The sequence below is a fragment of the Sminthopsis crassicaudata genome, chromosome 4 (genome assembly GCF_048593235.1).
Source record: "Sminthopsis crassicaudata isolate SCR6 chromosome 4, ASM4859323v1, whole genome shotgun sequence".
NCBI lineage: Eukaryota > Metazoa > Chordata > Mammalia > Dasyuromorphia > Dasyuridae > Sminthopsis > Sminthopsis crassicaudata.
Window position 1 is genome coordinate 175,073,183 of NC_133620.1, and position 217,089 is coordinate 175,290,271.

Consider the following 217,089-nt stretch of genomic DNA (forward strand, 5'->3'; position numbering starts at 1 on the left):
AACATTTTCCTTCATTTATTTTCTCCATTTTCTTCTCTAGCAGCAGATTTGGGGTTTTGTTTGTTTACTTTTTTAAAGTATATAACCATGATCACAGGAACCTTGTTTTTAGTGAACCCCTTCCATAAAAATATCACTAATACACTAACAAAAGTTTGAACAGCAGGTATGAGACTTACATCAGAAAACAAATCTTGTTTCTATGAAAAGTCCAAGATCAAATAAAGGAGGGAGAGGAAAGAATACAGAACTTTAATCTTAAGTATAATTCTTTAGGACCACAATTTAAAATTTTTCTGATTCTATAAATGATTTTTAGATTTAAAGCAGTTTTCATTTCAAATAAAACCTATTCTTTGGATTGACTAATGAAATTCTCATGCATTTTCATGGAAATTCATATTGTTCTATGCACAATAAAGTATGCACCAAAAGGAAAATAAGGAGCATTTTTTTCCAGCACTAAGCTTCTTAGACCATTATATCAATTCTATTGGTCCACAAAGTTTGATATTTTATTAAATTACATTATCTTTTTTTTTTTTTTTAATAGTAAGAGGATATTTCTTGGATATCTTCCACATTGATCTTTGTATATTCTGAGCTAACAGAAAACTTAAGTCCAATCTAAAACAGCCCTATGACAATATGGAAGAATATTGTAGTACCATGTGACTGGACAACTATTGTGTTATTGGGACCAACTCTAATACATATTTCTTTGCATATCTACATAAGAGTTTCACTAAGCCACATGCTCCTTCTTCTTAATTTGTTTTCATTAGTTCCCTCTTAGGCACTGAGATTTTTGGCAACTGCAACTCCTGCCAAATGGCTGAATCACACTGCTTGGTCCATAGGTAGAAATAAATGGATAATACGATGAGCCTCTGTCTTCTAAAATTTGACTTTGCTTAATGGTAGACGTGGACATGAGCTATTCAGAGCAAGTCTCAAAAGATGAGCAGAAGATTCAGTGTTCAGGACATAAAGACATTTTAAATTATTTTCATCTATTTTTCATAGAAATCCTAAACAGACAAGCTGCATGTTGTTAACAAAAATGCTTTCTTAATAGGACAATAGGAAGGGTTATAGTTTAAATATAGAAGTCTATGAAAGTAACCTGGAGAGCAGCTCCTTGATTTTTTTTTAAAGCAGCAATCAGAAAGGGAGAAAGGAGGAGGCTACCATTTTTGGAGTGCACCATAGCAAGGAGGCATTTGGGCCTGCAGCAGTGAACCAAGAGAAGAGGAGATGGCAAAAAGTCCCTCTCAGTTTTCAGGATGGTGACTTTTTATGGATGCCCATGTTCTTCATTGCACCATTTTGTATAACTCTTGACAGAGCTCAGATCAGTGCGGATGAAAAAAGTTTGCTTTTCACCAGGGCATACCTGTCCGTGATCTTTTTCTTTGCTTTTTACAAAGGCAATAGATGGGAAATACAAATAAACCTGAAAAAAAAAACCAACAATATTATTAGATAATGATATATTTTATATCATGAAGTTTTTTTTTTTTAATGATTGATAAACTATACATAAACTATCCTTTTAATGTTGTTCAAAATTTATTCAACATTGAAAATCCTTTCTAATTTGTGAGAGATCAAAACCTCCACCCTCAAGTTGTTAAAGACTATACCTATTTTACAAGGATGTACTTTTAGGGAAGTTAAAATGCTATTTCATATCCTGTACTATCAATTTTCTTAGACTATATGGACAGTTGACTTGATCGCAAGCACCTTCTTCCTTTGAATAAATCTATTATGACATTTTAAATTTTATTTAAATGAAAATATTTGACTCTTTAAATATATAATAAGGTAAGACCTCAAAAGTTTATTAAAAATAACTTTCCGGGACCAAATATTTTATTTAAATTTTTTTCTTTAAATAAATACACAATAATACAATAGATTTCATATGTTACTTCCTTGTTGTGACTATTTTCATATTAAATACTATTTTTACATAGGTCACTTTCAGTTAAAATAAATGTCTAAAGAGTAGATTCTTATTCCTTTGATGTGAGTCAAAAAAATTAATTTCCCAAACCATTATGCCTATAGTTATGAAAAAGAGAAAATTTGATAGTAAATTATTCATTAAACTAAATCTACTGCCTCCACTAAATCTTATGCTCATGTCCCATGATGACCTGGATCTGGCCCTTGTTCTCCAAGGCTATTCCAAAAGAGGCAAGCACTAGAAGGGCTTATCATGGCTTTAAATACAAATCCAGTAACAATCTATATTTCTCATCATGGTATTTGACTAGCCAGTTGAAGAATTGACCATCTCCATAAAGTTTGCCAGAAGATGATGATATATTTTGAACACAGCAACTCATGAAAATCTATCTTCTTGGTAGTGGCACTGCAGGGTCACAATATGTGCATCATAATGAAATTCTAGGGTTTTTTTTAAAGCACTAAAATAGACTATTTAAAAAAAATCAAACCTATTACTTCATTGGTGTAGGCAACTTCTATTAATACAGATAGACTATTTCTATTGATATAGATAGATCTTGTATGCAGTTTGCAGTTTCAGAGAATTCTCTGGAGTTATTGAGAGGTTAAGTGACTTAACTATGGTGATAAAGTCAGGATATTATCAGAGGTACTCACATCTTTCTGCCCTTTGAGACCAGCTTTCTATCTCCTATACTATACTTCCACTAAGCCTGAACTTAATAATTACAATTAAGAGGAGCTCATATTTATATAGTGTTTTAAAAGTATACAAAGCACTTTACTCAAAAAAAAAATATATCATTTGATTAATTGGAGAGATGAAGTATCTTTTGCCAAAGGACCTAAAACTTGTATCAGGATTGGGATTCTATGACTATTGCTCTTAATAATCAGGGGATGACTATTTTCCCAGATAATTTTCCTATTACTAGAATAAATTCAATTCTTTCAAATAGTCAACAGAAATATATGCATGTCACAATAAGTGATTCCTGTTCCTTCTTCTCATGTTTTCATCATTCTTAAAGAGTTCCCATCTCTGTAACATATAATCGAGGAAAAAAAATTAACCTTACCTATTACAACGGCTATGGCCCCAAGTGCCAGTCCCAAAACCAATATCAGAGGTGCAATGATTAATTTTCCAGCTGAAAAAAAAAAGTCATAATGAAAAAATTACTATTGATTTATACAACTTTTTTCAACTTTTAATAACTTTATCATTATCATTTATCATTAATACATATGCAGATGAAAATACTCTGTACAAATCTAATTTTCTTTTAAGTTTTTTTTTTTAAATCAGGTTGTCACTTCTATTTATACAAGGAGTTAAAGTGCTTGCTTTAATCCAACAATTTCATAGAACATACATTCACAAAACTTCATAAATATGATTATTATATAGGTAAAACACAAAAACCAGAAAAAATCTTTTAAGATCAGCATCTTCTTGTGTTTAACTTTTACATTAATAACAACACACTTTGTTTATAATCTGAAAAATATTAAAAGCTGATTTATACTCATATTCTGTCTTAGAGGCAAAAACAAAGGATGATGTATTATGTATTTGGCACTTGATGACACCTAATTATATAAGTGCCTGAATCTAGACAACATTTTGAAAATAAAGGGCTTTGATTATAGATAAGCTCCTGGAGATCAAAGCCTGAATGTTTGGATATATATAGTACTGAAAGACGTGTTGTGAGGTCTCTCATAGGCTTTTTTAAACATGGTAGAATAGTGTTACGTTATAATAGACTGCAATATCTTTCACCAAAAACCACCTCTCTTCCAAACTTTCCTATTTTTGTCAAGGGAACCATTATGTTTCTAGTAAACCAGGATCAAAATCTTGGTATCCATTCCTTCATTCTCATTAACAATTAGTTCAAAAGTCTTATTAATTCTACTAATAACACCTCACATCTGTTCTCTTCTCTCTATTCATGTACTCTTCTATTAGTTTGGCTGCTCCTCATTCTATAATAGCCTCCTAATTGGTCTTCTTTCCCAAGTATTTTCCCCACCTCTCTAATTCATTCTTCACAAAGCTTTAAATATGATTCTCCTAAAGACCGATCATGTCACACTCCTGGGCAATAAATTTCAGTGACTTTCCTTCTAAGTCCAAATATAAATACTTCTGTTTGTCCTTTGATGCTCTTCACAACCTGGATTCAACTTACTTTTCCAGCCTGATCATACATCATTTCACTTACTCTTTGATCCAGTCAAATTTGCCTTCTTATACTCCCTCAGACATGACGTTTCTGCCAATGCCTTTGTAGACTGTACTCCATAGTTGGAATGCATTCCCCTTCATTTCTGATTTTAGAATTCCTAATTTCCTTCTTGGTTTTGTTCAAGTACCACCTCTTTTTCTTGATCCTTAGTTCCTAAAGCCTCTATAACAATGTTAGTATTTTGTCTATACTTATCAATGTATGTGTTTTCTCTTTCTATAGAGTGCAAGATCTCTGAGAGGAAGGAATGTTTAATTTTTGTAATTAATAAGGAAAACAATAAATGCTTGCTAATTGATTTCATATTCATATATATGCATATATATAGACAAATACATACAGATATGTGTATGTACACACACACACACACACACACACACACACACACACACACACACACACATATATATATATGTCCAAATGTTTGGAAATAAAAAAGTCTCAAAATCTAGTCCATGGGATAGTACTATGGTTACTGGTTATAGTAATGGAGAAAGGAGTAAATCTTGAGGCAGAAGTCTAAGGGTGTGAAGTACTCAATGATTCTGTTGGATTGAAATATTATTACTTTATCAGATGGAAGTTTCTCATTACACAAAACATTAGTGTTTTGTTTCCTGGATCAAAGAAAAACTTAATCATCTAATTGTAAATTATGTCAATAGTTTCCCCAATGAAATAGGCATGAAATTATGAACTGAAAAACACTATACTTTGAAATTTTAATAAAATATGTGCATAAAGTTTAACTCTGTGAAATACCCAATAACAAAAAGAATAGACTAATGGGTTTTCTGATGTAACCTTATAACTTCTGTACTTTTCAGTTTGTGAGTAGGAAATAAATAATAGTGAACTGCTATTTGTAATGAAATTCTACCCTGTGGATTTGGGAAGAATTTGCCCAGCTTGCTTTGGGGAATTCCTTAATCCATTGTGTGATCATGTTTTGTTTTGACACATTAAAATGGAATAGATGTCAAGTTGCACACAATTTCACGATCAAAATATAGAAAAGTAATGGTGGGATAGTGGTTTTTCTCAAAAAAAATCCAGGGATCTGAGTTCACTGAAAGCTTAATGACAATATTAAATGTCTGCCAAAAAAGCTAATGTAAATTTAGGATGGATTAAGAGAAACATAGTATCCAGAATTAGAAAGGTGATTTGGTGTATTTTGTCTTGGTTAGGTAACAATGGGGAAAACATGCTTGGTTCTGGTTGTTTCAATTTAACAGAAGAGCCAGAAGGATAACTAAAATGATGAAGGATCTTCAGCTGATGACATAATAAGGATCAACTAGAGAAAGTAGGAATATATGTCAAGCAGATAGAGAAAGACATAGTAAGTATTTTCAAGTATATAAAGGGATGCCAATATATTTGACATGTATGAGACTGCCTGCCATCTAGGGGAGGGGATGGAGAGAAGGAAAGGGAAAAGTTGGACAGAAGTGATTGCAAGGGACAATGTTGAAAAATGACCCATGCATATGCTCTGTCAATAAAAAGCTATAATAATCAAAATATACATAAAAAATAAAAATAAAGGGATGCCAAATGGATGAAGGATTTAATTTATTCCTATGACATGCCTTTATTTATGATAAAGGCAAAATCAGTAGCAATGGGTAGAAAATAAAGGTGAATTAAAGGAGAAAAGTTTTTTTTTTTTTTTTTTTTAAATTAGAGATATCCAGAAGTGGAATGGCTTTCCTTGAAAGGAAATGGGTTGTTATGGGCCAGAACTCTGCACTTAAAATAAGGATTCTTACAAGGTACTAAACTCAGTGGAATTGATAATACAATGGTTACTTTAATCCAGCAGTGCTACTATTGGGCTTATATCCCAAGAAAATACTAAGGAAGGGAAAGCGACCTGTATGTGCTAAAATGTTTGTGGCAGCCCTTTTTGTAGTGGCTAGAAACTGGAAAATGAATGGATGTCCATCAATTGGAGAATAGTTGGGTAAATTATGGTATATGAATGTTATGGAATATTATTGTTCTGTAAGAAATGACCAGCAGGATGAATACAGAGAGGTTTGGAGAGACTTACATCAACTGATGCTGAGTGAAACAAGCAGAACTAGGAGATCATTATACACTTCAACAATAATACTGTATGAGGATGTATTCTGATGGAAGTGGATATCTTCAACATAGAGAAGAGTTAATCCAATTCCCATTGATCAATGATAAACAGAATCAGTTACACCCAGAAAAGGAACACTGGGAAATGAGTGTAAACTGTTAGCATTTTTTGTTTTTCTTCCCAGATTATTTTTACCTTCAGAATCCAATTCTTCCTTTGCAACAACAACAAAATTCGGTTCTGCACATATATATTGTACCTAGGATATACTATAACATATTTAATATGAATGGGAATGCCTGCCATCTAGGGAAGGGGGTGGAGGGAAGGAGGGGAAAATTTCGGAACAGAAGGGAGTACAAGGGATAATATTGTAAAAAATTACCTATGCATATGTACTGTCAAAAATGTTATAATTATAAAATTAATAAAAAAAAGATAATGCAATGGTTATCTAGTTTAGCATGGTGATTAATAGTTCTCTAGTTCAGTTTAATTAATATTAATTAATTCATCATTTAAAAATTATGAAATTCCAGGACAAGATCTAGAATAAGGGAAAGGTAATATTAGCAGATACTTATTTCCAAATGAATTATTTAACAGTATTTATGACAAGGTCCATTCTTGTATAAACATGTCATAGACCCTGTAATGAGGGGAGCACTATTAACTTTAAAAGGATATACATAAGAAACAAACTACAAGAAAAAAGCCAGTAATTATTTCATCATTCTTTAGTAACTTTCATCAAAACACTCAATATGTATCAGTGACTTTTTATACAATATTTTGATAAGATCAGTGGATCTACATCTACTCTACCAGCAGCAACATATCATAACTGAAAGACACTGAATAAGAATATAAAATTAACAAATAAAGCTTCCATAGGAAGTGACATTTGCTCTCTTTCTGGAAGTTAGTCAGAAAAAGAATTCATATCTTTATTCTTCTTAAATGTTTTTGAATTCAGATGGTTAGAGTTGGAGAAAAGTTTTATTCTTATTCCAAAGAAGGCCACTCCATCAATATTTCTATTGCAAAGTCATTACAAATTCAGGGTGTATTTCGAAAATCTGAGTACTGGAAGCAAATAGCTGAAATGTTTTAATAGCTTAAAATTGAACAAAAAATTTTAGGATACCAAAAGTCAATTACTCAATCAATCTTTTAAGCTATTAAAGCTTAAAATAGCATTAGGACTTTGGTGACACCCTGTATAATCAATTATCTAGTCAACTTCCAATATCAACCTTAAAATGATGATTACTCCATGGTATATTGAACAACATATTTTTAAAAGGAATAGCTATTCTCATTCTCTTTCTCTCTGCTTCCCCAACATACACACACATATACACACATGTGGGTGCTTTTTTACTTATGTTTTTTCCCCTTAAAAAGACTTATTATTGGCAATCAGCAAAAGGCTATGAAACATAGGTTTTAACACATTACTTTTTCAACAACTAAAATAGAACTTACAGTACATAAATCATACCAACAAAGAATTACAGAATGTCAATGTTAACAGGAATCTCAGATACCTTTTAGTCCAATTCATACCTGAATAATGCCTGTATCTACAGTATTTCAGTTTAATGTCAACATTTACTAAATGTTTATTATATAGAAAAGCTCAGTTGTACACATTGTGTATGCAGAGGCAAACACAAAAAAAAGTTCTTCCCTTCATAGAGCTTACATTGTATTGATGGAAACCAACATGCATTCAAGCTTTAAAAAGGATAATTTGAGGAGAGAACATTAACAAGAGTGGGATCAGGAAGGGCTTTCCATCGGAGGTAGCACTCAAAGGAAATTAGGGATTCAGTGGTGGGGGAAAAAATGAATAAGAAACATGCCAGGCATTGATTCGTGGAAGAAAGGATATCAAATTCAGGAAATACCTAGTAATAATGGTTGGCTAGAATATAAAAGCATAGAGAGGAGAGGAAGATAACAAGAAATAAAACTAGAAAGGTAGGCTTGCAGCCAGGCTGTGTGTATGTGTGTGTGTGGGAAGTTAAAGGCCACATTGAGACATTTGTAAATGATTCTAAAGGAAACAGAATAGCTAGGAGAAGAAATGATGGGAATCTTGGCAGAGCAGGGAGTAAAATTTGTAAAACAATATGTAATGTAGGCTCCAGAGATGGGCACAGTCTGAAATGCTCTAGGTTTTTAGAGAACAGATTTGAAAGGTTCAAGGAAAGGACAGCCAGGATTCCTTGGACTAAAATTTTATAGTTAAATAACCTCAGCAGGCTTGGTAAACTCTCAAGAATAAAATTCTGGTCATAAAGATAAAAACAATTTTATGTGAATGAACAGGAACATCGTTCACCAAATTAAATTTTTTAAAGGATGTCACAAGATCAGAATTGGAAGCAAGCTCATTGGCCTTCTAGAAGAACAAATATCTAAACAAGAATAACCTTTAAATATATCTGATGATTAGTCATCCAGTCTTTGCTTGAAGACCTTCAATGAGTGGGAAATTTTAAAACTTCCCAGGCAGTTTGAGAAGCTTTAATTGTTAAAAAGTTTTTCTTTACCAACTTAAATTTATGTCATTTTTCATTTAAACTATTGTTCCTAGTTTTGCCTTCAGGAGCCAAAGAAAAAGCATTTCAATCTCTCTTCCTCAATTGATAATTCTTCAGAGGCTTGCATACAGCATGATCACCTCCCTAAGTCTTCACTTCTTCAGAATAAATATTCATGTGTTTTTTCTATGTAATGAAAGCTTTCTCCCAGTTGGCACCTTCAGAATTATATTCAAATTATAAATCTCTTTTCTAAAATGTGGCACCAAAACTTAGCACAATACTCCAAAAGTGTATCCATGAGCAGAGTGTATTCTTTCCAATGTTAAGTTTATGTCAAAATGAACTTTTATATATAGCTATTACTTGTCATTGACAAAAACAAAAATGTATTAAAAAAGTTACTTTTTGAACATCATTGCAGAACTTCAAAGTTTCAAAGGTGCACACACACAGGCTAGAAAGGTTTAGAGCTAATTTGCTAAGTATAATATATAGTTTAAAAACACAAGCTGCTTATATTGGGGATTCAGTTTCATATAAAAATCCTTTTGCATTCTTATTTGTACATGGAAGTTATAGTTGCTCGTATTTGTTAAATTCAAAATAACAAAGAAATACTTAGCATAAAAATTTTTCCTAGTATTCCATATTTTCTAGAAGCAATCCTGCATTCTTTGTTGTTTGGTTGGCAGCCCTTGTAGCCAACTCCTGTGGCAAGTTGCTGTAGCAACTGCTTATCTGACACACCTGTTCTGTGCCGAAGGCTTAGTCATAGGGATCTTGATAGCAAGGCTTCACCTATTTATAGCAGGCTTCCTGTCTTGTTATAGGACATTAACTTAGCTACTTCTGACTAGCAACTGGCAGATTCTTTCTAAAGCCTTTTATGCAAAAAAAAAAAAAAAAAAAAAAAAAAAAAAGCAGCAGCCCACAGCTGTGAACTTTAAAATGAATTAAAATGAGTTATTTCTCACCTCCTGCTTCTCTTTTCTTTCCACCAAGAGACTTCACATTAATTCTCATCTTAACTCTTTATTGATCACATCATTATCTAATCATCAGAGGGACACCAAATGAAGTTTTACCTATTTATGCCAACTTTTACTACATTTTCTTTCCATGTGACAATGGACTTGCTTCTTCTGAACAGCATTTAGGACCCATCCCAAAGTTGGGCAAAACAAAGTGTTTAGAAACCTATAAACTTATCCCAATGATAATTTTATTGCTCAAAGAACACTTCTGAAATTGTTTTCAGAGACTGCAATACATTCTTTCTTTTTGATTCAAATCAATCATACAATTTGAGAACATGGAAAGAATTGAGAGATTAGTTGAAGGAACTGAAGATATAAGCCAAGAGATGTAAAGACTCAAGGAAGACATGATAGATGTCTTTTACATATTTGAAGGGCTGTCATGTGAAGTAAAGATTGGATTTGTTTTGTATGGTCAGAAGGCAGAACTAGGAATGATGAGTGGAAGTTGCAAATGGGGAAATACAGGCTTTATGTCAGGAAATAATTGTTAATAATTAGATCTGTCTATTAGTGGCATGGATTGCCTCAAGAAGCAATGTTTCCTTTATTTGGAAGTCTTTAACCAAAAGATAGATGATCATTTATCAAATATCTTACACTGGGGATCCTTTGATGTTTGTATTTATTTATTTTTTAGTTTATTAAATATTTCTCAATTACATGTAAAACTAAATTACATGTAATACTTTTTTTATAATTATTTTTTTAAAATCTTCCTCGAGAAGGTAAGTAATTTGATTTCATTTCATTTTTATAGGTGCAAAATATATTTCCATATTTCCTATTTACCAAAACATTATCTATTTACCAGCACATTATCCAAAACATATTTACCATGTTACAAAAATGCAAACAAAAATGAATATAAAGACAATTTGTAAAAAAAAACAAACAAACAAACAAAAAAAAAAACAGAAAAAACCCACACGCTTCAATCTACAAGAGTTCATAAACTCTCTTTCTGGAAGATAGAATTTTTCACTGAGTCCTTTGGAATTGTTTTGGATCATTGCCTTGATTAGAATATTTCACATTTTATCATATAATATTGCTGCCATTATGTACAATATTCTCCTGGTTCTTCTAACTTCACTTTGTATTAGTTCATGTCTTCTCACATTTATTGAAATCATCCTGCTCAAACTTTCTTATAGCGAGTAGTATTCTATCATAATCATACCACAACTTTTTCAGCCTTCCCCATTTGATAAATATTCCCTTGATGTCCAATTCTTTGTCACCATAAAGAGTTGCTATAAGTATTTTTGTACCTGTAGGACCTTTTCTCTTTTTTATGATCTCGTTGGGATACAAATCTAGTAATGATATTGCTGGTCAAAGAACCTGACAAAGTTTAATAGCCTTTTGGTATAGTTCTGAATATTGAAATGCCTAGCATAATATCTGGCATACTATAGGCACTTAAAAACAATTATTGATGAAAATATCAGTTTCACTATTTTATAATTATACCTATAGTCTCTTTTCCCATAGTAATGCTGAATCATAGATATGCAATGAAATAGAAAAGAACCTTTACCAATTTGTCTTAATCGCAAGATGGTTCTTCAGATCACTTTTTTGGGATATTACCTCTTTATCTATCATTTTTTTAAAAAATTTCAGTTCAACAAGCATTAGAAAAAAAAAAGCTGCTACTTCTGTTCCTTATAGTATAAATTAGGGAAGAACTGTATAGTCATGAAGATATAGTAACTTTACTGTTCTGTAAAGCTTGTTGAATGATAGAATCTTCTTGAGCTACAGACTAGAAAAATGAGAAAACTTAGGTGAACCAACTTAAGGGGGAAAAAAACTACTCACTGTCAAATATAGTTACAGTACTTCAAGGCACAGATACATATATGTATATGTAGGTATACACTTAAAAGTATGTAAATATGCATGTGTACATATAAAATCACAGGTCTAATCTATCCTTTTATATCTATATATACCATCACTTTCAAATACAAACAAGTATAGTACATTAATACATATACATATGCATATTTTTATTACATATACAGATATATATATATAATATAGCAGCAATATATGTGTGGTATGTGTGTATATATACATATATGTATATAATATAGCAAAGTAGATAGATATAGCCAGTCAAGAAGACTCATCTTCACAAATTCAACCTCCTCAGATACTTACTAGCTGTGTGACTTAGGGCAAATCACTTTATCTTTTTTGCCTCAGTTTCCTCATCAGTAAATGAGCTGGAGAAGAAAATGGAAAACTACTCCAATATCTGTGCCAAGAAAATTCCAGATGGGATCGAAGAGTCAGACAAAACTGAAAATGATTGAACAACAATACATAGGCATGCCCATGTGGAGATGTGTGTCTTCATTATAAACACAATATACACTTCTTTATTAAAACAATCCAGGCACTGTGACAAATCTAAAAATATTAATTTTCTCTTACAAACCTGAGTAATTTTAACTTTTATCAGTCAACAAGCATTTATTAAGTATCAAGCATTATTAAAGGCAAAAACCGAAAACGGCAGTGAAGTCACCCTAAATGAGTTCACATTTTACACACACAAAAAATTGTACATAAAATATATACAGAGTATAAATAAATGGTAATCTCAAGACAAAAGACACTACTAGCAGGAGAACTGGGAAAGGCCTATTGTAGAGATGGAATTTATGCTGTTTTGAAATCAGGAGGAAGAATAAAGGGAGAGTATGTTGCAAGCTTGGAGGGTGGGGGGAAGATACATTGCAAATATCTGAGGCAGGATCTGAACTCAGAGCATACTGACTCCTATTATTCTACTATGACACCTAGCTTCTTTTTTAAAAAGTGTAAATATAAGAAAAAATGAGATAATCCATCTCAAATTTTGAGTGGCACATGAGTTAATAATCCAATGAAGAGATGAGAATGGATAGCCTCTAATAATAACCCTAGAAGCTCAGTGGGTAGAATGTACTGATTCTATCTCCAGGTGATTCTATCTCCAAGAGATGAGTACAGAATTACATTGTCCAATTTTTGAAGTTGACATGAAAGTTGATAAAGATTAGAAGGAGAAACTCAGAGCTCTTTGTTATTATCTCACAATTCTATATACAAGATTAAACTACATAGACTAAAAATAAATAGATTAAATACAATTTAAAAACATGTTAAATAATACAAAAGTCCTACACTCAAGGGACAAATTATGATATGTGGGGAGATAAAATTAATACATGTGGAATAATTAGGAAAAAAAATTATTATTTGGCTTTGTTTAACTTTTTTTGGGGGGGCGGGGCAGGGGGAGAAGCAATGGGGTTAAGAAACTTGTCCAGGATCACATAGCTGATGTCAGTGATCAAATTTGAACTCAGGTCCTCTTAATTTCAGGACTGATGCTCTATGTACTACATCGCTTCACTGCTCCTGGCTTTAGTTATTTGAAAGAAGAATTGATAAAATTAGAAAAGCTTTCAAAGAGAACAGACTATTTCAGCAAAGGGAAATACCATGAACAAAGCAGAGATATAAAAATTATATCAGCAGCAATTACTATAATCATATCTACATAGCATTTTAAAGTTTACAGTATTCTTTTACCATAACAATCTTGTCTTTGAGGCACAGTAAGTAGGTCAGCCCAATAGCAATAAAGGATCTGTTTTTATAGTGGCAAAAGATTAACATAAGGTCAGATTGTAGAGGTGTCTCAGAGTCAAGTGGGGAATTTGGAATTGATTTCATATATAATAGGAAGTCACCACAAACTCTGGAGCAGAGAAGTGATAGGATAAAAGTGGTATTTTAGCAAGATTAATTTAACAATAGGAGATAGGATAGATTGGAGAGCAAATGTGCCTGAAATGAAGCAAGATTCTCTAGGAATGAGTGGTTTCAAACCCTGGAGATTTTAAGAGTACAGATTTGATAATCATTTATTTTTAAATAGTATAGAAGGCATTTAGGCTTCAGAGTAGTGTTGAAACAGACTAGAAGTTCTTAATCTTTTTATGTGTTTGGATCTGTTTGGTGGTCTAAGCCTAAGGAAACCTTCTTATAATAATTATTTGTTATATTCACAATTGAAGGAAATGCTAAATTGGCAGAAAAGGGGTCAGTGAAAATAAATATATGATTCATATTCATAGATTATTCAAATTCATAGATTAGATAATCTCTGACATTTGTTCTAATTTAGAAATTCTAGGACTATTTCCTATATGGTTCTCAAATATACCCATATCGTGCAATTTGGCTCTTTAGTGATATGTCATTGACTTTCTCTTGATTCTTGCAAACATTTTCCTCTTTTTATAATTCATCTCATGAGTCATCCTTTATTGAAATTTCATCTCCACACCTATATCCTTCAGAAAACTAATCTCAATTAGATAGAGCAGAAAATTTACTCTCCCTTCAGCAATATTGTTTCTTTACCACTTGAGAGAATAAAAACTGGATAATGAATAAGCTAAATGGGAGTAGTCTAGTTTGTTGCTTGCATCTTTTTTTATACTTTGCTTTCTGAAAAGCACACTGAGGGTACTCAATTAAAAAAATAGAAATGCACAAATTTTAATGGACTTTTGTTGCAATATAAGGCTAAGGAAGGCTTTGAATAGGTTTTCCCAAACATAGAAATTGCCTATTTAAAAAGACAAACCCATCTGCATGTGACTAAGAAAATCACACTATGGTTGTCCTGTGAAACAATAATTTGGTAGAACTATAAGATAGAGATGAAGCATGTGAAAAGGAAGAAATATATCTTGGAGATTTCTACCAATTCTGAGATTCTCCTGCATCTTCGAAATATACAATCTTTGAAGATATAAGTTGTCCAGAAATGGATTCTACAAATAAATCTATATCCCAATGATAAAAGTCTGTATTATGAAAACAATGTAATTGGTTTAAAAAAAAAGAAAAAAAAAAGCTTGCATCATAAAATTAGAAAGATAGGGGCAATGTCAAAGAAAACATCTCTTAGGATTTTAGGAACACTACATAAAAGTCCCATAAAAAAGTTCTAAAATATTCTTAAAATAGCCTGTATTTGATTTATAGATTTGGAAGAAGAACCTCTTTTCAATAAAAGCAAAAATTCTCTTTTTTTAAAAAAAATTTTTTAAAGCAATGACCATTGAATAAAAGTGGTGTGAAAATAAAATCTGATAGCAACTGTTAAGAGAAAAACATAAAAGAAATGCAACAGAGATAAAATTCTGATTATAAAACCCAATTGGGGGCAGCTAGGTGGCGCAGTGGATAGAGCACCAGCCCTGAATTCAGGAGGACCCGAGTTCAAATCTGGTCTCAGACACTTAACACTTCCTAGCTGTGTGACCCTGGGCAAGTCACTTAACCCCAGCCTCAAAAAAAAAGGAAAAAAAAAACCCAATTAGAGCTTTTAAGGAGTCACTTTCTTTCCCCATGAAAGTCACCTTACTTTCTGAAATACATTAGTTCATTCAAATGATGCTAAAAAGAAAAGTTCACAAGGTTAGCACTTAAGAAATGAAATTATGTGAAGTATTGATTTCAAATAACTACTTGTTTTGTGTGTATGAAAGAGAAAATAGTCTAACTGAAATAATGGAGATATGGATAACAAAGAAAATTATATAAATTAAGTTGCATTTCCATTTCATTCTCTAGCCCACAAGTTTGAAATTAATATTTAAAGTACTTTTTTTTCATGTGGTAAAATTCTGAAAAATCATATTATATACTTACCACATACTGAGCCTCGCACTAATCTCCTTAAATGCGGTCTCTCAGGGAGGTAGCGATATTTGCATCCAAATATACTGAGGTTTGATGTGTGATCTCCAAAGAAGCGGAGCTGGCGATATCTCTCCCCACAGCGGTAACAAAAATTAGTGTTACATTGTGAACAAGTCATGTGGTCACATCCTTCTGTTCTCTGGATGTGGATCTTTATCAGCAAAATAAGAGTAAAGAAAGAAAGGAGAAAAAAAAATTAAATTACTGATTAAATTAAAATTTAAAAAATTTTTAATTAATTAATTTAATAATTTTTTTCTAGTAAGGAAAAAAATTAACTAAGTTTATAGATACAAAAAGCATCCATCAATAAGTTTTTTACTCATTTACTGTCAAAGTCTCAAGCAGTTTTTCTCTTTTATATGTAAATATATATACTTATATTTATGTATACATATACATATGTATATGTGTATGCATGCATGTTAAAAATCAACCCTAGCCAAAGATGTATCATTGTCCAGAGAGTTTAATTTTCAAAAAAATTTTATATTTCAAGTAAGTCCATCAGTCAACAAAGATTGATTAAATTCTTACTAAGTTCCAGGTATTATATTAGGGATGTAAAAAAAAGGTAAAAGCCAGTCCTAGACCTCAAGGTATTTGCTTTATAATGGAGGAAACAACATATAAATAATCAGGTAAATAGCAAATGGAAAGCAATCCCAGAAGGTAAGGCAGTAGCATAAAGGAGGGTTAACAAAGGTCTCCTGAAGAAGGTAAAATTTTACTAAGCCTTGAAAGAAAGTAGGAAGCTAAAGGAACATATGAGGCAGCCAAACATGGAGGATAGCCAGAAAGTTGGGGAGACAGGGTTGTTTTCTTTGCAAGTAGGCTAGCATAACTAGTTATAAGTACTATAGAAGGGAATATAATATTAAAAGACTGGAAAATTAGGAAGTTATCAGGTTATGATAAACTTTAAATGCTGCTAATGGTTTATCAGAAAAGGAACCACAGAAATTTTTCAAGTAGGGAATGACATGGTCAGACTTGTACCTTAGAAAACCATCTTGGCAGTTGAAAGGGTAATGGACTGTGGCATTATTTTAAGGGGATGATCAGAATGAAATTCATACTTCAGAGACATACTAGAGGCAGAGAGTTCTGTTAGGAGACAATTGCAATAATCCAGGTGGGATGTGATGAGGGCCTTGTGATTTCATGAGTATGGAGAGAAGGACACATTAGCAAAAGAAGTTGTGGAGGTAGAAACAAATATCAAGATCCAATAAGGGATTGAATAAGTGTGAAGAGTGCAAGTGAAGGTGGTTCCTGGAAGAGTAACAGGGAAGTTGGAAAGAAGAAAGCAAAAATATGAGTTCTCTTTTGGATAAGTTGAGTTTGAGATGTTTACAAGACATTTGGACATTTGCATAGGATAAACAGGATAAATTAGATCTGTGTGGAGATAATTGATCTTAAAGAAACTGTTGAAATCAGTAAAGAAGACAGTATATAAAGAGAAGAGAAGGAAACCTAGGGCATAATCTTGGAGAGTAAAAAAGGGGAATAAGAAAACAGGCCAGGAACGTGCTGATAAATCTTTATCAGCTCTTTAAAAAAAATGTATACTCACACAAACTTTTAAGATTAATATGCATCATTAACAAATTCTCCATAATTTTAAGTCCAGAAACCAACAAAACAATAGATCAAGCTCTTATCTGTTGAATTTGCTGATGTCTGAGCAATAAATGTTCACACTGAAAATTTAACATTTGACCTTTACAAACTGTTAGGCATTGACTCCATCACATCTTTGGAGGACACCTAGATTTAGTGGGTACTACACAGATGATAAATCAGCAAAGCAGACACAAAAGGAATGGAATATACAGGAAGGATGAGAACAGTGTCACAAAAACCTAGAGAGGAAAGAGTAAACCAGGAGGATAAGATGATCAATAGTGTCAAGATTTGCAGAGAGAGCATCAAGAAAGATGTTATTTGAGGAAAAGGTTATAATATTTTAAAATTAAGAAGTCAGTGGTAACTTTGGAGAAGACAATTTCAACTGAATGATAAGCTGAAAAGTCAGACTGAAAGGAGTTTAGACTAAACTGAGATGAGAAGAAGGGAGGAAGAATAATAGTAACAAAGTATGGGACAATGACCAATGGGGATGGTAGGATCAAGTAAAAGGTGTTTTTTTTGGTGTTTGTTTTTTAAAATGAGAGCTAATATTTTTGTTGGCAGCAGGGATGACAGAGAGGGAACAGACAGGGATGACAAACATTTGTTTGTGAAAATAATAAAGAATGGGGTTGAGAGTGCAAGGCATTTTCTCCATCTAAGACCAGTGTGAAGGAGAAGATTGAAAAAAGTGTTAGTTCTGGGGGAGGGAGGGAGGAAATAGTATTGTATAACTGTTATCCTATTTTTCATAACAAATTAGATAATTATATGTTGTTAAATTTGCTAGACTTGGAAAATTTTAAGGGATAATCTGAATGAAAGTCATGCTTCAAGTATGAAATTAAATGACTCCATTAAGAATTATTCCAATTCTAAGATTCAGTAATAAATTCTATGTTCTATATGTTCTCTCTATTGGCAAGGAAACTGTGGATGTTTAATTCAACAAATATTTATTAATGTAAAACATTTTGGCAGAATCTGGGAATGTAAAGATAAAATAGTCTTTCTTAAAGTAAAGTTTTACAAATGAGGGCAAGGGCATGGGACAATGGATAAAATTATTGAATATTTTTGACAATTCCTACTTTTTCAATATTATTCATTTTGGTAAGTACAATATAAAAAATTAGTTTCAAAAATAAAAACTGTAAATTTTTATAAACAGAAAAACTTAGGAATGAAGATATACATATATATGCATGTATGTATATGTGTATATATGATAAATTGAAATTTTCAATAAGTGATATATTTGAACATAAAACATTTACTGTATTTTGAATATGCTAGATTCAATTAAATAAAGGTGAATAAAATGTTCCCTGAGTTATCAAAAACATGTTTTGGGAGCACTATTACTACTTATGACATTATTTGTGTGAAAAGAAATTTCTTGTAGACAGATACAATATCAATTTGTAGAAAAATATAATTGTGATTAATAACATCATCAATGATACATGATTTTTAAAATATTGATTATTTTTTTCAATTAACAAGCCTTTATTTTCTTTCCTTCTAGCTTCCCCTCACAATTGAAAACAACACTAATAACAAAAAATCTTTATGATAAATATATAATCAAACAAGTCAAATTCCTGCATTGACCATGTCCAAAAATATTTGTCTCAGTCTGCATGTTAAGCATATCATCTCTTAGTTAAGAAATTTATTGGCTCTCTGGAATTGTGATTAACTACTATCCTGAAATAAAATGAACATGGTATCCCACATATGGTCAGAGTAGGGTATGGCAGAACTATTACTTTCTTTATTCTTGATGTTTGTTTGGGTTTTTTTGTTTTTGTTTTTGTTACAAACCTGTGATTTTCTTGTTAGAAGGACTTCTTGTGAGAAACTCCTTCTGCCAATGTAGATAATTAACTCTCTACCATATAGTCTTAAAAAAGCTAGTATTCTCACTAATAAGAGGCTAAGTAACTTATTCAGGCTTGCATAATTACTATGTGTCAAGGGTGACTTGAACATTTAGATATTTAGGCATTTAAGTCTTTCAGATTCAAAATTACTTCTCTATCCATTATGTCCTCTTTTGCTATTCTTTCCTGGTTTTCTTAACTGTTTTGAGAACTCTTTATTAATTTCATCTGTTAAATTCAATTGAGTACATGTATTTATTAAGTACTTATCATGTTCAAGAAGGCAATGTGCTGAGTACTAGCAATACAAAAGAAAAAAAGGAAATATCCCTTTCAATGATTGCATACTTCACAGGGGAATACAAAATATACATAAATAGTGATGGTACCTAGGGTTCTGTCCCAGATTTTATTCTTTTTTTTTTTTTTTATGTTTTTTTGGTGAGTTCATCAATTCTTGTGAGCTCACTTATAATTTCTACACACGTAACTACCAGTTATTCCACCAGAATATTTCATTAAAATATCCAAAATGGAAAATTGTGGAAACATATTCTTCTATTACCTTAAAAATCATATCTCTACCACTTAGCAAAAATTATTTTCTTATGGTAGAAGTATGTATGAGTATCTAATAATACTTGATTACATATATTTAAGTATAGATCTCATATATTAGAATATATCTGAATGCACAGAACTAATTATGAATAATAAATACATAAGTATAAGTCATAGTAATGAGGGCGGTTATCATAAATCTATAACTAGAACAATACAAAAAAAATTTTCCCCAGAACAATTAAATATGGGAGAGAGCCAGGTTCCTGACAATACTAGCAGTTATTTAGCAGTCTTGAAACAACTGAGCTTAGCATCTAGTTATCAAGAATACTTCATTAAAATAGGAAAGTATAAGATGGCTTATCCAAACACACAATAGCTTAGGTGAATTTCTAGGTCTACTTGCCTGCCTTGCTAGCCAGTCAGTTCAAACTCCATCTCCATTAGAACATTTTAGAGAACTAGGACACTGATACATTGTTGGTGGAGTTGTGAAAGAATCCAGCCATTCTGGAGAGCAATTTGGAACTATGCCCAAAAATTTATCAAACTGTGCATACCCTTTGACCCAGCATTGCTGCTATTGGGCTTATATCCCAAAGAGATCTTAAAGACGGGAAAGGGACAGGTATGTGCCAAAATGTTTGTGGCAGCTTTTTTTGTTGTAGCTAGAAACTGGAAGATGAATGGATGTCCATCAATTGGAGAATGGTTGGGTAAATTATGGTATATGAAGGTTATGGAATACTATTGTTCTGTAAGAAATGACCAGCAGGAGGAATATAGAGAGGCCTGGAGAGACTTACATCAACTGATGCTGAGTGAAATGAATAGAACCAGAAGATCGCTGTACACTTCAATGCTGTATGAAGAGGTATTCTGATGGAAGTGGATATCTTCAACATAAAGAAGATCCAACTCACTTCCAGTTGATCAATGATGGACAGAAACAACTACACCCAGAGAAGGAACACTGGGAAGTGAATGTAAATTGTTAGCACTACTGTCTATCTACCCAGGTTACTTATACCTTCGGAATCTAATACTTAATGTGCAACAAGAAAATAGTATTTACACACATATATTGTATCTAGGTTATACTGTAACACATATAAAATGTATGGGATTGCCTGTCATTGGAGGGAAGGAGTGGAGGGAGGGGGGGGATAATTTGGAAAAATGAATAATATAAAAAAAAAATTACTCATGCATATATACTGTGGGAAAAAAATTCTAAAAAAAAAATTTTAGAGGACATTTTATGCTATTAATCTCAAGTGCAAAAATAGGCAATTATGATTCTGGTTACCATTTGTATAATACTTTAGTTTTTTCCAAATTTTATATAATTATTTTATGTGATTCCATAACACTCGTAAGAAGTAGACACTTTAATCATTCCCACTTTACAGATGAGGAAACCAAGGCTGTAAGAGACTAGATTATATGGCTAGTGAGTGATTAAACAGGACTTGAACACAGTTCTTCTTGTCTTCAAGTCTGTTTTCTATGTTGCTTTCTAGTCACAGCCATAATCATATTATTACTATACTTAAACACTTTCAGTGGTTCCCCATTGCTATAGAATAATGTTTAAAACTTTGACCCTGGGGTATCTAGATGGCACAGTGGATTAGAGCACCAGCCCTGAAGTCAGGAGGACCTGAGTTCAAATCTGGCCTCAGACACTTAATACCTCCTAGCTATGTGACCCTCAGCAAGCCACTTAACCCCAATTGCCTCAGCAAAAAAAAAAAAAAAAAAAAAAAAAAAAAGTTTGATCCTGGTATTCAAACACACAATCTTCTTCACAATTTGCCACAATCCATCCATTCTTTCTTCCCTCTTAAAACTCCCCTTTGTACAGTCTGACTCTTCAAACTCCCTATTTTTCCTGGCCTCTTCCCTTTCTATACATTTGCTTACTCCATCCCTGATTTTTGGAATACACAAGCCCATCACTTATTTTTTTCTGTTGAAAAGTTCCTTAACTCTAAGTACAGCTTAAGTGTCAGTTTATCCATAAAGTCTTCTGAAACTCTTTTCCCTCCAACAGAACTAATAAATCTCTTTATCTCTCAAAATTTTTCTATCACCTTTTTTTTGGCTCTCCTTTGCTCAGATTATACTCCATTTTGCATCAGCCCTATTAATGCACATACTGTATCTTTACCCTCCCTTTTAGACGACAAGATGGATGTAAGAACAGCAGATTTAAAAACAGGGAAGATATAGACTTAAATTCTACTTCCCACATTTATTAGCTCCAGCAAATCTTCTAACTTCTTTGACTCTTATTCCCTCAACTGTGAAAGAGGATTCCTATGTGTCTATATCATAGGATTATTGTGTTAATAAAATTAGATAAAATATGTAAAGATCTTGCAAATATTAAAGCTCTACACAGATGTCAGCTACTTTAGTTTGTGACTTTCCACTTGTGTTCAATCCACAGCCATAAGCATCTAGCAGCTGTTTAAAGAATACTGGTGAATTAAATTGAGTTCTACCCAACAGTCCCAGAGTAAAGTTAAATAAAGCATACCTAAAATAGTGTTTCAGAGAGATAGTTCACCAGTCAGGAGAATTCCTGCTTTATTTTACTTTACTTTTTTTATAACCTTAATCCTTAACTCCTCATTCTGGAACCAAGAACCAAGATCATATCCATTATTCCTGGATGTGATGTATCAATCTACTTCTTTACATCTCTACTTATCACCTCAATTGCATGTCAATAGATTTAGATATTTTATTTTTTGTATCTCTCCTTAATTTGCAGAGGTGGGTAACTAGGAATATAGAACACTGGAAATTTGTCAATTCAGTTTAGATATTGGTTAATTTTGCTTAACTTTCCTTCTCTTTTATTCTTTAATATTTTGCTGTTGTTCAGTCATGTCCAATTAAGTGATACATTTGGGATTTTCTGGACAATGAAGTAATTTGCTATTTCCTTCTCTAACCTATTTTACAAATAAGGAAACTTAAGTGACTTGCTTAGGATTATACAGCTAGTAAGTAAGAGGCCAGATTTCAGCTTATAAAGATGGCTCATACAAATAAAACAACATCATCATCATTATCAACAACAGCAGCAAAATGCTAGGCCAGGTCCTACCAATTCCATTCCTAACACTCAATTTACTATGCAAAACATCATCATCATCTACTTCTCATTGTATATGGTCCAAGATTAACTAGCAGGAAGGAAGGGGCAGCTAGGTGGCGCAGTGGATAGAGCACCAGCCTTGTATTCAGGAGGACCCGAGTTCAAGTCTGGTCTCAGACATTTAACACTTCCTAGCTGTGTGACCCTGGGCAAGTCACTTAACCCCAGCCTCAAAAAAAAAAAAAGAAAAAAAAAAAAACTAGCAGGAAGGATCCAGAGATCACAAGCAAATTCTAAGTTTAATTAATTACTTTAATACTTACTACCCATAAGTATTACTACTAAAATGAATTACTACCATACAGTGGCCTTCTAACAAAAGAAATGTTTATAGACTATTTTGTGTTTGCTACTAACAAATATTACAAAATAACAGCTATTGTTTATGTAACACTTCAAGGTTTGTAAAGTGCTTTACCATATTATCTCATTAAAGGGTAGGTGCTATGATTATTCCCAATTTAAGGTAAGCATTACCTTAGTAGCATTAAGATACTTTACTATTTTATAAAATATCATTTATTCATTCCTTCAATCAATCATTGAGTACCCACCATGTCCAAGATATTGTGCTGATCTCACTGGGGCATTTAAAACTGAGTCATCCATGTCTCTTTTCAACAATGAGGTGATTCAAACCAGTTCTATTGGTCTTGTGATGGAGAAAACTATTTGTAGCTAGAGAGTACTGTGGGGACTGTGTGGATCACACAGAGTATTTTTACTTTTTGTTGTTGTTTGCTTGCAATATGTTTTTGTTTTTTCTAATTTTTTTCCTTTATGATTTGATTTTTCTTGTGTGGCATGGTAATTGTGGAAATATGTATAGAAGAATTGCACATATTTAACATATTTTCAGTTACTTGTTGTCTAGGGGAGGGGATGGGAGAAAGGAGAGAAAACTTTTGGAACACAAGGTTTTGCAAAGGTGAATGTTGAAAATTATGCATATGTTTTTAAAATAAAAAGCTTTAATAAAAATTTTTAAAATATATACTCAACAAAAAGAAAAAAAACTGAGTCATCTTTTATTTATTTGTTTGTTTGTTTGTTTGTTTTAAGAAGATGAGTCATTTGCCTCTAGGCCCAGGATTCCAACCAAATTCCAAGTCACCTAGCTGCCCTATTCTTTACTACAGGAGATGGCTTTCTAGTTAAGGAGAGAGGGATGTTTTTAGAAATAAAACTATTATTAAAATAAAATATGACAATAGGAAATTTTTTAAAAATATTTTTCTTTATTTCATTCTCCTTTATGGAGAAAACAAATGAAGCATAATTTGGCAACAAAAAGTTTTTCTCATCTTTTTTTTTTATTTCCTTTACCTGAAATAGTCCTGTAATTTCTTTGACCTTCTATTCTCCTTCCCTTCCCCTGAATTTAAACCCTTCATAATCAAGCTCTAGAATATTTTCCCAGACTTTTTTCATATCAAGTACTTTAGGTGCTTAGGATAAAAAGGCAAAAAAAAATCAAAATCCCTGTCCTCAAGAAGCTTACAATCTAATGGAGGGAATCTCATGTAAACAACTCTGTAGAAGCAAGATATGTAAAGGAAAACTTAAAAGAAATCTCAAAGGGAAAGTAGTAATATTATGGGGGGCTAGGAAAGGCTTTTTGCAATAGGTGAAATTTTAGGTGAGACTTGAAGAAAGCCAGGCAAGTCAAGAGGTAGAGACAAGGAGGGATAGCATTCTAGACATGAGGGAACATCAGTAAAAACCCATGGAGCTGAGAATGTTTTCTGTGTGGAAGACCAAGGAGGTCAATGTCACTGGCTCAGGACTAGAAATGTGAAAAGGGACTACGATGTTATAAGGCTTTTAAAGCCAAATAAGAGGTTATATTTGATCTTAGAAGTAGTAAGGAACAAGTAAGTGGAGTTTATTAAATTGTCAGACATATATTTCAGGAAGACGACTTTAATAAATAAGTGAAGGGGGGCAGCTAGGTGGCACAGTGGATAGAGCATCAGCCCTGAATTCAGGAGGACCTGAGTTCAAATCTGGTCTCAGACACATAACACTTTCTAGCTGTGTGACCCTGGGCAAGTCACTTAACCCCAGCCTCAAAAATAAATAAATAAATAAACAATAAACAATAAACAAATAAATAAATAAATAAATAGATAGATAGATAGATAGATAAATAGATAAATAAATAAATGCATAAATAAATAAGTGAAAGATGGACTGGATTAGGGAGGGACTGGAAAAAAGGAAACTGACCAGAAAGTATTATAGCATTTCAAGTATGCAGTGATAACATCCTCCACTAAGGACAGTATCAGAGGAGAAAATTAATAGAACTCAGCTACAGATTACATATAGAAGGTCAAAGTATGGAGTCAAGGATGTTATGTAGACTGTGGTACTGGATAACTGAGAGCATCCTCAACAAAAACAGTGAAAGTGAAGAAGATAGGAGATTCTAAAGAGAAAAATGAATATAATTATTGGACATGTTGAGTTTAAGATATCTATGAGCCATCAAGTTTGAGGTGATTTATAGGCAGTTGGAGATGTAAGACTGGAGGCCAGGAAGAGGTTAGAGTTAGATAAAGAGATCTGAGAATCATTTGCATAGATGATAATTTGGAATTTACCAATGTTATGGTTTAATGAGAAGATCTGGCCTAAAGGAGACTGAGGAGACTCAGAGAATAAAACAAATTAGGCAAAAGGAAAACCAAGAAGGCCCCTTGTTCCTGAAATGCTTTTCCTCATCATCCCCAGCATTCCCAGACTTGCTTTAGGATCCATTTAGGTATAAGTTGTTTCATAAGGCCTTTCTGATCTATTCTGCCCCTCACCCCATTCCCCTCCATACCCCAGAGTGTAAGTCCATGAAGTCTCTAGCAGCTACTGTGGATGGAATACAAAGGAAAAATGCTAGTTCTGATCCAGGCTCACGCTGGCTAGGAAATTAACTGCCTGTTTGCTCTTTTGTAAAATGTGAGTAGCAATAACATCTATTTATCTGAGTTGTTGTGAGAATCAAATAAAATAATATTTGCAAGGCAGTTTTCAAACTGGCAAAGCTATGTCAATGCTCACTATTATTTGTTTTCATTACTGTGTCTGTATCCCCAGTCCATAGTACATTATACTAATTATGGCTAACATTTATCTAGCACTTTAAGGTCTGCCATGTACTTTATATTATTTCATTTGGTCAGAGTAGCTTCTAAATAAGTGCTTTCTGAACTGAGTTGAATTTATTACATATTTTTAGAAAATCTTTTTATTTTTAGCATTCATTAACAAAACTCAATTCACTCTTGATTAAAGCAATATTGATATTCTTGAAAGATATTATATGTCTGCAGTTACCTGCTCTAGCTTAGCTCATGCCTAACATATAGTACATATTTAATAAATGTCTGTTTCCTTCCTTTCTTCCTCACATTTACTTTATTTTTATATTTTAAAAATGAGTTGGTTAATACCTTACTTATGTAGCCAAATATGATATGCTTGGGTTACTTAATTTTTTTTATCATTAGAGCATTCATTTTCATCTTCATTATTTCATTCTTGAGTATACCCATCACTTTTGAGTAGTGATTTTACTGGTCACTTGTTATCTCAATGAACCCCAAACATTCTTTATCTTTTTTCAGGTTCTTAGCATCAAAAAGGCCTGGATTTTCCCTTCTTTTTCTAATAGAAATTTCATATGGCAAGAACATTTCCTCTTAAGTTTACTTTCATTTCTACTTTGTCAACAAATTTCTCTTTATTAGTCAGGAATTACGTCCAGAGTAATAGTTCCTGTCATTTGTCATTGCTTCATCTTAAACTTCTGAAGGGCAAGAAGACAAGAATTGACCATTGCCTTTGCTGTCTTTCTTTCTTTCTTGTTTTTTTTTTTAAACAAAGACAGTAACTGATGTTTTGATAATAAATTCCCTATTAACAATATTCCTTCTAATTCTCTGTATTCACCATTCTCCCTATATGTACTATGCTCCAGAGAATGTAATCCGATTCCCATTTGCTTGTTCTTCTACCTGTATTTTCTTGTTTCTGTGCTAGCAAGCTGCTTCAAATTTGGACAGTTGTCACATTCCATGGATTTCATACATGCAGTGTTTTTGGAACTCATCATCTTCTTTTCAATCCCACTGTCATGACTATAGGTCATGCCATAATTATTAATTCCAAAACTATTGTAATAATTTCCTAAAGCAACCTCTTTTGTTCCAGTCTCAATTTATTCTAAATTATCTCAGTCATATCTATCTTCTAAAATAGTTTGCCTCCTGTCCCTTCCTTACTCAAAAACCCTCAATAACTCACTATTGCTTAAGAAATAAATTTATTAATGAATAAAATCTATTCTGGTATTCAAGATGATAAAGATAATATAAAAACAAATAGTTTTAAAGGTAAGAATTCATTATATCTCCTACAGGGCACAGTACAATGCACTACCCAAGGTAGACTTTTAATAATTAAATAAGTGAAGATATCCCTAAATGCCTTATTGTAAAATATGGTTGTGTATATGGCCCTATGTAAAGCAAACCCCCTTTTTTTCCTTCCTTGAAAGCAATATGGTATAAATAGAGAAGACAAGGCAATTAACTTTTATTAAGAGCTTACTCTACAAGTCTAGGTACTGTCCTAAACCTTGGGGAATTCAAATATGAGGATAAAAAATAGTTGCTGTTTTTTCTATTAGAAGATAACATACAAAAAAGAGCTGAGAAGTGGGAATGAAGATGAGATTCTGAGGGATGGTGTAGAAATCAGGAAATGCTAAAACAAAACAAGAAAGAGAATAAAGAATGGCTGACTTGGGCTTATCCTCAGAAGGGGGTCCTCAGAAGGGGTATGCAGAGTTCAATGGTAGAGATATGTTCCATGGTAAGAAGACCCCAGGTACTGAGGCTGAAGCATGGTGGCAAGGTCTGTAAAACCAAAATCAAAGCTGCAAGAGAAATAAAGGGGACTTGTCTAGCAGGCATAAAGATCTGAATTCTAATTCTATCTCTCACACTGTGACTGAAGGAATGTTCTTAACCTTTCTCAGGCTCAGGATTATGGAAGATAATACATATAGAGCACCTGGCAAATTTTAATGTGTTATATAAATGTAAATTACTGTTATTATTATTGACTTTCCTCCAACATTCTGAAGATTTCTTTGACTAACATCAACACACCTTTTATTTAAAATTAATAAATATCTTGGCTCTGCCTTTTACTCCCTGTATATGATCTTGAACAAGTTACTTAACTGAAGTTTAAATCTTTCCTCACTTTCCTTTTATCTAAAATAAAAGGGTTGGGTTATAGGAATTCTAAATTCCCTTTCTGTTCTTCATCTAGTGACTCGTGAATAATCATTGCTAAATCTAAATTGGACAGTAGATGGCACTGATGATTAACATCACCAACAAAAGTCTTCTCAATTATTTCCAGGTTTTTATATTTTTATAATACCTGAACAGTCTTACAAAAAAGGCTTATAGGGAGACACACTCATAGCACACTCTTATTACAACTATAGTCTCTTTTTTTTAGATCAGGGTTATTCTAGGGTCCATGAATTGGTCACTGTTGTTTTTAAAATATTTTGATAACTATTTCAATATAATTGGATTTCTTTATTTTTTGTGCATTTTATACATTTAAAAACATTATTCTGAGAAGAGTTCATCATTCTGACAAAGGAATCCAGAATACACACACACACACACACACACACACACACACACACACACACACACACACACATACACACACACTGTACACACACACAAGGTTAAGAACTTTTGCTCAGTTAAATCAAGCCAATCCTAGCTACCTTAAATCATGAATGTATCGAAAAGATCTGAGCTTACTTCCTAATTTTCCTAAATACCCTTGCAGAATTATGATCAGTTATTCTCCTCTATAACTGCTCCTGAAACAATAGAAAATGGAGTCGAAATCTTCCTGAGACAAAGAGTTAACAATGTGTTTTTCTTCCCTTTATAGACCTGTAGCATACTAAGATCCTGAATGTATATTCTATTTGCACTTTTAATTTATACATATTTATATAAATGATTTGTAAAGGGTTTTAGGGACATTTTCATATTTATTTTTACTCTTTGTTATAGCACATTGTAATAAATTTCACTTCCAGTAGGCTCTCAAAAATATTGTCTGGTCACATAGATCTTTCTGAAAATGTAATGAGTAAACTTTAATGAGATATTTTATGATATAACCTTCTTGCATATATTGCAAGCATACTTATGTAACTCTATAGATTTTGATGTTTTCGGGATCCCCAAGTCTTGCATGATGGTAATAGATAATGTTCTGAACTAGTAAGTAAGAAAACCTGGATTCAAGTGCTGCTTCATATATGTACTAGCTGAATAATCCTTAAATTATGTTGTTTTACACATAGGCAAATCACTTAACTCCTCTGAGCCTCAGTCTCATCATCTGCAAAGTGAGGGGATTGAAGTAAGATAGGATCTAAAAGTCTTTCCAACTCCAGATCTATTGATTGTGACAGGAGAAGGCATGCTTTAACATTTAATACATATCTGATGGTAAGACTTATATGAAGTGATGCAAAGTAAAAAAGTTAATCTAGGGAAGCAATACATATGACTCACATGAGTATAAATGAAAACAAACAATACAACAACAAAAGATCAAAACTCAATTCTATGTAATTTTAAAGACTAATACCCTGAAACAGAGATTTGAGCATGTATATCCCCTCCCTTCTTTGACGATATGGATAGGTAGCACTATACATACTCTAAGACTTGGATGATGTGTTCATTGATTTTATTGAACATTTTTTTTTGTTTTTATTATTTGTTGAAAAGGATGTCTCTTTGGGAGTGGAACTAAAGAGGGAGATGAATGAATTAAGGAGGGGAAATTAAGGTGATGGAAAAATATGGGATATCAACAAAAATTGTTTTTAATTTCATAAAATGTAAAATTTTATTTAAAAAATACTATTTTCTTAGCACAATATGGTATTATTACTAATTATAATACATTTTGCTGGTATAGAAATATGCTATTATTCTACATAAGAAAGAATAATGAACTATCAAGGAGAAGGTTAATGTGGCATAAAAGCAGTTACTTTTCTTACCAGCTAACCAAGTTCCATCTGTGATCTCTGATTACCCACTGGATAATTAGGCTGACTACTGCTAAGGGAAATGAGTTTATCTTCAAAGGTAACAATTTGATAATATTTAACATCCCTAAAAGCATATTTTTTTAAAAAGGTATATCCTCAAACCATAAATTTAGAGTTAGGTATATATGTAATTCAGTTCCTTCTCAAGGATGCCAATTTTCTTTTATGATTACAGCCCCCCAGCATTTGTAAGTTTAGTGCTATTAAAAAAAGAAAAATTAAGAACATATAAAACAAGTCTTCCCAAATGCATCTGATAATTTAGGAGTACTGTTTCTGTTCTATTTGAAATTTTTAGACAATATCAGATCAGATCAAATCCATCCAATCCACCAGAACACTCAAAAGCTCACAAATGACATCTGATCTGTTAAATTCTAAATACAAATTACAGTATATTATTTCTCCCATAATTCTTTCATAAATATAGATTATGTTTGAAAAGTTGGGTTTTATATTTAACATGTATTGGTCAACCTGCCATCTGGGGGAGGGGGTGGGGAGGAGAGGACAAATTGGAACAAAAGATTTTGCAATTGTCAATGCTGAAAAATTATCATGCATATATCTTGTAAATAAAAAGCTATAATATAATAGAAAAAAAAAGGTTGGGCTTTTTGTATGTGGGGTTAGGGGTGCTGGTGGTAGTGGTGAGTAATGATTAATAGACCAGATGCTATTTTTATGTCATTATTATGAATAGTTAAGCCCTAGGACTAACTTTTCAGATTACTACCCTATTTGCAAATTCAAATATTTACTGGATAATTGCTATTTGGATCACGCTGAATCAGGATGAAATAGCCTTATGGAATATTTTTACAATGACACTGCTTTCAGTCCAATGGATCAGGGCCTGGAATAATAACAAGTTAATAAAAAAAAAAAATTTTTTTTTGAATCCTCATGTGTTGCATATTCCTCCACTCCAATTTCCCAGGTCCCACTCACATTGATAGGTCAGATCCCCAGCTACTACTTTCTTGACATTTTAGGAGTATTCTTCAGGGACTGGGTTTCTAATACTTTTATAATATTGTCTAATACTCTTGCTCATAACCCCCTACTAATATATTTCCTATTATAAGCTAATCAATCAATTAACTTTTAGAAAGATATTTGCTAAAATGACATAGAAAAAATAGTGTTTAGAAACTTAATCCCCCTCAAAAGTCTTAAACACACTCCCCAATAAATATGGATAAAATGAACACAAATTAAACTTACAGTTCAAAAGTAGTGAAGAAAATGGAGCACATGTGAAAATTAACTTGCAACATCAGGTGACCAACATCCTTAATTGTGTAGCTGGTTTAATTCTTTTCTTGCAAGTGGTGACATTCCTTGAAACTTGCTTCCTCCCTTGGGTGGCTATTTTTCTGTATCTGCCTGCATTTGGGTTTGACCTGGATAATCCTAGATGCATTATTTGTTACATTTCTAGTTTCTATGATAATAGAGTTAATGACTAATTCTTTCTCAAAGGCCAAACTGAAATCTTCAATAGTAGACTGAATGACTATTGAAATGTCTCCTATTAATTTAACCTACTGCTCCCTTCCTGACCTAATTAAAGAGGAATTTGAATCTGATAAAGGTAGCATATTGTATAGACATTTATAAAACCTAATCATTTTTTTATTGATTAAAGTGAGTATATAGAATTTTTTGAAATACAGTTGATATATTAAAGACAATATGCTTAATGGTATGAGGCAAAAACAACTAATAAAACATACAAAGAATTAAAAATAGTCTTGTCTTGGAGAATTTTGCAATCCATTTAAGAAAAACAGATACTATTTCTATTAGGAAAAAAAATAAGAAAAAAGTATATATTAAGCTCTGTGTCAGAACTACATGTTTTACAACTATTATCTCATTTTATCCTCAACAACTCTGGGAGGTAGATGTTCTTATTCTCATTTTACAGCTAAGGAAACTGAGTTAGGTGGAAGTTTAGTGACTAATCTTACTGCTAATTGTCTGATGCTGGTTTTGAACTCAATTTTTCTTAACTGCCTTAAACAGAATTTAGATTGTTCCTATTTTTAAACCCAAGTCTATAGAATTATTTAAGGAAATGTAATTTTTGCTTAATTCCTTAAACAGCAAAAATACACACATGAAAATGACAAATTAAGTTAGTGTAAAAAAAAATCAACATTTAATAATGAGCTCACTATAATTCTTCCATTTAGAAATTTTATAGAAACATTTTACCCTTTGTTTTTCACATCTGAAAAATGAAACAAACCAGTGTAGGAGTCCATCCCCTCCCCCATAATCTTGTTATAAGAACTATATAACTTGATATATATATATATATATATATGAATTGTTATTCAATTTTCCTTCTCTATAATGAATTTTTTTTCTCCAGCTGAAAAGTGATAAAAGACCAAATTAGAGTGGGGAATGCATGACTGGACAGAAGAGGATAGCTGTGAAAGAGACTGTGGAGGCAAAAATGATAGGACTTAGCTTAGATACACTTAGATACAGAACATGAGGGAAAGAAGAACCTCTTTAACACTTGCTGCTTAACACTTACTGAACTGATTAAATAGGAGCATCTAAAGGAGCTCACCATCAATAGGTACTCGCTCTTCAACTTGAACTCTGCTTTGGCTTGTCGCCATAATAATGGCAAACATCTTTGGTAAATGTTTATCTCTGTTTTATCCTTTGACTAATATTTACAATTAAAAGGTTGTTGAACAAGATTATTTCTTGTATCCTTTAAAAAAATTGATGCATTGTTGTGCCTTGGATGTGCCTTGTTGAAAGAAAACCTTCAAGGGCAAATTTTGCTCTACTAAATCAAACACTGCTATAATCAACAAACAGTGAGTACTGTGATATCTTGCATTTTCTTTTTTCAAAACTTGTGTGATATCCAAGATGTGGTCTACTGTGGCATATCATTCACAAAACCATCCTTTTTCCTTATTAAATCATTTCTTTATTAAATCATCTCAACACATGTTGTTTTATAGCATTACAACTGTAAATTAATATTTATATTATTGCCATTTTTGTCATATTTGCACAGTCTAGTCATAAAGCTAAATATTTTTCCAGGTAACATTTTGTAATTGAACTTTTCTTTTGTTATCTGTGGACTTGATTTCAGCACCTCAAACATTTTCCTTTATCTTACATGTCCCCTCTCCCCATTCATGCATCCTCCAATTCTATAATTACATAACATATCGGAATAATTCACCTGTAGTAGGGTTGCAAGATTTAGCACCTGTGTTGAAGGCCTGCCATTTATTTTTCTTATTTTTAAATTTAAATTTTTATTTTTATCTGTACACTATAAAAAACCAATCTCTTAAAGTTGCATCTAAAAATTTTTCTAATGCCATTGATGTTTCTCTTCCTGTTTTTTTTTTCCATCTAGCTATTATTTGTTTCATTATCTATTCTTTCCTTGAAAGTTGTATTCCCATTTACTTAGATTTCTTCTATTGGGGGTGATTGCAAGTCAAATAATCTGGCCAGTCTGTTCCACCTATTCCCAATGTTTCTCTTTAATCTAATATCTCATCTCTTTAAAAGTGAGGTTCAGATTTTCAGGATTTATCATTTTGGGTTGCATTTTGAGCTCCTTTGTGTTTTGAAATATATTCTTTCATTTTCTTCAGAGATTTCTAGTAAGTGCAAATTAGTCTTGTATTATTTTATTTTCCATCCCTTTATATTTGAAATTAACTTCACTGGTTTATTACAGAATTTGCTATTTCTCATTGGAACTATTATGTTTTAGCCATTCTCTATCTTAAAGTGCATCACCCCCACTCTCAGAGGTAGACTATGGATTTTTGAAGTTGTGTTTTGTTTTTTGTATTCAGTTCTGAGCAGCTTCCTTTTGTTATATGCTGTACTATCACGTTTAATTTTTTTCAATATGTCATATTCTTTGGGGAAATCAATGGTTCATTGTACAGACTATCTTTGAGTTCCATGACTTTTACTTATTTAGAAATCATATGTTCTTTTAATTTAATTGCCTTTTGCTTTTCTTCTTTCATATTGTCCTTCATTTCTCATTTCAGTACAGATATTTGTATTCCATATTTGTTGGGGTTTTTTTTCGCTTTTTTGAAGAGACCTACCATTGAAGATTAAAGTTTTTCTATTTTACTATTTCTGCAATAGATTCCATACATCCTGCCACATTCCTTCTAACTTTTTTCTCAAGATTTTTATCTTTCTTTGGAACCATTCTGAACTTCTTGTGGTTCCATATTCTTTTGGCAAGACACAAAGTTCTATATTAGTTTAGCTAAGTGTTGGTTGAATATCCTTTGTCTGGAAATACTGATTTAGAGAAATTTGTAATCTTTTAAATTTAGATTTTTCTATCTAACTTTGGTATCCTCACTTTTTATTTATCTGCTTGTACTTTATCTTTTTAACTAAGTTTTCTGTAAAAATTCTGCCTTATCCTGTCATGGAAAACTTTTTCATTTTGTGCTTGTACTTTTATCTTTCTCCTTTTATCTGAGCTTCTTCTTAGCTAGCAGGAATTAGTGCAAAGAACCAAGTTGTTAGTTTGGAACATGAACAGGGCAGGCTCAGACAATAATATTTCATCCCAGGAAGTATTTCAGGCTGGCATAGAAGGCAGTACACATTAAGCAGGACATGAATCATACTAGAGCTCTCATGTAGGAGGAGGTAGTTAAGTTAGTTCATCATAGGATATGATGAAGGACAAAGAAGTAAAAACAAAATAAAAGTAAAAATCAGGAGGGCAAAGTTCAAAGCAGGCAGAAGCAATGCATCAAGCATCAAGACAGAGCTCTGAAGTTCACTGGGAAAAAGAAGCCTTCAGAGAAATTTAGTTCATCAGAAAACATTGTGGATAAGAGTTACCCCAGTAAAGACTGAGGTATGAATAAATTTCTAGCCTCAGACCCTAATTCTTATTTAATTATTTCCCTTTAAAGGGAACCTATCTATTATGCCTGTTATACCTATTTCTACATTTCTTTTTTTAAAATTTTACTTATAAAACTCCACTTTAAAAAAAAAAAGTGTGGTTTTTAATTGTACCCTCTGAGTATCAATTAACTTTGACAGAAAAGTGTCCTAACCTTTCTCTATTCTTTCTAGTCTTATATGAAAGTTAGTACAAAGTTCATTGAGATCTATCTTTGAATTTTTGATAAACAGTTATTCTCTTCTTCTCTTCAAAAAAATTTAATGACAGCTTGATTGTATCCTCCATAAAATTTATATTAATAGAAAAGAAATGAAGAAAAATACATGTATCTTCTTATTTGAATAATATAAACTTTCTTAAAATAAACTTTCTACAGTATAAAATTATTTTAAATGAAATATATTTTAGGAGGTATATATAAACTTATCAAAAATATTAAGCTTATTCTTTTAACAAAATTCTATTTTTAATTGATATTTTTATTTCTGAAGTAGATTTTCTCCTTTTTTAAAAAGAAGCATTAGATTTATTACAACCTCTTTCTGAAATAGTATTTTTATCAATTCAATTCAACAAACATTTATTAAGTGCCTACTATGTATTAGGCACTGGACTAAGTACAAAGGAACATCTCCACATTGTAAAAATAAGGTAAATCATATGTCTTGTTCATTCCATCTCTCTCTTAGAGGTTAACTCACCTTGCACTTTGGACACTTTTGGGCATTCCTCTGACCATGCTCAATTTCACTGGCCCAGTGACGCAATAGCTTGTCTCCTTTTTTGTATTCCTTGCAGTTAACACCTTCATGCCAGGGTGAGTGGCACTTAAAACACCAGACAAATTGGCAAATGGGGCATTGGATCTGTGAAAACAAAAGGAAAATAAGGGACAGTGACAATTAACTTAGTTGCCATATAGAATATTCACAAATGAAGGAAAGTGGTGGGAAGGGGCCAACAAATTTAACTCAAGAGAAACTGAAGAAAATAACTTTTACTTCAAACAAACTCCATAATAGTACATTAATATTATATGGCTCAAAGGGGAAACACTTCTTTTTGTTAGGGGGAAAGTGAAGATAGTTCTAAAATTTGTGCTGTACTCCACATAATTTTCCAATCTTAAATCTAAGCTAGAAAAGACATTTAGGCAGACCTTGAATCTCCCCAGTGCCTCATAATTTATCCATATTGAAAACCATCTGGAAGGGGAATAGACTAGAACTACAAGACAAGCCCATTTCTTAGAGCAGATTCTAAAATTGTTAAATAGGAGTACCTTCTACTTTAATATTTTTCTGAATAGATCCTTTAAACACTGCAATTATATTTCCTAAAGTGTGGGATGATTTATGAGCACTAAGCCAATGCCTGTCAGGCATCTGCCTTTTTAAATATAAGGAAAACACATGAGCACCATTTAAAAAAAAAAAAAATTGGTGCAGACCTCTGATTTCACAGGTATTAGAGAGATTGCAGTTGAGGAGAATCCTTGTATCAATGAAGATCAGCAGCTGTTTTTGCTCTGTGAGAGCTGCCTGAGGGGCCTGAGAAGTTAACTTTTTAGGGGTATAATACCAGAATATCAGAGGTAGGATTTAAACATGGTGCTTGTTAATTCTGATCACACTCTTAAACCATTATCTCCCACTGCAGGGCAATGTTCAACTAACTATCATACTATTTGCTTCAGAATAAAATTTAGTAAACTAGCTTCATTTTTAGCATGTATTCAACAGTACTTAAGGCAAAATAGAAAATGATCACATGAATAGATACTGCACCTAAAGCATGAATTTAAAGGATGCCATCACAGAGAAGTTAGAGAATATTAATTATATGAAATTTTTTTTTTCTTAAAATATTATTTAAGTTGGCTCCAGAGTGAAAGTTGTCCTTAACATTATGATATAGTGATTTCTCTGACTGCACTGGAGAGTGAAATGATCTCATTTTTAAAGAATGCTAATGTAGGAGTTTGTTTTGTTTTACTATGCATTTTTATTATATTTTCTTTTTCTGTGTGTTACTAAACTGGGAAAGGGAAGCAAGGAGACAAAATAAATGCTTGTTAATCAGAAGTAAATAATAAACATTTAAAATACATTAAATATAAAAAATAAATTATTAAGCCAAGATTTCAATGCTTTCCAACTTTTGTGAATAAACAACTTGAGATATACAGATGTGATGTGTCTGAGTAGTTTATATGCTTTTGCCCCATCTTTATTATTAATTACAAACCATATTTTCCAGCTTTTCTGCAATTCAGAGTATCCTGCCAATTTTTTTGGGGGGGAGTAGAATTTACTTATGCAATTGATGTTGGTGCAAAAGCTGCAATTACCTTCAAGTTAGTATTGTTATTTATGTTTATTTTGAAAGTGTCATAAGGATATACTGTGCAATGTGTGTAATGTTTAGGTTCATAGTGAAGCTAATTTTGCCTACTCTTTTATCATTCTTCTGAGAAAAGCCTAAGAACTTTCCCTTTAATTTGCAACTTCCTATTTTATGTTTCCATTCAAAACAAAGAAACAAACAAAAAAATCTAAAACATTTTGGAGAGGGTCTGAGGATGGGATTCCATTGGTGTAATGACTACTGAGGAGAAACTCCCTCTCTCAGAAGGCAGATTAACAACTTCACTAAAACTGAAAAGTTTTAGAGAGTTTCAAGGGGAGAATTGCAAGCAACCTGGCAGAGTGGATTGCAAATAAGCTTTGAAGTCAGTTATCACAGACAACTAAGATCAACTGTAACAATAATGTAAAGATATTATTTAACATGTATAACATATATTGGATATTGCTTGCCATCTAGGGGAGGTAGTGGGGGGAAAGAGGGGAAAATTTGGATCACAAAGCTATGCAAGGGTCAATGGTGAAAGAATTATCATGCATATGTTTTGAAAATAACAAACTTTTAAAAAAATAATGTCAATATATAATTGGTTCCAATCTTTTAGTAAATCACTTTTGGGTTATTAGGAAAAAGTTATATCAATAGCTGTAATGGTTATATTCATGTAATACAATTTAATTTTTAGCCCACTGAATTACTACAATTATGAAAGGAGAAAGATCCTCATGGAACTGAAGACCACTTTGTAATTTTTGTCACTGACAAAAAAAAAAAAAAAGTGTAATTTCACACTGACAAAGCTTTAAAAATTATTGCTCAATATGAAACATTTAAATAAAAATTACTTTTTTGTATTTAGGGATACTGATTTTTGGATAGAAGATACAATTTATCACTTGACTTGTACTTGGAGTTTTTTAAAGTTGATAGAACTGGCTAGGACTTGCACTCACTTAGCAGTAATTTTGAGAATCGACAGGCACCTCCATACCAAGTTCATGCAATAGAAGGAGATTTGTGTTAAGGATATTTTGGACTACTTTCATAAAAAATAAATTCAGTGATCTTATTTCAATAACAGTATAAAAGATAGTTGTGTTGCTTTTCCTTTATAACAAGTAGTTCTTTAAAAATGCTCCATATAAAACTTAATTCTGAAAAACCTTTAGGGTCTAAAATAGGAGGAACTTTTAACATAGCCTGTTGCCCAATTTTTAAATCATTTTCCTCTACTATTCTATTTTTCTGTTACTATAAGCTTTGAAAAATAAATCTGCCCTCCATACCTTTTTCCAGAAACATGGCTGGCAGATCCTGAGAACAAATATAAACAGACTTTGATTGATCTAATAATACCAGTGTGTGCAAACAAAACATACTAAGAATGACTAAGATGAATGACTGAGATGACATCATAATCAGATAGTACAAACTAACAGTTAATGAGTGGGCTACAAAGCAATACTGTAATCAATACAAGAGATATGAATGTAGGTTATAAACCCAGTAGGATTCTAATTGACCTCTATTACAGGGTCTAGGAAGCAATATTAAGGAATAGAATTTAAGTTGTGACTGCTTCCTGCTAAGATTTTTTTTTTCCAGAAACCTAACCAAAATGAATGTGTCTTTATAGGATGCCATTCACCGTAAACAAATTATATTGTAGTTTTTGCAGAGAGCCTGGTTTACTAATTTAATTGAGAAATTCTGACAAAACATGTGAAACCACAAAATGTTAGCTTTGAAAATCAGAGGACAGAACTAGGAATGATGAACAGAGATTGAGGCAAATGGAGCCTGAATAAAGAAAAAAAATTCTATCTGAGAGCTAGCACAAAGTGTAATTGGCTAGTTCACAATATAGTGAGCTTTCTTTTACTAGAAGTCTTTGAATGAAGGCTGGATGACCACTTGTCAGAAGTAGTGTAAAGAAGATTTAAATGCAGATTTAAAGTGGAATACTGATCTACTGAAATCTTTTCCATATATATATAATTAAAAACACCTAAGGGAAAATTTTGTACTTAAACACCCTATTGAATATGAAGTGGGACAGTAAGAAGAAGGAGGTTTATTACCATATTTCCAAAGAGGAATTGACTTTTGAATACAAAAAAACTAATTAAAAAAAAAATATATATATATATACCATGTATTTGTTAATATTGTTAACTATTAGTCTTTGATGATTATGATGATGAGAATTAGTATGCAAATCTGAAAATAAAGAAAATTCATAAAACTGATTTCATTTGTATGGAATCTATTCCTCAGGAAGACCCAAAATGACTTACTATAAAAATCAAAATTGTATCAAAGATATATAAACAACCAATGAAATACACACTTAACTCAAAAGTTTCTCCATTAAAGACCTACTCTGATATCTCATCATATCACAAACATGATCCAAGGTTCTCAAAGGCAATGAAAGCAAAGAAAAAGTCTTAGTTTATTTTCCAAACTAGCAAGATTGAGTATGAGCCAGGGAATTCAATAAATACCAACTATATGAGCATAAGGTAAATTGAAACGCACACATCATGAGGTTGGCTACAAAGTGATGAAATTTTTGGTTATGACAAATCTCAAAAAAAGAAAAAATCTACTACATTGAAGAGGGGTTGCAATGTGTGTTGCTGAAAAGCACACTGATGAAATTACAGATGCTTGAATGAAGCTTCTCAAAAGCTAACATATTTGATGTTCAAATGAGATATTTATTTTATTGGAACTTTCATGAAAATAATCAATACATGAAAAAACTAAAGGCCTAAGATTCTGGACTTGGAGTCAGAAGACCTGGATTCAAATTCTGCCTTAAACATTTACTAGCTAAACGAATATAGGCAAGGTTTGACCATATCACTTCTCCTAGTCAATAAACTCCGGAAGTTCCTTCCCTATTGTCTCTCCAGGATCAATTTAAGATACAATGTGGCTTTTAAAGCCTTTCATAACCTCATCTTTTTCTACCCTTCCATTCCTTTTACATTTTATTCTCCTCTATATTAACTGTAATGCAGTGCTACTGTTCTCCTTGCTATTCTTTGCACCTTTTTTTCTGAGTCCAAATGTTTTTATTGGCTTTTCCCCATGTCTGGAATTCTCCATCTCTATTTCCAAACTTCTTTGGTTTCCTACAAATCTTGCCTAAAGTTCCAGAATCTGCTAGAAGCCTTTCCTAGTTCTCCTTGATCTTAATGCTTCTTAAACTGTAAGTTGTAACCCCAAATGGAGTTGCATAAGTGAATGGAGGTCCATGAAATTGTGATTTATCCTCACTAAATGTCTAACGTGTGCCTCTATTTTATAAAACTATCTACCCAGAGTAATTTGTATGGTAAAAAGGAGTTAAGAGTGGAAAAAGTTGAAGAAACCCTGCCTTGTAAGATTACTCCGAGTCTATTGTGTATTTGCCTGGTTTGCACAAAATAGTTATTCATATGCTGTCTCCCCTATTAGAATGGAGGATCCCTTGAGAACAGAGAGTGTGTTTTGTTTGTTTGTTGTTGTTGTTGTTGTTTGTTTTGGGGCAATTTTATTGTAGTTACTACCACACAATAAGAGTTTAATAAATGTCTCCCTAGGTCTCAGCTTTCACATATGTAAAAATGAGAATTAGATGTTTTCTGAGGTCCCAGAACTCATATGAATATGTAGTCAAGGAGAAAAAAAATATGTAAAACATGCCATTCTATATTGGCATTTAAATATACAATTTAAGATGACCAATTTCTCTGAACACTAGCTGCTCTACCCTCTTCTTTCTAAAAATCTTTAGATTTGTAAACAAAATTGTTTACAAAATAATCCACAGTAATAGGATAGAGTGGTGAAGGGTTGTGACCTAAAAGCAGAGTGATAGGATCCAGAACAGAACTTTGATATACCAATCTCTTTGAGATTACTTGAAGCCTCTCCTATAAGGGTAATTAATAGTCTACAAATGAGATGGCTCACAGAGGCCAAGGAATAAAATTATGAGATTTACAAGGTGAATGATTTGTTACATTACCAGCACATTTTTAAGCAAAGAGATTCTTTAATAGCATTTTGAATGTCCATGGACACTCAGCTTACAGTTGCTTCTTTCTGTTTGGCCTTTCTGATTTACCTGAACTTTCAAGAATTCAGTTTCAGTAGAAGGAATGGGTCCACACCTTATAAAGCATGAGAGAAATTGAATAGGCACAGTGAATAGGACACTAGATTCAGAGTCAGAAAAAATCTGTTTTCAAATCCTGGATCAAGCTAGCTGTGTGATCTTGGCCAAGTCTTAACTACTCTATGCCATGTTTCCTTCATTAATAAATTGAAGAAATGTTTTTTCCAACTCTAAATCTATGATCGAATGAAAATGGCAAGTGGGAATTCTGATCTGTTCCCATATACTGATGTCTGATGATATAATAGTCTGATGCTCCTCAATTATACATGTTTCACCCCAAAACCAGTTAGAAATTTATATTTGCCAGCTGAAACCTAATGAGCATAAGTTTAGAATCTTTAAAGAAACAACAACAACATGGGATTATTTTTTAAGATGAGACAAAAGGCCAATATTTTAAGAAGAATTTTAATATCTGGCTATTTGTTCCATATCTAACTGGAATATTTTTAATAAATAAAAAAAAAACAAGTAAGAAATCTTCACAAAATACTTGTAGCTAAGACAAGGAGAAGCCAGCCAAGATTTATGTTAGTAAAATAAGTCATTAGTGAATGTAGATGAATGTATCCCTAACAAGATTTAATATGCAACATCAAAATACAAACTGTAAAACACAAAGCTTAACAGACATAACACAATGTTTATTTCAGCTGACATCTTTGAAACAAGATAAATTATTTCATCTCTCTCTCTTTTATAAATCTGTTAGCAAGAGTCATTTAAACATCTACATTTGTTTTCTGTCAGTTCCCTGATGTTGGGGGATACATTAATCTTTAAAGGAATCAAAGTGTTTCAAAAACTAAATTGACCTTGGAGGGTTGATACATATGCTGATTTGTGATTTGTAAACACTATCAATTTAAAGTGATTATATTAGAGAAAAGTGAGAGAGTAAAAAGGCATAGAGTAACTTATGGGGAAAATTATATGTATGTACACATTGTATATGTGTATCTTTTTTTGAAAAATCAGATTTGAGATTTCTTTGGTTTAGGGAGTGCCAAGTAAGAAACTTCCTATTACCAATGCAACCAGATCATTGCAGATTCTCTACAATTTATAGTCCCAGAAAGCAGCTGTCTAAAGCATTGATTTGTTGAGGGGTGGATGTGGGGGGTCCACAAAGTCTCTATGTGCTAGAGCTAGAATTTGAATTTAGGTCTTCCTTACTTTTAATCCAGTTCTATCTAGCATACCATATAGCTTCCCATATCAATATCAACACCAATAGCTAGTATATATATTGGGGTTTTTTTTGTTTGTTTCTGAGAGACAATTGGGGTTAAATGACTTGCCCAGGATCACACTGCTAGGAAGCATTGTGTCTGAGGCCACATTTGAAATCAGGTCCACTGGACTCCAGGGCCAGTGCTCTATTTATGACAAATGGGTAGTATATATTTATCAAACCTTTTGTCAGAAAGAAATCTAAGCCCAATAAAAAAAAAAGAAAAAAAAAAAAGTGTGCCAGTTAAAACAGCTAAATCCATTGATCTGGGATCTGAAAATGTATAAGTAATTTTTAAACAGTCTAGTTATTGTTCCCTATGCATTATTATATCTCTTGCCTTTGTGCTTTAATTCAGGCTATCAGCCAATGCTTAGAATGCTGTCATGTTTCACTTTTACCTCTTGGAATACCCAGATTCCTTCAAAGTACAGCTCTAATGTCACCTTTTTCAAAAGTTCTTTCCTGTTTTTATCCAATTGTTAATGTCTCTGTCCAATTCCCTATGTATTTATTTTGTATATATCTATCTATGAATATGTTGTATCTCTCTAGTACAGGGTTCTTAACTTGGGGCCCACATGACCTTTTAAAAAACCTTGATCACTATTACAATGTAATTGGCTTAATTTGGAATAATAGGTACTCTATTTTGTGCTTGTAAAAACAATACTCTCAGAAGTAACCCATAAGTTTCTCTAAACTAGCAAATGGATCTATGATACAGAAGAAAACAAGTATACAAATCAAACATTTAATGATAATAAATCATAATTTTGCAATTCCCTTATTAACTGTGAGACCCCATAAAGGGTCACAAACCACATTTTAAGAATCTAGGTTCTAGTACAATGCAAAAGGGATGTCTCATCTTTGCATCTGTATCCCTAGAACCCAACAGAGTGCTTGGACCACCACTGGTACTTATTAAATGCCAAAAAAGGTATATTTATTGACATTTCATTTTTTCAGTTTGAGATGGGACAAAGAACAATTTTGTGCCTTTTCAGGCTTTTTTTTTTTTTTTTTTTGATATGTTGGGGAAAAGAAGTTGAAGATGAATTTAATAAAATTGAATTATTTATGGCACTGATTATACTTCTAAATTATACTAGAGAAAGGCGTAAGTGGAACTTATTTTGTACCACTTAACACTATCTAATTATTAAATATCCTGAGCCAAATCAAATACAAAAAAGGGATTTCTTTGGACCAAAAGAGAGACATACAACTACCCCTAAGATTTTACATAAATATATTTCATTCTTTTTTATAGTAACCTCTTCTCTGTTTACTTCCCCTCTCAAAAGAGAATAATTAGTGAGAGCTGAGAAAAAGAGTTTATGAATTTTATAAAGAAAGAATAAGTAGCAGACTGCTAGCATGGCTTTTATTAGAAAGATGAAACTGTTTTTGGTACCAGAGGCAGCATAGTCAAAATCACAGGGAAACCAAGAAATCCTACACTTGAGGTAATAACCTTGGATTTGACGAAAGGCAAGCTTCTCTCAGGAAAAACTTCCCAGTCTGGAAGTTCCTTCCCTTGAAAGACTATGGGTTATTGACTTTCAGAATACAATGAGAAGTCTGTCTACTTATTAGAAGTTTCTTCCTGATGTTGGAAGAATGAAGCCTATATCTCTAAGAGTTTTGTTTTATTGTTATTTGATGTACTTTGGAATTGTGTACTATTTACTCTTTTTATATTTTGTTGCTATATCTTATTTCACATTTTTTAAACAATTAAAAAACCAAAATTCCCCAAAACAATACCAGATAATAAAAATATTGATATAATTATAATAATAAATATTATTTTAAAACAGCAAAATATTGGAAGTCAAGATTTTGATATTTTGACATAATTTTAACACAGAACTCAAGTTCTTACTGAATTGGCACTATCAATCTCAACAAATATTCAAAACATAACTATTTTACAACTAAGCTATTATATTAATGGCTTCAAAAGAATAACAGAACTAAATGATAAACTACCCTATGCAACTACACTAACTGGGTTTGTGAATACATGATCATATGTGAAACAGTATCAGAGTAGGCAGTAAGTTCCATAAGAAACAATAAGATAAATGAAAGATACATTCCTAGATGGCCAAAATTTAGACACTAAAAGCTTTAAATAAGTTTTTATAGGAATTAGAAACAACATAACTTTCATAATAATGTTTTGCTTCCTCAAGCCCAGAAACATAGTTTTTAAAATAATGAGTTGGGTGGAACACAGATGGATAACAATTCTCTCACATGCCAGGTCCCTTGAATCCAGATAACAAGCCCCTATCCTTATCATACCTTCGGTTTCATGCCTTTCAGAATCCTAGTATCCTTAGTTTCAGTGTTCACCCCTACAATTCTACAATTCACATGCTGCAAAAGTCTCATCCTAAGAAGGACTCAGTGTGCTAGCCAAACCCTAGAAGGAGAAGGCTATGACTCCGATATTCACTTTATCTACATATCCAACATTCTGGCACCATACCATCTACTTCTTGGAATTCCTTAAAAGGGATGATGGCCATAATGGTAAGTGACACATTGGAACCATTTTTTGAACTTTAAAACCTCTGGGTATGATACTTGCCAGTCTCCACTTGAAATAAGAAGAATTCTCTAAGGATAGTCAACTGAAACAGCTACCTATCCAGATTGTACTTTGGATGATCAGTCAAATTATGAGACATAACATAGTTTTCTGATGCTATAGTGGGAATTAGTAGTAATAGTATGATTAAGGAGTGCTATTACGTAAGGTATATCCTCAATACCTCATTTTTTATAAATAAGTTAGAAAAAACAAAACATGTTGGATTGATTGATAGAAATACTGTAACAAGATTTAAAATGCTTTCAGAAGATACAAGAGATGCAGGGTAGATTGCCATTAGCAGCAAGTTAAATATTATTTCCATTGCCTTATAATACAAATTAATATTGCTGAAATCCCATGCTCTCAGCTGTAATTTACTACTAATTAATAGTGATATTGGGGGGCAACTAGGTGGCTCAGTGGATAGAGCACCAGCCTTGAATTCAGGAGGACCCAAGTTCAAATCTGGTCTCAGACTTAACACTTCCTAGCTGTGTGACCCTGGGCAAGTCATTTAACCCCAGCCTCAGGGGGGAAAAAAATTAGTGATATTGGGCTAAGACTCTTACTACTAGGGAAGCTGAAGCAGGTAAAACCATTTGGATTTCTGATAAGCAATAGCTATGCCCTACTAAATCTGACACCAGCATAATGAGAGCCTGCAAGTTGACAGGGTAGAACATCAAGCTGCCTAAAAAGGGGTCAGAAAATAAAGGGGGTCAAAGCTCCTACGATGTTCAGTATTGGGACTAGATTCATTTGGCTGCTGTACTTACCGGGTAAGAAGTGGAGAGCTAGTCTCAAAAATATAATAATAATGTTGGACTCTAAAGAACTTGGAAATATATTGTATCAGTAATGAAACTGTATTAATAGCTTAGAACTTCCCAAGTCTATCCATTTATAAGGAATGAAGGTAAGTTTATTATGCCCTTTTGCTATATCTGTGACTTTGAATTCATTAAATAGATTAAGTCTGTCCCCATACTAATTTTTCTCTTCCTATCAATGGCAAACAATAGAGTATCTGTATAGGGGATAGAAATGGAAATAAAGAGTGTAATAAGAGTAGCTTTCTGGAGGTCCTCCAGACGGACCTTGGTCTCAGCAGGATAGTTACCCTGAGAATGGCCAGGAACAGAGGCCAAAGTCTTTATTGTCTCCTTCACAGTCTGTGTCTATCATAGTCTGACTCAAACAGTCTCAGTCTGAGTCTGACTTTGTCCCTGGTTTTCTCAGCCTTAAATACCCTATTACTATTACATCATTACAGCATACTGAGTATAAGCCAATTTAGAGTGATTATATCATGATATCATGCTAGATATATGAGAACTAGAAAATCATTATCTCATCAATCACACTGAGTTAACACCTTCTCCAAAGTTCCAGCCCTCTACATCAAGTATGGTGTTTTGTGCCCAATTTTGGCACTTATTAAACAATCTTATAGAATTATTTTGTTTGGAAAATATTGTTATTGCTATGTACCCATTTTACATATTTAGCTGTACAAAGAATGGATTATACATTTGGAAACTATACTAAGTTCTTTGGTTGGAAAAAATATTCTGGGGAATTGATTATATTAATAATAGCAAAAGCCTTAATAGTAAGACTCCTATTTCTTTAGGGATAGCTGAACTCATCAACAAATTTTCTTATATTGTATTCTTCAAAGAATGAAATGGCTACTTCAAGCAGTTTCTCATAAACTTTATCTCTCTCATATTCTGGCAATTTCAATTTGATGAAGGATGCACTATTCTTGCTTGTTGTACTGCATTTTTCAAATTTTTGCATAAATATTGAAATAGACAAATTTTTAAAATTTAAAGTGGTATTTAGTTCCTTCCAATCTGAAAGCATATTTACCTTCTTTTACGGAGAAGAAAAATTTCTAGACCCAAATAAAGCAAGTTTGGCTTTATTTAAATCTCATTTTCATTCATCTACCCCACAGAACATTTATTGGGTTCTAAAAGGAGTGGGGAGGAAGGTTATCAGTCAATTAACACATAGACCAAAAGGCTTTAACTCTATTAAAAAAAGAAGTTCAATAAAATTCAATAGAATTTTTGCTTCTAGAAATGTGAATGGAATCTAGGTACCTTTTGCCCTTTCAATATTTCCCTTTTAATAAATAATTAAACTAGGAAATTATTCCCACCATAAGATGACTTGAGTAGTCCCAGTTGAAGTGATTATTTGCAAAATTCTATTATTATAATTGTTAATAACAATCTCTCTCCTTATGATCTCTTTATGTAAAAACAAAAATTTCAAGTTTTTTTCTTTAATAAGAATCATCTATCAAATAGTTGGAAAAGTATATGTCATAAATTGACTGGATCTGAATTTTTACTCTTCATTGTAGGTTCTAAAATTTAGGAAGTCATTTAAATGCTGCAAACTGCAGAATTCAAGTATTTATCATGGAAATTAATCATAATAAAATAAATATGAATAAAGTTATAGAATAAAAGATTTCTAAGTCAGAGTTGAAGAAAAACTATTCTTGTAATATTAATTCAGTTGTTTGCTTTAAATCACCACCATAGCTTTATTCTTATCTAGATTATATATATAGAGAGAGATAATTTTTTTTAAAAAACCACAATTACTGGGGATTACTGAGGAATAAATTAATAAAATCATCCAACAGATGTCATAATTAAGCAATAATAACTATTATAACTAGACTAACTAGATAAGCACTAAAACTGTCTAAATAATTTTATTTATTATAGGTCCCATTTTCAAAGGCAGATGAGATCTTAATGACCCTTACAAATTCACTATACATATACATATACATATATATATATGTGTATATATATATATATATATATATATATATATATATATATATATATATATATATATACACCATCTCAATCTTGAAACACTGGAGAAAACTATCTGCCAAATTACAATTCCATTTAAACCACTTGACTATTATAACTCCTCCAAAGACATAGGATGTTCTAAAAATTACCTTAAAATACAAAGAAACCTTCATTTTGCCATTTTACTTAAACATCATAAAGTTTATAAAAGCCTTCTACTACTCTGGCCATAGTCAAAATAACTAAGTCACAGGTAGACCAGTGCAAATAGTCTAGCATATGTAGGTTCAAGAAACCTTACAACATTGTAAATTGTTATTTCTTTAAATAGTAAACTTTAATTTTGTATATATGATATATTCTTGATCTTAAGGTAAAATGGATAGTGTCTGAAACCTGTGTATATAAAATATAACCATGATTATATCCATGAACACATGCAATTATTGTAGGACCTGAACATTTATGCAGGGATATAGTACTATAGAAACCATATTCTAAAACATAGCTTACATTAGGCTCCAGTAAGAGAAGAAAGCCCACTTAATGCCCACCACATGCTGTCCTACTTTGGCTGCTCCTATCATGTGACATTTAATCCATAGCTCTGGTGAGCATGCTCACTTTGTATTTGTTTTCCAATTTGGTAGGGGTTGGACCATGTCCTCTCTTCTTGTAGGTTGTAAAGTGCTTGCATTGAGGGCATGGCTTGGTGCTGGAATCAATACGGCTGAGTTCCAAGAAGTACTTGTATTTGATGACATCATCATGTGGCAGGTTATAGAGAACAGTTGTTTCCTCTAGGTATTCATTGCATTCTGTGATAGGGCATTTGATTTCTGCTTGGCCAAGTTGAACCTATGTAAAAGACATTTAAAAAACAAAGTTTACACGCTGTTTTCTTAAAAACAAAGCTAAAGCAGTGGCTAAAATAAAAGATAGCTATTTCATCTATCAAGACTCACAGAGTATATGTAAAGTCCCCGAGTGTCATAATAAATAATAGACATTTGGTATTTTCAGAATATCTTGGAAGATTTTCTGTTAAAATTTAAGCCATGTTCAGCATCACATCTTTCAACTCACAAACATCTCAACTAAACCAAAGCCTTACACAAGAGAAACAAATCATCATTATGACTTCCTAAAAGTCACTATATTCAAACTTGACACCCACAATAATTCTTAAAGGAAGGTAGAGAGAATATGCTTCAGAGCTTTGCAAATATGAACCTAGTTTTACATTGTAACATTAAACTGAAAATTCCAGTTTAAAGCTCCAAAAGATAAAAATGGAGCATTTTTACAAAAGTACAGAAGTAAGACCTACGACAACTTGAAGAGAATACTTCTTACTATTTTTACTTTAAGGCAACGAGATAGTGTTGGACTTCTGAGTTTGCTACAGTGAGATAATTTTGATTTCTGGCAATAATATTAATAAAATGAATATTAATGAAGATTTTAAAAGGGAGAAGTGATCACAAAATATTTTAAATGAGAAAATTGTTTTCTGCAATATTTAGGGATTATTTTTTTGATAAGTCAAGTTGTATATATTATAGAAGAGGTCTAAAGCAAAAGGAATGGAATAAAAGGGATGATTCTCAAATCTTGCCTAAAGCAAACAAATGCCCAGTTTTAAGGGCTTGGGCTCAATTGGTGAGATTCTGCACAAGGAAATATGTGCCTGGGATACCTAGAGAAGCATGGGAAGAGAGAGATACATAGTTTCCTGACATCCTATGTTAGACTTCAGAGAACATTTTCCCACAAGAATATTATTGTAAATTATGCTTTGGTTTGATAGCAATTAATAGCATACTAATATAATTCAACACTTCTAGGCACATTTAGAATTAGGAAAAGCTTTTGTAGGCTATCTCCAAAGCTTCCAAATGAACTTTTAGAACACAATCTGTTATGAAATAAATATCATCTGTGTTCAATCTTATGATGACAAAGGTTCATCAGAAAGATTATTACTTAGATCTTTTTATAACAATTAAAATATATATAATACATTTTAATTCCAGATAGTAGTCTGAAAATAAGGAAGATGAGCAAACTCTAGGGCAAAATGTGTGAGAAATATGCAAAGTTTCTTTTTCACAAGATTTTACAAGTTTCAAGGTAAGGTAGAATAACAAGCACTAGTGACCATTCAACTTTCAGAAGAGGGAAGTAATCTAATTGCAAAGTCCTGATAAAGGGGGCTAAATTGGAAACTGGTTTAAATTGGACAGGGTCAATAAGCAGGAATTAGCTTTTCTTCATTATGATAGGCTCATTGCATTTTATCTGACACACCCCAAGGATGGAGATCATCACCATTTTTGAATATGGGATTTATAACAAGGCAACATGTCTAGGAGCAACATGTAAAAGGGTAGGTGAGCAACTAAAAACCAGAAGGGCTCTGGCCAACCAGAATTCTGAAGGGAAGAGTTCTCCTTTCTATAATAGTGTGTGAACTGACATGAAGTTTTTACATCTGCTTTTGCAGGGGTGTATGAAAACTTTAAAACGATTCATTCATCTTGAGGTTGTTCATTTACTATACCCTTTTTAAAGTTCAGAATTTTATTTATAATAAATTCAAATAGAAAGCAAAGGAAATCTGTAGGCACCAACCATTTACCTCTTCTATGTTATTGACAAGTGAGTGTATAATTTAAAAATTCAAATACTGATAAATACTAACCTTTCAACACCAAAGCATGACTCTACATTCTCAATATAAACCTTCGAATACTTATTATCATGAAAATGAAGTAAAAAAAATTGAAGTACATATAAAATTTGAGATTAGAATAAAAAAATACCAGTGAAGACAAAAATTATATGACTATGATAACTAATTTTTTGTGAGAAAATACATAGATAATGAACTCAACCTATTTTCAATTATATTAATATTTCTATGTCAATTTTAGGCTTTTCTCATCATTTATTTTTGGACAACTTTAAATACTTATGTAAGACCTATTTACAATAAATGCATTTGTTAAATAAACAGTATCTAAAATCAAATAATGAGATTTTTTATATAGCCATTATATGCAAAATAAAATCATTTAATTTTCAAATGAATTTTAAAACTCTGACAGAAAAAGTACAGATTTTAAAACCTCCTTGAACTTCGAGGAAATATTTATTTTGCACTTAATACAATACATTTTTACTTAGGAATACAGGTTTCTTGATATAATGTTTAGATAAATGGCATAAATTTAGCATGTAGAATATTAGAATGAAAGCTTTCTGATCAGAATTAGTTAACTATAGCTTCAAAATCACATGAATCTTAGCCATGTTGTCATGAAGATTTCTTGCTCTTCATATTTCTTCAGTTCAAACTAATACCTCAATTCAATCTTTAGTAATTTTTTAAAGAAAATTTCTTATGCCTAAGCAATTCTGTGACAGATATTTTGACACTTTAAAAAATTCTTAATGTCCTTGGTAATTATTTTATGTCATGTCAATGAAATGATTCTTTTTATCACTACTGCCAAATGAAATCAAGGACTTAAGAAAGATCTATTTGAGGATTGAGCAGTTCATTAAAAAGACATTGATTAAGAATGGAATTTTGATTTCCAGATCACAGGTTATATACTCTACAAGAATCATGACAGGGAATGAGAACACCTAACAAACACTGGTAAAAATACGTTTACCTGAAGTCTTGAAAATCAAATAAAAATAGTTTTAAATTGAAAAACAGGAGGGAAAACTGCTTATATTTACCAAGCTACATATCTTTTACACACTTTATATTCCAGTCAAACTTACCTACAGACCTATCCTCACACATGACATTCCAGCTTTCTTCTAAGTGAATGATATCTACTTCCTCCTTATCTATATCTTAGAAATTATAAATTCCTTTAACATTCATTGCAAGTACTACCTCTTAAATAAGGTTTTTCTTGATCACCTTCTCCATGAAATTATTTTGTATTTAATTATGTGAGCATGCTTCTTTATTTCCCCATAGAGCATAGATTTCTTTAAAATTGACGCTTTTTTATATCCCAAAAAGATATTAAAGAAGGGAAAGGGACCCATATGTACAAAATGTTTGTGGCAGCCCTTTTCACAGTGGCTAGAAATTGGAAATGGAAGGGAAGGGATGCCTACCAATTGGAGAATGGCTGAATAAATTGTGGTATATGAATGTTATGGAACATTCTATAAGAAAAGAGCAGAACCAGGAGATCATTATACACTTCAACAATAACACTACATGATGATCAATTCTGATGGACTTGGCTCTCTTCAATGATGAGAGGATCCAAATCAGTTCCAATTGATCTATAATGAACAGAATCAGCTAAACCCAGAGAAAGAATACTGGGAAATGAGTACAGACCATAACATATTTCCACTCTGTTATTGTTTGCTTGCATTTTTATTTTTTCTTCTCAGGTTATTTTTACCTTCTTTCTAAATCCAATCTTCCTTTTGCAACAAGATAACTCTATAAATATGTATACATATATTGTATTTAACATATACTTTAACATTTAATATGTACCTGCTATCTAGGGGATGGGATGGAGGGAAGGGGGAGAAAAGTTGAAATAGAAGTTTTTGCAAGGGTCAGTGTATAAAAATTACCATGCATATATTTTGTATATAAAAAGCTATTTTTAAAAATTGAAGCTTTTTTTTTTTGTCTTTGTATTCTCAGGATCTAATATAATGCCTGGCACATAGCATATGCTTTATAAATGCTTGTTGCTTGATTCATACAATAAAAGAAGAGTAAAGGTAGAAGATTCCCATAAATTCACAGGAAATTAAAGAATAAATCAAGAAACAGATCACAAGCCTAGCAGAGGCATAATGTAGCAATGACTAGAGATTTCAATCATCCAAACATTTGCAGAGACTCTCTTTCTGACAAAAACTGAGCATTTTATGAACCACAGTTTGTGAATCATCGTTTCCTATTCCAAAAAGTGGAAAACTCAATAAAAGTAACACTCTGTAACAAAATCTTGCCAAAGGAAGGAACTAAATGACAAAGTAGAAATGATGAGAATCTACAGGGGAAATGACCATTTCAGCTTAGAATTTGACACAGGAGAGAAAAGCCAGGATATAGTCTAAAATATATCCTACTCTTTGATCAAAGCATCAACCAATGATGCCTTCAAAAAGATTGATGATGAAACATGCCTTCTGCCTCTTGACAGAGAGGGATTATATTAGGGGTATAGAAATAAACAAGCATTTTAAGAAATGGCCAATTTGTTGTTTTGCCTAATCATACAAAAAAAGAGTTTCTACTTAGGCAGAGGGAGTGAGTTGCTAGGCAATAATTAAAAAAAAGAGAATTAATGAGGCATTTTAAAGGCTGTACAGAGGTAACTGAGAAGAGAAGCAAAATGGGCAACAGAATTAATTGTTTCTGCCTTGTTAAGTTTACTATTCTTTAAAAAACAATTATGTGGCAGAAGTTCTTGACTTCATATGCAATATTCTTCCCTATTCTTCAAATTCTGAATTGTTTGTAATTATTGATAACTAAAGAATAACAATAATTTTTTTTAAAAGACAAAACTAGTGAGATCTATAATAGAAGAATGGAGCGCTTTGAATAATGCTTGGCATGTGGTAACACCTTAATAAATGTAATTGGCAGGATCACTGAAAAGAAAGAGAAAGCAATGACTAGTGGTGGAAGACAAGAAGCAGAGTGAAGTAGCAAGTTACTTTGAGATTAAATCACATACAGTAGTTACTGGAAACTGAATGGTGATTAGGATGAAGGAATCATTTGTGATCTTTATCTCTGATGAAGCTCAATCATTTCTATGATAAAATAATATGAAGTTGAAGGAAAGAGTAGCATCACATTTTAAAAATAATTTTTGGGTTTTCTTCCTTGCTAGGTGATCTCACAATATTACTGTCCTTTGGAAGAAGGAAGCCTACTAGAAAGGAGTAAGGGTTTCTTCATTTACAATGGACTTGAACACAAATCCTTTTTATATTCTTTGCTGTATAAGTAAAGCAAATATTTCCCCCAAAATAAAATATATCCAGGTTTTGGAGAGTCAATTTTAAAATGTGTGGAGAAAATATATTTAAGATCCAATGGTTTAAAATTCTACAAAAGATGTCAATCCAGAAGGATTGGGAATTCTTAAGCATAAAATCCTGGAAGCATAAAAAGAAGCAATTCTGAGGAAAAGGGAAAGTGAGAGTTTTTTAAAGAGATCACTGTGGATGCACAGGGGAGCCACACACCTAATTAGGTATTAAGAAGACATGAACTGAAGAAAGAAGCAAGAACAAAACTAAACAATGTATGAATATCAAAGGAATGATATAAACCTATAAGAATAATGTCAAGATTAATAAAGTTCAAAATGGGTTAATGATGATAAAGAATGTTAAGAGCTTTTTAATACTAAAATGGAGAAAAGGAAAATACCAAAGAAAGGAGGAGAAACTCTTGCTCAGGATAGATAGGAATATAATAAAAGAAGGCAGAACTCCTTAATACAAATTTATTTCCTGTTTCCATTGGCAAGAATATTTTTGGACAAAAAGAACAGAATATAAATAGCTAATAAATAGTAAAGGAAGGTACAGAAATCAAAGATATGTATATAATATATACTTCCCTCCCTTCACTGAGTATGTAAGACATCACAGAAATGATGCATTGTATGATTGATATGTTGGTTGGTTTTGTAAAACTGTTTTTCTCCTTTCTTTTTAAAAATCTTTATTGCAAAGAATGGATTTATTGAAGCAAGGTAGAGGAAGTAGAATAAGAAATATACTCAGAATGGTGATAATCACAAACAATAAATTATGGACAATATGATTTCAAAACAATTAAAATCAACATGAAGACTATAAATAAGTATGGTGTGATATATTAATAGATATGAATTAAATGCTAGAAGTGGAATGTAAAATGTCATGGCATTTATGGCCAGAAAAGGAAGTGGGTCAGTCATTTATTGAGTGAGACAATAAATAAAAAACCTCAGTGCCTCATTCTAACCCCTAAACTGGTCCAGAAATCAGAAGTCAGTCTTTAGAATTTTGGCATATAATTTTTATGAATAAAGATGCAGACAAGAATTGAACAGAATACAGAGGCCTGAAGGAATTACAATGTAAGCTGATAGAGGAGGTACCCACATCAATGCAACCAAGGAACCAAGGTCTCAAACCAAGGTATATTCTCATTACTTACCATGGGTTACTGTATAGATTGAGAGGTTTTTTTTTTTTTTTGTTTGTTTTGTTTTTTTTAAATATCAGCTTTGCTTTGGATGAACCATTAGCTAAAACCACAATAAAACCACTTTTTTTTTTTTTTTTAGAGTGAGCCATGCCTACACATTTATAATCATATATAAATATTATTATTGCCAAAAAAATTGTTTAGGGAAGCTAACTTCAATCCTTAAACAACTTTTTAATTTTTCCTCCTGATAAGACTTTTATTATTTTAAAATGTGCTTATATACAGAAAATTATTCTTGCTTATGAAATAACTTTAAACATAAAATGATTTTCCCTTTCTCTTCTAAAAATAGTGTTCAACATAATCAGGTTATCCAAAAAGAGCATATCATTTGAAATAAATTCAAAGAATTAAAAAAATACTCTCTACAATTCAAAATAATTTACCCCAAGTTTCAAAAACAAACTATACATTATAATGAAGTCTATTTATAAACAAGACCTAATCTATCAATTTTATTTCCTAAAAAAACTTTAGCATAAATTCTGTATGAAAAGAGCAAACTAAAAAAACTCTTTCAAATACTCAGAATTTGTTGGTCTTAAACTATTTAAACTCTTCCTGATATCCAAAGCCATTTTGGTTAACACTCAATCTTATTTCTATGCATGTGATTGAAAAAAAATAAAATAAAATCACAAATTAAAGAAATTTTAAATTTGTGTCATATACAATGCAAATGCATTGGTTTAAATTGCTAAGTGCCATGCTCTCCAAGTTAGTTTTGTTAAAAACATGCCTATTGGGGCGGAGCCAAGATGGCGGAGAAGATACACATGATCCTGTAAGCTCCTTTCTTCCCTCACTACCAATTAGATAAATTCAGCCTCAAAAATAGCACTGGACTGATAGAAACCACAAGGACTGGAAGCACGACTTACCAGCTGAAGAGAATCTGGAGTTTCAACAGGAAAGGTTAGTCCCCAGGGGAGGAAAAAAAAAGAGGCCAGCACAGACGGTTGGGTGGTGGCACACTGCGCCAATTGCACTGGGGAGGGCTCTGAGATCAGAGAAGCCACTGAGATAGAGGAATCTGGCACAGGCTGTTAGCTTTTCTCTGCTTATAAAACAGCAGTTCAGAAGAGAAATTAAGCCACTTTAAAATATAAGCTAGATACTAGAACCTCCCCAATCCTGGGGGTGACTCAGCAGATCACGACACTGTGGGTGTGGCCGACTTAGGCTGTCTGGTCTTTCACCTGGGGGTAGTTAAGAGATTGAAAAGTGGTCGGTAACTCATAGTGCCTTGCTCGGCTGGAGGCTGTGGAACTCAGCCCCGGAAGTCTCAAAGAAGTGGAACCTTTGAACTAGGGACTGCGGTTTAAGGGCAGACACTTCCAGTTTGCACACAGGGGCTTTTCACGTCACCTGCTGCTGACATCCATGCCCCACCGGAACTCATAGGCTGGGTTTTGTGTCACCTTTACTGTTCAGTCTCAAACCTCAGGAAAGTCGCTAGGACACAGCGCCCTCAAAGCACTGCTGTGCTAATCACCTCTGAGGCGCTTCCAGGGAGGGGGTGGGGAACTCTCTCCCAGAGCTCTCTCTTAGCTCAGGCGCTGGAGCCACTGCATCCATCCAGTCTGGGAGGAAGCTGGTAAAGAAATAAATAAATAATTTCCTACTCCAGGGACAGACCCCAAAAGATTTTTTAAATATGAGTAAAAAGCAAAGAAAAACTATAGATTCCTTCTACACAGAGAAAGAGTGGGTATCCAACCCCAAGGAAGTTAACAGCAGAGAGTCAGCAGATAACAACCTAAAGGGGAACGATTCCTGCCCCCCATCACATAACTCTCTCCTAGAAGAGGCTATTAAAAAGTTAAGAGAGTTTGAAGAAAAATGGGGAAAGGAAAGAGAAGCTATGATAGAGAATAACAACGTTCTGAAATTGGAGTTGGAAAAAATAAAGAATTCACAGGAGATGCAGGGAAACAAAATTTGTGAATTAGAAAAGGTTTAAAAAATCACAAGAAAGTAGGATTTCTGAATTGGAAAAGATAAAAAAGTCTCAAGAAAATAGGATTTCTGAATTGGAAAAAGAAAATAATTCTCAAAAAAAAATTAGGGAAATGGAAAAAAATTCAATAGAACAAAATAATTCATTTAAAAACGAAATTGGGCATTTACAAAAAGAACTAAAAACCGTGAATGAAGAAAATAACTCCTTAAAATTCAGGATGGAACAAATAGAAATGAATGATTCATTGAGAACCCAAAAATCAGTCAATCAAAACAAAAAAAAATGAAAAGCTGGAGAATAACGTCAAATACTTACTGGGAAAATCTATAGACTTGGAAAATAGATCTAGGAGAGATAATCTGCAGATCATTGGACTTCCTGAAAACTATGACCAAAAAAAGAGCCTAGATTCTATTTTATAGGAAATTATCAAAGAGAACTGTCCAGAGATAATAGAAACAGAAGGGAAAGTAGATGTTGAAAAAATTCACCGAACTCCTTCTGAAATAGACCCTAAAAAAAGAACACCACGGAATATTGTGGCTAAGCTGAAGAATTATCACACAAAGGAGAAAATCTTGCAAGCAGCTAGAAAAAAACAATTTAAATACCAAGGTGCCACAATAATGGTCACCCAAGATCTGGCTGCCTCCACATTAAAAGATAGAAGGGCCTGGAACCTGATATTCCGAAAGGCAAAAGATCAAGGACTGCAACCAAGAATAAACTACCCAGCTAAGTTTAGCATCTTTTTCCATGGAAGAAGATGGTCATTCAACGAAATAGAGGAATTCCATATGTTTCTAAGAAAAAAACCAGACTTAAACAAAAAATTTGATCTACATCCACAAGACTGAAGAGAAACAGAAAAAGGTACACAGAACCCTTGAGAACTGTATCTCTGTTGTGGGTATATAGAAAGTACACATGGATAATTTGATTTTACTGATATAAAAGAAAAAAAGGGGAGGTGTAGTAAAGGGAAGGGGGTAGTATCAGAAAAAGGGGAAGGAGTGATAAAAAGAGGGAAACTACATCCCAGGAAGAGGCATAGAAAATACACCATATCTGAGGGAATTTAGAGAGGGGGAGAAACATTGTGTGAATCTTACTCTCATCAGAAGAGGCTCAAAGAGTAAATAATTCACATATTTGTTTTTCAGAGAATTCTCTCTCACCTCATTAAAAGGGGGGAGAGGAAAAGGGAAAAGGAAAAGGAGAATAAGGGAAGGGACATGGAGGGAGGGGGAAGGGATACTAAAAAAAGGGAGGGCTGCACATCACAAGTGGGGTCTATAAATTAAATATCAGGAAAGGGGTTCAGGGGGGTCAAGGGAAAAAGCATAATCTGGGGATAATATGATGGCAGGAAATACAGAATTAGTAATTTTAATTGTAAATGTGAATGGGATGAACGCTCCCATCAAACGGAGACGGATAGCAGACTGGATCAAAAACCAGAACCCTACAATATGTTGTTTACAGGAAACACACTTAAAGCAGGGAGATACAGAGTAAAGGTAAAAGGTTGGAGCAGAATATAGTATGCTTCAGGTAAAGCCAAAAAAGCAGGGGTAGCTATCCTTATCTCAGATCAAGCAAAAGCAGAAGTTGATCTAATTAAAAGAGATAAGGAAGGAAACTATATCCTGCTGAAAGGTAGCATAAATAATGAAGCCATATCAATACTAAACATATATGCACCAAGTGGTATAGCATCTAACTTTCTAAAGGAAAAGTTAAGAGAATTGCAAGAAGAAATAGACAGTAAAACTATAATAGTGGGAGATCTCAACCTTGCACTCTCAGATTTAGACAAATCAAACCACAAAACAAATAAGAAAGAAATTAAAAAAGTAAATAGAACATTAGAAAAACTAGGTATGATAGACCTTTGGAGAAAACTGAATGGCAATAGAAAGGAATATACTTTCTTCTCAGCAGTTCATGGATCCTATACAAAAATTGATCATATATTAGGACATAAAGATCTCAAAATTAAATGTAGGAAGGCAGAAATAATAAATGCCTTCTTCTCAGATCACAATGCAATAAAAGCTACATTCAGTAAAAAGTTAGGGGTAAATAGACCAAAAAGTAATTGGAAACTGAATAATCTCATCTTAAAGAATGACTGGGTGAAACAGCAAATTATAGAAACAATTAATAATTTCACCCAAGATAATGACAATGATGAGACATCATACCAAAATCTGTGGGATGCAGCTAAAGCAGTAATAAGGGGAAATTTTATATCTTTAGAGGCTTATTTGAAGAAAATAGAGAAAGAGAAAATGAACAAATTGGGCTTGCAACTTTAAAAGCTAGAAAAAGACCAAATTAAAAAACCCCAACCAAAAATTAAACTTGAAATACAAAAATTAAAAGGAGAAATCAATAATATTGAAAGTAAAAAAATTATTGAATTAATAAATAAAACCAAGAGTTGGTTTTATGAAAAAGCCAATAAAATAGATAAACCTTTGGTAAATCTGATCAGAAAAAAGAAAGAGTCTTACTAATGAAAAAGGGGATCTTTCCACCAATGAAGAGGAAATTAGAGAAATAATAAGGAGTTATTTTGCCCAACTTTATGCCAATAATTTTGATAACTTAAGTGAAATGGATGACTTCCTCCAAAAATATAGGCTCCCGAGATTAACAGAGGAGGAGATAAATTGCTTAAATAGTCCCATTTCAGAAAAAGAAATAGAACAAGCTATTAATCAACTCCCCAGGAAAAAATCCCCAGGACCAGATGGATTTACATGTGAATTCTACCAAACATTTAAAGAACAAGTAGCCCCAATGCTATATAAACTATTTGAAAAGATAGGGGATGAAGGAGTCCTACCAAACTCCTTTTTTGACACAGACATGGTACTGATACCTAAACCAGGTCGATCGAAAACTGAGAAAGAAAATTATAGACCAATTTCCTTAATGAATATTGATGCGAAAATCTTAAATAAGATATTAGCAAAAAGACTTCGGAAAATCATCCCCAGGATAATACACTATGATCAAGTAGGATTTATACCAGGAATGCAGGGCTGATTTAATATTAGGAAAATTATTAGTATAATTGACCATATTAATAATCAAATTAATAAAAACCATATGATCATCTCAATAGATGCAGAAAAAGCATTTGACAAAATCCAACATCCATTCCTACTAAAAACTCTTGAGAGTATAGGAATAAGTGGACTATTCCTTAGAATAATCAGGAGCATATATTTAAGACCGTCAGTAAGCATAATATGCAATAGAAATAAACTGCAACCTTTCCCAGTAAGATCAGGAGTGAAACAAGGTTACCCACTATCACCATTACTATTCAATATAGTACTAGAAATGCTAGCCTCGGCAAGAAGAGCCGAGAAAGAGATTCAAGGAATTAGAGTAGGAAATGAGGAAATCAAACTATCACTCTTTGCAGATGACATGATGGTATACTTAGAGAACCCCAAAGACTCTGCTAAAAAGCTATTAGAAATAATTCAGAATTTTAGCAAAGTGGCAGGATACAAAATAAGTCCACATAAATCCTCAGCATTTTTATATATCACCAACAAAATGCAACAACAAGAGATACAAAGAGAAATTCCATTCCAAACAAATGTTGAGAGTATAAAGTATCTGGGAATCCATCTACCAAAGAATAGTCAGGAATTATATGAGAAAAATTATAAAACACTTGCCACAAAAATAAAGTCAGATTTAAATAGTTGGAAAGACATTCAGTGCTCTAGGATAGGCCGAGCGAATGTAATAAAGATGACAATACTCCCTAAACTAATCTATTTGTTTAGTGCTATACCAATCAGATTCCCAAGAAACTATTTTAATGACCTAGAAAAAATAACAACAAAATTCATATGGAAGAATAAAAGGTCGATAATTGCAAGGGAACTAATGAAAAAAAAGTCAGATGAAGGTGGTTTAAGTGTACCTGATCTAAAGCTATATTATATAGCAGCAGTCACCAAAACCATTTGGTATTGGCTAAGAAATAGACCAGTTGATCAGTGGAACAGATTAGATACAAAGGACAAAAAAGGGTACATCTATAGCAGTCTAATCTTTGACAAACCCAAAGATACCAACATTAGGGACAAAAATTCATTATTTGGAAAAAACTGTTGGGAAAACTGGAAGTTAGTATGGCAGAAATTAGATATGGATCCACACTTAACACCATATACCAAGATAAGATCAAAATGGGTCCATGATTTAGGCATAAATAATGAGATAATAAATAGATTAGAGAAACAGAAAATAGTCTACCTCTCAGACCTGTGGAGGATGAAGGAATTTATGACTAGAGGAGAACTAGAGATCATTATTGATCACAAAATAGAAGATTTTGATTACATCAAACTAAAAAGTTTCTGTACAAACAATACTAATGCGAACAAGATTAGAAAGGAAGTAACAAATTGGGAAAATATTTTTAAAAGTAAAGGTTCTGACAAAGGTCTCATTTCCAAAATATATAGAGAACTGACCCTAATTTATAAGAAATCAAACGTTCTCCAATTGATAAATGGTCAAAGGATATGAACAGACAATTCTCAGATGATGAAATTGAAACTATTTCCACTCATACGAAAGAGTGTTCCAAATCACTACTGATCAGAGAGATGCAAATTAAGACAACTCTGAGATACCACTACACACCTGTCAGATTGGCTAAGATGACAGGAACAAATAATGATGAATGTTTGAGGGGATGGGGGAAAACTGGGACACTGATACATTGTTGGTGGAGTTGTGAAAGAATCCAGCCATTCTGGAGAGCAATTTGGAACTATGCCCAAAAAGTTATCAAACTTTGACCCAGCATTGCTGCTATTGGGATTATATCCCAAAGAAATACTAAAGAGCAGAAAGGGACCTGTATGTGTCAAAATGTTTGTGGCAGCTTTTTTTGTTGTAGCTAGAAACTGGAAGTTGAATGGATGCCCATCAATTGGAGAATGGTTGGGTAAATTATGGTATATGAAGGTTATGGAATATTATTGCTCTGTAAGAAATGACCAGCGGGAGGAATACAGAGAGGCTTGGAGAGACTTACATCAACTGATTCTGAATGAAATGAACAGAACCAGAAGATCGCTGTACACTTCAATGCTGTATGAAGAGGTATTCTGATGGAAGTGGATATCTTCAACACAAAGAAGATCCAACTCACTTCCAGTTGATCAATGATGGACAGAAATAACTACACCCAGAGAAGGAACACTGGGAAGTGAATGTAAATTGTTAGCACTACTATCTACCCAGGTTACTTATACCTTCGGAAGCTAATACTTAATGTGCAACAAGAAAATGGTATTTACACACATATATTGTATCTAGGTTATATTGTAACACATGTAAAATGTATGGGATTGCCTGTCATCTAGGGGAGGGAGTGGAGGGAGGGGGGGGGATAATTTGGAAAAATGAATACAAGGGATAATATTATAAAAAAAAGATAATTGTATAAATATGTTTACATATATTGAATATTGTATAGCATATATTGGATTGCTTACTATCTAGGAGAGAGGGTGGGGGGAGGAGGGGAAAATTTGGAACACAAGGCTATGCAACTGTCAATGTTAAAAAATAATGCATGCATATTTTTTGAAAATAAAAAGTTTAAAAAAAAAAAACATGCCTATTCCAGTAAGACAAAATTACTTACCTATAATAGTCTCCAAGGGAGTTATAAAGATGTGTCATTATCAACTTAACTTCTAAGCTAGTTAGCTAATTTCCCATCTGGGAAACTTGAATTCAAAAATAATTTAGTGACTCACATTATCAAGCACATAGGAAAAATAGCGGGTTAATTAAATCTTCAAAACAAATTAACAGAGAAAAGAAGAACATTGAACTGTTCTTAGATTCTCTTCTGTGTAGGGAACCATCATGTAAGCTACATTTATTATTGAAATAATTTTAGTATTTGTTTTCAGGGTTGACTCAAGGTTGTCATATGATATGAAAGAAAAAATAAAAGAACTAGGTTTTAATACTGATTCTGCTACTTATGTGAGTATTGTCTATTAACTTGTGGGCCTCAATTTCCTCATCTATAAAATGAAGAAGTCTGAGGTAGATGATCCCTAAATCCCTTTGATTTTATACCTATGATCTCAATCATGGAATCATGAATGTCAGGTATTAAATTCTTACCAAAGTGACCAATAGAACAACCTAATTTGGAAGAGAAAAACTAGACTAGTCACTTAATTTCTCAATGCCCTGTGCAATCTCTAATATCATAAAATGGAGAATATTTTTAGATCTGCATTGGTACAGAAAGTTTCTTGATTAAGAGCTCCTTACATCAAAGAAATTATGGACCCAAACAAAAATTACTTATATAAATGTCTACATACATGGCATATGTTCCATGTTCTTGGTTTGCACAATAAAACATGACCCGTTGAGACAAAATACTAAATTTGTAATCTGGAAATCTAACCTCTGATACTTATTATCTATCTGGTCCCCCAGGGAAATAATTTAACTTTGGAATGCCTTAAGCAACAACTTCAGATTTCATCTAAATTCTCCAACTGAGAAAATCATAGATCCTTCCCAGTTCAGGTGCTGGGGAAGATGCAATAGTACACGACAATTCTTGTGATGAAGGATTTTATCATCTACTTTTGGAAGACAAATCTTACATACTGAAGTATTTAAATGATAATATAAGGTGGTACCAGACCAAGTTTCTAAACAAAGGGGTTCAGGGGAAAAAAAAGACATCCCCCCATAAGTGTGAGTTCAATACAGACTAGAATAGTCTACAATATAATTATCAAACACATACCTGGAAACAATTCCTGAATGTGGAACCAATTTAAAATGTCATTGGAAAAAATTTAACAAAATATATAAAAATTAAATAGAACACAAAAAATAGTAATATATAGTTTTCTAAGTTAATATGCAGCCTGCAGGGATTTTTAATATAGTTCAATGGGCTCTGTTTCTATTTGAATTTGACACCATTGAAAAATGTAATGGCTTACTAGACTTTATTCTAACTAAGAAAAAAAATGATTGATTTGCTAAAATTGTCAGAGATGAATTGGATGTCAATCTAAATCTCCTAGACATAAATCTTTCATCCATCCACAAAATGAAATAAATTTTTATCCGAATGAACACTAATGAAGAATAATAAAGGGTAGGAAGTGGGAAAAAGTTAATTTTCCTTAAGCTATTAAAGAGGAAAAAAAACATGCATATAAAAGTATTTATAACAGTTCTACTTGTAGTAGCAAAAATAGAGAACCTAAATGAATGTCTATCTACTGGGGAATGGCTAAGTAAATTATGTTATCCACTATAGCACCAGAAGAAAGAAAAATGAATGGCTTCAAGGGGGGAAGGGGGGGAGGAGGAACTTGGAAAGACTGGATAAACTGAAACAGATTGAAGTGAGTAGAACCAAAATAATAATTTATACATTAACAACACCAATATAAAGAAAAGCAACTTGAAGAGATTTGAAAATTCTGATTAATACAATGAATATATATATACATATATATATATGTTTTTGTTTTTTTTTGCTAAGGCAATTGGGGTTAAGTGACTTGCAGGGTCACACAGCTAGGAAGTGTTTTGTATGTGAGGTCATATTTGAACCCAGGTTCTCCTGACTTCAGGGCTGGTGCTCTATCTATTGCGTTACCTAGCTGCCTCAGCTATAATTCTGAAGAATGATAAATGAAGTATTTTGACCTTTTGACAAAGAGACAGACTCAATATACAGAAAAAAATATTTTCAGTTAAAACCAATGTGGGAATTTGTTTTGCTTAACCATACCTATTTCTCTGATCAGCAGGATGAATACAGAGAGGTATGGAGAGACTTAGATGAACTGATGCTCAGTGAAATGAGCAGAACCAGGAGATTATTATATACCTCAACAACAATACTATATGAGGATATATTCTGATAGAAGTTGGTGTCTTCGACAATGAGAAGATCCAATTCAGCTCCAATTGATCAATGATGGACAGAACTAGCTACACCCAGAGAAAGAACACTGGGAAATGAATGTGGACTGCTTGCATTTTTGTTTTTCTTCCTAGGTTATTTTTACTTTTCTGAATTCGATTTTTCTTGTGTGACAAGAGAACTATATGGATGTGTACACATATATTGTATTTAAGATATACTTTAACATGTTTAATATGTATGAGACTGCCTGCCATCTAGGGGAGGAAGTGGAGAGAAGGGAGGAAAAAGTTCAAACAGAAGTGATTGCAAGGGACAATGTTGAAAAATTACCCATGCATATGTTCTGTCAATAAAAAACTATAATTAAAAAAAAAAACTATACCTAAATTTTTTCCTTGTACTTTTCTCATAATTATGCCACTAGACCTTTTACTATAGTTACTATCATCTACTATTAGATAATAAGAACATTCCATTATTAAAGAGTAATTAGGGGGCAGCTAGATGGCACAGTGGATAGAGCATCAGCCCTGAAATCAGGAGAATTTGAGTTCAAATTTGGCCTCAGACACTTAATATTTCCCAGCTGTATGACCGTGGGCAAGTCACTTAACCCCAATTGCCTTAGAAAAAAAAAAAAAAGTAATTAGCCAGTAATTATCCTTTCACCTTTAAAGTTATCTTCAAGTCTGTTCTCTTTCAATCTCTATATCCAATTATTGCCAAATCTTGTCACTTTAATCTTTTAAACATTTGTTCCACTCACATGGCCACTAACTCTAGTTTAGGCCCTTATCACAAATCAGTTTCTAAACCTTTAGATTCTCCTCTCTACAACCCATTCTTTATAGGGTTGTCAATATTATTTCCTTAAAAGTACAGGTATCACTATGCCACCTCCCTAAGCTTAAGAGATTTTAGAAGCTCCCTATTGTCTATAGAGTAAAACACAAATTCTACTTTTTCAGATTTATTTCACATTCTTTTTTTTCATGAATTCTATATTTCAGTCAAACTGACCTCCTCATTATTTCTTGAATTCACAGAATTCTCTTATCTCCTATATCTTTTTACAAGTTGCCCTGTATGCTTGCTATATACTTCTTTACTTTCTCATCTTTGAAGCTTCAAGATGACTTTCCTAGTGCCCCTAAAAATGAAGATTCTCTTCTTCTTCATGTGCATCTGTTGTTTCCCAACTTCAAAAAAATGCATAAGCTCCTTGAGGACAGGAACTAGAGTTTGTTTTGTCAATGCCTCGCACATACCAAACACAGGTTAGATACTGTTGATTTGAACAAAATTCTTTATTATTACCTTTGTAACTCCTGATATGCTATTTAATGGACTCACTGATTTATTTCTCAATTTGCAAAAATCAAATATATGCTGAATGAAGGATTATAGCCTCACTCATCCATATATATATAATATATAACTTAATCATGCAATTAACTTAGCTTGTCAGTTATCTTTGTCATTATTCCCTGATTCTTTCATTTCAGTGCTTTTTCCATTTTGAAGAATTTAATTTCCTTAATGGCTATTTAATAGAAGATATATGATAAAGGAGATTCACATACTAAAAAGTAAAGAGGGTTTCATATTGAAAAAAATCTACCTAAACAGAGTTAAAAGTGATAGAAGTGAGACCAAAACATGCATATTCTTACTGTTGTCTAAAATGGAGTTCCTTTAAATGTCATTTCATAATAGTTTCATATTTTTGCCACTTTGCTATCTCAAGAAAAATTATTTTTGACAGTTCTATGAATTTAGGTAACTCCTAATTATTTTTCAAAATTATTCAAAAAAATTATATTTATTTTTTCAAAGTTAAAATGGTTATATATTCCTTTAAATTTTATTGACCAATAACATTTAAAGAGTTAATCAACATATCAGGTAATCCTTTTCTAATAATACTGCTATCAGAGAATTAGCATCAGGAGATCAGAACCCTGACTTCTTGGAGTGATTATAGTCTTTGACATCATAACAATGTTTAAGAGAGCTAATATAAAAACAACTATTCTATACAGAAACAGTAGTGGACAACAGAATTACAAATTTTTCAATACAAGGATGGAAAAAAGAGCCAATGAAAAAGATGAAAACACTATGCAAAAGTAAATCTCAGCTATCAGCACATCAAATCAAGAAATGTTAACATTATGAGAAAAGTAAAACAAAGAAATGAAAAATATAACCAAGATGCAAGCAAAAGAAAAGGTTAAGAATGAAGAGTACAAAAGGCCACTACAAGACATTGGGTCAAGTCATGAACCCTCTTGGGATCTCAGCATACTATGTCTCTTTTACAACAAATCTCTAAGCTTTTCATGCAGATCACACTCATGCCAAATCAATGAGGGGAAAAAGAGAATTTTATCTCCCATGGAGATTGTATTCTGTGCTTTTTAGAAAAAGCAAACAGAGGGAATCCATTAAATGTAAATGTATAATAAAGTAAAGCAGAAATAGCAATATACTGCCCTGCCATTGGTCCTTTGGCAGTTAGCAATACTCCCCAGTGTCTAAAGGAGGTTAAAATGTAATTGGAAAATATTTTTTAAAATAGGATATAACATAGATAATGTTAATTTGTGTTAATAATGTTATTATTTATTATAATTATAATAATTATAGTAATAATAATGTTAATTTTATAAGTTAATATATAGCAGGACAGGCAGTGGATAGAGAACTGGTCCTGAAATCAGGAAGACCTGTTCAAGTCTGGCCTCAAACATTTACTATTTCCTAGCTGTGTAATCCTAGGCAAGTCATTTAACCCCAACTACCTCAGGCAAAAAAAAAAGAAAAGAAAAAGTTAATATGCAGTCCATAGATTTCTTTTGTATGGCTTAGTGTTCCCTTCCCCTTCTGAGTTTGACACCATTGATGTGAAGGATATCAAGGTCCTGCACGCTAGACATTTGAGAACTAACAAAAAATCTTTAGGGCGATAACAATAATGATGATATCAAAAACCATTCTTAGAATAAGACATTTAGGCTAGCCTTTGAATGCAATTCCATTTGTAGATTGAAGGCAAAGCCAAGATGGCAGACTAAAAGATCTGCCTAAGTTCTCCCCCAAGTCCTTCCAAAAACCTTTTAAAAAATAACTCTAAACAAATTCTAGAATTACATACACCATAAAAAGCTGGAGTGAGACAATTTTGCAACCCAAGATGACTTCACAGGAAAGATCTGATGCACAAGGGTGAGAGAGGAACACAGTCAAGTACAAGCTATACTAACACATCCTGGGCCTCAGCAAAAGGATCAGTGGCAGCAGTAGGGCTCTCTAGACCTCTACACATAGTAAGGGGATCAAAAGATTTACAGGGGTCCTGTTGCTAGCACCAGAGGCAAGACATTGCCTATACTTAGATCTGGGTCACAGTTGTAAGTATTAGTTCCAGAGTGAGAAGGAACACTAAAAGAGCAGAGGACCCCAAAGTTGCAGGGGCCCTGAACACAGTTCCAGGGTTGAAAAGAACACTTTTGGTCACTCACAAAGCAGCACACAGCACAGGAGTGCAATAAAACTCATCTCTTCTAGCCATGTAAAAAGATGCTCCAAGTCATTATTAATCAGAGAAATGCAAATTAAGACAACTCTGAGATATCTCTACATACCTGTCAAATTGGCTAGAATAATAGGGAAAGATAATGCACAATGTTGAAGGGGATGTAGGAAAACAGGGACACTAATACATTGTTGGTTGAATTGTGAATACATCCAGCCAACCTGGAGAGCAATTTGGAACTATGCTCAAAAAGTTATCCAACTGTGCATACCCTTTGATCCAGCAGTGTTACTACTGGGCTTATATCCCAAAGATTTCTTAAAGAAGGGAAAGGGACCTGTATGTGTAAGAATGTTTGTGGCAGCCCTTTTTGTAATGGCTAGAAACTGGAAACTAAGTGGATGCCCATCAACTGGAAAATGGCTGAATAAATTGTGGTATATGAATATTATGGAATATTATTGTTCTGTAAGAAATGACCAACAGGATGATTTCAGAAAGGCCTGGAGAGACTTATATGATCTGATGCTGAGTGAAATGAGCAGAACCAGGAGATCATTGTATACTTCAACAACAATACTGTATGATGATCAATTCTGAGGGATGAGGCCATCTTCAACAATGAGATGAACCAAATCAGTGCCAACTGAGCAGTAATGAACTGAACCAGCTACACCCAATGAAAGAACTCTGGGAGATGACTATGAACCACTACATAGAATTCCCAATCCCTCTGTTTTTGTCTGCCTGCATTTTTTATTTCCTTCACAGGCTAATTGTACACTATTTCAAAATCCGATTCCATTTTGTTTGGGTTTGTACACATATATTGTATTTGATTTATACTTCAACATATTTAACATGTATTGGTTAACCTGCCATCTTGGAGGGGGGGGGAAGGAGGAGAAAAATTAGAACAAAAGGTATGGCAATTGTCAATGTTGTAAAATTACCCATGCATATATCTAGTAAATAAAAACTATTAAATAAATAAATGAACAAATAAATGAATGAATGAATGAGCGAATGAATGAATGAATAAACTCACCTCTCCTTAGGCCACATCACCTTGGAAGAGCCCAAAACTTACAGGACCCAAAAATGACCTCAGAAAAAGCTACAGGAAAAAAAAAAAAAACAAAAAAACTGGCAACTTGAGACAATGCCCCCTCTACTTGGGAAGCAGAGTCCCACTTTATAATAGACTAAAAAGTGACAAGAAATAAGTTAGAAAATGAGGAAATAACAGGAAAAAAATTTTGCACACAGAAAGTTACTATGGTGACAAAGATCAAAATACACACTCAGAAGATAAAGTAAATAATCTCCTGCATCCAAAGCCTCAAAGAAAGAGATGACTTGGTCTTAGGCCATGCAAAAGCTCAGAAAAGAAACCTTGGAATATAATATTCTGAAGGGCAAAAGAGTTAAGGTTAAAACTGAGAATCACCTGCCCAAAAGAACTGAGTATAATCTTTCAGGAGGAAAAACAGATATTCAATAAAACAGAGGATTTCTAAGCACTGTTCAAAATTTTATTTTTGAAAATAAATATAATATGCAATACAATATACAAAAGAAGCATAAAAAGGTAAACATAAAACAGAACGCATAAGTGATTCAACAAGGTCAAAATATTTATATTCTTACATAAAAATATATATATATATTAGTAGCTTCTAAAAACTTTCCAATTATTAGGGCAATTAGAAGTAGTATTCACAGCCAAAAAAGCAGAGTTGTAAATTAAATGTGATGGTATGGTTATCTAAAAAAAAATAAAATTAAGGGATGAGAAAGAATACATTGGGAGAAAGGAAAAGAGAGACATAAAATGGTATAAGTTATTTAACATGAAAAAAATTTTATAGTGGAGGGGAAATGGAAGAATCAGCAAGAAGAACATATATGAACCTTACTCTCATCTGAATTAGCTCAAAGAGGGAATAATATAAATACTCAATTGTATTGTAGAAATGTCTTACCATACAAGAAAATAGGAAAGAATGGGGAGAAGAGAAAGGAAGTGGAAGTTGATAGGAGGTAAATTTGGGGGGAGGTAAAGTTAAGAAACAATATACATTTATGGATGGATAGGGCGAAAGGAGAAAGAATAGGATAAATGGGGGAGGAGTGTGGAAAGAATAGGAGAGAAATACATAATTGTTAATTATTACTGTGAAAATTTATTTTTCCTTTTTTTTAATTTTTATTTGAAAAAACTGAGTAGAAAAAAAGCAAAATAGAAAGCAATACAAAACAAAATAAAGCAAAGCAAAAGAGAACATTGTCATGTGCCCAGCAGATCAGGGAGAATTCAATATATATAACAACAAATTACCAGATCTTGTGTGTGTGTGTGTGTGTGTGTGTGTGTGTGTGTGTGTAGAAGAAATTATATTCATGAATGACCATTTTTTCTTTACTTACTTGTAAATTATTCTTTGGTTCTCTCTGCTGCTCATCTTTTTTACTTTATTCTTTTCCCTTCCTTTCATTCCCCCCACACACACTCCCAAGCAAGCTACATTTAAGAAAAAATATATTTATATACACATATATAGTACATACCCACTCCACATACACACATGTCTTTCCTATCCCTCCTGCCTCTTTAATAAAATTATGCTCCAAAACTTGCCTTGCTATTATTTAATCTCCAACCAATCAAGGATCCCTCCCTTGTCTTCTTCCCTCACTCTTTGCTTTCCCCAACTGCCCATGCCTCCCTCCTTTAGATTTTGCAAGGTACCACACACTTCAAAGTACATATGTTGCATTGTCTATTGAACTCATTCCCAATGTGAGTAGCTTTTCAGAATTACAAGCCCTCCTTCCCCCGCCAATACCTGTGTCTATTCTTCCTTTGCACTTCATTTATATTTGTATAACATGATTGCTATTTTTACCTTAACTCTACCCCAATCTTTCTTTTGCACTCCCCTATTGTTGATGTAATCTTATATGCATACATGTATACATGTATATCTATAAAAAAACATAATTTGTCCATGTTTCAAAAGCTTGTCCATATTAAGTTACTTAAAATCGATCTTTCATATTGGCCTAATAGGTTAAATTTTCTGTTAAGTTTGTGTTTGGTTGATAAAAATCCTGAAAATCTGCAAGTTCATTGAATATCCATTTTTTCTCATTCAGGATTATAGATAATTTTGTTGGGTATGATATTTTTGGCCCCAGGCTAAGTTCTTTTGATTGTCGGTAGAAAAAAAGAAAAAATCCACCAATCTCTACTTTCCCCTCATATTCTATCACTCCAGAAAAGTCTTCTTGGATTGTTTTGCATTAAACTTCTCTTTTTGGTCAAAACTTTCTGGTAGTCCAATTATCCTTAAATTTTCTCTTCTTAACCTGTTTTCCAGATCAGTAGTTTTTCAGATAAGATGTTTCACATTCTATTCTATTTTCTCATTCTTTATAACCTGTTTTGTTATTTCTTCATCTCTCATAGCTTCACTGGCTTCCCCTGCCCAATTCTAAATTTCAAAGCATTATTTTCATCTTTGAGACTCTGTACCTCTTTTTCTAGTTGGTCACTTTTTTTCCCTTAAGCTTCTTGTTTTTCTTGGATGGTTTTAATTTTTTTCTTTAGTTTTTCCTCAGTGTCTCTCATTTGATTTTTTAAATTCTTTTTTTGAGTTCTTCTATAAATTTTCTCTGGGCAGGGAGCCATTTCATATTATTTGTGGTAGAAGCTTATTTTTTAATTTTTTTTTAAACTAAAGTGTCCTCTGAAGATGAATCCTAGTCTTCCCTGTTCCCATAATATGTTTCAATGGTGGGGTTCTTTCTTCTTTGCTTTTTTTTTTTTTTTTTTTTTTTTTTTTAATAACAGGTATTAGTGAAATCTAATAATCTCTAATTGTGGAATGGGAGAACAGTGCCTCTAGCTTCCCTTCAGCTCTCTGCTCTGACCAGGAACCCTAAACCAAGAGCTCCACCCTCCTGCAAGTGCCCACAGGGAGCAGTGCCCCAACTCTCCTGCTTTTGCACTCACCTGATGCTAGTTCCTTCTCACTCAGGGTCATGTCTCAGGAACACAACTGAGCCCAGTGTTGTTCCCAATCACTTGCTCATCTTCTGGGACTCATACTCTAGGGAGATGAAAGTCTATGTGGTTCCCGCAGAAGCTTCAACCACACCCAGTTAGCCTGATGGGTCTCCACTTAATGTTTCTGGGAAATTAGTCTGGAGGTGTTTGCACTTTAGACTGGTTAATTCCAGCCTGGGACCTTTCTTCAGATCTTCTCAGGTTACAACCCAGGAGGAACCCAATTCTGCCCGTAAGTCTTCCTGATTTTATGCCAATCTATGTTCTCCCTGAAGCACAAATTTGGTCTATTTGTTAGGGAAATCAGGAGAGCTGGACATTTACCAAACCTATTTCACCATCTTCCCAGAATCTTTCCCCCAAAATCTTTTACATTAATTGTTTCTGATAAAGATTTCATTTCTCAAGCATAAAGAAAATTGAGTCAAATTTATAGAACTAAGAGTTATTCCTCAATTAATAAATGGTCAAATGATATGAACAGTCTGTTTTCAGACAAAGCGATCAAAGCTGTTTATAGTCATATAAAAAAATGCTTTAAATCATTATTGATGAGAGAAATGCAAATTAAACAACTTTGACTATCTTACATTTGCCAGATTTTCTAAAATGACAAAAAATGAAAATGAAAAATGGTGGGGGAGATGTGGAAAAATTAAAACACTCATATATTATTGGTAAAGTTTTAGATTGATTCAACCATTCTGGAGAACAATAGACCATGCATATTCTTTCACCAAGCAATACTGCTACTAGATGTGTACAAAAGATTAAAAAAAAATTAAAAAGAAAAGGACTGATGTATACAAAAATATTTATTGAAGCTCTTTTGGTGAAGGGAAAGAACTGGAGATTGAGGAAATATCCATCAATTGGGGAAATGGCTAAACAAGTCATGGTAATAACTGTGGTGGAATTCTATTGTGCTTTAACAAACAATGAGCAACTAAATCACTATTGATCAAACAAATGCAAATTAAGACAACTCTGAGGTATTGTTGGCCTCTCAGATTGGCCAAGATGATAGGAAAGGGTAATGATAAATGGTGAGGGGATGTGGGAAAACTGGGACACTAATACATTGTTGATGGAGATGTGAACTGACCCAAGCATTCTGGAGAGCAATTTGGAACTATGCCCAGAGTTATCAAACTGTGCATACCCTTTGATAGGGCAATGTCTCTACTAAGTCTGTATCCCAGAGATCTTAAAGGAAGGAAAGGGACATGTATGTGCAAAAATGTTTGTGGCAGCCCTCTTTGTAGTGGCCAGAAACTGGAAACTGAATGGAAACTTTTCAGTTGGAGAATGGCTGAATAAATTGTGGCTATAAGAAATAGCCAGCAGGTTGATTTCAGAAAGGCCTGAAGAAGCTTACATGAACTGATGCTAAGTGAAGTGTGTAGAATCAAGAGAACATTGTACATGGCAACAGCAAGATTATGTGATGATCTATTCGGATGCAAGTCACTCTTTTCAGCAATGAGTTGATTTAGGCCAATTCCAATAGACATGATGGAGAGGATCATCTGCATTCAGAGAAAAGAGAATGTGGGTCACAACATAGTATTTTCACTTTTTTTTTTTGTTTTTGTTTGCTTGCTTTCTTTTTGTTTTCTCAGTTTTTTTTTTTCCTTTTTGATCTGATTTTTCCAGTGCAGCATAATTGTGGAAATATGTGTAGAAGAATTGCACATGTTTAACATATATTGAATTATTTTCTTTCTAAGAGAGGGAATGAAGGAAGGGTTAAAAGATTTGAAACACAAGGTTTTGAAAGGGTGAATGTTGAAAACTAACTAAGCATATATTTTAAAAAATATAAAGCCAAAAAAAAAAAAAAAAAAAAAAAGATGAGCAAGGGGCAATTGGATAGTGCAGTGGATAGAGCACTAGCCCTGGAGTCAGGAAGACCTGAGTTCAAATCCAACCTCAGACACTTAACACTTCCTAGCTGTGTGACCCTGGTCAAGTAACTTAACCTCAATTGCCTCTTGGGGGAAAAAAATGCAAAAAGAAACAAGAAAAAAAAGAAAGAAAGAAATGAAATGAGTAAAATGCTCTTAAGAAAAACATAGAAAAACTTATGTAACCTTATGCAAAGTGACATGAGCAGAACCAAGATAACATTATACGTAATAACAGCAATATAATACGATGATCTATTATGAATAAATTAATTATTCTCAGTAATATAATGACCCAATTCTGTAAGACTTATGATAAAAGGTGCTGTCCATCTCCAGAGAAAGAACTGATAGAGCCTGAATGCAGATCAAAGATACTTTTTCCTTTATTTTTCTTGTTTTTTTTTTTTTTTGTCTGTTTTCTTTCACAGAATGACTTACATAGAAATGTGTTTTGAACAACTGCACACAAAGGACCTATATCAAATTGCTTGTCTTTTCAATAAGGCATTGCTAGAAAGGGAGAGAATTTGGAACTCAAAATTTGAAACAAATAAACAAAAAAAATGCTAAAATTATTTTTACATATAATTAGAAAAAATATCAAATAAGGTTTTTAAAATAAATATGAATTAAACCAAAAATAACACAAAGTGTCACTTCTTGCTTTTTTTGTGCTGTCAAAATACCCATCAATTGGGGAATGGCTGAACAAGTTGTATTACATGAATGTAATGGAATACTATTGTGCTCTAAGAAATGATGAGCAGACAGATTTCAGAAAAACCTGGAAAGATTTACATGAATTGATACAGAATAAAGAAAGCAGAATCAGGAGAATATTATATACCCTCTAAAAGCAACATTGCGTGATGTTTATCTATCTATAATTGACTTAGCTCTTCTCAGCAATACAATGATCCAAAGCAATTCCAAAAGATTAAAGATGGAAAATGCTATCCATATCCAGAGAAAAAATTAATGAAGTCTAAATACAGAAATACTATTTTCACTTTTTTTCTTTTTACAAACTGTAATTTTTTGCAAGCTGTTTCTTCTCTCACAACAATACTAATATGTAAATATGTTTTACATGATTTCACATACATAACATAGTAATGTTTGTTTTTCCATTGACGATAAAGAGAGAGAGGGAGAAAATTTGAAACTCAAAATTTTATTAAAAAAAAAAAAGAATGTTAAAATTGTCTTTGCATTTTAATTATTTTGAAAAATACTATTAAGAAAGAACTAAGATCTTAAAAGTAAGGGTTTAGCTTTAATCATTAAGTAAAAGTCACCTCTCACTTCTTAAGGGGGAAAAAAAGAAAATATAACTCTACTCCTTCTGCCATATAAATTATGGAAGCAAAGCCTTGATGTCCTGCAAAGTATTCATATAAACATTTGACTCATATCAACAAATATATGAATAAACTTTCAACACTGAGGGAAATATGGGATCTCTGAACCAAGTCTTTTATTTTCAAGCATTTAGGAAAACCAAGTGGTGTTTTATAAAATCACATTGTGGATAGTCTCTTAGCTACATTTTATAGGCCATATTTTTTACTCCCACTTTTCCCCCTTCTCCATTCTCTTTTTCCTGCTATAGCAAGTTTCATGGGAATGCTCTAATTAAAAAAAAAATTACATTCCTTTGTACAGTTCTCTGCAGAGTACATTTCTCCTTTTGCTGATAGTATGGTGGAAAGCTAAAGTCCCAAGAGTGTTTAACTTTTATAGCCATCAGAACCTCCATTTCTTTCAGCTCCTCTCTTTTGCTTAACATTTCCTGTGTTGATATCTTGAATATAGGGGAATACTTTTGGTACTCAAATGTATTTCTTTTCCTATTTTCACTTTGATTTTTATACCTAAAAATCTTGGTATAATATCTTTTATTTGTATCCTGAGCTGGGATAATAATGCCCCCACACAAAACATATGCTTGCTATCACTGTGGATCAACTTCCAATTAAAAGATTTATGTTAAATATTAAAAATACATAGTTTTCTTCAGTCTTCTCTTTTAGTCCTCAAAAACATAGTAGCCAATTTCTACATGGTTTATTATGATAGGAGACTTCTCTCTTTTTAAACCATTCAGCTTTTCCTTCTGGAAAACTGGACCAAAATGTATAGCTGCATTAACTGTTCATGACCTTGGAGTTAGTTTCTACCAGGTGCACAGAAACTGGAATGAAGATCTGCTGAAGTTTTTTTTTAAATGATTTGGTTTACCAGAATGTATTTTCTATGACTTTTCAAATTTCCACACTGTTATGTCTTCAAAGTCAAGGTCTCTGGCATCCTCTTAGAACAATGGCACTCTTACTTGGAAGTGAATTGAATTGTTTTGATTTTAGAGAAAATGAAAGCATTCAGTTTCTACATAAGATATCTCATTCCTGGTCTTTATTTCTGTGAGTTTTTAAATATTTTACTTATTGATTTGCTATAATTAAACGTATTTTTATTTCTTTTTAGCCCAGGGCTTTCATTACAAACACCCAGTAATATGGATGATATCCTTTCATCTTCTTAAGGTTAGAGGAGTTTTTCTTCTTTTTTTTTAAATCAAAGTACATAACAGAATTGATTAACTGAATTTGAAGTATTTTTAAAGAAGTTTCTGTTAATTGGCTACTACCCAAATTTTTCTTTAAGACTCAGAAAAGGGATATGTCCTCTATTCTAACACTTGTGGATTAAAAGATGAAAATAGAAAAAGTATAATTCTCACATGAAGGTCCTATGCATAAAATAGGTTTCGTAGAAGAATCATAAAAGGTTTGGTGAGAGGATGGACATAAGATGTAGAAAGTAGACAGGACTTTGAGCTCTTCATGGCTTCCTTCACAATCAACACTAGATCAATCCTCTGAATGGATTTTGGAGTGACAGAGCCCACAAATTTTTGGAGTGAAACAAATTTCCAACAGAAGATATCTTGGAAGGACTTTGGAAAATGTATGTCTCAATTGGTCAAGATGGGAAACATGATCCAGTGCAGGCATGGTGCAGGAAAGCCCAGGGCATAGAAGCCCCTCACATGAGGAATCTAGTGGAAGGCTCTTAATCAAAGGACAGCAGCAATGGTACACTGTCCTGGTTCAGAAGGTCTGTGGATCAGTAGACTAGTTGTGAAACCTCCAATACAACTACAGAGGGCAAATGGTAAACCAGGAATTCCAGCATAATAGGAGGGACTTGGCCAGGCCCACACAGTAGGAAGCCTGCAGCACCACTGGCATTTAAATTTAATGCATTTAAATAAATAAATGCATTTATTTGTACATTATTTTTGCACAAATAAATCACTGGCAGCTTGAAGCTCCTCTTGTCCTGTAGAGGAAGCTCAGGGAAATCTTCTCTGTGTCCTAGGATCTTAACTTTAAAAAATTGAACACAGTAGCAGAAATATTGTGCAAAGATCAACTGTGATAGCTCTTCTCAGCAATGCAATGATCCAAGACAGTCCCAAAATTTTACAAAGATGAATGGTGAAAATGATCTTTACATTTAATTGGAAAAAATAAAATATTATTAAGTTGAAAAAAAAAAGTATAGCTGATTGCCAAGAGAAAACATTAAAAAAATTAAAACTTTCTGACATTCATAGTCAAGCAAATCAAATTTCCATACTGGTACTCATGTCCAAAAATATTTGCTCCATTTTTCATATTGACATCACCTCTCTGATATAAAATGGGTCCTATGGAATTATGATCTATTTGTGCACTGATCAAAGTTCTTGTTTTTAAAAACTTTTTACAACGTTGTTATAGTATACAAATTGTTCTCCTAGCTTTGTTCACTTCACACTTCATCAATTCATATAAGCCTTCCTAAATTTCTTGATAACTGTTCCCTTCATTGTTCTTAGATCATACTAGTATTCATATACCATAATTCATACAGCAAATTCCCAGCTGGTGGTCACGCCTTTAGTTTGCAAAAAAGAACTGTTATAAATATTTTTGCACACATAGAATGCTCTTTGATCTCATAGAAGTAGGCCTAATTAGGGTACTTTTGTGCCAAAGAATTTGCACAATTTAGTAACTTTTTAAGCACAGTTATAAATTGTTTTCCAGAATGGCAGGACCAATTCACTATAGTGATTAATGTACCTGTTTTCCCAGAAGTCCTCCAAAATAAGTCATTTCCTTCTTCCCTTTTTTGGAGGGAGGGGGGGGAACATAAAACCTTTGTATTTCTCTAATTATTGTATTTTTTTTTAGTAATGATATGGAGCAAGTCTTCATTTATCAACTTGGAGAATGGATCCAATTCTTATAAATTTAAATGATTTGAAATGGTACCTTAGTGAATCGACCTATAAAGATTTTTTTCTAACTTAACTCTTTCCTTTTTAATCTTAGTGGTGTTAGACTAATTCAAATAGTTTTTGCACAAATAAATCAAAGAAACATTTTCTCTTCAGTAATGCTCTCTATCCACTATATTGCCTTTTTATGTGGGAAGGGAAACTTCCATTTGCAATAGATCCAAGAAGCAATTTCTTCATTTTTTCACTATTTTGTTTATGATATAACCTTTAATATATCTAGATCAGTTTGAATTATCTTGGCATGCCATTTGAAAAATGGAAAAATCATTTAAGCTTTCAAGTATCCCCAAGCAATTGTTTAAGGCCATAAATTGCAAAGCAGGTACCAATTAAGTATTTGCATTTCAGTAAAGGGAATGTCTTCTTTAGAAGTTCCCTATGCCAACGAAATAAAAAAGTCTAGTTCAAGAAATAAAAAATGACAACAAAACAGCATACAAATGACTTCAATTAGAACACAAAATGTCAAAAAGCAAAGACAAATCATATCCTGCTGTATTTCAGCTTTTCACTTTCTTTAGGAAATCCTAACACAAGGCAATGCAAGACTGCCTAATTTTTGTCTTATTAACAATGCAAATATTAAGCTTTGTTGGCTTAGGAATGGATCAAATTTTGTTTGAAATTATTTTTTTTGTGGAAAATTTGTCAAGAAGAGGGTTCAAGAATTCATTCCATTCCTGAATAGTATTCAAACTACCACTACTACAAATATATATTAAAAGGTCATTCTATATTTTATTGTTTGAAGAAATTTAAGTTGTTATCCCTAATGTATAGATGAGCAAACTGAGGTCCAGAAAGGATCTATGATTTACTCATAGTCACACAGCTAGAAAATACTGAAACTAGATTGGAGTCCAATTCAAAATTTTAAGGTACTATTATCTTCACTGGAGACACATAAATTAAAAACAAAACAAAACAAAATAGGTCATACCATACAGTATAAAATGTTTAAAATCTACTTGGGGAAAATGTGACAAGTATACAAATTAGAATAGGACAGGGTAAAGCATAATGGGCAAAGAAATAATTTAGAATGCCCTATAAAAATTTGGGGGAATGAAAGAACATTGTGAAGGAGATGTGTGAGAGTTTCAGAAAATACTTCACAGAGAAACAACTGAGCTGGATTTTAAAGGAAGAGAATTTCAACAGGTAGAAATAAGAAATTCTAAGCATGGGCACACAGTTTGTCTTAATGCAGAAGGATGTGTTTGGGAGCAACAAATACAACTAGAAAAAGTATGCATGAAGGTAAGTTAAATGAAATGTAGTCTGAGGAAGTAGATTGGAATTATGTTTTAGAAATTTTTAAATGACAGCTTAAATTTTTATATCATCCTCCAGGCAATAAATAATCTTTAATAACAAAGTTATGCTAAGATTTTTGGAATAGACCATAATAATAATAGAACATGTAAGTACTTATATGGTAATTTAAAGATTGCATTTTGAAAATATCTCATTTGATAATAATAAACACCTTGGGTTGTAGGTATTATAATTATTCTCATTTTACAGATGAGAAAATTGAGGCAAACAGAGTAAGTGACTTGATTAGGATCATACTGTTAGTGCCTAAGGTTGGATTTGACTCACATATTCCTCAAAATATTATCCATCATGACATCTAACTTCACCTAGTTACCTTCTAGGCAATACAGAAAAATTGCAAATTCTCTGAGTAGGAAAAGAATATGATCAATCCTATAAAAATAATTATTTTGTTTGTTGTGCGAATAATAGCTTGGAAAAAAAGAGAAACTAGAAATAGGAAGAACTGTTCGAAGGCTATTAAAATACCCTAAATGAAAGAAGGTGCAGACAGGTAGGGATGATCCAGTAGTTCTAATAACAAATTGCTATTTGTATGTGGAAAATGCATATTGGAATGGCAGCTATGCTCAGACTACTCCATTACCAAACTGAGGATATTAGAGATATGCAGCCAAGGTAGGGAAAGGAAAGTACAATATGCAGACAAAGGTTCTAACAAGTTATTTCAGGAATTTTATGCAGCCCAGTAATGTACTCCTTCAATCCTGAAACTGTTTTCTGATTGAAATTTTGCTACTCTAAAATATGGATGTATCCTCCTTAGGTCTCACCTCTATTCCCCTCTGCTAACTGTGTGCTATCACAGAAATGTATAATGTGTGAGTATCCCAATGCTAATCAATCAGCCCTAGCTTTGCGAGTCATAATTTTAGAATTGTCCAGGGCACTTGAGAGATTAACTTGATCAGAGTCACAAAGTCAGCATGAGGCAGGAGCTAAACTCACAGGTCTTCCTGACTTGGAGGCAGGCTGTCTCCCCATGATAACATGACTGCCCCTCAAGAAGAAAGGCACATAGCCTTTAATATTATTTTCACTATGGCAGTGAAAATTCACACCTTGTGAAAAAAAGGGGAACAAGAGGGATATAATGCAATGCACAGAATATATACATAATTCCTGGATACAAAAGCGAATACAATGAAACTAAACAGAAAATCCTTCAAAAATTCTACCACATCAAGTTCCATTTAGCAAACAGTGGTAATTAATCATTTATTTGTTGTTAAATAAAGGATTAAAAGCATTTTAAAGACCCATCTACACATACCATTATATGATGCAAAGATGGCTTTGAAACCCAATTAAATAGGCTGTCCTCTGGTAGCTTAACAGTGGAAGAGTAATTAAAAGTCTCTAAGTTTAATAAACAAAAAGGTTAGGCAGTCTCACTTCCTTCTTGTCCCAGCTTATAGGAAGCACAATCAAATAAATTGTCCTGGTAATTTAGAGATAAGGTACACTATTAGCTGAGAACTGAAAGTGGAGAAAAAAAAGTTCAGGAAAGATTCAATTCTTTAATTTGTAAAATGAAGATATAATATCTGTAATACCTATTTTGAAGGGTTATTGTGTGATCAAGTAAGATGTGTATAGAATACTTTTTGAATTTTAAAGCACTACATAATTCAACCAACAGACACTTTAAAAATTATCACCTCCTTACTGATATTAGTAATAAAATATTTAAGTACTGTGTACCAAAGTATACAGTATATAATTTTTAAAAGCCCTTATAATCCAAAATTTTATGTATCTAGTGAAAGTGAATGCCCATTTATATAATGTTCATGGAAACACCCTTATATTTGTAAGATCAATAAATTTTACATTTACAAATCAAAGTTCTATAATCTTTCTAAACCATCTGAACTACTAAAATCTAGTAGTAAATTTGTCAAGTAAAGGACTAACTCTAAAAAACACCCACTAGAGGCAACTCAGTGGCAAAGTGGATAGAGCACCAGCCCTGAAGTCAGGAGGATCTGAGTTCAACTCTGGTCTCAGACACTTAACACTTCCTACCTGTGTGACTCTGGGCAAGTCACTTAACCCCAATTACCGGAAGGAAGGAAGGAAGGAAGGAAGGAAGGAAGGAAGGAAGGAAGGAAGGAAGGAAGGAAGGAAGGAAGGAAGGAAGGAAGGAAGGAAGGAAGGAAGGAAGGAAGGAAGGAAGGAAAGAAGAAAGAGAGGGAGGGAGGGAAAAACACCTACATAAAACAGCTGGACTAATTTTATTTAACAAATTACCAAATGACTCTTAATTAGAGAAGGCACAGAGTACCAGTAAAATAATCCTAGTCTGAACTCCAATCTCAACCTAGAGGGTATCAAGGTTATATAGGTACAGGACAAACTGAGTGTGTACAATATGACACCTAGGTTTTAAGCCTGGATGACTAGGAAGATAGTACACTTAAGAGTAGTAGGGAAGTTAGAAAGATAAAAGATTTTAAAAAAACATGTTCGATCATGTTGAATTTGGGACATATAGCTTGATATGTCTAATGGGCAATTATGAATCCAGAGATTTGGAGAGAGATTGATGCTGCCTAAATAGATTTGATAATCAGCAAAATGATGATAGCTGAAGATAGGAAAGTTGATAAGGTCGCCAAACAAAATATCAATGAAAGAAAAGGATCCAAGACAGAACTCTGGAGGACACCCACAATTAGCAGGCATGACGTGTTGAAGATCCAGCAAAAGAGTCTGAGGAGAGGTGAAATAGATATGAGAAGAACCAGTAATGTCACAGAAACTTGGAGAGAAGGGGAACAAGGATGTAAGAAATAAGCATTTGTGGGGCAGCTAGGTGGCGCAGTGGATAGAGCACCAGCCCTGAATTCAGAAGGACCCGAGTTCAAATTTGGTCTCAGACACTTAACACTTCCTAGCTGTGTGACCCTGGGCAAGTCACGTAACCCCAGCCTCAGGAAAAAAAAAAAAAAAAAAAAGAAAGAAGCACTTGTGAAGCATCCACTATCAAGGAGAATAAGTTGAATAACAATGTCCAAAGGTACAGAGAAATCAAGAAGAATGAGGACTTAGAAAAGGATATAGTTTTGGTAATTAAGAAATTATTGATAACAGTGGAGAAGGTAGTTATGATTGAATGATGTGGTCAGAAGCCAGACTGTTAATAAGAAATATTTTCCCTCATTTCTTTTAATTTAAAGAAAATGTTTTAAGTCACTTTTGACATTATTGCTTTTTATCATTTTTGCTGATTTCGAGGAGAAAAGTATGACTCCATTCAGATCAAAATTCAGGCCTAGATCCTCTTATTCCAATTCCAACATTTTCTTAATATCAATTATCAATAGCAGTTGCAGAATTTAAATCTGGCAAATTGTCTTCAACTCTTATTGTGAAGATATAACAATAAGACCTAAGATAACATATTATAATTTTAAGAATAGTATACTACATGTTAATACCCTTGGAAATTCCTCTCCAGCATAAAAAGCTGGATTTTAGTGTATGATGACAGTTCTTTTACTCAAAGTTTGATTTACCTTTTGCCTTTTATGAGATACAGTGACTAAACCTGATTATCATAAATAGCAAACAGATTAAGTATAAAACTGAAAACAACTTTTGAGCAAAAACTAGAAATCTACTTGTCAGATTTGAGCTATGAGTTAAACTAGAAGTCTTTCCCAAGATTTAGAATTCTGTAATTCTGTGAATTCTAATTCTTTATTCATTACTAATTTCCTCTATGTCCTTTAGTGAGTCATTTGATCCCTCTTGAAAACAAAGATAAAGCAAGTTTGCCTCACAGGGAAGTTGTGAGGATTAAATAATAAATGAATGTAATTACATTGTACAAGCACAAAGAGCCAGGTAAATTCTTAAGAGCAATAGTAGTTTGGGGCTAAGCTACAACTGGGAGAAAAAACAACACAAAACAACAATAACAATAAAAGAGCATAACAATGGAGATAATGTCCTATAAAGAAAAAATAGTTCTAGATGTAAGTTCTTTTTTTTATATAACTCTTACAAAACATTAAAATCTCCATCTCAAAAAAGTCAATAATAATTACTGTGATAAATGCATTTAATTAAATCTATTTTCTAAAAGTCAATGAGAAGTACCAGTTCTGAAGTCAGGAGGACCTGAGTTCAAATTCAGCCTCAAATACTTAACAATTAATTACTAGGTATATGACCCCTAAACAAGTCACTTAATACCAATTGCCTCATCAAAGAGAGAGAGAGAGAGAGAGAGAGAGAGAGAGAGAGAGAGAGAGAGAGAGAGAGAAAGGATTTTTAAAAATCAATGACAGAAATAAATGTGACTTATTTAGGAACACTGACACATATACTTTCTTTGATTTAGTCGTATTCCATAAATTGCATAAAATTGCATAAAATAACCATACTTTCAACACACTAGGAAAGTCAAGTATGAGTTTTTGTACACTAAATAACTAATCTCCTTTAAAAAATTTTTTGATTTTCTTTTGATTGAAAAATTGTTTGTTAACCTGAGGATAAAAATACTCTCACTATCTACTTCATTGGATTATTGAGATCAAATGAAACAATATTTAACTATGATTAACTAATATTTTTTCAGTTATAGTACAATAAAAATTTCTCACTATTTTTTGTTTGTTTGGATCATACTTTATTTGCATGATAAGTGTTTTGTAATTGTGTTCACATAGAACTTGGATTTGTCTTGTCAGGTAATATTATATTTTGTCTACAGTGATTTTAAGTGGAATTTCTCTATCTTTTCTTTATTTTTGTCATTTTGATGTTACAATAATAATTACATTTCTTTGTCACAACACATTCAGCTATCACCCAACTGCTAAACACATAAGTTACCTATGAATTTTTGACATTATAAAAAATTCCTTCAATAGATATTTTCTCACTATTCTTAATTATTTTTGAATATATATGTATTCCTAAAATGATTACTATTTTATTTCATTTTTAAGGTTCTTTTTTTTTTTAAAAAAACTAAACAAATTTGTCCTACTTCTATTTTTCCCCCTAGTGCTCTTGCCATTTTTGTGCCACTATTCTCTAAAGTTAAACAAATGATAGAGAAACGAATACACCATAAGTGGCGGACAGAGAGTCTGTGACGCAAAGCATGGTGCTTTCATGTTTTGACCCTCTTCAAAGAGATGATTCCAGCTTGGCTCTTTTAGTTGGTAAAAGGAGCCTATAGGTACAGTCCCAGGTTGGTTACTTGCTGAATCCGGTGAGGGCCAGAACCTGCCAGGTGGTGGTTGGGAAATCTGAGCAGATCATTAGAATGGGGGCTGGGTACAGCCCAAGTTAGCTTAGATCCGAATTTGGAATTAGATTTGGAATACAAAAGGGTGGTTTTGACCAGGTCTTGTAAATCAAAGGTCAGTCATGGGAGTTGGGGATCAGAAAGAAATTTTAAAGGGGCTACCACCAGCATCAAGACTAGATACTTAAGTTGCAAACTGGGTAGGATCAACTGAATTATTTTAGTCAACATTTCCTGAGCAACAAGTCTGTGTCAAAAAGTTGAAGAGATATCTAAATATAAATACTTGGTTTATTATGTCCTACAATATAATATTTTCCCCTAACAACTACTTCCAGGTCATCTCAGTCTTCCCATTTGCTGAGCATACTGTAAATCAGCTTTAGATAATTTTCATCCAGCAACAGGAAAAGGTTATTTCTCCCCTCTGGCCTGAAAGCTTTAGTAGTTTCCCACTTTTAAACAGCAAGAATCTATACTCTTTTATGTGAGTTTGACAGCTAATTTCCCATTATATTCATTCTCTGAGCCCAATGGATTAATTAAGGATCCTGAGATGAATGTTTCTATTCTTGTTGTGAATTTCTTGAACTCTAAAGACCAGGAACCCTTATATACAGTCTGGTTGCTCAAAAGGATTTAACCTCTGAAACTACTCTCCAGTAAAATGAGATTAAAGCATCTGCTTGGCAAATGACAGAAACCTGCTTGAGTTGCTGAGATAAAGGTGAGTTGAGTACAAGGCTAAGGTAAAGATCAAATGATTGTTGTGCCACAATGTATTTTATTTTATTTTTATATTTTATACAACAATCTCCTATAAAAGCAAAATAGTGTGTTAGTTATTATTTCATGTTTTAAGTATTTGTTGATGTATGCTTATGTATCTTTTGTGCTTCCATCATTTCTTTATTGAAGAAATAAAAAGCTGTACAATTTGTAAACTTTTTTAAAGGAAAGGAATAAAACAATTATAGAATTGTTAGGTGAACAAAGGGAACAAACTTCAAGCTTTCCCAAAGAGACAGAATATTACTAGTCAATCTCCCTACAGCCACTTCTTCCCTACCCCCCCCCACAAAAAAACAACCCTGAGAAACAACTCAATGATTATAATATTAAAATATTAATGACATACCCACATTATAAAGCCAAAAGATTACTTTTAAATCCCACAAGCTGATTACTTCCAAATAAAGCTAAGGAGCATCAAGGGAAACTTTAGGCACATTCTATTAAATGTGCCTATTTCATTGAATCATAAAATTTCAGAATTGAAAGAGTTTCCAGATGTCATCCAACCAATATGTTAAGCAAGATGCTCAAGAAATGGCCATCCACACTTTGCTTAAAGACCTCTAAGTGAACACTTACCAGCAAGGTCTCTTACATTTTTGACTAAAACTGTTTTCCTTTCATAACCAAATCTCTTTGTTCTAATACAAAATTCTATCTATTTAGAAAGCATTGCAAAAGATATAACTTATAAGGAGTATCTCATAAGTGGTGGTAATTTTATATGTATAAGTGGATGGACTTTTAAAAATTATAAAAAAAGGTTGAGAAATCAGAAATGTAGGAGGACAAAATAGAACTTAGCAGTTGAGCTTTGCATACTATTTGAATTGCTTCCATCTCCTGCTTGTGCCCAAATACATGTATTGAAAAATTTTATCAGAGGTGTAGAAATTAGGATATGATAGCTGAGAAACACACAAACTAATATTGGAACATGAGTCCAGTACCCCATGAAATTAATTACTTTGAATAGAAAAATGTTAATAAATATTGAAATAAAATATGACACTATTATCAATCATAGATCTTCAAGTCCAAAGGAACCTCTAAATTTTATATCTTTAGGGAGCTAAAGTATAACTATCTTTATTTTTCAGACATGATGTTAAACCCTATAAATTTTAACTACTACTCTGTCACATGAGAAGGAAGGGGGATAGTATATGTCATGCTCCTTGGAAAAGCTTTTAAGTTTCTTCTTTTTGTTCACACACACTACTTAGATGTCAGGATTATTGCATACTGTTAAAATGCTGTTCCCATCCTCAGTACCACATCTAAGAGCTCTCAACCCTGAGATAAATTATATCTATTGGAGAATGCAGCACAGGAGACAAGTCTATCCAGGTCAATGAACTAATGAAACTGGTTTAACTGAGATGATCTCAGCCCCTCAGGATGCATATATGATAAAGTTAATAATACTAACTGTACATTACTCTTCTTCCCAGTTTCTTGCCAGATGTTACACTTAGAATTGTGTCCTAGATCCTTGCCTCTCATTCCTTATATCTTATTAATTTAGAAAATATCTTATTCATACTGGTCCTAACTATCTTTCCCTGTGGATGAAAAGGTAGTCTTCAATTAGTGGACTGTCCAAACTCTATTTCACACACACACACACACACACACACACACACACACACACACACACATATATATATTATATATATGGCTATGGACTTTTACCCAGAGTGTAAAAAACACCCTATTATCTCTATATGATTCTACTGTTTTTCATATGAAATCTACTGAACTAGAGAATAGAAGTCAGATATTCTATTCAGAATAGAAGATTAGGTTTATTATGTTATAGCACTAACAAAGGAACATAAGGGAATGAATGGGAATGTACAGCATGTTGCCACACCATAGGTCAATACACTTAGCCCATTCTCTAATTATAGATCTGAACACACAGCCAGCTTGACACTTCCACTTCCAAACATATTAATACTCATCATTCTTAGGACAGAAAACCAAGAAATAGTCTCCTTTTCTTACCAAGCTACAGGACATTTACACTAGAATTCTGTGTGCAGTTCTGGCAGTGAAAGGGAAATATATCCCTGCTGTACACAACTTTTTCCAGCAGCACTTTCTATTACAGCAAAGAATTATAAACAAAATGCACAACTATTAATTAGAGAATGGCTTTGCAAATTAGTGCACATAAATGTGAGGACATATCTTGTATTGAAAGACATAAAAAGATTTGATAGATTTGGAAAAACTTAGAGAAAGAATTATTATATGTACTGATATAAAAGTAAGTAGAAACAGAACAATTTGCATGATGACCACAATAATTAAAAGGAAAATTTTGAAAGTTGTCAGAACTCTGATCAAGATAGTGATCGATAATGACTTCTGAAGTCTAATAATAAAGTATGTTGCCCATCTCTTGCCAGAGAAATAAAGACTAGAGATTCACAAACAGTTACAAAATTATAGATATAGAAAATGTGTTGATTTGGGGAGGGGGGATGTTGACTATGTTATTTGGCTATAAGACAGGGCTTCTATTTGGAGAAGGATGAGAGTTGAAAGGTAGTTTTAGGGATACAAAAAAAAAAAGGGAAAAGAACATCAACAAAACATTTTTAGAATATACAGAAAACAAGAAATATAAAAGGGGATACTAAGAAACAAGAAAATTCTATTAATATCATTTTAAATTTCATATATACATTTTAAAAAGTGAACTATATAAAGGAAATTCCTAACTTCATATAATCTCTTCTATTCTTTGCATGATGAAATGTTCATGCTGATGTTTGTTAGGTCACAATAAAAAAAAGAAAAATTTAAGTAAAAATAAAAAGAGATCTAACTAAAACTCAAATAATCAAGATGATGTAAGAATTTCTCATGAGGATAAGAGCAAAAAATGAGGCCTATTTTGTCTAGAAAACACAATTTGAAAAAAAGATATGAACCCAGCCAATAGATTGATAAAAATGGCTGAAGAGAGTTAGGAAATAGTATGATATAGTTGTTACCTGGTTCTGGATGGCTTAACTAATATAGCAGTTTCTTTTATGTTCCCATGTCATGTATAACTCTCACTGGTTCTTTTATTTCAGGGCAGAGGCAATAATATTGCATCTCCTATGGTACTCATTTTCATACAGAATTTATTTTCTATCAGGACAGTGTTGGTAAAGCAAAAATGGTCAAAATTTTAAGGATCAATAAGTATGTGCAAATTTATTTACTAGTGAACTTATCTTAATGAATACAAATAAAACTTGCAATTTCTATCTAATTCCCTTTATTCAAAAAAGTTTTAAAGCTTTTTGATTTTTAATAGAATAATATCTCTGTATATACTTACTCATTGAACCCTCTTTGATAATAGAGATAAATAATTAATTAAAACCAACTACTCCCAGAGTCGTCGTCCTTTCTATTAAGAGAAAAATAGATAAAATGTATTTCACTGCCAAGTTTTCTATAAACCAAGATTATTACAATTAATATGAATTCAGCTGCCTTTCAGATCAGAAACAATAGGAATGAAACAAAAGCAAAAAAAAAAAAAAAAAAAAAATTAGTTCCATTTCTTAAGGAGCTTATATTCTAAAAAGGGAAAACAAGGTAAGAATGTTACCCAGAGAGTGATAATTTGAATTAAAAAAATCAGAGGGAATGTGGATGAAACCAATGTTTGCTAGGAATGGGAGTGCTGATTTAATTACTGTTCTTGTGGGGCAGGAGGTAAAAAGAGGAAGGAGGAAAGATTAGCTAGTACTTCTGGAAGTCATAGGTGAAGCAGAAGGCAGTAATTTATATTTTGTTATTCCTACTTATTTTATTCACATAAGTGTGAATAAAATGTGAAATTTCACATTTCAATAAATTCTTATTTGTTATCTCTTGTATTGAAGCAATATTCTATTAAATTCATATATCACATTTTTTCCCCTAATCAATTCCATGGGCAATCACTTTGTTTTCAATTGGTGGTTTGGTGGGGGGGGAGGGGGGGTTGACTTTTTTTTTTTTTTTTTTACCAACTATACACACACAAATGCAGATATAAATGCAGTTTTGGCATGTGTGTAACCTCTAAACTCATATAGCATATGTGGTCTCTTAAATTTGTTTTTAACTTATCAGTACAAACTTTCAGGAATAAAAACTTTAAAGCTCTGTAAGTATTCTAGAACTTAAAAAAAAAATCCATGATCCCCTCACACTTTGAAGATAATAGATAATATTTGGGTGTTATGGTAGGCTGCAATGTTGGGATGACCTAACCAATGGGAGGAAGAATGCCAGGCATTTTAGTTCATTTGCCTTGCCTTGTTCATTTTTATATTAGACATGTGAATATATTAATATGAGGAACTCTCAAAGGTAACTAACTCCCTTTCTCGGAGCAAATTAGCACCTGCTCAATAATTTATAATCTTAAGAGAACTGATTTCTCCATTTACCAAGAGTAATTTGGCATCTATTTCTGAGTGGCTATATTAAAATCTGAGGAAGTATAAGGATATTTTTAAAAAAATTTTCCTAGTCCCAGATTTTTAGGACAATGGAAGATGTGATGAACTTGACCCAAAATAGCTGCCTACAGCTGCCTCATAAAAATCTCCACTTGTTTCACCTTTAGATTTCATTATGATTGGGTGAAATATAATTTAAACTAGGATTTCAAATTAGCATGGGTCAGAATGTATTTACAATTTGGCATGATTAAATATGAATCTTTGGCTTTATTTTTGGTCACTTTTTTCTTACACATAGGATGATCTGCATACAACAAAAAGAAATACCTTGTCACTTTAAAAACAAGACACAAGTTTTATGACATAATACAGTTCATGAACTATTAAAACATAAATGAGGACATCTGGAGAATAACTATTATATTCTCAATGTAGTGCTCTGTGTAGATGAAGTAATAAATGGGAATGGGTGAGGCTGATGAGAAAGCAGTAGGACTATATATCCACTCCTTAGTTATATACTAACATAGCCAGAAGCATAGGTTTCATCACCACTTATTAAGTGCAATTAAAAAGGGGAAAGTAAGAGAGGATTGCACTAGGTTATAAGATCTCTCTCCAGTAAAGTTTGAGTCCCCAGAGGGCAGGGGCTCTCACTTTTGTATTTGTATCCTAGGCCTACCACAGTGTCCAGCATATAGCAGATACTTAATATACAATTGCTGCCATAAAAAAGAAAGAGAAAAAGAAAAAAAACAAAAAAACAAAACAAAAAAACAAAACAACAAAATTCAATCTCTAAGTAGTATTAACTAAAGCCTAGCCCAAGTTATTTTTCTCTCCCCACTTCCACCTGTAATTAATGTTTCCTTATGCCTTAGATGCCCATATTCCTAAAATAACTATTGAAGCTTGCCACTTATTATTAGTTTTCCCTAATTTTTGTCTCTTCTTATCTATCACTGCTTACACACATGCCTGGATACTACTCACCTTTACAAATTCTTTACTTGATTCTATGACCTAGTCAAGCTACTCTCCTCTATCTCTCCTCCATTCCCTAACTAAACACCTTTTCTCTCTCTCTCTTTCACACACACACCACACACACACACACACACACACACCCTTCTGCCCCTAGTGTTAGCTTCAGATTTTATTATTTGATTCATATTAGTGCAGTAAAATAAGCACCATTTCTTGGAGTCACAGGACCTGATTCAAAGCAACCTGCAATGCTTACTATCTGTGTGACCTGGACAAACCAATTTAATGAGCATGAGTGTGGTAGGTTTCTATTGTGCTAAGTGCTGGGGATACACAAAAGGAGCAAAAACATCCCCTATCCTTTAGGAGGTCAAAATCTAATAGGGGAAACAACATGTAAACAACTGAGTACAGACAAGATATATACAAAATAAAATGAAGATAATCACTGAGTGAAAGCGCTTTAATTTTAAGCAGGATAAAGAGAGGTTTCTTGGAAAAGGTGTGATTTTTAACTTAGATTTAAAAGAAGCAAGGAAAGGCAGGAGTAAGAGATGAGGAAGGAAAACATTCCGTGGTCAATGGACAGCCAGTAAAAACAACCATAGTCTAGCAGGGGTTCTCAAACTATGGCCCTCGGGCCAAATGCGGCCAGCTGAGGACGTTTATACAGCCTGCTGGGTTATGGCAAATGGGCTGAGGGGAGGAGAGGAGTTTTTGTTTTTACTATAGTCCAGCTCTTCAACAGTCTGACGGACAGTGAACTGGCCACCTATTAAAAAAGTTTGAGGACCACTGGTAGAGTATCTTAAACATGGTATCCAGTATCACTGGATCATAGAGGATTGTTATGTGTATGGGAGTAAAGTGTTAAGAAGACAGGATAGCTAAGAAATCACTGAACTTTCTACATACATTGGCTGGATTAGATGCTCTCTGAGGTACTTTTCATATCTAAGCTAGAACCCCTTGATCCTATCAAACAGTACTCTCCAAGGTAACCAACAATGGGGATTATTGGTAAATCTCTTTGGGCTTTTCCTTAGTCCTTATTCTTCCTGATTCTTCTTCAGTATTTGAGCATGTTTTTAAGCCACTTTTTCTAAATATCCTCTTTCTCTCTGGGTTTCTATGATACTACCGTTTATGGTTCTACCTATTGTTATCTTTGCATCTTTGATAACTATAAAACCTATATATTCATCTCCACTATCTCTCTCCTAAATATTAAATTTATATTTATCTATTAAACACCACCTGTTCTAAAAGTATCTCAAATGAAAAATTCCAAAATAAAACTCATTATTGATATACTCATATCCCAAACCATCCCTTGTTTCTAACTTTCCTGATTTTGCTGAGGTCACCATCTTTCCAAACGCTCAAGTTCATCAACTCAAGAGTCATTCTTGATTTCTTGCTTTCCCTCAATCAGTCACCTGGGTCATGTTAGTTCTACCTATCAGCCCAGCCATCATCTTAATTTACACATTCCTCACCTTTCACCTAAGCTATTCAAATAGCCTCTTAATTAGTTCTTCTACCTTTAGTCTTTTCCTTCTCCAGTCCATCTTCCAAAGTGCCAGTGATATTCCTAAGTATAATCATTGTTAAGGGATGTGTAGGGATCTTTAGGAACTACCTTTTTTGAGTTGTGTATTTTCCAGAAACACTGAACCCATAGCATGCAGGAGACCCTGAATGTGTCAAGGACAAAGCTTTCCCACCCCAAGCTGACATAATTTGCTGTTTGCATCCCAAGCTAGATCCCCTGTGTTTCTTTGAGAAACAATACAGCCATCAACCTCTCTATGCCAGGCTGGGAAAATGCTTGTGCAGCTGAGGTCCTTTGCAGATAAGGGGGCCCTCCAATTTTCATAGTCTAACTGAACTCCAGGGAAAAGAATGCAGCTTTTGCTACTGTTTTGCCCCTCCCTTTGGTGAGGGCTTTAGTTCTTTTTCCCACCTTCACTATACCCTTTCCCTTTCAATACCATTCCCTTTCCTATTTTCTCTTCCTCCTTTTGTTATACTATGATAAATATGCAAACTTCTACAAGGATTGTGAATTCTTTGGGTTCCACATGTATGTTCATTTCTAGGTAACTTGGTTTTTACATAAATCTTGTGATGTTTTGATTGCCAATTGACATTGTTCATCAATTCCAGACTTATGTAACATTGTTCTGGTTCATATAGTTTACATTAAGTGACTTGCTTGTTCTTACTATATACAACATTTAATTCTCGTCTCCAGGATTTTGTGAAAGTTCTCTTCCAGGGATGTTCTTCTTTCTCATCATCATCACACAGAAGCATTCTTCAAATTTTATTCCAATTCCCATCTTAATGGTGGCATTGTTTCATTTTTGTCTTGTAATTTCTGGTGCTCAGTATAGTATCCTCCTGGCACCTAGCAGGTACTCAAGAAATACTTTTTAAATTAAACTGAATTAACACCAAAAATATAGAAAATGTTATTTTCTGATAGTATGTATTCCATTCCATATAGAGTGCCCCAATCTCTCTTAAAGGAGATTCTGCTTACTTATTAGTTATCCAGAACTAAGATAATTCATTTCAATTCATTATGTTCAATCACTGTTAGTATTATAATCTTTTACAGCATTATAAGTACTGGATATATCGTTCTCTTGGTTTTCTTTTTTCACTCAAAATTATTTCATATCAATTCTTGTAAATTTCTCTGAATTCTAACATTCTGAATAGATCTTGTCATTCAAAGCAGTTTTTCTTTAAATTGCTAAGATTTTTAGTTTTCTTCCTTTTACAATAAAGATGAGGCAATCAATGGAAGGCCAATGTTGCTGATTTTTGCTCAATTAAAAGGAACAATAAGTAACAAGAGGTCTAAAGGCACACCCTGATTTGGCAAAGCAACCAACCACAGGTTTTTCTTCAGATTTTCTTGGAAAGTCAATTTTTGTCAATGCTGAAAAATAATTGATAAACATATCTTGCACAAGGGGAATAAAATGTTCTTTGAATCAGTCATGGGAAATAGAAAGCAGTAAGCACACAAGATTTGTAGGCAATAGAAAATTGAAGTGAGGTGAGGTAAGAATCTTGTTATTTAGACTTGGAAAGCAAGGAGAGCAGAGTCTGCCTGGCTTAGTCAACAGAAAGCTGTCTGAGAATGAGGAAAACATAAATTCCCAGACTGGGACAAACTATCTATATGATCCGGGACAAATCATCTAACCTCTAGGTATCTCAACTGTTGCTAATCTACAGTGTTAGATGAATTCTCCCTGGAACTTGCCTATGCTGATAAAATGACAAACTCAAAAACAGGGAGAAAAATGTTTAGGGGAAGAGAGAATTATGAAATAATATGTTTGAGAAATATTTTCCAAATGTATGCCAGTGGAAGGAATGAGGTGTGTCAGAGACTGCCTATTTAATTGTCTCTAAATGAGCTTGAATGACAATGCTGAAGTAAACATTGAAACAGAAACACATCTAATGACAGTAGGAGCAGCCAGCTGCCCTATCTAAAGATTTAATGACTCACCAATCAATTATTTGGTAATATATCATAGCCAAAAAAGTGTTTCCTCTTATTTTCCTCTTGTCAGCTCGTTATCAACAAAGGGACACAAATAAAGCAACAGGTTTCATAATTCAAGAGGAGTTACTAAAATGATAGTGGGGAAAAAAAAACAAACAAACCAGATTTGGCTTTCTGGAATCCAAATCCATGGTGCCCACACTCTTCATTTCCATCCTACACACCCTGCATTCCTTCCTTCCTGTAAGCTGGCCAGGAGAGGAAGGAGTGGCTCAGCAGCCTCTATTCTCTACTATCCACAACTTCTAATACACTTCAGGATGCAAAAATGGGGTTAATTATTAAGAACAGAAAAAAAGAACGGAATAAGGTTATAGGACAAATCCTTCTATACCCACCAATGTTTTAAAAAGTAGCATAAATATATTTACTACATCCATCTCTAGGAAACTTTAATAATCACATTAGTTTCACAGTCAAGGTTGTTATTTATCACTGATCATAGAAAAGCTAGGCAGAAATGCTCAGTCTGCTGGCTAGTGGCAAATGTTTAAATTCCAAGGCTTCAATCATAAAAATCTGAAAAGGTCCCTCAAAATAAAAATATCCAATAAGAAGGAGCTCTTTTTTCCCCTGTGAGCTTTACTTTATACAATGAAGAAACTGTCTGGATTATTTGCAGAGGAAAAGTCAAGAGTTGCTTTTCTATAGCATAATCTTATATAGCTCTAGCATCTAGGCACCCCAAATTCCAAAACTTACCCTTTTCATCATCTTCCTTATTTCTAGCAAAAGAATCCTCAACCTTCTAAATCACTAGGATTCCTAAACTTAGTTATTCTGATCTCTTTTCTCTCTCACTCAGCCAAATCCAATCAGTTACCAAATACTATCAATTCTTCCTCAATAGCATCTCTCAACAGCCTTCCTCTGCATTTTCACTAATCAAGTAGGCATCACTCAATTCCCAAATCCTTGAAGTTGACTAAATTGAGAATTGTCTATAATCTTTCTGACTAGGAAGTTCCTGATAGGAATGTAAGGAAGAATATCTTAGACTCCTGATCCATTCAATTCAGCAGCAAGGTGCATGCATAGAGAGCAGATAAAAGGGCAATTTCTTCTAATAACATGATTTCTGTGTTATCAACCTCAACATTATTTTCCAAAATGACTTGTATCATTCATGATTTTATCTAAAACCTTCTTAATATTTTTCTTAATTTATTTCTATTTTTCAGAACTACCTCAGAAAAAGGCACTATAGAAATTCAGTAATCCATTTCAATCATACAGACCTAAAGAGAAATCTTCATTAATTCTTCTCTCCCTATGAAATTTACAATCTCAAGGGGAAAAGAGAAAATCTGTTTTTCAAAAGTTTAGGAAGAAGCAGCCAAGTTGATCAAACCAAAATTTTGTTATTTGTGTATTAAGCTTGGAGAAATTTCCAACCAAGTTTTACTCTGGTAATTTCTGTACCAACATTCCCAACTCCTTCTCAGCAACGATCCAAAACATAGCATCCTGGGTCTACTTGAAGCTATTCTAAGAAATGAAGTTTTCACATATAATATAGTATACATTGATAAAGATAAATAAAAATAAGTACTTTTTTCACCAATGATCTGATATCAAGCTACAGGCTTCAAATGTTAGTGCAGAGGGCTAAAGAGCAGAGGCAGAAAAAAGCATCCGAAACTTTTTTTTTTTTTTCCACACATGTGCTAAAAGGAAGCTGGAAGCAGGAAAAATGGAAAAGGCCAATGGATGGTTTTAGATGCCAATGAGTAAGTTTATAAATCTATGTTTAAAATCCAACTTCAGTTATTGCATGACTATATACCAATCTAGGGTGTATTTTTTAGACAGGGGCATATCTTTATTTTTCTATGATTTTTAGGACTGGATCTATGTCTGTTATATTTTTTAGCACTGGTGTTCTGCAAAGCGTTAAATACTAAATGTTAGTTAAATTGAGTAGGGATGCTTAATATCTGTGGAATTGAATAAGTTCCACAGGGAGATAGTTAAGAAATAACTGACAGCAAAGCTTGGATCCAATTGTCTGAGTCAAATTTATTTCTGTAATGAGAAGTTTTAAAATGAACTAAAATTTAAATTACCATATGCAGTTTACATAAAATCTCTTTCTTTATAAATTGATAGGAAAAAAATTAAGAAAAATAATTCATGATCATTCTAAGGAACACAAATATGAAAATGGCTACTACCCTCCATACAATTGCTTTACACTACTAAACACATTCAAACCAGGAATCTCAGGGTCCACTCATTTTCCTGGGCTTGAAGCCAACTGGAAAGGATGAAATATTTGATAATTACTAAATTAAATGGCTACTGGGAGAAAGTGCCCAAGTCTTAGACTATTTTACTAGTAATTGAAGACTAGAGTTGCATTCTGCATTGGGTCATATGTAGTACCCTGGTACTACATGTACAGTATGTTCATGTATACATATATCTTGCCTGAATTAACCTATTAAAACAGGCTCTCATTTTTACAAGCACCACTGGCACAAAGAGGCCTAAATGATTACAAAATCATCCTAAATGATTTTGTAAAAATAGCACCTTGTTTTGTGGCAGAGATCAAGTAGAGGGAAGAGGCAAAAAGTCTGAGGAATTAGAAATATAAAGGAGCCAGGAAACAGTGCACTGCAGGAAGAGGTAAACAGATCAGCAATGTAAAAAGAAGGAAAATATGGATCTGGGGACAAAAGGTTTGCACTACTTTGGGGAAAATTGGAGCATTAATGTTGAGAGATGAGGTCTTAGGACCCCCTCCTCAACAATAATAAAAACAAGAAAACTTTGTATATAAAGTAGGAATTTCAAGTTGGCAGGGGTGATCAAGTAAGTATGAAGAAGAAATGAATCAGGTAGGTGAGAGGAGATTGTGCATGATTAAGAGCAAAAATGAGTGATAAATTGAAAAAGAGTGGAATACTTAGAGGAAGCCGAGGTGGGAATTAGAGTCAGGTTGTTTTACTTAATCCACAAATGATCATGTTGTTCCACTGCCAGAAAATGACTGCTAAATTCCACAGCAGTCAAATGAACTTCACTCATATTCAGTAATAGGAGAGACAGAAAGGTTCACTACTTATAACATAGCAGGCTAGAGAGAGAAAGATGGTTCTGATAAAATAATGGATTTATACCATTCATGGGATTCTTCTACATAATATTTTGCTTTGTTAGCTAACATTAGCAAAATAGTATCTCACTCCTGCTATTATACATGTGTGAGTATACCAAATGCACACACATTCATAAAAGTCAAAAGGAGTTTGACTTTAACAAAATTTAGTTAATGAAACAATTATCTCACATCACATAAAGAATTTGACAATTCAAAAACCATACAGAACTTTCCTCCTGTAATACAGCCCAGTTATAAATAAGATAAATTGGGTTTAACTATCTTAGACCCCTTTCTTTTGTGTACATTGAGAGTTGAAGGGTAAGTGAAAGATAGTAAAGTTTGCTTTTGAGTTGCTATGCACTATGCATTTTCCCATTTATCATCATTCTAAATCCTAGCACTCAGCATTATGAAACATTCGTTCTGTTTCCCTTCTCTCAGCACTAATCGACCAAGATTCACTGCTCAGCATTGATGCATGGAGGATTTCATTACAGTGCACTGATATTGCACAAAGCATTTGTTAGTACAGGGAAGAAATCCTATACTTTTCTCAAAAATGTAAAGGTGAAAGGGGAAAAAAAGATTAAAATGAAATAGTCTGATTTAAAATTTTAGCTTTTTCCAAAACTCTAAAAGACACTACTTAATTATATCAATGAAAAGTTTACTCAGTCATTTATCTAGGAAATGCCCTGATGCTGACATTCCACTTTCCAAGTGTCAAAGCATATTATCTTATCCTAATCTATCTTTTAGGGAGGTAAGAAATTGATATAAAATAGCTATAGATTGACACCTTATTTAACTTCTCTTCAGTTCTCTCTCCTAGAACTCTATTAATCATTCCAGCATCTAAAAAATAAAATTAACAGTTTCCATTTCCTACTGACTTGAAAAGCACATCCTCTAGGAAAAACAAAGGTAAGAAGTTTAGAGTTACAGGCTGAATTAGGTAAATAAGAAAATCTATAAAGAATTAAAATAAAATAATAAATTCTACCTTAGTGAAAGTTAACTTTAGAACCATGAATTACAGTAACATTTCTCTTTATTTCAAACTACACTTATAGACAGAAAGTTGCCATTCAGAAGTTTTAATCAATTGCTAAATACACTTATCAAGGTCACCAATATATAAATTCAAACTTAATGGGGTATCCAATCCATAACCTCTACTTAGCATTTTAAGAAAACCTACACTCCTAAAAACCATTATTAGAATTTTGTTATTTACAAGTGAAAAAATTCTCACTGAAAGCATCATCCTACTTTTGACAATTGAAAAATTCAAAATGCCTTGTTGCTGGTCACTCTATGTACCTAGGGATTTATACTTCAATATCTATTTCAATTGTCTACTTCAATATCCACTAAATCCATTTCAGTGTCTTGCTCCAGTTACTAGAGAATTAAGCACTTTGATTCAAGACAAAAAACAGAAGTTATGGTTAAAAAAAAAACAATTTGGAAAATCAGTCTGAAACCCCCTGAACTATTAATCAAAAACATATTTTACATACTCCACTTTGGAGCAGTAATGTGGCAGAGTGGAAAGTTATATACTCACATAAACTCTGCTTCAGGAAGATTGAGTTCTTGACTCAGTTTTGTCACTATGTTCATTCATTCACTCATTCATTCTTTAATAAACATTTATTAAACACCTAATATGTGCCAGACACTGTGTTATTCAGCATGTCACCATTTCAAAAAGCCTGAGTTATGTCGATCTGGCAGATAGTAAATTGTTAATAAATATACATTCATTCATTTATATGTTAAAAAAAAAAAAAAAAAAAAAAGACATGGTCGTACTACATCTCATTTGAGGCATTTTCTAGGAATAAAAGTCTGTCCTATTATAGGTTAAGCAGTTCTCCAAAATGTCTATTTCCTTAAGAAAGTAAGGAAGGTGGAATTTTTCATTGCAAAGCATCATATTCACCTTAAATAAATGTACTTTAAGTGCCACAGTATCTTCCTTTGGAAGTCACAAAAGGGACATATATAAAGACACAAAATCTAGTAAAATGACAATATTGTCAGAAAATGATACAATATAAATTGTCCAGAAAATAGATTACAAAATTCAAAAACCCCAACAAGGAAAGGAAAATGTTTCTATGGTTCATACAGCTAGATTACATCTTATTTAATGCTTTAAACTTTTAAAGTAGGAAATCTCCTAGTCTCAAAATCTAGGAAGTTTTCTTTGACAATGCCTTCTTCCCCCATAGCCATTCAATTGTTAATTTCCATATCTCTACCTCAATGAGGATTCTACCCTATTCACTTTATTCCCATGGCTACTACCATAGATTGTAGATTCCAGTGTTTAGTATTTGTTGAATGAAATCAGTGTGATAAAGGGGAAAAAAAGCTCTGGTTTTTGAACTAAAATACCTGGAGTTGCATTCCACTTCTAATCCTTATTAGATATCTAACCTTGGGCAAATCATTTAATCTCTGAGTCACAATATCCTGGTCTGTAAAATGGTGATGATAATAATAATTGCATTACCCCTTCCATTTGATTAATATAAATTATCTAAGATAATAGATATGAAAGTATTTTGTATATATAAGGAGAATATAAATGTAAGCTATTATTTTTATTTTATGCTTATTGATATTGCTAAAAACAACCAAAAGAAAATTAAATAATGCCTGAAATCCAAAAGTTACAAGGTGCTTTACAGACACTATCTCATGTAAGGCAAATATTACAAATACTATAATCCCAATATTACAGATGAGAAAATTGAGTCTGTGAGATGTTTCATGATTTGCCCTGATTACTGAGTTAGTGATTTGAACCCAGGTCTTTTTGGCTCCAATTGCAGCATTCTATTCACTATATCAATCTCTGTAAATAAGCACAACTACAATCGTCATCTTTTCTAAGAAGAGGAAGCAAACTCAGAAAAGCTCAAGGACTTCCTTGTGGTTATATAGGAAGTTAGTTAACAGATCTGCAGAATTCTGATTTCTAGGCCTTATTTCTACTACACTACACTGAACAAATCAGAGTAATATAATTAGAAACTTAACAAGAAATGAAATGAGGATGGTTTTTTTCTTTCCAGTTTCCTCAAAGGGAGTGAGGAAATGAATACTAGCATTCTAGTCTCAGTAAAGAATCTAAGCATCCAGGGAAACAAGAGTAGTTGCCTGTGAGGAGTGTCAGCTGAGAAAGCAAACACAGTCCAGCCACTTTTGATAGCCAAATGCTTCTGTGCACCTGCACTTGCCACTGTCATCACCAATGTCACAAGTGAGCTAAAAATGGATGGAAGCATATGTGTCTTTCCTGCAAGTAGAAGTTTAAAATGAACAAAATAACATCACATATAAAAGAGCAAACTCATTATAAACCTTGGGATTTAAAATCAGTTTTCAAAAGCCAAAGACCACCTTCCTTATTCTTCATCCCAATAACCTGAACTTTTTCCCTAGCTCAAATATTAAATATACATTGGTCCAATCAATTTTCTACACATCTATTAGAGTAAGGGAGTGGTCATTACAGTTAAATTTGTTTTTCAAAGGAAAAATAAAAGCAATCAAAAAACAATGTTGTTCAACTACTAAGATCCTCAGGTGAACCAAGAGGGAAGCAGAAATCTCAGATACCAGATCTATAGTGCTGTGTATACCCAAAGTTATTATCTCTTCAGATGAGAAACTGATCATTCTAGAATGAACCCAACAAAAGACATGTGTTATGTCCTCATTCTCGGCAGCATGTAAAGCCAACTACTCCATGTGTGTGTATGTATGTGTGTGTGTGTGTGTTACAGATGACCCCCAAAACAATGAGTAAACAGAATAGGTGTGAACATGCTATAACATATTTCTAATCATTAATTATATGGAAGACTGAAAGTAGTAGTAATCTAATTAAGAAAATATGTAATAAAAAAATGGAGACATACCAGTTATATAAGTAAGAGTAAAGAATTACAGAAGAGAAAGAAAGCAGGAGAAAGAAGAAAAGAAGATGGAGGAAGAGGAGAAGGAGGAGGAGGAGGAAGAAGAAGAGGAGGAAGAAGTGAAGAGGAAGAACTATTATTAGAGGAAGATCCCCATACAACACAGAGTAGATTCTCTTTGAAGATGATAGATAAAAATAAGACAGGAGAATAAGACAGGCCATGATTTCAACAACTAGAAGAAAGATCCATATTGAAGAGATCACAGATTCATTTTAAGTACTTAAGTATTTTAGGTATTCATTGAGAGTATTTTAGGTATTCATTGAGAGTTAGATGATATAGTGGCTAGAGTGCTGGACTTGAAAACAAAAAGATCTACATTCAAATTCTGTTTCAGACACTTATTAGCTATAAGACCCTGGGCAACTCACTTAGCATCTTCTACCTACACAGTTTCCCACACCATAAAATGGGGATAAACTCCTAGGGTTATTGTAAGGATAATATATGTAAAAGCAGTATGCAAACCTTAAAATATTAATGTTGATTATTATTTCAATAATAAATCTTAGACCTAGAGGGAAAATATCATCTTGGAAAAAAAGAAAAAGTGCTAATGATACCACAAAATGGCAGTTAAGAAGTTGTAAAGTAAATCACATGATCTAACAGCTCTTGTGTTTACAAAACAGACTTGTAATACATGAGTTGGATTAGGCAATCATGTGACCCTTATATTTGGAATCACTTCAAAATTTCAAGGATCCATGATTGCAGCAGTGTGACTATTCCCTTGACTATAAGACTTTAACCTTTCTCTACACTTTAGTAGTGTCTTCATTAGTTTCTGTATTGAGGAAAAAAAAAAAAGTCACCTGGTAGCCACCCTCATGCTAAACTAAATTTAGCTTGATTTATTCACTATAGTCATATTCATAATCTTTTCCATTTGATAGACTCTGCCACATTTTAGGCTCGCTGGTACAGCCTTCAAGAACTAGTGTCACCTCCACACCACAATGAAGCATCAGAATAGGACTATAAAGGTAGGTCATTCCAAAGCAAATATGCAAATTTTAAGCCATATTTAAATCATTAGATGAAGATTACTAATAAACAGACAATACTTCAAAAGTTCCTAAATAAAACACAAACCTATTATTCTTTACTTTCTCCTTATGGTCTGAATAACCTTTACTTAAGATCCCAAATAAGTGATTTGTTTGATTGAAATTTTAGAAATGCCCAGAGTTTAATATAATTTCTTTATTTTTTCATTTCACCTCAACAATGCTAATGAACAATTAGAACAGAAAAGCAGTTAGATAAGCATAACATGCTGAAAAGAATAATGGATTTTGGAATCACCCAATCTGGTTTAGAGTCCTAGTCATATCATTTACTATGTTCTTGGACAAATCACTTAACCTCATTTATAGTAACTTAATCTACCCATCTCATTGGGTCATTATAAATTTAAAATGTAATAATGTAATTAAAGTGTTCTTTAATTTGAGTTTTGATTTTTGATTCTGAATAACATTTTTGCTTTATGTATGTCTGTATATAAAATCATAGATCTCAGAGAACATTTAACAGTCATCCATTCCAATTCCTACTCACTCTTAAGGGAGAAAAAATAATGCACAAAATTAATTTCATATTTAAATGTCAGTTAAAAGCTTATAAAGTGAGAAGCAAGAAAGTATGGAAGAAATATATAGGAGGATCTTGATACTAGTTCTAAATGTTTAACATTTTATGTTTGTTTTAACATCAATGATCTTGGTCAAATTATTTAACTTTACTGGGCCTCAGTTTCCTCAAGGGTAAAACGAGAAGGGTGTATGGGATGATTTTAAAGGTTTCTTCCACTTTAAAATCCCATGACTCTAAAGTAAAAATAAAAGGCAAAAAAATTTTCAGCGTTATTTCCAGAATATGGGGAATTAGTGTGGGTGGCCGAGTTCTCCGTCACAAAATCTCTAATGATACACAGAAAGAACACCCAGTAACTAAACTGGGTGAAGAAAAAGAAGGAAAAAAAGCTAGTTCTAGCCAAGTGGGCAAAAGAACAATGATGAAATTCAGCCATGAGGAAGCTCAGAAAATCCAGGGCAGCCTTTAGACCTAGTTCATGAAAAGAATGTCAGTGAAAGTTTGTTACTCACCTCCCACCCAGCCAACAGAAAAGTATTCAAAGTTGCAAATGAAAAGATACAATGAATTAAGAAAATCAGAAAGTTGTATTCTCATGCAAATTTGTGGCAAAGGTGATCTTCAACTTTGGAAGCAGAATTCAGGGTTAAGAATGATAAGAACTAGGCAGGAGAGGAAACTAACATCTCAAACAGAAGGGAAACTGGGGAATGTTGAATTACATTTCTCTAATTAAGTGGAGTAACTGCTTTTGTAACCTTCCAGATCAATATGAACTTCTCTATTTCTAGAAAATCATCTTAAAGAATGTAAATAGGTGTCCCATAGATGTCCCATAAAGGCTATGATTTCAGTGATAATAACTACCCTACCTTAACATTATTAACGAAAATATGAACCACTTTGGAATGAGAAGCTCAAACCCATAAATCCCACAGGCCAGACTTATTCTTGTATCCATCAAGAATCTCATAGAATATTAAAATTAGGAGACCTTAGGGACAACCTACTTCAAACTCTCATTTTCTATATGAGGAAATTGAGTTCATAAGTTAAAAGGGTTATGAAGAAAAAAAGGAAAGAGAACATCACCAGAAAAAACTGGGGGCAGCTAGGTGGCGCAGTGGATAGAGCAACAGCCTTGAATTCAGGGGGACACCAGTTCAAATCTGGTCTCAGACACTTAACACTTCCTAGCTGTGTGACCCTGGGCAAATCACTTAACCCCAGCCTCAGGGGGGGAAAAAAACTGAATATAGTAATAAAATGAAAGATGAGGAGACAGCCCACTGCAAGCCCACATGTTCAGGAAATTTAGTTACTGAACAGAATGAAGGTAGAAGGGTAGTAAGAGAAGAAACACTTGCATTTCACTGGTGCAAGGATTTCTAAGTCTCTCCAACAATGAACTAAATATGAATTAACTTGTGGTCATATAGCTTGTAGGCTTCAGAACAAAGTTTTCTGGCCACTGTCATCAGTATCACATATATTTATATAGTGTAACTTTATTCCGGAAAGGACAATCTTTTTTATTTAGAAATCTAGAAAAGCATTTTAAAAGCTTTGTTCTATATACCAATTTGGGTTTATAAAAAAAAAAAAAAAATCTGGATTTTAGTAAACATAACAGACCAATACAAATATAAGGAAATGCATATTCTTCAACATAATTAGAATTTATATAGAGCTTTATGGTTTATATAAACTTGATATAAACTTTTTATATAAAAAATTGTTCTTCTCAACAACCCTGTGAGGTGGATAATATTATCATTCCTATTTTGATAGTTGAGGAAAATGAATTAGGAAGAATTTAAATTTAATTTGTCTACAGGGATGTGTCTCTCTGGGGAAGTATTCAAATTCTTCCTAACTCCAAACAGACATTTTGTCTTCTATCACTCTGCTGCTATTAATCTAATTAAATTATGCAAAGCTATTCATACCATATGGAGATCAATATAAAATGGCTAATCTTTTAAGTCATAAAAGTTTCAACTTCATTTTAATGAGTTTGTGGCATTCTAGCAAGTGTAGAGCTATAGTAAAGATAGCAGCCCACTTTTAAGGCAGTACTTTCTTGGTGCTGTTCCCTGGTTATATCCTACTACAGTGTGATATTCCTGTATAGACTCCTAGAAGCCAAGAATTCTATATACCATCTTCAAAGTTTTTATATTTAAAAACAGTTTACCCCAAATGCAAAAACTTAGTGGCCATATACACCCCAGTTATTTGATAAATCAGGTTATTTTGGAATAGGGAGTTTGGATGGGGTGTCATAGACTGCAGAACTCATTTACTTCTAAATCCTCAGTAACTATAAACAGATCAACTGTTGCCCTATCAGTTGGCAGGAGGCCAGAAAAGAATTTCTAGGTACTAGACAAAGTTATAGGAGGAAAATGACTAGGGAGAGGTCCACAATCTTAATTAGAAATCTAAAACACAGCAGTGACTAATTAGACATATTTTCGATCACAGTACTTGAAAAAAGTTTTATTACTACCCTCAAGTATCTACCAATACTTGCTTAAACCTCAGAAGATGAGTTTTTATCTTAGCACAGTCCTACAATGTTAGGTGACCTCATACAAGTTCCTTAGTTAATTTTCCAATTAGCCAACTGCAAAGGACTATTTTAAGGCTAATCCAGCACTCAAAAGAAATGTAAACAAAAGTTCCTGAGTATTATGGTACAAAAAAAAAAATAAAAATCAATATTTATTAAGTAACTACTATATAGGCAGCTAGATATTGAAGTAGATTGAGTGCATGGTCCAGAGTCAGAAAGACTCATCTGCCCGATTTCAAATCTGGCCTTAGATACTTATTAGCTGATTGTCTCTCTTAACCCTGTTTGCCTCAGTTCCCTTATCTATAAAAAAAAATGAGCTGGAGAAGGAAATGGCAAATCACTGCAGTCTCTTTGCCAAGAAAATCCCAGCAGGGGTCACAAAGAAACTGAAACAACTGAAATGACCAAACAACAATAAAAATGTGCGCAGTGGATAGAGCACCAGCCCCGAAGTCAGGAGGACCTGAGTTCGAATCTGATCTCAGACACTTAACACTTCCTAGCTGTGTGAACCTGGGCAAATCACTTGACCCCAATTGCCTCAGCAAAAAAAACCCCAAAAAACCAAAAAAAACAATAAAAATGTGTCAAGCATTGTGCTAAATGCTAGGGAGACAAAAAGAGGTGAGAGACTATTCCTATTTTCAAGATGTTTATGATCTGATTACTGGCTTTCTAGTCAGAAGATCAGTCTGGGCTGAAAACCTTTTCTAGGATTCTGTTTCTTCATTTGAAAAATGAGGAGGTGAATGTTTCTTTCAGATCCAAAAGCTTATGAAAGCATTTTTAGAGTTGAAAGAGAAATTAGAGATAACTAATCTGATCTCTTTGTGGACAAAAAAACCCTGAAATCCAGAGAAAGGAAGATTACCTTTCCAATGACATACATTAATAGCAAATATAAGGCATAGTATCATTTCAGGATCAGCAAGAGAATTTTTTGAAAATATACAATACAGGTAATATTTATATGTTGGGTTGTAGTATGAGACAGTACAAAGGGCATTCACTGATTCTGGAGTCAGAGGACTTGGGTTCAAATTCCATTTCTGATGTCTATTACCTGTGTGACCTTGGGCAAGTATCAACTCTCTGGTCCTAACTTTTTTGCCTGTAAAAGAAGAGGGTAAACTACAGAGCCTCCTCAGTCCCTTCTATGGGATCTCTGATCCCATATTAAGGAAGAAAAGCAAACTGAAGAGTATAGATATATCATGAAAGTGAAAAGGGTAAGGTTTGGCATAGGAAAAATCCGAATAGATATAATGAAGCATCTTGTAGAATCACAGGAAACTAGAAATCAATTAAATAATCAATTTGTATTAAGCAATGGGAATACAAACAAAAAGAAAAAAACAAAACAAAAAAATAAAAAACCCTGTACTCAAGGAGCTCACATTCTATCAGAGGAAACAAACTAAATAAGCCCTATCCCAAACCTATCATCTATAAGAAGCCTTCCCCAGACCTTCTTAATTCTAATGCCTTCTTTCTTCGAATTACTGTACATTTACAATTATCCTGTACATTTACAATTATCCTGTTCATAGCTTGTTTTGTATTTACATATTGTGTCCTTATTAGATTGTAAGTTCCTGGAGGACAGGGATTATCTTTTTGCCTCCTCCCCCTTTTTTTTAATCCCCAGATTTAGCACAGTTCCTGGTAAGTAGTACACACTTAACATGTGTTAGTTAAGTAACAAAAACAAGGCAACTTTGGAAGACAAGTCACTAAGTCCTGGGGGATGAGAGTAAGGGTGAAGAATAGCTTCATTTAGAAGATGGTATTCCAGCTAAGGAAGAAAACAGGGAGAAGTGGAAACAGCCAATATAAAGGCAAGAAGGTGGGAGAAGGCATGAAACGTGTGAGGAACAAAAAGAAAGGCAATTATGTAAAAAAGACTGGAAAAGTGGGCTAGGACTTGTGATAGGTTTTAAAGGAAAGCCAGAATGCTGAAAAATAGACATACACTCAGTGTAGTCATATCATTATTCTAAATCCATATGTGTAATTCCACTATATCTTTAAAAGGATTTTTCAAACAAAAGGAAAAATGCTTTGTGGCAGTAACTGCTTCATTTCCCATTTTTTGATTTAGCTTCTAGCAGTTCCTGTCAGAATAGTAGATGCTTAAATACTTTTTGATAAATTGAAGACACTATAATACTCTCTGGGAATGAGCACAAAAATCATCCTAATTTCATTACTTGGTCCAAAAGAGGCAGAAAGTATACAGTGTGCTATATTTCATTTTTCCTCCTTTTTGTTTTCATCCTGATTAAAAGTCTTATCGAAATTCCAACCTTATCAAAAATATAGCAGCATTAACCAGAGGCAGGAATTAGGATATTGTTGATACAGAAAACAGTCATTTCCTGGCTCTACCAGGAAATGTCTTTACCTAATATAACAGACTTCCAAGACTGACCATACCAAAAGGTCAAAAACAAACAGATACAAAAATCCCATGTGCTGTTAAAGAAACTAAACAAGACATAAAATACCACACTGAAGGGAATGCTTATTTGTTTCAAATAGATGTTTGGGAATTAATATCATCTATTGTTAAGTTAGGAATCTCTAATGGTTATAATAGTTCACTAGGTAAAAAGAAAAATATTCTAATGCCAATGTCAAACAGTTACATTTATATGTCTGATGTCTAATATCACTAATATCACAATCACTGCAGGAAATCTGTTGTCTCAATGTTCTCACCTTTCTCATTCTGAAAGAGTAAAAGATATGCCAAAAATAAAGATATATTGGGGATAGTTCTAAATTACCCAGAAGGTAATCAGTAATTTGTGTGATGGCCTTTTTGATGTTCAGAGTTTCTGTCTGATTGAGAAGTAAGTAGCTTAGTAAATCCCTGACAGAGATTTGACTGGCCTGCTTTATAAAGATAATAAAAGTATAAGCACAAAGCTCCCTCAGACCATTTCTGGGATTTTTAACTTGAAATTTTAAAATGGAATCTGTGGATATATTTTTAACTTTGATTTTTTAAGTAGAAAAGAAAAATGGATTTTACTGGATAGTGTTTAAATTCTGAAATCAATCGAGAAGCATTTATTAAGTGCCCATATAGGCCAGGAATTGTGCCAAGCATTTGTATTTGAGGATAAAGTTCAGAATTGAAATAATCTTTATTTTCATGAAACTTTAAGTGGGGGGTGGGAGAGAGAATCTGGGGAGCAGAAAACAACAAATAAATACTTTAAAATATCTGCAATAATTTGCAATTGCTTAGACACAAATTCTAACACTGGAAAAATAATGCTGTCTAAAAATAATTCATAAAGGTATCTTTACTGTCTAATTATCCTTTCTAATTAAAATTAGCTTAGCTTTTCATTTTCTAGAAGCATAACTCTAGTTAATAAAAATATGCTATACCAGAAGTTCAGAATGGGGTTCTGATTTTTAAAGAACAGGAAATTCTAAGAATATTATCTATCAGTAATTAACAAAATCTTGGTGAATTTTAAAAGTTTAGCTTAATTACCAAAAATAGCTTGGTATTAAGTCTAGAACCTAAACCCAGAGTCAGGAACAAAAGATAACTCAACTCTAACTAGGTGACCATAAGCAAGTACTCTAACCTTTCTGAGCTTCAGGCAATTTCCTAAAACAGCAGGATCTTGACATACTGAATTCATCAATGGACATTGTGAGTAAAGCACTCCAGGTTTCTCTTGGGAGAAAGAGAAAGCCACTTTAGTCTTTAGCCTTTTCAGCCTTGAGGGAAGGGAAGTAACTCTTAGCTGTAGAGGAACTGCCTAAATGTAACTCTTCCCTAAGGACAAGCTCCAGCGGATATTGAAAATTTAACTCATATTCAAAGATTAAAAAACTCCCAGTGAAGCAATAAACTGGGGAAAAATTCTTACATTCAAGGGTTATGATAAAGGCCTCATTTCTAAAATCTATCGAGAACTGATTCAAGTTTATAAGAATTCAAGAGGCAGCTAGATGGTGCAGTAGAGTGCCAGCCCTGAAATCAACAGAACTTGAGTTCAAATCCCACCTCAGACACTTAATACTTCCTAGCTGTGTGACCCTAGGCAAGTCATTTTAACCCCAATTGCCTCAGGGAGAAAAAAAGAATTCAAGCCATTGTCCAATTGATAAATGGTCAAAGGATATGAACAGGCAATTTTCAGATGAAGAAATTAAAACCATATTTAGTCATATGAAAAAGTGCTCTAAATTATTATTGATCAGAGAAATGCAAATTAAGACAACTCTGAGGTGCCACTACATACCTCTCTGATTGGCTAAGATGACAGGAGAAGATAACAATGAATTTTGGACGGGATGGGGGAAAACTTGGACACAAGGGAAAGGACCTATGTGTGCAAAATTGTTTGTAGCAGCCCTTTTTTGTAGTGGCAAGAAACTGGAAACTGAGTGGATGCCCATCAGTTGGAGAATGGCTGAATAAGTTATGGTATATGAATGTTATGGAATATTATTATTCTATAAGAAACGACCTGAAGGATGCTTTCGGAAAGACCTGGAGAGACTTACATAAACTGATGCTAAGTCAAGTGAGTAGACCCAGGAAAAGATTATACACTGCAACAATAAAATTAAATCATGATCAATTCTGATGGAAGTTGTTCTTTTCAACAATGAGATAATTCAGGCCAGTTCCAGTGGTTTTGTGATGAAGAAAGCCATCTGCTCCTAGAAAGAGGACTGTGGGGACTGAGTGTGGATCACAACATAGTATTTTCATCTTTTTTATTGTTGTTTGCTTGCATTTTGTTTTCTTTCTCATTTTTTCCTTTTTTATCTGATTTTTCTTGTGTAGCATGATAATTGTAGAAATATGTATAGAAGAAATGCACATTTAACATATTGGATTACAATCTAATTATAATTTTTCTACACTGAATTTTTCTCAAGTCCCTTAAACTTTTATTGCACTGCTGATTATGCCCTGACAATTCTCAACATTGGATCACTCTAATTACCCATCATCTTCACTCTCCTATTACTGTACAAGATATTACTATATAGTCATTTAGATTCATAACATGGGTATCTTTTCAATTCCTCACTCTCTTACTCCCTTCTTTCTCCCATCCAATATGTTATCAAAAACTATAGATTTCACCCTAACTTGTATTTTATATACTGCATTCTCTCCTATGACATTATCCTTCCTAATGCAGTTCCCCACCATCTCATTCCTGGACTACTGCAATAATCTGCTGCTTGATCTCCCTGCCACAAATCTTTCCCCACTCCAGTCCACCCTCTACTCAGCTGTTACATTCATCTTTCTAACATACATGTCTGAAAATATTATCCGCCCTTATATTCAGAAATCTTTTAAGGCTCCCTCTCACTATTGAACACAAAATTCTGAGATGGTATCCAAAACCCTTTATAACCTGCCTTTAAAACTTTCCATTCTTCTTAAACCTTACACATTCAATGTACTTTTCAATCCAGTGATAATGATTTCCTTGTTGTTCCTTGATCAAGACACTCCACTTTGATTGGCCCTTTCTAGGCATATCACTATGCTTGCTTGGAATGTTCTCCCTACTCACCTGTCTCCTAGTTTCCAGTGCAAGTTTTCCCCCCCTTTTTTTTTTATTTATTTTTTGTTTTTTTAATTTTATAATTATAAATTTTTTGACAGTATATATGTATGAGTAATTTTTTTTATAACATTATCCCTTGTATTCATTTTTCCAAATTTTCCCTTCCCTCCCTCTACTCCCTCCCCTAGATAACAGGCAATCCTATAGATATTAAATGTATTACAGTATATCTAGATACAATATATGTGTGTAAATCCAATTTTCTTGTTGCACGTTAAGAATTGGATTCCGAAGGTATAAGTAACCTGGGTAGATAGACATTCACTTCCCAGTGTTCCTTCTCTGGGTTTAATTGTTTCTGTCCATCATTGATCAACTGGAAGTGAGTTGGATCTTCTTTATGTTGAAGATATCCATTTCCATCAGAATACATCTTCATACAGCATTGTTGTTGAAGTGTACAGCGATCTTCTGGTTCTGTTCATTTCACTCAGCATCAGTTCATGTAAGTCTCTCCAAACCTTTCTGAATTCATCCTGCTGGACATTTCTTACAAAGCAATAATATTCCATAACCTTCATATATCATAATTTACCCAACCATTCTCCAATTGTTCCAGTTTCTAGCCACTAAGAAAAGGGCTGCCACAAACATTTTGGCACATACAGGTCCCTTTCCCTTCTTTAATATTTCTTTGGGATATAATCCCAATAGCAGCACTGCTGGATCAAAGGGTATGCACAGTTTGATAACTTTTTGAGTATAGTTCCAAATTGCTCTCCAGAATGGCTGGATTCTTTCACAACTCCACCAACAATGTATTAGTGTCCCAGTTTTCCCACATCACCTCCAACATTCATCATTATTTGTTCCTGTCATCTTAGCCAATCTGACAGGTGTGTAGTGGTATCTCAGAGTTGTCTTAATTTGCATTTCTCTGATCAATAGTGATTTGGAACATCCTTTCCTATGAGTGGAAATAGTTTCAATTTCATCATCTGAAAATTGTCTGTTCATATCCTTTGACCATTTATCAATTGGAGAATGGCTTGATTTCTTATAGTTTAAGAGTCAGTTTTCTATATATTTTGGAAATGAGACCTTTATCAGAACCTTTAACTGTAAAAATATTTTCCCAATTTGTTACTTCCCTTCTAATCTTGTTTGCATTAGTATTGTCTGTACAGAAACTTTTTAGTTTGATGTAATAAAAATCTTCTATTTTATGATTGATAATGATTCCTTCATCCTCCACAGGTCTGAGAGGTAGACTATTCTCTGTTCCTCTAATCTATTTATGATCTCATTCTTTATGCCTAAATCATGGACCCATTTTGATCTTATCTTGGTAAATGGTGTTAAGTGTGGATCCATATCTAATTTCTGCCATACTAATTTCCAGTTTTCCCAACAGTTTTTTTTCAAATAATGAATTTTTATCCCAAATGTTGGTATCTTTGGGTTTGTCAAACACTAGATTGCTATAGATGTACCCTTTTTTGTCCTTTGTACCTAATCTGTTCCACTGATCAAGTGTAAGTTTTCCAATCTCCCTTAATTCTAGCATCTTCCTCTGTATATTATTTCCAAATCTCCTTCCTAAAGATAGTCTTCCTGATCTTCCTTAATTCTAGCATCTTACTCTATATATTATTTCCAGCTGGTTTGAACAGTTATTTGCATGCTGTCTCTCTTTTAGAATATGAACTCCTCGAAAGTATGCACTAATTTTTGGTTTTCTTTGAGTGACTGACTCTAAGACAAAGAATGACCCAGTGCCCTGTACTATATTTGTATCAAGTTTTTCAGGGGGCTGGCTTCAAGTGATATCACTTGCTATACTTATCTCATAATTATTTTGAGTAAAGTGTTTTTTTTAAAGTTTAAGTATATAAAATATAACACTCAATAGAAATTTTATCATTGATATAATTGACAATAATAACAAATAACAAACAGCTCACATGTCAAACTGAAGTAGCATGATGCATTGGAAACAGCACTGAATCAGGAATTAGTTCTATCTCTAACTTGCCATATACCTTTAGTAAGTCATTTAATTTCTTCAACTGCAAAAAAGAAGGTACTGAGCAAAATTATCCCTAAGACCTCTTTTTATTTCAAAACTCTGACTCTTCTATTCAAGTTTTCTGATTAATTCACTAAATTCCAACTGTATTGTAGACTTTGCATTTAGCTCAGTATGTATTCCTAATGCAATTATTACTCCACTCTCTCTTTTACTCATCATGTCAGTACTCAGAACTCCTAAATAAAACTAGATTCCTATACAAGTTAAAAGAAAAGTCAAAGAATAAAACTTTTATTTTTAGTTATATTTCAAATCTAAAGCACAGTTTTTGTTGGTTTTTTGTTTGTTTGTTTTTGGCAAGGGGAGATGTGGAAGAGTCATTGTGAAGGAAAGAAAAGCAAAGCAAATGGAAATCAACAGTTATTAGTCTTACAATATGGTCTTAATGCTAATTCCCTAACTTTGAAAATTTCCAATGCTTAACTCTCCTTCCCAAACCTCTTTTATGTACCAAACCCTCAGTCTGGCCTCATAGGGAAGAGAAAGATGGATGGCTTCCCTTCATAGCTCTTCAATCTTATTCAAAGATAATTAATGCAAATCTATTTCCACTCCTCAGGCCATCACAGGAACTGAGTCAATTACTTTCACATCCCATAAAGTCATCAATGTTTGACATCCCCCTCTCACCCCTACTATAAAGATATCAGTCACATTAACAAAGGTAGTTTGGAAAAAACAAATGTATATATTCTGTTCTTATAGTAATTACAAGCTAAAGATGGAGAGTATAATTAATTCACTTTTAGGCAGCACCCAACTGAGTAACACATGGAAAGAGGTGCTTAATAAATTCTTTGCAGCATGTGAATGATCCAAATATCTCGATAAAATGTGTCACTTCATCAAAATGACTGCATCTATGCAGATTATTTTTGGTTTCAGTTTGAGGAGTTTATGTATGACAGGAGGCATCTGTGACCACATAACTGCTTCAGAAAATATAAAAGAGGTTGGAAAGTGCTAGAACAAAACACTGAAAACAAAAATCACAATTGCCTCACAAAATCATTTTATATTCCTCAACAAAAAAGACACTTATGAAAGCTAGAAAGTGTTTATTGTGATTCAAAGATGAATCCATATTCACATTTTTTTCTGGAGGTTTTTTTGACAGGTTGTCTGGTTTTACTTTAGATTAAACTTACTTTCCATAACAATCTATCCTAGATAGGAAGAATAAGAAGGTGGGCAGAAAGTGAAACTGGATCAAATTAGAGAGTTAGATAAAGTCAATGAATGAGCTAAGCAATAAAAGTGGCCCTTTTGGAAAAATAACGAGTATAAATAAGGGATTAGGGTCTAGAGTTCTGCTTTTTACCTAGGAGGCTGAACTATATGATTGCTCAATTTTCATATGTCTACAAATAATGCATTGGAAATATTTTTAATTTAGTAAAATACTGCTGTGTGATTTCACAATAATCAAAAGAATGTCATTTTGAGTAGCCATTTTGAGAAACTAATTAAACTCACTGTTCTTTATAATTGTAATTGACCACCTACCCAAATCAAAGTTCCTTCCTTCTTGAGCCCATTTCTAAAGATTTCATTTATCAGATACTTATGAATTAAAAACAAACAAACAAAAACATTTTCACCAGCATTTCCTCCTCAAGCAAAATTTTCATTTCATATTATCAGAGAAATGCTGTCCATAGAACTTTGATATAGGTACATGTAAAAAAAGAGGGGGAAATGATCAATCTTTTCAATTTAAAGACCAAGAAAGCAGTTACTATTTCTGAATTGTTTTCTACGTTAAAAAAAATCTAAAATAAAAATGAAATATAGTTTGTTGTATATAAGTAATTTAACCTTGACCTAGGTAATAACTCCTTGACCTAAGAGCCCTTAAAAATAATTATTATAGGCAGTGACAGTAGAACCAACATAATGAAAAAAACAAAATTGCTGTCTCCCAGTATTGAAACACTGTCCCTCTTCTGTTCAAACTACAACTCTCTCTTGGCTTTCTTTATGTCCCAATTAAAATCCTCTTTTTCCACTGGAAGCCTTCCCCAATCCTTCATCTTAATCCCTTTGTTAATTATTTCTTATTTATCCTGTATATTTTTCTTTGTATATGGTCTTCCCTATAAAACTGTAAACTTCTTGAGGGAAAGATTGTTTTTTTCCTCTTTTTGTATATCTACTAATTACAGTACCTGGCATAGAGTAAGCACTTAATAATGTTTATTGCTTAATTGAAAGATGACAATATTTGACAACTAATGAAATTTGAATAAATTGTCTAAATGAAATAGTGTTTATGCAAAAATATTGAAAAAAAATTTCAGTAAAAAAAACTAGCCAAAGAAATCAGTGGAATAGGTTAGGTTCACAGGACAAAATAGTCAATAACTATAGCAATCTAGTCTTTGACAAATCCAAAGATCCCAACTTTTGGGATAAGAATTCACTATTTGACAAAAACTGCTGTTAAAACTGGAAATTAGTATGGCAGAAACTAGGCATGGTACACAATTTAACACCATACACCAAGATAAAATCAAAATGGATGAGATCCTTATTGATCACAAAATAGAAAATTTTGATTATATGAAGTTAAAAAGCTTTTGTACAAACAAAACTAATGCAAACAAGATTAGAAGGGAAGTAACAAATTGGGGAAACATTTTTACTGTTAAAGGTTCTGATAAAGGCCTCATTTCCAAAATATATAGAGAACTGACTCTTAATTTATAAGAAATCAAACCATTCTCCAATTGATAAATGTCAAAGGATATGAACAGACAATTTTCGGATGATGAAATTGAAACTATTTCCACTCATAAGAAAGGATGTTCCAAATCACTATTGATCAGAGAAATGCAAATTAAGACATTTTTGAGATACCACTACACACCTGTCAGATTGGCTAAGATGACAGGAAAAGTTAATGAGGAATATTGGAGGGGATGTGGGAAAACTGGGACACTGATGCATTGTTGGTGGAGTTGTGAATGGATCCAACCACTCTGGAGTACAATTTGGAACTATGCCCAAAAAGTTATCAAACTGTGCATATCCTTTGACCCAGCATTGCTGCTATTGGGATTATATCCCAAAGAGATCTTAAAGAAGGAAAAGGGACCTGTATGTGTCAAAATGTTTGTGACAGCCCTTTTTGTAGTGGCTAGAAACTGGAAAACGAATGGATGCCCATCAATTGGAGAATGGTTGGGTAAATTATGGTATATTAATATTATGGAATATTATTGCTCTGTAAGAAATGACCAGCAGGAGAAATACAGAGAGGCTTGGAGAGACTTACATGAACTGATGCTTAATGAAATGAGCAGAACAAGGGGATCATTATACATTTCAACAACGATACTGTATGAAGATGTATTCTAATTGAAGTGGATATCTTTAACATAGAGAAGATCTAATTCAATTCCAGTTGATCAATGATCAATTCAGTTCCAGTTAATCAATCAGCTACACCCAGAGAAGGAACACTGGGAATTGAGTGTAAACTGTTTGCACTATTGTCTTTCTACACAGGTTACTTTTACCTTCTGAATCCAATTCTTACTGTGCAACAAGAAATTCAGTTTTACACACATATATTGTATCTAGGATATACTGTAACACATTTAACATGTATGGGATTGCCTGTCGTCTAGGGGAGGGGGTAGAGGGAGGGAGGGGAAAATTCAGAAAAGAATACAAGGGATAATGTTGTAAAAAAAATTACCCATGCATATGTACTATCAAAAATATATAATTATAAAATTAATTTAAAAAAAAGAAAAAGAAAAAATACCCATGCCTATTTTCTGTCAATAAAAAGCTATAATAAAAAAATTAAAAATTAAAAAAAAAGAACTAGCCAAAACCAAATGAACAAAGAATGAAAGACATCCTCAAAGAACCACTCATATTTTTTGCCACTAAGTTTTTTGTTTGTACATGGTTCTATAAGTAAATTACAGATCAGATTATAAGTGATAAATGACACAAATGTGATATATCAAGAACATCACTAAATTTGGAGTCAGGAGACCTGCCTTCAAAACTTGGCCCTGCTAATCTATGTTGCTTTGGTAAGTAAAATAATTTAAATAAACTGGGAGTTGAAATATAGCATCTTAGAATAACTTCCACATTAAACTCTATAATATCATGAATCACACTGAACAACAATTCTAAGTTACTTGGAAGAGAAGGGATTATAGCTGGTATAAAAGTCTTCTAATGAAAGTATAGGGCAGGAATATCTACTTCCCCCTCTCTACTTGTTAACACAAAATTCTACTTTGAAACACACTGTTGTTTAATAAAAATAAAAAGACAAAAGTAAAGCCATTTTGAAATGGCTTCTCCCCATGAACTCCCCTGAAAAACTAACTAGCTATAAATGAATGAAGCCATAAGGAAAGCCTGGTTTAATTTCCTAGCTATGAATAGGAAAAAAGTTCATGATGAGACAAAGGACAGAAAGGAACCTAGAAAGTACGATGGAGAATTTTGATTATATAACATGAAAAATGTTTTTGTGCAAATAAAATCAATGGAGTTAATGGAGAAATAGTTAATGGGGGAAAATATTTGTAGGGAATTTCTCAAATAAAAGTCTGATATCTGAGACATATAAGAACAAAAGCCATCTTTGAATATATAAATGGTCAGTTTATAAATTGGTAGTTTTTAATAGAAGAAAGCTGAACTATCAACAATTATATTAAAAATGTTCTAAACCACTGGTAATTAGAGAAATGAAAATGAAAACAATTCTGAGGTTCCACTTTACCCCTATTAGATTGGCAAAGATGCTTTATAAAAATGACAATTGTTGTAGGGAAACAGGAACATTGGTGTCTTGTGAGATGATCCAGCCATTCTAGAAAGCTATCTGGAACTATAACCCAAAAGCTACTAAATTATTCATAACTTTTAAAACAATAATGCCACTCCTAAGCCTATGCTCCAAAGCAACTACAGAAAAAGAGAAAATATCCATGCGCAAAAACATGTATAGTAGTTCTTTTTGTGGTGACAGATTTTAAAAATAAAGGAATGCTCATCAACTGGAGACTAGCTGGACAAATTGAGGCATGTGAATTTGAAGGAATACTGTTGTACTATAAATTGTGGAATGGTTTTAAACAAATTCAGGATGATTTGAATGAATTGATCTAGAGTGAAGGAAAGAAGACCATGGGAAAAATTCATACAACAGTGTAAGGAAAACAATTTTGAAAGACTTAAGAATTCTAATAAATGAAATGGCCAATCACAACTTCAAAGGACTGATAGTGAAACTTATCTACTTCCTGTTAGAAGGGCTTTGGATCTAAGATACAGAATAAAACATACCTGTTTGGATATGGCAAATGTGTGAATATGTTTTGCCTGATTATGCTTATTTATTACAAAGGTGGTGGTTTTTCTTTTTTAATTTATGGATGAGGAACTTTCTGAGAGAAGGAACTTAGCATTAGGAACTCAGCCTACCCCCTTCCCCCCCAAAAAAAAAGAAAAAGAAATGAAACATTTTAAAAATTGGATATCAGAAAAGTTTGAAGGAAATACAGATAATCAAGTCAGATTTAAAAGTAACATTGAATTTATATCTATGTCCATGTATTTTAAAGGCAAGTGAAAGAAATACCTAGTTTTACATGTATAAACATCTTTCCTGTTTTATTTTGTATATGGAAATATTCCTCCCTCTCTTTCTCCCATATTTCTCTCTCTCTCCCTCCCTCCCTTCTCTCTCTCTCTCTTTCTCACTCTCACACACTCATCAAATTCAGAATAAAAAATGTATATGTTTTAAGGACTTGATTTTAGCACCAGGCTTGGAGAAAGTAAGTGGTGGGTCATGGATGTAGAATGGAAATCTGAGACTGGAAACATCAAGGGCTGAGAGAGCAAGGATGGTTTAAGGAGAGACTTCGATGTCTGTTGTCAAAGCAAAAATCAGTAACCAATATGAAGTGAAGGCATATTCAGTTACTTTAGGTGAAGCAAGGCTGCAGGACAAAAAAATCAGCAAGGTAGGCACCAGAACATGAATACTGAAAAGCAAAGCAGATGCTCAAAAGCCTGGGCAGGCAGCCAGGAATTGGCAGATCTATAGAAGCCAAATGGCCAAAGCAATGTAGTCAAGAAAACAGATTCAAATCAGTTTTCAAATCTCTTGATTATGCAACAAACTAAGTCAAAAGCTTCTCCTATGCTTCCACCCCAAGGGCTTGAACAGCCTATAATCTACAGATGAAGTAGTTATACCTAGCTAGAAGTAACATGCAGGTCAAATCTAAAAGATCCTGATTGTAGAAACTTCAGCTGCTTAGATATAGATAGTGGGAACTTCAATTTTATGACATACAAAATAAAAAATCCTTATATATTAGGATGGGAGGAGAAGAGGAGAAAGGAAATAACCATTTAATATTGTGGCACAATGGATAAAGCAATGGGCCTAAAGTCAGGAAGTTCAAATCCGGCCTCAGATACTAGCTGCATAATACTAGACAAATCATTTAATCTGTTTGCCCCAATTTCCTGATTGGTAAAATGAGGTAGAGAAGAAAATGGCAAATTACTCCAGTATCTTTGCCAAGAAAACCTAAATATGGTCACAAAGAGTCATACACAATTGAAATGAATAAATAATTCTCCTTTTATACAATTATTTCTCTAAATCTTCAAAACAACTGCTGTTAAATACCTATTATTATACTCATTTTACATCAGATGAAACTGAAGCAAATAGATATTTGAGACTTCCCCACATAGTTAGCAAATGCTGAGACTAGAATTGAACATAGGTCTTCTGTGTCCAGCTACTGTGTCACCAGCTGTCTTATAAGAGGCATTCTATTTGTTGACAATAAAACATCTCTTTCACAGCTTTCTATAATACATAAGCATGATGTCATTAAAACAACTCTCTATAAGAGTGTAGCATAAGCTTCATCCAAATAGAATCTTTTTAATTTTTGACTTTATATATCCAGTACCTATAATTATTTTATACATAGTAGCCATTTCACAAATGATTGTTGAACTGACCTGAATTCACTTTATATATTATTTTAAAAAGTGCTTTGCATACATCATTTCATTATAACCACTGTGAAGTATATATTAGTGTTTTCTTATCCACATTTTATAGATGAGGAAATTCAGTCTCTGAAAGATGAAAAGACTTGCTCAAGCAGCAAGTTTAGTGACAGTCAAATCTTTTGCCCAAGTCCTTGAATGCCAAACCAAATACTTTGTGACCACTAGAGCACAGCTTCCTCCTTCTATCATGATATTTTGTTAAATACTTTCTTGGTGGGCAATCAGGAAATTCATCTACTTCACATCTTTATTTCCTAATTCAACAATCTCAAACTCTTCTCCCTGGATTTCAAAACCTTCTACAAACAGTGTCTAGCAGAGTGCTGCATAACAAAGTAAATCTTCAATACAAACATACTGAATAATTAAGAACTCCTAATCAAATTCTTCTATTTTTTTTCCTTTTTCATTTCCCCTGGATTATCTTAAAACTACCTGAATTCCAATGGTCTAGGACTCTAGGTACTAACTAGATGCTTTCTTTCTTTCTACCAACTTCCACTACTGAGTAACAAGTGTTTTATCAAAGTTCAATACCCTTTATGCATTTGGTAGAATGTATGCTTGTATTGTTTTTCCAGAAGTGCTAGAACAGAATTTAAAAAGCAGCCCACCAGTGTAGAAACATGAGGGATTTTTGTTTCACTGTTCCCACTATTAGGTTTTTACTGTAGATACTATGAATTTCTGATTATATCTATATATAAGTAATTATGATTTTACAGCCATACTTCTAGATGGAAAGAAAATACTTTGAAGAGATAAAAATGCACTCATATTTTTATATGGGAAGGTAGAATATAAGAAAAAGAAGAACAATTTTCTTACCTTGCCTAGGGCACAGAAACATATTAGTAATGAAATCACATTGAGCATCTTGCCAGCTTTTAACAAATACCTTTTATGGCCAATGGGAGGCATCCTAATATGCTATTGTGCTACTCACTCCTTAAGGGCAAGGACCATTTAATTTTTCACTATACCTCACTCACTCAGCCCTAGTAACAATGTGTTGCTCATAATATGCTCATAATAAATGGCATGTGAGTCCACATTTGTAGGTTTGCATAGTTATTGGGTAGTCACAGTTCTTAGGGACTTTCATTAATTTAGAGTTTGAATGGATCTTACAGATCATCTGTTGATAAATTTCATTTTATAGTTAACAAAACTAAGTGCTACAGGTAAAGTAATTTACCTGGGATCACACAAGCAATATGTGGCAAAGCCAGATTTTGTAATTCAGGTCGTCTGAATTCAAGTTTAACACTCTTTCTACAGAATCATGAAACTTCCCTAGATAGCCAGCTTGAGTGTTAGTTGCTGTTGTTGTTTGGGGGTATGGAGGGGAGAGTGTAAGTCAAAAAAGAATGGAGCATATTTAGAACCTATGATTTTATTGATTTTAGGAACTTTTGGTGTGGTAACTCCACTTTTGTAATTTATGGTAGTAGAGGAGTAGAAATCTGCCTGGGGGCACCAAGAATTAAGTGATTTGTTTATTGTCACACAGAGAGTATAAATCAGAGAATGTATTTGAATCCTAGTCTTTTTATAAATGCTATTCTTCCTTCTCAGTATTTGCTCCCACTACCACCAATAGCCACTCCAACAAATTGAAACCCTGACCTTGATCTTGTTAACACCATGCTCCAAATAATCTAATGCGTCAGTCTCTTTTGATTAAAAAAACAAAAAACAAAAAAAAACAACTTCCTCAAAAGTATTCTGAACAGTCTAAAACTTGTTTCTTTTTAACAGAACAAAAAAAAAAGAAGAAAAATAAGAAGACAATGCTACTTGGTCTGAGAAACAAGAGAAGTAAAGCTCTAGAAAAAGAAGTGTTTCTTTTAATACATTCCTGAAAACCTTTTTTAAACTCCTACTCCTTTACCCCGAGACAATTTACTTATTTCTCACAGGATGCTAAATTTCAGATGTACCTAAACTAGGTTTTATGTAGCAGTTCTGTAAGGCCCTGTAGTACCACTAAGCTGATTTAATACATAGAAGGGATTCATAGACATGATTATTTTTAGATAAAAAGAGATCAGAACAACAACAAAAAAAACCACAACCCTCCTTGTCCAATAAAAATACTCTTGGAGGTTATAGGGGCAGTAATATATAGAAATAACAAAAAAATAACACTTTGCTTTTAAGAAAACAACTTCTATGAAAGGAGTTTCTTAAGAAAAGTTGTTAACCATAAAGGAAGTGGTTGAAATTTGGCTTCAAAATGGTTAAAAGCTGAAAAGAAGGGAGAGTTCTTAGGGAAGAATTAATGGGGTTTTCCAAGGAGAGAAAAAAAAACAACATATGATGCTCCATATATTGTATAATTCTATGGAAAAAGAATTAAATCCTCACAATCTAGGGGGAATTATTTCCAATGATAGTGATTATTAAATTCTAGTCACATCAGTCTCTGGATTTCACCCAAGGTATTCAATTCAATAAATACTTACCATTCAAACTGGGCATTGTGCCAGGAATACAACAAAAACAAAACAGACCCTGCCTTCAGGAAGCTCACATTTTACTGGACTCCTAAGTAGCTAATTGGTTTATCTATTTCAAATTTCTCCTCTCTAAAATCAGGGCAGCTATGTGGCACAGTACATATTTAGTTCATGCAACTTGGAGTCAGGAAGATTTTTCTTCACAAGTTCAAAAAACAGCCTCAGACACCTATTGTGAGACCCTGGGCAAGTCACTCAACCTTGTTTGCCTCAGTTTCCTCATCTGTAAAATAAAGTAGAGAAGGAAATGGCAAGCCACTCTAGTATCTTTGCCAAGAAAACAAAAAATGGAGTCACAGAGACTCAAACATCTCTGGAACAACTCTGCAATTCATCTTCCACTATTAAAGCAATTTTCCTAAAATATATGCCTGATCATGTCACTCTTCTGCTCAGTTAATTCTAATGTGACCCCCTATTTTTTCTAGGAGCTAAGATCCAATTCAAACTTTTCTGTTGACAAATTAAAATTTATCATTTCTAATTCTAATTCTAATTTACCTTTCCAGTCTTACTCTAATTATTCCCCTTCTTGAACTCTATGATCCAGGAAAACTGGCTTACTCAGTGATCATCATGAATGTTACTCCCCCTCCAAACATATACCTTTGCACAATATTTTTTCCATTCCTGGAATGCACTTCCTTCTCAATTCTATCTCTTAGAATTCCTAGTTTCAATCAAAACATAGGCTAAGTGCCACTTTCAATAGAAGAAGGGAGAGGAAGGAAAGAAGCATCCGTATAGCACCATTATAGCACTATGCTAATCAATTTACAAATATTCCTTCATTTGATCTTCAAAACTCTGTAAGTTGTTGTTGTTGTTGTTGGTCCTTTATGTTCAAAGAAGTCCAGTTACAACATGGAGTGACATCCTAACTTGCTAACTGGATTTAAGTTAGGCAGAGTTCTGCAAAATGATCAGTGACAAGACAAAAGTCAAAACAACTGGTGATGGTCTGGGATGCAGTGGATAACCTTGGCATCTACAATGCCTGACCAAGTTCTTGTTTCAGCCATCTTTATGGCCCTGTGAAATAAGTGTTATTTTTATCCCCACTTTATAGTTGAGGAAACTGAAATCAACAGAGATTAAGTGACTTGTCCAGGCTCACACAGCTGAAGCTGGATTTAATCTCAGGTATTCCTGACTTCAGGTCAATAATGTATCCATTGTTGTACCTAACTGTTTCACATTAGTTGTCTTCCTGATCCTTCCAGAAGTTAGTACATACCCAAACCCAAATTAGTTTCTATTTATTATGTGTGTAAGTACATGTGTTTATATGTGTGAGTGTTCAAATATATGTATTCATATGTTTCTCTTGTACATGCTGTCTCCACTAATAGAATGGAAATTCCTTGAGGGCAGAAACTTACAATTTTTGCCACTCTATCCCTAAGACCTACAAGATTGCTCAGCATAGGGTATATAATCAATAATGATAATTACTAGACTAGATTTCAACACCTAAATTTACTTGACTGGAGAAGAAGGAACAAAAATTGTAGAAAGTAGAAAAATTAGCACTGGAAATGAAATAGCATAAATTTAAATGGTGAAAACCATAACAAGCAACTATAACTTACTTTATCTTCCTATTTTAGATTATTAAGTAACTAAAGGGCAGGGGCTATGTTTGTTTAGCTTCTTCTGTACCCTGAGCAAGTGAGTGAATTGTAAATACTTTTTGGTGAAGGTAATAAGTATGTGAGGAAATAGGGGGGAAATCAATAGCACAAAAGGGAAGCAACTTGCTACACAGCATATAATTAACCCATGGACCTTATGGTGGCAAGATATTATTAAAGTAAATAGATTAGAAAGGTTTAGAAAGGGATTAGCCATTTATATGAATAAAACCAGCATCTAGAGTTACAGGAGCCAATAAAAAGGCTATCTACTCTTTTGCTTCATGAATTCTGATCTTCAACTAGAATTAGGAAAAGATTTCTCACTCCATCATATTACACTGTTACATAATCAAATAATTAACTATTCAAGTAGCAACTATGTTTCTTTCAGTCAAAGACTTCTACCATCTGGTAGCTTCATTTTTTTTATTTGAAAGTCCCTGGTTACTTTGGCCTAGATATTTTACCTTCCAGTAATGATTATGAATATATGCAACCATTTAATTTAACAAAACAATACTGTTTCTCCTATTTATAGACTAATCTGCAGGAGATAGCAATAGAATCTACTTTCAACAAGTTTACAATTGATTTAGGGGATGAAGGAAAAGTATACTAATAACTAGAAAAAAAGAGAGAGAGGAGAATGTAAAAGATAAAGGTAGAGATTTCAACAAATAATGTAATAGGAATGAGAACTTAAGAAGGAGGGAGTACACTGTAAGCATGGAGAATGGTTTGTGCACAAAGTTTGAATAGTAGGATAAGAAGGTAGAGTCTGGAACATATGTAAATGAAGTGAAGAAGTATAAACCAAGGCTGCAAAAACCAGATCAAAGCCAGTTTGCAGAAGGTCTTGAATGCCAGGACAAGGATTTATTTATGAAGAAACATCAAAAGTTTTAGGAATAGAAGACTAGCTTTATCAGAGTTGTACCTTAGAAAAAATATTAGATTTGGGAAAACCAGTTAGAAAAGATATTACAATTGTCTATTCAAGAAAAAATGAGGACTTGAAGTCCTCATTTTATTAAAATTAGGGTTATTTTATTAAAGAAGTAGAAATGAGAAGACTTTTTTGATAGATAGTATAACCATAGAATTAACAGGATTTCACATCATCTTGGACAGGTGAAGTAAGAAAAATATTTCCAATGATATTGTCTGTAGTGGTTGAAGAGGTAATGACATCAATAGAAATAAGTGAGATGGAAGATTAGATTTGGGAAAATAAAACATGATGAGGTTAACATCAATTTTATTAAACAACTCATATTTTCCCTAAAATGAAATATATATTCTAATATGTAAAGGTAATGAAAAAGTGGGGCAATAGTTATAAAAGTTGGATATGTTAAAAAAAAAAAGCAAGTGAAAAACATAAGTATGCTTTGAAGCTGATGACAAAAATTGTAAAGAGCTAAAGTAGCTTGGAGATTTTTTGTCACAGTGAAAGTATCTTCCCTAAATCATAAAATTTTCAAAGTAAAGGATGGTGGAATTGCTGAAACAATATGCTAGTAGTTATAAATGTCCAGCATGTTGTACTCAAACAATTTACAAAAGAAAATATTTCCTTTCCTGTAAGTAGTTTCAATGTAAATCTTGCTTAAAATTAAATGAATCAGGGCCAAGATGGCGGATTGGAGGCACACAGCTGCTTGAGCTCTGAGTTTTCTCTCAGAATTTACTTCATGACATGCCTTGGAATTAATGCTTGACTGGAAAAGAAACCCACCAATAATCACCAACAGAAGACATCCTTGAAATTCTCCAGAAAAGGTCTGTGTTTGCTCGGGGGAGGGGACGAACAGACTGGGCGAAGCCTGTGGGCAAGCAGCGAGAGAGGCAGGCAGCTCACACTGCTCAAACCTGAGGGGGAGGGGTATGATCTCTTTCTTTTCTGTGAAACGACCTTTAACCCAGTGTGGATATTCTGTCTTGGCAGCAAGCCAGGAGCAGCAGAGAAGGTGTAAACACTGGAGGTAAAGCATAAAACCCCTGGAAGCTAGCATCTCTCCAGACCCGGACACCCCCACCCCCACCCCCACCCAGAGTGACTCAGCCCGTTCTTACAGCATCAGAGCACAGACACAGCAGAACAGCCATCTCTGTCCTGTTAGTACCTCACTGCTGTCTCCTGCAGTCTGTAGAGGAAGCCCAGTAACACTATCCAACCCCATCCCCCGCTCAGAAACAGACTAATTGTTTCTCTTCTCAATTTGTTTTCTTCGATTCCTGCTCTGACAAAATGAACAAAAAATTTAAAAGGGCTCTAACCATTGACTGTTTCTGTATGGATTGAGAGCAGACTTCAAACCCTGATGAGTCTAAAAGCAGACTGTCTTCAGAAGAATACTCTAAGGGGGATATGATCTGTTCCTCAATACACAAAACTCTCATAGAGGAAATCAAAAAGGCTCTCACAAGAGAGATAGGAGAGAAATGGGAAAAGGAAAGGGAAGCTTGGCAAGAGAGTCTGGAGAAGTCATCCAAAGTGGATAAAGAAATCAAATCATTGAGAAATAAAATTAGTGAGTTGGAAAAAGAAAACAGCTCTCTAAAAAATAAAACTGATGAAATGGAAAAAAATTCCATGGAAAATAAAAACTCAATTGGACAATTACAAAAAGATATAAAAAAAAGTGAGTGAATAAAATACATCATTGAAAATTAGACTGGAACAAGTAGAAATGAATGACTCAAGGAGAAACCAAGAAGTAGTCAAGCAAAACCAGAAAAACAAAACAATTGAAAAGAATGTCAAGTGCCTTATTGGAAAGATAACAGACCTGGAAAACAGATCCAGGAGACACAATTTGAGAATAATCGGACTCCCTGAAAAATGTGAGGAAAAAAAGAGCCTGGACATTATTTTCCAGGAAATTATCAAAGAGAACTGCCCAGATGTTTTGGAAAAAGAGGGTAAAATAGACAATAAAAAAATTCATCCATCACTTACTGAAAGGGACCCTAAAATCAAAACATCAAGAAATATAGTGGCCAAGTTCAAGAACCATCAGACGAAGGAAAAAATATTGGAAATATAGAAAAAATCAATTCCGATATGGAGGAGCCACAATAAGGATAACTCAGGATCTAGCAGCATCCACATTAAAGGAACGAAGGGCCTGGAATATGATATTCCAAAAAGCTAAGGAACTTGGTATGCAGCCAAGAATAACTTACCCAGCAAAAATGAGCATCCTTTTCCAGGGAAGAAGATGGACATTTAACAAAATAAATGAATTCCATCTATTCTTGATGAAAAAACCAGATCTACACAAAATGTTTGATCTTCAAATACAGAACTCAAGAGATTTCTAAAAAGATAAAAAGAAATCTTGAGAACTACATTTCTGCCATAAAGATATGTAAAGAACACATGTATAATTTGTCCTAGAAACTAGAGGTGGAAAGGAAATTATATCATAAAAAAGAGTAAAGTGGTGGTACTATATTTCATGAAGAGGCAAAGGTAACCTATTATATCTGAGAGAAAGAAAGGAGGGGGATGAACATAGTGTGTATCAATAGACATATTCGATTTATGGTAAAACTTCTTCCACTTCATTGAAAAGTGGGAGGGAAGAAGTAAGCTAAGGTGGAGGGAATACAGAAATTGTGAGGAAAAGGGGTAAAATAGGGGGAGGAAGTTTAAGGTAGGGGAGAGATACTAAAAAGGGAGGGCTGTGAAAAACAAGTGGTGCTCACAAGTTTAATACTGGGGAGGGGGGGTAAGAGGGAAGGAAAGGAGAAAAGCATAAGCAGGGGTTAACAGGATGGCAAGCAATATAGAATTAGTCATTCTAACTATAAATGTGAATGGGGTAAACTCCCCCATAAAGAGGAAGCAGTTAGCAGACTGGATCCTACTATATGTTGTTCACAGGAAACACACCTGAAACAGGGTGATACATTCAGAATAAAAGTAAAAGGGTGGAGCAGAATCTACTATGCTTCAGGTGAAGCCAAAAAAGCAGGGGTAGACATCCTCATCTCAGATCAAGCAAAAACAAAAATTGATCTAATTAAAAGAGATAAGGAATGGCATTATATCCTGCTAAAGGGTATCATAGATAATGAAGCAGTATCAATATTAAACATATACACACCAAGTGGTGTAGCATCTACATTCTTAAAAGAGAAATTAAGAGAGCCACAAGAAGAAATAGACAGCAAAACTATAATAGTGGGAGATCTCAACCTTGCACTCTCAGAATTAGATAAATCAATATAAATAAGAAAGAAGTCAAAGAGGTAAATAGAATACTAGAAAAGTTTGATATGATAGATCTTTGGCAAAAGCTAAATGGAGACAGAAAGGAGTACACTTTTTTCGCAGCAGTTCATGGAACCTATATAAAAATTGATCATATACTAGGACATGAAAACCTCAAAATAAAATACAATAAGGCAGAAATAGTAAATGCATCCTTTTCAGACCACAATGCAATGAAAATTACATTCAATAAAAAACCAGGGGAAAATAGACCAAAAAATAATTGGAAACTAAATAATCTCTTGCTAAAGAATGATTGGGTGAAACAGCAAATCATAGACATAATTAATAACTTCAACAAGAAAATTACAATAACGAGACATCATACCAAAATGTGTGGAATATAGCCAAAGCAGTAATAAGGGGAAGTTTTATATCTCTAGAGGTCTACTTGCATAAAGTAGAGAAAAAGAAGGTCAACGAATTGGGCTTACAATTAAAAATGCTAGAAAAGGAACAAATTAAAAACCCCCAGAAAAACATGAAACTTGAAATTCTAAAAATAAAAGGTGAGATTAATAAAATATATTATCGGTATATATTGATATTATATATCGATAGTATAAAATATTTGGGAATATATCTACCAAAGGAAAGTCAGGAATTAGATGAGCAAAATTACAAAACACTTGCCACAAAAATAAAGTCAGATTTAAATAATTGGAAAGACATTAAGTGCTCTTAGATAGGCCAAGCGAATATAATCAAGATGACAATACTCCCTAAACTAATCTATTTATTTAGTGCTATCCCAATCAGACTCCCAAGAAACTATTTTAATGACCTAGAAAAAATAACAACAAAATTCATATGGAAGAACAAAAGGTAGAGAATTTCAAGGGAAGTAATGAAAAAAAAAAATCAAATGAAGGTGGCCTAGCTGTACCTGATCTAGAACTATATTATAAAGCAGCAGTCATTTGGTATTGGCTAAGAAATAGACTAGTTGATGAGTGGAATAGGTTACATTCATAGGGGAAGATAGTGAATAAAAATAGCAATCTAGTGTTTGACAAACCCAAAGAACCCAACTTTTGGGATTAAGAATTCATTATCTGACAAAAACTGCTGGGAAAACTGGAAATTAGTATGGCAGAAACTAGGCATGGACCCACACTAAACACCACATACTAAGATAAGATCAAAATGGGTCCATGATTGAGGCATAAAGAACGAGATCATAAATAAATTAGAGGAACATAGGATAGTTTACCTCTCAGACTTGTGGAGGAGGAAGGAATTTTTGACCAAAGTAGAACTAGAGATCATTATTGATCACAAAATAGAAAATTTTGATTACATCAAATTAAAAAGCTTTTGTATAAACAAAACTAATGCAAACAAGATTAGAAGGGAAGTAACAAATTGGGAAAATATTTTTACAGTTAAAGGTTCTAATAAAGGCCTCATCTCCAAAATATACAGAGAATTGACTCTAATTTATAAGAAATCAAGCCATTCTCCAATTGATAAATGGTCAAAGGATATGAACAAACACTTTTCAGATGATGAAATTGAAACTATTTCCACTCATATGAAAGAATGTTACAAATCACTATTGATCAAAGAAATGCAAATTAAGATAACTGAGATACCACTACACACCTGTCAGATTGGCTAAGATGACAGGAACAAATAATGATGAATGTTGGAGGGGATGTGGGAAAATTGGGACACTGATGCATTATTGATGGAGTTGTGAAAGAATCCAACCATTCTGGAGAGCAATCTGAAATTATGCCCAAAAAGTTATCAAACTGTGCATACCCTTTGATACAGCAGTGCTACTACTGGGCTTATATCACACGGAAATACTAAAGAAGGGAAAGGGACCTGTATGTGCCAAAATGTTTGTGGCAGCCCTTTTTGTAGTGGCAAGAAACTGGAAAATGAACGGATGCCCATCAATTGGAGAATCGTTGGGTAAATTATGGTATATAAATGTTATGGAATATTATTGTTCTGTAAGAAATGACCAACAGGATGAATACAGAGAGGCTTGGAGAGACTTACATGAACTGGTGCTGAGTGAAATGTGCAGAACTAGGAGATCATTATACACTTCAACATAGAGAAGAGCTAATCCAATTCCAATTGAGCAAAGATGGACAGAATCAGCTACACCCAGAAAAGGAACACTGGGAAATGAGTGTAAACTGTTAGCATTTTTTTGTTTTTCTCCCCAGGTTATTTTTACCTTCCAAATCCAATTCTTCCTTTGCAACAACAACAACAAAATTCAGTTCTGCACACATATATTGTACCTAGGATATACTATAACATATTTAGTATGTATGGGAATGCCTGCCATCTAGGGGAGGGGGTGGAGGGAAGGAGGGGAAAAATTCGGAACAGAAGGGAGTACAAGGGATAATGTTGTAAAAAATTACCTATGCATATGTATTGTCAAAAAATATAATTATAAAATTAATTTTAAAAATTAAATGAATCATTATTAAATGATTCAAAAACAAACTAAATGGACTCACCAAAGTGAATAATGCTACAGGACCATGATATATTAATTAAAATCATTTTAGTTATTATTACATATTATATAGTGGACAGACATTATTACATATTACATATTATATAGTGGACAGAAAAGATCACATTTCTTGGAATCAGAAGACTTAGAATGAATGTTAGAAATTATTCATGGGATCTTGAGAAGTTCTCTTAATCTCTGTGAGGCTGTTTCACCTCTTATAAAGTAGAAATAATCAAAATACAAATGAGAGGTCTTCTTATGAAGTCCACAAAGGAATCATGTCAAAAATCAGACTAAAACAATCCACTACCATGTATTTATTACCACTTAGATACTTATGTGAAGGAAAAATTATAGTCTTAGAGAGTGCTAAGAACACTGTAAGATTAAATGACTTGCCAAGGTCATATAGTCATTCTATGTCATAGGTAGAACTGTATCCAAGTTTTTCTAGTTCTAAGGCTTCTTTCTGTATACTCCACAATATTGCTTCTTGATCAATAACAAATTAGTCTCTCTTATATCAACTGATGCTGAGTGAAATGAGCAGAACTAGGAAATCATTATACACTTCAACAACAATACTATATGAGGATGTATTCTGATGGAAGTGGATATCTTCAACATAGAGAAGAGCCAATCCAATTACAATAGATCAAAGATGGACAGAATCAGCTACACCCAGAGAAGGAACACTGGGAAATGAGTGTAAACTGTTAGCATTTTTTGTTTTTCTCCCCAGGTTATTTTTACCTTCAGAATCCAATTCTTCCTTTGCAACAACAACAACAACAACAACAACAACAACAACAAAAAAAAAAAAAAAATTCTGTTCTACACATATATATTGTACCTAGGATATACTATAACATATTTAATATGTATGGGAATGCCTGCCATCTAGGGGAGGGGGTGGAGGGAAAGAGGGGAAAATTCGGAACAAAAGGGAGTACAAGGGATAATGTTGTTAAAAAAAAAATTACCTATGCATATGTACTGTCAAAAAATGTTATAATTATAAAATTAATAAAAAAAAAAACAAAACAAAAACAAAAACAAATTAGTCTCTGTATCACTCACAATCAACTTGGAAGCCACACAGAAGTAGCTTCAAAGGATAAAGAACATACATGATCCAGATTATGACAATCATTCCTTGAGATAGCAGATGAGTTGGGCCCAAAACAGAACAAAAACAAGGGATCAAGCTGAATTACTTGAGAAACTCTAGCACATTGAATGATATCAAACTACCTCCTACTAAAAATGACAAAAGATTGTGGAACAGAGGAAAGAGAATTGAATTTTGAGTCAGAAGACCTGATTTGAATCCTAGATCAGTTAATAATAGCTAACAAAAGCTTATTAAATACTATTATATGTCAGCAATTATGTTGAGTGTTGGGAATCAATAACATTTGTTAAGTATCTACTATGGCCCAGTTTAGAATCTAATATAGGAAGAGAGCAAGAGGATAAATATTTTAGTGGATGCAAAAGGAAATAGAATTGTACACAGGAAAAGTGGACCATATTATATTCTCTATAACAACATGCATGCAAAATATTAGCATCATCATGGAAAAGAAAATGGAATTTTCATATAGCAAAAGACTGGACAGCAACTTGAGTGCTAAAAAGGGGTACTACCAAATATTAATAGAATCAGAGAAAGGCATCTAAGAGGTTGAGATAAAAGGTTGAGAGTAATAAGTAATCCTTCCCTGGGCCTACTAGAAGAGCAAAGGAATGTGTCCATTTCCCTTCAAAAAGATATAAACAAAGTTTGTTCTCCCTTTTTGATCAGAAGGTTTTGTCCTGCAGAGCTGAATCAGAAAGATCAAGCTGGTCCTTATTTTAAATAGAAAGAAAAGTTGCCTAGAAAAATAATATTTTATTTCCTACACTAAAAGGATAAATCTGTTCCTGACATAAAAATACTATAATTTTACTCTAAAATAAAACTTTTCATCCTACTATCTTTATTTTTTTGTACTTCTGAATTAAAGAAAATATTTTTAAATTCCAGACCAAGTGCTAAATCAGAAAATAACTAAAAAGAAAACTTAAAAGATATAACTCAAATGCTCAAGTGAAAGGGCTTCTCATCCCATACCTTTTTACTAATACTACTATAATTGTCATTTTGGGTCTATTTGTTTTAAAAAAAAATCCAATTACTTTTAAAGTATAAATTTCTTAATGGTTACAGGATTTGTTTTTAAAAGATAAAAGCTGATTCAAGAAGAATTATTTGGTTATACAGGAAAAAAATAGCTAACTTGAGTGTACTTGATAAAAACCAACAATTATTCAATTTTTTTCAGTTACTATCAAAGGTCACCTCATTTTTCTCCAGAATGATCTAAAACAAACCTGCCCCAAATCAAAGTATTGGCAAGAGAGACAAGTTCTTTAAAACAAACTACTACAGATAATTTCTATTTGTTCTGTATTAATGTAAGTCATATTTTAAAATAGTACATCTCAATAATACTTAAGTATTATCGATATAGTATTTATAAACATTCTTGATGCCATAAAGCTATATATATATACATATAAGCTATATATATATATATATATATATATAACATTTTTATCTAAGTCTAGGATCTAGGATGACCTAGGGATAGTAATAGGATATTCAAATTTTCAACTCTAGATTATTTATTCTAGTGTGTCTCTCTAGTAGTCATTTTTAGAAATAACTATTTAGGAGCTGTTTTTGTTCACATTCTGTATAAGAAATGTGCTGTGTATTTCTTGTACTTACTACACAATTTTAGAAATTATAATTCATAGCCATCTGCCAATTCAAGGGAATTGATAGCTGAAAGGTAAAGGATACATACACTAGCAGCTGTTACGTCAACTTTTAAAAGCTTTTTCAGCATTTCTAAGTCTCTTCCTTCTTTACCCAAATGTCTTAGTAGTTCAAATTCTAAAATATGTCACAGAATTTCTCTTTGTCCCTAGACAAGGAGAGTGATTTGGTACATCTTCTGAAACCATGTTCCTTCATGTGAACTTTTGTCAGTTATCATAACAAAAAGATTTTTCATTCCTTCATTGTGGACATTCCCTCCCCAGAAAAGAAGGTTGTCTTCATGAGTTTCTGTGACAAAAACATAAAATGAATCCCTCTACATCCAAACTTCTGGTTCCAAGCATTTCATAAGATAGCAGATACAGTCAGGCCCACCCTACAAGAGTTTTTATGGCTTGGTTGGACTTGTTAGAATTTGAGCACTGTTATCATAAACTTAAATAATGACCAATGAAATACAGGCAATGCAAAAAGGTAAGAAGAAATTTTCAGAAATCTGAACAGGCTACTTAGTAATAATGAGTATGTAAATAAATAAAAGCTTTTCCTTGATAGATTTTGTTTAAGGTCTGTTAAAGTCTTCCAAGTTAAAGAATTCTTTCCTTAAAAAAAGTATCTTGGACATTAAAGGCCCTCTTTATTGATACCATTTCCAAAACAATCATACATAGGTCACTGGATGAATGAAGGTATCATTATTAAACATTCATATAAAATCCATTTAAACCAACTTCAATCTACTAAAATACAAAAAAATTGATTTATAATCTCTTCAATTCACTCTTTCAAAATACAATTCAAGAATTGGTTACTAATTATACTGCCAAGAAATTTCTCTAAACTTTCTTATTTGCATTCTCTCACCATGCTACACAGTTCCCTAAGATATTAACAAATGTGTTAAAAAAAAAAAAAAGTTCCACTAAATTTTAAATTATAAAGTCCTAATACTGAAACATAACCTAAATTGCCATTGTTAAAAGTTGAAATGTTAAAAACAGCCAGCTTCTAGTCATTCATCATAGAAGAAGGCTTTGGAACTAACAGAGTAAAGCTAACATACAAAAACAAAAACAAAAACCCAAGTCAATTTCTTTTAGGTTTGTAGGTCTCTTTTTAAAGACTTTAAAATGCCATCCTTCAGGAAGGATGGCATTAATCTGACCAGACAATACTCCAATCAACATCAATTTATTTTTTAAAGTTTATGTAAATGTTTAATAGGCTCCCTATTATCTTTTCCTTCTACTAAAAATATTTTCATATAATATATTGAGCATCTGGTCAAAAAGAAATAAAGAACAAAATGACTGATGACTAATTTGGAATCTTTTATATTCATTTTATTGATTGGTTAAAGGCCCACAAATTCAGCTTATAATCTTGCTGAAGTTCAGATGCAATGTAAGGCCTCAAAAGATGCAAAAACTCTAAGTTTCATGGAAGTAAATACTAGACTCAGTATGTCTGCCAGTGGCTAGTAGTGTGTTTAATAAAAAATAAATAAATAAATTTGTTAAATTGAGAGTTCTAAGCACTCAAAGAATGGGCAGGATATAGATAATGAACACAAACACCAAACTATGGCAAGAAATTGGTGTCTGAATGTTGTAAATACTTCAAGTGAACTGAGAATTACTTTAGCTAAAATACTGCTCAATGCTAGATACCAGGAGAGAAAATAGAAGAGAATTTTTATTTTTCAAAAACAACCGTTAATGTTCTAGAAGACTTGTTCTGCCTATCACTAAGCTAAAACAAACAAACAAACAAACAAAACCTGTCCCTAGAGGGACAAGAACAGGTAAAAACAAAAAAAGTTCTTTGAACTTTTCTGAATTTCCAGCAACATCAATATATAATCATAGAATTTGGGGTTTCTCAGGTAAACCTCATTTAAAAGTGACCTCAAAAAGTACTTTAAAGTATATTGACTCTGGTGGAGTCAGTACCTAAATTCAAATCTTGCCATTATCATTTACTACCTGTATGACTTCTTTGCAAGTCTATTAACTTCCTGGTCTTCTGTTCATCATTTGTAAAATGAGAGGGTCAGACCAAATAGCCTTTAAGCACTCTGCAACTCTTCACTTATGATTCTATGCTCTCATTTTTACATATAACAAATATAAAAGAAATGCCAGTTTTGTAAAATGAAAATGACTAGTAAGGAAGGTCTGGAAAATGCTTAGATTTCATAATCTCGCTTTATTATTAAATATGGAAAGTATAGATTCATGTAACTCCTATTATAACAGAGGTAAGTTCATTTTTATCTTCAATAGAAATCTGAAGCTACATTTGCAATTTTTCAGGAAATTCCATTTTTAATGTAATTTATACTTCAGCACTGTATTCAATTATTTTTAGATGATAAGCACCCATGGTGTTATGACACTTCCAGAAATTATTACTAGTGATATTGTACCACAAATGACTTACCCAACACTGATTATTATACTTTTTAGCTACAAAAAATTTTGAATTCCAAACAGCTAACAAAATCTCACAAACACAAAAAGCAGACATTACTATTACCAAAAATACCTATTTCTGGATAAGCATAAAGAGAAATCAAAAATCCTTTGTACCAATTTGGTTTACCTTAAGTGCAGGCCAAATTATTATTTGGCTAACATTCCATTCTGCCTACCTAAAATTTCCTGTCTATTCAATTGGACACAGTAATATGAATGTTGCCATGTGACCATAAAAGGGTTTCCACATTTTATACAGAAGTAACTGCATGTGAATGGATAACTTGCCTCTGCAAAAGATTTGCAAATTCAAGTTGAAAGCAGATATATTGTTATGAATGAAAGTGATTAGTTTGCATGAAACTTTAAACTTTCTAGCAAAATCTAAAAAGCAAAATATACTTCAAAGTTTCCCCAAGATTCCTTTGGTTTACTTCTTAAGGATTTTGCTTGGGGGTAAAGAAATATCCCCGAATATTTCTTTTTTAAAGAAAGAAAAATGTTCTCTTTGAATTCATCTTTAGGGAAAACACTGTATCCACTTTCCTTTGAAAAATATATAAAATAAAAATGAAGCTGTGAGCAAAGAACTGAATATATAATTCCAAATAGGGACAAAATATAACTGGCCAGTAAATTATAGATGGGGCTAAATGAGAAGTAATCAATTATGACTAGATATCATTGCCCTGAAACTTTAAGTGTCCTGTCCTTAAAAGAAAATGAGAGTCCATTCATTTCTCTTGCTTCTTACGAATGCCACCACTGTCTGAAGTATTGATTAAAGCCAACTAACAGTCAAATTTCCAGTAAGACAAAGCCAAAACATATTAAAGAATTTAGATATAAGATCTGGACAGGCGTCACAGAAGGATTGCCTTATCATCATCCCTTCCCTTGGAGTAGAGGAGGACAAGGAAGAGGGAGGAGAGGGAAGAAAAAGAAGTGGGGAGGGGGAGGGAAGAAAGAGAGCTACGACAGAAACAGACAGCAGAGAAAGAGAATCTCTTCCATAGGGAATGGGGGATGGGAGGGTGGGAAGGAAGCAGAAGTGGGGGGCGGGAATTTGTATGGGTTACCTGGGAGCTTAGGTAGCGCTTCAGACATTCCTCACACACGGCTTTCTTACAGCAAGTCAAGGGCTTGATAGCTTTATCCTCCAGACACACCCGACAGCTCAACACAAGGAGGGGGCTATAGGAGTCCCCCAGTCCTCCCAGGCCCGGGTAGGGCGGCGCTTCGATCAGACTGGACACGGAAAAAGGTTCAGGAGCTAGGTATAGGTCGAGCTCGACACTGCTGCCGCCCCCGTCGCCGTCGAAGGCCGAAGGGTCCAATGGGGACGGCAAGCCGGGACTAGAGGAGGACGTCGTGGAGCTAGTAGAGGAGGTGGTGGAGGAAGGGACTGCGAGAGGCACCGGGGAGGCCAGAGGTTTTGGGGATGACGGCTGCTCCCGGGTCGGGGCCTCTGGCAGGTCGTTTTCCACGCAGTACACTGTGCAGTAGATGTGTCTCTTGGCTGGAGCGTGGCGGCGCCGGCCAAGCACTTCCAAGACCAATCCGTCGTGGAGGCTGACTCTCTCCCCTAGCTCGGGCTCTGAAGACCCGTCCCATTCTCCCCTTGCCTGCCTTTCCTCGGGCTGCTGCAAAGTTCGGGGATCTAGTGGCTCCGTAGATCTAGCTGCTGCGGGTTGCCCGCGCTCTTTCCTACTCCTTCCCTGCTCTGGAGAAGCTCCGTCCCCGCCGCAGCCGCCGCCCGGGTCCGGGGAGGGGGTTCGGGGCCCCGCTGCCCCGTTGCCCTCCCCCCGCGGCGGCCGCGGCTCCGTCGGTACATCGCCTGCATCTTCACCGCCTCCAGGGGGCCGCCTCTCCGCGGGACCCTCTGCATTCACGGTGCTCTGCTCCTCGCCCATAGCCGCAGGCTGCGGACGCCGCCGCAGCCCATCCAGCCGTCCGACCCCGCACCTAGCCCCGGCGGGCAGCTGGGGGCCACGGCTCAGCTCGGGCTGCTCTGGCCCCGCTTCTGCTTCCGGGTCCCTTCGGGGCTGGGCAGAGACGAGCTAGCTGCCGCCTTTGCCACGAGCACGGGCAGCGTCAGAGGCCGGGGCCCCTGTTCGGGATGCGTCTCTTGGGATGGGAAGGAGTGAGAGCCCGGGCGGCCGGCGGCGGCCCGGCCCGCGCCGCTCTGCGTCCGCCTCTCTCTCGGGCTGCCTTAGTTCGGCTGCCCGGGCTCCGCCTCCTCCTCCGCCTCGGGTGGCACTTAGGCGGCTGGCAGCTAGCTTACAGACTGCCCGCATCCAGCCCCCGCGGCAGCCTCTGGGCACTGTGAGCCCGGAGGCCGGGCGAGCCTCAGCCTAGAAGGAGGACCCGAGGGGGCGGGGGCAGGGGCCGTGGCTGGCGCAGTCGATAGTCACTCCCGAGGCATAGTCTTGGCCCACTGCTGCCTCCCGGAGTTCCTCCCGAGGTGCATCCTACACCGAAGTGGGTGGCGGGGAAGGAGCTGTGAGAAGAGTAGAGGAGCTTGTAACCTGGAGGCGCAATCGGAACACGAGGAGTCTCTGGGCTCCAAAGAAGAGAGGCGGGGAGGAAATGCGACTTTCCGTCCTCTCCTAGAGCTTCACCTATAGTGCTCCGTTTCAGCCCGACCGTCCACTCCTAATGTACACCTCCTCAAACACACACACACACACACACACACACACACACACACACACACACACACACACACGACAGCACTTGTTCTCCGACACTCAGCTGCTCATTCCAGACACTTGAAAGTGACATCGTAGAAGCTACTATTTCCGTTAGTTATGAGTACAGCTTAGTATAACGCTAATAAATGTTTCTGAGCTTTTTCCTGGAAAAATGTTGATTACTGACTGACGCTTTTAGACTGACTGGTGCCAGTTTAATAAATGCAATTTGGTGGTTAGAGGTAAAGAGAGAATTGCCCAAAGAGGAGGTCCAGGTATAAGCAGCCAAAATAATTTCACTCAAAATGCTTCAAAAGATGTGGTTAATTATCCATAGTAGTCTGGGTGTAGGAATGATGGCAATATGGATAATTGAAACTCACAGATGATCCAAAATCTGTTTCCTCTAAACCAACCACGTGTTACTTAAGGATATTAAAAAAGTAATACACTTTATAAAATGAAATTTATCAAAAAGTAACGATGTTTATCTGATTATTTAACCTTCCTGAGTCTCCATTTCTTCCTCTACTCTGGAGATACCTACCTTGTATTGTTTGTATTGAGTATTGTTGTGAGGATAAAAGATTATGTATGTAATATACTTTGCAGAAATTTAAAAGTGCTATATAAAAATGAATTATCATCTGATTTGGAATTCCTCTACTTCTGACATCGATCTCTTTGATCATTCTGGTCTATACAGATTTTTTTTTTTTTTTTTTTTTAAGACTTCAAAATGACAAAAAAGGACAGCAAATAATAAGCAAGGGATCTTGATAAGAATTTTCAATTGGGTTGCATTTTACAGAATATCTAGTATCACAATTGCTGAACATTTATTTATGATCATTCATTTAGACCTGTGAAGGTAACAAGTCCGTCAAGATTATCTAGGCCCCACCATCCCCATTTTATAGATGAGGAACAGGTTGAGAGAGGTTGTAACTTATCCAGGGTTAGCCATGTAATAAGTTGCAGAAGTGAGATTTGAACCTAGGAACTCTGACAGTAGATCTATTCTCATTTAGTGATATATGATACTTTGATTTATCTTTACAGGAAGGGTCAGACCCCCAAACACTTGCCAGTATTCTTTCCTTAAAGGTGTAGGGGAGACATTTTGGGGAAGCCAGTGATTGCTTTTTCATCTTGAAAAATGAATTCATTTTCAATTGTGGAGATAAACAAATGTGAAAATGTAAAAAAGAAAAAAAATGAGTTAAATAAAAGAAAGGAAGGAGGAAGGAAGGAAGGAAGGAAGGAAGGAAGGAAGGAAGGAAGGAAGGAAGGAAGGAAGGAAGGAAGGAAGGAAGGAAGGAAGGAAGGAAGGAAGGAAGGAAGAAAAGACTGACTTATGAGAATATTGTTGTCTTCTATTTGTGTTTTTTTTTTGAAAATGCTGAAATTGTCTTCTAGCAAATGTGTTCAGTCATTCGCTGAACACCAAAAAGCAAACAAAAACCACACTGAAATTAAGAATTTTTAAATGATTAATCAGCAATTAAAATAATTAGGCACTTACAGGACATGTTATGGATATAAAGTAAAAAGATGAAAATTTGTTCTGGAGGAGTTTACGTTCTAGTATATAGGTATATATGTAATACAAATCAAAAATGAGGTAATTTTCTTCCTGCAAAGTGTAGAGCAACTAGGAGCAACAGGAAAGGCCTTATGTAAATGTATGATTAAGATGAGTTTTGAAGAAGCTTAGAGATTCCTGGAGGGAGAAGTATGGCAGGAAAGTACTACAAGAATAGGAACCAACCATTGTAAAATCACACAAATGAGAGATAGCAAGCCACTTGGTCTAGCTGAACTATAGAGAAGATGGAAGGAAGTAACGTGTAGATAGACTGGAAATACAGGAAATGACTAGGTAATAAAGAACATTAAATGCCAAGAAAGAATTATTTGATCGAAGTTGTAAGAGAGCCAGTGAAGTTTATTGAGTAGCAGAGTAACATGATCAGATTCTACCTTTTAAAAAAAAACTCTTTGGAAGTTATATAGAGGATAAACTAGAATATAGAAAGACTGGACAGAGAAACCAATCAGAAAACAAAGTAGTACAGATAAGACTTGATGAAAACTTGATCTAGAATGTTGAATATATGAGAGAAAAAAGATAAGTTATATAAGTTGTGGAGGAAGGAAAAATTTGCTATTTAAAAGGATATAAAAGGTTAGGGAAAGTTCAGCATCAAAAATGACATAAAAAAAAATTTTGACATCAAGTTTGAGGACCTGGTTGATTGATAGTGGTGTCTTCAACAATCATAGAAAAGTTCAAAAGAAAGGGTGTGTGTGTGTGTGTGTGTGTGTGTGTGTGTGTGTGTGTAAGAGAAAGAGAGAGAAGATAATGATTGTTTTGATGTAAATTTTGAGTTTAAGATTCTTTAAGGACATTCAATGGGAAATGGCTAGCAAACAATTGAAGATGCATAGCTCAAAAAAAATTAGAGCTGGTTATAGATTTGACACAAATCAGCATTTTTATTGTTTGTCCTTCATTCTCAAAGAGAACTATGGCATTAGAAAGGTAATATCATGACATGAAAATGAATTGGATTTAAGTGAGGGAGGGCTGTACAAAGTCACCAGCCTCATTCTCTCCTAAATCATTTGGTTCTAGTGTCAAAAAGACTTTCTTTTTGGGGAGTGGTTAGTTGAGAGTAAAATATGACTCAAGCAGAAGAGATAATATTTTGGAGAGAGAAAATATGAAACAACTAATGTGGGGAATGAGACAGAATCAATAAGGGTGGGATAAAAAACTCCTACAGTTGGGATAAATTGATATTAGATAAATTTCTAGTAGAACCAGTCAGCATATTTATGTAACTTTGTCCAGGTACACATGAATAGAAATGGAGGAAAAAGAAGATAGAAATAACCCAAGTTGGACTTTGGAAAAATGTGCCTATCAATAAAGCAAAAAATAAAAGAATTCAGGAATAATGGGTAGTGTAAAGTTTACCTTGTTCACTAAGGGATAAATAGTGGGAAAAGAGAAGAATGTAGGCAGAGTAGGTAGGGATTATAGCTTGAAAAGAACAGAGAAGTGGCTATTAACAAGGAGGACAAAGAATAAGATCAGGACTAGAAGGACAAAGTTAAAGATGGAATGATAAAAGAGAATGATCTGATAAAAGAGGTTTGGAGTTCTTGATCACAAAAATGGAAGACTTATAGGTGATAACGGGCACTTTTCCTGTGTGTTTCTGAGGTAAAGTGGAGAATTATTTGATGGGATTTGAACTGATGGAAGAACTGGAAGGTGAGGTTGTTTGTGGGAACATCAAAACGTATATTAATGTCCCTGGCCATGAGGGCAGTAATTGGGGCAAAGAAAAAGACTGAAAGCCCAAGCATTGAACTCGTTGAGCAAGGAGAAAGAACATGATGGGGGTCAGTAGTAATGGGAACCAGGATCTGGACTAGGTGATCATTTTAGATTGTTGTTGTTGTTTGTTTTTTGTTCTCAAAGAGGACCATGACTCAGGAAGATGATATCATGACTGGCAAGTTATAAGGATGCAGTTCCCGCAATACAAGAGAAGGGGATTGTAAGGGCCCTTTAAATGGGTGGTGTCACAGTGCAACAGGAGATTGAGTGCTCCAGGAAGTATTCTCTGTGGATATAGGACTTCTCTGTGGGTGGGATCCTGGCCATATTGAGATAGCTTTGTAATGGGTGACAGCTTTCTCTCTGGTTGGCTGTGTGTGTGACCTCACAGGCCCTTTATAAGCCCACTGCAGACAGCAGTTGCTCTCTTTAACCTGGAGCTCTTTAACCTGGCTCCCTAGCCTGAGTGGCCAAGACAAACTGATGGATAGCCGAGAGAGGTAAGAAGTCTGGTAGTGAACACGTGGATCTTCAGACCAGTTGTTCACTAGGGAGCTGACAAGTCAGGGTATTATGTGAGTAGGTATAATAAAGGCTTTTAAGATTACATGTGGCTGTTCTTGAGTGCGCTACTGGTTATTAAACGATAGATTCGAGAAATTGTGGCCAGAGACCTTTGAAAGCCTCAGAGGGGGTGAGCCAGGTAGAGTTGACACTGCAAAGGTCAGTGGTCAAAAGTACTCTGTTGGGCCTAGGACAGACTAGTAATTGTTACTGCCAGAAGGGCATGTTACAAATGGCGCCTGAACATGGATGCATCAGAAATTATCAGGTTTTGAAAATATTTAATATTCAGAATTAAGATTCTGAAAGATCCAGTAGAAATGCCACTTAGGAGGGAAGGCAGGCAATATGGATACAGGTAACTCTGGGATCAGGCTCAAGGATACAGCTGAACATAATGCTTATATAAATAGGTTAAAGCTCTTTAACAAAGATCACCCTGAAGAACAGGAAGCTTGTAATCAAGCTCTGAGAAGGCTATCCCCACACCTATTAAATATAGCTCGGACAGGGAGCAATCTAGAGCTAATGCATATGTATGACAGTATAGAGTATAAAATTCGACAACTAGAAGTTGAGTTAAAAATAGAACGGCAAACAATTAAAAAAGAGTTGCCGGAATTGCAGGTTAAATTACAGATTGAGATAGAGAAAGAAGAAAAAGCTAGGTTTCTACAGATAAAACAGGAAAAGTTCAAACCTGTGGCTGAAGCTAAGGAGGGAAATAAACGAACCACATGGACTTCAGTTGGAGAAATTCTTCTTAGCATTTTGTTGGTTTACCTTGTGCATTATTGTTTTAAGGAATTTATTGATTACTCTTCCATTGACAAGAAGTTTAGTTCTTACATGCAAAGCTTGGGTTGGATTTTAAATCAGCTTTTGGGGAATTTTCGAATTCCTGACCCACTTCTCTCAGCTCCATCTTCTTGGGCCAAGGGAGAAGAAGGAGGAAAAGGAAGGGCGATAATATCATCAGCACTGCCCATTAATCCATTCAAAACTCCCGTGTCTTCATTTTAAAAGAGAAGAGTAGGCTTTATGGCCCAAGGCAAAAAGGAATTGTGGTGTATTGACTATAATCAGAAAAATTTTTTAAATACAGTTTGGTTACTTTCTAAGAAACCTTGCAAGGATAAGACCTTGCAGTTAGAGAGAGTGGAGTTTTATACTTGTAAAACTGCTAGGATAGTCTTTGGAGAGTTGAAACTCCTCTTTTCTTACCTTGTGGATTTTCTACTTCCACAGGTGGGCTTGATTTCCCAACCCCCTACGAGTACTTATAAAACAGTGTTTATTTTTAGAATGGTTTGGAAAATTGCTGTTTTAATTACTAGAATAAATAGACAGTGTGTGATCTTTGACCCAGGAGGAAAAGTAATATCAGATTTATTGATTCACACTCCTGAAGTACAATTCGGTATCAGAAACTCAAACTTTGGTTTTTAGGCAAAAGAATTCAGGGATATAGTCGTGTGTTCTTTTTTCATTAACTGTATGAAAAGGTATCAGCTCTTTTAAGAACTTCTAGAGCAAGTGAAAAAGCACTCAGATAAATATACCCTACATGTCTATTTTCAGAGTGGACCTTCAAATCATATCTTTTATAATCAGGCTGCTAGAATCTTATATTTGCAAATTGTGATAACTAAAGAGGAAGTTAAGAGCATGGCAAAAAGCTACATAGCTTATCTTTCTTTTAACTCTCCTATGCTCTCTATAGGACAAAACCCTTATGGTTTGAAATTTAATGTTTTAAGACCAATGGACATTATGGCTTCATTCCAATCTGGAGAAGCAGCTAGACATGTGATCAACCATTTTTCCACAACCATTTTTCCATTGTAGAAATTTCACATGCATTTAAGATAGTTTATAGATTGGCTTATAAATATTTTGCCTTTAGGTGTTTTTGCATTGAATTTGACTTTGCCCATTCCATTGGCATTTCTTATAATCCTACTAGTAAAGTCATTACTGCACAGACTATATCCCCAAGATCTTCTCTTCTAAACAAGAGAAGGGAATTTTGGGATATGCACAAGATGTGGCAATATATATATGTGATTGCTTGCAATTTTTAAATTTTGATTTTACATTTTTAAACACTTTTGATTTTACATCTTTAAAGTATTTTGATTTTACATTACTAAGTTATTTTGATTTTATATTTTTAACTTATTTTGGTTTTACATTTTTAATCTATTTCGGTTTTACACCTTTAAATTATTTTGGTTTTACATTTTTAAATTCTTTGCATTTTACCTTAGCAATGCACTTTGGGCATATACAGAAAGTGCAGCTAAGTGACACACTGACTAACTTTTGTCTGACTTTTGTTAATCTTTTTGACAACAACTTTGTTTCCACTGTGATGTGGAAAGGCCTGGGTGGCATTTGGAAAGGCCCAAGTTGGGCCCTGGGTACATTCTTTCCTAGGTGCAGATCTAGCAGCAGAGGAGTTGATCTCCACCAGAGACATTTGTAACCTGAGGATCCAAGAGAAGGACCAGACAACAGCCCAGAGGGACCAACAAGATGTCATCAGCCCTCCAGATGCAGATGGAAGCAATGTCCCTCCTGACAGTGACACCAGAGACAGCAGACAGTTCCAGTGATGCAGCTGAAATGGACTGTTTTGGGTGATATGCAATATAAAGACTGTAAATGGACAATGGGCCTGCTTGTTCCTCCTGTGGCTACTTGCCATATGGTGGCCTGGGGAGAGGATTTGCCCTATGCTTTCTATTGAAGGACTATGCTTTTAAATTAGTGGGTGAAAAACCAACACACCTACCTGCCATTGTTACTGAGACAATGTTACTGGACATGACTTTGCTTATGTGCACCTGTGAAACTAGAATTGCTCTAGGATTGTGAAAAGTGCAATAGAGAATTGTGAGAAACTAGAATAGAGAACTGTGATAAATGTAACTAGAATTGTGACAACCTCCCTCACTGATGTTTAATTGTTAACTAGAATTGTGATGTTTTACCTTGTTGACTTCCCACCTCAGCGTTGACATCCTACCTCATTGGCATCCAACCTCTTTGCCTTATTATCTCCTTGAGTATGACTTTAATGAATGGGTTGAACACTTGGGCCACTGTTGAGCCTAGTTCTCATTGTCATACTTCTGTTTACTGATCTGCTGCTTTGTACCTCCTTGAACATAACACTCTGTCATCTCTTTTTTATTTATTTATTTATTTTTTAAAGATTTATTTTATTTTATTTACATTATCCCTTGTATTCATTTTCCCAAATTTTCCCCTCCCTCCCTCTACTCCCTCCCCTAGATGACAGGCAATCTCATACATTTTACATGTGTTACAGTATAACCTAGATATAATATATGTGTGTAAATCCAATTTTCTTGTTGCAGGTTAAGTATTGGATTCTGAAGGTATAAGTAACCTGGATAGATAGACAGTAGTGCTAATATTTTACATTCAATTCCCAGTGTTCCTTCTCTGGGTATACACTCTGTCATCTCATGGATCAAGTGAACTATAGCTGGTGCTAAAAGTTTAGCTTGATGAGATGTGTAGTTCCCGCAAAACGAGAAGGGAATTGTAAGGATGCGGTTCCTGCAAAACAAGAGAAGGGAATTTTAAGGGCCTTTTAAATAGGTGGTGTCACAGTGCAACAGGAGATTGAGTGCTCCAGGAAGTATTCTCTGTGGATATAGGACTACTCTGTGGGTGGGATCCTGGCCATATTGAGATAGCTTTGTAATGGGTGACAGCTTTCTCTCTGGTTGGCTGTGTGTGTGACCTCACAGGCCCTTTATAAGCCCACTGCAGACAGCAGTCGCTCTCTTTAACCTGGAGCTCTTTAACCTGGCTCCCTAGCCTGGGTGGCCAAGACAAACTGATGGATAGCCGAGAGAGGTAAGAAGTCTGGTAGTGAACACGTGGATCTTCAGACCAGTTGTTCACTAGGGAGCTGACAAGTCAGGGTATTATGTGAGTAGGTATAATAAAGGCTTTTAAGATTACATGTGGCTGTTCTTGAGTGCGCTACTGGTTATTAAACTATAGATTTGAGAAATTGTGGCCTTGAAAATGTGACCTTTGAAAGCCTCAGAGGAGGTGAGCCGGGTAGAGTTGACACTGCAAAGGTCAGTGGTCAAAGGTACTCTGTTGGGCCTAGGACAGACTAGTAATTGTTACTGCCAGGAGGTCATGTTACAGCAAGTGAATTGTATTTAAATGAGGCAGAGGTGTGCAAAGTAACCAACCTCATTCTCTCCTCCTGAACCATTAGGTTCAGTGGCAAGATATAGATCAGTATGACTGGGGATGGCCCTGGATATAGTGAAAGACCTTGACCTTTTTAAGCTAAGGTCTTTCCTAGGTCTCAGTCTTTCTGAGGCAATGACTATTCAGTGACTAATGCTAGGTAAAAAATGAAATAATGAGCTCCTTTACCTAGTTAAAAAAAAAATCTGGAAAGAAAGACCTTCAGAGTTTTTGACCAAATAGAAATTTATATTCATTATTTACATTCATTCTGAGCCAGCAGAACAAACAATGACCAAGTTAGCCTTCAGTGGTTCTTAATATTGGCCATTTAGAGTCAGAGTGATTTAGCTTTAAGACATGATCCTTAAAAAAAAATGTAGCTTGTAAACCAAAAAATATCTTGAAAGGTTTCAGTGATCAAAATTCCTTTGGGTCATTCCTTTGAGCAGAGCACCCAAAAGTAAGAGTATGATTCCCTATGTGGACAGGAGAGGAGAGACAGAGGAGAGAGAGAAAGGGAGAAGAAAAGGAAGAAGAGAAGGAAGCAAGGAAGGAAAGAAGGAAAGAAAGAAGGGGAGGGAGAGAGGGTGGGAGGGGGGAGACACAGAGAGCGACAGAGAAAGAGAGAGAGAAAGAAAGAGAGAGAGAAAATTGGCTTATGTATAGGATTCTCTGGTGAGAAATGAACTCTGCTCCTTGCTAAAGGACATCAAGACTAAGCTCAGTTCCTGATTAGTCCCTGGGTTCCCATGATGATTTGTGACATGTGTCAAAGATGATTGGTGACTAAACTTATAAGAGAAGCCTTTCCTGTAGGTTTTATCCAATTATTTTTATCCAGTAGAGATGGCTTTTGGTCTTTTTTGAAACTAATTCCAACTTTTCCAGCCAATAAGGGGGATGCCATATAGAAGCAGTATAGGATTAAGAATTTTAAAATAAGATGAAAAATAAAAATTAAAGACAAATGAGATGAAAAGTAAATAATGTCAGTCATTTGATTTTAGAATAGATAAAGCACTGATGACAATAGTCTTTCAGGATGAATTAATTGATGATTAAGTTTTGGAAAATAACACTTGAAAATCTCATAAAGGAATAATGTGATATATCCCAAACTAAATATTTTCTGTACTGTGGCTCAGATTACTAGTCCCAATTTACCACATGGTTTAGAAACCATACAGCAACCAGATAAGAATAAACATTGTTTTCTGCTTTTCTCCACCTCAAACCTCAAACTTTTTTCAAATGTGTCATCTGCAATGAAATGCTCACCTTCACTGAAAGGAGGTCAACAGCAGTAGAAGACTTTTTCATTTCTTTTCTTTATAATAGGTTAAGAGGTTCTGGTTTCTTCACAATGTTCTTCTCAGACTTTTGGTCTCAGACCAAAAGCGAAAGGACTAGTAAACTAGTCAGGGAGTATACAAATGAATTAGATTTAAGTGAGGGAGGGTTATGTGAAGTCACTACCCTCACTTTCTCCTCCAGAGCCATCCAAGTTCAGCAGCCAGACATAGATCAGGAAAACTGGAGCTAGCCCTGTTCTAGGATTTTAATGAGAATCAAATCATTAGAGCTAAAGTCAGAGGGCAACTAAGTGGTACAATGAATAGAGTACTGCATTTAAAGTCAGGAAAACTTTATTTCAAATCTAGTCTCAGACAATTACTAGATGTATGACCCTGGGCAAATTCATTTAACTGTGTTTGTCTTGGTTTCCTCATCTGTAAAATGAACAGGAGAAGAAAATGGCAAACCTCTACAGTATCTTTGCCAGGAAAACTCCAAATGGGTTTATGAAGAGTTGGACAGGGCTGAAACAATTAACAACCATAAAAAGAATTGGAACATCTGGGTTCAAATTTTATCCCTCTTACACATATTTACTACTTGTTTCCTTACCTATAAAATGATAAGATTGGACTTTATGCCTTTTGGACCTCCCAGGTTTAGATTTTTGATCCTATAATTGCTATATACAATGTCAACTATTATCATTATTACTCTTCATAATGGTAGTGGTAGTAGGGATGATGATTTATGACATGGAAATGATGATCTTTAAATTCTTTTCTTTTTTTCTTTCTTTTTTCTTTTTGCTGAGACAATTGGGATTAAGTGACTTGTCCAGGGTCATATAGCTAGGAAGTGTTAAGACCAGATTTGAACTCAGGTCCTCCTGACTTCAGGACTGGTGATCTATCCATTAATCACCTAGCTGCTCCACTCTTAAATTCTTAAAGAAATCAGTGACTATCTCTGACTTACATTTGATTCATAGACTTCAAGATCAGGAAGGGATCATAAAGATAATCAATTTTTACTTCTCTATTTTACAAGTGAGGAAACTGAGGCTTAAAGAGACTCTAGGTTAAATAGTGATTTAATGTCATGGTACTCTTCAAGATGGACAAAGAATGAAGGACAAATTTGGTTATTGTCCTTCATTCTCAAAGAGTACCAAAATTATATTACCATGTTAGAATCAAGTTACAGTATGTCCAACTGCAGCTGATCAGATTAATATGTTTGGAATGTTCTACCACAGGTTGGGCACAACAATCCTATAAGGTGAAATACTACAAAAAATGTTCCCCCTCTTTCAAAAGAGGAAACAGAAATTTAGAAAAGTTAAATGACTTGCTTAGGTTTGTGCACCTAATGATTATTCAATGTAGGATTTGGATCCAATTATTCTTAGCTCCATGGCCAGTGCTATCTTTACTGCATCATGTTGCCTATTATTCTAATTTGAGTGTTCCTAATTTATTCCCCACTGAGGAAACCTACAAAGATTGCTCCATATGGAAGAATGACAATCCATATAACTCTGGTCTACAAAAGAATGACATCAATCTTGTCTTGGGTTTAGAAGACCCACTCTCTAAGATAAGAGGTTTTAAAAGTATAATTTTTCTTAAGTATCTCTCTGGTATTATATGATTCTTTTAATTAAATGTATGGGTCTTCCTCTACTCCAGCTACCAAGGAGCTTAAGGTAGACACATAATGATGTGAAAATACCAAAGAGCCCACATCCTTATCTTTCTACTTCAGCTTCTTTTTAAGGATGAAACTAAAGATTTTTTTACTTACATTTTTCTTACAAGTTTTGTTGCTGGAACTCTGTCTTCCTAGAAATCAGCCCAAATCAGGATAATCAAGTCTTTATTCTTGATTAGGGGATTAGATCTAGTAATCTACACACCACCCTCTTTTCTCCACCGCCCCAAGAGTGAGTGCCTCAATTTCCTCCTCTTACTATCCCCATACACGTCACTTCCCCATCATTGTCCCACCAATCAAGTCAGCACAGAACAGCTGGGGAGGGTCAATCTTCAAACAAGTTAATAGAGAACCATCCAATTGGCAATTAGTCTCATGTGCTCCATTATCCAAGTGCATTTGCTCAGTTCTAGCCCTTTACATCTCCCACTTTCTTTTGTTTTAGAACTCAGGTGGTCACGCCATCCCTGACTTTTCACGGAGGTGAGAACCCCAAAAAGGAGGTGATCATGCCCCCCTGGCATCTCAGGAAGGGAGATGAAAAGCACCAAAGGGAAGTGCCCCAGGTTTCTGGATTGAAGGGTCTTATTAGAGACAAGTATGCACAAACCCATTAGCATGGGAGTTATTACACAAGCACATAGCAATAACGCAGAGGTTATTAGTGATGACTCTCCCCACAGTCAGTGCAGGTTCAATATGGTGTAACAAATATGAATTCTACATTAAAGTGGTGATATAACAAACAATATAAATCAACACAGTTTTGTAAAAGATTTCCAGAAGTCCTAGAAGGAGGGTTTGTAAACATCAGTCACACATATGCCTTCTTCAGCAACCAAGAGATAATCCAAAACCAATCTATTGTCCATTGCTTCACGTGTTAGGGAATGCAATGATCCCCACATGTTTTTGAAGTCCCGCATCAGTCTTTTTATATGTTAGGGAATCCAATGATCCCTACAGGTTTTTGAAGTCCCGCAACAGTCTTATGATGCCTCAGAGAATCCAATGATTCCTGAGGACTTTCAAGTCCTACAATAGTCTTATGATGTCTCAGAGAATCCAATGATTACTGAGGACTTTCAGTCCTTCAATAGTCTTATGATGTCTCAGAGAATCCAATGATTCCTGAGGGCTTTCAAATCCTACAATAGTCTTATCATGTCTCAGAGAATCCAATGATTCCTAAGGGTTTTCAAGTCCTATAATGGTCTTATCATATCTCAGAGAATCCAATAATTCCTGGGGATTTTCAAGTCCAACAACTTTTTGATGTCCATGAGTGAAATACCATAACTGCCAGGTTCTTTCAGTGGTGGGCACAGTCAACAACAGAACCCCCTGATGTTTCTTGGGTCTTCTCTTTCGTTTTGAGGGTCTGCTCCCTCTCTTCTCTCTCTCTCTCTCTCTCTCTCTCTCTCTCTCTCTCTCTCTGATGGACAAGGCAAATACAGCTCGTTGGCACCCATCTAATTCCTTCTCCATCTGTGGAGACACAAGCAAACTCTCTCCCCCAAGCAGTTAACCTATCTGGTCCCTTCCATTCACCACTTTCTGAGTCTCTCCACATCACCTGGAGATTAACTAAAGACAGTGGAGCTACTCGCACTGGACACTGTCCTTCTGGTGGGTTATAAAACCTGTCTGCTGGAGCCAGTGCATCTTTGTCAAAAATTTAAAAAATAATGGTATAGAGAACTAAATTTAGAAGTTCTCTAGGGTTACCCATGGCTCCCCCTTTCTTTTGTTTTTGGAGGAGTGTCTTAATATCTCTGTTTCTTCTCTCTACTATTGATTGCCCTTGAGGATTAAATGATATGCCAGTGGTATGTAAAACTTATGCTGTGCACAAAAGTGTGCAAAATGTTTAGATGTTTATGCAGGTCCATTGTCTGTTTTTATTGCTTGTGGAACACTCATAATTGCAAATGCTTGTATAAGGAATTCAGTGACCACTCGGGCTGTCTCTTTTGCTGCTGGCATTGCAAATGTGAATCCTGAAAAGGTGTCTACCATGACATGGATAAAAGATAGACAAACAAAAGATTTATAATAGGTCACATCCATTTGCCAGATTTCATTAGGTCTCAAACCATGAGGGTTCTTCCCTGGAGGGAGTGTAGGAGCATGGAAAGGAAGGCAAGCTCTACAGGCTTTTACTATGCTCCTAGCTTCTTTTCTTGTTATTCCAAATTGTAAAGGTAAAGCTCGGGCAGCCTGATGATATTTAGAATGAGATTCTTGGGCTTCTTGAAATAAAGTAGTATTGGCCAACATGGTTAGAAGGCAATCTGCCTTTGAATTACCATCAAAAATAGGATCTGGAAGTCCACTATGGGAATGGACATGCAAAATATAAATCTTACCTGGATGCTTTCTCACTCGCTCTTGAAGTTCCTTAAAGAGCTGATATATATTGGAGGCTACAAATTTTATTTGAGCTGTGGCAATTATTTGTACCACACCTACTGAATAGGCTGAATCAGATATTATATTTATGTCTCCCAGATAATAAGCAAGAGCTAGAATGATTGTATACAATTCATTCTGCTGAGTGGACTGAAAAGGAATTCTGATTACTCTCTTTATAGTCAAGTCAGGAAAGTATACAGCGCAAATATTATGTTTGAATGCATCTGTAAAGATAGTTGGTCCTTTAAGAGGAACTTTAGAAACCTTTTCTTCAAGAATCCATCGCCAATTATGTAACAGTCTGGTTATCTTTAATGGAGACCCGTGTGTAAAATTTGGAGCCATGGCTAATAAAATTTGCCACTCTGGGATGGTTTCACAGCACACATTAACTTGTGCAGTAGCATAAAAGGTGTATATCTTGTCAGGTCTTATCCCAGATAATTGTACTGCTCACTTAATGGCCTTTAATAAAATTCTAGCCACAAGCACTGGGTAAGGAATAAGGCTTTGTTCTGGTTGTGCTGGGAGGTTCACCCACTCTATCACACTGTCTCCTTGATGAAGGACTGCTGTGGATGCCTCTTGTGTAGCAAAAACTGATATTTCCAAGGGTTTTTGAGTGACTCTTTCAACCACATTGGATAAAGCCAGTTCAACTTGTCTCAAAGCCTCTTGAGCTTCTTTTGTAAGCTGGCGTGGTGAATTTAAAGCACTGTCTCCCCTTAAAATGTCATATAATGGTTGCAATTGACAGGTAGTCAAGCCAGCATGGGACTCATCTATTGGTATCTCCTATCAATTTCTGGAAGTTATTTAAGGTGTTTAGCTTCTCTGTTCTTAAGGAGAGTTTTTGTACTGTAAGCACCTTAGGATATACTTCATATCCTAAATATTGAAAAGGAGCATGTCTTTGAATCTTTTCTGAAGCTATGTGCAATTTATAATTCCTTAGTGTTTCTATGGTTCTTTGTAGACATGCTTCTAATATTTATTCCTCAGGTGCACATCCCAATATATCATCCATGTAATGTAATAACATTACTTTTGGAAATGCTTTTCTTACTGGAGTAAGAGCAGCAGCAACATACATTTGATACATAGTAGGGCTGTTTTTCATTCCCTGTGGCAAAACTGTCCATTCTTATCTTTTATAAGGCTCAGCTAAGTTAATGCTGGGCACTGAAAATGCAAATCTTTTCATATCCTCCTTATCTAGAGGGATAGAATAGAAATAATCCTTAATGTCTATAACCCACAGAGGCCATTCTCTAGGCAACTGAGTAGGAGATGGAAGTCCAGGTTGAAGAGTTCTCATAGTTTCCATCTGTTCATTTACCTTTCTTAAACCAGTCAACATCCTCCATTTTCCAGATTTCTTTTTTACAACAAATACTGGGGAATTCCAAAGTCTTAGAGAAAGTTGTAAGTGTCCTTGGTCAAGTTGTTTCTGTACTATGTTTAGTAAGGCCTGAATTTTATCGCTACCTAAGGGCCACTGTTCTATCCACACTGGTGTATCAGTTTTCCATTGGATAGGAACAGGTGAAAGTGGTGGCAAGCCTTCAACAGCAGCCCTGCCTAAAAAACCGAAGTACTCATTTTTAATCCTTATTGTTGTAAAATGTCTCTTCCCCACAGATTGATGGGGATTTTTTCAACAATAAAAGGAGTAAAAACTCCTGTTTCACCTTCAAATATCCATCTTAAAGGGGTAGCACTAACTTCAGCTGCTATTGATCCTCCTACCCCAGACATGTAGGTGTCTGCCTTAGTCTTTGGCCAGTGACTGGGCCAGTTGGCCTCTAATGACTGTGAGATCTGCACCTGTGTCTACCAGTCCTTCTAATGGTATGTCATTTATATAGATGGTGAGCATAGGTTGCTCAGCTGTCACAGCTGCTGTCCAGTATATTCCTGGGTTTTGCTGCTTGGAGTTAGAACGTGGGTAACTGTCACCAGATTGCTTATTAGGGGTCTGTATCAACGACAGCACGCTACAAAACCTGATGCTACTATTTCCCCTGGTTGATAAGTCACACATTGTCTCCCTCTGTTAGTGACTGGGATATTATCTACACATTCCCCAGTTTCCCACATCAGTGTATGAATGAACACTGTTTTGTAAGTACTCTCAGGAGGTGAAATTATTAAACTATAGATTTGAGAAATTGTGGCCAGAGACCTTTGAAGTCCTCAGAGGAGGCAAGCTGGGTAGAGTTGACACTGCAAAGGTAAGTGTTCAAAGGTACTCTATTGGGCCTAGGACAGACTGGTAATAGTAACTGCCAGGAGGGCATGTTACACCAAAGTGTTTGTTACTATATTTTCACCATTAGTCTGTATGACAGCTGTCTGCAAACATGCCACAAAATCAGCAAAGGGTTCATTTGGTCCTTGTACAATTTTTGTGAAGGTCTCACCCTTGTTGTTTTTACTGGGGAGAGAAGCCCATGTTTTGATAGCAGCAGCAGCAATTTGCTCAAATGCTGTTATGGAGTAATTAATCTGTACTGAAGCTTCTGCATAAGAACCTACACTTGTTAGTAGGTCACAGGTGATTGAAGTATTAACTCTACTTTGACTATTTTGTTGGGGTTGAATCTTACAGAACTCACTATATTCAGAAAGCCACAACAAGTTTTGTCCAGGTTCTAAACACACCCTTGCAATGTCTTTCCAGTCACAAGGGGTTAAGACTTCATAAGCCAAATTCTTAACATAAGCTGATATAGCCCCATAGAGAGTGCAAGCTTTTTTAGGTCTTTAAGGATGTCCATATTAAAAGGAGTGTATCTTCTACTTTCTTGGCCTGCAGAATTATGCTGTTGAATCACGGGAAAAATTTGAAGTTTGAAATCATTATCTATTTCTTTTCCATTTTTAGTAGCTTCAACAATCCCTTTTTGTAATCTAGTTATAGGAGTTATAGGAGTTGGTGATTGCTGGGGGGGGAGGTACTGATGATATCACCACCCCTCACACTACTCCTCCTCCCTCCATCCCTGAAGGTGGAGTTGATGTGGGCTGGTCAATAATCTGCTCTCTAGGCGGGGTTGAAGCTTCTTCAAGGGAATCAGAGTCATCACACCCTAATTCCTCATTTGAATCCCCTTGCCCTCAGGCAATCTCTTGAGATAGCTTATCTTCTATCTTTTTTTCCTCACACTTCCTCCTCTGTTCATTTTTTAAAGTTTTCCTTCTCCTACAACTTGCTTGATAGTTTAAGTCAAATTGGACTACATTGTATATATAAAATACTTCTGTGGAAATTGAACAAGGTCCATTTTTTTGTGTAAAATTTTTTCAGTTGAAATCCCACTAGCTTCCAGTTATCTATATTTAGTTTTTTCTTCTTCGAAGAAGCAAGGGGATGTGTGTTTTAATGCGCCCAATAGTTTATCAATCTGTAGCCAGGTTACAAGTAAACTCTTCTCCTCAATTATCTTAATTATACTCTATAGCACCACTACTGGGTGAGGCTGGAGCAGGGGCTGGGTCTGAGTCAGCTGAGGTTGGAATGTTTATAGTTAACATCTGCCCCATTTCAGCTATAAAAGATTGCTGGTTTAGCCCTTAACAAAGAAAGTTCCTTATTTGTCTATTAGAATACTCACCTAATCTCCTGGTTACCAGAGGACTTCAGTGAAAGTAGGGTGCCTGGCCCAACGTTGGATGCCAAATGCTGGAACTCTGTCTTCCCAGAAATCAGCTGGAGTCAGGATAATCAAAAGTCTTTATTCTTGGTCAGGGGATTAGATCTAGAAATCTGCATACCACCCTCTTCTCTCCACCGCCCCAAGAGTGAGTGCCTCAATTTCCTCCTCCTACTCCTCCCACACACGTCACTTCCCCCTCTTTGTCTCACCAATCAAGTCAGCACAGAACAGCTGGGGAGGGTCAACTTTCAAACAAGTTAATAGAGAACCGTCCAATTGGCAATTAGTCTCACGTGCTCCATTATCCAAGTGCATTTGCTCAGTTCTAGCCCTTTACATTTTGTTCATAGCTAAATCCCTTGCTTTTCTGTTTGAAAGTCCACAGCTGTTTTGCAAACAAAAGGCTCTTCTCTTTACCTTTATTTGTTCCTATAGAAAGAATGTATGATCCTCATCACCACAGTCCTCTAGTAATTCAAGGGGGGAAAAGCCATTTCATCCAGAGGGAAAGAATAATGAATTATGAATTTTCTGAGCTTAGTAGTTGAAGGAGTTCTTTTTTATAAACAAATAGTTCTGTGAAAGAAATCCTTGAGAGGCAGAATGGACATTATGCTACCTTTGAAATTAAAGATAAAGTTAGAAATGTTATCCAGCCTAGAGAACTTAGCTAAGCATTATTAGTCTGGGTTTATTTGGCATTCCCATGTTAAATTATGATACTATTGTTTGTTCTTGCAGTTTAACTTACAAATTTGGTGATTTGAATAAGGAATGAAATAATGAATATGGAATTATGAATTTTGACATGTAGGGGATTAGCCCATTCAGATCCCTCCAATTGCTAATATCTTAAACTTAAACTTACATAATTATTGTTTTTTATCTATATATATTTTAATATTCTTATCTATGTACATGTTCCTCCTCCCATCTCCTCCCTCCCTTTTACCACACCCCTAAGAAGATAGTATGAGTACTTTGAGGTCAGAGACTCTTTAAATCTTGTCTTCATATTTCTAGAACCTAACTCAGTTCCTGGCACATAGCAGATCAGGGACTGATTAATTGATAAATTACAATAGATAAATTTGACAGGTCATTTAAGCATAGAGAATCTATACTTAAATTCTGGCTCTGTAATCTTGAACAAGTAACTTAAACTTTTCATATCTTAATTTTTTCATTTGTGATTTAAGGGTTTGAGTTAAATGTTCTCCTTGATCTCTTCCACAAGTAGATCTCTGATAACAGATTTATCAATTTGCAAAATGAAGAAATCAATTCCTATCCTTAATTGACGTTATGTGATTAATTCTGTTATCTATCAAGCCTTTTGAGCTAAGGGCCACACACAGATATAATTTTTTGAAGTAAGCTGTACAGTACACAGTAAAATCCATTCTCCTCCTTCAAGAAGCTGCATTACAAGACATCTAATAGATCATGCTGTTGTAGAATTAATGATCCACTTTCATGAATACTTTTCTTTTTCTGTTTTCCTAGGTATATAAAGCAACAGTCTGTGGTAAGAAAATGAGAGATATAAAATGCATTATTTCCATACTAATTGATCAGACTTGGTTTTCCTGGATAATTTAGTTAATTAAATAATATCTAGATTCAACAGGTCATATTGAATATTTTAAAATATCTAGATTCAACAGGTCATATTGAATATTTTAAAAATATAATCAATTTGCACTAGTTGGTAAAGCCAAGGTGCTAGGTTCCAGAGTCTTTTGTAGTATTAAATTGACAGTCAGCAAAGCTTTAATCATTACTATTTTCTTATTACATGGAACAAGTATTTTGCTCAACTTGTTTTTTCATAGTCTACTGCTACCATGAAAGAATGAGTAAATTCAGCTACATTTGGAGTTTGTTAAATATCACAAGCTGTTTTTCAAATATTGTGGGTTCAATAAAGTTCCAACTATTTTGTCAGCTCCTTCTTCAAACCATAATGAGCTTAAAGGATTTTTATTTACATATTTCTGATCCATTTATGTTAGGATTACAAGGTGAGAACTCAGGTTGTCTGGACAATTACTAGGTGAGAACTCAGGTTGACTTGACAGTTCTCTGGCTTAGACCTTTGGTTAGGGCCTTTAAAGGGAGTTTACCCTTTAGGAATTCTAAGAGGAGCAAGTTCATTGGTTGAAGTATTTTCTCCCACAAGCCCTTGCGTTCTCACACGCACATTCTCTGGGAGGATAAAAGAAGACACCATTGAGCAAGGGAGAAGTCTCTACTCTAGGTCAGAGTTGGCGGTCGAAAGATTGAGTTGAGACAGCAGATGTCCTCCCAGAGAGCAACCAACAGTTTCTGGAGACAACAGAACATTACATATTTACACTGGCATTATGTTTTTTAATGTCTAAAGCTTTTTTGACTCTTTGTGACCATAGTCTGAAGGAGGAGAGGAAGGAAAGGAAGGAGGAGAAAAGGGACAAGCATTATTTAAGCACTTAATATGTGTCAGGTACAACTCTAGGAGGTAAGTGGGATTCTTATCCCCATTTTACAGTTGGAAATTGAGATTAAGTAACTGCTGTCAGAGGGCTGATTTATATTTAGAGCTTCTTGACTCCAGACCTAGTGCTTTATCCATTTTGTGCTACCCAGCTGTGGGGAAAAAAAAGAAGAAAGGAAGGAATGAATGAATGAATGAAAGAAAAAAGGAAGGAGGGGAAAAGGGAAAGAAAGTGTGAAAAAAGGAAAGAAGATAAAAAGAAAAGAAAAAAGTTAGGAAGGATAGAATGAGGGAAGGAAAGATATAAGGGAAGAGAGAAGGAATGAGAGAAAAGGAAAGAAGAAAGATGGGAAAGAAGTAAGAAAAGAGGAAAGGAATAAAGGAGGAAAGAAAAGAGGGAAAGAAGAAAGGGAGAGAAGAAAGGAATGAAGGAAAGAAGGGGAGAATGAAAGGAAGAAAGGAGGGGATACAGGAAACAAGGCAAAAGAAAGGCAGACTCTTCCCCAAGAGTATTATTGACAACTACAGAAGATTTATTTGTATAAAGATATTCATGGTATCATTATATATTATAACAAAAAGATAGAAACAAAGTATGTGCCTAATGGTTAAATAAAAAACAATATAATGAAATATTATTGTACCCTATGTAGTTGCAAATGTGAAGAATTTAAAGACAAGATCAAGACTTGAAGTGATGCAAGCAGAAATAATACATTTTACATCTTTCATTTTCTTACCACAGAACAATAAATGCAATTGCAACAACAATGTAAATAAAACCAAATCTAAAAGTCAACAAAAACTCTGACCAAATTCAATAGACAATCTTCTTGTTCCTCTAGAAAAGGCAGAGTAGAAGTAATATAGTGCTGCATTTGTAGTCAAATCATGCAAAAGAAATTTACTATGTTCTCATGGACAGACACTTAAGCCTTAAGAACTTCCACTTCCTTGCTATAGAAAAGAAATGATAATGATACAGTTTTACCTATGAGGAAGTTACTTTGTAAACCTTAAAGTATATACAAGTGTGAATTGTTATTAAAATTAAAGTATATATCCTTCTGTTAACAAGCAATTGACTATAAAATTAGAAAATGATATGTATGATCAGTTGTAATCTTGCCATTAGATTTTTTTTAGACCAACTCTTTCTTTTTATATATTAGGAAACTGAGGGCTAGAGATATTAAATAACTTGTCCAAGAACAAATAGGCTGTCCATAGCAGAACCAGAATTTGAAACTATTACTCTTTCTACTGTATCATATGGGTGTATTATTTTTGTTTTTGTTTTTTCCAGGAAATGTACTTGGTAGAGACTTTGAAAAGTCTATGTTTTGTTGGTTGTTTGTTTTTTTAAATATCAGTAAGTCTAAAAATCAACAAATTCATCTAAGAAAAAGAAACTTCCCTTAAAACCAAGGAATTATATCTTTCTTATAATACATACAACCAAAACTTAGTAGTTTTCTTTACAATTGGTCCCATGTTTTTACATTGATATTACAATTTAGAAAAGCCATTGTTCTTGTCCCAATTCCATTTTTAAGCTTAGACATTTGAGCATCAGTATTGTATTTCAAAGTGGGTCAGTGATAACTATATTTGAGATTATATACTGACTTTGCAGTCAGTGTAACTTTATGATCTGATGTTATTGCTGTTACTTTGGCAGTTGCCCATAGTACTGTTTTTATGAGTAGGTCAGAAATGTTTTTTCTAGCTCAGTCACAGAGATTTTTTCCTCTCCCTTATCTTTAAATAAGCCTCTTACTCCTACTACTGTACCTAATCAGTTGACTCAAAGTTTCCTCCTTTCTTGATCAAATAGATAAGTTAGAAAATGTATCAACTTCTTCAAAATCATTGTCCAGTTCCTTTCATGATATATAGTCTTTTTTTTCATTGCTTATGGTTTTATACTTGAATGAGAAGGAAGAACAAACTATAAACCCATGATGTTCTTCCTGTAGATAAAGAATAGCCCAATGCCATATGCAAAGATATCAAAGGAAGAATTGTAATTAAGTTCTGACAGACATTTGGAGAAAGGAGCTGCAAAATTCTGAATAACTTCTCAGTGGCAGAAGCAACCACATATCTGAAAACCAGTCAATAAACATTTATTGAGTGTCTAAGTCCTAGCCATTGTGCTAAATGCTGGGCATTTAAAAAAAAAAAAAAGAAAAAGGAGGCAAAATGTAGTCACTGCTCCTGGAATTTGCAATCTAATGGATAAGACAAAAACCAAACACATATATACAAATTAGCTATATTTTGGATAAATAGGAAATTATTTTATTTTATTTTATTTATTTTTATTTATTTAGAATTTTTTTCCACAGTATATATGCATGAGTAATTTTTTTTAATAATATTATCCCTTGTATTCACTAATAGGAAATAATTTTAAAAGGGAAGGCACTAGAATCAAGAGGATTTAAAGAAGGCTTTCTGGAATAGAAAAATAAACATTTGAGTCTCTAGTACACAGATCATTGTTTGTCATGTTTAATTTTAAGAGAATCTTTTTTAATATATGGGGAAAAACATGAAACAGAAGAAATATAAAATTTAATAATATACAAAGGTAATGGTGATTAAAAAAAGAGACCCAACTTTTGTTTTTCAGAAAAATGTATGAAAAATTTTTTAAATTTTGTGTAAAAATATGTTTGTAGAAATAAAGAACTGATTACTGCTCAGTATATGTCATCATTAACTTATAACATCCACAGGGTAGAAGTCAGAAGGACCTGAGTTCAAATGTGACCTCAGACATTTAATACTTCCTAGCTGTGTGACCTTGGGCAAGTCACTTCACCCCAATTTCCTCAGGGGGAAAAAGACAACAAAAAAAGCCCTTATAATATTCACTGAAAAGCACATCACAATATAAAAGACATACATGTGAATTGGTTGAGTCATTTTGAAATGAGATGTTTATATTATGATATCTTCTGTCCTCATGCAAACTAGTTATATGTAGCCCCTTTTAACCTGTTGGAGATGGAGGAAGGGGGAAATAAAGAGAAATACAGTGATGGAAATAGACAAAATGATCCAGTCATATGTAAGAAAGTTTCATAGTTTTGTCCAAGCTGTTTCTAGTATTTTGAGATGGAGGTAGACTAACCATAAATTAGGGCCTTTTATTTATATAGATACTATTCTTTTGCTAAATTTTTTTGGGGGAAAAGACATAACTAACACTCAGAAAACTTATCAAGCTACAAATTACCAGTATCAAAACAGAAGATATATTGATGATACAAGTGCTTATGGGAGCTAGATTGTGCTATTCATATGATATATGGCATCTCATTGGGTGAAGGCAAAGAACTGGTCAGCTCACTCTAGAACTTCAAATGTCCAGAATGATCCTTTCTCCTTGGGATGGAGGAGAAGTTTGCATTTATTCTTTCCCCTGGATTTTCAGAACACCAATCTGTTGTCATTCTTTTCTTAGTTGTCAGTCTGATTCTTCTCAGGCTCCACTGCAATCTCAACATACATATCTGGCTCTCTGAACATGGTGGGTCCCCAAGATATCTGGTCACGAACCTTCTCTTCTATTTTTACACTTTGGTGTATCTCATCATGTGCTGTGCATTCATAGATCATTCCTATTCAGAACTTCCAAATCTACATATCCTTCTTCATCCCATTATTGAGTTCCTGTCCCCTATCTTTAAATACCTAATAGAAAACTCTCCTTGGATTTCCCATAAGTATTTCAAACTTAGCATATATAAGACAGAACTCATTACTTTGCCCTCTAAGTCCATCCCTTCCCCCAACTTTCCTATTTCTGTCAAGGAAAATTCTATTTTTCTAGTCACTGATGATCATAATCTAGCAGACATCCTCAACATTTCACTCACCTTATTCCATCCAACCTGTTGCCTAATCTTATCAGTGCTTCTTTCTGAAATTTTTCGCAGCTGACTCTATTCTTTGTTAACACCACAACCTCTCTAGACCTGAAATTCATCACTTCTCAGCTGGATTATTGCAAAAGCTTTCAAATGGGTTTCCCTGTATCCAGTCTCTCTGTTCTCCAATCTACGCTTCACAGAGCTGCCAAACTATTATTCCTAAACTGAAGGAAAAAAGTCCAGTAACTTTCAATTGCCTCTAGGATAAAATACAAATTTCTGGTTTTGACATTTCAGGACCTTCATAATCTCTCTCAAAGCTCTTTCCAGGTTGATTTACATAATGCTCATCCTCAGTTACACTATACTTCAGCTAAACTTCCCTATGTGGCTTTTCTCACATAAAGCATTCCATTTTAAATTTCTATGCCATTGCACAAATTATCTCCCAAGCTTGGAATGTGAAAGCTATTCTTATTCACCTATTTTTGGAACTCCTAGATCTTTCTAGACTCAGTTCAAGTGTTCCCTTCTCTCAAAATTATTAATTGCTCATGGATATGCTGTCATTGTAACAAAAAATGATAATTTTACTTAAATCTAAATGATTCTAAATTATGGTATTCAGTACCATATCAACTTATTAAAGACTTTTTTTTAAGATCTAGAAAAAATAATAAAATTCATTTGGGAGGAAAAAATCCAAGCTTTTGGGATAAGAACCCATTATTTGACTATTTGCTGGGATAATTGGAAAGTAATTAGACAGAAATTAGACACAGACTAACATCTCACATTGTATACCAAGAGTCAAAGTAGGCATATGTTTAGAAATAAAGAATGAAATCATAAACAAATTAAGAGATCATGAAAAATGTTACCTTTTAGATCTATGGTAAGATAAAAACTCATCACAGGAAATGTAATGGACAATTTTGATTACATAAAATTAAAAAGTACTTGAATTAACAAAGTCATTGCAATTAAAATTAAAAGGAAAGCAGGAAATGAGAGAAGGGTAATTGTATAGCTAGTTTTTCTGATGAAGGTCTCATTTCTCAAATATGTGAGAAACTGAGCCAAATTTATAGAAATAAGAGCCATTCCTCAATTAATTAATAGTCAAGGATATGAAAAGATGGTTTTGCAAAAAAGAAATCAAAGCTATTTAGATTTTTATATGAAAAAATACTTTAAATCACTAGAGAAATGTAAAATAAAACAACACTAAGGTACCACTTCATACCTATCAGATTGGCTAACATAACAGAAGAGGAAAAAGACATACTGGAGGGAATGTGGAAGAATAGGGACTCTAATACAATATTATTGATGGGGTTGAGAACTGATCCAACTATTCTGAGGAATAATTTGGAATATTATAGTTATCAAAGAGTGCATATTCTTTGATTCAGTAGTATCACTAGCAGGCCTATATCCCAAAGAGATCAAAGAAAAGGGAAAAGTTCTTATAAGTATAAAAATATTTATAGCAGCAAAAAATGAAAACCAAGGGAAAATCTTTCGGTTAGGGAATGAATGAGCAAAGTATGATATATGATTGTGATGGAATACTATTATGGTTTAAAAAAAAAAAAAGACAAGGAAGATGGTTTCAGAAAAATCTGGAAGCATATATATGTGAATTGAGACCAAGTAAGTGAGCAGAATCAGTAGAACATTGCACATAATCATAGCAATATTTTAATGATGATTAACTGAGAAAGGCATAGCTATTTTGATTGGTACAATGATCCAAAGCAATTCCAAATGACTCATAATGAAAATACTCTTCAACTCCAGAGAGAAAATCAACTGAGTTGATCCAGAGGAGATTATCATGTCATGCTATTCAGGGAATATTTTTTATATATATTATAGTGTTTTAATTATCAATCTCTGAGCAGGAGGTATAAAGTGGAAAGGCTATGAACATATATGTAGAAGGGAAGAGGCACTGGTCCTGTGTCAGTGGTCAAAGTAGGTGAAGATTTGGGGCCTGACTGATTACGGAGGAATGAGATCCTATTTGTTTGTTTGTTTGTTTGTTTTTTTAATTCTTGCTTCATCTCTTCCAGGAATTCTCATTGAACTTGTACCTAAGCTGTGTTTTTTCTTTGAAGCTTGGTTTATAGAAGTTTGGGAATCATTCTCTTCTTGTTTTGTTGTTTTTATTTTGTTTTGTTTTGTTTTTATTGAGAAGCAATTGGGATTCATCTCTTCCAGGAATTCTCATATTGAAAATATTTCCTGTATCTTATAGCTCCTTCCTGTATAAACATTTAATTTAATGTTTGAAAAATTCAGGACTTTAAGACTGAAGATTTCTCCTTCAAGAATGTAGACTTGCTAATTAAAATGTAAAGTTTTTGGCAGTGACTCAAACAATAAAGCATGGGAAAGTTTGATTCTACAAAATTTTTAAATGAACACACTAAATCTCCAGAGCAGTAGTGGATTCCTATGGGAACCAAATAGTTAATATGAGTGAACTGATTGAAATATTCTTTCAGATTCAGAAGTGAACATAAGGTCTTCAACATCATTCTGAAATGTAACATAAAGGAGAATTCAAAACATAATTAAGCTAATTTGAAAAGTTTTTTATATCTCTAAAGACCAGCCATATTTAATTACTTAATTTAATTATAATTCTAGAGCCCTTTTTGTATTATTACTGAATGGGACTGATCAGATGAAGTATTTTTCAGTATTGTCACATGATCCCTGTTTCCAGAACTGAGACCCTGGGGAGGTGGGGAGATCATATGATTTGCTCTTAATGAGGACCCAGTATTTATGAAAGAAAATGGAAGGTATTAACATTTAGTGTGGGAATCAGAAAGAAAGTAAGATAAAAAATGAAAGATAAGAAGGAACCTAAGAAGTCATCTATGTTAACTCCCATATTTTATAGATGAGGAAAGTTTTCAAGAGATATTAAATAATTTGCTCAAATATAATATAGAAAATAAACACCAAAGTTATAATTTGAATCTAGATAATGTTCTTTCTTCATTAGCTATCACTCATGAGATTTAGTAATATGTAACCTAGGTTAGCTCTAAAGTCACACCCCCTTCCAGCCCTACACTGATATGTTACCATAGCTACCTGGAGGGAAGGGTCATCAAGTTTCCACGGTAACATTTCTGTGGGTAGAGGAAGCCCAGGTTACACATAGAATTGAATTTATTTTTCTGGATTAGAAGATATCTTGAAAAGTTGGAAATGCGTACCTTTGACCAAACGAAAATTGCAAACATATAAAAAAATTCAAATGCTCTCCATATTAGTCTCATAAAAAGGGAATCTCTTTAACAGTTATTTTCTTGCTTCATTATAACTTTTTAAATCAAATCTTTTCATACCATTACCTGATAAAATAATGTGCTGCAGAAAATGATTACCAAAAGGCTAATGAATTTTAAGTTAAGTTATTCAACTGTTCATAGTAATAAACAAGTGAATGTATTAAACTAAATATATATATACTAAATTAAAATTAAGCAGCTATATTATCAAAACCAGAATATATATAATACTCAGCATACAAATATATATTATTATCACTGTCTCTTCATTTCTTTTTCCTTCTCCTTCTCCTTTCCCTCCTCCTTCTCTTTCTCCTTTTCCTCTTTTTCCTCCTTTTTCTTCCTTATAGAACATTAAATGTTTGTTAAAACTTTTTAAAAATAATGTTACAAACTTAGAAAGCCACATTTTAAAAATTCATTTGGTATATAAGGATTTCATAATATTAATGTGTGGGACAGGTGGGGTGCAAGACCTCCTTCCCAATTAACTTATCAGAGACATCTACAGGTACAAAGAGAAGGCATTTATTTAATCCCTGCAGGGAGAAGCCCAGATATATCTGGGAGCCATTCCAACCCTTGCCATGTACATCTGGAACCTGGCCAGCTTCTGGCTTGTCCAGGGTTTAAAAGGAAAAGACTGGAGCCTTCTCATTGGATAGACTAAAAGGACACAACCATCCTTGGCCAATGGTCACCAATGCTGGCTGCTTCCCACAGGTCATGTCACTTCCTGCTATTTCCTGTATCTCCAAGTTCAAAGTTCATTCCTCCAGAAATCATGTGATCTCCCCACCTCCCCAAGGTCTCAGTTCTGGAAACAGGGATCATGTGACAATACTGAAAAATACTTCATCTGATCAGTCCCATTCAGTAATAATACAAAAAGGGCTCTAGAATTATAATTAAATTAAGTAATTAAATATGGCTGGTCTATAGAGATATAGAAAACTTTTCAAATTAGCTTAATTATGTTTTGAATTCTCCTTTATGTTACATTTCAGAATGATGTTGAAGACCTTATGTTCACTTCTGAATCTGAAAGAATATTTCAATCAGTTCACTCATATTAACTATTTGGTTCCCATAGGAATCCACTACTGCTCTGGAGATTTACTGTGTTCATTTAAAATTTTTGTAGAATCAAAATTTAGAGTGAGTATAGACTTCACAGGTCATATAAACTTAATTCTCTAATTTTGCCTTTGAGGAAATTAAGGCTTCTAGAGGTTAATAAATACTAAATAAAGCATTGGAAATAAGACTCAAAATATGGTACTTATTCAGCTTTTAGATGGTACAGTGATAAAGTGCTTTACTTCCAGTCAGGAAGACAAGTTCAAATCCTGAAAAAAATGTGAAAGGTCTGAGAAAAAGAAGTGTATATTCCCTATGGAGCAGGAATTTCAGAAGGCATAATGGAAAGTGAGGGTAAGGTTGGTTTAGGAAATGGGTAGTGTCTCGATAAGGGTTGAGAATGAAAAATCAAGGAGGATGAGCTGGGGTCAATTTATTACAAAATGATCATTGATTAATTATTTCAAGAATGGGGAGATAAATAGAAAAAACCAAAATGATAATAGTGAACAATAGAAGAGAAACCCAGTTTCTATGGTTTGTTGCAGGAAGATTTGGGCTGGGGTTGGGTTTATTCTTTCTTTTGGGGAACTGTTGAGTAGGAAAAAATATGTTGGGGAAGGTAATAGCATGGGACTGGAATCACTGCCAGGTCTGGATGAAGATTCAGAATATGTTCTGTATGGTGCATATATCCCTGACTGTCTCCTCTTGAGACAGAGAATATTGCAAAGAATAATCAGTGATTTTTAAAACAACCCATGGGCAATAATACAAAGGGAAAAAAAATTCTTGAGAATAAATGATCTTTAAATTATGAGCAAACAAATTATTAGTTTGTAAGGTTTCCTTTCACTTCCTGTAAAAGTTCCCTAGAGAAAAAAATTTTATGCTCCCAAAAGCTGAAACTCATTCTTGAGTTGGGCCATATCATGTTTATATCGCAGATTATACAACCATTTCCTGAGAAATAGTATTGTTAAGAACTCAAATGGTCAAATACTTAAATAATTCCACAATCTCATTGATTTAGTTCCTCTCTCTATTGATGCAAATCACAACACTTCTATATTCATCCTGTATTCTGCCACAGAGAAGTGGTCTTTTCTAGACACTGAAATGTAACAACTCTTGTGTCAAGACCGGACTAACAGCTTCATCAGAAGTATAAGTTATTATAAATCCTTCTTAGCTGAGTAGAGAGGATTCATCATTATAGGAGTTAAGAGCCTTGGGTACTGTGGTAATTTGAAAAAGCTCTCTAGAGGATAGGAAAGATAGAGAGAGTAGCAATGGCAGCTACAAATAGACGACTCTTCCCTTATCTTCTAAATAGTTTTTTCAGACCAGTTATACTGGAAGTTCTATTTTCCAATCCTGATCATGAGATTAGTCTCTCTTCTGGCTTGGAGGGAAAAATCCCACAATTCTCAAGGGTTGGGAGGTTCTGAGGAGGAAGTTCAGAATTTCCAGAAGAGAAGTTACAAATAAATGCCAGGACATGGATTATCCCCCAGTTAGTCTTGATTCTAATCATGTGATTTGACCATCTTTTCTGTTCAGACATTTCTTTAATAGCATCTTTTACTCTAGTTCTTTTTTGTAATTCTTTATTTGAATGTGTGACAGAAATTCACATCATCCTGTAGGTGATACTAATTTTAGAAACACTGCAGATAATCTGCATGGATTTTTAGCTTCTTTTTCCCCTATGTTATTGTTCCTAGATTTTGTTTATCTATTCTGATATATAATTCTTCATATTGTACATATTTCAGAAACTTGCAGAAGATTACTATATTCTTTTTATTTTTAATTGAGGTAAGTTATCCATCTTTTTTCTCTTTCCAGTAATAAATCTTCCCTCTCAGTTACTTCATCAACCATAGATTTTTTTCTCAGAATTCAATCCTACTTGCCTACTTTCCTGGGTTGGTTAATCATAGAACTGGAAATAACTTCAAGAAATCATCTCATCCAGGCTTTTGCTTTTAGGCAGGTGAATGACTAATCCATTGAGGACAGATTTGCTTCTTTAAAATCTTCATGGATCGAGAAATATGACAGCCTTTCCCATTTCCATCCATTCTCTACACATAGCCAGCCCAGCTGATCCTCCGGGGATTGAACACTACATCAAAGCTGATAAATTGGCCAAGGTCCAGGCAGGATGGCACTGTGAGGATTCTAACATTTCATGAGTATGACTCGGAGTGATGCTGATGTAGTTATTCAACTGTACACATACCAACAATTTTAGCCACCTATCTGGGCTCTAATCCTTTCCCTTAGATGAATTTCTAGCCAGGGCATATTTTATAGCATATAGCTAGCTGGAGGTGAAAATTATGGGTTGCACAGGCCTTAAAACTTCTTGAAGTTGGGAAAGATCTAACTTTTATAGAATTATGTTTAAAGACATTTATTTCCATTAATAGTTTCTAGGTGATTACCTGAGAAAATTACTAAAATTCAGTGCAAGTTAAAATATTTTCCCTAAGATAAGAAAAAAATACCAGAATTAATTTTTCAGGCACAGACATGTTTCAGGGTTCAATTACAGGAATGTATATAAGTGAGTATGTGCATAAACATATACCAAATCTCTCTTATTCCCAAAATAATTTTCCTAGTGCATGGTTATGACTTGTCACTTTGATACTCAAAAACCTTCCATGTTCTTCCCTTGCCTATAAAATGAAATATAAATTCTTTAAGTTGGTACTTAAATTCTTCCATGATCTAGATGAAGTCCACCTTTCCAGTATTATTACTCCCTTCAATTCACTGCACATTCCAGGCAAACTAAAACATTAACTTATGTTCACTTCTGAATCTGAAAGAATATTTCAATCAGTTCACTCATATTAACTATTTGGTTCCTTTTGTCTCTGGAGTCAGCCCCTTCATTCCCCTTATACTCCCCACATGGGAAACAGCCATTTTTCAAGTTTTGGTCAAACCCTCTTATTATATAAATGCATCTAATGCACTATAATGCTGGAGAAACTGAGGCAAGATAGAGATTAGAGAGTATTTAATATTTTATTTGAAAGGAAGAGATTTACTGGGACCAAATGGATCCATGGTTTGGTCCCAGGGCTGAATGAGACTATCATCTCCAAGAATCCAGCAAACAATGTGAGTTCTCAATGACATATAAATGTGGCTCAGATACAGGGGGTAGACTGAGGCAGACTGGAGTTAGGGTGCTGAGATCGAGAATGGGACTTTGACAGGGTGGGGTGAGCCACTGGAAATGGGGATGACATGATGGGGGGAGGCACTCTGGAGATGGGGAGAGGTATCTTGATAAGATGGTATCTGATATTCTGATAGCTTGGGATGGGGAGAGACATTCTGATATTCTAAAATATAAAATCTAATCCACATAAATCCTCAGCATTTTTATACATTACCAACACAATCCAACAGCAAGAGATACAAAGAGAAATTCCATTCAAAATAACGGTCGATAGTATAAAATATTTGGGAATATAGCTACCAAAGGAGAGTCAGGAATTATATGAGCAAAATTACAAAACACTTGCCACAAAAATAAAGTCAGATTTAAATAATTGGAAAGACATTCAGTGCTCTTGGATAGGCCGAGCGAATATAATTAAGATGACAATACTCCCTAAACTAATCTATTTATTTAGTGCTATACCAATCAGACTTCCAAGAAACTATTTAAATAACCTAGAAAAAATAACAACAGAATTCATATGGAACAACAAAAGGTCAAGAATCTCAAGGGAAGTAATGAAAAAAAAATTAAGTGAAGGTGGTCTAGCTGTACCTGATCTAGAACTATATTATAAAGCAACAGTCACCAAAACCATTTGGTATTGGCTAAGAAATAGACTAGTTGATCAGTGGCATAGGTTAGGTTCACAGGGCAAGATAGTGAATAAAAATAGCAATCTAGTGTTTGACAAACCCAAAGATCCCAAATTTTGGGATAAGAATTCATTATTTGACAAAAACTTCTGGGAAAACTGGAAATTAGTATGGCAGAAACTAGGCATGGACCCACATTTAACACCACATACTAAGATTAGATCAAAATGGGTCCAAGATTAAAGAACGAAATCATAAATAAATTGGAGGAACATGGGATGGTTTACCTCTCAGACTTGTGGAGGAGGAAGGAGTTTGTGTCCAAGGGAGAACTAGAGACCATTATTGATCACAAAATAGAACATTTTGATTACACCAAATTAAAAAGTTTCTGCACAAACAAAACTAATGCAAACAAGTTTAGAAGGGAAGAAACAAATTGGGAAAACATTTTTACAGTTAAAGGTTCTGATAAAGGCCTCATCTCCAAAATATACAGAGAATTGACTTTAATTTATAAGAAATCAAGCCATTCTCCAATTGATAAATGGTCAAAGGATATGAACAGACAATTTTCAGATGATGAAATTAAAACTATTTCCGCTCATATGAAAGAGTGTTCCAAATCACTATTGATCAGAGAAATGCAAATTAAGACAACTCTGAGGTATCATTACACACCTGTCAGATTGGCTAAGATGACAGGAACAAATAACGATGAATGTTGGAGGGGCTGTGGGAAAACTGGGACACTGATGCATTGTTGGTGGAGTTGTGAAAGAATCCAACCATTCTGGAGAGCAATCTGGAATTATGCCCAAAAAGTTATCAAAATGTGCATACCCTTTGACCCAGCCATACTACTACTGGGCTTATACCCCAAGGAACTACTAAAGAAGGGAAAGGGTCCTGTATGTGCCAAAATGTTTGTGGCAGCCCTTTTCATAGTGGCTAGAAGCTGGAAGTTGAATGGATGTCCATCAATTGGAGAATGGTTGGGTAAATTATGGTATATGAATGTTATGGAATATTATTGTTCTATAAGAAATGACCAACAGGAGAAATACAGAGAGGCTTGGAGAGACTTACATCAACTGATGCTGAGTGAAACGAGCAGAACCAGAAGATCATTATACACTTCAACAATGATACTGTACTAGGATGTATGCTGATGGAAGTGGATATCTTCAACATAGAGAAGAGCTAATCCAATTCCAATTGATTAATGATGGACAAAATCAGCTACATCCAGAAAAGAAACACTGGGAAATAAGTGTAAACTGTTATTTTTACCTTCTGAATCCAATTCTTCCTGTGCAACAAGAAATTCTGTTCTACACACATATATTGTATCTAGAATATACTGTAATATATTTAACATGTGTAAGACTGCCTGTCATCTGGGGGAGGGGCGTTGGGGGAGGAAGGGAAAAAATCTGAATAGAAGTAAGTGCAAGGGATAATGTTATAAAAAATTACCCATGCATATTTACTGTCAAAAAAAAAAGTTATAATTATAAAATTAAATTAAAAATTAAAAAAAAATTTCATTTGGGTATCCACCCCCAAAAAATATATATATATATAATCTTTTGTCCTTATCAAATATTCTAATTAAGATTGAGGGGTGGTTTTGCAGGATTGAGCAGAATAATTAGAAACCGAGGCAGGACAATTTAGGGAGACTGAGTCAGGCCAATAAAAGAGAACTGTGGCATAACATTCCACATTCTCTCTTTTCTGAATATTCAAATTATTGAATTACCTTCCTCTTGAAGGTCTTAGCACCACAATTTTGACAAACTCATGTAAAGCAAATAAACCAAACTAAAACTAGAAAAATGCAAGGACTTATGGCAAGGACAAGTCTCTCCCTGATAACCACAGAATTATTAGCATAAAAACAGCATTCCTCATTTAGGAAGGCACACAAGCCTCCCTATTCCAGAAATAGCAGGTCCTCTGCAATTGGGGAGCATCTCAGCCAGAGAATCCAGCTTGAGATGGGCAGTTCACTGTGAGTTAGGTCTGTGGTCATTTGTGCATTTAACTCAGCCTCTGCTTATATAGGGAGTAGTACTGCTCAAGACAGTCCTGCTGATTATCCTAAGAGGATATCCCAAGTCTGTCAGGGACTCCAAAAAGGGGGAAAAAGTGGGGCCTGGAGTAGCTCCACCTGTCCCCTCTCGATAGAACAGGAGCAGCTACTAGGAAACAGATTACTGAGCAGAGTATCAGAGTATACACACAGATCAACGCAGGCAAATGTCGAATTTTTAGAGGCCTATTACCAAATTGCAAGGTCCTTTGAGAATGTTGAAATATTTCTTAAGAAACTGGAGTAACAGGAGTGGAGAAACAGATCAGAGAGACTGCCAGTCCCAAGACAGGTGTTTGATTTCTAATTGATTCTTAAAAATATTCCCCCAAACTGATCTGCCAGGGCAATTCCAACAGAATAAGGGATTTCAAAGTTAAATAACCAGCAAATCATAGTTCAGTAAATTTTAAGCAAGGAGTAAAAATGAAAAGGACTGCTTAAATAATTTCCAACTCAATCTGAACTAATGAGATAGGGAGTGAGGCAGAAGTGCCTAAGAAAAATACAGTTTCCCCAATTTCCTAACCAGTTTCTTCCTCCCTTTTTTTTCTTATGGAAAGGAATTATCAAATAACCATTCCATATATAAATCCCAAGAGTGAATCAAAATTCCAATACATAACAGACTAGTACAGTAAGTTTCCTAAAAATCCCTCCAACATACAGCAATAGTTACACAGTTTTAACAAATCCATCCCAAATTTTAAACACACAGTAATAGATGACCCAATCAGGGTTCATAAATTCCCCCATATCAATCCATTACAGGTAAGGGATGAAGCCTTATTCAAAACTGCATCAGGCTGGGCACTGGCAGGAGACTCTCAGTCCATGCAGGAGATACATGTGGTGTGGCCTGGCATGCTGACAATCAAAGTGAATCTAGGTCCCAGAAGTAAGTCAATACCTTTAATTTGACAAAAATATAGAGCAAAAATGCAAATCTAACAAATAAAGGTTAGAACAGACTGATACAAAATGTGAAGAGGCCAGTATGAATTGGCCAGCAGCTTAAAAGGTTTTCATCACAGGACAGGCAAACCGCTGTCAGATATAGTCCCCATAAATAAATAGTAGTTAGGCTTTTGTTCTTTCATTAGTTAGAAACCTTAAAAAAAAAAAAAAAAAACCAAAAAAACTTGAATATTCAGACACAATATCCAGTAACAGATAGATGATCAGACTAAATACTTATTTGCCTAAGTATTTAAGATATAATGATTACATATAACCAGGTTGGAAACAGCAAGATATGACAATTGAATTGCAGTAACAGTTTCTATTGACCATTGCTCTGATCACAGAAAGCAGTCACAGGAGGAAAAAACGAAGGGACATAACTATAACATAACATAAGCAGTTTAAACTTAATTTTCAGCAAAATTGGATAAAATAGCTTTAATTCATTTTTACTCCAGTTAATTGTCCCACTAACTGTTAAAGGGTGGAGCTTTAAAGCTCCCAAATAGCTTTAACTATAAGCCCAAGAAATTTTACTTCCAATAACAAATCCCATTAACCAAAGTTTCAGATAAATCCTAAATAGATATTTACCATAAACTTATATTCATAACAGTAAGAATTTCTCTATAAGTTCACTTCTTTCATATCTAAGTAGACAGTTTCACAAGTGAACATTATATATACAAATCATTTTGCTTTTAAAATAGCCAATACATAGACAAATATTCCAAACATTTTCAAAAGGACAAAAAAAATTATTTTCAGAGGCTCTTTAAATGACCTCAGGATGATCCAATACAATCAATTAAAACTTAGAATATTCTATACAGAATATCCTAATACCACAAAGAGAATCCAAGAGGTTCTTAAAACTATTAAACTTTTAGAAATACCATAACCTCATATTGATAACACTAATACATTTGTTTCAGGAAGTTCACAAGTTAGCTTTCATATTTAACAGAAACATTTTCAAAAGGACAAAGAAAAAGCTATTATTTTTAGAAGTCCTTTAAATGATGGGCATAACCTCAGGATACAATTAATTAAACTTATACAGACCAATTCCACATAAAAAAATCTGAAAGATTCTTTAAAATATCCTCTAAACAGTAGAAGCAATTAATATTTGAACCAGCAAAGAGCTGCAGTTTGTCAAAACAAAACAAAACAAAACAAAAAAAACCCACCATCTTAATGGAGGAGGGGAGATTAGATTGTTCTTCTCACAGCTAACCTTTTTAGGGTGCCATTTCCCCCAGGATCCAATCTGCCAGCTAAAGACAGGCCCCAACCTTATGGGGTATCTCCTTTCCCATGGAAAATGGAAAATTCACTAGGGGTTTGTGCCTTTTTGTTCTCTATTTCTAGAAAGCCATTTTCCTCTCTCTTCCTTCTTCTCTCAAACCATCTCTTCCTGTCCCATCTCTATCTCTCTCCTCCCAATGCCTACTTGCTCAAACCTTCTCTGACATACTTTAAACACTCCCAAACCAATAACCCTTCTAACTAAATGCTCCTTTTAAACTATTTATTGCTTTTGAAAATCCCTTGTCTTTAACTCACTTTTTAAAAAAACTTTAAACTTTAAGATTCACAAATAACTTTGAACCAAATTTCATAAAACTTATACATATACCCAACAAAGCTGACAAATTTTTAACGCTTAACTCATAGTTTACAAATTACCCAATACCTCTAGAAAGCAACATACCATCTAAGTAGGGAGATACAAACATGACCTCCCAAAGTAAGTGACTGGCATTTTGTTTTAATAACCTATATTTTAACTTAAAATCCAATCAAATACAGCTTTAAATTCCCAATAACATAGAACTGCTTTTCCTATCATATTTCAAGTAATAAATTTCACTAAACATCATAGTTTTTTTATTTTTTTTTTTTTTTGGTTTTTCCCTCTCTCTGGCCCCACATAGCTATTATTCCCAATGAATTTTTTCCTAAGCTCCAACTTTGGCCAGAATTGGAGCCTTTAGAAAAGTCAGACCCTTCTTTACCTAATTAAAGGCACATGACCCCTTTCAGGAAAGTTAACAGAATTTCTTTAGCAAGCTATTGTTCTTTTAAGATCTTATACTTAAAAGGTAATTAAATCTAGCCTGCTTAGGCAACAATAAAATTATTTCCCACAATTTTAAAACTGCCCAAAAGAATACTCAGAACAAATCTGGCATGCTAAGGCAATAGTAAAATTATTTCCCACAATTTCAGAATCATCCTAAAAATTCCTAATCAAATATTTTCTCCAGCCTGAGTTTCAATCAGATAAGGTTTAATTGCCCTTTTTTTCTAGTAGGCTCTGAAAACCTGTTCCAAAGAAAAAAATCATCAGCCAGTTTTAAAATACTTACAAATTAATGCAACAAGTTAAAGGTTTAAAATCACAAGCAAATTTTATACTAAGTACAGTTGCAACATTGAAATAACCAATTCCCAAATTTCTTAATCATTGTTCTTAAAATTTTAGCAGAGCTCTTAACCAATAGAACAGACAGACAAGTCACACAGAACACAGAACACAGAACACACAGACATGGACTGCACAGTTATAACATTAAACAAAACATTTAACACAGAGACCAGAAGCTATCTGGAAACCTTAGAATAGCCCTGAGGGAAATTGTCAGCTTGAGAGTCTTCCCTCCCAGAATCCAAATGGAGCTTTTTTAGGCTTTCAAGCATTTGGTGCATTTCTCTGCCTTCAAAACCAGAGCCAGATGGTGTCTTAAAAAGACATCGAGTTTTATACTCTGGAATGCCCAGAGTTGTGCCAACTGGCACACAGAACCAGATGTGTTTCAGGAGACAACCAAATAATGCCACATAGCATCCTATTGACAGTTCCCAGAGTTGTATGGCTCGTCAGCCCAACTTTTTTGGGGAGCAGATTTGCTAGCAATCAGACCAGACAGAAAACTTACCCTGCAGGAGTTTGTAACCAGATTCTCCCTTGGCCAAATGGAGGTGTCCACCAGGCCCAGTTGTGGCTGGAAACTGCTCTTTCTCGGACGCTCAGGAAAAAAAATCCAGAGGGCAACCTCTCCAAGCAAAGAACCCAGATCCCCAGCCACCCTGAGGCCCAAGGTGGAGACTTGAATGTCACTATTCTCTAATCCTGCTCTAATTTTCTAACATCTTGATAGAAAGCCTCCAAAATGTAATGGCAGAGAAACTGAGGCAAAATAGAGATTGAAGAGTGTTTAATAATTTATTTAAAAGGGGGAGATTTACTGGGACCAAATGGTTCCAGGGTTTGGTCCCAGGGCTGAATGAGACTATCGTCTCCAAGAATCCAGCCAACAATGTGAGTTCTCAATGACATATATAAATGGGACTCAGGCATAGGGGGTAGACTGAGGCAGGGGTGGGGTCAGGGTGCTGAGAGCAGGAATGGGTGGGGTGAGCCAGTGGAGATGGGGATGACATAATGGGGGGAGGCACCCTGGAGATGGGGAGAGGCATCTTGATATTCTAAAATATAATATCTTTTATCCTTATCAAATATTCTGATTAAGAGGGAGGGGTGGTTTTGCAGGATTGAGCAGAACAATTAGAAACCAAGGCAGGACAATTTAGGGAGACTGAGTCAGGATAATTAGGGAAATTGAGTCAGGACAATAAAAGAGAACTGTGGCATACCACCACTTCTTCTATGAAATTTTCTGTTATCATTGCCTCCCACCCCTGCCTTCTCCCAATTGAAAAGATTTTTCCCTCTTTGATTTTCCCATTTAGCCTAGATTCCTTCCTGGACCCTATTATATTTTTCTTTATATACTACTTGTACATGTACATATTGTATCTCTCTAATTATATTGTAAATAACTTGAGGTAGGGATTATATTTGTTTTAATTTTTGTATTTAGAGAATCACAGGATCATAGATTCAGAACTAGAAGGGATCCAAAATGGTTCCCAATCCAACATAAATAATAACAGCTAGCATTTACTTAATGCTTTTAAATTTTACAAAGTGATTTACAAATGTTATATCATTTGATCCTTACAACAATCCTTGGAAGTTGCTATTATTATACTGATTTTATTATGAGGGTACAGTAGTTGAGAGAAATTCAGTGACTTATCAGCTAGTATAAGTGTCTAAGATTGGATTCAAGTTCAAATCTCCCTGACTTTTAAGTTCAGTAGTTCTGTCCATTGTACTGCCTAGATGTTTCAATAAAAAAGAAAAGTATAAACTAAAATAAATAATAAAATAAAATAAAAATATTCCTATGTTTTGAATTGGCCATGCTTTTTTTTTAAATAAAGACCACTTTTTAAGAACTTAGTATTATTATTTATGACCTATAATCAAGAATTCTAAGTGTAAACTGATTAGAAAATAAAGAATATTTATTTAATGCAAGCTCTTTGAGAATAGGGATTGTTTCATTATTTGCAAATTTAATTCAAAACTTCCCTGGTACATAGTAGACATATAGTAAATGTTTTTTGTTTGATTGGCTGATCAAATTACTGGATCAGCATCAAGTCACAGATCTCCCTAAAATTGATCTCCTACTTACACTAGTATGAAATACCCCAGAGGTAGCAATATTGTCTGATATGAGAAGAGCAATTTTCAAATGCTGAGAAGCAGTTTACAAAAACCTTAAACTATTGCTGATTCTGAGGTCCAATTCTCAATGTTCAGAGGTAGGTAAAAGGAAAAATTTAGGGCAGGATGTTTCTGCTTTTAGTGAGGGGAAAAAATAAAGGAAAGAACAGATGGAGTTAGGAAGCAAGAAAAGAATGAATTCTGAGGTCAGAAAACAATATAGTAATTTGACAAATCCTTGTTTAAGCAGCCTCAGAGGTTATTGTAGGAAGTGACATGACCTGTGGGAGGCAGTCAGAATTAGTGACCATTGGTCAAGGATAGTTACGTCCTTTTGGCCTATCCAATGAGAAGGCTCGAGTCCTTTGCCTTTTAATCCCTAGACAAGCCTGAAGCAGGCCACGTTCCAGGAGCACTTGGCAGGGAGCATGGGATAGCTCCCTGGTATGTGTCTGGGCCTCTCCCTGCAGGGATTAAATAAATGTTTTTTCTTTGTACCTGATAATGTGTCTGATTAGTTAATTGGATTGGGAAGGGGGGGTCTTGCACCCTGACCACACAAGATCAAGCCGACTAGAGATGGCCCTAGATGAAATGGGAGACCTTAGCCTTTTAGAACTCAGGTCTTCTACAGGTCCCAGTTTGACTGAGGCCACAAGTGATGAAGGTGAGGTAAGCAATTAAATCAAAGAATCTCCACTTTACCTAATCCAAAAAAACCCCAAAAAACTAAATGAATGAATGAATGAACCTGGGAGGGGAAGATCATTAATAGAGACCCAACCCATGACCAAATGAGATTTGGCCTAGGACCTATTGGTGGCCAATGAGAATAACAAAACAGACTCATAAAACAGATAAAAGAAGAGGAAATTAAACAATTCCAGGTACCCAGAGACTACTACAATATCTTAGATGTGGAAGACAATAAATATTTGTTGAATTGCACTTAAAGATACATTTAATCAACAGACTAGTAGAATGACTCATTATTATTTCTAAATTTAAATGAAAACTCCCCTATTTGTCACTTAAAGCCCTTCACTACCTGATTCCAATATATGTTTCTTAGCCCATTATTTATCATTTTCTCTTCATTCCCTACAGGATACAATCAAACAGCAGATAGCCTTCTTATTGTTCTTTACACACTAGTCTGTCACCTATCTCTATGACTCTGTGTAGATATTCTCCTTACTTGGAATAGTCCCTTTTGATCTCAACTCAATTCTTTTCAGCCCTCAGCTCAAATACCTCTTTCTGTATGAAGCCTTTCTTGATTATTCCTAGTTGATAGTACATCCTTCCACTTCAAAAAACCCTTATTTTGTATTTGGAATATAAAGTTTCATATATATACATACATATAATAATTATATATTTGTAGGTATACAAATTTGTGTGTGTACATGTTATCTCCTCTGATAAAATGTAAGCTCTTTGAGAACTTGAAGAATAAGAGTTCTGTATAGAGTACATTTGATGAGGTTTAGAATTGGGGTAAGTGAAATTAGGTCTAGTAGCAGGTTCAGGGCATAGAGAGTCAAATAGAGCTCCCCTGCAACCCCTTTGGATTCAGCACAAGGATACAGAGTTAAATGAGGTCTAGTAGCGACACAGTCCACTGTAAAGAAATTTACAGACCCAAAAACCTAGATTGATAAAGGAGGTTTATTATGGGGTTTGGAAGTAGAGTTAAAGTCTAGTTAGTAAAAGGTGAAGGTAGAGATAAAAGGGCATGGGAAATAGGATTCCAGTGGACAGACCTTATGCCTGGCTGCCATGTTAGGAACCTCTACAAAGAGAGAGCTCCAGTTTGGCTCTTTTATAATGAGAGATTTAGTCAAAGGGGCCTGTGGATCGTGTCCCAAGTTGGCTCAGATCTGGGTGGGGGTTGTGAGAGCCCAGATCTCCCATTGGAATTCAAAAGGGTGCTTTTGACAGGATTTATGAATCAAAGATCCTAGCTTCTTGAACTGATAATGCATCAGCTAGGAGGGGCTGGGAACCAGAAAGGAATAAAATCAATCTGAAAGGATTAGTTTCTTAAAGGGAGCACAACCCACATCACATTCAGTGTAGCTGTGTTCAAATATTAGCTCTTTTACTTATAACCTATTTGGCAAGGGGCAAATCACTTAATTTGCCTGTGCTTCAATCTTTATTTAAAAAATAAAGGAGCTGCACTAGGTTATGGCTAAAATGCCTTCTAACTCTAGATTTATAATACCAATTTGTTGTTTGTTTTTTATTCTTGAAGAGGATCATGACTTCAGGGAGGTGATGTAATGATACACAAGTGAATTGAATTTGAGAAAGGATGGCTGTGCAAGGTCATTCACCTTATTTTCTCCTTTTGAGTCGTCTGAGTCAAGTGGCTAGATATAAATCAGGATAACTAGAGATGGCTCTGAATGCAATAGGTGACTTGGCCTTTTTAAGGTGGGTTTTTTTTTTTAACAGGTCTCAGTTTCCCAGAGGCAAAACCCATTCAGTGACTAGGTAAGAAAGAAAAAAGGCAAAGAATGGTCTTTTAATTTTATTATTATTTTTTTTGTTAGCCATTCATAAACAAACAAATAAATAAAGGGATCCATCTGGGAGAAGACTCTCCAGGTTACTGGCCAAAACAACAATTGCTATTTACATTCATTCTGAGTCAATCAGGGACAAAATAAAGACCAAGTGGGCTTTGTTTGGCTTATGTTTATATATAAGCCAAATGATTTCGGTTTAAGTTATGGTCCTTAAGAAGGAAGAATCCTAAGTATATAGATAAAGGAAAGGGGACAAGCATTTATTAAATACCTACTTTGTGCTAGACAATCTTCACCAGTGTGCTTCCCTATAATTATTAATTGGTAGAGGAGAGAATGATGGAGAATTAGTATATTAAACAAATACTATATGTCAAGTATTATACTAAATGTTTTACATACATTATCTCATTTGATTATCGTTTTTATTATAAGTGCTATTATTGCCCCATTTTTACAGTTAAAGAAACTGAAGTAGACAGAGGTTAAACTCCATGTCCAGGACTGTAATGCTGGAGAAACTGAGGCAAGATAGAGATTAGAGAGTTTTTAATAACGTATTTGAAAGGGAGAGATTTATTGGGATGGCATAAAGAAAGAATGATTACAGCCTGAGGTCTTAGGGTGGAGTAACTGAGGTAGGACAATTAGGGAAACTGGGTCAGGACATTAAACAGGATCTCGGAGCTAATGAAGCTAGATTTGAACTTAGGCTTTCCTGACCCCAGGCCCAGCTTTCTATCCCCTGTGCCATGTAGCAGCCTATTGTAGATACATTTAACTCTTTCAAAAGACATTTGCTAAGACAGTATTATAAAAACCGGTACATATAAAACATTCTCCTCGTGAAAATGGAATAAACACTTCCATTTATAGCTTTCATGAGAGGAGTAAGCTCAAATTTAATATGCAATAATAGTAAGAAATGTGTAGAATACATGTATGACAAAAACAACTCATGACTCCTGGTATTGGACCTAAAAATTCTTTTCCCCCCAGTAAAGTGCTCATATATCACTTCTTGTGTATGGAGTCTGTCACTTTGCTCAGCTGAGTTCTCAGGAATTGCTCTTCTCCATAGTTGCCTCTCTTCTTTATTGCCAGGAGTTCCGATTCTTAATGCTGCTTTTGCTCTTAAGCAACTACATGTCTGTATCTTTTATTAACTGGAGTATGTCTTTACTCTATTAGTTGTGCTTCAAACTCTAAAAGCAAATATATTTAGAAATGATTATTGCTAGAGAATAACAACTCCTGCTCAGGATTTTTAGTATGCCTTTTTGTTCTATCCAATGCATCATTTGAGATATAATTTTTTTTTTTCATGAATCAATCAATTTAATCAGTCAAATTAATTAGCTCCATAATTGCTTCATGTTATGTCTCTCAATCAGCTGCTAAACACCATAGCTATGAGAGATCTCTTCAAAATACTCCCAAACCTGCTTTCCCTCCATCAATAGACCTTAGCTATTTAAAGCTCAGTTCATCCATTGAAGTTGATACCTTTAGTTCTGTTGGGAAAAAATCTTCGCACATCCCAAAAGGATCAGGGAATAGACACATTTTACAGTTAGTTTAACACCTGAATTTTAACAGCTTGTGATTATATTCTGGGCCTTCTGACTTGAAAGGTTAACCAAAGATAAATCCTCTATATCAGTAAATGTTTTGAGTTTTGCTTTGAGCTAATTATGTCAATGGACTAACTACTAAAGATTGTGAAGACCCAGTTAGCACTCAGGATACCTTAGAATCAGCCAGAGTCAAGATAAGCAAAAGTCCTTGGTCTTTATTCTTGGTCTCTAGGGGTAGAAGTGAAGGGAATGGATCCAGGATCTCTGCAACCTTCCTTTTTCTCCTCTGTAAGGGCCCTTTAAATGGGCGGACACGGTGCATCGGGCGATTGAGGCCCAGAAGTAATTTCTGTGGATATTAGGACTGCCTTGTAGGTGGGATTTTGGCCACGATGAGATAGCTTCGTAATGAGTGACTCTCTCGATGATTGGCTGTGTGTGTGACCTCAAAGGCCCTTTATAAGCCCACTGCAGGCAGCAGTCACTCTTTTTAACCTGGGGCTCTTCACCCTGGCTCCCTAGCCTGGGTGGCCAAGCCAAGATGGGTAACCAAAAGAGGTAAGGATTTTGGTAGTGAACACGTGGGTCTTCTGACCAGGTGTTCACTCGGGACCCAACAAGTCAGGGCATCAAGTCAGGGCATTATGTGAGTAGGTATAATAAAGGCTTTTAAGATTACACGTGGCTGTTCTTGAGTGCGCTACCGGTTATTAAGCTATAGATTCAAGAGATCGTGGCCAGAGACCTTTGAAGGCCTCAGAGGAGGCGAGCCGGGTAGAGTTCATACTGCAAAGGTCAGTGGTCAGAGGTACTCTGTTGGGCCTTGGACAGACTAGTAATTGTAACTGCCAGGAGGGCACATTACACTCCTCTACTGTCAAAGTGACTCTGGCTTGTCTTACTCCATCCCCTAATCTTTCCAATACAATTTTCTGTATACACCAAAAGATTGAACCAGCACAGGATAGTGGGAAGGGCCATTTTTCAAGCATATGCTAATAGATTATTATCCAATGGCTAATTAGCCTTAAGTGCTCGCTTGTCTAACCCAGTACAACAGCCCTTTACAAAAGATGACCACAATAGTGGAAGGAAGGAAGGAATAATGAAGGAAGGCAAGAAGAAAGGCAGGAAGGAAGGCAGGAAGGCAGGCAGGCAGGCAGAAAGGCAGGAAGGCAGGCAGGCAGGAAGGAAGGAAGAAAAAAGGAAGGAGGGAAGGAGGGAGGAAGAAGAGGGAGAGGGAAGGAGAAAGGAAGGAACTCTTAAGAGTTCTAAATCCAACTTTTGATGAAAAGTTTTGGTTTAGTTTTATTTTTGTAGCTAGGCACTGATCAATGAGAGTACAAATTCCTTATGAACATGTACAGAATAGTATAATTTCCCCAAGCAGACTTTGGAACATACCCAAGTATTTCCTGGTTACTTCTCATATAACAAAGTGCCTTTTTGGCTGCTGATCTAGAACTTAGTGGGCATACAAAAAATTATCATAAAGATAAATCAGTCCTTTTCCTTCCTCTGTAGCTACACAAAACTAAATCTGAGTGTGTCTAGATGTAGGAAGAGCCTCAGGCCTTTCCTTATCTAAAACCATTCTTAAATGGCAAGCTGGTATTTAGAGAAAAAGCACTAGTGGCAACAATTTACTTTTCCTGTTATGCCACAGTTCTCTTTTATTGTCCTGACTCAGTTTCTCTAATTGTTCTGCCTAAGTTTATAATTGTTTTGCTCAATCCTAAAAATCACCCCTCCCTCTTAATCAGAATATTTGATCAAGATAAAACATCTTATATTTTAGAATATCAGAATGCCTCTCCCTATCCCAAGCAATCAGAATATCAGATACCATCTTATCAAGATGCCTCTCCCTGAAATGGACAAAAGACAGGCCCCCTCTTCCCTGGGTCAAGGGGCCTCAGGCTTATAGGAAAATGTTGCTTAAACTAAATTAAGGGAAGTGTTATGTTCAGACTAGGCCCCATTCCCCAGTTCATGAGACCCTAGACTTTCCAAGAAATAGGTGTCTACATTGCAAAAAGGTTCTGTTGTGTAATCACTCTAGTCCAGACACATCCCCATTGTAAACGAGAAACTGGGGGCAGGTAGATGGCGCAGTGGATAGAGCACCAGCCCTGAATTCCGGAGTTCAAATTTGATCTCAGACACTTAACACTTCCTAGCTATGTGACCCTAGGCAAGTCACTTAACCCCAGCCTCAAAACAAACAAACAAACAAACAAATAAATAAATAAATAAATAAATAAATAAGTGAACGAAACTGTGTCAGCAATTCCCAAAATTTGTAACCACAAGGCTGTACCAGGATATGGCAAACGGGCTTAAAAGTGTACCTCACTAAAGGTTCGGGGCTGATCTCTACTAGCCTGTCTAGTGGGGGTCAGTCGCTGGCCGGCTAATAAATGATGCTTTAAATTGAATAATCTGGTCAGAGCTGTCTATCTCATATCTGTCCATTTCACTCCCCATCTCCAGGGTGCCTCCTCCCATTATATCATCCCCATCTCCAGTTGCTCACTCCACCCTATCAGAGTCCCATTCCCTCTCTCAGCACCCTGACTTTTCCCCTGCCTCAGTTTACCCCCAGTGTCTGAGCCACATGTATATATGTCATTGAGAACTCACATTATTTGCTGATTCTTGGAGATGATAGTCTTATTCAGCCCTGGGACCAAACCATGGATCCATTTGGTCCCAGTAAACTCTCCCTTTTAAATAAATTATTAAATACTCTCTAATCTCCCTCTTGCCTCAGTTTCTCTGGCATTACATCCTTACCTGGGTTCACATGAAGCTATGAACACATTTTCTTATGTGAAGAAGTATTGGAGAGAGAAAGCCTTACAAATTTTATAAGATTGGAGAGAACACCAAGAGTCTAGCACCAGGGAATCCATGGAAAATTAGTAGGTGGTCAAGTCCAGTGAGAAGTGAAGCTCCAACTGTCCTATATTAGCTCCACAGTGGAAGATACCAAGAGGCTGGTTTCCACAAGCAAAGGAGAAAATTCATTCTCAGCTATGTAGGTTTAGTAAATTACTTGGTGGGGTAAATTGTTGTAGCAAGTTGCTTTTAGTTTTAATCCATTGTCCCCAGAGAACTGAATGTGGTTCTTTAACTTTCCATTTCCTTATAAGAATGGTCATATTGAATAAACACATTGTACAAATAAAATATACAATGAAGAATGTTTTGTGGGGGAAACTGTAAATCCTTAGTACTATTTTTAAAATGGATGTAATTATTACTTTCAATAACCCATCTGAATGATAAAGAAATGATTTTTTTAAAGTTAAAATTTAGAAAAACAATCTCTTTTAAAATATAGAAGGTGAAAGGATAGAACTCCCTCCCCCTACACACCCTTATATTTTCAGGCATGAGTTTTTTGTAGAAAAACAAAAAATATTTTATAAAATAATTGTGACTTGTAAATTAAAAGGGAATGTTAATGTGCTTCTAGAGATCTTCAATTAGTAAGAGAGTTTCTACCAGAGGAGGGAGGGAAGGAGAAAAAGGAGAGGGAGTCTCATTAGTCTAGATAAAAAAGTCTTGTTTTGTTTGCAAAGTTTTCATACATGAAAGTTAAGTTCATAATGAACTTAAATCCTAAGAACTTTATACCCTGAGGAAGACTGAGTTGACAACACTTCCTGGTCAATATCATTTGTTTATTTTCTTTTAAAGGTGTTTCAGAGAAAAACTTTAGCCTTTGAAAAAAGGAAATCGCTGGTTTGTTACATGAGAAGAAGCAAAAAGAAACAGGAAAGGATGAAAGAAAGGAAGTACAAACCATATGGTCATCCGCAAAGGATAGATAATAGATTAGTTTAAGGAACCCTACAAATTTAGTGTCTAAATTACAGCACTAGCACCCACAGTAATGTTGTCAAAGAAAATGATGGTTACAGCAGCAAACAAAAGTGTTTCACTTTGAGCCAGATAAATTGTGGACAATTTGCTACTCAACAAAAAATATATCAAGATCCATTAGATATCTTGAATGTGTTAGTAGGTAGTATATGTGCTTGGGTGAGGAAGAGCTTTGTAATGCTAAGTGTTATTAAAAAAAAAAAAAAAAAACTGGTCCATTTTGAACACAAGCATATTCAACAAATAATCCAATTTACTTTGAAATTCAACTCACACTTAATAAGCACCTACTATATGTCCAAATACATTGTGGTAGGCTCTAGTGATAGAAAGATGAAAAAACAATGTAATTCCTGCCTGTGAGGAGCAGGTAATTTAATAGGAGGAGATATCAAGAGATATATGAGATAGATAGAGTGTAACAGGAACAAAGGAGAAATCCAGTATAAGTGCCCGATGAAAATGAATGGAGGGTGAGATCACTTTTGGCTAGAGGGGATCTGTGCATATGTGGGTGTGAGTGTGTGACAAGAGGAGGGGAGGAGGATTGGAAAGGGGTAGAGAAGGAGAGAATCTCCTTTTTATTGATCTCAAAGTCACTCAGCGAGCATTCACTAATCATTTATTGTGTACCAGGTATTATGTTAGGCATGGGGGATACAAAGATGTGCAAAATAAAACAAAACAATACAAGTCCTGACTTCTCGGTGCTGGTATTCCAATCTCCTGAAAAGGATGGGATTTGAAGGAAGCTGACAAAGTCAAGGGGTGGATGTGAGAAGGGCGCATTGCAAATAGAGAGAGAGTCAGTACAAAGATATGGATTTAGAAGATGTTCCTTGCTAAGGAATAGTAAATGGATCTCAGAATACCAAAAAATACCATAGAAGAGAGCAAAGCATAAAAAGACTGCAGAGGCAAGAAGGGAATTCATAATCACAGAATCTTAGTGTTCAAAGACACCATCTACTCTAATTTTACCTGAATGTTTTCTACTACATCCTCTGCAAGTCATCATCCAACCTCCATAGCAACATCTTCAGAGAAAGGGAAGCCAGAACCTCTTGAGACAAACCATTCTAATTTTAGATAGGGATGATCATGAGGAAGGTTTATCTTACATCAATAAGGTTTCGAATAGGTTTGAGTAAGCTTGGCATTTTTAGCAAACCTTTGAGGTGAAAGGTAGGATTAAGCCAAAATGGAGAAGAATGATTTTGAGAAAATTCTGCAGGCACTTCCAAAGCTGAAGATGTGGGAAGTTCTTTCCACAATATCCCCTCCTACTGTTCATATATCTTTAGACATCCTAATATAAGCCATCACTTATTTACACAAATATTTCTGATAAACTGAATTTTGTTTCAATCATGGAAGTCATCGTTGAGTAGAAATAATATAATTAATTGTAAAGTAAGGCAAAAAACCCAACTTCTGCTTAAATATTAAGAATTATTCCACCCAAAGAATTGAGATAATTGTGACTAAATTTATAGTTGTTTGACTAAAAAAGAAGGCCTTATATTTCTCTCTAGGCTTAAAAGAAATTAATTTTGGCAAAAGTATTATTTTATACAAGCTTTTAGATATCCTCATAATCCTGAAGTTCTTTTATCTTTCTAAACACGTTGTTTTTCCTTCATAAAACTTTTATATAAACTTTTAGATATCCTCACAAGCCTGACATTTTTATTTTTCTAAACATGTTGTTTTTCCTTCATAATTGAATCTCATTTTTTCTTTCTGTTCAGTCTATTGCATAGATTGGGAGAATGGGTAAAGATTAATCTTTATCTTTAGGATAATAACCCTTTTTTATTTACCAGGTATGGTGTGTGTGTGTGTGTGTGTGTGTGTGTGTGTGTGTGTGTGTGTATGTGTAATGGGAAGATGGTGAGAATATTTCCTAAGAAACCACAAGTCATTCCACAATGAATGTGAAACTTGGGAGCATTGTGGAAAGGGGAGTGAATAGTTCCCAAAGTGGGAAGTTATCTATTCCTGGGAAGGAGATGGATTATTTTGGAGGGAGGCACATCCTTTTAGTGTTTTGGAAGGAATTCTTGTTACTCCTGAAAAAAAATGACATCATTAGAAAATAGTCCTTTCCAGTGTGAAGATGCCATGTCCAAATATTCCTAATTTTGTAGGATTGAAAGTGTAAATGGTATCAATATTTTGTGACTAATCTATAACTAGAGCTCAGTTTTCTCAAGTCAATTTTCTGTTGAAATTCCTCAATTATTGGTTAATTATGTTATCCTTAAAAAACAAATAGTTAATTTGCCTCTGCCTTTTAAGTAGAAAATCAATAGTGTAGACAGCTTCATATTAACAGCCATAAATAAGTCATGCTTCTTATGGAATGAACAAAGTGGTTATACAGGACCAGCCTGAACATGCCTTAAGAAATATTTACAGAGGATAAACAGACACGTCTTCACTACTGCAAATATCAAACCATAGACAGTGGTAACTTTGTCATAAATTTGGAACTGGGAATTTTTAGTGAAGGGAGGCAAATTAGACATGTTAACTGCTTTCAAGTATTTGAAGGGTTATAAGGCAAAAGACATTACAGAATCACAGAATCTCAGAATCACTTTAGAAGATATTTCCAAGTTCAAATAGTTGAACCTGTATCAGACACAGCCATATTGGACTATTTGAAATACTTTGCTCAGGACACCCCATCTCCTTCTTCCCTGCCATCTCACTAGAAGGTCTTATTAGGTTTCCAGACTGGAATGTTTCCTTTTCTACATCTGTCTCTTAAGGTCCTTCACTTAAGAAGGTTTTCTTCAAGACTCAACTCAAATTATACTTTCTGCAAGAGACTTTTTCCAGTCTTTTCCCTTTATTCTCCCCACCTTCCAGTGCTTTCCCTTTGACAGAATTCCATTTCCTCTCTATCTGCCTCTCTTTTTATGTGTGTGTCTAGCTATTTGAATGTTGCCTCTTCCATTTAAATGTGAGCTCCTTGAGGGAAAGGACTGTGCTTTTGCTTTTCTTTGTATCCCCAGAATTTGGCACAGTGCCTGGCAAATGCCAAGACTTTAATAAATGCTTATTGACTGACTGACACATACTAGTCTTTGACACTTGGTAATATACTTAACTCATTTGATAAGGCATTTTTCTATGCCTATAAGTTGCAGAACAGTTGCTGACCTGCTTGGTAAAGAAAGTTCCCTACACTGAAATCAAAGATATATTTAAATAACAAAGATGACTCTGAACTAATCAAATTATCAAAACATTATAATTTCTGAATTTGATTCATGCATGTTCTGAATTTTCTTAATGATACATTTGGAGAAACATTTTGGGTCATTTAAAAATGAAGATATACTGCTGCTTCTTTTCAAAAGTAACTTGTAGGTACTAATGAAACAATCCCTAAATGAAGAAATGCAGATCATCCTCCTATTTAGTAATTATGTGGCACAGTGAATAGAGTGTTCAAATCTGACCTCAGACTTACTAACTGTGTGACCCTGAAGATGACAGTTAACCCTGTTTACCTTAGTTTTCTCATGTATAAAATGAACTGGAGAAAGAAATAGCAAGCCACTACATTATCTTTGCCAAGAAAACCCTAAATAAGGTCAAAAGGAATCAGATATAATTGAAAAATGACTCAATTGTTTTCAGCAGAAGTGAGAAGTGGCTGCTTTTGACAAAGCTGAGGAGGAATCGACAGAAAAAGGTAAAAAACATACTTTAAATTATCCTGAGAGGGAAGATTAGGAAATCAGATTATATAATTTATATTTAGCCTAGTTCATTTATTTATTTATATTTAGTCTTGAAAATAATGACCAGACTACCCATGTAAAAAAAAAAAAAAAACCCAACAAAAAAACAAGTACCACATGAGCTTTACTTAAACTATTCAATCATGCCAATATCTTTTCTACTCACTCCATCTTTATCCTTCCATATCATAGTATGTTGGTAATTATATTTGTGGCTTATTTTACTTTATTGCATTTATTGTAAGCATGTTTTATTGAAAAGGTCTTATTTTTATCTTTAGGTAATTGAAGAATGATAGTGAAGGCCTTTTGCAGAAGATAGGATTCAGGTGAATTTTGAAGCAAGCCAAGGAAAATAAAAGATGGAAGTTAGGAGGCAGAGCATTTCAGGCACATGGACAATAAAATCTCAGAGACTGGAGATAGAGTGTTTTGTTCAGCAAACTGCAAATAGGGCAATGCAGTTGGACTGTGAGGGGAATAAAGAAGGTGGGAGAGGTGAGAAGGGACTGGATTATAAAGAGCTTTATATGACAAAGCAGTTTATATTTGATCTTGCAAATAATAGAAGCCACCAGAGTCATTGAACAGTGAGGTTATCTATCGTATAGGAAAAACACCCTGGCATCTGAGTGGAGGATGGATTGGAATTGGAGAGAGACTTAAAACAGAGAGACAATCAGATGGTTAAAAGGTAATGAGGGTGTGAACTATGATTATGGTTGTATGAATAGAGAGAAATGGATAATATGAAAAGTCTCATGAAGGCAGTAATGACAAGACCTGGAAACATATTGGATAGGTGGGATTGATGAAGGCAAGGAGTCAAGAATGAGGCTGAGGGTTTGAGCATGGGGTCCTGGGAGCATAGTGGTGTCCTTAATATATATAGGGAAGTTTTAAAGAGGGTTTAGGGAAAAGTAAATGAATTATGATCTGACATGTTCAGCTTAAGATGCCTAGGGAATATCTAGTTCAAAATATACAAAAGATATTTGGTCATATGTGACTGTGGTTTAGAAGAAAGGTTAGATATCTTAATCTGGGAGTCATTTGCATAGAGAACCTTGGGGTACTTCCAGGGTTTCATCAATAACCAGCAAAGGAGACTGAGAAGTAGTAGGATAGATAGCAGGGGAATCAAGAAAGAGCATGGCTATGAAAATCTAAAGAGGAAGGATATCCAAGAGGAAAAAGTGATCAACAGTGTACAATGTCTATAAAAAGATTAAGAAAGGACTGAGAAAAGGCCATTAGATTTGAGAATCAAGAGGTCATTGACAACTAAAGGGAACAGTTCAAGTTGAATGATGAAGTCAGCAGCCGATTGTTGAGGGTTTAGAAAAGAGTTAGAATAATAAAATAATAAAACTCCCAGTCTTCTTCAATTCATGGCCAACTTTCCTAATATAATAAATCATATTGCCCATGATTTTTAAAAGTAGATACAAAACATATGGAAATGATGAGAAAGGGGATAGATGAATTAATTCTTTTGTCTACCAGTAGCAGATGTAGTGAAAGGAGTCTTAGATTTGGAATGAGAAAGCAGCTGAATTTCTTACTCTCTAAACTACTTTGGCCAAGTCATTTAACTACTGTGAATCTATGTGTGGGAAGAAGAGGATTGGCAAATAGAAATCTCAACCTCAAAGTATGTTCTTCCTCTTAGCAAACAATGTGGAAAGAACCTAGATCCTGTTCTATACTCTAAAGAAAAGCTTCTTAAACTGTGGGTCACAACCTTATATGGGGGTCCCATAATCGAATGTAGGAGTTCACAAAATTATGATTTATTATCAGTAAGTATTTGAATTGTATACTTATTTTATATATCTATATACCTAGGGTTATATACATTTTCCTGGTGAAATGGGGTTGTAATTGGAAAAAAATTTAAGAAACCCTGTTCTAAAGCATGCACAGGTATGATTGCTTCTGAATCCTCTACCTACATGATATAGAAATGGAATTCTAAATGGCTGTTGAGCTAGACCTGGAAATACATACAGAAAACTCTCTCAGGAGATAATTTAGCCCTTTCTCTCCCCACCTGGGATGAATTGTTGATATTCTTTAAGTAGAGGAGGGCCTCAGGTCCACTTTCACCCAGGACAGGAATAAAAGAGTGTGTGACTATTATTAGAGAGAAATAAGAGAGAAATACCAGTGCCATTGGTCAACTAATCAGGTCAATATTCCTTATCCTATTGCAAGGAAGCAATTTGTATAGTGGTTGTCAAATTGGGAAATAAACTTGGTGAGGTAAATGATTTCTGGCAAGAAGTAAATTTGAGCCCACTTTCTTCAGAGATTAAGGTGGTGTAAGGAATGTGCAAGTGACAGTGAGGTTGTTGTGATGTTTTTACTGTTCTTTCTATATCTGCTCAGTAGATAAGTTTTTGTAAAAGCTAGCTCATGTTAATTGGTTAAATGATGCTGGGATATTAATTACTGGTTTTCAACAATGGGAGAACACACTGGAATGGGGACATTAACCAGAAGTATTGGAGAAAAATACCTCTAACTCCCAGTGATGCCCCCAAAACACTGAGGGAGATTTATATTCTTGTTCCTAGACATCAGACTCATTAGTGGGAGTAGAGTTGGAGCAAAGACTTCCTGAGCCAATATCAGTGAAGTAATACCTATCTTGTTACCCTATAATCAAATCAGATAATTCATATAAGGTGTTTTACAAACTCATTAAGTTCCCTATTAATTATAGCTATTATTATGCTTCTCAGCATTGTAAGATCAGTTTTACTTGAAACTTCCAAAATAACCAGATTCACTATTTTCCTCCTTTCCCCCATTCTGTTGAGAAAATTGATGGGTTATTTTATTTCTGTGTTGAAAATGTATTATCAAGCATGCATAAATTTCTTGTTATGTTTTATTTATTTATTTTTGTTTTGTTTTCATTCCCTCAACATTTAGGACAGTGCCAAGCACAAAGGAAACTTAATAATGTTTTTGATTGAAGGCTAGATGGAGAAATTGATGTGTAGAAGAGAAATATGGGAAGCTGGTCAAAGGAAAAATTTTAAGGTGAATATGCAAATTAATTCCACAAAACACCATTTAATTTCCTAATAATCAGAGAACTTCAGAATGAGATAACTTTAATTCACCAAATTAATAAAAAACATAAAAATAAGCAAAATTCAATATTGGTAAGACTGGTGGAAAAAATCTCCTACATTACTGGTGTAAGTATAGGATAAGTAATATAAAATTTTTAGAAACCAATTTGACAATTGACAATAAGAATAAAAAACTGATTAAAGATAAAAAGAGTAAAACGACAACTGCTTCAAAATATTCATAACTGCTTTATTTGTTAGAAGCAAAAATGGAAAATAACCTATATACCCAGTGATTGGGAGATAACTATATCAGATGCTAGGTAGAAGTTTGTCTGAAAATGATTTGAGGTTTTTAGCAAGCTAAATATGAGTCAAGAGCATGATGTAACAGTAAAAAAAAAATCTTTTAGAGATTCTAGAATTCCTCAAGATGAAAAGCACCTTCCCAGGATAAGGGAAGACTTACTGTAAAGTGTCCTAGTAAGATTATATCTAGATACTGTATTCAGTTCTTTGTGGCACAGTTTACAAAAGAGCACTGATAATCTCAAAAACGTCCAGAATAGCATGCCTTGAGTTCTTGATGTAGGGCAACATTTAAACAAGAGAAGAAAGACTTGGGAATGAAGTTATTTAAAGACCTGACATATAGAAGAAGAATTTAACTATGCTGTTTAGCCCTACAAAGCAGAAACAAAGCAATGAGTAAAAAACTATAAAGGGGTAAATTTAGATTTGCCTTCAGGAGAAATTCCTAATAGCTATGGCTACTGAGAGGTGGAAAGGGCTAACTGAAGAGTAAGTGGGCTCCCCTTCACTGGAGATATTTAAGCAGAAGCTGAATAACCAGTTGTCAAATATTTGGTAGCAGTGATTCAATTTTGACTGAGGATTGGGAAACATTAACTACCGAGGTCCTTTCTAGCTTTAGTTCTGTGATGCTTTGAAGTATTTTAAACTTTCAGTGCTCCAGGCGATTCTTAGACTGAAAGTTACAGGAATGTTGCTGAGCTTCATCAGTGGGAGCAGTTTCCAAACTGGCTGTTCCCTAAACCAAAAAAATCATATTTTAAACAACCACAGCAGCCATAGCCACAGCCACAGCAGCAGTAGCAGCAATAACAAAAACAATATTATACCACCATGCATAACCCATAACATAGGAAGAAGAATATATGAAAATGTAGACCAAAAGTACCTATGATGCAAGTCAGAATAGGAAACAAAAGTACACGTTGACCAAAAAAATTTATTGCAAAAGGCTAAGAAGAAAGGCTTTATAATTAAATGGACTGGTTCTAGAAAGAACAGAACACAATTTTTTTTTTGTTGTTAAAACATATTTTATAATTTTTCTGCTTTTTTTAATCAATATTTTGAAATTTAGGTTTTTTTTTTTTATTAGAGAATCACTCCATAGTTTAATTATTTACACATCAACATTTGTAGAAAATGTCAAATTTATTTTTTTAAGATAAAAGGAACACAAGTTATGTTCAAAAAACTGAAACCTTGTCTGAATAGCCATAAAGTAACTATGAGGAGGCCACACTGATTTACTGGTAGCTTTTCCAAAGATCCTATTCAAATCTAGGAAAGAAGTCAGGGCGAGGAAGAAAAAGAACCCAAAATAAACTCTCTGAATTGGAAGTACTAGTTCAGAATTGCCATTGTAAGGGTTGAGTATCAAGTATTAACACATGAATTCTAACTTACCACATATGTTACATGATAAGGATGGGAGTAAGGACTTGACATCTCTTGGCCTAGGTTTGTTCTTTGACAAAATGGAGACAATGTCTGGAGAGAATTAGTACTCTGGAGCTCAGAGTTTCTTGGGCACTCTGGGATTCTAGGTTGACAGTTGTCACACCCTATAAATGTACACATTATTGTGACTTTGTGTGGTAGATACCTACCACATTTGGTGTGACCAAATGATTTCTTTGAAGGCTGCAGAGAGGAATAAGAACTACATATACCTTGCTTTAATTTCATTGCCTAAGAACCAGAATTCCTTGAACAGAAAAGAGGCTTAACTAATATGCCATTGATTTAGAATTTATTTGTGCCCTTCAAATTAGAAAGCTATTTAAAAGAATTCTAGTGGAGGTACTTCTCACAAGGCAGATCCCAAATAATTGCCAAAAATATTGCATAATTCTTGTTTTTCTTTTCTGGGATGTGATAATAAGCATCCATGTTGATGGATGTTGTTGTTGTTGTTGAACTTTGGAGTTCAGGGCTGGCAACAATGGCAAATTTTTGCCAGATTCTTGCAAGTTCTGATATTGGAGAGGCAGACTGAACAACTATCAAAAAGACATCTGAGTGCCAACAATAGATCTGTCTTTGTTTGCTTACCATATACTTCATGTCATCCTCTGAAACAAGATGATTATGCTACTAAAAGGAGATCAATGTTCTTCCTTTTTTTCTGTCTTGGGGATGCCAAGACTGAACTGCAAAAGTTAATTACTAAAATTACTTTTACCTTTACTCTGCCCCAATCTTTCTTTTGAGCTATCCAATTGCTGATGCTAATCTTAAACATATGGTATATATTTCCTATGTAAGAAAAACATAACTCATTTGGCCATGTTGAGTTCCTTGAAATTGATCTTTGATAATGGCTTTTCTATGTTAAATTTTCTATTAAGTTCGGGTTTTGTTGATAGAAAAGTCCTGAAAATCTGCAAGTTCCTTGAATGTTCATTTTTAAAAATTGTTCTATGTTATAGATTATTTTGCTGGACATGATATTTTTAGTTGCAGGCCTAGTTCTTTTGATTGCTGGTAGATATGATACCAGGACCTGTAGTCTTTTATTGTGACTGCTGATAAGTCTGTACAATTCTAATTGTATCTCCAGCTTATTTGATTTCCCCTCCCCCCTTGTTTCTTTGTAATATTCTCTTTGATCTGGGAGTTTCAACATTTGGCAATAATATTCCTATATATTTTCCACAATGGATCTCGTTGAGGTAGAGATAGAGAATTTTTCCTATTTCTACTTTTCCCCTCATGTTCTATCACTCCAGGACAATTTTCTTAAAATTTTTTTTGTATTATTGTGTCAAGGTTCTTTTTTTTTTTTTTTTTTTTTGTCACAACTTTCAGGCCAGATTTGTCATTTTTCTAATAAGATGTTTCATATTCTGCTCTATTTTTTTCATTCTTTAGAATCTGTTTTGTTATTTCTTGGTCTCTGATGGCTTCACTGGCCTCTCCCTATCCAATTCTAATTTCCAAAGAGTTATTTTCATCTTTGAGACTGTATCTCCTAGTTAGTTAACTTCCCCCCCTCCCAATAATCTTCTTGTTTTTCTTGGGTAGTTTTTATTTTACATTTTCCTCAAGATTTCTCATTTGGTTTTTAAATTCTTTTTTGAGTTTTTCTGTAAATTCTCTTTGGATAGTGAGCCATTTCACATTAACCTTTGGGGTGGAAGAAGCTCTTTTTATTTCAGTGACCTCTCTTGATAAATCCCAGTCTTCCCAGTTCCTACAATAAGTTCTATGGTTGAATTCTTTTTTCTTTGCTGGAACATTTTTCTTTCTTTTTTTAAATAAGAGGTATTAGTATAAGCACCAAATTGTGGGATGGGGGATGGTGCCTCTAGCTTCACTTGAGCTCTCCCCTCTTAGCCCAAACCCCAAACCACAACTCTATCTTCCAGCAAGTGCCTGCAGCTAGCAGTGTCCCTTTACTTCTGCACTTACAGGTGTGCTGGTTCCTTCTGGCCAGGACTGGGTCTCTGTAGCACAACTGGGATTAGTGTTCCTAATCAGCTAAGGTTCATGCAGTCTTCTCATACTCAGAGAACAACTACACATGCTGTCCCAGGAGGTGAAAGTTTCTGTGGTTCCTGCTGAGACCCAGCCACACTCAGCTAGCCCCAGGACTCCTCACTAGGTATTTCTAAGGGTCTATCTCAGAGATGTTTTCCCTTCATACTGGTTAATTCCCAGCTCGGGGACTTTCTTCAGATCTTTTACAGTTGTATTTAGAGGACCCCTATTCTGTCCCAAGTCTTCTAGATTTCAAATCAGTCTATATTCACCCTGAGGAGAAAATTTGTTCTATTTGTGGGAAAAATCTGAAGAACTTGAAATTTACTCTGCCATCTTCCCAGAATCCTCTCCTTCTCATGATTATCTAATTTTAAACATCTTTGCCGCTTCTATAATCTGCATTTCCCTACCTATCCTCTGATCCAGGAATTTGAATCATTAAAATGTTTTTGCTGTTGTAGTTTTTAAACTGGGATGATAAGCTTCATGTTGTTTTAGCAGAACTAATCCAGAAATTTTGAATCTCAAATTTAGGTGCAAATATATAAGTAGAGTATTGAGATAGAATAGTGGAAAGGGCACTTGAGTAAGACTTAGGAGACCTGAGTTTTAAACTTGGCTCTGACACTAACTCTGTGACTTTGGACAAGTCAGTTAACTACAGAGGATTTGTTTTCTTTCTTTCTTTCTTTTCTTTTCTTTTTTTTTAATGGGGCAATTATCTCTAAGATCCCTTCTTCTTGATCTATATCTTGCCTGTGAACCCAGATGGCTTAAGAGGAGAAAATGAGGCTGGTGAAGTTGCCTATCCCTCTCTCACTTAAATTTGATCCACTTGCATTTTATAGCATCACCTTTTTGATCTCATAGCCATCTTTAAGAATGAAGGATGCACTATGACCTCTGTGAATAGGAGTAGATACTGCCCAACTGGGAACCCAATTGGAACTGGCTAGTTGGGCAGGCAACACAACTCCTTTTTCTTTTTTCTTCTCTCCTCTTCTCTTCTTTTTCTTTCTCCTTTCCCTTCCCTTCCCTCTGCCCATAAAGGGTGCCATGCCTTTATTTGCGGTTGGTCTATCCAAAGGAATGTAAATTTTGATCACTGAAATCTCACAAGATAATTAAGGGTTTATGGGCTAGGATCTTGCCTTAAGCCTGAATCACTTCAGCTCTCATGGATTGACCCACAATAGGTAACAGGCTAAGCCCACAGTTATTTTTTGGGTCCTGATTGACTCAGAGTGAGTATAAATGACAATTATTTCTGTTTTGTCCAGAAACCCTGAGAATCTTCCACTTTCAGATTGATTTTGCTTTTTTTCTTGCTTGTTTTGTCTTAACTAATTAAAAGAGACACTCTCTGCTTTATTTCTTACCTAACCATAATCACTGATTGGACATTATCTCAGTCAAACTAAGGTCTCTTAAAGATCTTGCCTTAAAAGGCAAAGTCTAGGGACATCTCCAGTCATTATGACCTATGTCTTGCCATTAGACCTATATGGCTGTGGAGGAGTAAGTGAGGCAGGTGATGTTGCATGAGCCTCCCTCACTTAAATCCTGTTCATTGGCATATCATTGCATCACCTTCCTGATGTCATGGTCTTCTTTGAGAAAGAAGGAAAAACAAGATCCCTTCTAGCTCAATGTGGGAGCAATTGAGCACATTGAACCTTCTCTATTCCATTAAATTCCAGAATGAAATTAATATAAAGAATGTCCAAACTCTCAGCACAATTATCAATATTTTAAATGAGTCATTTAAGATTGGATAGGTAGGTAGTATAGTAGCTAGAAGTCAGGTAAACATCTTCCTAAATTCAAATCTGGCCTCAGACAAGTCACTTAACCTAGCTTGCCTCAGTTTCCTCATTTGTAAAAAAGAACTAGAGGAAGAAAGAGCAAATCATGAAGTCACAAAGAGTGAGAAATAACTGAACAACAATAACATAAGATTGCTTTTATTTTTATTATTTTTAACCTATAAGGCAAATCTATGGCAAGGATCCTAAGGTTGGTATTATGGTAAGTCCCTAACATATTTGTCTCACCAAAGCAGCATATTAAAAACCTGATACTATAATGAACTACTCTCCAAAAGATTTTTAAAAAGAATTTATTTATCAGGTCACTCAAAACTACTGTTCTCATTAGGAAGAGAGGGATATGCAGCTAAGATTAGAAGGGAAGTGGAAAGGTGGGAAACAATTTTTATAGCCAGTGTTTCTGATAAATGCCTCATTTCTAAAATATATAAGAACCAAATCAAAGTTATGAGTAGGAGTTACTCTCTATTTAACCATCAATAAATGGTAAAAGTATATGAACAATTACCAGATGAAGAAATTAAAGGCATTTCTAATAATATAAAAATGTTCGAAATCGCTATTGATTAGAAAAATGCAAATTAAGAAAATTCTGAGGTATCACTTTATACCACTCAGATTGGCTAACATTACAGATTATTGTTGTTTGCCCTTCATTCTGGAAGAAGATCATTACATCAGGAGGTGATGCCATGACATGCAAATGAATTGGATTTAAGTGAGGGAGGGCTTTGCAAGGTCATCTGTCTCACTTTCTCTTCCAGAGACATCTTGGTTCAGGGACAAGATATAGATCAAGACAACAGGAAAATATAATGATAAATGTTGGATAGGGTATGGGAAAACTGAGACACTAATGTATTGCTGGTGGAGTTGTGATATGATTCAACCATTCTGGAGAGCAATTTGAAACTATGCTCAAAGGACTATAAAACTATGCATACCCTTTGACCCAGTACTGCCATTACTGGGTTTATATCTCAAAGAAATCATAAAAGAGGGAAAAGGACCCTTTGTCCTTTGTAGCAGCCCTTTTGGTAGTGGTAATGATTTGGATGCCCATCAGTTGGAAAATGACTGACTAAGTTATGATATATCAATATAATGGAATATTATTGTTCTATAAGAAATAATGAGCAGGCTGATTTCAGAAAAGCCTAGAAAGACTTATATGAACTGATGCTGAGTGAAGTGAATAGAACCAAGAGAACTTTGTACACAATAACAGCAAGATTATGTGATGATCAAGTGTCTTGGCTCTTCTCAGTAATGTGGCAATTTTAAAACAATTCCAATAGACTTCAAATGGAAAGTGCCATTCATATCTAGGAAGAACTATGGAGACTGAATGTGGATCAAAGCACTTTATTTTCACCTTTTGTTATTTGTTTGATTTTTATTTCTTGTGTTTTTTTCCCTTTTAGTTTGATTTTTCTTGTATAACATGACAAATATAGAAATATGTTTAAAAGGATTGTACATGTTTAATGTATGTCAGATTGCTCACTATCTTGGGGTGGAGAGAGAGAAGCAAAAAGTTGGAACACAAAGTCTTGCAAAAATGAATGTTGAAAACTATCTTTACATATATTTGAAAAAATAAAATATTATTGGGGGAAAAAAGAATCGAATAAAAGAGGTAGAAGTAAAAGGGTGCCAATTGGGGATGGTAGCTATAGAAATGGAAAGGTTGCCAGATGTGGTGATTCAGGTAGCACATAATACCTGCTACAGGGGAGACTGAGGCTATTGGATCTCTGGAACTAGGGAGTTCTGAGCTATAGTGAGTTAATCTAATTGGATATATACATTTAGACCAATATTTTTGAGCCCCCCATGCTACCCAAAGAAGGGGGGGATGCAGTCTGCCTAAAGTGACCACTGTACTTCAAGCTTAGATGAGATAGAGACCTAGTCTCCAAAAGGAAAAAAAGAAGAGATTAACAATGATCTAATTTTAAGATTCTTATCACCATGTAGATTACTTGGGTTTTTTTTCAATCTAATAAAACAAACTGCATTGTCCCTTAATAATTTCATCATGAAGGCAAAACAAAGTTAAATCAATAAGAATTAAATAAATTTCTCTTGGCAGCCTTTCCTTTCTCCAATTTTTATTTTATGTTATTGCCAAAGAATTCTCTTAAGGCACACATCTAATAATTCTGGATCTGATTTTAAGAAAGCATGAGTTAAAATCTCAACTCAGCTCTTTTCTAGCTGTGTGACCATGAAGAAGTTCTTTAATCTAGCTGGACCTTAGTTTTCTAATTTATAAAATGAGAGCTGGACTAAATGATTTCAAAAATTCCTTCTTGCTTTAAATTTATGATTCTGTGATCTTATTATCCTATGTTATTTTCTGTTCAAAAAGCTGTAGTGACTCTGAATTGAATACCAAAATAAAATACAAACTACTTAGTTTAGTTTCAAGATCTTCACTAATCTAGTTTACCTTTCTACTTATTTTCATTCTATTCATTTTCATGCATTATATGCTTCAACTTAACTAGACTACTTGCCATTTCCAGTTTTTTCCTGTTGTCTTCTATGTGGTTTCTTGAAATCCTTTTAAAGATCCATATCAGGCACGGATTTTTTCTCCCCACAATGATTTTCCTCAACTTCCAAGTTCAATCATCTTTGGATCTCTATTTTATTCTGCTTTTCTTATGTTCTTGAATTACAACTTAATTTATATTATATTTATTTTGGGTACATATCTCATCCTCCCTATCATAATGTAACTTCCTTGATGAAAGGCATTGTGTCTTATTTCACTTTTGTATAATCAGAGCTTAGCTAGCGCAGAGCAGACTAACTTCAAAAGATTTTATGGAAGCAACTAGGTGGTGCAGTGGATAGAGCACTAGCCCTGAAGTCAGGAGGATCTGAGTTTAAACTTGAACTCTGACATTTAACTTCGTAGCTGTGTGACCTTGGGGAGGTCACTTAACTCCAATTGCCTCAGCAAAAAATAAAAGACTTTATGTCCAACACAAACACCTATAACAAACATATGTTATCATCTAAAAGCACTTTATAAATAGTTTTTGGAGATGAAAATAAATGCTGATGATAATAATAGCTATTATTTATATAGCACTTTAAGTTTGCAAACTTTATTTTCATTTCATTTATTTCATTTCATTCTCACAACAACCCCAGAAGGCAGGTCCGTAGCACATATAATAAACAAATAGCATATATAATAAACAAATAGCATATAGCAATAAGCAAATGATTATTGGTTGATTGATTATATAATCACAAGTATCTTCCTTTTATAAATGAGGAAATGGAGGCCATAATTGTTTAAAACAATCTACTTAGCATCACAGAATTAGAAAGAGATGAAGTGGGAATTTTAACCTAGATCTTTGGAATTTTATAATTCTAAGAGAATAATGAAATAGGAGATGGGATAAAATCTTTGCAGTCTCATTAAAAACTTGGTTAAGCAATTCTGTTTCTTGAACATCTATTGTAGATTGGGTAATCATTTAATTATATAAACATTTAATTACTATTTATTACTTAACCATTAGCATCATGAGTAGGGGGAGGAAAATCATTAAATCACATTCCTTTTTCTCAAGCTAAAATTATAGTTGAGGAGAAAAGACACAAATGCAAGTATACATTAAAAAGTTAACTCGCAATGCAAGGCAATATAATGTCTATTGGAGTTCAGAGAAGGTGGGGTACTATGGAAAGTGGGGGTGTGGGAAGATTATGAAAAGCATGGGAGTGCAATAGAGGCTTGAGTATGTAGAGGAAGAGGAAGCACATTCCAGGTGCAGGAAACAGGAACATTAGAGATGCTGCTGAAATAGGATGAAAATGCCCAGGATGTGTTGTGTAGCATAACACTGTTGAAGCATCAAGAAAAGGAAAAGAAATAGAAGACATTGTCTCTGCTCTCATGGGGCCAGTAATCTAAATGGATAGACAGGAAATGCACACATTAAAAAAAGAGTTAACTAAAGGTATTGACTTATGGGAGGTAGGACAGAAATACAAACTCTTTGGCCTAGATAAAAAGTTTCACTTAATATATTTAACTGTTCAGAAAATCAGTCACAATACTGCCTTTTGTAACATTCTTATTGTTTAATATGCTACATTTAAACTTTTTGTTCTTTTACTGTTTATTATAAATATATTTAGAATTTTCTATCAAACATGATTTCCTGAGGTCAGAAAAAAATTAAACCACATACATTATAGTCTACGTTAGGGAAGGTTGACCAAAAGAAAAGAGAAAATTCAGTAATATCAGTTTTTACTTAATAGTGAGAAAATCAAGACGTTTAATACCCAATACTTTGCTAATTGCCTCACCTTATTTTTTTATTCTGTATCTAATATATATCCAAAAAAGATTTTTGAACAGAAAAATATATACCTATGAAACTGTGAATCTTTATTAAATATAGTTTATTTTAAATATGTGTATATGTATATGTATATGTATATACTTTAATAAACTATTTTCAAAGTTGTGCTGTTTCCCTCTGACTTCCTTCTATTCTTTTCTGTGCATTTAAAAAAAATCCTTCCTTGACTCTCTTTTGTTTATTTTTAGTGACACTATGGACATTCCCCTCACTCTACCTCCCAAATTGCTCCTTTCCATGGAAAAAAAAGCCCAAACCCAATTCTTGCAACAAATAAGCACAGATAAGCAAAATAAATCCTTACAATTATAATGTCTAGAATTATATGTCTTATTTTATACCTTGGGCTGATCACTCCTCTGTTAGAAGGAGAGTAACATGTTTCATTGGGAACTATGCATTGTTGCTTTGGGTTTCTATCTTTATAGATTCTCATTTCAGTCTTTTTCTAAGATAGATCCTGATCCTGACGAATTGCTATGTATATGTGTGTGTATATATATATATATGTGTGTGTGTGTGTGTGTGTGTGTGTATACATACATATATATGATAGAACTATGCTGGTACTACCTTAGCCTAGCCAGGGAGAGAAAAACAGGATTTAGAACTGCCATGACTGGGTTATCTCCTTTTTTGTTTACTTGTTTCCCATAGGCTTATTAGGTTAGAACTGTACCTATCTAACATAAACCAAGTAAAAGGATTTGATTCTAAAGGAACTGGTTAAAAAATTTTTTTTTCCTTCACTTTTTTTTTAACTTTCTCTGACTGCTTTCAAGAAGTTAATGATTATTTCAATATCATCAACTTAGTCTCTGCCCAAGTGATGGTTATACAAAGACCATCTTTTAGTTAGTTAGAAAATATCTTTATCTAAGTAAGCACTAAATAGAAATTGGTGAATTTATACAGATTACATAGATGGATGAATACACAAAAGTAAATGAGATCTTTGCCTGGGTTCCCAGCTCCAGCAAAGAGAGAGAATGATTTCACCAAAGGGGCAAAAGCTGAAATTGTGTTGTAAGAAGAATCTGACAATGATGGAAAGAATGAATTGAAGGAAGAAGAAATGTGTCACAAAGATATAAAAGAAGCTACTTCCAATACTTTTGTAAAAACTAAAGTGAGCCTAACTCAAAATTGGGGCAGTGGGAAAGGAAAAGAGGGACAAAATACAGAAGCATTGCCAGAGACAGAATCACAAAGATTTCAATAAATTATCAAACAATCAATATGCTTTAATTAAATCCCTGGTAGTGTGCTTGTTATTATAATACAAAGACAAAAATGGAACAGCATCTGTCCCTGAGGAACTTATAGTCCATTGAGAGAAGCAAAATATAGACATATAAGTATGAATCACATACCTACAAAATAAATATGAGTTAATTGGTGAGGGGGAGACCCTAGTTACTGAAAAGATACAAAAAGTTTTCATGTAGGATGTGACATTTGAGTAGATGAGATTCTATGAAGTAAAGAAGAGGAGTGAGCGCAGTCTAGGCAAGGGGGGTGAAAATACAGAATACAGAATGGAGAATATTGTGTGTGAGACTAAAAGACTAATGTGGCTTGATTTGTGGAGTAGTTGAAGAGGGATAATGAATTATATGACTGAAATGGAAGACTGCAGACAGATGATGAAGGACTGAAAATACCAAAGAAGTTTGCATTTGACCCCAGAAGTAATTGAGAACCATTGGAAATTATAAAGCAGGGGAGAATTGTGTGCTTTGAGAAAGACCCATGCCTTCAGAAAATTTGGGAGCTAAATAGAAACTGAAATAGGAGTAGATGAGTCAATAAGAATTATTAGAAGAACACTAATGCAATAGTTTAAGGGAAGAAATGATAAAGATCTGGTCATGTGAGTAGAGAAGTCAGATGCTAGAAGATTTTGTATAGCTAGTATTGCCCAAGATTAACAACTGATAGAGTATATGAGATGTGAAAAAGTCTAGAGTAAGGATAACTATATTGTTGTAAATTTGAGTAATGGGAAAAATGATGCTGTCCTTGATAGAAGACCAGAAAGTTGGTGGGTTTTGGTGGAAGCTGGAGTTGTGAAACTAATGAGTGAATGAAATTTAATAACTGATTGGATGTGGAAAGTCAGCAAGTTGAATGACTTCAAGTTAAACTTGAGTGCATGAGAGAATATTCTTACCATGAAAAGATAAAAATAAAATAAAACCAGATGTCTATGGTGGAAGATAAAGAGCTCAGTTTAGACTTTGCTCTTAACTTTTTGCCATTTTAAACTGTTTTAATGGCTGTGTTGTTTACCAAACTGAGCATCATCTTGTTTCCTCACTCTACTGCTATTATCTCTAGAAACCATTTGAATCTGTCAACCTCTTGCTTCCTTTTAATAAAATCATGTCAATAAAATCTTATTTAATAATAGGAGAGTTATAATTCATTTTGGGAGTTTTTTTTAAATGCAGAAACTTTGTAAATACATTTTTTTGGTCCTATTTATGATGTAGTCAACATGATACTATTTACAACTTATAAAAATTGTAAGAAACCTTACAACTTATAAAAATTATTAAAAAAAAGCTTTGTATTTCAATCTTGCACATGATAGGAAAAATTAAATGGAAGGAGAAATTAAAGAAAAAATCTTTAAAATTCTAGTCAGGTTGGTTTAGAAAATGGTGTTACTCTTAAAAGTAGAATCAAAGAGGAAACAGATTTTTGGAAGGTTGTTTTGAATTTTAGGTTTCTTAGGTTCTTAGGTTGAGCTTAAGATCTTGGCAGAACAATCAGGTAGGTATGTCCAGAAGTCAGTTGGAAACAAAGTTCTGCACTTCAAGAGAGACTGGGAATAGATGTAGGCCTTATCCTCCTTGAAGTTGTAGCACTTGAAGCTATGGGAAATGATGAAGTTACCAAAAGAGTAAGAAAAATATTAGAAATAGAACCTTGGAAATAGTTACATTCAGGGAACAAAGAAGGAAGAAGATCAAGAAGAGACAGAATGAGCTGCCAGAGAAGTGGGAGGAAAATGGGGGAGAGTGCAATGTAACTAAAATCAAGGGAAGACAGAGTATTTAAAAGGAGAAAATGATCAATAATAACAAATGCTTGGAAGAGGTCAAGATTGAATAGCTTAAAAAAAAAAGCCATTGAATTGTTAGTTGAATTCACTCCTTAGTAAACTTGGGAAATAACAGGTCCAGTTAGATAGTGGGGTAGAAGGGAGGGAGGAGGGAGAGAGGGCAGAGAGAATTGGTGGGAAAGAAGTAGAAGCATAAAAAATAAACTACTTTTTCTAGAAATTTAGCATTGAACAGCAAATGAATTTTCTGTTAGTTTGAGGACAAAGTAAATTGTTTTTATTTTTGCTTTGTTTTAGGATTGAGGAAACCTGACTATGTAGGTGAAGGGGAAAGATTAGTAAAGGAGAGATTTCTTCAAACAAGGAGAGGGTGATTCATGGAGTAAAGTCTTAGAGGAAGTGGGAAGAGACATGTGTAAAGGCATTATAATGGAGAAATTAGGAGGATAGTTGTTTGGACATCCTAGACCCAAAATTTGAAAATTGTATCCTTTGTGTTTTTTTTGTGACCTGACTGAGCTTTTATTATAACATTTATGGAGCTTGATGCATTACAAAGCAACTCCATATGATGGAGAGATTGAAGGGAACCCTGAAACTCTCAAACTCCTTGAAGGACAGATTCTCCTTGAATCCTGGCCTCTGTAAAAGATTCTGAGAGAGGCACCACACCCACTGATAACACTCACTACTGATTAGGCTTCCTATTGAATTAAAGAAACTCATTCAATTCTATTCAAATTCAGCTCAAGCTGTACCCAGCCCCATCAAGAGCAACCCCCTTACTTGTAGCCAAGGGTTATCAAAAGAGCCAAACTTAAACCCTCTCTTTGCACAGGAGATAACATGCCATCTTTAGCATAGCAAGGCTCTGCCTGCTGGGATGATATTCTCTTCCAGCACTGCCCTCTCTTTATCCTCACCTATTTTCCTAACAAGACTTTACATCTCTCTGTCAGGATTTTTCTACTAGAAACTTTACTTCTCTGCCAGGACTCCTCCACTAATTTACTTCCCTGTTGGGATTTTACCATTAAGGAATTCAGTGTTTATTTTTTATTTATTTATTTATTTTTAAATTTTTTTTTATTTTTTTATTTTTTTTGGGGCTTCAATTTTTTTTTTAATTTTAATTTTATTTCATAATTATAACATTTTTTGACAGTACATATGCATGGGTAATTTTTTACAACATTATCCCTTGCACTTACTTCTATTCAGATTTTTTCCCTTCCTCCCCCAACCCCCTCCCCCAGATGGCAAGCAGTCTTATATATGTTAACTATATTACAGTATATTCTAGATACAATATATGTGTGTAGAACCGAATTTTTTGTTGCACAGGAAGAATTGGATTCAGAAGGTAAAAATAACAGTTTACATTCATTTCCCAGTGTTCCTTTTCTGGATGTAGCTGGTTCTGTCCATCATTAATCAATTGGAATTGGATTAGCTCTTCTCTATGTTGAAGAAATCCACTTCCATCAGCATACATCCTCGTACAGTATCATTGTTGAAGTGTATAATGATCTTCTGGTTCTGCTTGTTTCACTCAGCATCAGTTGATGTAAGTCTCTCCAAGCCTCTCTGTATTTCTCCTGTTGGTCATTTCTTATAGAACAATAATATTCCATAACATTCATATACCATAGTTTACCCAACCATTCTCCAATTGATGGACATCCATTCATCTTCCAGCTTCTAGCCACTATGAAAAGGGCTGCCACAAACATTTTGGCACATACAGGTCCCTTTCCCTTCTTTAGTAGTTCCTTGGGGTATAACCCCAGTAGTAGTATGGCTGGGTCAAAGGGTATGCACATTTTGATAACTTTTTGGGCATAATTCCAGATTGCTCTCCAGAATGGTTGGATTCTTTCACAACTCCACCAACAATGCATCAGTGTCCCAGTTTTCCCACAGCCTCTCCAACATTCATCGTTATTTGTTCCTGTCATCTTAGCCAATCTGACAGGTGTGTAATGATACCTCAGAGTTGTCTTAATTTGCATTTCTCTGATCAATAGTGATTTGGAACACTCTTTCATATGAGTGGAAATAGTTTTAATTTCATCATCTGAAAATTGTCTGTTCATATCCTTTGACCATTTATCAATTGGAGAATGGCTTGATTTCCTATAAATTAAAGTCAATTCTCTGTATATTTTGGAGATGAGGCCTTTATCAGAACGTTTAACTGTAAAAATGTTTTCCCAATTTGTTTCTTCCCTTCTAAACTTGTTTGCATTAGTTTTGTTTGTGCAGAAACTTTTTAATTTGGTGTAATCAAAATGTTCTATTTTGTGATCAATAATGGTCTCTAGTTCTCCCTTGGACACAAACTCCTTCCTCCTCCACAAGTCTGAGAGGTAAACCATCCCATGTTCCTCCAATTTATTTATGATTTCGTTCTTTATGCCTAAATCTTGGACCCATTTTGATCTAATCTTAGTATGTGGTGTTAAATGTGGGTCCATGCCTAGTTTCTGCCATACTAATTTCCAGTTTTCCCAGCAGTTTTTGTCAAATAATGAATTCTTATCCCAAAATTTGGGATCTTTGGGTTTGTCAAACACTAGATTGCTATTTTTATTCACTATCTTGCCCTGTGAACCTAACCTATGCCACTGATCAACTAGTCTATTTTTTAGCCAATACCAAATGGTTTTGGTGACTGTTGCTTTATAATATAGCTTTAAATCAGGTACAGCTAGACCACCTTCACTTAATTTTTTTTTCATTAGTTCCCTTGCAATTCTCGACCTTTTATTCTTCCATATGAATTTTGTTGTTATTTTTTCTAAGTCATTAAAACAGTTTCTTGGGAGTCTGATTGGGATAGCACTAAATAAATAGATTAGTTTGGGGAGTATTGTCATCTTAATTATATTCGCTCGGCCTATCCAAGAACACTGAATATCTTTCCAATTATTTAAATCTGACTTTATTTTTGTGGCAAGTGTTTTGTAATTTTGCTCATATAATTCCTGACTCTCCTTTGGTAGATATATTCCCAAATATTTTATACTATCGACTGTTATTTTGAATGGAATTTCTCTTTGTATCTCTTGCTGTTGGATTGTGTTGGTAATGTATAAAAATCCTGAGGATTTATGTGGATTTATTTTGTATCCTGCGACTTTGCTAAAATTCTGAATTATTTCTAATAGCTTTTTAGCAGAGTCTTTGGGGTTCTCTAAGTATACCATCATGTCATCATTCAGTGTTTATTATATTCATGCATAGTAAAGACTGATTTCCTAATGCCTATAATAAACCTCTTTTACCAATCTAAGTTTTTGGGTTTGTAAATTCTTTAGGAAGGATCTCTGCACTGCCAGAAGCGGGGGTTCCCAAAACTCCCTACCCATACACTGAATCCCAAGGGGCTTAGGGGAGCCAAACCTCTTCATTTGATTCTCTGAACCCTGAACCTGCCACTAGACCTCATCATTTAACTCCCTGACTACCAGGAATCCTAATCTCATCATTTGGTTCCTGAAAATCCTAAATCTAGATCTCATTAACTTCAAAGCATTTAATTATTATTGTTCCGTCATTTCAGTTGTGTCAACTTTTTGTGACCATTTGGGGTTTTCTTGACAAAGAAATTAGAGCAGTTTGTCATTTTCTTCTCCAGTTCATTTTACAGATGGAAAACTGAGGCAAATGAGATTGATTGACTTGCCAAGGGTCACATAGCTAGGCAGTGTCTGAAGCAATATTTGAATTCAGAATATGAGGTTTTCAGACTCCAGATCTGGCACTCTATCTGCCCCATACCACTCAGCTGCCTGGTTCAAATATATACACCAATAAAAGCAAATAAGAAATATCTTGTACTCTGCTATATGTTGATCCCTAAGCATTTTTTTCTCTTTTCCTACCCCTAATATAGCTAGAGATGAGTGATGTCTCTCCTGAGACATCAGACAAAGGGAGAATGGGTGAAGAAGGTAGGAAAAAAAATTGGCACATGGGAGAAGGAGACTGAGATTCTGATGAATTACCTTAGTCTTTTCAAGCAAATCATCAAGCATCTTTGAAGTGCCTAGCACTGTGATAGGTATAAAAAATACTAAGGTAAAAGTGATAGAATTCCTGCTTTTAAGGATTTTGCATTCTTTTAGAAGGAAACAAAATATATTCCAACCAACAGTACATATATAACATAACTACATAGTAAAACAGAAGGGAAGGAGTACTAACAACTGGGATAATCAGGAATTACCTCTTAATGGAGATGATCCTTAATTTGAGTTTTAATTGGTTTGTAGGGATTTCAAAAAACTGAAATGAAGAAGGAGAATATTCTAGGCATGGAGTAGCAGGGGGGTGAGCAAAGGGAAAAAGCTACTTAAATGTACTGGGTCTGGGGAGAAATGTTAAGTATGGGGAAATAGCTAGTAGGCCATTTTGACTGGAATGTATATCATGGGAATAGGAGACTTTAATCAGCCTAGAAAGTCTGGGACCAGATTTTGAAAGGTTATAAATGACAAAGGAATTTCTATTTTGTCCTAAAGAGAAAGCATTGAAGTTTCTTGAGTAGAAAAATAACATATTCAGAGGTGAATTTGAGGAATCCTAGTTTTGCAATTATAAGAAAGATAGGTTACAGTAGTGAGAGATTTGTGTCACTGAGATCAATTAAGGGGCTATTTATGTTAGTCCAGGTAAGAGGTTAATAAGATTGGCTTTGTTGTAAGAAGAGAAAAAGGTATCAATATGAGCAATTTTGAGGAGTTGGAAAGGACAAGATTTGTCAATGGGTTGGATAGGATGGGAAGGAGTAAATGAGAGTAAAGAATCAAGAATGATTCTTAAGTAATAAGTCTAGGTAACCAAGATAATAGTGATGTCCTTAAAAAAAAAAAAGAGGAAAAGTAATAAAGTAAAAGTAAAGTAAAAAAAGTAAAGAGATTAATAAGAGAGAGAATGGAAAGAGGAAAGGGACTCAAATAGAACTCTGGAGTATATCCATAAATAGGGTCATGAATATTGCAGAGAAAATTGAGAAAAATCAGTCTAGTCTCACAAATATGTAAGTTATTTATAAAGTAGTGATAAGGACATTGCTTTACACATAGTATGCCCTTAATATAGGTTGACTGACTAGGACCCAAAACAGAGCAGTTTCAGAAAAACCCAGGGAAGGTGTTAACTAGTATCTAATACTGAAGAGAGGACAAGAGAGGGATTGAGAAAAGATCATCAAATTTATTAATAAAGAGACCATTCTTGTAATGGAGAGAGCTATCTGCATTCAGAAAGAGGACTGTGGAGACTGAATGTGGATCACAATATAGTATTTTTACCTTTTTTTTGGTTGTTGTTTGCTTGCTTTTTTTTCTTTCTCATTTTTCCCCCTTTTTTGACCTGATTTTTTTCTTGTGCAGCATGATAAATGTAGTAATATGTATAGAAGAATTGCACATGTTTAACATATATTGTATTATTTGGGGGAAGAGGTGGGAGGAAGGGAGGGAAAAAATTTGGAATACAAGGTTTTACAATATTTGTTTAAAACTATCTTTGCATATATTTTGAAAATAAAAGCTGTTATTAAGAAAGCTGCATTGGGCTGGTGGGAGAGAATTTAGATTTTAAGGGTAAGAAGTGAGTAGAATATATTAAATAGAGGCTATGAGTTTGGAGAGCTTTTTTTCTAGGAATTTGGTCAAAGATAGGATGAGAGCACATGAAAGTTGCTTTTTTTTTTTTTCCCCAAGAATGGGCATATCTGTGCATATTTTAAGATAGCAGGAAAAGAAATATCAAGATAGGAGAAATGGTAAATTAGAGGGTGAGAGAGAGATGATTGGAAAGAGCAAACTTCCAGAGAAGATGAAAAGTTGAAATGTAGGTTGTTGGCATGGACAAAGAGGAGTCATTTCATCATCTGAGATTGGTGCAAAGAAGTTAAGGATAGGAGATGATTTTTAAATGATATTAAGTGTGGAATTAGGGACAAGATAGAACTTTTGAAATATAACCTCGATTTTTGCAGAACAATATAAGGTAAATACAAAGGATAGCTGAAGCAGATGACATTAAAGATCTGATTTTTAATCAGGGAGGAGTTATAGAATTGATGTGTAATAGTGTGGGCCTAGTTAAAATTACCTAACAAACTGTAGTAGAATCTGTCAGTCAACAAGCATTTCTTAAGCTCCTACTATTTTTTTTCCTGAGGCAATTGGGGTTAAGTGACTTGCCCAGAGTCACACAGCTAGGAAGTATTAAGTGTCTGAGACCAGATTTGAACTCAGGTCCTCCTGACTTCAAGGCTGGTCCTTTATTCACTGTGTTACCTAGCTGCCCCAAGTGCCTACTATTTACTCTATGCTGTGGAAATTTAAAAAAAAAAAAAAAGGTAAAAAAAAAATAATCCTGTTCCCCAGGAATATCTCATAGTCTAATAGTAGCCCAAGCTATTATTTATAGTGGTGTGACTTCCTCCAGACATGTTTAGCCGTATGAAAGTGTGGGTGGAGAAGAAATCTTAATCCAGGGTTATAGACTGAGTTTTTGATAGAACAGTAGGGAAAAGAATTCAAGAGTGGAAGTCAGTGTAAAGTTGAACTGTTTAATTATAGAGTTGTGATTTTGCCTAAAAAGCAGTGATGACTAGAGCTTGTCAAGAATGTGTTTAGGTAAGGATAAGGTATAGGAAAAGAGAAGGAGAAGCATTAATGGTCAGAAAAATTTCAGGGGTTATAGATTATGGATGATGATGAAATCAAGGGTATATATGAAGTTTGAGTATGAAGGAACAGAAAATGGTAGCCAAGGAAGGGAACTTTGATTTACATATTCTCAACCTCTAAATTAGTAAAGATTTTGAGTGAAGCCATAGGGTAAGAGATTGTTTGTCCTTTCCAGGAGCAATAATAATATTCATTTGATCATATTCGCCATGTAAGAATGGAAAATGGAGTAGTGTACGTAGGTTGTGGCAAGACAGATGGCAAGATGTCTGGGTTGGCCAGGCTTTGACTCTCAATGGAATGGTTGGACTGGGGGGGATAAAGTTTGGTTGTGGGTCGAGGAATAAGAAGTGAGATCACTTCAACATGAATTTGTAGTGGACTCACAGTATAATTTTTTGCCTTTTTCCATATACTCTTGGCAGTTTAGAAGCAGAGAGGGAAAAAGCAGATGGTGGATATTTCCTAGGATTGGGAATTGGCAAGACCAGTATGACAGACAGTTTAGGGTGGCAGGGGGAGGGAATTCTAGTATATCAGTAAGGGCAGTATTGAAATGGCTAGATAGGAATTTTATAACATAAGTTGAATAAAGCTCAAAGTGAATGATGGATAGGGAAAATAAGGAGCCAAAGTCATAATATTAGTAAAGAATATGTGTAGCATATTAGGAAGTAGGATTGGTAGGTGGTGATGGTCTGATAAAGGAATTCTAGACTAAAAAATTGAAAGCAGAGAAAGTGATGAATTCAAGGTGTGACATGATGATGTGACAGTGGTAAACACCACTGGAGTTGACGAGGTCAAGGATGGTGAAAGTTTAACTATCTGTTGAATTTATTTGTTAAAATTGTAATTATTTTTATATAATCTTTATTTCCAAACATAGAACTACTTTCCTCCCTATCACCAAAGTCATCTTTTATATATATGTATTTATATAGTGTATATATGTATATATATATATATATATATATATATATATATATATATATATATATATACACACACACATATATATAAACACACACACATAGTACATATTTGTGTAGTGTGTGTGTATGTCTGTGTGTGTGTGTGTGTGTGTGTGTGTGTGTGTGTGTGTATGTGTGTATGTTATATCAAGGTTAAAATATGATACTTTGTCAGAACTGGGACTGGGACAGCAATAAGATGGCTTAGACTAGAGAAATTTAAGACCCCTTAGAAACTCACTTCTGATGATTATAACCTGTGTGGCCTTAAGCAAATTAACTTTGCTGGGTCTCAGTTTCCTAAAATGTAAAATAAAGACATAGAGGTGTCAGGACGTGGATCTGATCATCTCTGAAACTCCTTCAAGCTCTAGGCCTGTGACCCTATAATCATTTTTTATAATGTCTAACTCTTTTTCATGTGTCCTTCCAAAACATCACCCAGTTGAAGATTAATTTCATTCCTACTTCCCCTCAAAAAAAAAAAAAAAAGATTATCTTGAAACTTTAAAATTATGTCGCTCTTTCCCTTGGTATAGCAGATAATCATAAAGCATAATCAATCATAAAAGAATGGGTAGATTTCAAAATGATTGCAATTAAATTTCCAAATCATAAAGCTCAAAAATAGCTGCTCCAATCTTATCAAAGTTTCACTTCGTAAATGAGAACCATCATTTTCAATTTTAGCCTTGAAGAAAATTAAAAAAAATATACCCACAGTAATCAAGAATAAAAAGTTTAAGGCCCTTCCCCCTTTGTTGTTCTTCAGTTTTGGCTATGTCTGACTTGACTCATTTGAGATTTTCTTGGCAAAGATCCTGGAGTGCTTTGCCATTTCCTTCTCCTGCTCATTTTACAGATGAGGAAATGGAATAGGATTAAGTGACTTCCTCAGGGTCACACAGGTAGGAAATGTCAGAGGACATATTTGAATTTACATCTTCCTGATTTTAATACCAGTGCTCTATTTACTTTGTCACCTAGTGTGGGGCCTTAGAATATAAATAAATAAAGATATGCATAGAAAGGTATTGTATAACAAACACATCTCTTATATTTGTAGGTAGAGATTATATTGATTAAAACTAATAAAAATCTTAAGGTAATACTCTCAAACAATGAGAATAGTTCTTTTTCCTCT

At 34.3% G+C, this 217,089-nt stretch overlaps 1 protein-coding gene across 1 annotated transcript; it reads right to left on the reverse strand.

The window, feature by feature from the left end:
* Nucleotides 1-533: 533 nt before the first annotated feature.
* Nucleotides 534-140,058, reverse strand: RNF217 (ring finger protein 217). Its single transcript, XM_074309949.1, has 6 exons — nucleotides 139,209-140,058; nucleotides 48,948-49,181; nucleotides 35,790-35,954; nucleotides 15,653-15,854; nucleotides 3,060-3,131; nucleotides 534-1,456 (listed from the first exon to the last, which is right to left on the reverse strand). The coding sequence occupies exons 1-6, from the start codon at nucleotides 140,040-140,042 to the stop codon at nucleotides 1,383-1,385; spliced, it is 1,581 nt and encodes a 526-aa protein (XP_074166050.1). The 5' UTR covers nucleotides 140,043-140,058; the 3' UTR covers nucleotides 534-1,382.
* Between the last annotated feature and the right edge of the window lie 77,031 nt (nucleotides 140,059-217,089).

Bases quoted from the DNA above. Each gene is read 5' to 3' on its own strand.
- RNF217 (XM_074309949.1), bottom strand. From the start codon at position 140,042: ATGGGCGAGGAGCAGAGCACCGTGAATGCAGAGGGTCCCGCGGAGAGG. The intron at 35,955-48,947 runs GTGAGCATGCTC...TTGTTTTCACAG, and splicing joins AATTGGAAAACAAATACAAA to ATCCAATGCCCCATTTGCCA. The intron at 1,457-3,059 runs GTAAGGTTAATT...TTTTTTTTTCAG, and splicing joins GGCCATAGCCGTTGTAATAG to GTTTATTTGTATTTCCCATC.